At 36.6% G+C, this 261,203-nt stretch overlaps 58 protein-coding genes, 2 long non-coding RNA genes, 4 other non-coding genes and 6 pseudogenes across 83 annotated transcripts; 28 read left to right on the top strand and 42 right to left on the bottom strand.

Annotated features, from left to right (window-relative positions):
• Positions 1–7,324: 7,324 nt before the first annotated feature.
• BNAA01G07550D lies at positions 7,325–10,120 on the bottom strand. The gene is made up of 3 exons (XM_013837236.3): positions 9,379–10,120; positions 8,447–8,817; positions 7,325–7,819 (listed from the first exon to the last, which is right to left on the bottom strand). The coding sequence occupies exons 1-3, from the start codon at positions 9,978–9,980 to the stop codon at positions 7,518–7,520; spliced, it is 1,275 nt and encodes a 424-aa protein (XP_013692690.2). The 5' UTR covers positions 9,981–10,120; the 3' UTR covers positions 7,325–7,517.
• Positions 10,121–11,230: 1,110 nt separating this feature from the next.
• LOC106442537 lies at positions 11,231–13,525 on the bottom strand. Its single transcript, XM_048735370.1, has 4 exons — positions 13,379–13,525; positions 13,145–13,199; positions 11,893–12,492; positions 11,231–11,736 (listed from the first exon to the last, which is right to left on the bottom strand). Exons 1-4 carry the CDS (start codon positions 13,523–13,525, stop codon positions 11,231–11,233), a joined length of 1,308 nt encoding a protein of 435 aa, XP_048591327.1.
• A 6,929-nt stretch (positions 13,526–20,454) lies between these two features.
• On the top strand, positions 20,455–22,635 carry LOC106429198 (derlin-1). The gene is made up of 7 exons (XM_013869938.3): positions 20,455–20,707; positions 21,157–21,292; positions 21,370–21,443; positions 21,520–21,613; positions 21,805–21,933; positions 22,020–22,180; positions 22,256–22,635. The coding sequence occupies exons 1-7, from the start codon at positions 20,691–20,693 to the stop codon at positions 22,431–22,433; spliced, it is 789 nt and encodes a 262-aa protein (XP_013725392.1). The 5' UTR covers positions 20,455–20,690; the 3' UTR covers positions 22,434–22,635.
• Positions 22,636–23,247: 612 nt separating this feature from the next.
• On the top strand, positions 23,248–24,606 carry LOC106429259 (profilin-4). The gene is made up of 3 exons (XM_013870000.3): positions 23,248–23,520; positions 23,992–24,129; positions 24,235–24,606. The coding sequence occupies exons 1-3, from the start codon at positions 23,389–23,391 to the stop codon at positions 24,367–24,369; spliced, it is 405 nt and encodes a 134-aa protein (XP_013725454.1). The 5' UTR covers positions 23,248–23,388; the 3' UTR covers positions 24,370–24,606.
• Positions 24,607–27,552: 2,946 nt separating this feature from the next.
• On the top strand, positions 27,553–28,811 carry LOC111213165 (profilin-1). Its single transcript, XM_022714840.2, has 3 exons — positions 27,553–27,956; positions 28,179–28,316; positions 28,391–28,811. The coding sequence occupies exons 1-3, from the start codon at positions 27,834–27,836 to the stop codon at positions 28,523–28,525; spliced, it is 396 nt and encodes a 131-aa protein (XP_022570561.2). The 5' UTR covers positions 27,553–27,833; the 3' UTR covers positions 28,526–28,811.
• Positions 28,812–28,862: 51 nt separating this feature from the next.
• LOC125609878 lies at positions 28,863–31,269 on the bottom strand (annotated as a pseudogene).
• A 146-nt stretch (positions 31,270–31,415) lies between these two features.
• LOC125609880 lies at positions 31,416–34,869 on the top strand (annotated as a pseudogene).
• Positions 34,870–36,120: 1,251 nt separating this feature from the next.
• Positions 36,121–40,316, top strand: LOC106372405 (annotated as a pseudogene).
• A 108-nt stretch (positions 40,317–40,424) lies between these two features.
• On the top strand, positions 40,425–42,283 carry LOC106372414 (annotated as a pseudogene).
• On the top strand, positions 42,278–43,649 carry LOC125609862 (annotated as a pseudogene).
• Positions 43,287–45,779, top strand: LOC125609861 (F-box/kelch-repeat protein At5g39560-like). The gene has a single exon (XM_048781426.1). The coding sequence runs from the start codon at positions 43,855–43,857 to the stop codon at positions 45,040–45,042; it is 1,188 nt and encodes a 395-aa protein (XP_048637383.1). The 5' UTR covers positions 43,287–43,854; the 3' UTR covers positions 45,043–45,779.
• Positions 45,775–50,136, top strand: LOC125609859 (F-box/kelch-repeat protein At5g39560-like). Its single transcript, XM_048781421.1, has 5 exons — positions 45,775–46,572; positions 46,655–47,176; positions 47,374–47,479; positions 47,737–47,913; positions 48,000–50,136. Exons 2-5 carry the CDS (start codon positions 47,157–47,159, stop codon positions 49,338–49,340), a joined length of 1,644 nt encoding a protein of 547 aa, XP_048637378.1. The 5' UTR covers positions 45,775–46,572; positions 46,655–47,156; the 3' UTR covers positions 49,341–50,136.
• A 2,048-nt stretch (positions 50,137–52,184) lies between these two features.
• LOC111198296 (serine/threonine-protein kinase VPS15) lies at positions 52,185–58,484 on the top strand. Its single transcript, XM_048781408.1, has 11 exons — positions 52,185–52,599; positions 52,736–52,858; positions 52,939–52,984; positions 53,071–53,231; positions 53,488–53,567; positions 53,765–53,870; positions 54,130–54,306; positions 54,390–57,338; positions 57,543–57,784; positions 57,901–58,000; positions 58,113–58,484. Exons 1-11 carry the CDS (start codon positions 52,327–52,329, stop codon positions 58,287–58,289), a joined length of 4,434 nt encoding a protein of 1,477 aa, XP_048637365.1. The 5' UTR covers positions 52,185–52,326; the 3' UTR covers positions 58,290–58,484.
• Positions 58,485–58,633: 149 nt separating this feature from the next.
• LOC106386107 (40S ribosomal protein S30) lies at positions 58,634–59,679 on the bottom strand. The gene is made up of 3 exons (XM_013826026.3): positions 59,534–59,679; positions 59,301–59,438; positions 58,634–58,791 (listed from the first exon to the last, which is right to left on the bottom strand). Exons 1-3 carry the CDS (start codon positions 59,649–59,651, stop codon positions 58,745–58,747), a joined length of 303 nt encoding a protein of 100 aa, XP_013681480.2. The 5' UTR covers positions 59,652–59,679; the 3' UTR covers positions 58,634–58,744.
• A 151-nt stretch (positions 59,680–59,830) lies between these two features.
• Positions 59,831–61,597, top strand: LOC106386202. Its single transcript, XM_013826115.3, has 7 exons — positions 59,831–60,286; positions 60,415–60,500; positions 60,587–60,665; positions 60,740–60,799; positions 60,895–61,016; positions 61,141–61,212; positions 61,301–61,597. Exons 1-7 carry the CDS (start codon positions 59,918–59,920, stop codon positions 61,401–61,403), a joined length of 891 nt encoding a protein of 296 aa, XP_013681569.2. The 5' UTR covers positions 59,831–59,917; the 3' UTR covers positions 61,404–61,597.
• Positions 61,598–61,713: 116 nt separating this feature from the next.
• Positions 61,714–63,489, bottom strand: LOC106386309 (60S ribosomal protein L28-2). Its single transcript, XM_013826198.3, has 4 exons — positions 63,353–63,489; positions 63,114–63,270; positions 62,650–62,813; positions 61,714–61,994 (listed from the first exon to the last, which is right to left on the bottom strand). Exons 2-4 carry the CDS (start codon positions 63,259–63,261, stop codon positions 61,875–61,877), a joined length of 432 nt encoding a protein of 143 aa, XP_013681652.1. The 5' UTR covers positions 63,262–63,270; positions 63,353–63,489; the 3' UTR covers positions 61,714–61,874.
• Positions 62,082–62,177, bottom strand: LOC125579341. Its single transcript, XR_007317352.1, has one exon. It is a non-coding gene; the product is annotated as a small nucleolar RNA R24 (small nucleolar RNA).
• On the bottom strand, positions 62,238–62,335 carry LOC125579343. Its single transcript, XR_007317356.1, has one exon. It is a non-coding gene; the product is annotated as a small nucleolar RNA R24 (small nucleolar RNA).
• LOC125579342 lies at positions 62,430–62,525 on the bottom strand. Its single transcript, XR_007317355.1, has one exon. It is a non-coding gene; the product is annotated as a small nucleolar RNA R24 (small nucleolar RNA).
• Positions 63,490–63,522: 33 nt separating the features above from the next.
• TRNAP-UGG lies at positions 63,523–63,594 on the top strand. The gene has a single exon. It is a non-coding gene; the product is annotated as a tRNA-Pro (tRNA).
• Positions 63,595–63,650: 56 nt separating this feature from the next.
• On the bottom strand, positions 63,651–65,749 carry LOC106386405 (F-box/LRR-repeat protein At4g29420). Its single transcript, XM_013826291.3, has 2 exons — positions 65,283–65,749; positions 63,651–64,796 (listed from the first exon to the last, which is right to left on the bottom strand). The coding sequence occupies exons 1-2, from the start codon at positions 65,725–65,727 to the stop codon at positions 63,904–63,906; spliced, it is 1,338 nt and encodes a 445-aa protein (XP_013681745.2). The 5' UTR covers positions 65,728–65,749; the 3' UTR covers positions 63,651–63,903.
• A 90-nt stretch (positions 65,750–65,839) lies between these two features.
• On the top strand, positions 65,840–67,022 carry LOC106371982 (40S ribosomal protein S15a-5). Its single transcript, XM_013812108.3, has 3 exons — positions 65,840–66,085; positions 66,483–66,643; positions 66,743–67,022. Exons 1-3 carry the CDS (start codon positions 65,956–65,958, stop codon positions 66,839–66,841), a joined length of 390 nt encoding a protein of 129 aa, XP_013667562.2. The 5' UTR covers positions 65,840–65,955; the 3' UTR covers positions 66,842–67,022.
• Positions 67,023–67,128: 106 nt separating this feature from the next.
• On the bottom strand, positions 67,129–75,683 carry LOC106386514 (nucleolar and coiled-body phosphoprotein 1). 2 transcript variants are annotated; one of them, XM_048781415.1, is made up of 8 exons: positions 75,545–75,683; positions 71,638–71,811; positions 71,428–71,560; positions 71,245–71,348; positions 69,993–70,164; positions 69,735–69,872; positions 69,473–69,641; positions 67,129–69,374 (listed from the first exon to the last, which is right to left on the bottom strand). In XM_048781415.1, exons 2-8 carry the CDS (start codon positions 71,676–71,678, stop codon positions 67,351–67,353), a joined length of 2,781 nt encoding a protein of 926 aa, XP_048637372.1. In that variant the 5' UTR covers positions 71,679–71,811; positions 75,545–75,683; the 3' UTR covers positions 67,129–67,350. The 2 variants fall into 2 exon arrangements, with proteins under 2 accessions (XP_048637372.1, XP_048637373.1); XM_048781416.1 differs by having other exon boundaries at positions 69,473–69,638; positions 75,545–75,682.
• A 577-nt stretch (positions 75,684–76,260) lies between these two features.
• LOC106371993 (B3 domain-containing protein At4g34400) lies at positions 76,261–78,887 on the bottom strand. The gene is made up of 7 exons (XM_048781433.1): positions 78,450–78,887; positions 77,701–78,064; positions 77,516–77,575; positions 77,281–77,424; positions 77,109–77,180; positions 76,922–77,010; positions 76,261–76,829 (listed from the first exon to the last, which is right to left on the bottom strand). Exons 1-7 carry the CDS (start codon positions 78,504–78,506, stop codon positions 76,581–76,583), a joined length of 1,035 nt encoding a protein of 344 aa, XP_048637390.1. The 5' UTR covers positions 78,507–78,887; the 3' UTR covers positions 76,261–76,580.
• Positions 78,888–80,194: 1,307 nt separating this feature from the next.
• LOC106355604 (probable LRR receptor-like serine/threonine-protein kinase At4g29180) lies at positions 80,195–84,047 on the bottom strand. The gene is given in 11 exon segments (XM_048781406.1): positions 80,195–80,375; positions 80,377–80,718; positions 80,854–81,043; positions 81,112–81,301; positions 81,366–81,676; positions 81,759–81,907; positions 82,000–82,080; positions 82,166–82,237; positions 82,324–82,531; positions 82,598–83,641; positions 83,799–84,047. Coding segments are annotated over 11 exon segments (2,727 nt in total). The 5' UTR covers positions 83,881–84,047; the 3' UTR covers positions 80,195–80,317.
• A 602-nt stretch (positions 84,048–84,649) lies between these two features.
• On the bottom strand, positions 84,650–85,833 carry LOC106372002 (phospholipase A2-gamma-like). Its single transcript, XM_013812129.3, has 5 exons — positions 85,654–85,833; positions 85,531–85,570; positions 85,317–85,436; positions 85,041–85,214; positions 84,650–84,941 (listed from the first exon to the last, which is right to left on the bottom strand). Exons 1-5 carry the CDS (start codon positions 85,729–85,731, stop codon positions 84,787–84,789), a joined length of 567 nt encoding a protein of 188 aa, XP_013667583.2. The 5' UTR covers positions 85,732–85,833; the 3' UTR covers positions 84,650–84,786.
• Positions 85,834–85,910: 77 nt separating this feature from the next.
• On the bottom strand, positions 85,911–87,005 carry BNAA01G07380D (heavy metal-associated isoprenylated plant protein 42). Its single transcript, XM_048781392.1, has 2 exons — positions 86,719–87,005; positions 85,911–86,648 (listed from the first exon to the last, which is right to left on the bottom strand). Exons 1-2 carry the CDS (start codon positions 86,894–86,896, stop codon positions 86,158–86,160), a joined length of 669 nt encoding a protein of 222 aa, XP_048637349.1. The 5' UTR covers positions 86,897–87,005; the 3' UTR covers positions 85,911–86,157.
• Positions 87,006–87,486: 481 nt separating this feature from the next.
• LOC106372023 lies at positions 87,487–88,774 on the bottom strand. Of its 2 annotated transcripts, none has more exons than XM_013812149.3 (3): positions 88,616–88,774; positions 88,083–88,281; positions 87,487–87,842 (listed from the first exon to the last, which is right to left on the bottom strand). In XM_013812149.3, the coding sequence occupies exons 2-3, from the start codon at positions 88,262–88,264 to the stop codon at positions 87,656–87,658; spliced, it is 369 nt and encodes a 122-aa protein (XP_013667603.1). In that variant the 5' UTR covers positions 88,265–88,281; positions 88,616–88,774; the 3' UTR covers positions 87,487–87,655. The 2 variants fall into 2 exon arrangements, with proteins under 2 accessions (XP_013667603.1, XP_013667610.1); XM_013812156.3 differs by having other exon boundaries at positions 88,083–88,264; positions 88,616–88,741.
• Positions 88,775–88,867: 93 nt separating this feature from the next.
• Positions 88,868–92,423, top strand: LOC106386753 (xaa-Pro dipeptidase). Its single transcript, XM_048781376.1, has 16 exons — positions 88,868–89,109; positions 89,199–89,248; positions 89,337–89,397; positions 89,480–89,575; positions 89,661–89,810; positions 90,004–90,135; positions 90,380–90,507; positions 90,621–90,663; positions 90,741–90,824; positions 91,028–91,069; positions 91,209–91,279; positions 91,452–91,505; positions 91,597–91,702; positions 91,800–91,868; positions 91,957–92,100; positions 92,199–92,423. Exons 1-16 carry the CDS (start codon positions 88,981–88,983, stop codon positions 92,319–92,321), a joined length of 1,482 nt encoding a protein of 493 aa, XP_048637333.1. The 5' UTR covers positions 88,868–88,980; the 3' UTR covers positions 92,322–92,423.
• Positions 92,424–92,628: 205 nt separating this feature from the next.
• Positions 92,629–94,840, top strand: LOC106386851 (protein arginine N-methyltransferase 1.1-like). The gene is made up of 9 exons (XM_013826700.3): positions 92,629–92,996; positions 93,097–93,107; positions 93,246–93,401; positions 93,485–93,548; positions 93,621–93,763; positions 93,858–93,945; positions 94,033–94,148; positions 94,232–94,382; positions 94,490–94,840. Exons 1-9 carry the CDS (start codon positions 92,759–92,761, stop codon positions 94,693–94,695), a joined length of 1,173 nt encoding a protein of 390 aa, XP_013682154.2. The 5' UTR covers positions 92,629–92,758; the 3' UTR covers positions 94,696–94,840.
• LOC106386944 lies at positions 94,794–96,675 on the bottom strand. Its single transcript, XM_013826800.3, has 7 exons — positions 96,324–96,675; positions 96,112–96,222; positions 95,911–95,979; positions 95,665–95,796; positions 95,432–95,509; positions 95,215–95,352; positions 94,794–95,119 (listed from the first exon to the last, which is right to left on the bottom strand). Exons 1-7 carry the CDS (start codon positions 96,534–96,536, stop codon positions 94,928–94,930), a joined length of 933 nt encoding a protein of 310 aa, XP_013682254.2. The 5' UTR covers positions 96,537–96,675; the 3' UTR covers positions 94,794–94,927.
• Positions 96,676–96,852: 177 nt separating this feature from the next.
• Positions 96,853–98,215, top strand: LOC106372039 (thiamine phosphate phosphatase-like protein). 2 transcript variants are annotated; one of them, XM_013812168.3, is made up of 4 exons: positions 96,853–97,127; positions 97,223–97,347; positions 97,458–97,662; positions 97,766–98,215. In XM_013812168.3, the coding sequence occupies exons 1-4, from the start codon at positions 96,987–96,989 to the stop codon at positions 98,039–98,041; spliced, it is 747 nt and encodes a 248-aa protein (XP_013667622.2). In that variant the 5' UTR covers positions 96,853–96,986; the 3' UTR covers positions 98,042–98,215. The 2 variants fall into 2 exon arrangements, with proteins under 2 accessions (XP_013667622.2, XP_013667630.2); XM_013812176.3 differs by having other exon boundaries at positions 96,873–97,127; positions 97,228–97,347.
• A 157-nt stretch (positions 98,216–98,372) lies between these two features.
• LOC106372053 lies at positions 98,373–99,364 on the top strand (annotated as a pseudogene).
• Positions 99,365–99,675: 311 nt separating this feature from the next.
• Positions 99,676–105,813, bottom strand: LOC125609854 (protein HEAT-INDUCED TAS1 TARGET 4-like). Of its 2 annotated transcripts, XM_048781381.1 has the most exons (7): positions 102,376–105,813; positions 102,078–102,136; positions 101,774–101,935; positions 100,777–100,849; positions 100,274–100,671; positions 99,898–100,185; positions 99,676–99,805 (listed from the first exon to the last, which is right to left on the bottom strand). In XM_048781381.1, exons 2-6 carry the CDS (start codon positions 102,120–102,122, stop codon positions 99,922–99,924), a joined length of 942 nt encoding a protein of 313 aa, XP_048637338.1. In that variant the 5' UTR covers positions 102,123–102,136; positions 102,376–105,813; the 3' UTR covers positions 99,676–99,805; positions 99,898–99,921. The 2 variants fall into 2 exon arrangements, with proteins under 2 accessions (XP_048637338.1, XP_048637335.1); XM_048781378.1 differs by having other exon boundaries at positions 102,078–105,813.
• A 3,407-nt stretch (positions 105,814–109,220) lies between these two features.
• Positions 109,221–111,185, top strand: LOC125609852 (UPF0725 protein At4g29550-like). The gene is made up of 6 exons (XM_048781373.1): positions 109,221–109,475; positions 109,559–109,729; positions 109,850–109,984; positions 110,194–110,395; positions 110,464–110,585; positions 110,669–111,185. The coding sequence occupies exons 1-6, from the start codon at positions 109,449–109,451 to the stop codon at positions 111,002–111,004; spliced, it is 993 nt and encodes a 330-aa protein (XP_048637330.1). The 5' UTR covers positions 109,221–109,448; the 3' UTR covers positions 111,005–111,185.
• Positions 111,186–113,342: 2,157 nt separating this feature from the next.
• LOC125609851 lies at positions 113,343–117,285 on the top strand. The gene is made up of 3 exons (XM_048781365.1): positions 113,343–115,028; positions 115,100–115,804; positions 116,010–117,285. Exons 1-3 carry the CDS (start codon positions 114,150–114,152, stop codon positions 116,436–116,438), a joined length of 2,013 nt encoding a protein of 670 aa, XP_048637322.1. The 5' UTR covers positions 113,343–114,149; the 3' UTR covers positions 116,439–117,285.
• Positions 116,602–118,425, bottom strand: LOC125575945. The gene has a single exon (XM_048735366.1). It carries the CDS (start codon positions 118,423–118,425, stop codon positions 116,602–116,604), a length of 1,824 nt encoding a protein of 607 aa, XP_048591323.1.
• A 3,274-nt stretch (positions 118,426–121,699) lies between these two features.
• LOC106372060 (UPF0725 protein At4g29550-like) lies at positions 121,700–123,549 on the top strand. Its single transcript, XM_048781360.1, has 5 exons — positions 121,700–122,019; positions 122,162–122,284; positions 122,508–122,706; positions 122,817–122,929; positions 123,010–123,549. Exons 1-5 carry the CDS (start codon positions 121,945–121,947, stop codon positions 123,352–123,354), a joined length of 855 nt encoding a protein of 284 aa, XP_048637317.1. The 5' UTR covers positions 121,700–121,944; the 3' UTR covers positions 123,355–123,549.
• Positions 123,550–128,027: 4,478 nt separating this feature from the next.
• Positions 128,028–128,991, bottom strand: LOC106387206 (PRA1 family protein C-like). The gene has a single exon (XM_013827058.3). The coding sequence runs from the start codon at positions 128,964–128,966 to the stop codon at positions 128,385–128,387; it is 582 nt and encodes a 193-aa protein (XP_013682512.2). The 5' UTR covers positions 128,967–128,991; the 3' UTR covers positions 128,028–128,384.
• Positions 128,992–129,182: 191 nt separating this feature from the next.
• Positions 129,183–129,999, bottom strand: LOC106387390 (uncharacterized protein At4g29660). The gene is made up of 2 exons (XM_013827276.3): positions 129,743–129,999; positions 129,183–129,543 (listed from the first exon to the last, which is right to left on the bottom strand). Exons 1-2 carry the CDS (start codon positions 129,938–129,940, stop codon positions 129,421–129,423), a joined length of 321 nt encoding a protein of 106 aa, XP_013682730.1. The 5' UTR covers positions 129,941–129,999; the 3' UTR covers positions 129,183–129,420.
• A 1,516-nt stretch (positions 130,000–131,515) lies between these two features.
• LOC125609844 (thioredoxin-like 2-2, chloroplastic) lies at positions 131,516–133,300 on the bottom strand. The gene is made up of 4 exons (XM_048781341.1): positions 132,895–133,300; positions 132,450–132,632; positions 132,194–132,358; positions 131,516–131,935 (listed from the first exon to the last, which is right to left on the bottom strand). Exons 1-4 carry the CDS (start codon positions 133,129–133,131, stop codon positions 131,798–131,800), a joined length of 723 nt encoding a protein of 240 aa, XP_048637298.1. The 5' UTR covers positions 133,132–133,300; the 3' UTR covers positions 131,516–131,797.
• A 321-nt stretch (positions 133,301–133,621) lies between these two features.
• On the bottom strand, positions 133,622–135,508 carry LOC106387483 (ectonucleotide pyrophosphatase/phosphodiesterase family member 1-like). Its single transcript, XM_013827377.3, has one exon. It carries the CDS (start codon positions 135,308–135,310, stop codon positions 133,823–133,825), a length of 1,488 nt encoding a protein of 495 aa, XP_013682831.2. The 5' UTR covers positions 135,311–135,508; the 3' UTR covers positions 133,622–133,822.
• Positions 135,509–137,032: 1,524 nt separating this feature from the next.
• LOC106372079 (venom phosphodiesterase 2-like) lies at positions 137,033–138,580 on the bottom strand. The gene has a single exon (XM_013812210.3). It carries the CDS (start codon positions 138,525–138,527, stop codon positions 137,148–137,150), a length of 1,380 nt encoding a protein of 459 aa, XP_013667664.1. The 5' UTR covers positions 138,528–138,580; the 3' UTR covers positions 137,033–137,147.
• Positions 138,581–139,568: 988 nt separating this feature from the next.
• LOC106387570 (venom phosphodiesterase 2-like) lies at positions 139,569–141,118 on the bottom strand. Its single transcript, XM_013827492.3, has one exon. It carries the CDS (start codon positions 141,081–141,083, stop codon positions 139,734–139,736), a length of 1,350 nt encoding a protein of 449 aa, XP_013682946.2. The 5' UTR covers positions 141,084–141,118; the 3' UTR covers positions 139,569–139,733.
• A 3,857-nt stretch (positions 141,119–144,975) lies between these two features.
• Positions 144,976–146,706, bottom strand: LOC106372090. 3 transcript variants are annotated; one of them, XR_007339955.1, is made up of 4 exons: positions 146,164–146,664; positions 145,943–146,038; positions 145,712–145,802; positions 144,976–145,623 (listed from the first exon to the last, which is right to left on the bottom strand). It is a non-coding gene; the product is annotated as an uncharacterized LOC106372090 (long non-coding RNA). The 3 variants fall into 3 exon arrangements; XR_001274688.3 differs by having other exon boundaries at positions 145,943–146,640; XR_007339954.1 differs by having other exon boundaries at positions 145,712–146,706.
• A 7,990-nt stretch (positions 146,707–154,696) lies between these two features.
• Positions 154,697–156,552, bottom strand: LOC106387661 (probable polyamine oxidase 5). The gene has a single exon (XM_013827600.3). It carries the CDS (start codon positions 156,412–156,414, stop codon positions 154,780–154,782), a length of 1,635 nt encoding a protein of 544 aa, XP_013683054.2. The 5' UTR covers positions 156,415–156,552; the 3' UTR covers positions 154,697–154,779.
• A 760-nt stretch (positions 156,553–157,312) lies between these two features.
• Positions 157,313–161,099, top strand: LOC125609833. Its single transcript, XR_007339950.1, has 2 exons — positions 157,313–160,518; positions 160,851–161,099. It is a non-coding gene; the product is annotated as an uncharacterized LOC125609833 (long non-coding RNA).
• Positions 161,100–162,800: 1,701 nt separating this feature from the next.
• Positions 162,801–166,241, bottom strand: LOC106372105 (WD-40 repeat-containing protein MSI5). Its single transcript, XM_013812240.3, has 15 exons — positions 165,955–166,241; positions 165,391–165,454; positions 165,202–165,261; positions 165,041–165,103; positions 164,896–164,961; positions 164,692–164,766; positions 164,537–164,612; positions 164,315–164,462; positions 164,155–164,236; positions 164,000–164,073; positions 163,807–163,918; positions 163,655–163,729; positions 163,503–163,570; positions 163,322–163,421; positions 162,801–163,212 (listed from the first exon to the last, which is right to left on the bottom strand). Exons 1-15 carry the CDS (start codon positions 166,218–166,220, stop codon positions 163,111–163,113), a joined length of 1,431 nt encoding a protein of 476 aa, XP_013667694.2. The 5' UTR covers positions 166,221–166,241; the 3' UTR covers positions 162,801–163,110.
• A 110-nt stretch (positions 166,242–166,351) lies between these two features.
• LOC106372113 (transmembrane protein 258) lies at positions 166,352–168,067 on the bottom strand. The gene is made up of 4 exons (XM_013812251.3): positions 167,939–168,067; positions 167,762–167,862; positions 166,703–166,781; positions 166,352–166,609 (listed from the first exon to the last, which is right to left on the bottom strand). The coding sequence occupies exons 1-4, from the start codon at positions 167,939–167,941 to the stop codon at positions 166,562–166,564; spliced, it is 231 nt and encodes a 76-aa protein (XP_013667705.2). The 5' UTR covers positions 167,942–168,067; the 3' UTR covers positions 166,352–166,561.
• A 7,408-nt stretch (positions 168,068–175,475) lies between these two features.
• Positions 175,476–177,664, top strand: LOC106387759 (protein ALP1-like). The gene has a single exon (XM_013827706.3). The coding sequence runs from the start codon at positions 175,882–175,884 to the stop codon at positions 177,448–177,450; it is 1,569 nt and encodes a 522-aa protein (XP_013683160.2). The 5' UTR covers positions 175,476–175,881; the 3' UTR covers positions 177,451–177,664.
• Positions 177,665–178,561: 897 nt separating this feature from the next.
• On the top strand, positions 178,562–186,227 carry LOC106387850. 3 transcript variants are annotated; one of them, XM_048781193.1, is made up of 14 exons: positions 178,562–178,800; positions 179,682–180,210; positions 180,281–180,521; positions 180,980–181,269; positions 181,836–182,015; positions 182,118–182,825; positions 182,934–183,028; positions 183,117–183,176; positions 183,259–183,347; positions 183,757–184,206; positions 184,312–184,386; positions 184,563–184,633; positions 184,730–184,787; positions 184,895–186,227. In XM_048781193.1, exons 2-14 carry the CDS (start codon positions 179,810–179,812, stop codon positions 185,738–185,740), a joined length of 3,564 nt encoding a protein of 1,187 aa, XP_048637150.1. In that variant the 5' UTR covers positions 178,562–178,800; positions 179,682–179,809; the 3' UTR covers positions 185,741–186,227. The 3 variants fall into 3 exon arrangements, with proteins under 3 accessions (XP_048637150.1, XP_013683344.1, XP_013683272.1); XM_013827890.3 differs by having other exon boundaries at positions 182,931–183,028; positions 184,312–184,383; XM_013827818.3 differs by having other exon boundaries at positions 182,931–183,028.
• LOC106416990 (patatin-like protein 8) lies at positions 185,928–188,423 on the bottom strand. Of its 2 annotated transcripts, none has more exons than XM_013857858.3 (2): positions 186,785–188,423; positions 185,928–186,709 (listed from the first exon to the last, which is right to left on the bottom strand). In XM_013857858.3, exons 1-2 carry the CDS (start codon positions 188,066–188,068, stop codon positions 186,392–186,394), a joined length of 1,602 nt encoding a protein of 533 aa, XP_013713312.2. In that variant the 5' UTR covers positions 188,069–188,423; the 3' UTR covers positions 185,928–186,391. The 2 variants fall into 2 exon arrangements, with proteins under 2 accessions (XP_013713312.2, XP_022559272.2); XM_022703551.2 differs by having other exon boundaries at positions 185,928–186,706.
• A 975-nt stretch (positions 188,424–189,398) lies between these two features.
• On the bottom strand, positions 189,399–191,672 carry LOC125609825 (mitogen-activated protein kinase kinase 2-like). The gene is made up of 7 exons (XM_048781227.1): positions 191,468–191,672; positions 191,285–191,369; positions 190,565–190,924; positions 190,308–190,490; positions 190,005–190,228; positions 189,880–189,925; positions 189,399–189,808 (listed from the first exon to the last, which is right to left on the bottom strand). Exons 1-7 carry the CDS (start codon positions 191,542–191,544, stop codon positions 189,689–189,691), a joined length of 1,095 nt encoding a protein of 364 aa, XP_048637184.1. The 5' UTR covers positions 191,545–191,672; the 3' UTR covers positions 189,399–189,688.
• A 320-nt stretch (positions 191,673–191,992) lies between these two features.
• On the bottom strand, positions 191,993–193,586 carry LOC125609831 (pre-mRNA cleavage factor Im 25 kDa subunit 1). 2 transcript variants are annotated; one of them, XM_048781283.1, is made up of 8 exons: positions 193,269–193,586; positions 193,138–193,183; positions 192,936–193,029; positions 192,786–192,859; positions 192,610–192,696; positions 192,416–192,526; positions 192,229–192,309; positions 191,993–192,169 (listed from the first exon to the last, which is right to left on the bottom strand). In XM_048781283.1, exons 1-7 carry the CDS (start codon positions 193,442–193,444, stop codon positions 192,238–192,240), a joined length of 660 nt encoding a protein of 219 aa, XP_048637240.1. In that variant the 5' UTR covers positions 193,445–193,586; the 3' UTR covers positions 191,993–192,169; positions 192,229–192,237. The 2 variants fall into 2 exon arrangements, with proteins under 2 accessions (XP_048637240.1, XP_048637239.1); XM_048781282.1 differs by having other exon boundaries at positions 191,993–192,309.
• Positions 193,587–193,746: 160 nt separating this feature from the next.
• Positions 193,747–195,091, top strand: LOC106388756 (WD repeat-containing protein VIP3). Its single transcript, XM_013828932.3, has 2 exons — positions 193,747–194,158; positions 194,341–195,091. The coding sequence occupies exons 1-2, from the start codon at positions 193,820–193,822 to the stop codon at positions 194,965–194,967; spliced, it is 966 nt and encodes a 321-aa protein (XP_013684386.1). The 5' UTR covers positions 193,747–193,819; the 3' UTR covers positions 194,968–195,091.
• A 65-nt stretch (positions 195,092–195,156) lies between these two features.
• Positions 195,157–196,848, bottom strand: LOC106388466 (threonine synthase 1, chloroplastic). Its single transcript, XM_013828578.3, has one exon. It carries the CDS (start codon positions 196,738–196,740, stop codon positions 195,157–195,159), a length of 1,584 nt encoding a protein of 527 aa, XP_013684032.2. The 5' UTR covers positions 196,741–196,848.
• A 352-nt stretch (positions 196,849–197,200) lies between these two features.
• Positions 197,201–198,427, bottom strand: LOC106388941 (transmembrane protein 230). Its single transcript, XM_013829148.3, has 2 exons — positions 198,094–198,427; positions 197,201–197,525 (listed from the first exon to the last, which is right to left on the bottom strand). The coding sequence occupies exons 1-2, from the start codon at positions 198,281–198,283 to the stop codon at positions 197,404–197,406; spliced, it is 312 nt and encodes a 103-aa protein (XP_013684602.2). The 5' UTR covers positions 198,284–198,427; the 3' UTR covers positions 197,201–197,403.
• A 177-nt stretch (positions 198,428–198,604) lies between these two features.
• On the bottom strand, positions 198,605–201,402 carry LOC106388548 (protein DECREASED SIZE EXCLUSION LIMIT 1). 3 transcript variants are annotated; one of them, XM_013828827.3, is made up of 13 exons: positions 201,063–201,402; positions 200,822–200,879; positions 200,668–200,739; positions 200,536–200,592; positions 200,264–200,457; positions 199,996–200,060; positions 199,831–199,924; positions 199,624–199,690; positions 199,433–199,515; positions 199,256–199,347; positions 199,067–199,173; positions 198,912–198,975; positions 198,605–198,817 (listed from the first exon to the last, which is right to left on the bottom strand). In XM_013828827.3, the coding sequence occupies exons 1-13, from the start codon at positions 201,100–201,102 to the stop codon at positions 198,713–198,715; spliced, it is 1,098 nt and encodes a 365-aa protein (XP_013684281.2). In that variant the 5' UTR covers positions 201,103–201,402; the 3' UTR covers positions 198,605–198,712. The 3 variants fall into 3 exon arrangements, with proteins under 3 accessions (XP_013684281.2, XP_013684140.2, XP_013684209.2); XM_013828686.3 differs by having other exon boundaries at positions 200,822–200,884; positions 201,063–201,389; XM_013828755.3 differs by having other exon boundaries at positions 199,996–200,054; positions 200,822–200,884; positions 201,063–201,389.
• LOC106388842 (oligosaccharyltransferase complex subunit ostc-like) lies at positions 201,403–202,240 on the top strand. Its single transcript, XM_048781287.1, has one exon. It carries the CDS (start codon positions 201,476–201,478, stop codon positions 201,995–201,997), a length of 522 nt encoding a protein of 173 aa, XP_048637244.1. The 5' UTR covers positions 201,403–201,475; the 3' UTR covers positions 201,998–202,240.
• Positions 202,241–202,577: 337 nt separating this feature from the next.
• Positions 202,578–211,159, bottom strand: LOC106388320 (calcium-transporting ATPase 10, plasma membrane-type). Of its 3 annotated transcripts, none has more exons than XM_013828399.3 (35): positions 210,943–211,159; positions 210,256–210,475; positions 209,928–210,044; positions 209,814–209,853; positions 209,314–209,426; positions 209,080–209,211; positions 208,880–208,969; positions 208,530–208,599; positions 208,370–208,440; positions 208,201–208,284; positions 208,033–208,110; positions 207,878–207,952; positions 207,571–207,654; positions 207,406–207,488; positions 207,213–207,321; positions 207,062–207,117; positions 206,842–206,884; positions 206,660–206,743; positions 206,342–206,479; positions 206,183–206,245; positions 206,004–206,102; positions 205,783–205,899; positions 205,425–205,595; positions 205,241–205,300; positions 204,954–205,118; positions 204,761–204,877; positions 204,573–204,671; positions 204,252–204,389; positions 204,044–204,144; positions 203,905–203,950; positions 203,683–203,811; positions 203,493–203,600; positions 203,290–203,381; positions 202,939–203,033; positions 202,578–202,838 (listed from the first exon to the last, which is right to left on the bottom strand). In XM_013828399.3, the coding sequence occupies exons 2-35, from the start codon at positions 210,403–210,405 to the stop codon at positions 202,834–202,836; spliced, it is 3,222 nt and encodes a 1,073-aa protein (XP_013683853.2). In that variant the 5' UTR covers positions 210,406–210,475; positions 210,943–211,159; the 3' UTR covers positions 202,578–202,833. The 3 variants fall into 3 exon arrangements, with proteins under 3 accessions (XP_013683853.2, XP_048637154.1, XP_013683921.2); XM_048781197.1 differs by having other exon boundaries at positions 210,763–211,128; XM_013828467.2 differs by lacking the exon at positions 202,578–202,838 and having other exon boundaries at positions 202,931–203,033; positions 205,783–205,893.
• A 4,674-nt stretch (positions 211,160–215,833) lies between these two features.
• BNAA01G07090D lies at positions 215,834–216,459 on the bottom strand. The gene has a single exon (XM_013812275.3). It carries the CDS (start codon positions 216,259–216,261, stop codon positions 216,058–216,060), a length of 204 nt encoding a protein of 67 aa, XP_013667729.1. The 5' UTR covers positions 216,262–216,459; the 3' UTR covers positions 215,834–216,057.
• On the bottom strand, positions 215,834–220,498 carry LOC106372142 (UPF0725 protein At5g63820-like). 2 transcript variants are annotated; one of them, XM_013812286.3, is made up of 7 exons: positions 219,052–220,498; positions 218,762–218,920; positions 218,502–218,618; positions 218,128–218,317; positions 217,939–218,057; positions 217,766–217,843; positions 215,834–217,691 (listed from the first exon to the last, which is right to left on the bottom strand). In XM_013812286.3, the coding sequence occupies exons 2-7, from the start codon at positions 218,876–218,878 to the stop codon at positions 217,464–217,466; spliced, it is 849 nt and encodes a 282-aa protein (XP_013667740.1). In that variant the 5' UTR covers positions 218,879–218,920; positions 219,052–220,498; the 3' UTR covers positions 215,834–217,463. The 2 variants fall into 2 exon arrangements, with proteins under 2 accessions (XP_013667740.1, XP_048637227.1); XM_048781270.1 differs by lacking the exon at positions 219,052–220,498 and having other exon boundaries at positions 218,762–218,989.
• Positions 220,499–220,911: 413 nt separating this feature from the next.
• LOC106372149 (UPF0725 protein At5g63820-like) lies at positions 220,912–222,883 on the bottom strand. Its single transcript, XM_013812299.3, has 6 exons — positions 222,719–222,883; positions 222,452–222,568; positions 221,779–221,968; positions 221,583–221,701; positions 221,396–221,473; positions 220,912–221,321 (listed from the first exon to the last, which is right to left on the bottom strand). Exons 1-6 carry the CDS (start codon positions 222,881–222,883, stop codon positions 221,094–221,096), a joined length of 897 nt encoding a protein of 298 aa, XP_013667753.3. The 3' UTR covers positions 220,912–221,093.
• A 152-nt stretch (positions 222,884–223,035) lies between these two features.
• LOC106355631 (UPF0725 protein At4g29550-like) lies at positions 223,036–224,486 on the top strand. Its single transcript, XM_013795545.3, has 6 exons — positions 223,036–223,150; positions 223,224–223,325; positions 223,420–223,521; positions 223,649–223,850; positions 223,941–224,047; positions 224,138–224,486. Exons 1-6 carry the CDS (start codon positions 223,097–223,099, stop codon positions 224,465–224,467), a joined length of 897 nt encoding a protein of 298 aa, XP_013650999.2. The 5' UTR covers positions 223,036–223,096; the 3' UTR covers positions 224,468–224,486.
• Positions 224,487–224,611: 125 nt separating this feature from the next.
• LOC106389038 (protein HEAT-INDUCED TAS1 TARGET 2-like) lies at positions 224,612–226,933 on the bottom strand. 2 transcript variants are annotated; one of them, XM_013829318.3, is made up of 6 exons: positions 226,753–226,933; positions 226,009–226,057; positions 225,755–225,931; positions 225,622–225,685; positions 225,116–225,504; positions 224,612–225,016 (listed from the first exon to the last, which is right to left on the bottom strand). In XM_013829318.3, exons 2-6 carry the CDS (start codon positions 226,042–226,044, stop codon positions 224,765–224,767), a joined length of 918 nt encoding a protein of 305 aa, XP_013684772.2. In that variant the 5' UTR covers positions 226,045–226,057; positions 226,753–226,933; the 3' UTR covers positions 224,612–224,764. The 2 variants fall into 2 exon arrangements, with proteins under 2 accessions (XP_013684772.2, XP_022558799.2); XM_022703078.2 differs by lacking the exon at positions 226,753–226,933 and adding an exon at positions 226,551–226,745.
• LOC106389247 (UPF0725 protein At4g29550) lies at positions 226,931–228,719 on the bottom strand. The gene is made up of 6 exons (XM_013829482.3): positions 228,461–228,719; positions 228,271–228,375; positions 228,044–228,145; positions 227,768–227,972; positions 227,564–227,670; positions 226,931–227,477 (listed from the first exon to the last, which is right to left on the bottom strand). The coding sequence occupies exons 1-6, from the start codon at positions 228,512–228,514 to the stop codon at positions 227,142–227,144; spliced, it is 909 nt and encodes a 302-aa protein (XP_013684936.1). The 5' UTR covers positions 228,515–228,719; the 3' UTR covers positions 226,931–227,141.
• LOC106389418 (UPF0725 protein At4g29550) lies at positions 228,708–230,580 on the top strand. Its single transcript, XM_048781280.1, has 5 exons — positions 228,708–228,845; positions 229,361–229,554; positions 229,676–229,794; positions 229,918–229,995; positions 230,071–230,580. Exons 1-5 carry the CDS (start codon positions 228,799–228,801, stop codon positions 230,296–230,298), a joined length of 666 nt encoding a protein of 221 aa, XP_048637237.1. The 5' UTR covers positions 228,708–228,798; the 3' UTR covers positions 230,299–230,580.
• A 3,472-nt stretch (positions 230,581–234,052) lies between these two features.
• Positions 234,053–235,944, top strand: LOC106389338 (UPF0725 protein At5g63820). 2 transcript variants are annotated; one of them, XM_022703166.2, is made up of 7 exons: positions 234,053–234,290; positions 234,432–234,548; positions 234,804–234,842; positions 234,924–234,993; positions 235,115–235,233; positions 235,356–235,433; positions 235,506–235,944. In XM_022703166.2, exons 1-7 carry the CDS (start codon positions 234,177–234,179, stop codon positions 235,734–235,736), a joined length of 768 nt encoding a protein of 255 aa, XP_022558887.1. In that variant the 5' UTR covers positions 234,053–234,176; the 3' UTR covers positions 235,737–235,944. The 2 variants fall into 2 exon arrangements, with proteins under 2 accessions (XP_022558887.1, XP_013685040.1); XM_013829586.3 differs by having other exon boundaries at positions 234,804–234,993.
• Positions 235,945–243,394: 7,450 nt separating this feature from the next.
• On the bottom strand, positions 243,395–254,133 carry LOC106389503. Of its 2 annotated transcripts, XM_013829808.3 has the most exons (22): positions 253,839–254,133; positions 253,537–253,631; positions 253,388–253,448; positions 252,934–252,987; positions 252,825–252,857; positions 252,680–252,709; positions 252,438–252,608; positions 252,292–252,361; positions 251,804–252,213; positions 246,327–246,590; positions 246,084–246,203; positions 245,928–245,990; positions 245,740–245,838; positions 245,525–245,638; positions 245,275–245,442; positions 245,166–245,201; positions 245,057–245,101; positions 244,835–244,918; positions 244,591–244,692; positions 244,292–244,490; positions 244,099–244,205; positions 243,395–244,001 (listed from the first exon to the last, which is right to left on the bottom strand). In XM_013829808.3, exons 4-22 carry the CDS (start codon positions 252,964–252,966, stop codon positions 243,624–243,626), a joined length of 2,526 nt encoding a protein of 841 aa, XP_013685262.1. In that variant the 5' UTR covers positions 252,967–252,987; positions 253,388–253,448; positions 253,537–253,631; positions 253,839–254,133; the 3' UTR covers positions 243,395–243,623. The 2 variants fall into 2 exon arrangements, with proteins under 2 accessions (XP_013685262.1, XP_022558696.1); XM_022702975.2 differs by having other exon boundaries at positions 253,388–253,631.
• Positions 254,134–256,788: 2,655 nt separating this feature from the next.
• Positions 256,789–260,899, bottom strand: LOC106389584 (protein SMAX1-LIKE 4). Of its 2 annotated transcripts, none has more exons than XM_013829990.3 (3): positions 258,735–260,899; positions 258,457–258,646; positions 256,789–258,356 (listed from the first exon to the last, which is right to left on the bottom strand). In XM_013829990.3, the coding sequence occupies exons 1-3, from the start codon at positions 260,009–260,011 to the stop codon at positions 256,899–256,901; spliced, it is 2,925 nt and encodes a 974-aa protein (XP_013685444.2). In that variant the 5' UTR covers positions 260,012–260,899; the 3' UTR covers positions 256,789–256,898. The 2 variants fall into 2 exon arrangements, with proteins under 2 accessions (XP_013685444.2, XP_013685370.2); XM_013829916.3 differs by having other exon boundaries at positions 256,789–258,362; positions 258,735–260,874.
• Positions 260,900–261,203: the final 304 nt, after the last annotated feature.

Here is a 261,203-nt window from a genome sequence, read left to right as displayed (position 1 = left end):
ACGCAATTGATTGGATTGAGCCTACTTTTCACCCCCATCCGATGTATCAATCTTTTTATACAGACAATACCATAAGAAAACAAAGCTGCAATCATATTCTAGATTAAAAAACATGGTTACAAAGAGTTTACCTTATTATATATTTATATCTGTTGATTTGTTGAAAGCACCTGAAGGCTAAAGCTTTGCCTTATAAATCACAAATTAATGTGAAGAAGAGAGGAAGAATGACAGTCAATTTCTTGAATTTAACTAATGTGAAAGATAGGAAGAGTCGCTCTAGGAATTTGAGAAGGTAAGAAAAGATCACGTTTTTGGGGATGATTTTGCCAGCGATTAATATCAATTGAACTGAGATGTATTAATAAAATGTTTTCATTGGTCTTTCAATATTTTTCAGTTAATGACATGTCGCTCTCATGCGATTTAAAAAAGCTGATGTGTCAACCTGCTGGAGAGAATTAGCCTTATTATTATGTTGATGATTGGAAGGAGCTGTAGTTTTATATTTTTGCTTTAGAAATAAAACTATAGATTTTTTTTGCTGTGGCTGTAGATAATTTTGCTGTATAAAATTAGCTATTGTTTTAAAAAGATTCAATGATTTACATATAATTTTTCTAAAGCAAAAAAATAAGTGCTCTAGATTTATGGCTTTCCACAGATAAAAATAAATAAAAAAGAAAAAAAATCTATAGCTTTAAAAAATCTTTTCAAAGCATGATTGATAAAAGTTGGGACTGTAGACATAATTTAGGCTGTAAACATAATTTAGACATAGAAAGATCTCACAGCACTTGCCAATCAACCCTTTTGAGAAGCATTCTAGTGAAGACGCGTGTAATAGCTAAAATGTTGTAATGCTTATCTTTTAATATATATGAGATAGTTGTTGAGACTTTAAATTCACCTTTTTTTTGTAACTGACTTTAAATTCACTTGCAGATTTTTATCAGCTAAGTATTGGGTCCGACTGGTGACCATTCTGAAAATAAGAGAAACAAATAGAAAAAGAACATTGAGGAATAAAATTGCACGAATGAAAATGAATGGTTTTTCATCTCATATTTAACAAGAAATAACTTTGTTCTTTATTTTCTACAAAAAAAATGAATGGTAGAAAATGAGAATGAAAAATTATTCTTTATGAATAGTGATTTTTTTAAGGAATGTTAGGGCATTAATTATTCTTCGTCAATTCCTTGGTTACCGTTCATATCCATTGTTTATAATAAACCGTAGTCTTTCTTTTAATTTATATGTTGATAGTAACATATTAAATACCATCAACATCTTTAAAAATCAAGAGTCCAAGACCATCAATTATGTGTTAGTTCTATAATCAGAAAACAATTTCTATCGGTACTCGTTGTGGCATTGTCCAAATGATAACAACGTGTTAGAAATATTCTGAATTTTCTTGTTCCAAAATTTACTATGCCATCATTAGAAAGCTTGAAGAAATTCTCATTTTTTATTCATATGGATTAAAAAGTTATGTAATTATACAATATCTTTATTTAAATTTTTTCTTCTCTAGCAATTATAAGTACAAAAACAACTAAGTCTTCCACCAGCTTTGGAATTTGTAAGACATTTTCCAACTCCATTGTACTCTATACGACATTCTATACCACAGTCCGCAATCTCGCAATAATTTTGTTCTTCGATGACAATAGTACATAATTGATATCGCTTAGTTTCCTGAGCCACAGCAAATACTATAAAAGTAATATACATGTTATGATATGAGGTATTGTATATGTGCATGCTTAGATATTTCATGTAATTATTGTAAAAATTAGACATTATTGAGAATGGAAAAAATAAAATTACCTGAAAACACAAACATGAATAAGAAGATAAACGAACACGATAACTTGGCCATGATCAATATCTGAACAACAAAAATTAAGATTTTGTCAATTTGAGATAATAGGAGAATTTCTTATTTGATTTGATTTTATTTTCTATAAAAAATTGTGTTCTATGTTTGTGTTTATATATATAATGGTATTTTATATATCTCCTAAAATTCAACTATTTAAAAGTGGAAATGATTTTTTTTCTTTTTGAAATTCACATAGGGTATAATATCCAAAGCTTATATACTAAAACAAGTATAATATATTTAACTATGAATATATATCAGAAAGCATGATTTCTTACTATGTCAATACCTCCACAATATAATTTTAAAATATGTTTACTGGAAATTTTATTTCTCAATCTTCTATATATTAAAAGAGAAAAATTTGCAATAGATGTGTTTACACACATATTAACACATGTCAATTTCATAATTATTTCAATTTTAAAATGTTTACGTATCAGTCTCACAGTCATTTAGCAGTTAACTAGGTAATAACCCGCGCAACACAGAATTTGATTATTAGTTTTGTTATTTTTAATAAATAGACATTAAATCTGTTTAATCTGGAAATTGGTTCGGTTTTAAGTTTTTTTTTTGGTTTTTAATCTTCTAATATATAACTATTATTTTAAATTAATACTCCCTCTTTTTTATATTAAGTGTCATTTTGGGTCTGTGCACACGGATTAAGGAAACAATTAATTTTGTAGATTTTCTATATAAAAACACAATTACCAATATACTTAACCATATTTCAACTAATAGAAAAATAAATTACTGAATAAAACTAATAAATTTTGAATTGAAAATCGAAAACGACACTTATTTTGTAACGAAAAAAATTCTCTCCAACGATACTTATTGAGAAACGGAGGGAGTATTCATTTTAGTTTATTCGGTTAAAATGTTTAATTTTTTGGTTTTTTTCCGATAAAAACCAAAAATTAATATTATTTGTTTATTTTCATGTTATGAATTTTAGATAGTTGTCATGTCAAACCAATAGTTTCATATTATAGTTTCTAAACAGATAATATTTTTTTAAAAAAACATTATTAAGACAAATCATTTTACTACAATTTGATCGGTAGTGAAAGAAGTAATAAGAAAAAATATTTCAACTTTAAAAAAAATTAGATATTTCAGTTGTTGTATGTATATGTAAAAAGTATATAAAAATAGTTGACAAATATATAAAGATTTTGTTAATTAATATGAAATGACATTTTTGTTCAAAATAATACATGAAAGATAAAATTTAATTTAATTTAAAATAAAAAAGGCTTTGACATTAGTCATTTTTCATATAGAGAAAATAAAGTTGTATCCGTAAATAGGGGTGGGGCCAGATCGAATATGTTAGTATTTGGAAGCATTCGTGTCGATTCGATCTTTAGCCACCTAGATATTCGGTGACTCGGATATCCGAAATGTTTTAGAATTTTAAAGAATATCCGATTTGATCCGTAAATAAAATAAAATTTTAAAATAATTAAATTTTTTAATAATAACATTTTATTACAAAAATAATATTATTTAACTTTCTAAATTTTAGTACACAATATATTAAATTTAATTCATAACATATATATATATATATGTATATATATATATATAATTCTTTACATATATGTATATATATATTCATATAGCAGATCAAATTAGATATATGTTCCTAAAATTATTGGTATTTGTGATTTGCTTTTTGTTTGGACATTGTATTTTAGATTTTTAGTATTTGATTTGTTTCGTAGAGTTGCGGATATCCAAATTATTTGGTTCAAATCAAAACGGATAACGAATAGAATCAAAATTTATGAATATTTTGCTCAACTTTATCCGTAAACAATAAAAGTAATATATATATAGTTTGGCTTTTGATTCGTTATCTATTTTTTATTCGAACCAAAAAATCCAGAGTTTTATTGGAATCATGTATGTGAGTTTTATATTAAAAACGCAAAATACATTGTGTGAACACATTTATGAATATAGTATGAACGCGTTAGCATATTTATTATCAAATCATTGTGAGGCTGCCATGTGTCTATTATAGCGTGAATTCATTTATTACAATGCTTCTCTTTTAATATATAAAGGATATGTTCACACATTAATTTTCTTAACTTTATTGCAAATAATTTAATGTGGTCACACATTAATTTTTTTAATCAACTCATTTTTAGTTTCCGTATTTTTAACCTTTGTATTAGTGAATTGAAATTCTTTTCAGGCAAGTACTAAATAAGATCGTTGTTGAAAGAAATAAATTACAAAATTATTAAGATTCGCATAAACTAAAATGTCAAAAATAATTTTTTTTTAGAAATTAAAAGTTTTGTATCATGCTGAACTTGGTCATGGTTGAGATTTATGCATACAAAAACAAAAAAAATAATGGTGATTGGTTATGAATTAAGGAAACTAAGGTGAAAAACATCACACACATAGTTAGATCTTTAGTGTAGCCAAATATTGTTTTTCTTTACAGAGTTTTCATATCAACCAAGGATTAGAAACATAATCAGATCGTTAGAAAAAATCAGAAATCAGAAAAGTTTAAAACAAAAAAAAACTCGCGAAATTGATTGAAAAACAAAATTCATGTACGGTGTGAAGAGATCACATTATTTTCGACGCAACTCCAATCCATTTCACTCGATTGTATCGTGTTTTTATCATATTTACCACAAAATTTTATACGAAAGTGCATGTTATTGGTTATAGACTACATCAATTTTGGAACATGTCCAACAATGTTGACACGACGCCCAACCATTTTTATTGGTATTCGCAAAGTATGGTCCAATAATTATGTAAGTAAAATAAACTGAGCATATTTGTTTTACATTTATTTATTTTTCTTTATATTAGTAGAAGAAAGTAAGTTTGGGTAAAATATTTGAATCCTAAATACCGAACGGAACTTGATTTGAAAGTAATAGTAATCGCAAACTAAAACTGGTTAAGTACTCAAATGGATCTAAAAGTTAAATATTCGGATAACCAGACCCTTATCCTATCCAAACTGAAATATTTTGAATACCAAAAATATCTAAACTACAATTATATAGTTAAATATAATAATTATTAAAATTTTATATCTATTATATATTTAATAATATGAAAATGTCCAAAATAACAAAATGTTCAAAAGACAGAAAAAAAAAATTTTTATCCATCTAAATAGTTAAACAGAACAATTTTTTTATGTAAATTTAAGTATTTAGTCTTACATTATTCAATTTTTGTATTTTTTTCATTATTCAAATTTTTATGTTTTATATTATCTTTATTTTTGGATTTTGAGGATTAAGCATATTTGGATTTTTGTTAAAAAAATTATTACATTTTAATCAGAACCGAACATGTAATGATTCGAACCAAATCAAACCAAATTCAAACCAAAATTAGTAAATATCCGAATCATATTTAAATTTCTAACTCTAAAACTCCGAAATCTGAAATCCAAATAGATCAACTGAATCTGAACGCATATCTGAATGTCCATCTTTTGAAAAGCTATAAGACAAATCTCTTATTACAACGTAAAATAAATAATCTAATCAATTATTTCTCTCTGCGCACGGCGCGGGTTACTACTTAGTGGCAAAGTTATTTCTCTATATCATTCTCTCCAAACAAACAATCACTATATCCATAATCCTCTCTAATTGTTGTCATGACATTGATAAAACTGTTTTGTTCGTATCTGTTCATCTGCATCTCTATGTTTGTTCTCGCAGGTAGAAATTAGTACACCTTGTGTTTTATTAAGCAAGAAGTTATAAAATCAAATAGTAATTCTTAAATTTGATGCGTCTAGATCCTTTAAGAAGAATGTTTTATAAGAAAACTATTGAGACAATTATTTTGGGTCCACAATAAAAATATGATTCAAATATATTTCTTCGGTAGAAAAATAGTTGATTAGATATACGATAATATATCACTTAACATCTATCATACATTTTATTAGAATTCTAGGTTTAGATACTTTAAAACTAATTATTTTAAAATAGCATATACGCTCGAACGCTTATGTAAATATATACACTTAAGTATACTTTTATGCTCTTTTTAAATTTTGTTTGTTTTTAGCTTTTTTGGCTTTGCCAAGTTCAAATAGAACTGATACAAGAACATTTAGTGTGACCTTAAAGCTTAACAAACCATACAGTTTTCAAGAATGCCAAGCACCTTGTATTCAGAACTACAAGGGGACTGGCATTTGTATCGGGAAAATTGGAAAAACAACAGTATTTGCAGTTGCGTTTACAGTTGCTAAGCTTATATATTAGTATGACCGAAGATCTTGACCCTTCATAGCTTCACTTTTCAGAGAAGGTTTAAAAGTGACCGATCCAAGTTTGGGCCTTGAGCTCTACGATATTGTTACGGTTAAATCACTCTTGATGCTAACCCAATTTACATAAATTTTATAAATAGTTGATTTTAATCCAATTTCGATTAGCAATGTCAGTGGATAAAAAAAACTTTTGTAAGAACTAGCCTTGTGCTAATTGATCTGACCATCCTTTTTAGTATTTTACTAGGTGTCTTGCCCGCATATGCGGGCTTAATCGTTTAACAAATATTTATTAGTTTATTTTTTATTAATTCAAAAATCATCATAATAACTTATTTTTTATGTTTTCAAAAAAATTAAATCAAACATATATATATATATGACAAAAATCTAATTAGATATATATGTTTAATTAAAAATTATTAAAGATAACATTGACTTTAACCACTGAATTTATTATAATTGTTTTATAGTTTATTTTTAAATTTTATAATTGAAAAATATGTTTTAAGATAACAACACAATATATAAGACTTATCTTATTTTTAAAAAAGTTAATATTATTAATAAAAATTCGTTTTTGGTTATATAATTAATTATATATAAAATTCATTAAGGGTATTATAGATATTAACCGCTCTAACTTTTAACGTGAGAGTTCGATTCCAAAAATTTACTTCGCAAATAATAGTATAGATCAATTAAAATTTATTAAAGATAACATTGACTTTAACCACTGAATTTATTATAATTGTTTTATAGTTTATTTTTAAATTTTATAATTAAAAAATATGTTTTAAGATAACAACACAATATATAAGAATTATCTTATTTTCCAAAAAGTTAATATTATTAATTAAAATTCGTTTTTGATTATATAATTAATTATTTAGAAAATTCATTAAGGGTATTATAGATATTAACCGCTCTAACTTTTAACGTGAGAGCTCGATTCCAAAAATTTACTTCGTAAATAATAGTATAGATAGATGTTTCTATCCGTTATGAAGACTACTTTGTTTCAGGTTAATAAAATATGATGATGTTAAAAAACGTTATACAAAAAAGAAGATAATATCTGACACAAATATTTTTAAAATAATAATAATTAAAGAATGAAATTGATGAATAATCAACACAACTGAGACACAAAATAAATAAATAAATAAATAAATATGATACAGACAACACAAAGATCGTTGTCTATACATCTTTCTTTCAATTTTGAATTTCCACATATCAAATTGATCAAGAAAATTAATAAAAACCGAAATTAAGCATCATAGATCGGTTTTTGTTAAGTCAAAGTGTATGTGTCATTGTCTTCTGGTTTCTTCATGAGAGGGAGCTTTGGTCGTCGTGACAAAGCTCCTTGCGGAGCTTACGAGAGAAGAGCTGACACGCGTCGACGCTTAGGTCAACGGCAGCTGATAGAGCGACAAACAGAGCTGCGTCTGCCATGCAAGTCACATGCTGTGCTCCCACGTGCACCACAGGCTTGCTCACTTTCCCTTCTCCTTCAACGCTGGATCCCATCACGAACCCTTTCACCGGAGATGATCTTGCCGGCGACTCTCCTTGTCCACTCACTCTTCTGTCGATAATAAACTTTCCTCCTTGCCTTGTGCTCATTGTCCCTGTCCGATTAACATATCCATTAGTATTAGATATATTAAAGACTCACAATACCGTGATATGTAGTTACCAAATCATATAGTGCATGTTAAGGGTAAATTCAGATTTTAAAACTGTTATTCAAAATATTAATACTTAATAGTATATGGACTAATTTTAGTAACTGGGACTGAACAATATTCAATATTTATATGTACATAGTAATTAAACATGTGTATCTAATATATATACTTTTAAGATAACTTTGGATAATTTTCTTTTGATTAGGAAGAGATTTTGGATCAAAACCTGTAATTTCTTTATGTGTAAAACTATATCATGTAGTATTAGTTGTCAAAAGCATTACTCTGTTATGTTAGAATTTATCGATGATGTTTTTTGGTTGAACTAGTAACACTTGGTCAACTTCAGATATTTTGAGTAATGAGTTCAAATAGTTGGATATTGCCCAAGTTTAATCTGAGTTTCTTCTTAAATATTGATATGTATGTATACAGCGACCCAAATAGATATTGGACAATCTGGGACAGATATGGGTCTTAACCTAACCTGACCCAATATAACCAACATTATTGTATTATGCGATAGAAATATATACAGTAGTACATGGTATTAAAGATTAATATTACCTTCAGCAATAGGAACGCCGGTGCTAGTACTGTTATTCGTCACGAGCTCGAACTTGTAACCCAATCCATCGACGGCTCCTCTCTCACGCCATGCCTCCAGCCGTCCCCAAGGTTTCCAGCTGCTGACACAAGTCCCATGTGGCCGTAAGATGAGCCACGCGCCTGGGTTGGATCTAGAGACACGGTCTGATCCTGGAGACGCCACGAAAGGAGTGATCATCGAAGCAGCTGCTACAGGAGATCCAGACAAATCATGGATCGTTATCATCCAACCTTTTCTCTCCCTCGCTTGTTTCTTCTCCCATTGGTCACCTGACAATGTTCTTGTGATCCATCCTCTACTACTGTACGTGAATCCCGACGGTAAAGACCTGAAAAATTAAAGACATGAAGTGAGTTGGGCAATTTTCTCATCCAACTTTTTTCTAAAATTCACCTGTTAACTCTAAACTTTAAGTCTAAATTAGTTAATTACAAAGTAAAAATACATATTTTTAGCTTTTAATAAAACATATTTTGGTCATTTTCTTCATTGAAGTATATCTTTGTGACAAAAACTTAAAAATAAACACTCTTGAAAATTTCTCAAGCATGAGTTTGATATATTTTTTTTATTTGACAACAGTTTGATATTCGTTCGGTTTCATAAAGAATGTCACTTTGACATTTTTCACACATATTAAAAAATTAATTAAAATGTATTTAAGTTTTTATTAATTGAAGATATTCAACCAATAGTATTTAAGATAAATTCAATTATTTATAAAACCAATCTATTTGTAATTAATATTAAACTGAAAGTTGGAGTATTGAAATTCTAAATGACATTTTTTTTTGTAACGGAAAAAAAAAGGTAAAGTGACACTTTTTAGAAACATATTCTAGGGAGTATATTCGAGCATTGATTAGTTACTTAAGTGAAAGATTATTACCTAGATCTTCCGTTACGGTCGGAACTGAATTTGCAGCTGAAGACAGGCTGTTTAATATTCCCTTGAATCTGGTAAACCACGGGACTACATTCCGGTTCACCTCCAAACTGAAACACAAACCGAGGATCCGGTTCAGCACGGACCAATAAATGTAACCGAGCTGACGGTTTGTCTCCATCTCCACCTAGTTTTTTCCAGCCGTTATGGAACGCGACGGTTCTTGAAAGTGCGGCCGCGAGATCCACAGCTACTTCAACTCTCCCAAGAAGCTTCCCCGAGGCGACGCCGCAAGTGTGTCCCGTACGGCCGGCGTAGACAGAGACTCGGAGTGAGATCTTCTTGCCGGAGACTCTTCGGATCGCGTCGGCGTCTAGGTGGAATCCCGGAGCCGAAGTTGAGGAGTCCGGCGGAGAGGAAGCGTCGGAGATGGAGGAGAGAGGGAGAAGCGCTCTCTGCGAAGGGAAATGTTTGATCCGGAGTTTGCAGTAACAAGGCGTCGCGGAGGGATGTACTTCGCCGCCGACTTGCTTGTTGGTCGCTGTCTCAGGTAGTCTGAGAGCAAGAGAATCTATTGTGAGTCGTACAAAGGGACATGGATCCATCACATAAGAATCCTTCTAGCTTCTTCTTCTTGGTTCGAGTTTGAAAATGATTTTTGGTAATTTAAAGAAGAACGAATAGTTGATTATTCATGAGGTGAGGGTGGAAAAAAAATGTGTCGTCGTCGGTCGTCTTCTTGCTGGTTCTCGTTTATGTAGCAACATGAGAATAGTGGGGCCAATAAGTTATCTATTAATAAATTTATAACTATATCAATAATTACACTTAATTTTCATTGGTCAAATTTTTTATTTATGAATACGGCGGTACAATAAAACAAATAATGTTTTTTCATTATTTGGTAAATTTGTTTAGGTTTGTTTATTTTGTTGTTGAAGCACAAATGAATCATGATTCATGAATCTTGCATACATTTAATAAAATTTTAAATAAAATAAAAATTAAGACCTTGTTGCATGTTTAAATTTCGATTAATCATTGCGAGAAAGACAATCACAATTATTACTTAAAATTAATTATATTTTTAATGAAAATAATTAGAATGATAGAAAACCCTACTTCTGTTTGGTTAGGAAAATAATGATATAAAGATTACATAAAATACTAAAAATGTAGGGTAACCGTAGAAAATATCCACTTTTGTGCAGATAAAAATAGTTTATCATAATATTATGAAAACACAAAATATGAATATATTTATTTATTTGAAAAAATAGTAATAAATGATGGACGAATCGAAACAGAGCAAGCGATGAGTTTGCATGGAGGGGTTCACATGGGCCCATTTCCAGCTGTATTGAGTTGTTCGTGGGTGGCGTGAAGGTAATTTGGGCTAACTATTGGGCCACTGATGAAATAAGTAAGCGTATAAAATTAATCCGTCACCGTAACGCCGTCAGGATCGTCGGCGGGAGAGACGGAGGAGCGACGTGGCACTCGCTGGCTAATTTTGTCGTCTTCCCCCGATTTGTTCGGCGCTTTAGAGCATGTACATCAATGAACCCCCCTTTGGGGTTCATTGGATTTTTTAATATATTTAATGGTGGGGTCAGTGAACAGTGTTGAACTCTCTCATATATGGTTATGCATCAATGAACCTCAAGTTCGGGTTCATACGAATAAAATAATATATTTTTGGGAAAAAAACAAATTTTGAAAAAAATTAAAAATTTGTTTTTTTTAAAGAAGTTGTAATTCAATACATTGAGAATTCATAAACTTAGTAAATATTTTTAATTATTTCTTTAAAGGTTTTATTCAATACATTGGAAATTCAAGAACATACAAAAGATTAGTCACTACGATCATCAAATTTTGTCCATACATTTTCAACTAAATCAGCTTTGAGACGCTCATGAATTTGTGAATCCCGAAGCTGATTGCGAATGTTAAGCATATCAACATTCACACTTTCTCTCCTTGTCACCTTCGAACTTCGGCTAGATTCTCCTGACTCGAACTCAGATGTATTAGCTAGAATGTATCCTTGTCTTTCATCCTCTACTATCATATTGTGCAATATGACACAGGCTCTCATTACCTTTCCTATCTTTTCTTTGTCCCATTTAAGAGCAGGGTTTTTAACAATTGCAAACCTCGATTGCAAGACTCCAAATGCCCGTTCCACATCTTTTCTGGTCGATTCTTGATGTTTTGCAAAAGCCACTGCTTTAGGACCTTGAGGAAGCGGGATGGATTGGATAAATGTTGCCCAATTAGGATAAATCCCGTCGGTAAGATAGTAGGGCATACGATAAGTGTGATTGTTCACCTTGAACTTCACTTTAGGAGCTCGACCTTGTAAAATTTCATCAAAAACCGGTGACCGATCAAGAACATTGATATCGTTGAGTGTACCTGGTAATCCGAAAAATGAGTGTCATATCCAAAGATCTTGTGATGCCACGGCTTCTAGGACAATTGTCGGTTTTCCCGAACCACGTGTGAACTGACCTTTCCAAGCCGTTGGGCAGTTTTTCCACTCCCAATGCATACAATCGATGCTGCCTATCATTCCCGGAAACCCCTGTGCCTCTCCAGAATCAAGTAGTCTTTGAAGATCTTCAGGTGTTGGTTTTCTTTGATACTCATCTCCAAACACTTTTATTATCGCTTCCGCGAAATTCTCCAAACATAAAATTGCAGTACTTGCCCCAAGTCGGAGATACTCGTCATTCGCATCTCCGGCACGACCGTAAGCCAACATTCTCATAGCTGAAGTGCATTTTTGAAGTGTAGATAGGCCGTTCCTTCCATGACCATTTCTCCGTTGTTGAAAGTATGGAACTTCATTACCTAGACGTTCGACAATGCGAAGGAACAATGACTTGTTCATTCGAAAACGTCGCCTAAACAAGTCGTGTGTGTATGTAGGATTTTCACTGAAATAGTCCTGCCAAAGTTGAATGTGTCCTACTTCCCGATCTCTTTCGATATATACTCGTGTCTTCGGCTGTTTGGTCAGAGCAGACTCGATGTAATCATCAATTTGTTGGTCGACCATTTCTTCAAATACTTCATATACTTCATCATCTGAGTTGCTTGACATTGTTCCTGTTTTTTGAATAGTTTTAAAAATTATTGAATAGTTTTAACTTTGAAGAATTATTAATATCCAAACTGTGAAATGAATAAATCGATGAACTCTTTGTAATATCCAAACTATTGAATATTTTTAACTTTGAAGAATTATTAATATCCAAACTATTGCATATTTTTAACTTGAAATCTTTGAATAATCGGATGAATTTTTAATATCCAAACTATTGAATATTTTAAGCTTTGAATAATTATTACAGGTATGTTTAACAAAAGTGTAAGTTTTTGTTTAAAACTTACGTTTGATTCTTGGTTCTTGGTGGTTGTTTGGTTGGTTCTTGTTGGTGATGTACGTAGAGGCAAAGATGTCCGACGCAGTGGTAAATGAGGGAGATAGAGAGTGGAGTTGATAAAGAGAAATGCTTTTATAAATTCTAAGGAAAAAACATTCAGATAAAGAGAAGAAGCAGAGTTTTGATTTATAAAAGCATACATCAAGAGAGCATATTTATATATGCTTGTTTGTTACATAACCCGTGACATGAAAAAGCATTGTAGAAACAAAGTACAACCCGTGAAACAAAGCAACATCAGTGTAGAAACCAACAAAATACTACACTGCATCCGATAGACATAAAGCATCCGAGAGACAGAAACAGACACCAACCCGTGAGACAGCAACAGACACCAACCCGTGATCTTGCAACTCCTGACAAAGCAACCTGCACAACAATAACGTGACAACATAAGTTAATGACTACACCTATTGAGGCAAATAAATAATGAAAACACAGAGATTAGATCAAGCAAGTTAACCAAATCAATCAAGGAGTTCAGATATGAGTTTCTGTTTGAGGGTTATTTCGTTAGGGGTTAGATCAGTCTCAATCTTGGCTAGTACAAGTTGTAGGATTTTGTGCTGGGAGATCTTTTTTCTCTCAGCCAGGATGGTCTTTATTTGATCGAATGCAGCTTCTTTCCCGTGCCTCTTGCGTTTGGCTGCTTTAGCAGCCTTAACACCAGCTGGTCTAACCTCTTCCTCAGCCATTACCTGTTCAGCTTCCTTCGTTTTCTCCTTCCCGCCATCTCTTGACTTCAAAACTGACTTCCACTTCTGATCATGTCTCAGTTCCCTCCAACAGTGTTCCATGGTGAATTTCGCTTGGTAATCATTGAAGAAAATCTCATGGGCAGCCTTCATCACATCATCATCATTTTGACCACTTGATTGGTGCTTCAAAGCCGCGTCGTAGCTTCCTACAAACTTGCACACTTGCTCGTTGACCCTTCCCCACCTCTGCTTACACTGACCCCACTCTCTTGGAGCGCTGCCAGTGAGCAGAGGGCTAGAATTCACGTACGCCTCTATTCTCCTCCAAAAGGAGGTGATCTTCTGCTCATTACTGACAATAGGGTCCTTGCTCGTGTTCAGCCAACCACTGATGAGCACAAGGTCCTCTTTAGTTGTCCACTTCCTCTTAGAAGCCGGTTTCACTAACCCAGGAGAGTAAGCTACTGCTTCTGGAGGGTCGCAGTCAGGGAATGGACTGCTCTGCGAAGCTAGTAGGGAAATGAAACCGGAAGTTTGTGTGGAAAAGGGTTCCATGGTTTTGGTTTATGTTTTAGTTATGGTTTAGGTATATTTTTAAAGATAATGGGGTTTTGGTTCTCTATTTAAGCTTGTTTTCACGCAGGTACATCAGCGATATTAAATTCAACCAGCCAAGCATTGAATATAAAACCTAATAGAGAACAACTACTCCACACAGATAACTAAATACACATCAAATCAACAACTTAATACTATCACCTACTTAAACACAGATTTAATTTCACTCTACTTTTCTGAGCAAGGCTAGTCTTACTAATAAATACTTCTAGTACAGTTTAGTTTGCTTCCTAAATAATACTTCTAGTTCTAGTTCTAGTTATCAAGCCTAGTCTTACTAATAAATACTTCTAGTTCTAGTTATCAATTCTTCTAGTTCTAGTTATCAATTCACGCAAACACATTACAGTCTACATCACAGCTAGAGATGGGTTAGAACATTTACCTCTCTATTTCAGTCGAAGCACATCTTCTCTAGGGTACCGACCTGGACTGTGAGGCTTCGAACCTGTTCCTGGACATGGAAACAACAAGAACACAGTGTTACTCATTAATATTAATAGAGGACATACATATTAAGACAGAAATAAAGCAAGCTCCAGGCTCTCAATCTGGTAACAGAAATAAAGCAAGCTCCAGGCTCTCAATATGGTATTTACCTCCAGGCTCTCAATCTGGTAATTGAGACTCGGCACCCCCTTGATAACCTCCTCAGCCTCTTCCAGACGCTTCCTCAGCCTTTCCATCTCCTCCTGGACACCAACCACCCAAGGATGACTATAGTGCAACCCATTATCCTTGTTGACAACAGAAAACAAAATATTAGAGACAGTTCGAGTTTCATAAATTTTTAAGACAGAGATTAAGGAAAATATACTAACTTCATAGTTTATGCACGTGAAGAACCTCTTTCCAGGATGACTGTCGTAGTCTTCCTTCCCCCGTACCTCGTCAATGATTCTCCCACCGCAAGCACACCGTATTGGAATACCGTACTGTGAATCCTCCACGAAGCCTAACATGTCACAGTACTCCTTTTGTTGTTTTGAATGTTTACGTTCTTCTGAGGGATCCATCTGCATAACAAAACGAATTGATTAGAACAAACTAATGAAAAATTCTTATAACCCAAACAGATATCTTGACTCTATTAGAACAAACGAATCCTAACAAAGAAACCCCCTTTTCAAATTCATATCGGCTCTATTAAACCCTAAAAAAACCCAACTTTATGCAGGCCGACTCTATTAAACAAATAAACCCTCTAATCGATTTCAGCTAATAGAATTCTCTCAGACTCGATTTAGACTCGATTTAGAACCCTAACCAACAAACCCCTAATCGATTTCTCTTCCAGACTCTATTGGAGGAGAAACCCCCAATTCGAATTCGTATCGACGCTTTTCAACCCTAACAAAAAAATAGACTGAGAAGAGAGAGGATTACAAAGGCCGGTGAAGTCGATCAGAACACTCTCCCTCGTCGATTTGATGGAAAAACGACCTCTCGATCGTAGTCGCTACAAAAATCGCCTCTGACCTAGAAAACCCTAGCTTTTGGAAGAGAAGAGGAAATGAGGAGAAACACGCGAGGCCTTCATTTTCCGCGTCGACATCTGAAAAAGGTCAAGCCAATACCGTCGCGACACGTGTAGTGAACTCGCTTCACACGGGATCACTCCAGCGGCCCGGTTCACTTAAAATAACCCATTTCTCATTTTCTTTTTGGATTAAAATTCTGTGAAACCCAGCCCATGAACCTCTTATAATCTCTTGATGTACATGGTCTTAGATCCTTCTGTTTGTTGACGGCGCCTTAGTTTAGTTGGTGGCGTTTGACTGACTTAAATCATATTGTTACTTTGCTAAAATAATCTCTTGTTATTATTTGTTTAAGTCCTGACGACAATAATAAATATTATTTTTTTACGGCAAACATATTTTATTTATTCGAGTCAATTAACTCGTTGCTTGTTTATGTACTGAATATCCAAATCAGAAACCACATGGAGAATATTTGAAATTTCTACCAAACTTAAATTAATTTCATGAGTAGCTAGATAACAATATATATATATATGGCTATATATATTTACATCAGACATATAGACGCAAAGGAGCCCACGTCCTGCATGAAGATTACACTATTGAGACCGACCTTGGAAAGTGATGGCTTACTGTCTAAGCAAAACAAATTAAAAAAATGGATTGGATTTAATACCACCTAAAAATAAGAAAATGAAACATCAAGACACAATTGCATCGAGTGTTACACTCATCATCGTTTTCAAGTCTATACGCATATGTATCTTATTACCAACTAGTATTTTGATTTGAGAAAATAGTTCGATTTGACTATTTATCTTCTTGATTCAAGACTTTCGTCACGCAATAGTTAAACTGTTGTGAGATCGTCGTATCCATTTATCAAAAATAGTTTGATTTGAGTATTTATGTAAAATTATATCATCCTATCATTTCTTATGGTCGTTTTAATGAGGTATTTATCTTTATTTTGACAAAATATAAATGAATATTTAAAAAAAATTAACGGTAATGTAACCAAGAAAAATATCTGGAAAGTTGCTATGATATATCTTATTCTGTCAAGTACTGATGATACACATCTATTTCAGGTCGAAAGCAAGCTCCGTTAATAAAAATTATCGGATAGTTACATACCACTATACCAATATACTGTATAGCTGTTTAAAACGATATCATGAATTAATAACCATAATAATTCTAATCATATATAGCATGCAAAACTCATTCATATCATATGATTGATTGTTCATACAAACCAGTCACTGGAGCAAGTTAACAATACTTAAAATTTGAAATCATATACAGTACATAGTTGACTTCAGTTTTATAATAGAACCTTTTTCCCTTTCTTTCTGTAAGGATCAAGGAACTTGTATATGAAGCTTCTCTGGATTAATTACAACCAATTGATTACCTGTAGTTAACTAGTTATATGCTTGTGCATGGTCGAAATTAATTTCTATTATATAAGAGTATTTGACAACTGTATATTGACATTGCGATATTCAGTAAGTTGACTATTTGTAGTTCACTAGTTATAGTATTATGGAAACGTGTCCGAAACTTGTTGGTATAAAATGTCTTTAAATAAATAAATAGTGTATTAGTAACAACAATTTTCAAAAATCTTCAAGAACCATGTATATGTGTTCAAAATTTCCAAAATGGTATCTTGATACTTCCCCGTATAACATGATATACAGAAGAACATTTTTGAATCATGCATCATCATCGATCACGTCATAAACAATGCATCAACATTTTGTATCACGTGATAAAGAGGGACAGAAGAAGCTAAGAAGCATTTTGGTGGACACTATAAAAGACTATTTTAAGTGGATTGTTACCAAAGTTATCTATCCTAATTGTTTTATAGGAATGGTCACGAGACTCACCACTCACTAGTTACTTCCCATGTTGCCTTCACCGAAAATTATATTTTCCATCCAAAACGAATACTTATTTTAATTACCTTCTGCTTTAGCTTGGATATGTCATGTGTCAACCAGAAAAAATGAAAACATCTCGATCACGAGCATAGATACGGCTCTCTAAATGTCAGCAAGGACATATTAAGATTCTCGTATATTTCGCATTTGGCAATATTAATATAAACAAGACTTGTGCCCAAGTTGCCAGTTTTTTTGTTTGGGTTTCTTTTTTGATGAAAATTCATTGCATTTATGTCAGTATTCAGTAATAACACTATTCCCTCAAATGAAAACAATACCTCGAACAATCTATGCGCTAGGTGAGCTATACTACTAGGAACTAGGCACTGATGATCCAACTTACATAAGGCCCCACTTCGATATGGATTTTGCTCAGATTCGAATATGGTTTTGAAAAACCATGTTCGGTCATTTGCATCCCGAGATTCCTACCTAACGCAAAAAATAATTGAACATATATATAAACTAGACTCCGAACTATGCATCGCTAAGAAAACCAAAGTTAAATTGAGTTAATAACCTATCATTTCCAAATACATTTGTGGCTTAAGATGCTATATATCATTTTTTTTCTTTCATTTAAGCAACAAGCATCACTATTGAATCTTTAAATTATGAATCGTATAAACATATTTGCATGACAATACCATATAAATACTGAAATTGCATGCTAACACTTGTGGACTAGAATTTTCTATGTTTCATCGTTTTGTCTGGGATGTCATGAACTTACCTTATCAGTCTTTTCAGTTTAACTACTGAAAACATTATTATCAACTGTGAGTTTAGCTTCATACGCGCAATTTTTATTCATACGTGCAATTTCTTTAATTTACAGGTTGGAAGAAAATCGACATAAGGCCCTCATCAAAAATTTATGGTTTATTACGAAGACAAGAAAACAACTATTCCGACAATAAACATGCGAATTACTGAACCATAGATAGGTCCACCATTACTTATTTGCAATTTAACAAGCTATGTCTTCTTCTTCTTTTTTTCCTCCTTTTAGTCTTTTATCTTGGTCATCAATTGATATTCGCTTTTATATGCATCTTTCTAACACTTATTCACTTTGACATTTTTTTCCTTTGTTGCAAAAATGTCGTTTTCTTTGCTCCCCTTTTTACGGAATCCAACTTATCACATTGTAATGGAATTGCATGTTCCTCTATTGCCATTGGCAAGTTCCATCGTAATGTCTCCATCATAGGCCTTAACAACACAAAAGGACCAATACTCCTTTTTCTTTTCGAGGATCGTTTTAACATTTCTATTTCACAGCGATATATTAATATTTGAATACTTTGGATTGGAGAAGTCAAGTTTGTTGTTATAAAAAGAAATTAAATCGATTCTTATTAGCACGTATTAAAGGTTAATTTCTGTAACAAATTAGAGAAAATTATGAGCCGAAAACAAATAGAGTATAATATGGTCTCTAGGTATTTAAGTACCAAATTTTTACTTACGTGATGATGCATGAAACCTACTTAAAATAGGCTCCAACGACTAAGAAAAGCTATAGAAATAAGGAACATTGCAAATTTACAAGGAACTAATACTTTATAATTATATATGATCATGAATATTAAATCTTATAACGTATCTAACAACTCACATGATCTCCCATGTTACATTTTATTAAACATATTTAGCTACTTAAGCACTTGACAGTACTCTTCAATCAAGCTTATTTTCTGATACAGTCCAAAAGAAACCAAGTGGCATATCTACACAAAGTGATCCCAGACAAATGCGTATCATTTTATAGCTCAGATTAGGCCTCTGTCATATATTATTTTAATATCTTTAAACATGTGTTTGTTTAGTATGTATATGAATACATACGATTTGTAAATTTAACCTACAGTTTTTACCAATAAACTATCCAGTTGGACGCATATATAAGAGCATTGCATCATTAAATGGACATAAAATATAACATAAACGGTAAAAGATAGTGATAGACTTTCTTACAGCCATCACAATATACAACCAAGCAAAATGTATTGAAGATATAATCTTCAGTTCTTCACATATTGAGATTTTCTTATCTTTAAAAATAAAATAAAAACACAGTAATTTTCATCTTCCACTTCCGCGCGAACAAAGTACATTAAACACAAATTGGAAGGACGTAAGCATGAGTCAGCAGACAAGAAGTGATACCGAATCGAGTCAAGATAATCTGGTTGGGACCCGTCACATGCACATGGACCCTCCCCACCTAATCCAAGCTAATAATAACCTCGATTCTCTCTTAATTACCTTAAATATTGAGCACATTATTCAGATAAAATAATTAACCTCAGATCTTTGATTCCGACCATACTCAAGAAGATCATGCTCACGACATAATGCTAATGTTTCTCCAATTGTGATCTTCCTTGAGATTAGATTCCCTCTGCATTGTCTTTCCTTGTTTCTTGTTCATTTGTTAGGGTTCCTATTTTTACATTATTAATGTTTTGGTAAATAAACCAAAACATTATTGGTGGGTTTTCAGACATGTAGTCATATAAAAATGAAAGACGGGAAAAGTATAATAATATTATTTATTAAACAAAACAGACAATTGAGCTTATGGTTTTGAGTTGAATGTGGTTGGTTAATGGGTCGAAAGAAAGCCTTCTCAGCCCAAGTAAATATTTAAAAGGGAATAATAGAAGCCCATAAACAACATAAGAACACTTGATGGAGAAAAAGCCTATAAATTACCAAATTGATAGTGTATTAAAGAAAGAAAACTATATTAAGTTTTATTTTTGCTTGTTAATTTATAATAGATAAACCTTAAATTATAGAAAAAACTACAATTAGGAACAATTAGGAAATGTTAGATAGATAGATACGTCCTTGTTCGTTAATCATTTTCATCGTCACATCACGTAGCCACTTAAATCACGCCACATCATCAATCTGTAACATAAAAATCCACGTGGCAAGAAATGATTGGATAAGATACGCAGTCGCGGAACAAGTGATTTGTAGAGAAGCTGGGAAGGAACGTTCTAGGGGAGAGAGTTTGTTCGGTGCTCTCTCAATAAAAAACTTGGATTGTTCTCCGCTTCTGAATCAATCGGATCTTCGAAATCGACGAACATGTCTTCTCCTGGCGAGTGAGTCCTCTCTCTCTCTCTCTCTCTATCGATCTTCGTTTCACTTCGCGTCGATTCGATTCCGATGTAGAAATTTTAGTTTCCGATCCTCCTTAGGTTATGAAATTTCGTTTAGATTGTTTTGGTTTTCAAGTTGTTTGATTCGAGGTGAAAAGCTACGTTCTTTAGTATCCAATTTAGTTAGAAACATCATCAGTGCGCCGTGGATTAGTAGAAGTGAAACTGGTTAGTTCTTGAATATTATAAAGGAAGCTAATTTCATTGGCTCTTGAAGCTGAGACTCATGTTTATGTTTGCTGTATGTGATTTGATTATAAAAAAAAAGTGCTTAGAAACACAAATTTTAGTTGAAGCTAAGACTTTCTTGATAGTGTGTATGTATGCCTCGAGTTTACATCTTATTACAAAGTTTCTTATAGCACCTGTTCTTTTGGCGGTGTTGATTGCAGATACTACAACTCGCTTCCACCGATAACCAAGGCTTATGGTACTTTGTGCCTCCTGGCTACAACCCTCGCGCAGCTCGGCTTACTTGCTCCTATCCACATTGCTTTGATTCCTGAATTTGTGTTTAAGCACTTCCAGGTGAGAAAGAAGTTTCCTTTTTTTTTTTCACAGAACTCTTGTAACGTTCCAAGTTGATCTGTTTTGATGGTTTGCAGGTTTGGAGGCTGATAACGAACTTGTTTTTCCTTGGTGGTTTCTCTATCAACTTCGGGATACGTCTTTTGATGATGTGAGTATTGTTTTTCGTATGTGCAGAACGAAAGCTTTGCTTGTAGTATAACATCCTCTCTGAATTGATTGCACAGAGCAAGATATGGAGTTCTACTCGAGAAAGGGCCTTTTGAGAGGCGGACAGCTGACTTTTTGTGGATGATGATCTTTGGATCCTTGACTCTGTTGGTATGTAAAGCTCTCTTTGGATCCAGTGTCGTAGATGCTACTCCACAAAGTAGATATTAGCCTCTAATTAAGCCTAAGAGATCCCAAGCTGAGATAATCCGAAGCTTTAAATAAGGGTTGATTGTTGTAAACTGAGACGAGCTTTTGGGAGATGATACTCGTATTCTTCTGAATCCGTGTTTGAATGTCAGGTTTTGTCATTCATACCGTTTTTCTGGACACCCTTCCTTGGAGTTTCACTTGTGTTCATGCTTCTATATCTCTGGAGCCGAGAGTTTCCAAATGCCAACATCAGCCTGTACGGTCTTGTCAATCTTAAGGTATTGATAGTGTTTCTTCCCTAATCATATTCAAGAACCCACTCTTTGGTATATATAATGGTAATTGTTTTTTAATTACTCCACAGGCTTTCTACCTCCCGTGGGCAATGCTAGCACTCGATGTTATCTTCGGTTCTAAGATCATGCCTGACCTTCTTGGCATCATAGCTGGACATCTATACTACTTCTTAACAGTCCTTCACCCTCTGGCCACCGGAAAGAACTACCTCAAAACCCCGAAATGGGTGTATCCTTTGATTCATATTTCCAAATGATTTCTTCTGTCTTTTTTCGATCTGTGATCCCTTGACATTGTTAATAGTAATAAACTGGTAGCAAGATTTCGAATTGGAGCTCCAGTAGCAGCTGTTCGACAAGCAGGTGGTGTAGGAGCAGTAGGATCAGGAACTGGAGGAGGAGCTTATTCAAGCGCTCGTGCGCCGCCAGAGAGCTCCACCAACACAGCATTCAGAGGTCGATCATATCGTCTCACCGACTGAACTCTCGGGTTACTTCGTTTTTCAATCAGTATCACCATCCCATATCTTTTGGAAAGAATGCCACTGACAAGTAGCATGTAGCTTTGTGTTTTTTTTTAGCAGTACAGTTTTTGAGTATATGACTTTGTAGGGGGAAAGAAATCTTTTGAGGGGGGTTTTAAAACAATGTTGTGTTCAGAATGCTTAGTGCCCTTTTAAATGATCTCTACAAGAAAACTAGTCGACAAACAATATTTTCACCCAAAAAAACAAAAACCAAAACTAAAGAGTTTGGTCGGAACAAGTTATATGATATGCTATTGTTGACCAATAAAAAAATAATATCATTTTGATTACGAGTAATAATTAGGGCAAATCTCCAAAATAGCACATTTCTAAGTTTATATCACAAAAATAGCACTCAAAAACTAAAATGACCAAAATAACATTTTATCTTTTGAAAAATTTAAATTTTTTTATTTTTCAAAATTTGAAATCTTATCCCAAAACTTCACTTCTCAACTCTAAACCCTAAAACCTAAACTCTAAACCCTAAACCCTAAATTCTAAACTCTAAACCCCACCCCTTGAATGCTATTTTTATGACTTTTAGCCTTGAGTGCTAGTTTGGAAACAAAAACTTTATTTAGTGCTATTTTTGTCTTTTTCTCTAATAATTATTCCGGCCGAATTTAATCGTTATAAATAGGGGAATCGAGGACAAGAAGAAAGCTAACGTGGCAGTTAAGGAAATAATGATGAAGCTATAACAAAGGCGAGACGTGGGCTAATTGAAATTTTAATTTCGAAAAAAATTGAGAGGTTCGGCTGAGAATGCGTCTATGTAATTAAGCGGTTGAGAATATCATTGTTGCCGAGTTTCTTTATCTCTCCCCTATTTATCTGAAGGACAAAGTCCCCACGCTGCACATAACATAAGATAACGCATAGAGAAAACAAAGAAGAAAAGAAGAAGATGTCGTGGCAAACTTATGTTGATGAGCATTTGATGTGTGATGTCGGAGACGGCCAGGGTCATCACCTTACTGCCGCCGCAATCGTTGGTCATGACGGTAGCGTTTGGGCTCAGAGCGCTAACTTCCCCCAGGTAATATGATTTTAGTATTGTCATTGTGTACGTAGACTAACATTTGATCTTTGTTTTATTTAGAATTTTAGATCATGGATCCTTGTTCTTGTTACATTAGATCAGTCTCTAATCTTGTTTGTATAAGCACATTTTCTTGTGTATAGGCTTTTCTTTTATAGTCTTTTTTTCTCGATCGATCCGAAGACATACTTCTACGTTATGGATCTAATTGCAAATAATGAAGTTTTGGTATAAAGGAGATTTCCATTTCCTAAAATGAAATGAAATTCCACAAGAAAGTTTTTTTTTGCCAAAAGGGTTTATTCCACGAGAAGTTCATTTTAAGATAAACATGTTTCCGCTTTGGTATCAAACCAAGCATGTTTCACTGTCTACATATACATTGTACTTTTTGTTTATATGTTTAAGCAAATGATGAATGGTCTCTCATCATGATATACCTTACTCTTGTATCGTTTATGATGATAGTTCAAGGCACAAGAGTTCACTGGTATTATGAAAGATTTCGATGAACCGGGTCACTTAGCCCCCACAGGGTTATTTCTAGCAGGAGCCAAGTACATGGTCATCCAAGGCGAGCCTGGAGCTGTAATCCGTGGCAAGAAGGTAATCTAACCCATCGATTAACTTCACCATCTGACATATTATCCATACATACATGTATATGCATGATCAAAGAAGATTATATACTTTGTTGGTTTGATTCGATAGGGAGCTGGAGGCATAACCATAAAGAAAACAGGACAATCATGTGTGTTTGGGATATACGAAGAGCCCGTGACACCAGGACAGTGCAATATGGTCGTTGAGAGGTTGGGTGATTACCTCCTCGAACAGGATCTCTAAGCCCCCATCTCATCAAACCTACTACAATGTTCCACCTTCCACATTTTTTATGCAAACTAATATATATATGATTTGATTTCTGGATTCTTTCTAAGAAGGTGAAGCCTAATTTAGAGTCTGATTCTTAAAAATGTAAGGTTTTCCTTTTTCTTTTTACTTGATTTTATCAGATTTATTTTATTTTGCTTTTGTTAACCATGTGAAATAATTTGTCTATCTGTTATTCTCTCTTGACTTTTGACCAATTGCATTTTATGTCTATTGCATTAGTGTTGACATATTAAGAAAATAATATATGGTTTGACAACAACTAATATAAATAGTTTGCGTGTTTGCACCTTAATGTGCAGCTCACAAAACTACAAATAGACGTAGCATAGAGCTTTTGAAAATGTTATATTTGATTACAAAACCATGAAAAACATATCAACCAATAAATATTAACTCTGGTTAACATCTATTTTTCTTATGAAACATTCGAGAATCACCAAGAAAAAACTAGATATATCTTGAGTGATCAAACTCCTTGTGATAAAAACTTGTGGTAGCTTCATTGTTGATTGAGGGCCTTATCCTCATCAGAAAGAAAATATTCACATATCATATTGCATTTTTCAACTAAGTTAAGGAAATAATGCAAATGATGTAGCACTCATTATTTTGCTTTTCATTTATTACTATCTTATTAACAAATTATACTATAAGATGTTAGTTTTTTTTAATATTGATTGGTTAATAAACAATAGATATAGAATAATGAAAAAAATAAAAAATAAAAAATAGTTTACTTAAAAATAAACTAAAATAAGTAAATATAAAGGAAAATATGAGCAAATTAGAAGCACATATAAACTTTAACATTGATAAAAATAAATATAAAGAAAAATCTGAGCAGATTCTTGTCGAGATTATCGAGCTAAGCAGGAACGTCCTTGTCGACCACCATCTTCAGTTTGGGGGTTGATGATGGAACAACAATTTCACCCTCAGAATCCGTGAAAGAGAGGAGGAGGCGAGATGGAAAGACTAGGCAATAACTGTGCAATTTATTTGTCAAACTGTTAAGAATAATAATAAAAAATTACTTCACATGTTTGCATTAACTTCTTTAGTTATTTGTAGAATTGCTAAGAATTTTGGGAGAAAATTACATACTATTATTCGTCCAAAAAATGTCTTTATGGTTGCTTTTACGGAATGAAGGTTATGTTGCATCTTTGGAAAGAAAACCCCGTGACCTCGGCGCTATAACGTTGTTCTGTCCTACAAGCGGTCTACGCGCCTCTATCTGGCAACACTGCAGTTGCATGTCCGCAGATAAAATCGACTGTCCCCGTGATTTGACATTCCCTGTAAAATTGCTGATACTTGTGTGCATAAAGAGTATCCTGATATGCATCAATGTGGCAACGGTAGAAGACTGCTCTATCAGAGCTCACTCTAAGAGCCACAGCCTGCCCCTTCTTTGGCCCAACCGTGTTCCGTATGCAAATTTCTCGAGCAACAAACCCTTCTCCACTAACCTATAATTAAATCAATAATATCATTAGGTTTCAAAAGTATAAAGAACTATAAAAAATAGAAAGAAATAAAAACATTTCGATATATAAAAAAAATGGATGTTAAAAATAAAAACATTTCACTTCTATGTCATCGTCAATTTTTAGTCTCGTTTTATTAGAAGTGATGTTTTATTAACATCAACTCATGTCATCATCAATTTTTAGTCTCGTTTTATTAGAAGTGATGATGTTAATAAATACATATTTGTATCACTTTCGTTAACTAACGCTAATGAAATGAGTTCCTAGCGGTTAAATAACTGATGCATCTACTATGTTTATTTTTTTAATTAATAAATTGAGAGGATATATATCCTTTAGTAAGATTTTGTAGATCTAACTGAACTGTAAAAGAATTTTCTTTTCTTGTGATGTTGAGAAGATAAGTGAATCTAACAACTAATTTTACATGTGTATATTTATAGATCGTGGCTGAGATCTCTTTTCGATACAAAAACGCATCATCATTCTTTTGCTATCAATCTACGGCCCTGAAACGGGCCCGGCCCAGTCATAAAATATAAAAATAATAACATATGCTGTCTATTCTATGCCGTTGACATTTGCGTCATGGTTCTAGCTTTGAGTTTTGTTGATCAGTTCAACAGTTATAAATATTTGAACAAATGCAAAATACGTAGTTACAAAGAAATCTTCTTCTTCTTCTTTTTTTTTTTTTGCAAACAAAACCTTCTTATATAGTATTGGAAAACAAAAATAATTAAAGGTTAAGTTGACAACAAAATTAAAAGGTTATTGTCGGCAAATCATTCCCATCCCACCTGTCTTTATTTTGTTCTAACAGCTCATCGAGATGTGGAATCTGATTTTCTTTCTTTTTACAATGGAAATAGAATGTATTATTGACATATAAACGAAATTGTTCTGCTATTCTTTCTTCTCATACACAACACTAATGTCTTAAGAATCTCAAATTATCAATTGAATTTTTAAGAGATTATTTCTTTGTTTCTAATAAAAATAAAAGTGGTCTTGATAAAAATCTATTGACTTATGGAAATGAGAATATTAAATTGTAAAGGATGGACATAAATAATGGAATATTATTGTGTATGGCATACAATACAAGAGCATATCCACCCTTTAACCAATGATGTCCATACTTTGACATATTCGCTATGGTTTTATGAATTAAAACCAGTATTATTTATTTACGTAAAATTAATTCATAATCATTCCTTTTTCAACAGCAAAAAGAAAAACAAGCCGTGATTCCTTTTAGAAAATAATCTCGAACATTTTCACATATATCACTAGACATTTGATCAAATAATTGTGTTCTTGGTCACAATTTATATAATATGTCTTTATTGATCATTATGTATGACATGAACATGCGAACAAAACTTTATTAATAATGTAAAGTCTAATAAACGAGATTTGATGTTACATATAAAGCATTTTTCCATTATCACGTTAAAAATTATCTATCAAATTAGTTTTTTTTAAGTCATCTATCAAATTATCTATCAAATTAGTTATGTTCACACATCACACATTATTTATGTAAATGTCTCTAAATTCCAGCAAAAGATATATATTCTGAAACAATTCAAATAACAGTTATAAATCAAATTTTAGACAATGAATTAAAAGGGAGATAGTTTGCTTACAAAGATGGGATAAAAATAAAGAAAATCCTGAATTTAATTTTATAAACATTTCATTAATTAATTTTAGTATTTTGAATTCAGAATAAATTAAAAAAAATTATTTTTATTTTATTTAAGAGGATTTTATTGGGATGCCTAAATCGTGTTATTTAATCCAAGTTGAAGCTTTCATTGAGTCCACGAACAAAAGCTCAGAAGAAGAGAAAACAGAGAGAGAGAGAGAAGAAAACAATCTAAGCCGTCGGAGAAGAAGCAAAGAAAAGAAAAGATGTCGTGGCAATCATACGTCGATGACCATCTCATGTGCGATGTGGAAGGCAACCACCTCACATCCGCCGCCATCCTCGGCCAAGACGGCAGTGTCTGGGCCCAAAGCACCAACTTCCCTCAGGTTCATTCTCTTCTTCTTAGATCAGCTATCTTTTGGTTCGTGATCGGATCTGATGACTTGGATCTGCTATACGAATCAAATTTTTACTTGATCAGATGAAAAAGGATTCACCTTTGAATGATTTTGACTTTGATTAGTATATTGTAAAAAACCATGCAAAGGATCTGGTGTTTTAGTACTATGATCATTGAAAGCTTTTGTCTTCTTGGTTTATGTTTTTAGTTGAAGCCTGCTGAGATAGAGGGAATCAAGAAAGACTTTGAGGAGCCTGGGCACCTTGCACCCACCGGTCTATTCCTCGGCGGAGAGAAGTACATGGTTGTCCAAGGTGAAGCCGGAGCTGTCATCCGAGGCAAAAAGGTATCATCTTTCGATATAACAAACAAGACCCTTTTCATAATATCGGAGCTTCATGTTATGATCGTCTTTTGTAGGGACCTGGTGGAGTTACTATCAAGAAGACTAATCAAGCCTTTGTCTTTGGCATCTACGACGAGCCAATGACTGGAGGTCAATGCAACTTGGTTGTGGAGAGGCTCGGCGATTACCTTATCGAGTCTGATCTCTAAGTTACACTTTCAAAAAGTGAATCAAACCAATTTGAATTCAAGGTTCTTCTTTACTAAAGAAACACTCTTCTGCCGCCCTGTATTATGATTTTGATTGTTGTTGTGCATCAAACAAACCTAAACTATACTCTTGAAATGATCTAAGAAACAATCACATTTGTGTTTTGTTTCGAGTCTCTGTTGCATCTTATGATGGCTTTAATATTGTTTCTCTTGTGTTTGTATTTCTTAATGTATCTCTGGTTTTCAGTTTGAATAATGAAATAACATTCTGTTTGGTATACAATTCGAGTTTGTAAAGCGGCTCTGAGCAGGCACAGGTTCTATTAGTCTGTATTTTGAAATGATTTCATTTGAACCAAACAGATACTACATCACCAAGGTAGTCTTTCCAAGAAACCACTGGTACAAAAGTTGTGTTAAATAACGGTTTAACTCACCTCAAAACTTAACAGACAATAAGAAAACAATGCATGCTGTCACCAAAGACTCAAACTAACTACAAATAATGGCAACAAAACAGAGGCTGCAACGGAAACCACCATTTGTCTGTATCCGTCGCTGCTTGAAGAAGGTGAAGCCATGGGCGAATCAATGGCGGTTATGTTTCCTGTGATATTACCTGCCATTGTTCTGTTCATTCTGCGCAAATAACAACATCACATCAGCTTTTATTCTAACCACAAGACTGAGAGATAACAGAGAGTGAGAGAGAGCTCACCCATCAGTAGATGGAGCAATCATGTACAGACAGTTACCATAACCTGCAATTGCATGAGAGCTCAAGTAAGACTACAATGGCTTCGCATTAACTCTTTAAGTGTATGAATGCAAACACTTACTAGGGTCCTTGTCGACTTCAACACTGACTCCTCCAAAGCTGCAATCTGAGCTGTTTGCTCCACTCTGCTGGTAATAAGTATTGAACGCATAAGACGCATGTGAGAGAACAGTGTCTGGCTCAAAGCAAGGTTGGTCTGGTTGAACAGCAGAACAATCAACACTCCCAGGACCGCAAGCCCAGTCCAATGCAGTCTGCAGTTCTGTCACTGAAGCTTGCGATGAAGCAACACACCATTTCCTAGCTCCTCCTCCTCCTCCAATGATCACAGTTGAGTTACCAGGACTTGAGCTTGGACCAGGACTCGTTGTACTTGAATTCGATGGAGAGACAGGGACACTGCTCTCCCCAGTGAAGTCTAACGCGTAAACACTCGTACCATTCGCATAGAACATCCCCCAGTTTCTCTCAGACTCTATCCCAGGCTTCCTGTTCTCGTTAAACAACGAGAACAAGTACACATCTACCTCCTCCCCAGGCTTAGCAGGAGTACCTGGATCACCAACCACATGGCGGATGAGGTTGGTATTGTAAGCCAGTGCATTATCAGGAGTAGCAGCCGTCTCCTTAGGCGACCCTCTACTCGGCCACCCGGACTCAGTAACCATAACCTTAACGGTCTTGAAGTTCATAGCCGTCAAGGCGAAGTAGATAGCGTCAAGCTGAGCATCAAACATGTTTGAGTAAAGCAAACCAGTAGCAGAATCAACAACCTGAGAAGAAGACTCGAACAAAGCGTACTCAAGCTGAACCTTCTCGGAAGAGTCTCTATACGCGTAGTACGGATACAAGTCGATCATAAAGGGAGACTCGTTCTCAACCAAGAACTCAAGCATCGGTTTCAAGAACGCTAAATGCTTCTTGCTGAAGGTAGCTGAGGAAGGTGGGAAGGAGCGGGACAAGACAGCGAGGGAATGCGAGCTCGAGATCTTGATCTTTTTATCCAAACCGGACTTCTTGAGAGCCGTGTGGATGTTGCGCATGGCGGGTAGGAGGAGACCAGTGGCGTTGTCTGGAGCTTCGGTTACTTCGAGACCGACGGAGATGGAAGTGATCTTGGTGGTTGGGTAGTAAGGGAGGATGTTGTTGTGGAGCCACGTGTCGACGTTGGATTGGAACTGAGCGAATGCGAGTAGGTCGGCGTTGGGGACGCCGATCATGAGCTCGATGCCTGTGTTCGCAAAGGCTTTGAGAACGTCTATGTTGGCGTCGTAGATTCGGACGAACTTGATGTTGAGGTGTTGGATTAGTTCTGATACTTTGTTAGGACTTGGGAGGTTGTCTGCGTTCGTCCGTAACAGATTCCTATCTTGCTTGCCGCACCAAAATCTACAACAATTAAAAAAAAAAAGACAATCTAAAATGTCGGTTGCTGACATTTAAAGTAGTTCAAAGCTAACAGATTCGAGATTTTTCAGACAAGAACAGAGATTAACTTAGAACACATAGAAAAGCATCGGACTTTGAGATCGAGAAGTCGAAATAATGTGACCCAGAAGAGAGAATCAGATGTAAATGTAGACCCACAAGAGGAAATGATTTAAGACATACCGAGAAAGGCAAGTATGGAGAGACAAATCCAGAGGATTAGCTTCAGTCTTTCACCCATTTTCGTTCTGAGACACAAATCACCCAAAGTTTGCTACTTGAGTGAAGTGTTCTTCTTCTCTCACTTGTGCTCAGAAAATGTAACAGCTCACACTCCCAAGAACACTTGTTGGTCTTGAGTTTGGTCTTGAGTAGGGAGCACAGAGAGAAAGAGGTGCTGCTCTGTATAAAGTGTTCGTCGTGCTTTCTCTATCAGAGTTCGGATTCCAGCTGATAATATAAAATTGGGTTCATAGAAAGGTCTCGATTCCGTGAATTAAGCTAGCATGTTTGCCCTCCTCTCTCTCTCTCTCTTCTCTCTGTTTTGACTGTTGTAGATTTACTGCTTCCGACAAGAAACTCTTTTTTTTTCTAGTAATAATGAATTAAAATTAAAACGAAAATAGTGTAAAAAGCATATGTTGGTAAACGGATTCCAGTGCAAAGAGCACAAACAGATTACAGACCATAGTGCTCTGCTTTTTTGTTTTCATTTAACGGTCCGGTCACCACTCGATGCAAAATTGCATTTCCCAAAATAAATTGCAATTCAAACTATTTGAAGATATAATTTTTTTTTTGGTAATCATGTTAAAATTTCATATCTTTTTGAGTTTACATTGTTGCAAGCAACTTATTAGCAGAAACAGAAATACAAAGCTAACTTATTGGCAGAAACAGAAATACAAAGCAACCCACTATTTTAAGATATAATTAATCCAATATTATTCATTTCTGGACTAAAGCATTCATAATTTATATTTTTTTTGCCATACTGATGATGTTTTATGTTTCAAAATATAAAATCAATATTTTATGTTCATTTTCAGTTAAAACTGTTCAATCGATTATATATATTTACATTTTATGATTAATTTAATTATTTTAGTTAAAAACTTTCATTATATACTATACAGAAAGTAAATTGTACATTACGAAACAATGAAGTAGATTAAATAACCTTTTTACTCGGTTTAGGTGTGCTACATAGCTATGAGCCTATAACATGTTTTTGGTTTTTCCTTTGTTAAATTTCCTTTTTTTAAGGAGTTAGTTTTCTAAAAAAATAAGTTAAATAATGTGTATTTTTCCTTTTAAAAAAATTTGCTATTTTATATTTTACACGTGTGTTATTTTGCTATTAATAAAAGATTAAGACAAACGGAAGAACATGTAGTTTGTTAACCCTGTAGACCTATAAATTATAATTCAAAATTCTTCCTCCACCAATTGCTTCCACGCCAAATTCAGTCGACCATGATCCCCAAAGAACCTAGACCAAAGCAGAAAAGCAATAAGACCAAGGCTCAACCACTGTCGTTCTCGTCACTACTGAGAGATGTCAATCAAAGTCCCACATTGGATAATTAGACAAGGAGTGTCTAATATATAAAGAGATGTCCAACTCTAATAGTATGAGGCCTTTTGGGAAGGAAACCAAAAGTAAATCCATGCGGACCAGTTTCTAAGGCCCAAAGTGGACAATATCGTACTAATAAGATAAGATAGAGTTGGACACGGGATTTCACAATCCCAACAATTGGTATCAGAGCGGTTGACAATAAATCTGCAAGAAGACCAAAATACCCTTCGAGTAGGAACGGGACCCTTCAAGGTGGTAAGGGAGGTTCGGCAGAGATTAGTCAGAAGATCTTGGAATTGTGGGAAGAACATTCTCAAAGCAACTCAAAGTAACCTTGCGACTAAGGGTGTCGAATGTCGAAGATGCGACAAGGCACCGAGATGATTCGCTAGAGGAAAAAGGGCACAAGGTGTGTGGTCCTTAGCTTGAGGGGGAGAATGAGAGATGTCAATCAAAGTCCCACATTGGATAATTAGACAAGGAGTGTCTAATATATAAAGAGATGTCCAACTCTAATAGTATGAGGCCTTTTGGGAAGGAAACCAAAAGTAAATCCATGCGGACCAGTTTCTAAGGCCCAAAGTGGACAATATCGTACTAATAAGATAAGATAGAGTTGGACACGGGATTTCACAATCCCAACAACTACCAGATGAACTCGTAAAGAACATTCTTGCACGTATCTCAAACTGGAATTACCCTAATCTCTCTCTGGTCTCCAAAAGATTCCTCTCTATCATCTCTTCTCCTGAGCTCTACACAACGCGGTCTCGCATCGGAACCACCGAACCATGCCTCTATTTCTGCTTAGAAGACTCTCCCAATATCTCATCTCCTAAATGGTTTAGTCTTCGGATGAAACCTGCTAATGAAACCCTAAAAGACGACTATGATATTCGTGGAGACTATTCGTTGGTTCCGGTACCGTCTAGTCCCCATACTCATCAAGTAGACTATTCTCTCACCATAGTTTGTTGGTTCGGAAATATATTTAATCGGTGGACCCTCCAAAGGACCGCCGTCTTCCCTTGTCCGTATCCTTGATTGTCGGAGTCACACGTGGCTTGATGGTCCTAGCATGTCTGTGCCACGTGCGGGTGCGTCTGCTTATTATATTCATGGGAAAATATATGTAATGGAAAGATGCAGGAAGGACGATGACAACTGGATAGAAGTATTGGACATAAAGACACAGACTTGGAGTCCCTTGCTGAGCCATGGAGCTACTGAGTTTCGCAGCGGCTGGTTTATAATCAAACTGTTTAGAGGAAATATTTACGTAATTGGTAGTAAGAACTATGTTTATGACCGGAACAAAGATACGTGGGAAGTTGTGAAAACGCACGATTTGAGATTCAGATGTATACTTGCAGCAGGTGTGTGTGTGATTAAGAATGTTATATATAGGTATACAAGCGATGGTTCTCTCGTACGGTTTAGTTACAATAGGAGAGGGTGGGTAAGAGTCGAGGGCTGGGATTTGGAACTGTTGCGTACGCATAGAAGATATAAGTTTTCAGGGGAGTGTGTGCTTAGTATACGTAACCACGGTGGGAAACTTTTAGTCATGTGGTCTCCCAGGTTTGAGGAAAACAACGAAAAATCAGAAAGCAGAATTTGGTGCGCAAAAATCGCGTTAGAAGGGAGTAGAAATGTGGTTTGGGGTAGAGTGGAGTGGGTTAATGAAGTGCTTACTGTCACCAGGTCGTATAAGTTCTTGAGTTGTGTAGTCAGTTGGATTTGATTTGAGGATTCTTGAAAGATGGTATTTGTTCTGTCTCTCATGATAATAGTTTGAGATCTATAATGTTATTTAACTTATATTTTATATGAATCATTATTTTCACAATATAAAGTTGAAATGATTTTTAAAAATTTATCTTATATCAACATTGATAGTTCAAAATTATTGATGCAACTACGCGTATGGTCGAGTGGTGAATTGATTAATTGAGAAAGGAGTATGGATGCATGGACTCTTTATGTCCTAACTCAATTTTCACACAGTCGGGTCTCTCGAACCATTCGGAAGCATGTTGAACCTTGGACTCCTCAGTTTAATCTAAGATAAGGCTTTCTCGATGAACATGTCCGTCCCAATTCGGCGATAGCTCATCATGTAAATCACTTTCATGGTCTTCTTGACGGTTCTCATGATCTACTTCGAGTATTAACCTAACCTTGGGTAGGGTCTTAGGATGCAACGAGAAAGTTTATGAAACGCTACAAGACGTGATCGCAAATTAGAATCAAAATAATATTTTCTTACTCGGTTTAGTTGTGCTACGACGATAGACAAGGCTTTCTTGATGAACATGTCCAATTCAGCATTAGTTCTGAAAAATCATTTTAATGGTCTTCTTGATCGTCTTCGTGATCTACTTCGAGTATTAACCTTTCGCATAAGTCGTGTGAGGCAGCGTGAAAGTTTATAAAATCATAGTTGCAAAGCTGAGGAATCAAGTACACGAAACTTTCAGTTGAAAATCTCCTATCCTGAAACTCCTATACATTGTTTCAATCTGATGGTAAAAGAATATAGGGAAAACTGTTTTTTTAGAGCAACAAAATAGTAACTATGTCCCTTTAGACTAATCTATATTTTGTGTCATATTTTCCTATAATATCCTTTAATATTTATGAAAATAATTTTAATAAATAGTTTTACAAACAAAAAAAATTTGGAAAAATAGTAACATTTGTTAAAATACCTATATGAACTTAATGGTATATTTTCCAGTTATAAAAAAGTTAAAATTATAAATTTCAGATTATGTTCTAAAAAAAGTAGAAATGACATTCTACGAAGTAGAAAACGAAATCTACTTTTTTCATTGAATCTACAATGTTTAGAATACGTGATCTACGTAAATAGGAGTATTCTACAAATATGTAGAATACACATTCCGCGCTTAACCTACCATTCTAAAGTTCTTAGAAATCAAAATCTACACATTAATCTAATTCTAAAACATGTAGAAACCGACTTCTACAGATTTACTATAAATCTAAAACATGTAGAAATCAAATTCTAAAAATTACTATAATTCTACAAAACTGTAGAAATTGATTTCTACATATTAGTTGTATTCTACGGATAAGAAATCAGTTCCTAAAAATATGGAAACAAAATATTTGAGAATATTCACTTTTATATTTTTTTTAAAAATCGATTTTTTTTTTTTTTAAAAAAAAAAAACGAAAAAGAACAAAAAAAAACGACAAATCGAGTTTGGGTGAGAATTTGATTTTCTCCCCCTTTGTTCGTGAATGGGAAATTAAGGATTTCGTCCCAGAGAAATCGAGTTTAAAGAGTTGAAATCATGCTTAGTCGGTTCAAATCAAGTGGGAATCAACCCGGATATAATCATACAAAACCAAAAAAAATCGATTTGGGATTCTTTCCTGGGCACGGGATCGATCGATCTATCCTTAGTGGATCGGTCGATCTGTAAAGAATCGACCTTCGCCGATCGAGTGAAATGGACCAGGTCGATCAGTATATATTTCGCGTTTTTTTGTTCTGAATAATTATCGGGATCGATCGATCCACTGTAACTTGTAAAGCTGGATCGATCGATCCCGCTTGTCGAACTCATTATTTATCTTTTTAAAAAAATTACAATTTTAAGGGCATTACTGCCATTTTCGAAAAAATTAGTCTAATAGGACATAAAGTAGTACAGATTAGTCTAAAGGGACATAGTTACCTTTTTTTTGCTCTAAAAAAACAGATTTCCCAAGAATATAATAGATAGATTGTGACCATCTAATCTCTAAGCATTTTGATGGTTTAACTCTAGTTACACGGTAAACTGCGATTAGACAAACTCTCAAGTCAATTGATGCAATGCTGTCAATTTATTCAAAGTCGTCATGTTAATAATGTCAGAACGTAGAGGAACTCGAATGACTTTTAAAATTTCATTTTTATTTTTATGGGGTATTCAATATAAAAACAACCACAAGAATAAAACAAGCCGAGTAGATATTGATGATAAGATGCAAAGTTATATTATTAATAAGGAAAATTCTCACATCTATTATATATGAATTTTAAAAATATTTTAAATATTTTATTCATAACTGGTTAGCAAAAAATAGAAATAAGAATTACTTATTTATATTTTAATATTTCATAAATAAGTTCTTAATTATCACAATTTTCACTATTTGATTTTTGTTAGAAAAGTCTTTAGGTTTTTACTTTTCTAAGAGCATAATTAACGGACACTGTTCTTAGGCACAAATTTTTAGGTGTTTTTTTATTGTTATTTTTTTTATTTTGGTTTAAAACAAAATAAAATAAAATAAAATCGAACCAATTGCAGGCCGCCACGTATCGGTGAGGCCTACGCACAGTCTAAAACTCAAATTAAAGTCGTCTCCTACAGGTAGAAGGGGCAACTCTTGATTATAAAGTGAGACCCACTTATTTTTAAATAAATTTTTTTAAAAGACAACAATAAGAGTTGCACTTAAAAGTGCTCTAAGAGCATCCACAACCATGATCCTTAGTTAAAGTCCTTAAAAACAAATTATTATAAAATTATGTGGGGCCCACGATTTTTAGGTTTCTGTGTAAATTGGTGCTCCTAAATTCCTTAGCTAAAGATCAATTTTGTGGAATCTCTTAACTATCCGCGGGTCCCACTGACATGTGACGGTCCATGATTGGTTATATATATATATTTTTTTAAATCCAAAAAAATAAAAAAATAGTTAAAAAAAATAGAAAAACATTTTTTTTAAGGATTTTAATGAGAGTCCAGGGTTGTGGATGCTCTAAAGACCTAAACGTGTTGAGTAAATCAATCCTAGCTATATTTATCATATCTACTCTCCATAGCCTACTACAACATCGGCCGATCATGATCTCCGAAGAAGGTGAGCCAACCCAAAAGAAGAAGACGTTTCCTGAGCCACCGTCATCGTTTTCGTCACTTCCACATGAAATCACTGAGAACATTCTTGCTCGTGTCTCTAGATGGAATTATCCATGTCTCTCTCTCGTCTGCAAGAGCTTCCGCTCTCTCTTATCTTCTATGGAAATTTACAAGACGCGATCACAAATCGGAGTGAATGAAACATGCGTCTATATCTGCTTAGAGCTGCCTGGTCAACGATGTGAGAGCTGGTTTAGTCCGTGGACAAAATATAATAAAAAACGAACCGAACGGATAGGCGCGAAGACTAGGTTTAAGGGGGATTCAAGTGGAAACTCGGTTGTTCCGACACCTTTCTCGTCTTCCCATACTCCTCCCTTACCTTGTGATTACATTCAAACAGTTGGTTCAGAAATCTACTTAATCGGGGGACCCTACAGGGAGCCGTCTTCCTCTGTTCGGATCCTTGATTGTAAGAGTCACACTTGGCGTGATGGCCCTAACATGACCGTGGCAAGGGACAGTGCGTGTACAGCTTTATTTGATGAGAAAATATATGTAATGGGAGGTTGCGATGTTGACGCCTGTTATGCCAATTTGATTGAGGTATTTGACATAAAGACTCAGACTTGGACTGCCTTGCCGGGTCCTGGCTCTGATGAGGATGACAAGTTACTTTATGACTATCGTGCTCTAATTAATGTGTTTGAAGGAAAAATTTACTTGGCGGCAGACGAAAAGGACTACACTTATGATCCGAAAGATGGTACGTGGAAACTTGTAAGAGATAAATCGAGTTCCTTTCCGACTCCGTTATGTATTGGTGTGAGGTGGAGAATGTGTTATACTGTTGCACTGACTTGGGGTACTTAATGTGGTCGACCACTGAGATTGAGGGTAGAGAGTGGATAGAGATCAAAGGCTTGGATGAATTGCGTGAGGATTTGAAATTTGGGAAGGAGTTTGAAATAGTTAACTACGGTGGTAAGCTTTTAGTTATGTGGCATCTATATTCCGATCTTTGCATGAGAAACAAGATCTGGTATGCAAAGATTTGTTTAGAATCAAGATGCAATGGACGCGAGGTGTGGGGTAAGGTGGATTGTGTCGATATGCTTACCTTTCCTGTTGAAACATATGAAAGCTTTTATTGTTTAACTGCTTCTGTTTGATGTCTGGTATGAGTTTGTATTACAAATTAAGTGAGCATCATCAAATGAAGTTTTGAAGTTTCTTTTTGGATAGTAAAATTTTATATTTGAAGTTATAGAGTGACTTTTGGAGATGTTCTAAGCTATTTGATAATTTAATTTTGGTTACACACAAGGCGCAGACCCAAACGCCTTGGTCCTCTTACTCTAAGGCGAGGCTATGTTTTTGAGGCGCTCGGCTTAGTGCGTCTTTGGCCTTATTCTAAAGCGCCTTAGCGACACAAATGCCCACCTTACAGTTTATTCACAAAATCCGTGACTGTAGTCAGTCATCCAAACCCAAACCATGTGACTGTAGTCAGTCCTTAATGATTTCAGTTGTGTCAAGTCTCGTCAATGAGGCTTTAAGTGTCTGGGATGTGTTGTTTGTGCTATGAATCATAGCTTTCAAATTGAAAGAATCAAACCTAGATGCAAATAGGTTCTTGAAACTATCATTGTTGATAGTAAAACAAACACAAAATATAACGGGCTAACTATAATCTCAGAAATCTAATCTTTAGAGTTTTTATGTGTTCATGTTCTTCCAGTACAATTTCTACCTCAACATTACTAGCATTGCATTTCTAAGTTCCTCTAGAGTCTATGTACTACTACTCTATTTTTTTTATACATGTGATTATTTATTAAGGCGAGTGCTATGGCGTAAGGCACAAGGCTCCAGCTTCCTTGCCTTTAGAGCACAGCACACGGTAAGGTACGATTAGACAAACTCACAAGTCTATTGATGCAATGTTGTCAATTTATTTAAAGTTGTCATGTTGATAATGTCAGAACGTTGGTTTAAAAATAATAATGTCAGAACGTAGAGGAACTCGAGTGACTTTTTTATAATAATTTTTATTTTCATGGGGTATTCAATATAAAACAACCACAAGAATAACACATGCAGAATAGTTATAATGATGAATAATACAAACATAATAGTTTTATTGATGATAACATGCAGAGTTTGATTATTAATAAGAAAAATTATGAGATTTATCATATATGAATTTTAAAATTTTAGTATAATAAAAGTCAAAGTCTTATCTATACTACTAAAAGGGAAGGATTTTTAAAAAATCTACCTATAAAAAGTTGTTCGACCTATTTACTAGAAACTTAATATTTGATATTTACCTTAATCAGTTAAAATATATCAATATCATTAAAATATGATCTTTCCTAATATTACTCCTACAATATTTCTGTATCCAACAAATTAATGTCGTAATCAGTTGAATTTGTTATGCTTTTGTCTATGTTATTTAGTTAATCACCAATATGCAATATCATTTACATATTCCCATTTACATATGATTTCCATTCCATCTCACATGCCTCATCGCCGTCAACTCATAAGTGGGTCTACATATGGATTCTATTAGTTCATACCATACAATCTTACTTGTGTGACACATCTATTAATCCACACATTGCAAATTTTCAAAACTAACACATACTCTATTCTAAGTTTCAACCAACCCGATGCTAGCCATCATAACCAAATTGCACAATACTAATTTTATGTGAAATATATATGTTTTCCTATCTGAAAATCTCTCATACACAATATGCACATCTTAAATGTAACCAATTACAAAAACTATCACAACAAAGTATACCATTCTAAGTTTGTATACTAAACCATTATAACCATCCAAAAAGGATTTATATAACAATCTAACCTTCTTAAATAATTTTAATATTATTTTATGACATTTAATTATTCATTAATATTTTCTAGATTTAAATTTGACACAAAATATGACATACTCAAAAAAAAATTGATAGGCAGTATTAAAACATAAATTATAGAAAAATATGACATACTCAAAAAACAATTGATAGGTAGTATTAAAATATAAATACATTTAACATAAATTATAGAAAAATGTTTAAAACATAAAAAAATTATCAATACAAAACAGGTTAAAATATATAATAGTTTGTTTTAAATTATACTATTAAAAATAAAATCAAGGTAAAATAAGTTAAACAAACGGGTTAAATAAATAAACGTGTAGGTCAAAATTATATGAAATCTTTAACATTTTAGTCTAATTTAAAATAAAAAATAAATCATATAAATAAATTTAACGTAGATTATATAAAAAGTTTTAAAATATATAAAATATGAAAAAAATATTTTTATTACATAAAGAAAATTTTCAACCGAATATTAATTCCGCGCTTTAAGCGCGGATCAGAATCTAGTAGCTCTCTTATAACTGGTTAGCTGAAATAGAAATAAGAATTACTTATTTATATATTAATATTTCATATATAAGTTCTTAATTAACAAAAAAAGTTCTTGATATCATTTTTTACTAATTGATTTTGTTAGAATAAAATTAGGTCTTTAGGTTTTTACTTTTCTAAAGACCTAAACGTGTTTAGTCTAGCTATATTTATCATACCGTCTCTCCACAGCCTCTACTACAACTTCGGCCGATCATGATCTCCAAAGTAGCTGAACCAACCCAAAAGAAGAAGAAGACGATTTCTGAGCCACCGTTGACATCGTTCTCGTCACTTCCACATGAAATCGCAGAGAACATTCTTGCCCGTATTTCGAGATGGGAATACCCGCGGCTCTCTCTCGTATCCAAGAGTTTCCACTCTCTCTTATCTCCTCTGGAAATCTACAAGACACGATCTCAAATCGGAGTCAATGAAACATGCGTCTATGTTTGCTTACAGCTGCCTAATCAACCATGTGCGAGCTGGTTTAGTCTGTGGACAAACCCTAAAAAAAACGAACCAAACGGAGAGGGAAAACTAAGTTTAAGCCCGACTCAAGCGGAAACTCGGTTGTTCCTATACCATTCTCTTCTTCCCATTCTCTTCCCTTACCTCATTACATCGAAACAGTTGGTTCGGAAATCTACATAATCGGCGGACCCGACGAGAAGCCGTCTTCATCTGTCCGGATCCTTGATTGTAAGAGTCACACTTGGCGTGATGGACCTAACATGACCGTGGCTAGGGCGGATGCGGCTACAGCTTTACTTGATGAGAAAATATATGTAATGGGAGGTTGTGATATTGACGCCTACTCTACCAACTGGGTTGAGGTATTTGACATAAGGACTCAGTCCTGGACAGCTTTTCCTGGTCCTGTCTTTGATGTGGACGAAAAGTTAGTCGATGACTATCGTGACATAGTTAATGTGTACGACGGAAAAATTTACTTGGCTACAGATGAAAAGGACTACACTTATGATCCAAAAGATGGTACGTGGAAACTTGTAAGAGAGAATACGAGCTTCATTCCCGACTCCGTTGAGTGTTGGTGTGATGAGATGGAGAATGTAATATACTGTTGCACTGACTCGGGGTACTTAATGTGGTCGACCTCTGAGATTGAAGGTAGAGAGTGGAGAGAGATCAAGGGCTTGGATAAGTTGCGTGAGCATTTAAAAACTGGGAATGATTTTGTAATGGCTAACTATGGTGGGAAGCTTTTAGTTATGTGGCATTCATATCCCGATTTTTGCATAAGAGACAAGATTTGGTATGCAAAGATTTGTTTAGAATCAAGATGCAATGGACGTGAGGTGTGGGGTAAGGTTGAGTGTGTCGATATGCTTACCTTTCCTGTTGAAACATATGAAAGCTTTTGTTGTTTAACTACTTCTGTTTGATGTCTCTTAGAGATGGTACGAGTTTGTGTTCCTTTTGCGTCCAACATGCTGTTTTATTCTTTGATACAATAAAAAAATCTATCTTTCTCTCTTAACGGCTAGGGTTATGATTTTGAAATTTTCACATGCTTAATCACATTTTCATAGGCATTAAATATCATTAGTATGATAGTCTAATAAGATACGATTTTGCTATTTTGTTACTAGTCCGGAAAGCATTCCAAATTTAGATCAGATATAGTATTTAATTCATTCTTAACACTTAGTGCATTCCTCCCAATCAGTCGAGAGGGCATATAAAAAAATTGACATCACATTTTAAATGATGTTAGAATATATGAATATTGTGAAAACCTGAACATGTATACATAAAGACCTAAACGTATTGAGTAAACCCTACTACAACTTCGGTCGATCATGATCTCCGATGAAGGTGAACCAACCCAAAAGAAGATGATGATTCCTGAGCCACTGTCATCGTTTTCGTCACTTCCACATGAAATCACTGAGAACATTCTTGTCTTGCCCGTGTCTCCAGATGGAAATATCCATGTCTCTCTCTCGTCTGCAAGAGCTTCCGCTCCCTCTTATCTCCTCTGGAAATCTACAAGACGAGATCTCAAATCGGAGTGAAAGAAACATGCGTCTATATCTGCTAAGAGCTGCCTGATCAACCATGTGCGAGCTGGTTTAGTCTGTGGACAAAACCTAATAAAAAACGAAACAAACGGAGAGGGAAGACTAAGTTTAAGCGGGATTTAAGTGGAAACTCGGTTGTTCCGACACCTTTCTCTTCTTCCCATTCTCCTCCCTTACCTTGTGATTACATTCAAACAGTTGGTTCGGAAATCTACATAATTGGCGGACCCGACGGGGAGCCGTCTTCATCTGTCCGGATCCTTGATTGTCGGAGTCACACTTGGCGTGATGGCCCTAACATGACCGTGGATAGGGAGGATGCGCCTACAGCTTTACTTGATGAGAAAATATATGTAGTCGGAGGTTGCGATATTGATTTGTACTCTACCAACTGGATTGAGGTATTTGACATAAGGACTCAGTCCTGGACTGCCCTGCCGGGTCCTGGCCCTGACGAGGATGACGAGTTAGTCGATGACAATCGTGCTCTAGTTAATGTGTTTGAAGGAAAAATTTATTTAGCTACTGATGAAAAGGACTACACTTATGATCCGAAAGATGGTACGTGGAAACTTGTAAGAGAGAAATCGAGTTTCCTTTCCGACTCCATTATGTTTTGTTGTGAGATGGAAAATGTATTATACTGTTGCACTGACTTGGGGTACTTAATGTGGTCGACCTCTGAGATTGAGGGTAGAGAGTGGAGAGAGATCAAGGGATTGGATAAATTGCGTAAACATTTAAAAACAGGGAAAGAGATTGAAATGGCTAACTACGGTGGGAAGCTTTTAGTTATGTGGCATTCATATCCCGATATTTGCATAAGAGACAAAATTTGGTATGCAAAGATTTATTTAGAATCAAGATGCAATGCACGTGAGGTGTGGGGTAAGGTTGAGTGTGTCGATATGCTCACCTTTCCTGTTGAAACATATGAAAGCTTTTATTGTTTAACTGCTTCGGTTTGATGTCTGGTATGAGTTTGTGTTACAAGTTAAGTGAGCATGAAGTTTTGAAGTTTCTTTTTGGAGAACAAAACATGTTATTTTTTGGTAATTGATTATTGTTAGAATAATAGGCGTTATTTTTCTAAAAACCTAAACGTGTTTAGTAAACCCTAGCTCTATTTATCACATCTCCTCTCCACAGCCTCTAATACAACTTCGGCCGATCATGATCTCCCAAGAAGTTGACTCAACCGAAAAGAAGACAATTCCTGAGCCACCGTCAATATCGTTCTCGTCACTTCCACATGAAATCGCAGAGAACATTCTTGCCCGTGTCTCCAGATGGAAATATCCACGTCTTTCTCTCGTCTCCAAGAGCTTCCGCTCTCTCTTATCTTCTATGGAAATCTACAAGACGCGATCTCAAATCGGAGTCCAAGAAACATGCGTCTATATCTGCTTAGAGCTGCCTAATCAATGTGCGAGCTGGTTTAGTCTGTGGACGAAACCGAATATAAAACAAACCAAACGGAGAGGGAAGATTAGGTTTAAGAGGGATTCAAGTGGAAACTCGGTTGTTCCATCACCTTTCTCTTCTTCCCATTCTCCTCCCTTACCTTATAATTGCCCTCAAACAGTTGGTTCGAAAATCTACATAATCGGTGGACCCGACAAGAAGCCGTCTTCCTCTGTTCGGATCCTTGATTGTAAGAGTCACACTTGGCATGATGGCCCTAACATGACCGTGGCTAGAGAATGTGCGTCTACACTTTTACTCGGTGAGAAAATATATGTACTGGGAGGTTGCAATATTGACGTCTACTCTACCAACTTGTTTGAGGTATTTGACATAAGGACTCAGTCTTGGACAGCCTTGACTGGTCCACGCTCCGGTGAGGACGACGAGGTAAGCCATACATGTTGCTCTATAGTTAATGTGTTCGAAGGAAAAATTTATGCGGCGGAAAATTTAAAGGACTACGCTTACGAGCCAAAACATGGTACGTGGAAACTTGTAAGAGAGAAATCTCGTTTCCTTCCCCGCTCCTTTAAAGTTATGTTTTGGTGTGAGATGGAGAATGTATTATACCTTTGCACTGACTTGGGGTACTTATTGTGGTATGGGTCTGAGATTGAGGATAGAGAGTGGAGAGAGATCAAGGGACTGGATAAATTGCGTAAGCATTTAAAAACTGGGATGGGCGTTGAAATGGTTAACTATGGTGGGATGCTCTTAGTTATGTGGCATTCATATCCCTATCATTGCATAAGAAACAAGATTTGGTATGCAAAGATTTGTTTAGAATCAAGATGCAGTGGACGTGAGATGTGGGGTAAGGTTGAATGTGTCGATGTGCTTACCTTTCCTGTTGAATCATTTGCACGCTTTTATTGTTTTACTGCTTCGGTTTGAGATGATGGTACGTATGAGTTTGCGTTACGTGTTACAAGTCAAGTGAGCATCATCATAAGCTTAAACTATTATATGTATTAATTACTATTTGTGTTTTCACGTTAATTGACATCAGTGCCGGCTTTGCACAGGGGCCAGGGCCCCAATTGTTTTTGTTAAAATTTCTTTATAGTTTAGGGCCCTTAGGCCATCATTATTACTAGGACAATTTTAAATTCTTAAAATAAAAAAAGCAAAGGACACAAGAGATATCAAATGACGAAGGACGAAGAACGAGCTGGGACGTTGCTTATATAACGACTTTCCCTCTCGGTCCTGGTGTTTTTGTAGGTCCTCTGCCCTTAAGAACCAGCTGGGACGTTGCGATAATGTTGCTCTTAAATTTTGATTTTATACAAAAAAGTCCTAAATTTTTGATTTGTACAGCAAGAGAGGATCCTAAAATTTTTGATTCTGCACAGGGTCTACATATGCTTTGAGCCGAGCCTGATTGACATTAACTGGTGACCATTATATAAACATTAGGAATGAATATGGAAAAAATGCATGGAAATAAAATTATAGGAAAATTATCTTATTAATTTTGGGGGAAAAACAAATTTGTTATATATTCCTATAGAATAAAAAAAATGAGAAAAAATGTAAATAAAAAACTATTCTTTGTAAATAGTAAAAAAAAAAGAAAAAAGAATGTATTATTTTCTTTTATTCCTTGATCACCAGTTAGACGTGTTACGAAAAATTGAACATTTTTTCTCTATTTAATCATATAGTATAGCAACAGGAGATGTTTGAAATAAGTTTTGCCTTTGGGTACTCCATTGACATAACTTAAGTTGGCTATTATTATTGGGAACATCACATGATCACTCAACTGATCTATGTGCAAATCGTATTGATATACACTTGCACCGCAAAATAACCACATGCATGCCATATGATTTCTGCATCAACAAAATCTACAAAATAAAAGAGTTTAGAAAGAAAATAATTAATTTTGTTACAAAAAAAAAGAAGAAAATAATTAATAAAAAGGAAAAAATTGATTTATTTGTTCTTTCAAATAAAGTGTGATTCTCTTGGATCATTAAAACTGAAAATCATGTGATTAGTCCAATGTGGCTAGACTTTTGTTGGAATATAGAAACGAAGTGAATATTATATATACAAATTACTTTTACATATTATTATTTATTTTTTGTTCATTATGTATTATAAAATAATAAATATATTGAATAATTGAAAAGCGAGTAACTATTATATATATAAATAAATTAAAGTAATCACATAAACCAAAAATAATTTCTCTTGTTTATTTACAATAATATTTATTCGTAAACCAATAGAAACAATAATTTTATTTATTTTATATGTTATATAATTAAATTAATTGATATTGACATAGAGATGTAGTATATTTAAAATGTCTTTTTTTTTTGAAGCATTCTGTTTACTTAGCTTTTTTTTTGTGTTGGTTTCTGCAGTTGCTTCTTGCTGTGAAGCAGTGCCATGAGAAGGGTATATGTCATGGTAAGGTTTGATAGTCTGTGAGTATATGATCCTCATGATGGTGAAGTAAATTGTGATGAGTGTGAATTTTGCACTGTTTTAGGTGATATCAAGTGCGAGAACGTTTTGGTCACTTCCTGGAACTGGCTTTACCTTGCTGACTTTGCGTCTTTCAAACCCACATACATTCCTTATGATGATCCTTCAGACTTTTCCTTTTTCTATGATACAAGGGGACAAAGACTTTGTTATCTGGCTCCAGAGGTACTATAGAACCATTATCGAAATTTTATTCTTTTTATTTTTCGATGTAGATCTGTCATATTGTTCTATTTCACCTCTACTGAGAATATTATTATTGTGTGCTTATTTCTTCTCTACCCCTGTTTCAGTAAGCCCTTTGTCCATTGTGTTCTACGATTGAATTGTTTTCTGTATAACTACTGATAAATGGTGGCAAAACCTTCAACAACAGACCATCCTTTCTTGTTGGTCATGTCTATGTTCTTTTTTTCATATTTAAACAGATTGTTGCTTAATTACAGAGATTCTATGAGCATGGAGGTGAGACCAAAGTTGCACAAGATGCTCCATTAAAGCCATCCATGGATATATTTGCTGTGGGGTGAGATTATACACCATCTTATTTTACATCACTCTATCTGTTTGATGCTTTTATTAGTATAGTTAGATAAAGAGGCTCCTATAGGTTCAAGCACAGAGACATTTTCAAGATGGAACAACATGTTTTTACCTTAAAACTTTAGCACGTGTATATTTGAGTTGATAACATATTGTAATAGTTTCATATCAATGCTTCAGATGTGTGATAGCAGAGCTTTTTCTTGAGGGTCAGCCACTATTTGAACTTGCTCAGCTTCTCGCTTATCGCAGAGGACAACATGATCCTAGCCAACACCTTGAAAAGGTATTTCCTAATGCATCTTTTTTTTTTCTTTTCATTTTCTCTGTATAGGTATTAATCTCTTCCCCTCTCCATTTTTTCTTTCTTCCGACCTTCCACGTTGATTTTTTTTTTCATATTTAAATAATTATTTTCACCTTCTTTCTGAGTGATACATGGGACTTAAGACTTCAGTGGTTCTGAGTTAGATTTTTTTGGCTGATTGTTCTACCTCTATTTCTAATCATATTTGTTTGTCTTTCTCGTTTTGTTGCATTCAGATTCCTGATCCGGGAATACGCAAGATGATTCTTCATATGATTCAGTTAGAACCCGAAGCACGCCTATCAGCTGAAAACTACCTGCAAAATTATGTGGGAGTTATTTTCCCAAACTACTTCTCACCATTTCTGCACACTTTGTACTGTTGTTGGAATACACTTCCTTCGGATATGAGGGTAACCACCACCGTTTTCTGTTAAAAAAAAAAAAACTCTACACTCTGCATCAACATGCTTCATATCATTTGCTTCATTTTTATCAGGTAGCAACTTGCCAGGGAATATTTCAAGAAATACTTAAGAAGATGATGGAAAATAAGCCAGGTGATGAGATGGGTGTTGATTCTCCTTTACCTTCACATCCAGTGAACGCAAGCAAGGTACAAGAAACTTTCCTGAGCCACCGTCAATATCTCGAGATCTCCCGAGAAGTTAAACCAACCGAAAAGAAGACAATTCCTGAGCCACCGTCAATATCGTTCTCGTCACTTCCACATGAAATCGCAGAGAACATTCTTGCCCGTGTCTCCAGATGGAAATATGCACGTCTTTCTCTCGTCTGCAAGAGCTTCCGCTCTCTCTTATCTTCTACGGAAATCTACAAGACTCGATCTCAAATCGGAGCCAATGAAACATGCGTCTATATCTGCTTAGAGCTGCCTGATCAACCATGTGCGAGATGGTTTAGTCTGTGGACAAACCCTGATAAAACACGAACCAAACGGACAGGCACGAAGACTAGGTTTAAGCGGGATTCAAGTGGAAACTCGGTTCTTCAGATACCTTTCTCTTCTTCCCCTTCTGCTCCCTTACCTTATGACACACAAACAGTTGGTTCGGAAATCTACATAATCGGTGGACCCCACAAGAAGCCGTCTTCATCTGTCCGGATCCTTGATTGTAAGAGTCAAACTTGGCGTGATGCACCTAACATGACCGTGGCTAGGGAGAATGCGGCCACAGCTTTAGTGGATGATAAAATATATGTAGTGGGAGGTTGTAATATTGATGCCTACTCTACCAACTGGATTGAGGTATTTGACATAACGAGTCAGTCCTGGACAGCCTTGCCGGGTCCTGACTCTCTTGTGGACGACGAGTTACCCGATGATGACGACTATTGTAATATAGTTAATGTGTTTGAAGGAAAAATTTACTTGACAATAGATGAAAAGGACTACACTTACGATTCGAAAGATGACACGTGGAAACTTGTAAAAGTGGAAACGAGTTTCCTTTCTTCCGTTAAGGTTTGGTGGGAGATGGAGAATGTATTATACTGTTGCACTGACTTGGGGTACTTAATGTGGTCTGGATGTGAGATTGAGGGTAGAGAGTGGAGAGAGATCAAGGGCTTGAATAAATTGCGTAAGCATTTAAAAACTGGGAATGAGATTGAAATGGTAAAATATGGTGCGAAGCTTTTAGTGATGTGGCATTCATATCCCGATCTTTGCATGGGAAACAAAATTTGGTATGCAAAGATTTGTTTAGAATCAAGATGCAATGGAGGTGAGGTGTGGGGTAAGGTTGAGTGTGTCGATGTGCTTACCTTTCCTGTTGAATCATTTGCAAACTTTTATTGTTTAACTGCTTCGGTTTGAGATGGTATGAGTTTGCGTTACGTGTTACAAGTCAAGTGAGCATCATCATAAGCTTGAACCATTTTATGTATTACTATTTGTGTTTTCACGTTAATTGACATTACGTGTTTAATTGGTGTTGCGAATATTACAGGAGATGTTTGAAATAGGTTTTGCCTTTGGGGGTACTCCATTGACATAAGTTGGCTATTATTATTGGGAACATCACATAACCACTCAACTGATCTATGTGCAAATCGTATTGATATACACTTGCACCGCAAAATAACCACATGCCATATGATTCCTGCATCAACAAAATCTACAAAATAAAAGAGTTTAGAAAGAAAATAATTAATAAAAAGGAAAAAATTGATTTATTTGTTCTTTCTAATAAAATGTGATTCTCTTGGATCATTAAAACTGAAAATCATGTGATTAGTCCAATGTGCTAGACTTTTGTTAGAATATAGAAATGAAGACCCGCACCTTGCGCGGAATGAAGATGCGGAGTGAATATTATATATATAAATTACTTTTACATATTATTATTTATTTTTTGTTCATTATGTATTATGAAATAATAAATATATAGAATAATTGAAAAGCGAGTAACTATTATATATATAAATAAATTGAAGTAATCACATAAACCAAAAATAATTCCTCTTGTTTATTTACAATAATTTTTATTCGTAAACCAATAAAAACAATAATTTTATTTATTTTATATGTTATATAATTAAATTAATTGATATATGACATAGAGATGTAGTATATTTAAAATGGATATTTACTAATAGGAGCTTTCTACTCATATAATTTTATTAACATTTGTTTATTTTTGTACTAAAAAATTAAACCATTAATCACAAACTTCAATGCAGATTTTTTAATATTTTTGTTTGCAATTTATAATCGCTTTTAAAAATTCCATTCTAATTTTAAATTAAATAATAAGGTCTCAATACTTTGGCAATGAAAATTTTGAAATTAACGTATTTATGTATTTTTATGTGATATATAGTTTAATTTTAATAATATTATATACATATATATATATATATATATATATATTTAATCTGAATATCTATTAAATGAAACTTTTTATTCATATGATTTTATGATCATTTGTATTTTGATATAACAAAAAAAGTTAAACCATTGATCACATATTTTTAATCTGAGACTTTTAACAATATTAGTAGTTTATAGTTTTAAAAAAATTCAAAATATAACATATAAAAAAATCTCATATTTTTTTACTATATAATTAATGTGATTGCTTAGTTTCTTTTCAGAATATAAAATTAAACAAAAATGATGAAAGATGCAAAAATTGTTATCAAATATTTATCATTTAAAATTATTAATTGACATATATATGTTAATTATATTAGATAATTCTATAATATTTGTTTAGGACTCTCTCCTCCCTTTTAGAGAGAGGAAACTCTCTTGATTTCTTCTTCCTTCTTATCAAACTCTATCTTTCAGAAGGAAATAAATCAATCAGAGGGAGAAAGAAATATGATTTTTTGTTTGTATAATAGTTCGATCGCTGAGATCGATTTTCTTTTTCGTATATCGGATTTTCATGTTCGCTTTGGCAATTTTTGAAGTTTTCGCTCGGCGAGTTTTTGTGGTGTTTCAAACCAATCTGATGTTGTTCTTCATGTCGTATCAACCTTAGTCATTAGTTTTGGTTTGAATTAATAAAGCTCTGATTTTTCTGATCAGATTTTAATATTGTTTCTCTTCCCTAAACTGAATTAAAATTCCGTTTGATCTTCGAAGTTTAAGATTTTTTTCACTAGATATGCTCTGTTTTTTTATCTAATCAGGAATCAATCTTCGCTTATAGTTGTAAGTGAAGTCTCCTTAATGATGAATAACAGAGGTTATTGATGAAGTGGTGCGAGCTACTGCAGAATCAGATAAGTCGGAGTTTTCTTCCGAAGACGTTCCAACAAGGCTCTGCAACTGTCTCCATCATAACTTCTCACAAGACTTCAATTTCGGTGACTTGATCAAGAGCTTCTTTGGATCAGCGGTGATAAAGGGAAGGAGGAGCAAGCAAGCAAATCGAGCTAGGCGGAGGGAGAGTCCGGTGATTGTAGGTCCGACATGCAGCCGGCGGAGGCATCAGGTACACTCTACGCGTTTCCAGAGAATTCAAAGGCCACGTTAGCCAACACGTGCCTTACATGCAGATAATGTATCATCAATATTTGGGCTTGTAAAATAGGGTTGGGCCTCGTTTGAGTATCACTCTTTTGTAATAGGAACAAGTTCGATTTTGCTTGTAATTGGGCCATGCCCTCTTATGCTTAATGAAAGCAATCGTTGACCAAAAAAAGTTTAATAAAAAGTATAATATATGACTCTACGAATCATCCGAATGATAACACGTAGGTACAAAAAATGTTGTAATACACTTCAATTAATATATAAGATATAAGATTTTTCCTTATTCAATAGAAATCCAAAAATACTTCTTTTTGGCAATTACTAATTTTAAAAAAAATATTCAAAAAGTGAGAATCTACCAAATTCATAAAAAAATTATAATATAAAGTTAAGCCACAACTAATAAAAAAGGAATCATTAAAACTGAAAATCATGTGATTAGTCAAATGTGGCTAGATTTTTGTTAGGATATAGAAAATCATAAGATTTTTTCCTCATTCAACAGAAATCCAAAAAAATACATCTTTTGGCAATTACTAATTAAAAAAAATAAATCAAAAAGTGAAAATCTGACCAAATTCATAAAATAAAAAATATATAATATAAAGTTTAATCCACAACTAATTAAGAAAGGATACGTGTCGAAGTGACAAAACTCAACTCATCTTATAAAAAAAAAAAAATCCTTGAGAAAGCAAATTAAAACGTAAAATCACTTCTTCCGACTCCTTTCCTCCGACACCGGAGAGACCGATTCGCCGGAACCAACAGATTTCAATCGAAGGAAGAAGAATTTGATTTCAGCAAAAGTCTTTCGATGGGGAACAAAATCGCTCGAACGACGCAAGTCTCGGCGACGGAGTACTACCTCCACGACTTGCCTTCCTCCTACAATCTCGTCCTCAAGGAGGTTCTAGGCCGCGGGAGATTCTTCAAGTCGATCCTCTGTAAGCACGACGAAGGTTTGGTCCTCGTCAAGGTCTATTTCAAGCGCGGCGACTCGATCGATCTCAGGGAGTACGAGCGGCGTTTGGTGAAGATAAAGGATGTGTTTTTGTCTCTGGAGCATCCTCACGTCTGGCCTTTTCAGGTTCGTGGCGATGTCTCTTGTCTTGGGTTCGTTTTACTTTACAGAAAGGTGCTAGCTTTGATGCTATGAGAGAGCATACTTGATAAGCTTTTTGAGGTGCTGTTATGTTATTTTTTTTTAATTTGTTTGTTTGCAGTTTTGGCAAGAGACTGATAAAGCGGCTTATTTGGTGAGGCAATACTTTTTCAGTAACCTGCATGATCGGTTGAGTACTCGGCCTTTCCTCAGTCTTGTGGAGAAGAAATGGTTGGCGTTTCAGGTCTTCTTCTCTCTCCTGCACCACTAGTCTTTTTTTTGAAGCATTCTGTTTACTTAGTTTTTTTTTGTTGGTTTCTGCAGTTGCTTCTTGCTGTGAAGCAGTGCCATGAGAAGGGTATATGTCATGGTAAGGTTTGATAGTCTTGTGAGTATATGATCGTCATGATGGTGAAGTAAATTTGTGATGTGTGTGAATTTTGCACCGTTTTTTAGGTGATATCAAGTGCGAGAATGTTTTGGTCACTTCCTGGAACTGGCTTTACCTTGCTGATTTTGCGTCCTTCAAACCTACATACATTCCTTATGATGATCCTTCGGACTTTTCCTTTTTCTATGATACAAGGGAACGAAGGCTTTGTTATCTGGCTCCAGAGGTACTATAGAACCATTATCAAAATTTATTCCTTTTATTTGTCGTACCGTTCTATTTCACCTCTGCTTAGAATATTATTATGCTGTACTTATTTCTCTTTTAATAAGCCCTTTGTCCATGGTACACTTCGGTTGAGTTTTTTCTATATAACTACTAATAAGTGGTTACAAAGCCATCAACAACAAACCACCCTCTCTTATTGGTCATGTTTCTATGTTTTTCCATGTTTAAACAATTTTTTTTTTAATTAATTTCAGAGATTCTATGAGCATGGAGGTGAGACCAAAGTTGCACAAAATGCTCCATTAAAGCCATCCATGGATATATTTTCTGTGGGGTGAGATTATTCACCCTCTTGTTTTACATCACTCTATCTGTTCATTCCTTTTATTAGCATATCAATATAAAGAGGCTCCTATAGGTCAAGCACACATACTTTTTCATGATGGAACAAACTGTTCTTACCTTGAAACATTAGCACGTTGTATATCTAAGTTGATAACATATCGTAATAGTTTCATATCAATGCTTCAGGTGCGTGATAGCAGAGCTTTTTCTTGAGGGTCAGCCACTATTTGAACTTGCTCAGCTTCTCGCTTATCGCAGAGGACAACATGATCCTAGCCAACACCTTGAAAAGGTATTTTTCCTACTGCATCTTCCTTTTTCATTTTCTCTTTGTAGGTATCAATCTCTTTCCCTCTCCATTTTTTCTTTCTTTCAAGCGACCTTTCACGTTGATTCCTTTGATGTTTAAACAACATTCTTTTCACCTTCCTTCTTCAGTACTTGGGACTTGAGACTTCAGTGGTTCTGAGTTGGATTTTTTTTTTTGCTGATTGTTCTACCTCTATTTCTACTCATCTTTGTTGTGTTCTTTCTCTTTTTATTGGATTCAGATTCCTGATCCTGGAATTCGCAAGATGATTCTTCATATGATTCAGTTAGAACCCGAAGCACGCCTATCAGCTGAAAACTACCTGCAAAATTATGTGGGAGTTATTTTCCCAAACTACTTCTCACCATTTCTGCACACTTTGTACTGTTGTTGGAATCCACTTCCTTCAGATATGAGGGTAACCACCACCATTTTCTGTTTAAAAAAACTCTACACTCTGCATCAACATGCTTCATATCATTCTGCGTCATTTTTTATCAGGTAGCAACTTGCCATGGCATATTTCAAGAAATACTTAAGAAGATGATGGAAAATAAGCCAGGTGATGAGATGGGTATTGATTCTCCTTTACCTTCACATCCAGTGAACGCAAGAAATGTACAAGAAACTTTTGCGAATCAGAAACTGAACACCTCGAAGGACTTGATAAGGGATACTGTAAACTCCAAGGACGAGACCCTTTACTCTATTTCTGATGCACTCAAGAAAAATCGCCATCCTTTCTTGAAAAAGATAACAATGGACGATTTGGGCACACTGATGTCTCTCTATGATAGCCGTTCCGACACTTACGGAACCCCTTTTCTACCGGTAGAAGTTAACATGAGATGCGAGGGAATGGTTCTGATCGCATCTATGCTCTGTTCCTGTATCCGCAATATCAAGTTGCCTCATTTGAGGAGGGAAGCCATACTTCTGCTGAGGTCTTGCTCTTTGTATATTGATGATGAAGATCGCTTACAACGTGTACTTCCATATGTTGTTTCCCTGCTTTCTGATACAACAGCAATCGTGCGGTGTGCTGCCATGGAAACTCTATGTGACATTCTGCCGCTTGTCCGAGATTTTCCTCCCAGTGATGCGAAGATCTTCCCAGAGTATATATTTCCGATGCTCTCCATGCTCCCTGATGATCCAGAAGAGAGTGTGAGGATATGTTATGCCAGCAATATTGCGAAACTTGCTCTTACTGCTTATGGATTCTTGATACATTCTTTCCAACTGAGTAACGTAGGGGTTCTTAATGAATCAACTTCGCCGCAGATGTCAACTACACCTGCTACTGAGTTGCAAAAGGCAAATGGCGATGCACAGCTTTCACAGCTTAGGAAAACTATTGCCGAAGTTGTTCAAGAGCTTGTTATGGGTCCAAAACAAACTCCGAATGTTAGAAGAGCACTCCTTCAGGACATAGGGGAGCTCTGCTTTTTCTTTGGTCAGAGGCAGAGTAATTACTTTCTACTCCCCATCCTCCCTGCCTTTCTTAACGACAGAGACGAACAGCTAAGATCTGTATTCTTTGAGAAAATTGTTTATGTATGCTTCTTTGTCGGCCAGAGAAGTGTGGAGGAATATCTATTGCCTTATATTGATCAAGCTCTAAGCGATCAGACAGAGGCTGTCATTGTCAATGCATTGGATTGCTTATCCATACTGTGCAAGAGTAGCTTCTTGCGGAAGAGAGCTCTTCTCCAAATGATAGAGTGCGTTTATCCTTTGCTGTACTATCCATCTCAATGGGTAAGGAAGGCAGTCGTCACTTTCATCGCTGCCTGTAGTGAGTTCTTAGGTGCTGTCGACTCTTTTGCCTTTATTGCGCCAGTAATACGGCCCTTTCTCAGTAGACTTCCTGCATCAATTGCTTCTGAGGAAGGTTTGTTTTCATGCCTAAAGCCCCCAGTCACAAGGGAAGCCGTTTACCGTATCTTGGAAACTGCCAGGAAACCAGAAATCGCCGAAAAACAGCGGAAGATATGGTACAGTACTTCACCTCAGTCTGGGACCTTGAACTTGTTAGAACATGGGGCGGAACAGAAGAAGAGTGTGGAAGGGAAAAAACCGATTATGAACGCATCACAGCAACAAGAAGTTCAAGGAAAGTATGCAGAGAAAGATGCTAAACTGAGAATCCCGAGAAACCCAAGACTCAATGCTTCTAACACAGTTGAGCTTCGTGATCACTTGAATCAGGAGAAGTTACAGTTCTCTGGGCTTATGGCACCATACATGTCTGGTATGAATAACGTAACTGAACCAGAGGGGATACCTCTCTATTCGTTTAACATGGACAAACGAGCCGCCACGAATCCTCCTGTGGCTTCTGAGTCTTCATTGCAGATGAACTCTCTGGGGATGAGTTCGTTGTCAGTACCATGGATGGATTCCATGAGCAAGTCATTTAACTTGGCTAGTTCGGTTCCGGTGCCTAAGCTGGTTTCTGGATCATTCCACGTTGGTACCAATCCTAAACAGTTTTACAGAGTGGTACATGAGCCAGAAAGCAGAGAAAATGAGCAAATGTCCTCAGTCATCAGCAAATTTCAAGACCTCGGTGTATCCACCTCTTCAAAAAGCGCTTCTGTGACTTCAGAAGACGCGTCTTCAATATCGGATCTCGTAGGAGAACCATCTCCGTCGAGGACTTCGGTTCCGGATTCAGGTTGGAAGCCTCGTGGAGTATTAGTCGCTCATCTACAAGAGCACCGCTCTGCTGTCAACGACATTGCCACTTCAAGCGATCATAGCTTCTTTGTTAGTGCATCAGATGATTCTACAGTAAAGGTGTGGGACTCTAGAAAGCTGGAAAAGGACATTTCGTTCAGGTCAAGGCTAACGTATCATCTCGAGGGAAGCAGAGGGATGTGCACAACAATGCTTAGGAATTCAACTCAAGTTGTCGTTGGAGCCTCCGATGGTGTGTTACATATGTTTTCCATTGACCATATCTCCAGAGGCTTGGGGAACGTGGTGGAGAAGTACTCAGGCATTGTTGATATCAAAAAGAAGGATGTTAAAGAAGGCGCTTTGCTTTCTCTTTTGAACTACACCTCTGATAGCCTATCTGGCCCGATGGTAATGTATAGTACCCAAAACTGTGGGATCCACCTTTGGGATACAAGATCAGATATAGATGCGTGGACGCTGAAAGCAAACCCTGAAGAAGGATACGTGTCTTCTTTGGTGACAAGCCCCTGCGGGAATTGGTTTGTGTCTGGTTCTTCAAGGGGAGTACTTACTCTTTGGGATTTGAGGTTTCGTGTTCCTGTATATTCGTGGCAATACCCTATAATATGCCCCATAGAGAAGATGTGCCTCTGCTTTCTTCCTCCGAGCGTCTCGCTGTCCACCACGATGAGACCTTTTATTTATGTTGCTGCTGGTTTCAATGAAGTTTCACTCTGGAATGCAGATGGAGGCATCTGTCAACAGGTAATGTTGTTTTACCATTTTACTGGGATCTTACAAGTTTGAATAGAAAGTTAGAAACTATGAACTATAGAGTGGAACATATTTAGATAGTTTTAATAGTCATTGGGGTTTCAGCTTTGATGTTAGTCCATGGAAGTAACTCAGGTTTTAATAAATTAGACCATAGCATTGAGTTTGAGACTTATATATGAGCTGATTCTGTAGGTATGGAGAGTAGCCAACTATGAAAATGAGACGAATGTTTCCGAGTTTCAGTGGAAGCTACCAAGCAGTAAGGCAAATCCCAAGGCGAATATTCGCAAGAACATGAGCTCCAAGTATAGAATCGAAGAGTTGAACGAGCCTCCTCCTCGTCTTCCTGGTATCCGCTCGTTGCTTCCTTTACCCGGAGGCGACTTGTTAACAGGTGGTACTGACTTGAAGATTCGGCGTTGGGATTACTCCAGGTTCTTTAATCTAAAACCTTGAACTTGTGTTCTTTATATTTTGTCACACTTCTTGTGGATAAATAAACAAAAACCTGACGAAAATTCTTGTTTTCTGTGTGTTTGAACCAACATAGCCCTGAGAGAAGTTACTGTATCTGTGGTCCGAGTCTGAAGGGAGTTGTAAATGATGATTTCTACGAACTCAAAACCAACTCTGGAGTGCAATTTGTTCAGGTTTGATGATTAGCTATTTCTTTGATAACACGCTACACATTATGACACTAATAGTAACAGTTTAAGGTTTTGACTAAATTTTATTATGCAATTGTGCTTGTGCATTGGACAGGAGACAATGAGGCGGCCTCTGGCGACCAAACTGACGGCAAAGGCAGTACTTGCAGCGGCTGCAACAGACACAGCAGGATGTCACCGTGACTCAGTTCAGTCTTTGGCATCAGTGAAGCTGAACCAGAGACTGTTGATTTCAAGCAGCAGAGATGGAGCGATCAAGGTCTGGAAGTAAAAGAACAACCGTGATGGTTTCGTTGTATGTACAGTGTTGTTATAGTGTTTCTTATTCTCTACCGTTTTTTCATTGTTAACATCAGATGCTAAAAGAAACTTTTTAGCTTTGTATCTTTAGCTTATGTTTATTTACTTGTAAAAACTTTTCAATCGTTTGATTAAAACAAATGATAAAAGTAACAGTTTGCTTCTAGTTTTAAATCACTCTACCGCAGTTAAAACTACGTTACAGCTCATACTAATCCCTCCACGGCTCCATGTTACATGTTTTTCATAGACTAGGCAGTTTCTATGATGAGTTTTGTAGTTTACGTTACCGAGCATTGAATGAATTAGAAAAAATTATCAAAAAAGTCGATTTGATTGAGAAAATTGCAGTCTTACAACATTAAACAAGTACGATATCTTTTGGAAAATAAAAACTCAAAACTTCAGCTCCAATGCGTTCATCATCTATTTCTCAGAAGAGTTGGGTCCTCTCTTCTTGCCAAATCCAACAACTGCAAACAAGAAATCAAGAAAAAACTTAAAGAATCACTTTGTTTAGTGTTGAAGTTTATACTTTTTTGTGACAATTAAATATTCATAAGCAACAAAAATTCACTGCAAATTACAAAAGTCTCATTTCACATATGATAAGCTATATAGGATGTAAACCAAAAATGGAGGAATCTACAAAACGGAAATTAAATGCACATACAACTTAGTTGAATGAATCTAGAAAATGGACCGTGATGGTTTCTTTGTATGTACAATGTAGTTAGTTTGGTGAACAAGAATCATTACAGAGGCTGATACTCTTAACATGCTAGCAAAGAAGAGAGAATCACTAACATATCTCATACAAGACTTTAAAAACTGTGGATATGTTACCAAGAAGAACCACAAGTACTAGCAACGATTACATCATTCAATAACGATAATGTATTCAGACACAAGTGCCAACTAACTAATGTCCTTAATCAGTCATAAAATTAAAATCTAAGAGAAAAAGGGAAATATTTATTACCGGCGGTGACGAAACGGCGGTTGTGCTGAAGACGTTTGTGGGCACGACCACGTGGCTTCTTCTTCTTGTCCTGCTTAGCCACTTTAGGAGTCTGTCCTCTCACCTTACCGGCACGAGCCAAGGAACCGTGAACCTTACCTAAAACATTGCACAACAAATCAAAGACAAAAACATCAGTAACATCAACAACAACAAAAAAAAAAATCAGCCAGAACAGACTCAAGAGAACTCACCCATAGTTGTTTTGACGAATGGATCGGCGCTACCTCCGGCAAATGGACTAGGGTTTTCTTCTCTTCTTCGGTGAATGATATTTAAGTGATGCGGACGATCTCTACGAGTACAGCCCATTAAGGATCTCTTAATGGGCCTAACTTGTTATCTTAGTTAGAATCCCCGCCATTTTTTTGAGTTGGTGTTTAGCCGCTTTTATTGTTCAGCAGCCCATTTAATTCACCATATTGGCCCAATGGGCTTTTATATCATTATCTGATTATGTGACGTCAGCTTCGTGTACACTTACGTAATATGATAAACTCTTGTCTCTTCCAAAAACCCAACCAAAAACCCCCCAAAATCTACTTGGAGGCTCTGAAACTAAGCGAAGACGAAGAAGGATGCTAAGCTTTCAATGCTCTCTTCACCTGCTTCAGCCTTATTGTTCGGCGAGTTACAACAACCACTCGAATCTTCGCTTTCACAATTTGGCGCCGTTTCGTGTCACCAGCACGATTCAAGTACCGAAGATCCAGAGGGTACGTACGGATTGGTCTAGGAGGAGTGTAAAAGTGCGAGTTAATGGTCTGAATCGAGAAATGGAAGAAGAAGAAGAAGATGTGGAAGAGTCTGAAGAAGAAGAAGAGTTCACGTCGAGGAAGAGAGAAAGTTACGGAGGGAAGAAGGAAGATATCAATTACGACAAAGACCCTGAGTTCGCTGATATTCTGGGAGATTGTTTAGATAACCCAGAGAAAGCTCAAAAGAAGGTATAAAGTTTACATCTTTCGTCTATTTTGAAGCTTTTGAATTGTATGAAGTATATGTTGCAAGATGTGAGATTAAAGTACTAGACTTTGATCTATTTTTATTTGTTGTTGTGAAAAATTGGTGGTAGATGGAAGAGAGGTTGAGGAAGAAAAGGAACAAGATTCTGCATACCAAGACTGGTTCTGCTACTTCCATGCAAGTCACTTTCAACAAGTGAGTGATTTGTATATGTTCATCTGCTATATCATTATATGATATGATGCCTTAAGTCTCTCTATTGGTTTTGTTGTGTTTGTAAGGTTTGAGTATTCGAATTCATACATGTGGTTGGAGTTTCACAACGCTCCTCTGGATAAAGACATTGCCTTGATCACTGATGTGAGCGAGCCCCCTCTTAACTTAAAACCTATCCTATAGCTGCATTTTTTTTTGATGGCTAAAGAATCTTGCAGGCAATCCGTTCGTGGCATATCCTTGGACGGCTTGGTGGATACAACTCCATGAATATGCAAGTATGTCTACTCTTTATATCACAAAGTTAAAACATTTATATCTATCCACTTTCTTCTTGTTAAGCTGATTTCTCTTTTGTCAATAATGGTGCTAGTTATCGCAAGCGCCTGTGGATAAAAGGCCAAACTATGATGCTATCCTTGGAGCTAATATCGAGCCAACCACATTTTATAACATCGGGGATCTTGAGGTCCAAGACAATGTCGCTCGCATCTGGTGATAACTCTTTACTCCACCCTGAAATATTTTTTTACTCAAGTCTTATGCCTTTAGATTTGGGAGGTTTCTTTCTGGCGTTTGCTGATTTGTTACTGTAACGTGAATGATGTTTTCTCGACAGGCTAGACATTGGGACCTCAGAGCCGTTGATTCTTGATGTTCTCATAAACGCATTGACACAAATCAGCTCAGAGTAAGTTCAGTTTTCTATCTCTGATAACTTCTGAACGGTTTTGAATGTGTGGAAGAGCTAAATGTTGAATGTTTTTGTTTGTGTACAGCTATGTTGGGATCAAGAAAGTTGTGTTTGGTGGATCTGAGTTTGAGAACTGGAAAGAGAATTTGACGTCCGAGGAGTCTGGTTTCAGAGTCCACAAGATTTAACATGCTCTTTACTTTGTTTCAAAGACCAACAAAGATGTAACTTTCTCCTTAGATTATTAGAACTAGAACTTATAAATTACATGGTCTATATAGCTTGAAGTATGCTCCCTAGTTTATCACTCTTGTTAAATTGCAAACACGTTTAATATGATCAGATGGCAGTTATTTCATGTCTCTCTGAAGAGATAAAACCATTTTTTTCAGAGCAACTGAAGAGATACCATAAACGCTACAAACTTCGCTTATAACAATTAAGTTTTGGTAAAAACGATAGCGCTATAATAATAATAGTTTCATCTTCATTTCGTGATTGATAAAAAAAACTTCATTTTGTTGATAGAAAGATGACCAGGGAGGTGGTTCAAGCAAAACTCTTAGCTGTTCAGGAATAATCTGTAACCTACAAACACTGTCTGAAACCCTCAAAACAAGCTTTTTAAAAAGTAGAATATTCATTCAATGGATGATTCTTCAAGCCTGTCTGTTCCTCCTCTTGGGGCCAGACTTGGCGACTCTAAGGCCTTTGCTGATCACGCTGAGCCTAGCAAGTGCAGCCTTCTTCAAATCAGGCCTGTAGTAGTTGTCCACAACCTAGAAAACATTAGAAAATAAATCGATTAATACTGGTAGGCGAAGGAAACAAGGCTAGTATATGAAATGGTGCAGAGAAGAAAGAATATATCTCAGAAGCCAAGCGTAACAAATGTATTTCATAGAAGAAAGACCCCACAGAGGAGTCCTCTTCTTACGTGTTAGCTTTCTCATCACTGATAGAATATGCAATACAACCAAACTAAATTCAAATTCTAAGTATGATAATGCCTTATAATATTATAAGCTCAGAAGCCAAGCGTAACAAATATATTTCATCGAATAGATACCCCACAAAGGAGTTGTCTCTTCTTACGTGTTAGCTTTCTCATCACAGCTCGTAAAATCAATCTATAATGCAACCTAAGGTATATTAGAACATTTGGTCACAAAAAGGAAGATAGAGGAACTAAAACGATGTCCACAGCAAAGAGATTAGCTCAGAAGCCAAGCGTAACAAATATATTTCATTGAAGAGATAAACCACAAAGGAGTTCTCTCCTTACGTGTTAGCTTTCTCATCACAGCTCACAAAACCAAACTACAATGAAACCTAAATTATCAATTCATCAGAACATATAATCACAAGATTTTCCAAACACAGTGCACATCAGAATAATAATGCAAAATGATTGCAAGAAGAACCGAGTTGTACCTGGTTGGCAACAGCTTTGGCCATCCTGGGGAACTCCTTCTTGAGGACGGACTTGTTAACAGAGAGCTTAGGCTTATTCTGCTTCTTGGTCTTGGTGGTTCCAAGTACCACACCTTGGTCTTTGTCTGCTGGCTGAATTGTCACGGTCTTCTTGTTTGCCAAACCTGAAATCACATAAAAAGATCCAAACTTTAAACACACCTATAATAAATCAACAAAATCTACAGTTAAAAGATCCAAACTTTAGAGTTTATACAACCAAAAAGAAGACAATTTTAATCCACGAACAAGTTTCAGTTTCATCCTAGCATACTCATCTAGTTAACAATGTTATTAATTTATCCAATTGCGTTTCAACAGACATAAAGGGCAATGACTTGTGTTTATGAGCAACATTCTATCTCAAAGATTAACAATGATCAGTAACAACTTCAAAAGTTTCAAGCAGAGGAAACAATCATTACCAGAGTGCTTGTAAGAGTTGAGGTTGCAGAGGTTGTTGCTCTCCTTGCTGAACTGAACCTTGGCATTGCCTCTACCGAACTGTTTCACCAAGAAACAGTTGTTTCTTTTCACGATCTCCCACACCAGCTGTCCTGGAACTGTTGCCATTTCGATCTCCTACACCAATTTTTCTCCAAATTAATATCAATGAAGAACTGAGAACGAACAAATGGATGTCAAAGAGACGTATCAAGCTCACCTCGCAAGTTGAAGAACTAGACAGCGGCGGATAGAAGAGAGAAGGAGACTAGTGCCGGCGTTAGGTTAAGTCGATGAGTTGATATATATACACTCACTGCAAAACCCTAGTTTTAATTCTGTAAAATAAACGTATAAGCCAATTATATTAATTCTCGTGCTCTTGTCAAAGGGCGTTTGGTCTAGTGGTATGATTCTCGCTTTGGGTGCGAGAGGTCCCGAGTTCGATTCTCGGAACGCCCCATTTTTTATAATTTTGCCCCTTTTATATTAAGCTTGGTTTATTCTTTCTTCTACCCATGTTTCTTTTCTAATCCAGTATACAGTATTTTTTCTTTAAACAAACAACAACACAACTATATATAGCAAAGCTATAGTTATTACATGGTCACTTACTATCTATACAAACTCTATATGAAACCTGACAAGCTTCACCACAACATCTGGAACACACACAACACATCAAACTGGATTCTTGGTTACCAATACCATCACCCTCATCACAACAAGTATATACAGAATAATCTACATTTCTGACTTGAACGTTATGCCTTAGGTGCCATTGGAGACCCAAATGTCTTCACCTCCTTCAACCCACGTTCCCCAGCTCCATCTCACTCTTGGGTTACTCATCGTGCACGCAGAGATCAGCAAATCTCTTACTCTAGTTTCTGTGTCCTGATGAATCATCAGTCTCATATCTGTCAAACCTCTGCAGCTATTGAGTATAGACCTGATGAAAGAAACGTCGGTATAATCTGACGTCTGAACACGTGCTGTTATCCGCTTCAGGGCAGTATCAGTTCCCTTCATATGTACTAGACCTTCGCTTTGGAAATGGGTTTTGATGTTTGACCAAGTCACATGGCTCAAAGTAAGAGAACCGATGCCAGGGAATGCTTCGAGGAGTGTTCCCAATCCAAATTTCAGCCTATCAGAATCTTCTATCAACTTGACTGAATCCACTGCAAGCTTTCTGACCTTGTTGCCAAAACCCGTGTTTCTGATTAGCCTGTACACGTCAGGAGATATAACCTCTAACGTATCCAATTCTCCAAGCTCTGAGAAACTAACACCTTCCGCATTCTCTACAGATAGATAGAACTTCACCAACTTGGGTGTTTCCAAGACGAGAGACTTGGGTTTGTTGCATTTCAGCCTGAGCTCAAGGAGGTTTGGCGCAACAATAGCCAAGGAAAGCGGTGCATTCGACACTGTCCAATGGCAACTCTTTAAATGCAGAAAATGGATCTTCGGCTCCTTAAGTCCTCCAACACCAATCAAATTCAGCACTTGAAGAAAAGGGAAACAATCATTGACCTTCTCCAGATTCTCATCGTCGAGTCTAATAAACTCCAGTGTCAAATGTCTGAGGTTAGGCATCTGAGTTAGACCAACAACTGAGAGCCAAGCATTCTTCACCTCTAGTTTGACTAACTTACTACCTGCAAGATAAAAACTCTTCATGATCCCACATTATTTCCAAAAAAAAAGCTGAAAGCATATAACAGGACAGCTGTGATTACTACATTCCTAAAATAAATAAACTACATTATCTTAACGTCTTATCAATTCGATATTTGCTTAATATTCATTTCCTTAGAACCGCTACTCAAAAGCTTCCCAGTTTTCCATTAACTAAAGAATGCTATCATGAGAAGTTTCTGAAATTAGATCATCATCATCATCATCATTTCTTAGCAAATTTTCTGAGATTGAGATCATATACTATCATCACCATCCTCAACACCACCACTATCATCATAATCATCTTTTCTTAGTAAATTAAATCATATATTATCATCACCACAAGATAGATCCTATAAATTGATAACATTCATCACAGCTGCGATTCCTCATTCCCTATATGTATAACGTTCCATCTATTAGCCTACATTATCATCATCATCATTTTTTCTTGGCAAACTTACAATTCGAAGAAACGAGCGCCAAAACATCCGACCTTCTCCAGCAAGACTGAATCCAAAAATCCGAAATCGACAACATCTCCAATCCACCACAAACCCTAGGCAGCCACAACCGCACGAATTCGATATCCGTCAGGTACAATTCGTCGGAATCGTCTTCGATCAAGTCGTCGAACGACATCCCGCTGAGCGCCTTATCGACCCCAACCGAAACGGACGTAACGGCGCGAGAATCTTCGATCAGATTCCTGAAGACCGTCTTGAACGGCGTGACGGAGGTCGAGCGCGATTTGGAGTACCGTGACAAAGTGCATAGGAGATTCACGGTTTGGACTTCTCGCCAAAGGGAGTTGAATCTCTTGGACGCGACGCGGGATCGAGCTAGGTCCGCGGAATCGTTGAGCCGGTTCAGGATTTTCACCACGAGCTCTGAAGGTAATTCGTCCATGGGGGTAATTTTGCAAATTGAGGGAGGAGGAGAGAGGTATTTATAGTCAAGACTAGTCACGTGTGGATTAGAGCTGTCACGTGTGGGATAAGTTTAAAGTCGATAATATCCTTTAGTATCTTCGAAAATAACAGAAATGCCACTCGTTTAGTTTCTGAAGGGAGAAAGTAAAACCCTTCTCTTGTTGAGTTGGTTCGGAGTTCTGAAGCGGCGGTCGGATAATCGAAAATGGGGAGGAGGATATTGAACGATGCGTTGAGGACGATTGTGAATGCGGAGAGGCGAGGGAAAGCTTCGGTGGAGCTTGAACCAATTTCCACCGTCATGTCTTCCTTCCTCAGAATCATGAAGGAAAAAGGTTTTACTTTCTCGTTTGATCCCAAGTTCGTTTATTTATCGAAAAAGATGACGTTTTTAATACTATCTATTCACTGGTGAAGGATCTGTTAGTGGTGAAGCTAAAGATTGAAACTTGTAATGAAATTTAATGTTTTTTGCTTTCAAGTTTATGTTTTTGCTTCTGTGAACTAATTGTTTGATGCTAGTAGTGGTTTGATTGCTTTTGATGTGCTAATGTTTATACCTTATCTTATCTCAGGGTTTCATATTGAGGTTGGTGATAGATTTCTTAATATAGATGGGTTGTTTATTGCTCACATTTCTAGATAGGGGTTTCAAGTGGTTGTAAGTATGTTTATATCTTTGATAGTGTGTGTTGAAATCAGTCTTTTCTCTAAAATGATACGTTAATGTAGGTTACATTAAGAACTTTCAAGTGCATGATCCACATAGAGTTGGTAGGATAACCGTTGATCTCCAAGGGAGGGTTAATGACTGCAAAGCTCTTACCTATAGGCAAGATGTCAAGGCAAAAGAGATTGAGGAATACACTGAACGCACACTTCCAACTCGTCAGGTTTGTCTCTCCGTCTTCATTTTATTCTCTCTCCGTATCCAGATATGATGCCCCTCTAGTTAAGCATTACGTTAACCTTGTTGGATTTGTTCCATGCAGTGGGGTTATGTTGTAGTCACAACTCCGGATGGGATTCTGGACCATGAAGAAGCTATTAAACGGAATGTGGGTGGTCAGGTTCTTGGTTTCTTTTATTGAAGAGCCTATTCTAGCACACATCAAGTGTCAAAGAGTTTAGCAAATGTTCGAAAAGTTTCGATCAGAACATGTTTATTCATGTGGTTCTTTGTTTTGGTATCTTGCATTTTCTTTGAACAAAGTGGCAATTACAGTACACAATTTGCTTTTTGAATCCAAAGATCTTATGAAGCATTTCGCAGATTGTGTTGTTTGATGAAGTAAAATCCACTGGTTTTACCACATGTGTTATGTATCTGTGGCTCACCAATCAAAGATTAGTTCTCAGTTTGTAAACATATACTCCATCCTCATAACTTTGCTTACACACATTTAAGATAAACAATCATCATACAATCTGATAAGAAAGTCAAGTATATGTTTTGTACATATAACAAATGAAGTAATCTCACGGCAAGAAAATAATCCTCAGGATACTCTCAAGGTCAATCTTTTAAGCAAATACTCAAACAAAAGAATAAGAGCTGACAAAACAATGTAGCAACAGACGGGTAGAGATCAGTAAAAGTTCAGCGACGCAGAGCCCCGAGCTTGGCAAATATGTCGTCGTAATCTGGGAGCTTGGGATGAACATGGCTAGCTTTCTCCTTCGCTAGAGTTACTTGTTCTGGTGATGACACGGTTTCTGGAATAGAACTTGAAGATGAAGCTGCTGGCCTTTCTTCATCAGCCTGTGGTTTCGCCTTATAAGCTAGCTTTGGAGGAGCTTCTTGAGAAGCCTTTTCTGTTTTTGGAAGAGAGCTCGAAGAAGCTGACTCCTGTTTCTTAACCATTGGCTTGGCCTCAGGTATTAGCTTTGTGATAGAGTCCTGATCATGAGAGTCTTTCTCAGTTTTTGCAGTAACCAGGGATGATCTTCTCTCTTGCCCCTTTGTTCTTCGTGAGATGGATATAGACGGCTTGGTCTGAACGCCTGAACCACCTCTACGAAAATCTCTCTTATCATCTTCATCATCACTGGACACTGAGTGGAAATATGAGACAGCAGCAGGGGTGGTCCTGTTCGTCCTCTTCTCTTGACGTCTAACAGAACCTCGAGTAGGGATACCTTCCTTAGAGTCGTCATGAGTGACAGGCGAAGGAGGATGTGTCGGCCTTGTGCTTAGCTCAGTTTTTTTATCTTGATTTCTGGAAGAAACTCTCTTTCGAAGTTCCATCTCTGTTTCATCATCACTAGAAGATGAATATGGAGGTATAGAGCTTGGTTTTTTGTCCAGGTTGCTTGCTTTCTGAGTGTAAAGATCTTGACTGATACTGCTAGAAGGAATTGTCTGCAAAGGAGGATCAACCTCTGTTTGAACATGCTCTTTTACAGACTTAGACAATGTCTTATCTCTTGGCGGGCTCATTCCATAGCTAAGACCTTTAGGAGTTTCTGCGTCGGACTCTTCAAGTGGCATGGAATCATCTTCTTGGTCTTCTGTGTCTGAGGGGAAAAAGTAGCGTCCCAAATCATCAGGAGCTTCAGCTACTGGTGACTTGTGAGATGTTGTCACCTTTGGCTTTTCTTCTACATGTCCAGAAAGCATTCCTTTGTTTCTCATATCGTCTTCTTCACTTTCTGAACCTCGGTCATAATCGTCAAACTTTGCAGACGGTTTGGGCTCATGCAGAGAAGGTGGAGGACTTGTAGGACAATCATCAAATATAGGAGAACTTGGCCTCTCCTTTTCAAGAACCTGTGAGGTTGATGAGCTAGGTTGTTGTCCCAGAGACTTGTCTCCTTTGAAACTCCATGAATGTGTCTCTGATGGCATATTGCTGCTGCTTCCAAGCAATGAAAATCCTAATCCATGTTCTGCCTCATCGCCATAAGCATCTTCTGTGTCGAATTGTGGTTTATCGAAAAACAAGCTATGATCATCAAAAGCCGGAGCAACATCATGACCGTGACTCTGTCTCTCTGTATCCTCAAAGATGCTTGGTGCATCCATATGGTCCGAGGAAGTGACGTTATCATCATCAGAAAAATAGCTTCTGTGTGATCCTGAAGAAGCCAAGCTTGGCTGTTTCTTGAGTTGAACATCTTCATCTTTAATTGGCTGCTGCTGCTTCTCCCTGCCTACTTTAGCAAATGAATCACTAGGCCTCATCTCCAATGAGTTATCTCGAGAATGACCTCGCTTCCATGAAGAAGCATTTTCTGATTGTTCATCAACATTTTTCTTAGAAAGCTCTGCCCTGGTAGTAGATTGATCTTCTTCTTGCCTGTAACTGCTTCTTGGCATTTCTTCTTTAATGAAACCTCCGCTTTGCACATTTGAGCTGCTGCTACTATGTCTATGTGAGGGCTCGTTTCTTATATCATCATAAGAGGATGAGTTCCGCGACTCTGTGGAACTCTGCATCGTCCTCCTCATTCTCTCTTTACTTGAAAGCTCAGCAGCTGCACGTGCAGCAAAACTGGCTCTTTCAGCAGATTCAGCAGCTGAACGTGCAGCAGTTGTAGCATCAACAAACTCTGTTTCATATGGAGATGAATCCACATAACCTGGATTCGGTGGTCTGTGTTCTCTGCCATCAGTTCTCTCTCCTGTAGAAGAAAAGACAGATGTGTTATCATCTAACGCGTAACACAAACAAGAACAACAAAAAAAAACAGGAGAAATGTTTTTGCATTAAAAAACTAACCAGAAGGTGTTGGATCTTGATGATAGTAATCAGTAGATGCAGTGCGGCTTGAAGATCTTCCATCAGTTTCATAGAAGCTATGCGCCACGTTAGCAGTAGATGGAGCTTGAACACTGGGAGGTTGATTGTTTATTCCACTCACCGACTGAGAGGAACTTGCTCCACTCTGCTCAAAATTTTGAAAATGCTACTGAGGAAAACAGATACTAGAGCAAGAGGCAGATGAAATTAACACCAAGGAGATGAAAATGTAATTACTAACCGACAATAAACTTTCCTTTGTATCTGGCTCAACCAAAGTTTCTGCTTCCCATGTTACATTATGCTCCGTAGCAATCTCCTTCAACAGTTTGTTCTTCGTTGGACCATCAGGAGCTTTAACAGACAGTTTTTCCACCAACTAAGCATACATAGAGAGAGAGAGAGAGAGAGAGAATCATCATCATCATCACCATCAAGAATAGCTCTCTCCTACAAACACCAGAGAAAGGAAAACAACAATACAAGCAAACAAACTTACCAAGCGGCTCACACCAGAGTCAGAATGCAACCCAACAGCAGCTGAAACAAAATCTTTGCCGTACTTCGCAGAGAAATGCTTAACGACATCAGCTAGCTCAGCCACATCTGATAATCTCTTGGAAGCGTATAGGACACTCGCAACAGCTTCCTTAAGATCATTAGGACACGTCCTGGACGCAAAGTAGAGGTGTCAAATGGGCGGGCCGTCCAATGGTTGCCCATGTCCATATACAAACGGGTTTAATATGGACAAACCCATTTTTCCCATTAGTTTTCATTGGACAAAATGTGGAAGACCATTAAGAAAATGGTCTTTATTGGTTTTGGGCTTTATGGACGTGGACTGTCCAATGGTCACAAAACCTAAGGTTTATAAAATTTAAGTTTTTCCGCTAAACTCGTAAAATCGATTTTTTCGCTTAAATTTTAATATCAAATTTTCCCGTCAGAACCAGAAAATCGAGTTTTTCTTCAAAACGAAAAATCGAATTTTCCCGCCAAAACCGGAAAATCGAGTTTTTCTGCCAAAACCGCAAAATCGATTTTTCTCGCCAAAACCGAAATTGTTGTACTTATGAGCTTATGTATTATTGTACTTATGAATTTTAATTTTATGAACTTGTATATGTAATTGTATGCTTATAAATTAAAATTTTCTTATATGGTCATTATAGACCCCATGGCAAAACCGAAAAATCGAGTTTCTCTGCCAAAATTAGAAAATCGAGTTTTCCGCCAAAACCGCAAAAATGAGTTTTTTCCGCCAAAACTGAAAAATCGAGTTTTTCCGTCAAAACTGCAAAATCGAGTTTTTCCGTCAAAACTGCAAAATCGAGTTTTTCCGCCAAAACTGCAAAATCAATTTTTCCCACCAAAACCGTAATTGTTGTATTTATGAACTTATGTATTGTTGTACTTTTGAATTTATGGATGAATTTTAATTTTATGAACTTTTATATATAATTGTATGCTTATAAATTAAAATTTAAAATTTTATTATATGGTCATTATGGACCCCATGGCAGCCCATAAAAATATGGGTGTTAGTGGGTATGGTCTTTAATGGACATGGTTCTTAATAGACATGGTCACTTTGCTGTCCACAAACAATGAATGGACAAATGGATATGGGCTAATGGACATGGGCTCGCCCAGTTTACAGCTCTAACGCAAAGACCACACCAACAAACAATGATCAACAACACATTACACATTAACAAAAGTACAAAACTTTGGATATTTGAACTTACTTTTGTGAGTCAATGACACCCAAACGAACAACGATAAGTTCACAGTATATACCAACGAGCTCATAAGCAGCCACTGTCTTCTCTTCTCTCACTACATGCTCCACCTTAAAAAATAATCATTCATAAGCATACACAATTCTACAATGATGGATGAATGAAAAGATCCGATTTTTGATTGCTTACCCGGATTAGAGCCGTCTGGGTCTGCCCTGACTCGAGCAACTGAGCCAACTCTCTCCTCAACTGCTTGATCTGCGTATCCTTCTTGTTCTTCAGTATCTTCAGACGCGACGCCGCCATTTGCAATGTGGTTTTGCTTCATTACAGAAACAGGAAGCGTTACAAAACATAAAGTTGCAATCTTTCAATGACCCAGAAGAAAAAAAGTATTACCATTTCGCTGGCTTGAAGCTTCGATGAAGAACCTTCTTCATGGAGACAAAGAGAAAACGAAATAAAAATCAAGCCTTTAAGGTCTGGAGAGTCTCTGAGTAGCTAATTAAATGGGAGATTTGGTGTTTTTTGTTGAAGATCAGATGAAAAAGTGTGTGATCTGAAAAAGAAAGGGACCAAAATCTCATATGGACCAAAAGGTCAAAAAATAATCTACAGCATCCAAAAAAAATCTGTATGGACCTCTATCATGTAAATTACTTTAACACCCTTAATGAAACTAAATTAAAATAAAATTAAAAACACAAAATTAAAAAAAATTGTGGTCGCCGGCGTAGGGTTTTCTTCTTCCTCATTCTCTGCGTCTTTTCTTCTACTACTCATCGTCTTCAACCATGTTCCACTGCATCGGCATCAAAGATGAAGCTTGTTATCCACCATGTTAAATGGCGTCAAAACTCGTGACATCCCTTGCTTTATCTTGAGCTCTGATGCCACAACCTCTTCTCAGCTTTATTCTCCAACTCCTCCGCCGGTTTGGTGAGCCACAACCAAACCTGATTGAGACATCGATCCCAGCGATCCCAACAGCTTCGGTGCTCAGCATGTATTCGACTCCATGACATCTGCATCGTGGATGAAGCTCTTTATCCACCGTGGCCTTCTCTCTTCCAAGACCAGAGCTTGAAATCTTCACTGAACCCATGTGCCTTCACCACACTACGATTCACCACCACAGCTTGTCCTCTCTAAGTTCTCTATCCGTCACTTTTCCCTCATCTCTCTTATGTGACCTCTGGTGATCCCTTGTGTCAAAGACGAGTATAGCATACTCGACATGCATGAAAAATCTTGCTTTCAAGGCCTAAGTATTGAGAAATGGAAGCTGAATCAACAGCTTTTTCAGGTCCTATACCAAGACTGAGCTCTGTCAAAGATACATCTTCAATAAGAGTGGGATCAGTCAGAGTTTTGATGTTAAGCCTCTCGAGATAAACACTTCACTGAAAATTCTTATAAAAATTAAAGTGGCCTTTTGCGTTTTTAACTTATGATGTGTATTGAAATCTGCAGCAATTGGATGGTCTCTCTGTGGAATGTAGGAAGTTTAAAGATGTTTTGGAGAGTAAAGTACTTATAATCTCAAAAGATATGAAAGATGACAGGTCTAGTAAAAGCAGCTAAGTGATCAGTGTTGGCTTACCAGCTTATGAAATTATCTATGAGATTTTATAGTCTGTCAAAGTCAATACATCCGGCTTGTTACTTAATAAAGTCTCAACCTTTTATTTTGTTTTCTTACTTTCACTTCTGATGATTTTTTTTTTTGTCATCTACTTCTGATGATTAAACAAAGAACATAATATTTTATTTATCGGCACGACACTCCCAATGTTTTACGTGACTGCATTTATGCTAAAGACACAAAAACAAAATAATTTAATGATTATCATTTACGTAACATATGTAACTATAACTTTTATGAATATATTTGATTTATCTTTACAAACATCAAACATATTTTTACATGTGAAAGTATTAGTAAAAGCCCTAAAACTAGATATATAAACAATTGATATACTTTTATTATATATTAGATGAGTATTACTGGTACAACTGGTACAAATTTGACATTCAGAAATTGATAAAATAAATTTGGCATTCTACATGAGAAAACAATCTCATTCCCAATTGGTATGTATTCAAAAAGTTTCTCTTAATTTATTTGAAATTTTGGAAAAACAATTATTGCATAATTTCATAAGTTTACATGATCTACCTTATACTTTTAAGGTTTGTTAACTTATTTGTCTACATAATTTTTGGAAAACATACATGAAATGTATTTATACGAAATTGATGATTTCATTGTAACCGGGCAATGTCATGTAAACATAAAGAAGTGGTACAACTAAGGTAATTGTATTTATTATGAGGTACAACTAATATTTTTAGATTTTACTGCCAAAGTACAACTATGCACAAACTGGTACAACTAAAAAACTAGTACAACTATGTATCGTCGGTATAACTAGAAAACTGGTACAACTATTTATTGTTTTATTTAGTATTGTTTAAATGTGTATTACGTTTTAAACAAGTATCATGTTTTAAACATTGTGGTTGAACACTGACCTCGAGTAGTTGTACTAGTTGTACCATTCATATATATCATTATCACTTGTCATTATTTGTTTATGCAAAAAGTAGTCAAATGACCAAATTAGTGTGTGTTTATAATGGTCTCTCCTAACAATTTTATTTTTTAAATGTTTTTTGGCAATTATTTACAATATCTCATAAGTTTCCATGTTCCACCTTATATTTTAAGGGTTTGTTTACATGTTTGTCCACTATATTTTTGAAAACATACACCGAATGCATTTTAACAAAATTTATGATTCAATTATATGTGATATCAGATAGTTAAACATATAGAAGTAATACAACCGGGGTATATTTATTTTTAATGTGGTACAACTATTTTTTTTCAATTTCACTGTCAAAGTACAACTATGCACAAACCATTACAACTCAAAAACTAGTACAACTATGTACAGTCGGTACAATTATAAAGTGACTCTGAAAGTGATGATACACATAATTTACAACAATTCATTTAGTAATTGATGTAAAAATATAAATTATTTGCATCAGTTCATTTTACAAAAAATTAGTCTCAACTTAAGAAGTTATTCAAAAATATATATCATTTAAAACTACTGATTTATATCATTTACTAATTAAATGTAATTTTAACAAAATTATTTGATTAAAATGATTTATTTTGTTAAATAATATATTCTTTTTCGACTTGTGATGGCTTATGCATCATCTTTTGTTTTCTCGGTGAAAGTATATTTCTATTGATAAAATCCAGAGTTGGTTGGATGGCTCTTTGAGACATGCATGCAGGGAAGAGTGAATTTTGGAGATTTTTTTTATCTAAATCAGCTTTCTCAATTGGATCAGCCGCTATGGTGATTGAGATTTTTAAGGAAACTTCCAAAGTATTTAGGGATTTATCGTAAGGATCCATTCTTTTTTAAGGATTTTTTAACTCAACTTCCAGATCAATTTTTAAATCTAAACTATAAATACAAACTTATAATAGGTTATTAATAACGAAAATAAACTAATATTTTCATATCAATAAGCTTTTTTATATTTTCATTTTTTATTTGGATAACTTAATAAAATTTCATAATATTCTAAAGAATCACAAATTTATGTAATGTTAAAAAATATATGAGTAATTCCATCAATTTTTTTAAAAAAATACTATCAGATATTTTGTGTTTTTAGCGGGTTAATAGTGAGTTTTTGGATTTTTACCGGGCTCTATCTAATTTTTAATTAACGTTTTTTTTTCATTAAATATGAACCGGATTATGTATAATGTATCGGGTCTATTGATTTAACCACGAATCCAGGTCGGATATGAAAAAAATTCTTAAAACTCAAATATTATTATAATCGGTGTTTTACACTTTCTATTTAAAAACAACAATGCCACAGCTATTATAAATTGTATAACTAGTTCAAATGTACAATTAGTACTGCTAGTACAACTGATATAACTGTATAACTAGTACAACTGATAACTGTACAACTGGTATAACTGTACAACTGATATAACTGTACAACTAGTACAACTGGTACAACTGATAAAAATAATTTTAAATATTTAAAGTTAAATGAATATGGGCCGGGTTTTGGGTATTGAGTTTGGGTTCGGATTTAGTTGGTTGGGTTGGTAAATAAGTTAAAGTTTTTAGGTTTGATGGACATTTTGCTGACTTTTCATATTAAATTTAATTCTAAAAGAAATTCAAATTATAAGGGGTCCATAATAGATTTTTTCAGATGCAAGTGGTCCATTATAGAATTTGATCCAAAAGAAAGGATCTTCACGGGAAAGTATCAAACTTTGGAGACGATAGAGAAGGGCGGATAAAAGTATCGATCATACGGTGAAGAGGAAAAAGGAGATTTGACTTTTCTACAAATGGTTAAATAGTGATGACGATGACGCGTTAAGTGACTTTGTAAAAACGTTCTTGGATTTTGCCACCTAAAATAAGTCCAATAAGTATAATACTAAATCATAACTTTATAACATTTTTATATTAGTTTTAGAGCATCTTTATCCGGAGTCTTTAATGAGGTTTTGAGTGCGTAAGTCTCCACAAAACTCTTAAAAATCGATTACAAAAATTACTAATTAAGAATCAATTTTAGTGAGTTTCTTACACACTGTTTGTGGGTTCCACTAATTCATGGCGGTCCGCGATTGGTTTGTTTTTTAATTTTTAATTTTTTAAACAAAAAAAAAAACTAAGAAACCCAATTCCTTAGGGATAAACATCCTCTTAAATACGGTTATAATTGTATTTCAACATTTTTAGAAGGATTTCTTAATATATGAAATTCCATTAACAATAGTATCTTATTAAAAATTATTACATTACAAAATATTTGTGTAATCATCCTTATGTTTTTTTCCATCAGTATAGATTTTGGACGCAACAGAATCAATCAGAAACATTTTACTTTCAAGTGTTGTATGGATATACGACTTTCTGATGTAGAATGCGATTAAAAGTGGTTTGTAGTGGTAGGGATTCCAATGTTGCAGTCTTACATTACAACTTCATAAGCATAGAGATTGGTTGTGTTATACTCCAAATTTGAATCTTGATGACATTAATACTTTATGCCATGTTTTTGAGATTAATACAGACTAATTCGAACTAGGAAAAGACTAGAACTCAGACAACAAACTCCTCTTAGATAAAAAAATAAAAACAAACTAAAAACATAGAGATGATCCATCAAAGTCTTTAGAGCACACAACAAACTGAGAAACCATAAACTTGGAGCAACTCAAATATCTCTCTTTGCTCACACCACATACTAATAAACGGTTTAGAAATTCATATCTAGGAGGTGGTAGTGACGACATGGATCTTGACTGCATAAACAAGACCTTCCTTTCGAAAGATCTCGCACAAGAGACGATCTCCTTTCTTCAGTCCGTTCCTCTTGCATATGCGCTCCCATTTTTTGATAGTCACACGCTGATCCTGCCACGTTGCTGCTCTCGCTTCTAGCTTCCCGTGGTTGTCAATGTAGCACACGTAAGCTTGGAACTTCAGGCAATAGTCTTTCACTATTTGCTTAGGAACGTTCTGTAGTTTACAATAAAAATTAGTCAGACAAATCTGTAACTCTCTTTTAACTTAAACAATTTAATTAAGAAAGTCTAACTGCGGGTTCTTACCAGCTCGTATATCCTGTTCTTGATGATTATCTCAAAACATACATTATTGGGATCATCCAGATACACCTCTGGATTCTTGATTGTAGACTCTGTCAACAAAAACACATTTCAAGAATAAGTATCTGTCACATAGGTTAATGATGCAGTAAGGGTAAATAATGAAACCAAAGCAAATGAAGAAGCTTACGTCTCTTCCTGGACACTGAACCAGAGCTTTTACTTGTTGAACCAACATTAGAGTTTACTGATCTGAGCTCTCCTGTAAAGAGTCAAGAGACAAACAAACACAGTTACGTATATATATATATATATATATAAACAGAAAGATCAGGGAAATGATTATGTGTTTTTAGTTAAACCTTTCTTCCTTGAGTTTGTAACTTTTGGGGTCACGTCAAGGAGTGTGTCATCGTTAGGAGGAGAGTAGGAACTGTCACTCAAGCTGTTGGAATCTTCTGAGATGAACGAATCATCAGAATCTTGAACAACAACTCTCTTTTTTCCTGAATAAAAAAAAACAGCTTGTTAATATAAAAACCAACCAAACGAAAGAGACTAAAGTGATTGAGAAAGATAATATAGTGTGTTTTAGACCTTTGTTCCTGGTTCTTGGGACTCTCTGTGCAACCTCAGGTTCAATGATGTTGGAATCCTCTGAGGTATAAAGCACACAAAAATATCAGAGCATTAAAACAGAGCTTCTTTGTATATATAAAAAAGCAATCAAACGAAATGACTTTTAAGTGATGAAAAATGCTAAAGAGTGAGTGTTTTAGGACCTTGGTTTCTGGCATTGGGGACAGTCTGCGCCATCTCAGGCTCTGAAGAAGTGTTTGTGTCTTCTTTGTCATCATCATCATCTACGGATATAACTTGAGCAACAGCTCTGACCTCTTTACATGCTCTACTGCCACCATAGATGTCGACCGTGAAACTTCGAGATCCGTCATAAACGAAAGTCAACACGTCTCCGTCTCTGAGACAGTTATCCTCCACGAACTTAGACCACCCTTGTCCAAAGTAAACCTCGTCTCGCCTCTTAACCATAGCCACTTTCCAGAAGCATCCACCATCACTTCCTTGGAGAAGCGCTGTTTTGGGCAAAACAAGTGGTAGCTCATCGTAATACGACGCTGGAATCGCCTGCACAACGCAAACCACTAATCAAAAGCTAGCTTTCAAGAGATATAAACAAGAGTGACTCTTAAGGTTAGACTGATCAAGAGTACTAAAATAGTCAGGTTGAAACCTCTGACTATTACAGAGGCTTTCCAGACACCAATAAACAAGACTTGGTTTCATCTCAAGAGACGACGTACAGACAGTTAAAAATATAGACAAGAAAATACTCTTAAGGTAAGGACTCAAGAGCCATCTACTAAAATAGTCAGGTCTTAACAGAGGCTTTCCACACACAATAACAAGATTTAGTTTCATCTCAAGAGGCGTACATACAGTAAAAAAAGTAAACTGATTCAAAGTCCATGACAAGACAAAAAAAAAAGTATAGAGAAAGAGAAGATATTACCATGGATTCAGAGCTGAAATGGGAGAGGAAGATCTTAAAGAAACCTGGGGGAGCCATTGAGAGGAGATGAAGAGTGAGTGAGAAGCTGGAAACAGAGAAGATGTAAACTAGGGTTTATGTAGAAAGAGAGAGAACAGCTTTTGAATATGAGTCAAAAGTAACGATGAGCAGCACTCTCTAGTCTTATAAGACAACAGTGTACTATATATTCTGCATGGGGCATCTCAGAAAGGTTTCAGTTATTTACTACTTTGATCCTCAGATAATTTTCAGAACAACCCTTTTAACTTGCAATAAATTATGGTCAAAGACAAAAGTAGTGAAGAAACAGAGAAGCTTTTGCGTGTTTGAGTGTTCAAAGAAACGATCGTCCAGTACGGTGCCCATTTGATACTGATGCTACTCTCAGCTTTTCCTCTGCCATTTTTCCAGTTACCACTTTGATATAAAGGAATAAAACTTGCCATTTTAATTATCTACTAGATTTTGACCCGCGCTTGAAAAGCGCGGATTTTTTGAATTATATTATAATACAAAATCTTATTATATCAAAAAATATATTTTTTAACAGTTATATAATCTATGAATTAGTTTATTTGATATTTTATATGTACACTTTTACGTAAGTTTTTTTAGGCATGAGAATTATATCCGGATCGAAAAAACAAACCTAACAGACCCGGAAATATAGGTTTAGTTCAGATCGAGAGAAGATAACCTAGTGGGGTTTTTTTTGGATCCACATGTCTTTGTTTGAGTCCGGTCCTACCCTAGACCTGATCATAAATATGTTGTGTTTTTTAGGTTTTTGTATTTGGATAAAATTTTGTGTATTTTCAGTTCAGTGTCAGATTTTGAATAAGATTTTGAATTTTTAGGTATTTGAATTTTTTGGGTATTTGTTTGGAGTTTCAAGTAATTTTCGTGTTTCAGATATTTTTCAGATTTTTCGAATCTTTTTAGGATCCTAAATACCCGAACGGATTTGGACCCATTACATCCATATCGGGTCCAATAACCTTTTGATATAGATTTTTAACGTTATTGTACAAAAACATGGTTGATGAAATATTTTTAAAAAACTCATTTTTAAATATGAAAATATCTATCAAAATATAGACGATTGAAAGTTTAGTATATAATATGAGATTTTAGTGGGAAATTTATATATGATATGATTACGTTATTATAAAAGAAAGAGGAAGTTAAAATATACACATATATGTTGTATAACTTCTCTTGCTTTAAATTATATATTATATGATAAAAGTGATAATATAAAACATTAGTTTCAATGATTTTACAATTAAAAGTCAAAATGGTAAATATAGTAATAGTAATGATTAAGATTTAGGAGTGATATTTGAATAAATAATGAAATTGAATAAATTATTATTAGAGAAATATATGGTAACATAGTGTTAGTCTAAGTTTAAGGTAAGACAAAAAAATAATGAGTTAAATAAAATGGTCCAAACTACTTTGATAGGTAGATTTTTTAAGACTCCTTCCCTTTTAATAGTATTGATATATATATCTCATAAACAAAAATACAAAGGGAATTTATAAATTAAAATAGAGTATTAAAGAAATTAGAATCAAAACTTGCTATTTTAATTATCTATATATATATATATATATATCTCATAAACAAAAACACAAAGGGAATTTATAAATTAAAATAGAGTATTAAAGAAATTAGAATCAGAACTTGCTATTTTAATTATCTATATATATATCTCATAAACAAAAACACAAAGGGAATTTATAAATTAAAATAGAGTATTAAAGAAATTAGAATCAATCATATATATGAACACACACCAAAATGAGCATAAACGATCAAACATCATTTTAATTAATTTTCCTTAGTTGTCAAATAAAAAAATTTGCTTAGTATACTTCTCTGTCACCATTTCCTTCTGATGATCTCTCTGGCTCACGAGCCAGCTCAGCAGCTAAGCACTGTTGCAGCTCAGACACGATCTGGTTCATTGCTGGTCTGTTAAACCCTCTTTCTCTGACGCAAGACATTGCCACCTCCACAAATTTCCATGCTGAGTCCGATGAGTAGTCGCCGTGAAGCAGCGGGTCCACGACGCCGTCAAGCTCTCCGGTCTCCAAGAAAGGCTCGACGAAGTGGATGACGCTTATTTTTTCTCCTTCCTTTGTTCTCACGATAGCTCGCTGACCGGTGATGAGTTCAAGAAGCACGATTCCGAAACTGTACACGTCGCTCTTCTCATTCAACATGAACGTTCGGTAGTATCTGTCACCATGCATGCATACGTGAAATGTATTTAGTTTATTATAAATAGGATTAGCCAACCCTAGATCAAATAAACCGACTGATCATGTGATATATTGGCTAAACTAAACCGGTGACATGTAAAAGGAAACTTACTCAGGATCAATGTAGCCGGGAGTGCCCATGACAGCAGTCTCTACGTGGGTGAGATCGTCGTCAGGGAAGACCTTAGAAACCCCAAAATCAGCAATCTTGGCTTCCAAGTTATCGTTTAAAAGAATGTTTGCTGTTTTAACATCTCTGTGTATTATCGGTGGCCTGCAACCTTGGTGCAAATACTCCAACCCTGCAGAGGAAAACAAAGGTTTCACACATGAACCAGACTAAACCAGGTTTGATATCTTGGAAACCAACCTTGTGCAGCGTCAATGGCTATATGGAGTCTCTTCTCCCAGCTAAGATCCTCTGCTTTCTCACTTGAAAGATACTCCTGCAAGTTGCCATTGGCCATGTACTCATATATGAGAGCTGTACTGCGTTCATCATCGCAGTATCCGACAAATGATGCTAGGTTCCGGTGATGGACTGTCAAAAGAAGCTCTGCCTGCAAAACATTTTACACTTCAGAACTATCCAATAAGTTTTCTTTTTGGTGTTCTTTAGCTTACCTCGACTTGGAACTCTTTGGAAGCCCGTGTTGATGATGAAGATGATGATGTTCCATTAGGCATTGTAGATAAAGAATTTTTTATCATCTTTACAGCAATTTTAGTCCCATCTTCTAGGGAACCGAGGTACACAATACCAAACCCTCCTTTACCTATTACTTTATTGAAGTTGTTTGTAATGCTAGAGACTTCCTCATATGTGAACCTTCTCTTCCCTGAAGGCAGCAGGAATGGTCCTGGTCCTGCATTGTCTCTGAACCTTCTCTTTCCTGAAGGTGGGATTGGTCCTGGTCCTGCATCGGCTCCTGAAACTAAACATTCGTTTTTCTTCTTTCAGCAAAAAACCGACTTCAAATTTTGTAAGGGTGAAGTGAAAATTCCAAAACGCCTCACCTCTTTTTCTTTGCCTTAGTATTATCCATATGATCACCAAAACCACAAGGAGGACGATCACTGATGTGGCTACAGCTATTGGCACAATCATGTTGTTCTTCTTCTTTTCTTGACATGAACTTGAGTTACAAAGGTTTTTTTCATCCACACTGATGATAGAAAGACAAGAGAATCAATAACATTCGCAGTGAGAAAGTACTTGAGTTGTATAACGTTTCTTTAAAACGCTAGAAAACATTACCTGAGTGCAAGTAAACCCTCCTGAAATTTTTTCATAAGAGATTTTGGGATTACCCCAGTGAAGTTATTCCCTTTTAAGTTCCTTGCAACAAAAGTAAAATGTAAATAGACAAATACATAACTAAAATATATCAAGGCAGGGCTATTATATATGTCTGCTCACTTACAGTGATTTCAAATGTTTTAGATCAGCCAGAAACTCAGGTACATTATATTGTAGGTCATTGTTTGATAAATCCCTGGAAACAATGCATACTTCTCTTAACAGTTAATCTTAATAAAGTAGTGGAAAATGTGCATGTATGGTTTGTGTTTGTATACTCACAATGACTCAAGAAGGGAGAGATTTCTAAAAGCTATTACTATTGGTCCTTGTAACCCGCTTGAGCTAAGATTCAGGGACTTGATATGATGATTGTTATTGTTGTAGCTGCATCCAACACTTTCCCAAGGGTATAGTCTTGGAGCGCAAGGATCACCACTCCAAACTTTCTTAACTTTATAAGTAGATCTTATGTTTTCCATTGCTTGAACTGCAAGTAACAAGAGAAACTGTGAAAACCATCGGTTACAAATCTAAGTAGAGATGTAAAACTCACCTTCTTCTGTTGCGGTGTAGAATTCGTCAAGAGATTGCGCTGTAAAGATCTCAATGGCATTGAGCATTGGTGGAAGTGTTGAATCTTCTGCCTTATGAAGAGATATCAAGTGATCACCAGTAAATGATCTTGAAGCAGACCAAGTCGTTGAATACTCAAAAGGAGAAATGAAAGGATCTTCCGAAAAAGGGGAACCGTTCCACCATATCTCCATCTTCCTACTCTCATTAGTCTTGAGCGTTTCGAGTTCCGCAAAGTAAAGATATGCATAGAACCTAGCATTTGTATCATCAGATGTCCATGACAGTTCCATTGGATCATCTTCGCTTTTAGGCGAAGCAGCTGTCTTGATAACTTCATCAGGAGGCATATAGCCACTCTGAAAAACATCGATATACCCTGTTGTCTTGATTGAACTCCAAGAGAGTGAAGTGTAAGGAGACCAGATACGATCATAAACATCGTTTTGGTACCGTCCTGTTCCGTTCAAGTATCCTATGTCCCATCTTTGGTATAACACCAATGAGACGTTTCTTCCATATTCAGTATTGTAGATTGAGCTGTTCACTGGCCTTAGCTCCAAGCCTGAGATAAAAGGAGTTCCTCTACCTTTATTCACAAGGCAAACGTGTATAACCTCTGACTCTGTATAGGTCAGGATCTCTATAAAGACTTGCTCAGAAGCGTTCTTGAACTTCACCGTCGACCAAAAGTTCACGTTCAGGTAAAGATCGAACTCGGGCAAAGCTTTTTTGTTGACCCCACCATCGTAGTTTCCGTACATGAAAGAAGCTCTGATGAGGTAGAGATTGTCTTTTGCATCTGAAGGTTTTAAGGAGTAACAGTTTCTGTCTCCTTGAGGGAAGGCTTTTAAATCAGCAAGGACGTAGGGTAAGTTAGGGTTTGCAGGGTAATTGTATTCTTCAGAGACGTTGAAGTTTACGCCGGCGGTGATGAAATCATCGTCGGAGGTGTAGCTGATACCAGTGACAATGTCTCTCTCGATACCTTTAAGAGGTGCGCCACAATCGATGCTGATGTAACCTGGATCAGTAGATAAGAAAGAGAGGTTACTTCCTAGGCAAGTAAAGTTGTTTATATCACAACTTTTCAAGCATCTTCAAGAACATTGCGTGATTACTTGCAACACAAGATGTTGTACAACGTTTCAAAACATAATACAGAGGGGAGAATAGGGAACCTGTTTGGCTTTGGCCGTGAACTAAAATGGAGGTGGCAAGGGCAAACAAAAGGCAGAGAAAGAGAGAGCAATTAGCTCTCATCTTCTTCTCTTCTCTTTTTACGTTTCCTCAAAATCTTCAACGTATCATCATCAATGAAAATAAACAGACAACGTGCGAGGTTGCGATTAAGATAACAGCAACACCAACATCTACAAAGTCTACTCCTTAAGTCCTTACTTTATTATCACCAATACAACTTGTAGATTTTTCTTTCCCATTTTCCAGGTTGTTTTTTCCGCTTAGCGGTGACTTGTATATGAAGACAACACAGGACCATTCGGACACAATGATGGAGGATCATGACACTTTAGTTGAATAGTTATGATACGATTATAAAATAAGTTTTAAGTTCTAGTGGATGAATAAAGATTTGTTTTTAATAATTTTAAAATTTTATACGTATATAATTTATAGACTGAAATGCTGAATGTTCTAAAAATAGTAAACGAGAGGAGTGTTTGACTAGGGCTCATCACCAACGTGCCATTCACGTTTTAGACATATGTGACTTCAACTTCAAATGATGATAATCTAGAAGACCAATGCAATTTATAACCATAAGATCAATCACAAGACTACATAAGAAATTCAAAGTAACACATGAGAAGTATGAAAAAGTACACTCAGAAAGCACATAAATCAAAACTATATATCACATACAGCATAATTTAAAACAGATTGTCTTTAACAAATAAAACATTAATACTGGAATACTCTTATCATAGGTACATTTCATTTTCTGTATAGTTATATGAATTTGTTAGCCATTCCACATGCATCTAAAATAAGATAGATAACATACATATGTCAATCCATTAATTGTTAACTGATTTTGACTTTAAAACTTCAGCCTTTTTATTTTATAATTGTCTCATGTAAACGAGTTTACAAAATTGAGAGTTGATTTATGAGTCATTGTATAAGATGATCGATAAGTAGAAGAGCTCATCTTTGGTTTAAAGAGGCAGTAACTTTAGACCCTTCTTTTCTCTGAATGGCAACTTTTGTTCCAAGGCCATCCTTTGTGTCCGCTTTACTCCGAGCAAGATTAACCTCCACCCTGGGGGCCTTTCCTGGCACTTTAGGTTTAAAAATGTTACCTGCGCAAGATTTATTCTTATGTTAGTTATAGTGACATACAGTTCAATAGTATAATCACAGGCTCAAAATGAATAAACACAAAGAGCTCAATAATTTACCTATCTTACTGAAGAAAATTCCATAATTCATGCCATTGTACACGGTTGGTATCACCTTTGAGTAAGGACATTTGGTTGAAAAGCCAACCTTTGTGCCATTAGATTGTTTTATTGCTCTGCTCAGTCTGTTAACGCAATGCTGGAATTGCTTATGGCAGTTAACGTAAGTCATACCTGAAGAAAATCATATTAGCAAAAGGCTTCTGTTACAACTTCATGTAAACAATAAGGTTCCATATGGTCCATGATCATGTAACACATTATGACCAAATCAACCTTTTAAATCAACACAATTATCATGGGTCATGCAACAAGCATCGAGGCCATCACAAGGTTTCTCTCCAGGGCATCCAAAGTATCCTATCCCACAGTACTTTCCGTAGCGAACGCCGACAACTGATGTAAACAGAGTTTCATGTAAGAAATACAAAAGTGATTCTCCAAATTCAAAGGGAATGCATAAGAAGAAGAAAAAAAAAACAAATCTTACTGTTGCAGTTCTTTGCAATGCAGGTTTTGCTGCATTTTTCCTGTTAGATTTCGATTCAACAAACCCATCAGAAAAAAAGCTGACAAAATGCAACAAGCATGAACAAAGAACAGTAATTATAACCTTGCTGAGAACGAATGTGAAGAGGAGGAAGGTGGCTAAGCCGAAAGAAAAACGTGACAAAGCACCACCGTAAACCATCTTTCTCTCGAAATGAAGTTTCTGGTTTGTGATTGTTAACCAAAGATTGAGACTCCTTGGAACTTGGAAGATCTCACTGGTCCTCCTTTTTTCTCGATATTTTCCTCTCTTATGTAGTCATGTACCAGACTTAAAAATAGAATAAAAGTCATGTATCAACGTCATTTCTGTTACCTTTTGGAACCAGCACGATTAATCCAAACAGAGTATTATTCACAACAGCTAATCATTCTCTAGTTGTTTGCTGTTATTGATATCAAACAAAAGCCAAATCCTCTGGAAACATCTGTTCTTATTAATCGCAATTTTATCAAAGAGTGTTTAGCAAATTATATCATAGTATTCAATGACCAAACAATGCAGCAAAAAAAGAGCATAAATGATCAAAACACCTATTAAAAAAAAAAAAAAAAGAAAGAAATGAAATCACATGATCGAGCAAGGTTGAGCGTGATCATCGCTGAAATATCGGAAAGGAGAGTCGTGTGCAGGGAAACCCTTATTGTCGTAGTAATCCAACGGATACTTCGCCGGCTCCTTCCTTGGCATAACCTTCGGCGCCTCGTACCTTGCCATCAGTGCCCCCGGTGCGTACCATCCCGGCGGACCCACCGACCGCGGCAACGAAAACATCGGCATCGTCGGTCGTACCGGATGCCCGAAACCCCTAACTGGTGGTAACGGGCAAGGTCCAGCGGCGGCGGGTGGTGTCGGTTCGTCTCTATGCTCCTCCTTATTGGCGTAACGCTTGAGCAAGGCGCCGAACTGGGTCTTAGCCTTAGCTGGGTCCTTCTCGTAGGCGTAGAGTTTGGGGGTATGCCCGATTTTTTGGACGGCTGTGATAAGTACCTGAGGCTCTGCTGTGCCGGAGACCAAGATGAGACCCTTGGTCGGGACTATGGTAATAGCGTAAACTCCTGTTTGGTTTATACAGCATTAGGTCAAACTCAAATCATTTTGAAACAAGGGGAAGTTTTGATGGGGTACCTTTTACTTTACGAAGACGCTTCTTCACTCTGGAAGCGAAGTCTTCGCAACACTGGAGATCCATTTTCAGTATGCAGATCTGCAGAAATGAATACCAAGAATATATAAAATTAATCGGATGATTAAAAACAATTATTACTGTATCTTTATCACTTACAGGAAAGTTTAAATCCTCCATTATTGTTTTCTCAATATTTTGGACGTGAGCTAGGTCTGGTGAGGGTTTTGTAAGGGTTTATATTCACGATTTTTTAGTTCTCTTACAACTTTATGTATATATACGAACAAGGTATCACGTGTATTTATGATCTATGATCAAATAAACACATTTATGACCTAAACAAACAAGGAAAATAGAATCATTATACTCAAGACTGGTTTCCATAAAGAGATCATTTTAAATATTTTGGCAATAACGAGTAGATATCATCACAAAGTTTCTCTCCAGGGAATCCAAAGTATCCTCTATCCCACAGTACTTCCCGTAGCTAATGCCGAAAACTGATAAAATAGAGTTTCATGTAAGAATATACAGAATTTATAACAAGGGAATGCAGAAGAAAAAAAAACAATCTTACTATTGCAGTTCTTTGCAATGCAGGTTTTGCTTCATTTCTCCTGTTAGATTTTGATTCAAACCATATCAGAAAAAGCTGACAAAATGCAACAAACATGAACATAGAGCAGTAGTTATAACCTTTTGGAACAACGAACACGATTAATCTAAACAGAGTATTCGCAACAAAAGGTCAAAAAGTGAATAGAAACTTCCTCTGGAATTTTTTGTTCTTTATTAATCTCAAACTTATCAAAGAGAGTTTTAGCAAAATGGAAATTTTCTCAGATCCAAATACTCTGTTTCCGTTTCAGGGAAAAACTTGTAAAAAAAAAATTGATTCAGATTACACAATCTTGTTCAAGTTATTGTTCCTCTCTTTCAAGGGTAATAGCCGGTGAAGGTGAATCCTCTTCCGGCGATTTCTCCTGCGCAGTACCACGCAAAGCATTCGAGACCAAACAATGCAGCAATTCCTGCATCTTCTACCTTCAGATCGCTTCTGTTCTTCCACAAGTTCTTTGCGTAGTCTACTTCCTTCCAGAAAGTCTCATAGCGTTTGGGAATGCTGTAATAAAAAAAAAGTCGAAGCGTATTAAAGACTGAGTAGAGCCAAACATAAAATGCTCAAAAGTTTTCAAGACTAAGAACCGAAACAGAAGCTAAAGACATCATCAAGGAAGATGCAATACATTGAGAACTCTCTGAACACCGAAAAGGATGGATTGTGAAAAGATCCTCTTGGCGAAAATCTCTCAAATAACTAGAATCTAGAAATGGTTGTATAACTATGAAGAGAGATAAGAACCTAGCAAGACGGGTGTAGAGAAGCTGCTTAGACAACTCTTGGCACTTCTCCACGGTGGCAGGCTCCTGGATGTAATGCTTGTTCTTCTCAAGCAACTGCCTGTAATAGGAAGTCCCATGCTTAGCCACAAACTTTGAAGCCTCACACGCCTTTGACTGAACTTGTACCAACTTCGATGCCATCTTCAAAAAACCAAATCCTTCAAAATACAAAAAAAGAAGAAGCTAACTTTCAATCTCAAAACTCAAAAACAGACACTTTTCAATTCAATTACATAAAATCAAAGGCCCTAATCCTCAATTACAGAGAAGTAGATCGAAGGAGCTATAGCGTGTTAATCAACCATACACATCAAAAACTCGAAACCCTTTATCGAAGCGGGAACAGATCAGTGTATATAGATCTACAAGTCAACCTCAAGAACAAACAATATACAAGGGGCAAAAACCCAGTAAGCTAAATCAAAGGAAGATCTGTTAAAACCCAATTGGGAATCTGATATGCAACGAGCTTGGAGAAATTAGGAAGCTAACCGTGGAATAGAGATGCGGCACCGGTGAGGAAGATGAGTTTGATTGGGAGATTCGAGCCACTAAATATCGTGACTTCTCTAAACGACGCCCACTCTTCGTACGATGTCGTTTTTATCTCCTCCTCGCTATCCTAAACCGACGTCGTTTTACTCGTCGGTTTTAAGACATTTCGCGCTAGATCAACCAATTGGACCGGGTTAATTGGGTGAAAACGATGTCGTTTCAACTATTAGGTAAGCCGACGTCGTTTTGTTTTCCTTGTGCCTTGAAAACGATAACGTTTTAGAGGTATGCGTGCCGCACTAGATCAGCCAATTAGCCTCTGAGTTATTGAGCAAGATCAACTATCATCATCGCAAACCGTCATGTCCTCCCTGTCTCCTCCACCGGTTCCGATGGAGCTTCACGCCGTAAACCGGCGGAAGCTCTGCGATTCACTACGCGGTCACTTATCTAGCTCCGATCGTCCTCTTGATGGATTCGTTTTACTTCAGGTAACTCTCGGTAGCTCGTATATGAATCATCTCTAACGCTTTATCGGTGAATTGTGATTTCTATCGTCTTCTTGCTTGTTGGGCGATAGGGAGGCGAAGAGAAGAACCGGTACTGCACTGATCACGCCGAGCTCTTCAGGTACCAATTTGAGATTTTTTTTTTTTAATCTGAGGATGATTGGAATCGTACTATGATGATAACAGATTAATTGAAATGGGTTATGCAGGCAGGAGAGCTATTTTGCTTACTTGTTTGGAGTCAGGGAGCCTGATTTCTATGGAGCTATTGTGAGTTTTGCAGCTCTTTCTCATTTCATATGAACATATTCGCTCACCAATCAATGGATTGATCCTGTTTTGGTATTGGAAGGACGTTGGAAGTGGAAAATCTATTCTTTTTATTCCAAGGTTGCCTGAGGATTATGCTGTCTGGTTAGGGGAGATAAAGCCATTGTCCCACTTTAAGGTTGTTCTTTGGATTTGCTTTAGGCTTGTTAGTTTGTTCATTGCATAAAGTTTGATTTTTTATGATGTGTTTTTTTCTACTGCAGGAAACATATAAGGTTGACATGGTTTTCTATGTGGATGAGATTGTGCAAGTCTTGAGTGAACAATTTAAGGGATCTGGAAAGCCCCGGTTGTATCTTCTGCATGGTCTTAACACCGACAGTGGAAACTTATCGAAACCTGCCAGCTTTGAGGTTTCTGCATTTTCATCTTTTCTTCTGCACTTGATTATTAAAATTCTTCTGATTTATTGGCAAAGCTATGCTCTGGTGATTTGGAATGGGTGTCTTCTGATCAAGAAATTTTGGGACTTTGATGTTCATAGTGTTTTCCTGATATTTGAATATCACGTGTGCTACTTTTTAACTTATTTTTGTGTTATTTCAGGGGATTGAAAAGTTTGAGACTGATTTGACTACTTTGCATCCTATTTTGGCGGAATGTCGAGTTATCAAGTCAAGTTTGGAGCTTCAACTACTGCAATTTGCAAATGATATAAGTTCCGAAGCTCATGTAGAGGTCTGATATGATTTTCTTAGCATTTTTTTTCTATTGAATTATTTGTTTCCTTTTCCGAATGAGAAATGAATAAAGTTGATTGATAGATGATATTATTTTCTATTGGCTTATTAAAATCGTTTTTGTGTCATTTCATCATGTTTGGGTTATCTTATCCACTCCATCTGGACATGCTTTATTTTCTTCTTGCAGTTTTCTTTCATGTTTCTAGCTTATAACCATGTTTTTCTCAATCCACATTAAGGTTATGAGGAAAGTCACACCTGGCATGAAAGAATATCAGATGGAAAGTATGTTCTTGCATCATACGTACATGTACGGTGGCTGTAGGCACTGCTCGTACACATGCATCTGCGCGACAGGGGATAATAGGTAAGTTTGGTGATAATCTTACTAACATATTTGAAAATGCAGAAATAATTATTCTCGGGTTTTAAGTGTATATACTGAAAAACTAACAAAATTATGTTTAAATGTCTCTGCAGTGCTGTTCTTCATTATGGGCACGCTGCAGCTCCAAATGATAGGGTAAAAAAGCAAGTTTTCTTCTGTTTTCTAGCTCTCTCATTAGTACATGTTTGAAAATGTTTTATTACTTCTTGCAGACTTTTGAAGATGGAGATCTGGCATTGCTTGATATGGGTGGTGAATACCATTTTTATGCTTCTGACATAACATGCTCATTCCCCGTGAGTTCTTTTTCTAGTGTCGTCAAACCTATTAATAGTTTTCCATTTTAGGTTCTGGTACTTGGTCAGAATCCGTAAGTGTTACTGAATTGTATTTTCACCGCATATACTTGTTTTTTTATTGTTTTTACATGAATATCATAAGGAGTCTAATCTAGTAATTTGGAGCAAGTGGTACCTGATATTTATCAAATATTGTGCAGGTCAATGGTAAATTTACAAGTGACCAGAGTCTAATCTACAATGTAAGTGCCTCATAAGATTGGTTAAATGTGGATGTAGTAAAGTTCTGTGCTTCTTCTTTTTCTGTTTCTGCACACATTTCAGAGTAACGCTCTTGAATCTTTATACCTATGTTGGGTCTTTGATTTGTCTTTCTTCTAGGCTGTTCTGAAAGCTCATAATTCTGTAATCTCTGCGATGAAGCCAGGAGTAAACTGGGTGGATATGCACAAGTAAGATAACCGAGATGCTATACAGTCCTGTTTAAGTATGCATGCAGATGTGACTATTGGGATTGACTATGAGCTTAAGCTTGTATTCTCAGTTTGCTATTGTCTATTTTGAATTAAATCTCCATGTGATTATTTAGCTTTCTTTGCCAACTGAAGCAAGTTTGATGTACAGGTTAGCCGAAAGAATCATCCTTGAGTCACTGAAGAAGGGGTCCATCCTCACTGGGTAGCTCTCTCTCTCTTAGACATTTGTTTATGCATAACATTGTTCCCTTTTCTCTTCTAAATTCCATTTTAACTTTTTTCTCTGTTCCTAGTGATGTAGAAGAGATGATGGTAGAACGTTTGGGTGCTGTTTTCATGCCTCATGGACTAGGTCACTTCATGGGCATTGACACACACGATACCGGTGGTTATCCGATGGTACATTAAATCACGTTTTCACCCAACAGTTATCCTCATTAACATGAAACTACATTCCTCGTTTCTTACCCGTTGCTTTGGTTTTTCTTTTTTGAAGGGAGTGGAAAGACCAAAGGAACCGGGACTTAAGTCATTACGCACTGCAAGAGATCTCCTTGAAGGAATGGTAAAAAGCTAATTGCTTCAAGTAAAAATGCTTCTGGTTCTTCTCATTTATCGTCTTCTCTGATTGTCCTAATGGTTTCTAATGCAAGGTAATAACGGTGGAGCCAGGATGCTACTTCATCAAGGCATTGCTAGTCCCAGCCATGGAAAACGCAAAAACTTCCAAGTTCTTCAACCGTGAAACAATAGAGAGATTCAAGAACATAGGAGGTGTCAGAATCGAAAGCGATTTGGTAATTATGTGGATACACTATAACGTCTAAAACTCTCCCAAGTGCAAGTGTATGTACACAACAATAATGTCTAATTATCGTTGTGATTTTTTTTGTAGGTTGTTACTGCGAATGGCTGCAAGAACATGACGAATGTTCCAAGGGAAACGTGGGAGATCGAAGCTGTGATGGCTGGAGGGTCTTGGCCTCCCGTCGCTACAGGAAACAATACTACCAAGTGATCTTAAACTTATGAAAACTAAAAAGAAAAACTGGTTTAGAAACTCAATAATGAAACCCTCTTTATATAATGGGAAATAAGAATCTGAGAACTATTGGCTACTCTTGTTTATTTATCTCCTTGGTATGTTCTACTTTGTTTCTGTTTCTGTGTGGTGGGTCAACTTCACTCGCTAGTTAAAGAGAAGATGCACTTATTTGAATATTCAGTGGAGCGAACCGGGAAGATAAAATTCAACCGGTTTGGTGCATGTCGACAAACCGAACCGGTACAGAAAATATCTTCAAAAAGACAAAGAGGAAAAGACTTGTCAGTTTCTGACTTCCGAAATAAAAGCATGTGGTGGCTTTCATAAAACCCTAATCTTTGCACTTCGTCTCTATCTCCAAAACCCTTTTCTCTCTCTGTTCCTCGCGTGTGAAACTTAAGAGAAAAACCATGACTAAGAAGAATAACAACAACAACAACGAGGAAGAAGAGTTCGTCAGCTTCGGACACAACCTGAACACGAAGATACGCTTCGAAGATGCTGATGAAGACGAAGTTGCAGAAGGCTCCGGTTTTGAAGCCGCTCAAGACGAATCAATGTGCGAAGCCGGAGAGAGCACCGATGCAGCTCAAGTCACTGATGATACCACCAGCGCCGATTACTACTTCGATTCCTACTCTCACTTCGGTAAAATCCCCTTTTGTTTTATTTTCAGTAAAGTTCTATTCTTTATTGAGTTAGAGTGGTAATAAATGTTGACTCTGATTCTACTTTATCTGTTTTGCAGGAATTCATGAAGTAAGTATCGAAAAGCCATACTCTTTCCGGTGTTATTACCAGATGTGTTTATTACCAGACGAACTAGTTCAATATAATCAGTTCAATTATGAGTCTTTTGTATCTATGGATGACTGATTCGGGGATGGTATATTGCAGGAGATGTTGAAGGATGTAGTGAGAACAAAGACTTATCAGAACGTAATTTACCAAAACAAGTTTCTCATCAAGGACAAGATTGTTCTTGATGTTGGAGCTGGGACAGGGATCTTGTCTCTCTTCTGTGCCAAGGCTGGAGCTAAACATGTCTACGCTGTACGTCTTTAATCTCTTTCAGTCTCTTTTTTTCTTTGAAAGTGAGAATCTCATTCAATCTGATTGAGGATGTTCTTTTATAGGTTGAATGTTCTCAAATGGCTGACATGGCAAAGGAGATTGTTAAAGCCAATGGATTTTCTGATGGTAGTTGAATTTTTGAGTTGATTTTGAACTCTGCTTTGTAGCCGCTTGATGATTATTGTTTTATTGATGCAGTTATAACGGTTTTGAAAGGGAAGATTGAAGAGATAGAGCTTCCCACTCCTAAAGTGGATGTGATTATATCTGAATGGATGGGTTACTTTTTGTTGTTTGAAAACATGTTGGACAGTGTCCTATACGCGCGCAACAAATGGCTTGTAAGTTTCAGCTCCACTTTGTTTGTTATAGTAGACCGATTAAACCCTATGGTTGCATGTCCCTTATTATATGGTCCTTTGTCTTCACTGATAGGTTGATGGTGGAATTGTGCTACCAGACAAAGCCTCTCTCTTTCTTACAGCAATTGAGGATTCAGAGTACAAAGAAGACAAAATTGAATGTGAGCGCATTGATTCTGTTCCAACATTGATCTCAATGTCTGTTGAAAATGCGATTGCTAATTGCGTTTTGTGTTTTTCTACTGCAGTTTGGAACAGTGTGTATGGTTTTGACATGTCATGCATCAAGAAAAAAGCTATGATGGAACCGCTTGTCGACACAGTCGACCAAAACCAGATTGTCACCGATAGTAAGCTACTTAAGGTAAGATACTACTACACGTCGATAGTATCTATTTTACATGTGTGGCTAATGCTTAAATCATTTTATTTTTGGTTTTGTAACAGACAATGGATATCTCGAAGATGTCTTCTGGTGATGCTTCCTTCACAGCTCCCTTTAAACTTGTTGCGCAACGCAATGACTACATCCACGCTCTTGTAGCCTACTTTGATGTATCGTTTACCATGTGCCACAAGCTGCTTGGTTTCTCAACAGGTTCAGATCTTTTTCTGCAATTTCTTTCTACTTCTGAGTTGTTCTTAATGTTATTGAATCATTATGGTCTGAAACGTACACTGAACAACCACTGGTTTGAAATGCAGGACCGAGATCCCGAGCTACGCACTGGAAACAAACAGTCATGTACCTTGAAGATGTGTTAACAATATGTGAGGGTGAGACAATTACTGGAAGCATGTCTGTTTCGTACAACAAGAAGAATCCTAGAGACGTTGACATCAAGCTAAGCTATTCTTTGAATGGCCAGCACTCCAAGGTCTCAAGGACTCAACACTACAAAATGCGCTGAAGTTCAAAACTTCAAATTTGCAGCTGAAACTGAGAAGATAACAATTCTCAAATTGTGATTTTAGTTTTTGTATTCCTTTTCAGTTTTGCAACATTCCATTTACCACTGCAACATTTGTTTGAATTCATGATTTTGCTCTAAGCCATTCCTTCATGTGTTACATAACTGATGCGTCTCTCAACACTTCAAAATCTATAGAAACTAAAAAAAGACAGTGAAGAAGAAAACTACATTATAGCTCAGATTTTCCGGATTTAGGTTTCTTTGAAGAAGAGGATCTAACTCTTTTCCACCATCTCCTGACCCGGTTAGACACTTTCTGTGCATTTCTCTTCAGAACCTCTCCTTTCTTCTTGAGCTCCTTAGTGATTGTCTTTTTCCATTCTTCCTTTTTACTACTCTCTTTCTCTTTCAGAACTTTTCCCTGAAACCATCAAAACCATAAGTGTTTCAGAGAAAAAGAGTGAAAGTATTAAGCCAAAGATCAGAAAAAAAAACGAAAACTTCTTAATTAAGTACCAAGTTCTTGGGAAACTTCTCATCTTCTTCCTCATCGCTGTCATCTTCATCTTCATTGCCGAATTTCCCAGGGTTATCTTTGTACTTCTCTATATCTTCTCTAGAGTATACCTTCATGCCAGGTGCTCCTGGCATGCCCTGATAGAACAAAACAGCGGTAAGTCAAGAGTTGGCTTAAGATTCATTCCATGCCTGCTTTAAAGACAGCAGAACTGACCTGCATAGATCTCATGATCTTGTCCATCTCAGCATCTTTCGATGGCTTTGCAACAAACGGTTCTCCAGGAACCCGGTCCTGGACAAAGATAAAGAAACACTCATCACACAAAGTTTCTCTCCTTTTCATTAGAATGTCATCTTCAAAGCAACAAAAAGAAAACACTCACGGACACTAACCGCCAAGGATCCACATTTCAATTTCAATAGCCGGAAGCGTATAAGAAAGGGTACCTTGGGGAGAGGAGGCGGGTTCTTGGTACAAGCATCAGTCAGGTCTTTGCATAGGTGATTAATCAGTGAAGGAAGATCAGGCTTAGACTTGTATATATACTCAGCAACATCAGTGTCCGAGTAACCAATAACCTGGAAAGAGAAACAGATAAACACCACATTCCCTAACTCTTAATGCTACAAGAAAGTGCAAATCTAGTAGACCAGTAGCATCATCAATAGCTGAAAGACCATAAAATTGCTCACTTTTTGACAAGCGGCCTCAATGGTCTTGCACTCGGAATTGCACATCCCTTCTTCTTCTTGCTCAACCAGCTACAAACCAAATAAAAACAATCAAATTGTATACATAATCAAGAGACACCAACCATTGAGATTCAACAACCGAGTCTACCATTCCTAAGCTACAATGGAATAGTGAGGAAGAGAGAGAGAAGTATCTATTACCTGAAGCTTATCACCTTTCTCCACAATGTCAATTTTGAGGATCCAATCAGCTTCCTCTTTCTTCAAGTTGCAGACATTCTCAGCAATCTCAATGATCTCATACTCCGAGATCTTACATTAGTTTTCCACCCGCAAATGTCAGTAACCAGAAACACATACAAAAAGAAAGATCATTTACTCTGAATTTCTGATTATAACAAAGCCTTTTTTACCTTCTTGGGAGAGATCTGCAGTTGCTTCTCCTTCACTAGCTGGTGTAACCTCGAGGCAAGTTTCTCGCAAACCTGACACTTAATGAACGGAACATCCTCCTTTCTCGGGGCCGACGACAACGGTTTCTTCGCGCCATAAGAGACAGGTAACAAAGCCGACGAAGCTAGAAGAGCTAATGTTACAGCTATCAGAACTCGATTCACCTCCACCATTGAAAGTTTGGAACTTTAATCAAATCCCAACACGGACAGTGTATTTAAATAAGATCATGGGTTATACGATCTCTTCCCGATAAATGTTGAATTTGATTTACTTACTGCACTGGCCCGTGTTGTTGAAAGTGGGATCGTTCTTACACTTGTTAACGTGTTTACTGCAATCTTATTGGCACTCAAGTGCAAGTGGAACCCACTAATTCAACCAATAGCATGTAAGGTAACTACTGTCTTCCTTAAAACACTAAATGGGCCTGAGGCAAGACCCTAGGCCCATTAGTTAATATGACTACTGATTCGATGAATCAAATGTAAATATTAATTGGGTGAATACAATTTAGCTTTCCTTTCCGTCAGCAAGGAACGATTAGAGTGACGGAGTTCCTTTCCGTCTATATCGACGGCGAGAAGCAGGAAGCTCCCCGACGTAGAGTTTAAGCTAGAGAAATGGCGGAGGGGATCGTGATAGTATTCGACTTTGATCGGACATTGATCGACGGAGATAGTGACAACTGGGTTGTAACGGAGATGGGGCTCACGGAGATCTTCCATCAGCTCCGTTTCACTTTACCATGGAATCGCCTCATGGTAATCTCATCTATTCAAAGCCTTTTCTCTCAAGTGATTCAATCTCTTCAGATTCTTGAATTTTCTTCTGTTTTATTGGATCGCGATTTGGAAAGGATAGGATGATGACGGAGCTTCACTCGCAAGGGAGATCGATTCAGGACATTGAAGCTTGCTTGCAAAGAATAATGCCTATTGATTCTCATATCGTCGACGCTATCAAATCAGCCAAGTCTCTAGGGTATGCACGACGTCGTTTTGTATTCACACTTAAGTCCTAATCTCATACAATATTAGCTTTGAATTTATACTTTGGCTTAGTGTTGATTTTTTTTTTTTGGTTATTTGCAGATGTGATTTGAAGATTGTGAGTGATGCCAACCAGTTTTTCATAGAGAAGATACTAGAGCAGCATGATCTGTTGGATTGTTTCTCAGATATTTACACAAACCCAACCTCTGTTGATGAAAATGGAAAGTTAAGGATCTCACCATACCATGGTGGTGCTGCTTCGACTCCACATAGCTGCAACCTCTGCCCTCCAAATCTGTGCAAGGTATATAATATTGGAAAGACTTGTAATTTGTTAAAGCTTGGCCTGCGAGTTGCTGCTTATGGTTTATTGGTTTTGAGTAGTGAATATTCATTTGTTTCCTCAGGGTTTGGTAATGGATCATATACGAGCTTCTTCTTCTCGCAAGGATCAGGTTTTAACGAGGTTTATCTACCTTGGGGATGGAGGAGGTGACTTTTGTCCGACATTGAAGCTGAGAGAGTGTGATTGTGTGATGCCGAGAACGAATTATCCGCTATGGAAGCGGATTTCAGACAAGTCATCGCTGATCAAAGCAGATGTCAAGGAGTGGAGCAGTGCAGAGGAACTACAGAGGATCCTTATGCAACTTGTCAGCACAATGACAAAGGAAGATTCATAACAAAACTATATACTCTTTTGAAACGAACACCAAGTCGGAAGTGTTTCTGATTGATGTCAAGATAGGACTCTCTGTGAGTTCCTCTTCACTTGATTGATTTACACATTGTTGTGTAATTGGTAATGAATAAAACTCAAAGCTACTTATTACCAATAAAATTATATTCGAATTGAATTTCTTGAATATCAAAAGAAAACATGAATCATGCAAATTATTCTTTACAACTTTCGCACTATAAATAAAGTAAACCTAGGCACGTTGTTACAACGTGCTCCAGCCTTTGGCGCCTTTGAGAGATATCATCTTGTTTATTTATTCTCCGAGGCATTTCGTCGAACAACATCATGATGAACATGAAACCTTAGTGGTTTTGTCTTTGCTCCATGATTTCTCTTCGTAAAGCTCGCGAGGGGCTTCTCTCGCCTCTATTCAGTTCCTCTATCCGCCGTTCTCTATCCTCTAGTCTCTCATGTAAACCTCTATCTCTATCTTTTCAAGCTTTGTGCTTTCTGTGATTAGCAGAAGTTTATATCACTACTCTTTTGGAGCAGATTCTAATGAAGATGCAAGAGATTCTGAAGTCTTTATACATCCGAGTGCTGTGCTTGGCAAGGTTAGTTACTTCGCTCCAAAACTAGTTAGTTATTTAACTTCTTCTCTGATCATGTTGAGGAGTAGAATAGGCTAATAGCTTAACATTCACTACTGTTTTTAGCTTTAAGAACAATTTTGATGGAACCTGGCCAAAGTGTGATGCTTTGTTTGAGCTTTGTGCATATTAGAGTTTCCTTGGAGAATTTTGGTTAACCAGACAAAACTTGTCTACTCTTGTTCTAACAGGGAGTTTCAGTTGGTCCATACTGTACAGTTGGCTCTTCAGTGAAGGTCGGCAATGGCTGCAAACTCTTTCCTTCCAGCCATATCTTTGGAACCACTGAGCTGGGTGAATCTTGTGTTCTCATGACGTAAAACCCCTCTGAGATCTCTTAGTTTACGTTCCATACTTATATATAATGTTCTCTCTAATGGTTTAGAGATTGATCTTTGCTGTGTGTCAATTTTTGTCAGCCAGTGGTGCTGTTGTTGGCGATGAGCTTCCTGGTTATACAGTCATAGTAGGCAATAACATTATCGGCCAGTGTTAAATGCCAAGACTTGAAGTACAAGGTGTGTGTGTGTGAGAGCGCGATGATAACTTATCACATCTTTCAATTGTTATTGGTCTCATGCTCTGTTTTCTTCTTTTAGGATGTGGATGAATGCTTTCTTTGCATCGCTAACAACAATGAGATTAGGGAATGTGTGTGAGAGCGCGATGATAACTTATCACATATAAACTTTGCTTCCTTAGCGCGATGGTCACTTGCATACCGTTTTATCAGTAGACGTTGATGACCTGTGAATCGAACAGAACTCCCTAATCTCATTTTAAGTTATCATCTTAGCGCGATGGTCACTTGCAATGGAAGCAAAGTTTCTTTTGAATTGTTTTTTTTTCTGGTATATTTATGATACGTTTATAATGTGTTTTGGATAATCCCGTATAATATCGCTTTAGAAAATCAATATAAAAAAGGCTTTTCGATGTCAGAAGAACATATTACAGTCATCCATACGCCAAATGAAACAATTAATTTATTTCAGTTCGAGTAAAATAATATAACGTTCCATTGCTCCACCTTACTTGTTTCTCAAGAAACTCTTCTCTACTTCATGACCACCGTTTCTCTTCTCTACTTCATCACCATTGCTTCGTCTCCACCCCTCAATTACAGAAAAAAAGAAGAATATCAAATTTCTAATTAACAATTATCAACTCATGAATTCGTAAGAAAAGAGTTGAGAATTGAACAAACCTTATTCGTTTTGGATAGTTGTATCTACACCACGTTTGGACATACAAAGTCAGTGAGCAACATGCTCGGTTTGTCAAATTTACCATCAGATTGACTTCCTTCTGTTGGGACTCGAACCAACATAACCTCCATCGATACCTTAAGGTACCCTTGATGTCCCGCCATAGAACCGTGGTTTAGTCTAACCTTCCACAATTTCTCTCCATTTTCTTCAACCACAGACACCACTGAAACTCCATGCATTGCTTTATAAAAAGATCTATTTGTCATAGGACCACGATAAACTCCCTATCAAATTCAATACATGTAAGTTTAGATAATAAAAGAAATGTTTAATATGTATTCAATAACACTTAAGAGAGAACTAGTCACAAACCTCCTTAGTGTCTACATAATCAGGCATGAATATGAACAAAGATGCTCCAATCGGTTGTTCTTCTAGCCTTAGAAGTGCCTGGCTGAGCGATAATTTATCAATACCGTCTATGTGTGCGAGTCCGTAAAGAGCACGCGGTGGTATCTGGCTTTCTTCTCGACATCGATTGTACGGGCAGTCAACTGCCCTTTGAAGCCCATTTTTTAGTACATATTCCAAACCTCTCCTGATGCTGTACCGGTAGCAAAAGTGGCCCTTTCTGCCATATTTTTCAATCCTAGATCTATCAGCACGATCCATAAGTTCTTGCACCGAGTATTCCGTGTAATTAGTGTCTTTTCTCTTAAGATAAAGTACTGCACTGACCAGCTCAGCCGTTGCAAATGCCCAACATGACTCTGCGAAAAAAGAACAAAATTGACTTGCATATACAATTATCTAAATATACGCACAAAAATTCATAAGCATATTTTAAAAATGAAAAGAGAAAAAAAAAATGCTACCACAAAATCCTTGGAATTTTCCAGCACCCATTATACTTGCCCAATCCTTAGACATCAATATATCTCGAACAACCTGAGAAGAAAATATATTTTCATTAGGAAAATTTGGAAAGATACATCTATATGAAATTTCTAATTTTAAAACTACACCAATTATAATATTTTGAAAGCTACACTTTTATATATGCACAATGCCTAAACTATCCAATCTGAATATTAATTATTCTAATTTATTTTGATCATTATAGTTACTTAAATATATTTTATATTTTAATATAAAAATAAAGGAAACAAAGCTTTGATCATTTTTTAATTCTAGTCTTCGTCCTTTCTTTTTATCTTTCTTTTGCATATTCTTAATTTGTTGAACTCTATACCTCATAAGAATTATAACAACTAAATCAAACAGATAAAAATAAGAATCAAACTAGTTTTACATTTCATCAATTCATAAACTTTAAACTATAACCAAATAAGAATGATTAGAGGGTGAAAGAATAGTAAAAAAAAAACTAATTAACAAAAAGGTTCCATCGTAAGAGAATCCTAAGAATTTCTTCACAAACTAAATGAGGGTATAACACTATAAAATTATAAAATATTAATCTTATAATAATTCTAGAAAGATCATGTATAGTATGATGAAAATAATTTATCACGTAGCCAATTTTATAAGAATAAGTTTAGATAGATTTCATAAAGCTGAATTTTCTTACAGATAAGTCTTAGAATATTTCAGAAATTAATCTATTTTTATTATAAATTATTAACATGAATTTTCTAAATTATATATTTATCTTAAAACATAACAATTTAGTTTTTAGATTAATTTTTAATAAAACAGGATAGAAAACTCTTTTCACATATAAGAAAGTGTAATTTACAAAAAAAAAGTTTATTTTCAAATTTAGAATCACAAATAGGCATTTTTCAAGTTATCCCCTTTTAATTATGCAAAGTTCATAAATAAATGATTAATCTAGAATTGTTGATTTACCCGAGATACACGCCAGCGTGCGTATGATGCTTCTAATCCCTTCACCACTTTGATTTCAGATTTTGGGATGGTTGACATGATGAGTGAGAGTAACTCACTTGGAATAATTGACAAAATGTGAGCAAGATTTTGAGTAGTTTCTTGACATATGTGTAGAATCTCCTGTAAGAATACAATCAAGATAGTTGTTAATAAGTTTTAAGTTGTAGCACACTCAAAATTTGAAATCTAACAAGAACAATGCTTAACACAAGCTCTCTTATTTAGAAAAAAAAACTCATTATCATGTGCGACATTTATTTACCTCAGCTGGGAGGACTTGAGGTGGGGAAGATGAGGACGAGGCCATGTTTGCTTGATTTCCTGTGGAGATGTGAATTATCAAAAATATAAACATGAACACTCGAAACCCTCAAAATTTCTAGAATGAAAAGAATGTAAACGAAGTGGGAAGAGATCACTGTCGACCACGAAAACACACAGTATACAAGGGGAAACAGGAGCAAAAAACCAGTAAACAAAGCAAAGCAAATCTGTAAACACACAACTGAGAATCCGAAACGAGAGAAGTGCAACACGGTCGTCGAAACCTAAAAGCTCACCGAGGAAATGCTGGGGAAGATGAGCTGATGATAGGAGATTTGGGATACTATTAACGTCACTTTCTCTGAACGATCTACGTTAACTCTTCATACAATGTAATTAGTTGCATATCCTCCCTCCTTAAGTAAACCTCTTCGTGCAATGTAGTTAGTTGCCACGTAATTAGTTACCATATGTAGTAGGACGACACCAACTCTTTGTAACAACTCTTCAATGCCTTCCGCATTAGATCAGCTCATTTGCCCGAGTTTGTAAAAATGATACAATGTCGTTTCATGTCATTCTCGCTACGCAAAACCGACGTCGTTTCCTTTTCTTGAACGCCAATTAGCCTGAGTTACTGATAACGATGCTTACTTCAGTACGATGTCGTTTCATCTCTACCTTGAGAGTTTTGCTTGTGCAAGAAGCGACAACGTTTTAAAATGTGTTTCGCACTAGATCATGATTATCCAAAATCGTCAGGTCCTCACTAGATCAAACCGGCGGAAGCTCTTCGATTCACCACGCAGTCACTTATCTAGCTCCGATCGCCCTCTTGATGGATTCATTTTACTCCAGGTAGCTCTAGGTAACTCGTATATACATCATCTCTAACGCTTTATCGATGAACATGATTTCTAACGTCTTCTTGCTTGTTGGGCCCAACGATAGGGAGGCGAAGAGAACTGCACTGTCTCCTCCATTCGCAAGGCAGATCTATTCAGGACATGAAGCTATCAAACCAGCCAAAAATTTTAGGGTTTGAACAGTGTCGTGTTTGTATTTTAATGTACGGATACTGATTAATTAGTTTCACTTTGGTCCTGATCTCAGACATGATGGTCTCGCCTTTATTATCTACTCGAGCTTATTGTTGATTGTTTAATTATTTTCAGATGTGACTTGAAGATTGTGAGTGATGTCATCGATAAAAGAAACTTGAGCAGCATAACTTGTTGGGCTGCTTCTCAGATGTTTACACAAACCCAACCTCTTGTTGATATTGTTACGGATCTTACCATACTACCATGGTGCTGCCTCGACTCCACGTAGCTGTAATTTCTGCCCTTCAAATCTGTGAATGCTATATTGATATTATCACATGGTTTCATATAAAAAAAGAGAGAAAGTTAAAAGAAAACAATCATAAACTTTGAGTCTTGATTGTATCTAAAGTTTTTTTTTTTTTAAATTGACTTAGTGGTAGTGGTAGTCCAATGGCGGAGCATGACAATGTATATAACACCCTACTTAATTAGTGGTGTTTTATGTTTTAGCAATATATCGAAAGATACACCACAAGCTTTTTATTTTACCACTTTATATTTCATGGTCTGATGATGCAATATGGTTTCATAGAGAGAAATGAATTCAAAAGTGTTGGGGTTGGAATTGTTGATAAGATCACAGCAAATCTATAAGATTGAAAAGTGGACAACACCATTCAAGCTGCGCTGAGTTCAATTCTTAAGAATTGGTCCCATGTGTACAATACTGTTTTCAGTATCATGTCTTTTATCCTTAAGGTTATTCACGCATATCAGATTTGCATGGAATCCTAGCGAATATCAGGACTTTAGCAGGGGTCTTTACCTCTGTTTCTTTTCATTGGGTTCCTAGGAACTCTGTTTTATCTGTTGATCTATTAGCCAAACAGGCTTTAAACACTTATGTATCAAACATGCTTTGATTTGATTAAAAAAATTGGTGCACAAAAAAGAACAAGCAATGTTTTACATACCCGATATAGACCAACCTCAAACGGTAAACTTAATAAACCGTATACAATCCGTTCAGCTTTAATAATAAAACTTATTAACTTTAAAACTTAATAACAATAATAATAATAATAAGTAAAAATTTAAAAACACGTAATTAATCCGTGATTTGGCACTGATTTACCAGATAAAAACCGAAATAAACATCTGATGAAGTTTTTAAAAGAAAAAAAATTTGAGTAAACTTTCTGATATTACATAAAATTAAATATTAAATATTTTATTTGGTTTGTGATTCTTTTGGTTTTCATAAAACTTTTATTATGTCATGAGGAGAAGGGTGATAGATAAAAGCCGGTATTTATTGATATAATTTTGTATCAGTTAATTTTTATTATTGATAATCTGTAATAAGTGTGAACTATTTGTCTATTTTGGAAACCGTTATTGATATAATTTTGTATTAGTTGATCTTTGTTATTGATAATCTGTAATAAGTGTAAACTATTCTGTCTATTTTGGACTTTTAAAAATTAACTTTATAATAATCGTGTTATTACATTATTTATCATCATTTGGTGTAAGCATTACTTCCTTTCCCTCAATTGTAAACACTTCAAAATCTGAACAATATTTATTGTCTTATATTGTTTGACACCGTTTCTATTCTATATGCTCATGTAGAATGGAAATGCATCTTACTGGCTTTTCGAAATTTGGGTTTAGTTTATGAAAGATTATGATTAACATTGGATTAGGATTTATATTTCCATGTTGGGTTTAGTGATTAGTGGTTTTGATTTAGTTTAAAAAAGATTAAGGTTGACATTGGATATTGGATTAGGATTTATATTTTCATGTAGAGTTTAATGATTAGTTGATAGGGTTTAGTTATGTACGATTGGGTTGACATTTGGGCAAGCATAACCACATTTCATGAAGGTATAGCCATATCAACATTTGAGAAATGTGTTAAGATGATCTTTAGATTATAACTACATTTTCACATTTTCTATTTTATATGCCTTATGTAAAATGGTATTGCATTTTACTGACATTTTAAAATTTAGGTTTAATTTATAAAAGATTGGGGTTGACATTGGATTAGAATTTATATTTCCGTGTAGGATTTAGTGATTAGTTGATAGGTTTAGTTTATCAAAGATTTGAAGTGACATAGGATGAGGGTTTATATTTTCGTATAGGGTATACTGATTATTGAGGAGGGGCTAGTTTCTGGCATATTGGGTTCTCCATTTGAAGATTGGATAAAGAGTTAATTAATATGGAAAAGTTTTAGTTTCATAATTGGGTTATGGTTTATATTTCCTTTTAGGGTTTAGTGTGATTAAAGAAGGGTTAGTTTCTGGCATATTGGGATTGTCATTTGAAGATTGGGGTTCACATTGAGGTCATATTTATGTGTAAAGTTTAGTGATTAGTTAATATGGTGTAGTATATATTCCTCTGTGTGTTTACTGATGTTTTACACTTCCATGCTATTTGACCTTTACATTGTGACATATACTATTGTGTCATATAGATAGCAATGTTCTGAATTGGTTTCTCCGTTACGTTACCATATATAGAACGCGTATTTTTATTATCCACTCATTTTCTTTCATAATTTTCTATCATATGTGATAAATACAGCTGGCCTCTCATCTGCGTATTGGTATGTATGTGTTTATATTCCACTGGAAAACACCACGTCGCTTATTTTAGGGATTGTAACTGGCAACCGTTTATGTACATGGGCAGAACCGGAGAAAATATGATCAAAGAGTCTAACATTTAATTATGTCAAAATCAATGCTACTCACCTAATTTCACACTGAAATATGACTGTTTAGCCAATAAGCCCTTTGTGAAATGTACATATTGAGACAATAAATTAAAGAAATAATCTCACACGGTGGGATGTGACAGATATTTTAAAAAGTGGTATCTTTAAACTTATTCGCGAATGGGTGTGGGATTAACGTCCCCTGATAAAGTTGGCATGCGCTTGAAAATTCAACATACATGTTCTACACAGAAAACTACAAAATAGAATAGTATATCAAATAAATAACACAACCAATCAATTCATAGAAATAAAAAGAAGGAATAATACTATTATATATCCATAAAATAAAATAATATTGATAATATTTATATTATAGTGTTAATACACATTGATTGTTAAAAAATATGAAAATTATATTGCTATTAGATATAAATTTTTGGGGACTTATTTTCATAAATTTGTAGATCGATTGATCAATTTATAAAAAGGAAGAGGCAAGAGCCGGGAGGAGGTGGAAGATGAGAAAAGCGAGCGTATGAAGAAGAGAAGGGAGGAGGTGGAGGAGGAAAAAAAAGAGGAAGAAAGATGAGCATCGCAGGGAAAGGGAGGAGAAGTAAGAGGACATAGAGGGAAGGGGAAGAAGAGGAGAGCGGAGGAGGAGAATGGAAGACATAGGTACGGGTATTCGGGGTTTTCAATTGGGTCTCGATTTTTTGGGTTTATCAAAATCAACGTCATTCAGGTTATATGAAAGTTCGGTTTGGGACAGGTTCAGGTTCTATCAAATTCGGGTTGGGGTTAGTAAATCTTCAAAGAACCGGTAGAACCCGATGTACTTTTGGGTTCGGGTCCCAATTGTTTCTTCAGTTTAAAAGTATTTGATTTCTACCTACTTTGTAACCAAAACATAAGCAAAATCGATTCTTTGGTTTTAAAGTACCTGATTTGTGCCTATTTTGTAACCAAAACATAAGTAAAATCGATTCAAAATAAGAAAAGAACATCAAACGTGATCATTCAAAAGCAAACGAGAGATAAACATAGTTATTGATAGAAACGAAACCAAATAAATTAAAGCATTAAACGCAAACTAAGTTCTCATGAAATAAAAAACATTATTCAATGAAAACAAAACCAAAATCTAAAAACTTCAAGCTTCAACCGCCACCTTCAACCATCAATCTTCACATAATAGATAATTATTTTAGATGTCAATAATCTCTTAGTGTATTTTGGATACATATTAGAAAATGAGATCATGTTTTGTACAAGTTCTTTTTTTTTGAGATTTTGAATGTTTCGGGTTCTATCGGATATCTATTTAAGTTCGAGTTTGGTTCGGATAATATCTACACCAAAAATACCATAAAAAAGATCCATTCGGTATTTATGTCGGTTTCAGATCGGTTCGGATTCATTTTTATAGGATCGGATTTGGTTCGAATTTTCGGATTCGGTTTATTTGTCCAATCATAGGAAGACATAAGAGGGATGAAAAGAACAAAAAAGAAGAAGAGGAATGTTTAGGAAGAAGGAAGAGAAAGTAACATGCTATATTAATTCTACAAAGTATAATAGTTATATCATAATATTTACAACACATTACAAAAAAAATATGAAATTTTTTATTGTTGCATTAGATTTAGAATCTTGTAATTTTGTCTTCACAAAATTTTAAACTAGTCAATTCATATTAGTAATATTTAACTATTACTATTAATATGAATCATTATTTATATTCTATCTGTTCAACTCGAAAATATAGTATATGAAATACTTTTGTTTCATCTTCCTATTTTTTATGAAGTATATATATATATATAGTTTAAAAAAAGAAAGTTATAACATATGTGGAAAAATGTAAAAAGAAAAAATATAATAATTCATTTATGCATTTTATATTAGAAAGATTAAACGTAACTAAATAGAGATGAGATGAAATTTTTCTTAGAAATTTATAAAACAAAAACTAGAGAGGGAGATTCGAAAGACCACAGGGAAAATGACCATTTAATTCCTAAAGTATTTGAAATTAACAGTTTAATTCCCCAACTATTAAGTATGCTAAATAATTTCTCAAATCTTAGTTGATTTAACAAAATTGAGCTCATAAAAAGTCCACTTTCCTTTTCTGGGTAATGTTTTTTGTTCTTCACAGATAGTTAGGATTGTTGTTTTTCGTAGATGGATTTACTGGAATTAACCTCTGCAATTATCATTATAATGGATTTAGAATTTAGAGGTTTTTGATTTGAAAAAAATAGAAGAAGAAAATGATTAAAAGAGGGCTAGAAAAAATAGATTAACGTCTCTGTGCACTCTTTTTTTTTTTTTTTTTTTTGACGTCGAACGGCTATTCTATTACTCAGGCTTGAGGTGGTCTGGGTAACCAGACCGGAATAGAACAACCAATGAAAAATAGCTCCCTATGAAAGGTCCTAGCAGTCTTAGCTAAATAATTCGAGAACTGATTGTGCACTCGTGGGACATGGGTGATCTTAAAGTCTGGGAAGCAAATCTGCAGCGTCTCTATCTTCTCCAATTATGTCGCGAATCTTGGCCACTTTTGGGGTTCCTTTATCATTTCAATCAGCTCCTTGCAGTCTGTTCCAAAGCTCTGGCATGGCGAGTGTTGAAGCATATTCTCCATCGCCCAGCGCAGTGCTTCTAACTCTGAATGCAATGCTGATTCACATCGAGTGAAGTTCCGTGTTCCCATAAGTTGTATGTTCTCCCCACTGTCCATCCAAGCTTATCCACATCCACTAAATCGATCAGAAGCTGTCCAAGATCCATCCAGTAAGCAAATATTACCCAAGCATAAGACTTGGTTTTCCTCGCTATTGTTGGCTACTACTGGCGGTACCATCTCATTTGCACTAAACCAGGCGTGGCATTCACTTTCTGCGTATCGAACTAATTCCAAAGGGTCTCTGTCTATTCCCCTGAAAAGTTTATCATTTCGAGCCTTCCAAATATACCATATTATCCAGGGATAAGGATCACTGTCTTGATCTGGCTCTATGATATTATTCTTCCTCCAGAATAGGTAATCCATGTTTGTGTAGACGCTTGACACTGGAAATGTACCTGGACTTGTGGGAGTTGTCGATAAGGCCCATGTTTGCAGAGCAGGAGGGCATTCGAATATAGTATGAGTTACAGATTCCTCTGTTTTCCCACATCTTGTGCAATAATTATCGCATCTCATATTCCTTCTTACTAGATTTCTCGTCACTGCCGCCTGACATGTTATCAGTTGCCACCTGTTACCTGCCGTCTCTGTGCACTCTTTAAAGTGGATCTTTTATGAGTTTAATTTTGTTTGGTCAATTTAGACTTGGGGAATGGTTTTGCATACACAATAGTTGGAAAATTAAACTGTTAAATTTCAAATACCTGAGGAATTAAATGGTCCTTTCCCCCAAACCATACATGTGTTTCTTCCAAGTCCATCCACTCAATAATACTATATAACATATCCTAACCACATTTTTTGCTATAATCATTTGTCTAATTTTTTTTATTCATAGTCATTTTTACCAATTTCCCTATATCAAAAAGCCCTAATTTGGCTTTGACGATGACGAGCAAATCCAACCTTTGCCAGGTTTGCGACTTCTTCTACTCTCTTATCTTCGATTTCATCGTCTTCTTCTTCATCTGTGTTATCCTCTTTGATTATTGGCGCAGGCTGTGATAACAGACACTGGGCCACCACCGCGCAAGCGGAAGATTGAATTAACCGCCGCCGCACCTGAACCAGACAAAGACGGTTTAGCTCCTACAGCAGATGATGAATCCTCTGACGAAGAAGATTCAACTTTGAGCAGAGAGTACACTCGCCAACTTCGCGAGTCCGATGTAATATTAATATAAAGTTTTCCCTTCGTTTATTGATCAGCGTTAGAAAATTAAACAATTCTCCTCTTTAGATTTTCTTATGTGGACATTCATCTCACTCTTATGATACTGCTTTTGCAGGGATTCGATGTTGACGTAACTATTCCAGTTGAGTCATTCTCTATGCACAAAATGAAAAAGAACGAAACAGGTTACTTTCGCGACCTGACTGACATTTATGCTAGACTTGGACTCCACTGCTACAATTCCCCCAAGGTAATTATTTATTTATTTATTTATTTTGGTTTAGCACTATTTGTTACTTGGGTTAGTCTTAGTCACATACTTTTGAACATTTGTGTTTTACGTTTTCTCTTATCCTAATATTTTATAGTGGGGTTGAGACCATTTTCTTGATTAGTACATGTCCCGAGAATTAAACTATTTCAACCATTTAATATTCGTGTATTTTGATCATACAACAGGGCACCAACTTCCAGCTGTCAAGAGTAGACAAATTCGTTAACTATGGAATTTTCCATTATTACATAACCTTGGAGGCCACGGATCCGGCAGTCGACGGTTCCTGTTTCACTTTCCAGGCGAGTCTTTTTAGAGATAACCCTGTAAATGAAGCAGGCTTCAGAATGATGACCGAAGGTTGTAGGATTAAACCTGAAACTCCAGGTCAGTTGTGTGTCATGTGATGATTGCTGCCTTTTCAGGAGTTTTTACATTCCTTTTTTTTTTTAAAGGTACTGGAGAAGTCATAAGTCAATGGGGGTACAATGATGGAATTGATGAAGTTTACAAAGGCGGTCTCCCTGATTGGTATTCGGATGATGCATTGATGCCACCCAATGACCAGTTTTATCAAGTGAGAGCAACTGGTTCTTTTATATTTCTTCTATCTCAACCCTTTTCTTTTTCGCTTTATGTGTTATTTTTGCTGTTTCATAGGTGCAAGATTCAGATATTCTTGAAAACGACTGGCTTAATTTGTATGCCGAAGTTGCCATGTACGCGCTGCAGGAAAACGACAGCATGTCCTTGTTCGAGTCTTGGCTGCCTCTGGAGATCAATAAGGTCGTTGTGCAGACTTTTGAAGATGTGAAGTCAAAGGAAAAGCTCAAGGCCAGGAATGCAATCTTCTACTTCAGTTTCAAGAACCTGAATGCTCCTCCTCATGGTCTGTGCCAGGATCACAGAGTCATCATAAGAAGAAGCACTGATGGGCTTCCAGGACACATTTGTCTTGACATTAACTCTTGCACTGGTCGTAATATTTTTAAATAAAGTTTACTCTCAGACATATATGTTTGCTACTCTTATGTTAATAAGACTACTCAGAATCGATAAGACTGAATATTCATCTCCTCTGTTTTTCGTTTGTTTGGTGTTTCAGTTTAATCCAGTACTTAATAACTAATCTGTTATGTCTTAAGTTTGTTACTAATTCTCCTCAGTTTTTTTTTTATCTCGGGCTTTGTCACGGTTAAAATCATGTCTATACAAAAAGCGTTGAAGAATTCATTTTGATGTTGCTACTTGCAACTAATCTACTGAAAAACTAAACCCTGTCAAATTTCATTGCGGAGGAGTGTCTGATCGATGCCGAAAAGGTTAAGCTCCTCGAAACTCCAAGGACGAGCATAATGGATTCTACATATAATCCTATAAAATAAACATTGCATCCATCTATTATCTAGTTATAATCATTTACAATACATTCAATTTCTTTGAAAAAATGGGTATTGTGTTAATCATACTGCAATATTAATACATTCACTAGATTTTGACCCGCGCTTCGAAAGCGCGGATTTTTTTGGATTATATTATGATTCAAAGTTGTATTATATCAAAGAAATAATTGTTTTAAAATTATATAATCAATGAATTAATTTATTTAAGATTTTATATGTACATTCTCTTACCATTGTTTTTAGGTCTGATCGTTTTATCAGAACAAAAAGAAAGAAGCTGAAACCACCCCAAAAATATAGGTTTGGTTCGGATACGGATCCATGGAAAATTACCTATAATATACTTTTTTGGACTGCGAGTTTTTGTTCAAGTATGGGTCCTATCCGAGACTCAATCGGTACCCAAAGTATCCAAAATAGTTTGTGTATATTAGGTATATTTGGATATCTCAAATATGTTTTTGGTGTTATAGATATTTTTTAAATTTTGGGTTTGGTTTTACGGTTATAGTTTCGGGTTTGGGTAAAATTTCAAATTTTAAAAATATATTTTTGGTATTTGAATAAAATTTTGCGTATTTTTCAGTTCTTTGGATCAGCTTTTGGGTAAAAGTTTAAACTTTTAGGTATTTATTTGTTTGGGGTTTCAGGTTATTTTTTCATAAACATGTATTTTTAGGTTTTTGGATATTTTGAATCTTTTCGGGTCCTATATACCTGAACCGGTTTGGATCCATTACGTTTAGATCCGGTCCAACAATCAATCTCTTTATATTAAGTTTTTAACGGTATTGCATAAAATCATGGTTGATGAAATATTATTAGAGAAAGAATATCATAAGGAATAATATTGAGATTTTTAAAATAATAAATAGTTATATATGGGTTCAACAATCTTCGTATATTAGATTTTTTGAATGATTTTATTTTAATTGTATAGACTTAAATTTTATTACCTTAATATTTAGCCGAAGTCTTAACTTGGTATACATATTAGTCAAATAATTTATTTTTATGGGAAGTGACTAATTCAATTAAAATAAAATTTTAAGTATTCAATAATATTTTGTGAATAAAATATAATTATTTAAAAGTAGTAAGGTTACATTTTTAAAATAATTAAATGTTATAAGTATTATCATTAATTTCTTTATTTGATAAAAGGTAAAAAATGTGATATATGTTTATTGTTAGAATATTTTGTTAGGCTATCCAATATTTCAAAATATAGCTAAAATCCTCCAATTTTTATTCTAGATCACTTGGATCCTTTAAACTGGAAATAATATTTAAATGGTTAGTCATTATTGATAAATGTATGAATTATAGTAATATATTTGTATAATTATGATTATCAACTCCTTTTCTATTCAGAATAATGAATCTGGAACTGTGCTTGCCACCATGATCATGATCAGTGATTCTTTTATAAACTCTTTGACCTCTAAAACTTCCCTCATATTCACAGTTCTGTAACATATATACAACAAATATGTTTGTGTATTATTATTTCTTTTTCTCCCATGACAATCATAATTCTTCTTCCCATGATCGAATACAAAAATGAGTCAATACCCAAGACCTTAACGTACGTAGATATTTTAAAAGTTAGAGGTTATTAATAGAGGTTAGTTATACTTTTTGATTGGATATATATTATAGGTTTATTAAAATGTTAGAGGATTTTATTTGGTTGCTTAATAAAGGTTAATTATATTTGATTTTATATTATAAATTGGACTAAAAAATAAAAGGGTGCAGTAACATTTCATAGGTAGATTTTTTAAGAATGCTTCCCTTTTGATAGTATAGATTAGTTCGCTTTTCTTGTTTTTCAAAAAGTATTTATCTTTTATATCATAATTTTGCTTCATTTCAAAAAGAAAATATTTATTTTCAAAACAACAACAAAATTCTTGGGAAATCTGTTTTTTTAGAGCAAAAAAAAGGTAACTATGTCCCTTTAGACTAATCTGTACTACTTTATGTCCTATTAGACTAATTTTTTCGAAAATGGCAGTAATGCCCTTAAAATTGTAATTTTTTGAAAAAGATAAATAATGAGTTCGACAAGCGGGATCGATCGATCCAGATTTACAAGTTACAGTGGATCGCTCGATCCCGATAATTATTCAGAACAAAAAAAAACGCGAAATATATACTGATCGACCTGGTCCATTTCACTCGATCGGCGAAGGTCGATTCCTTACAGATCGACCGATCCACTAAGAATAGATCGATCGATCCCGTGCCCAGGAAAGAATCCCAAACCGATTTTTTTGGTTTTGTATGATTATATCCGGGTTGATTCCCACTTGATTTGAACCGACCAAGCATGATTTCAACTTTTTAAGCTCGATTTCTCTGGGACAAAACCCTTAATTTCCCATTCACGAACAAAGGGAGAGAAAATCAAATTCTCACCCAAAGTTCATTAACCCTAACTCACTCAATTCTCTGATTTGGACGATTATTTGGCCTAACTCATACAATTTCGTGAGCTTTTTACGAATCTATCACTCTTTAGTTCGTTCTGCAAAGGTATGAAACTCTATCTCCACTTCTTTTTAGAGTTTGAAATTAGAAAGGTAAAAGGTAGATTTTTGAGTTAGTTAAGATATTTAGACTTCAATCATGTGTTAAGGTGATGATTAGAGAAGATTTTGTACACAATCATGGTTTAAATCATATTTTCGGGATAGATTTAGGGATTTTAGGTTTTTGTTATTAATAGATATATGTTGTATTGTTTTCAAATTTCAGGTATGGAGTTGGAGTTGCCTAATCGTTTATACGGTGAGGGATTGGAACCTCAGGTTAAGAAGATTAATAACAGCTGCCGACTAAAACTTCTCGAGTTGCTAAAAGAAAAAATGGAACCAGAATTCGATGAAGTTATGAAAGATCCCATTTTTTCACAGATTATGGTTATCCAGAAGAATGATCTGAAGTTTTCGGCGAGGTTGGTACACTCTTTTTTGTGTAAGGAGTTGATGACAAGCAAGAGACATGAGAAGTGGTTCACTTTCGCTAGGAGACCTCTGCGTTTTGGATTGCAAGAGTATCATGCTGTCACTGGTCTGAAAGTGAAGCGAGAGAATAACAGTGGGCTAGTGACATGGAAAGACGATAATGGTTTTTGGAGCAAGCAGATAAAGACAAATGGAAAAATAAATTTGCAGATCATAAAAAAGAAGCATTTGGAAGAGAGCAATACCTGGACTTGGGTTGATAGGGTGAGACTGATATATCTTTGCGTTATTATGGGTGTGGTGATGGGAAAGGATGAGAAGGTGAATATCCCGCATCTGTACATGAAGTTGGCGATGGATTTGGAGAAGCTTCGGAATTATCCATGGGGTCTGTATTCGTTTGATTTCCTTCTGAAGCAAATTGATAAAACAAGGCATAAATTAGAGCAGAAAGAGGGGTATCTGATGGAAGGATTCTTGTTTGGTTTCCAAATTTGGATAATGGAAGCTGTTCCTGCTTTAGGAGAGATTTGTGGCACAAAAGTCAGTAAAGATTTTACAGGTCCACTGTGTGGTAATTGGAGAGGATGTGCAAAATGTTCTTATGAAGATATCATTGGCGTTGAGAACTTATTCCCAGAAAACGTATGCAAATTTATTTTCAAATTAAAATATTTATTGTTTTGTTCACTTTACTAATGATTTGATTGATGTAGGGAATTTTGCATTCATTCATGGAATCCCACATAGATGGAGTGGTCCTTTTGGCAACTGATTTTGTACAGAAGGATGAGAAGAAAGATGAAAGAGTAGATCGTATTTTAGATATGATCAATAGTAAACATGATTGGAACAATCATGTTTGGGGAGTAAAAGAAGGTACGAACTCTGAATTTGAGGAATCTGGCGAAGAGAAAGGAGAGGATCAAACAGCTGATACTGAGAGAGGTGAAAATAGTCATGTTGCAGGGAATGTTGATGGCACAGCTGATGTTTCGGGAAGAAACAAGAGAAAGCATGCAGACCGAGGAGCAGAGTCAAGGAAAAAGAATGTTTTGTGCCACCTAGCTGCTTCATCAAAAGGAAATATTGACACAGATATGAAAAATTTCTTGGAGGATCTGGTACAAGCTTCTTTTACTGCTTTTGGGGAGAAATTCTGTCAGCAGTTCTCGGACAGGTTGGGTAAGATTGAGACTGAGGTTACACAACTCAGGACAGCTTCAGAGAGAACTGAGCAATTTGAGACCGTTGTAACCGACAGATTGGGGAAAATTGAGGCTGAGGTTACACAGCTCAGGACAAGTTTAGTGGTGACTGAATTGGTGGGAAAGAGTGATCAAGCAAGCGGTCCTAGCTTGACCAAAATCAACAGTGGTCCTAGCACCAGCAAAAAAGGAACTGCTCCAACAAAGAAAAAGGTAACTACTAAGAGAAAGAGTTAAAAGATGTTGAAAGCTTGGAACTAGGCGATGGAATGTAGGTCTTTGAAGCTAGGTTTGATGTAATATGTATTTGGAAGTTTGTATGTTTATTATGGATTTCGAACTTGGCGTTTATGTCTATTCTCTATTTTGAACATGAAACTTGTATGTGTAATTTGTAATTGTACGTGTTTGTCAACAGGCTGTAAAAAACCAAGAGTTAAAGACTGCTGATTCGTGTGTCAATTTACCTCGTGCAAAAGTTACTCAATCATCAGCTAGTGATCTTCGTATGGGTACACAAGAGTTTTTGGAAAGTTGCATGAAGAACCTTCCATTAGACACATTTGTGAAAGGTTTGAATCCTTCTCAAGCTAAAGTCGAAGATTCATTGGATTGGTTGGAACTTCCTAAATCATTGAAGAAGCCAACAGATTCATTGGAACTTCAAAAATCATTGAAGAAGCCAGCGGTCCGATTAGATGACCGAGATATAGAGCTAGACGGCGAAAATTTCCCTGATCGCTGCTTGGTGTTAGATGATCGATCCACACTTCGTGGACATCACAGTTTGTTTAAGGGATTGATTGAATCAGATCTCCTAACCAAGTTAATACGGCATGAAGATTAAACAAAGTCCTCCCAAACTGAAACAAAGTTACTAATATTCAAGCAAATATAATCTGAAAAACTGAAACAAAGTTGTCACAAACAGAAACAAAGTTACTAGAAATCAAGCAAAAGAAGTTTGTTAAAATTTCACTAAATTGTGAAGAACACAGCCAACAAATCCACTATATTGGCATCTTGCAAGTTGCTCTATTATGACCACCAAGACCACATCTACTGCACTTACGAGACTGACCCCCCTGTGATCCTTGTGATGATCGGATTTTGTCTTCAACAGTTTCATATCTGCGTTTTCTATTTCTTCCAAGAGATCTTCTTGTCTCAGGCGGTAGCACTTCAGAATTTTCCACAACTTGTGGGACAGACCAACCATCTTCAGGAACTGAAATGGGATTTATGCTTTCTTGATAAGCTTCTCTCCAAGCTCCCGTGGTATACAAAAAATCAGTCAATGTATATGGTTCTCTACCAACAAAGAAACCAGCTTTTATTGCGTGTCTACAAGGGATTTTCGAGAGGTCGTACTTCCCACAAGAACAAGTCCGTTTGTCCAAATCAACAAAGCAGTCAATTGTATCGCCTTTAACAAGCAGCTGGCTATCGGTTACAGGGTAAACTGCGAAAGTTTTCCCCTTTCCAATTCTCCTATCAATCTTTTCCTCCACATCTATGGTCAAACGGTGGGTGTGCTTTGAAATCAACTTCTTACGCTTAAAAAACCAACGTGTCAGCATTTCTCTAATACTGTCCAACAAAGGAATTACGGGAAACTCTCTCGGCGAACGCAACGCAGAATTTATCGACTCTGCAGGATTGTTTGTCCTAATGTCATACCTGTATCCATGAAATTGACATCTAGCCCACTTTCTGACATCTGCTTCCATAAGATACGTTCCAATTGCTGGACTGATATTGCAAACATGAGCAAACGTCTTCTTGAAATCAACCACTCTATAAGCCTTTGAAGCCTTAGAAATCAACCCAGCTAATCCCTTCCCCTTGAAATATGATATCACATTATTCAACAAATGATGAATACAGATACCGTGTCTCGCTAGGGGATACACTTTCTCCACTGCCTTCGCTATTGACACTTGTCTATCCGAAATAAAAGCCAAACCATTATCATCAGCAACAACAACTTTTAATTCTCTCATAAACCATTCCCAAGACTGCTCATTCTCAGAGTCTACTATCCCAAATGCAATAGGATATAAATTTGAATTTCCATCTATAGCAGTTGCAACCAGTAGCACCCCTTTGAATTTACTCTTCAAGAATGTTCCATCGACAACAATGACACGCCTCATGACTGTGTTAAAGCCTCTGATCGATTGACCAAACGCTATAAACAGATATCGAAATCTACCATCGACGTCAGTCTTGTAAGAGGAATGTGTACCCGGATTGGCCTCTCGCAGCATGTGCAAATATTTTGGTATTTTCCCATAACTTTCCTCTGGAATACCTCTAACAGCGTTGACTGCATATTCACGGGAATCCCATGCTAAAGATTCAGAGATCTCACATCCATAATCATTGCGCATAATCTGAACAATATCTTTCGCTTTAGGCCCTTCCTTGATACCTTCATATTTATGCATTATCAGATTGCCTATCGTTTTCGCTGAAGCTGTCCTTCCGGCACTGGTTTTGTTTGAAGGTGCGCAGGAATGTACACCGACATACTTCTTAATAATAAAATATGTGGAGCCCTTCAAACACTCAGCTCGAGCACCCCAAAAGCACACCTTATCAGCGCATCTAATACACCAAACTGATTTATTGGAGTTGGTAACTGTGTAGTGAAAGTTATGCTTCATTGCACATAACTCAAACCTCGCTTTCAAAACTGTTTTGTTGAGGAAAAGATCTCCCGTCTTAACCAATTCGACCACCTGACTCTTTGCCAATTTTTCTCTGTTTTCTTTTTCAGCATTGATCTTCTCAGCATCATCATCATCTCTTTCAACCTCGTCTTGCTTCATTTTTCCTTTCTTCTTCTCGTTATGCTTGTCAGCATCATAATCATCTCCATCAACTTCACTTTGCTTCATCTTCCCTTTCTTCTTCTCGTTATGCTTAGCCCCCTTAACAGTATTTGAAGCGGTCCCAATGTCACAAGGATTTCGCTTGTTCTCTTCACTAGTGCTTGCATCAGTTGGCATCTTATTAAGATCAATGTCGATCTTATTTGGATTTCCTTGCTTTGCTTTATAGCTGACACACAATTGAGTTGACTGATGCTTCTTACAAAACCCTAGAAAATTTTGAACTTGCCTTGAGTTTCCAATGATCACTGGTGGACAATTTGATGAATTGATCAATCCAATAGGAAGGTAACTCAACTCCAAATCAGCATCTGTTTCTTCAAAACCAAAATCCTCTATAACAATTTTCTGTAACTCTTCCAGAGAAGACTTCAATTCCAAAGCAAGTAACCTTCCCCCTTTCTTTTTATCAACATTAAAACTCCAACCTGAAGATACAACCAATTCCCAAACACCACATGAAGCATAGACATGAATCATGGTAGAAATAATGTGAAAATTTTGTGAAAATTTTGTGAACAATCAATGGAATATAGAAGACGGCTAAGAAGGTTGCCAAGGTATTTTTTGTCGTTTTTTTTTTGTTCTTTTTCGTTTTTTTTTTTTTTTTTTTTTAAAAATCGATTTTTTTTTAAAAAATAAAAGTGAATATTCTCAAATATTTTGTTTCCATATTTTTAGGAACTGATTTCTTATCCGTAGAATACAACTAATATGTAGAAATCAATTTCTACAGTTTTTTAGAATTATAGTAATGTTTAGAATTTGATTTCTACATGTTTTAGATTTATAGTAAATCTGTAGAAGTCGGTTTCTACATGTTTTAGAATTAGATTAATGTGTAGATTTTGATTTCTAAGAATTGTAGAATGCTAGGTTAAGCGCGGAATGTGTATTCTACATATTTGTAGAATACTCCTATTTACGTAGATCACGTATTCTAAATATTGTAGATTCAATGAAAAAAGTAGATTTCGTTTTCTACTTCGTAGAATGTCATTTCTACTTTTTTTAGAACATAATCTGAAATTTATAATTATAACTTTTTTATAACTGGAAAATATACCATTAAGTTCATATATGTATTTTAACAAATGTTACTATTTTTCCAAATTTTTTTTGTTTGTAAAACTATTTATTAAAATTATTTTCATAAATATTAAAGGGTATTATAGGAAAATATGACACAAAATATAGATTAGTCTAAAGGGACATAGTTACTATTTTTTTGCTCTAAAAAAACAGTTTTCCCAAAATTCTTTTACTTATGAATCAGTAAAACTAAATTGGAAAATGGCTTGTATAATAACATTGTTGGACAAAAATTAAAGTAACTAATCAGTATTCTCTCTCTCTCTCTCTCTCTCTCTCTCTCTCTCTCTCTCTCTCTCTCTCTCTCTCTCTCTCTCTCTCTCTCTCTCTCTATCTCTCTCTCTCTCTCTCTCTCTCTCCATCTGAACCAACATGATATAGATAGATATTTTAAAAGTATTTGTGATGTTGCACCATATCACTGTGGTTTAGTCTAATCTAATTTCTTATTCATTCTAATCATGCATAAAGATAATCAACGATGTTCCAATGAATTGTTCTTCAAGTTGGTAAGCGTCTTGCTCACATTATTGAATCTCACACTCTTTTTTATTTACTAAGTATATAATCATGCATAGAGATAATAAACGATGTTCCAATGGGTTGATGTTCTAGCATTATAAGCGTCTCACTCAGGATAGCTTATCAACACTATCTATGTGTGGGAGTCTTGAAAGAGTGCATAGTGGTATATTGCTTTCGTGCCTACATCCAACACTCAATTTCAATCAATTTCTTTTGGAGCTAATGTAGTACATGATTTAACCCCCTCATTATGGTTAAGAGATAGCAAAAGTGGTATGTATTCTTTCTTTCTTTTTTTTTTGTAACATGGTATGTATTCTTATTTATTCATATTTTTGACCAATTATTATGGTCAAGAAGTTCTACCGATATTATATGTAATATGTTTATTTACTTAAGGAAAAGCATTGTACTGATTATCTAGCCATCACGGAATGCCTAACATGTGTGGAAAAAGAAGAAGTGAACTTGCATGTTTTATCAAAACATATGTCATAGAAATTCATAACTATTCTTCTAAACTTAAAAATAAATTCTACCACAATATCCAATTGGTTTCCACATGAGTCAATATTGTTTCATAATCTTTAAATATCTCGGACAAGGGGATAACACTAAGAAACAAAAAAAAAAGACTTTTCAATTTGTAGTGCTTTTTTTTAAACTATACATAGTTCATAAATCATCATCATTTTTGGACATAAATTATCAATTTGGCCATGTTCTTTCACATGAGATACACGCCAGCTAAGTTGCATATGCTTTTTATGTTAAGAACTTTGATTTTAGAAATAATAGTTGTTTTCATTGTGAGTGATAGTAATTTAATGGGTATAGTGGTCAAAATGTGGGCAAGCTTCTTCCTAGTTTCTTGAGGTATACGTGGAATTGGAAACACTCCTACAGGAGGACAGCCAAGATACATCATGTGGTTAATTGTCAGTAAGTTTCCTTATATGTCACACTATCTTAAATCACTTCGAAATCCAACTAGAGCAAGCCTATAAAATAACTAATTCTTAAAGATAGATATGAAATTTGGAAACTCTTACTGATTATTTTAGTTAGAGATCAAATTTTAAACATATAGTTTTAAAATTTTCTAACAAAAAAAAACTATAATCAATGATCATTCAAGCAAGTTGAAGGGGAAACGAGAATCTAAAAAATAGCTTATACGTCGAGGTTTTTAGCTTTGCATTTTTCTCATTTTTGGCTTCCGAGCTTTGCCTATATCTTTGTCAAGAAGCCCTATTTTTCTCAGATTTATCTGTTCTCTCTAACATTTGCAGAAATCGACTATGACGAGCTCATCATCAGTCGTTGCCAGGTTAGCTACTTAGTCTTCATCGACTTTGTCTTTTTCTGTATTATCTCTTTGGACTGATGATACACCACAATCCACAACACAAGGGAAAGATCAAAATAACCATCTCACCTGAACCAGACAAAGACGGTTTAACTCCGATAGCAGAATCTTTAGCCGTTGTGAAGAATATTCAAACATTATGAATGGTACCTGCTGAGGTTACATATAAAGCAAGTAATCTATTGATTCTTAGAATGTTTAAAAGACTTGCTTTCTTGAATTTTTGAGAGTCTAACTCTATCTTTAAACAAGGTTAAAAAAAACAAAAAAAAAAATCTCTGTGTTTTATAAATTCCCAAAACAAGTATTAAAGCCCATAATAACACGAATGTAAAGGAAGTGCTAGTAGGCAGTAGCCACCTTTTTGATTACCAAAAAGAAAAAAAGAAAAGCCCATAATAACTGTATCACATACGTGAACCCTCCTAACTCTAACGTGACGGCACAGGAGACGTGATCTACTTGTCAAGATGCGCTGCATCAATGAATCCTCTGACGATGAAGATCCAATTTTGAACGAAGAGTACGCTTTTCGCGAGCACAATGTAATAACAATATAAAATTTTCCCCTTTTAATTGATCAGCGTTAGAAAATTAGGATCTCCTTCTTAGATTTTTCTTACGTGGACACTGATTTCACACTTATATGCAATTAACTTTGGGTTTTTGGATATACGGCTTTTGCAGGAATTCGATGATCCAGTTCATTCAACGGATCTGCACAAATTTGAAAACAGCGAAACAGGTTACTTTCGTGACCTGGCTGACATTTATGCTAGATTTGGACTCCACTCCTACAATTCCCGCATGGTAAAACACTCCCTCCATTTTTTTTTTCTTTTTTGGTTTAATAAACCAATTTTGTTAAGGTTAATCATATAGTTATGAACATTTGTGTTTCACATTCTCTTATGCTGAAATTCCTAATACTTTATGGTGGTGGGGTTGAGACCATTTTCTTGATTAGTACATGTCCCGAGAATTTAAACTATTTCTTCTTCGTCTTAATATCGTGTGTCTTTCGATCATACAGGGCACCAACTTCCAGTTGTCAAGAGTAGACAAATATATTAACTATGGAGTTTTCAGTTATTCCTTAACCTTTGAGGCCACGAATCCGGCAGACGGTTCTTGTGTCACTTTCCAGGCGCGTGTTCTTAGAGATGACAATGTAAAAGGATCCTACTACAGAATAATGACCGAAGGTTGTAGGATCACACCTGAAATTCCAGGTCAGTTTAGTCTTCTGTGTCATGTGATGATTGCCTTTTCAGGATTTGTGGGTTGAGTAAATATATGATTCTTTACCTTGCCTTCTTTTTTTTTTTTAATTTAAAATAAGGTACTAGAGAAATAATACATCGATGGGAGTTCGATGCAGAAGTTTACAAAGACACTCTACCTGAGTGGTATTCGGATGATGTATTGTTGCTCTCCAATGACCAGTTTTATCAAGTGAGAGCAACTCGTTCTATCATATTTCTTCTTCCTCAACCCTTTTTTTTGCTTTATATGTTTATTTTGTTGTTTCGCAGGTGCAAGATTCAGACGTTCTTGAAAACGATTGGCTTAATTTGTATGCCGAAGTTGCAATGTACACGCTGAAGGAAAACGACATGTCCTTGTTCGAGTCTTGGCTGCCTCTGGAGATCAAGAAGGTCGTTGTGCAGACTTTTGAAGATGTGAAGTCAAATGAAAAGCTCAAAGCCGGGAATGCAATCTTCTACTTCAGTTTCAAGAACTTGAATGCTCCTCCCCATGGTCTGTGCCAGGATCACAGAGTCATCATAAGAAGAAGCACTGATGGGCTTCCAGGACACGTTTGTCTTGACTTCAAGTCTTGCACCGGTCATAATATTTTCAAGGCAAGTTCGGTCTGAGACATATATGTTTGCTGATCCTAAGTTAATAAGACGACTCTACTCAGTATCTATAAGCTATGTTTTCATGACTGAATAATCATCTCCTCTGTTTTTTTTCTTTTGTTTCAGTGTAATCCAGTACTTAATAACTTGTCCGTTATGTCTTTTAAGTTTGTTATTTGGTTTTCCTCAGTTTTTTTTTCTATACAAAAAGCGTTGAATAATTTTCTAATCTACTGAAATACTAAACCCTATTGCGGAGGAGTGTCTGATCGATGCGGAAAAGGTTAAGCTCCTCGAAACTCTAAGGACGAGCATAATGGATTCTACATAATCCTATAAAATATTTTTTCTTTGAAACACAAATCCTAACTTCTTTAAAATATAATTTCTTTGAACAATGTTTCATGAGTCATCACGAGTCTTGATGACGGATACAGTCACAATCTCGTTTCTATTTTGTAATCTTGCGGACGTATGTGATTATTTACGTACTGGTAAAACACATCAAGTTAGAAAGCATCCAACGTGCAAAGCAGAATGAATCACATATAAATAGTTAAATAATTGCTTCCATATATATAAATTAAGTTTTGAGTATTCTTGCATACATTTCCTAGTTTTTTTTAATACATTATACCCAGTTTTAGTCTATTTACTAATCATACCATCAAAGGTTACTAACTGAGACTGCTGAATTATTAATGGACTATGGTACTCTTCATTACTGTTTACTTTCAACTAAACTACAAAAATAATCTTCGCTTCTCTATTAGAAAGATGCTTCATGAGTCTTTCTTGATATATTCCGAACAGTCACAATCACACTTTGTGGGTTTTAGTATTGGCTGCGCATGTGATTGATGTAAAACACCAATTTCAATTACGGTTCCATTATGCTACTAGACCACTAAACTTTTGCGTTTATCAATAGAAATCGCATGTACAAAATACTGTAATGTACATTTTTAAAAGGTCTAACACTGAGATGTATATTAATTAATAATAACGCATTACTAGATTTTGATCTGCTTTTGTTTAATTTTTAGATAAAATTGCTAGTTGATATTAAATATTATTTTTTGAATTTTGATCTACATATTATGTCAAAAATAGATATTCAGTGTTTTCATATCCGACCGGATTCGCGGTTGAACCGGTAAATTTGGTGATCAGTGTATAATATGATTCAATATTAATAAAAACATTGTTAATTAAAAATCTGATAAAACCCGATAAAATCTAAAAACTTATCATTAATCTATGATCTAACCATAGTTGACCTATTAAAAACCCATAGAAAACTGATAATATTTATAAAATTAAAATTTTATATACTTTTAAATTGTACATAAAATTGAAAAAGCTATTAGATTTTTAATTTTTGAACTTTGATGAATTCATTTACTATTCGAAAAAATGAAGAAATGATATTAGAAAAATCAAAATTTATTCATATGACAATATTAATTTTTTTTTCTTATTTATATTGTTTGAGAATGAGAACTAAGCTTTAAAATGTCAGAAATATTTCAAAATATAATTTATTATAGTTGCATTAAAAGGAATTTGATATGGAAGATCTCAATTAATACATAATTGACTGAGATATTTGTTTAGATTTATTTCTTTAAATCTTACCATATTTAAACTATATTTAAAGATATAAACATTACATGTTAGTTAAATTGTATAAGATATAGTTTTTAAAAATACTCTACCTAGGATCAAGTTAGGTCCATATTTCGTGTTACTGTTTTAATAGTATTGATTTTAGAATACTCACATGTGATATTCTATCGAAACTATATCTAAATAGTTTTGATCTTATATGTTAGTCCATAACTCATTTAAGTTAATGAGTTAGTGTTTTGACTTCTTTTTTTTTTTGAACTACAGTTAAAGAGTTAGTGTTCATGTTACAAATCTTCAAGATCCTAACAATTATTTTTTACTTTACTCAAATAGTTAACAAAATATAGTTTATTTCTATATTTGTATTAATCAACTAATTATTAACAATTATATATATTATTGGGTTTAATCTATTTTATATCATATTTACTTGATAATATTTTATATTTTAAATTTATTTTTATCAAAATTTTACTGTATTTTGACAATTTTTTGCTTTTTTTTTGCTTTTCTCATATTTTTTTCAAAACTAGTGAAGATTTACGTATATTATGGACCTGATGATAATCATTGTAGTATTTTTTCAAATCTCTCAAAAACATATTCTGTATATGATTAATATATAGAAGGTATATAACACCACAGTGATGTAACCAACGCAACAATCAACCAATATAAAAATTAGCCTTTTCAAATAAACTACTAATAGCTTTTGTGGCTAGAGGAGGAGGCACAGAGTTCAATAATATCGTTCAAGCAGTTTTGGTGGAGAAGAAATATGTCTTGGTTATTAGTCACGAGAAGACGAAGAGGATGATTTTAAAGAAGTTATCCAATGGCAACGGCCTTTATCTTATTAAATAAAATATTACGAAAAAATGTAAGGGAAAACTATAACCCAGTAGAGCAATTACAATTACTACAATATTGAAGGATAATGATATCAACTTTAATAATTACTAGATTTCCACCCGCACAACCGTGCGGGTATATATTTTCATATTTATATATATAGATATTTGTTTTACATAATTATTATATATTTTTAATGTTACTCACATATTTAAATGTTTGTATAATTATACCAAATATAATAATTTTATAGTTTTCATAGTAAATTAAAATCATCACATATATATGTTGCTTATTATATATTTGTCTTATTGAATTTGTGTTTGATTACTAAACTAAAATTTTTAATGCATGAAACAACATGTATGAAAACAATTTTGTATTTAATTTATTATAATCATGATCCGTAATTCAAATCGCTAGATTTTTTTAGTAATTTTTTTAATGTTTATTAATTTTATATAAGAAATTACTGTATTTTAAAAAGTTTAAGATAAGTTAAATTTTTATACATGTATTATATAGTTTACTAATATTAACCCAATCTACCAACATATTATATTTTTAGCATCAATATTTTATATTTATGAAAGTAAAATATGTTAACTTATCAATTTAAAATAATTTTATCATATTTTGTTCAATATAAAATTTTTATTTTAAAATGATAGATATTATTATAAAATTGATAAAATAGGATATAATTTTATTCTTTTAGTAACATTCCATTACTAATTACAAAATTAGTTGAAAATATTTATATTCAATTTATGACAATTAAGATCTTATTATAATCTTTTTCAAGAAATTTGTTAGAATTTTAATTTTTTTTTAAAAAAATTAAAAGATATAAAAGATATTATGATTAAAGTAGTTAAAAATATTATGTATATTAGCATTAGTGATATACATTTAATATAAAATTTAAATGATGGTCCAAATAAAAATATCACTCATCAAAAAATCATGATTTTTTATTTGATTAGAAAATAAATTTGAAAAAATTAAAATAAAAATAAATATAAATATTTATTTCTAACAAAATCTTTTAAAATTATAGTAAATGTATTTGTGAATTAATTAATTTCATTTTATTTAAATTTTCGTTTATAAACCAAAACTATATTTAATTTTAATTTCTAATTATATTTTATGATAATTTAAATTAAAACTAACTAATTTTTGAAAGTAAATTTAAAAAGATTTAAAAAGATTTTAAAAAGATTTTGTTAGAACATTTTAAATATATTCATTTGTATTTCAAATAAAAAGATAAAGATATTTAAAGATATAATAATGAATTTATGTTAAATATGATATTTTTTAGAAATAGTCCAAACTAAAAAAATCACACATGAAAAGAAGTCATGACTTCTATTTTAATATATAAGACTAGATCTCGACCCGCACAACCGTGCGTGTTTTTGTTTTCATTTATTTTTATATAAATATTTGGTTTTCAATTATAAATTGATATATATATATATATTGTGTGTGTGTCTATTAATTTTTAAAACATAATAAGTTTTACTGTACATTTTTTATTGAATAGATTGTTTCAAACTTTAACATGTATTTGTATCTTCTTCTATATATATTTTCGGATTATTATTTTATTATTAAAATCATAACTATATATATAAAGATTAGTAAAATATTGTTTTATTGTCATATTCAAAGACATTGTAACATTTCACAAATTTAAAAAGTTTTTAAAAAATTAAACTTTTCGCTTTATAGATTTATATTATCTAGTAAATAATTAAACATTTAGTTTTTGTTTAATTTTTAAAATAAACTATATAGTTTAAATTTGTTTTCATTGGTTTATGGTAGTAAAGATTAATCATTGTTAGATAATATATTTTTTGTTATTTAAAAAATATTTATAATTTTAAAAGTTAACATCAAAAAATATTTAAATATTTAGCATATAAAGGTATAATATACAACATTAAATTATATTTATTTAATTTATACTATCTATAAATCTAATAGATAATCTATTGTTTAAATCTAATTATTGATAGCCCAATAAAAATTTTCGGTAGGCCCAAAATTTAAATGATAAAATTATATATTAAATTTAACATGACTTTCTAGGAATAGATCCATTAGATCTATTTTTTTAAAAATTACACATGAATCAAAGTTGTGACTTCTGTATTAATATATAAGATATATAATGTTTATTTTCTTATTGGGTTCATATAATAAATAGTCATACCTTTTAATTAATGGTACTGCCACTGCAGTGATTTTAATGGTACCAGTAAGTGTGCAATTTCAAAGAAAAAGAGTAAAAGATTGATGTATACAATTTGACTATATACATAAAATACATGAAACTACTTTTATCTGGATTTATTAAAACAAGTATTCTATACTGGAATTGCAAAGATCTCCAAAGTTTTATCTATCATACTATTTGCATTCAGAGAAGAAGAGAATATTTATTACGCCCACAAGCAAATTTTTAGAAAATATGGTAGTACCTAGAGACTAGCTAAATATGGTGTCACTAAGGTCTGAAACTTGTATCATTACATAAACATAATGTTTCATTTTGTTAAAGAGGAAGAAGAAAGCGAGGAGGATGCTACGCTCATTGTGGCTACTTTCTCTTCATCATCTTCCAAGACGAACAATGACTCTGTATTCCTACAGATGCCATGAACTAGAACAACGGGCAAACCAGCCAAAACCCCGAGCAGAATACCACCGGTTACGTTGGTTAATAGAATAATACAGAGCGTGAGGACCAACAAAGTCAGCACCAAAGCAGAGTCATCGATCACACTGCCAAATATCACCAGTGGTTCGTTATCCCGAGAGTAGACATATAGCCATGCGATGATCAAGACAACGAAGACTGAGAGGTGGACAGGCTGCCAAAGCATGCTGATGAAGATAGCAACAAAGAAGATGACAAGATAATTGGTTCGGAAGATCATGATGTTGGTTTTGATTCGTTCTGTGGCAACAGTGAATGAGGTAGGAAGGCTAAGGGAGCTCCACTGGACAAGTTCAAGCCATGGTCTCCGAGAGCTAAGGCCTAACGAGATCAACCCTTTTGCTCGTCCCAACATGTTCTGGTTCGAGGAGGCATTTGCTTGGGATGGTATAGTGCCATACGTTGTCATGTTCTTTCACAAACGGCAAAATAAGACGAGAAGAGAGAAACGGAGAATATAACCAAAGGAACCTATATGAAGACAAGACTGTCAAGAGATAATAAATCTGAGGTTCTTAGATCCTCTCTCTCATTTGGAATGTTTTTATTTCAGGACATCAGAAGAGAGGCAGATACCAATGCACTAATAATGGAAAGGAGAGAGAGAGAGAGAGATTCAAAGGAATGGATGGAAACCCTTAAACTTATCATAGCAAAAACGTTAATGTTATAACAAGATTGTCATTACATGAATTTCAAGAACCATATTCTTAAAAGAGTTGCTAAACCTTATTGTCTACAACAAAGCATATATCAGCCAGAAACGTAGAAGACATTTAAACAACTCAAAGTACGGGCAACACAAGCATTCTACAGAAAAACACAAAGTTGTTTTGTATATATACCAGCGAAGCTCAGCACCCTCACTGGCTGCTGCTAGCATCAGAAGCAATAGCTTCACCACGATAAACCCTCCATGGTCCTCGATAGTACAATGGCTTCATCAGAGGCACCGTTTTGCCTGGGTGCTCTTCCCAAAACTTCTCCTGTTTATATAATAATATCAGTGGAGTAACCATAAGCATACAGCAGAACAAGAAGCATAACTTTAGTCTTGTAATTGATTCACATCAAACAGTGTAAGAAAGGTTTCAACTTTATCCCATAATCTCGATCAACACCAAGGAAAGGTTTCAACTTTATGCCATTTCTAACCCTAGAATCGATAACACTGGCGAAGCTTACCTTGTAAAGCTGCTCTGTAACCGCAGCCCCGATGACGCCGGTGTAAAAGGCGGCGACGTAGATAGTAATCAAAGCTGTGAAGGTTTTGGGTCGACGGTAAGGCTCGATCATCTCCCAGACAGCGAACCTCTCGAACTTGTTGTACTTATAGTCTGCGTATTTCCTCCATAGCGTGCTCCATATTCCTTGGGATTGCATCTCTCAAACCTTTAATCGTTTTCGCGGCGGCGCGTGAATCTGGAAACAGACACAGATTAAAAAAAAAGACTTTAATCGTTAAAATATTTATCAAACAGTCCTCATAGTCCTATTACGTTTAGGTTTTGGCCCCTTGACTTATCTTTACTTCCACTTGAGTCTTGAGCTCTGACTTTGTTAGTTCTTTTTTTTTCACCGAAAGATTATAGGGAAATCTGTTTTTTTAGAGCAAAAAAATGGTAACTATGTCCCTTTAGACTAATCTATACTACTTTATGTCCTATTAGACTAATTTTTTCCAAAATGGCAGTAATGCCCTTAAAATTGTAATTTTTTTAAAAAGAAAAATATTGAGTTCGACAAGCGGGATCGATCGATCCCACTTTACAAGTTACAATGGATCGATCGATCCCGGTCATTATTCAGAACAAAAAAAAACGCGAAATATATACTGATCGACCTGGTCCATTTCATTCGATCGGCGAAGGTCGATTCCTTACAGATCGACCGATCTGTAAGGATAGATAGATCGATCCCGTGCCCATGAAAGAATCCCAAATCGATTTTTTTGGTTTTGTATGATTATATCCGGGTTGATTCCCACTTGATTTGAACCGACCAAGCATGATTTCTACTCTTTAAGCTCGATTTCTCTGGGACGAAACCCATAATTTCCCATTCACGAACAAAGGGGAGAAAATCAAATTCTCACCCAAGTTCATTAACCCTAACTCACTCAATTCTCTGATTTGGACGATTATTTGGCCTAACTCATACGATTTCGTGAGCTTTTTACGAATCTATCACTCTTTAGTTCGTTCTGCAAAGGTATGAAATCTATCTCCACTTCTTTTTAGAGTTTGAAAATAGAAAGGTAAAAGGTCAATTTTTTGTCGCTTTTTTTGTTCTTTTTTCGTTTTTTTTTTTTTAAAATCGATTTTTAAAAAAATATAAAAGTGAATATTCTCAAATATTTTGTTTCCATATTTTTAGGAACTGATTTCTTATCCGTAGAATACGACTAATATGTAGAAATCAGTTTCTACAGTTTTTTAGAATTATAGTAATGTTTAGAATTTGATTTCTACATGTTTTAGATTTATAGTAAATCTGTAGAAGTCGGTTTCTACATGTTTTAGAATTAGATTAATTTGTAGATTTCGATTTCTAAGAATTTTAGAATGGTAGGTTAAGCGCGGAATATGTATTCTACATATTTGTAGAATACTCCTATTTACGTAGATCACGTATTCTAAACATTGTAGATTCAATGAAAAAAATAGATTTTGTTTTCTACTTCGTAGAATGTCATTTCTACTTTTTTTAGAACATAATCTGAAATTTATAATTTTAACTTTTTTATAACTGAAAAATATACCATTAAGTTCATATAGGTATTTTAACAAATGTTACTATTTTCCAAATTTTTTTTGTTTGTAAAACTATTTATTAAAATTATTTTCATAAATATTAAAGGGTATTATAGGAAAATATGACACAAAATATAGATTAGTCTAAAGGGACATAGTTATATTGAAAGATCAAAAGAGCAGAGCAAAGATTACACAAACTACATACTTTGTAAGTATATAATAATATAAATTGAAAATTTTGTACTCATTGTCTTATATTAAACCTCACACATGCATCATACATCAATAAGCTTTGCCTTGGTAGCAAATTATAAAGCAGTTAGTTAAGATACATGTGCGATTTGTCTATTCGCAAAAGTATCATAACATGCTTCGGGAAGGATTCTTTTATACCAACACAATGACAGATTTACAGAATAGTAAGCTCAGTGTTTGCTTGAGCAACCATAGATTGTTGCAGTGATAAATCTACAAATGTGACATTTCAACTTGATCCAGCTGGTTTGGCTGCATTCGTCTGCACGGATAGAGATTCCAAGGTAAACCCTTCAGGTCCCTTGGCTGGACTGATGCTGCAACGATCTGTGTTGTGCAGTCTGATGGCATCTTTTATCTTCTGGAACTGAAAGAAGAAAAAAAATCAAAGAAGAGAATGTCAAATAGTACTCAGAGACAAACCAACTGCGTTCAAGAGGTTCTGATCCACTGAATCAGCAAAAGCTTAAGGGAGTCACAATCAAGCTACAAATTATAATATTTGGGGTAGATCGTATCAAAGCAAGAAGCCAACGCAGTTCTATAAGTGTGAAGTGAAAGTGGTTTATGCTAGACCACAGTCACGGAAAAGGTGAAACTGAACAGCTAGTGTATGGTTATTTACCTTGGCAAGAGAACATGAGAAGGACTCAAGCTGGCCATCAGCTCCACGGTAAAAGTGGAAATAAGGAAGCACTTTGACGTTCAAACTCTTGCACATTGGTTTATTCTCATCAAAGTTTACTTTGAGGAACAATATATCCGGATGTTCCACCGCTGTCTTGCAAAGCTGGAAAGGTAATACAGCAAACAAGAAAATAATTGAAGTTATTATTATAGCTTCATCGAACAGAAAAGTCATAGAGTAACATGACACTTACCTTAGGGAACAATGCTCTACAAGAAGCGCACCAAGTTCCATAAAACTCTACAATGACTAGTCTCTCCCCCGCTTCGCTCAAAGCCTTCAAGAACTCTTCGGTTGAATGAATGTCAACCATGTTCGGTCCAGCATTCCTCTCCCACCATTTCGGTGGCTCTGTCTCCGCCACAGTCTCATCTACCTAAACCACAAACACACTCAAATTATAGCGGAAAGCATCACACTATTAAACTTGTACTTATCCAAAGCATCAACCTTTCCTAAACTTATGAGCAGCTCAAGAACATAACTTAGCTCCTAACAAACTGCTAGAGTTGTCTAAAAATCAAAACAATGAGCTAAGATTCCCTAAAGTTCATGTTTTGAGGCTCCAAAGTCAATCAGTTTCGAAAAGGGTATATGAATTACGGAGAGAATGTGCTAAAAGACAACAAAGTTGTTACCTTGACGCGAACCAACTTGCTCTTGGATCGTTTAAGAGGGATGTGGCTTGCGAGACCAGAAGACGGGTAATGAGCAGACGAGCACGATGGAGAAGACGAGAGCAGACGCAATCTCTTGTCGGAATTCAGATTCGGAGGCAAGCAAGGTTTCAGAGAGTAGTTGAGAGTGGTTGCAAAGGAGGAAGAGACGCGAATGGCCTGAACCGACGTCGTTGATAATCTCACAACTCCAGCCATCTAAATTCACCAGCACAGAGAGAGAGAGAGAAGAGAGAGTGAGATTGTTCTTAGCTCCGAGAGATCCCTCCAGAGAGAAAAGTGAGATTTCTCTAAAGAAGATCAGAGAAACTTGTCTGGTTCAGATTCTCGTGATATTTTCTCTCAATCATCATGTTCAAAATAATACATAGACGCGATTTCAACATTAAATTGGCGTTTTACCGCCGTTATTTACTTGGCGGCGATATGTTGTTGCGTTAGCGTTGAAAAAAGGTGTAAACGCGTTTTTGTTTCGTCTGTACTATCGTGTTTTAACACGGAACGCAAACAATATAAAGGACGGTTTTATGGTACAAGAAAGCAACTCGGTTTGGTTTTAATTCAATTCACATTTGATCTTTTTTTATTTTTGAAACACTCGAATAGATACCAAAGACAACAACAATATGAATCTTCAGCTACAACATCATTTTAACGAACGATTCAGCATCCAAATCAAAGAACTGTGTTTCTGTGGTGGAAAGTACCAATCTTGGCTTCAATGGTCGGTCTAAGACAAGTTCTGACAATTACAGACTCCAAAAATATCTTGTTAAAATCGTACAAAACCAACATAATCAAAACGCATAAATTGTCTGTAACAAATCAACATGCGTTTTATGTTGGATGCCTTTTATTAACAGAAGAATGAACCTTACATTTCCTCTGCTTACGCCCTTGGCAACAGAACGTTTGAAGGAAACCCTTCAGAACCATTGTTCGGTGCACCCTTAAGTCCCAAAATCGTACTAATGACATTATATATCTCAACATTCTCAAAAGAAGGCACTTTCTTCCCCTTTGCAAACATAGGACCGTGCCCCATGAATATAGTCCTCATCGAAAAGAACGCATTATCATACCCATGAGCTCCACCACACTCTTTCGCCTTACTCCTCTTCTGCACAACCTTGAACCCTTCACCAACCATTCCTATAATAGGCGGGATCCTATCACTCTCTACATAATGCAGCCTGCTAGGCAAATCCTCCTTGAGATAAACCTTCAAGTACTCTCCATTCTCCACTTTCCCCGACCCAAGTCCTTCGTTCATCTTAGCCACAACATCAGCTGGATCATGACCTTTAGGAGGCTTAATCACCAGCATAGGAGTGTAGTAATGAACCCAGCTGGCAGGAATATCGATCCAAGAAGCTAAATCATCGAGAACGATCACTTTCTTATCACAAGTCCCAACCATTCCATGATCACCAACCATAATCATAGTCACATCCTCGAACACCCCTCTCTTCTCCAACCCATCTATCAACCTACCAACCAACCTATCGATGTTAACAACAGCTTCAGTGATCCGAGGATCATCAGGGCCAACCTGGTGACCCTGATGATCCGGATCCTCGAAGTAAAGTGTCATAAAACTAGGAATCTCATTACTAGGCAAATCGAAGTAGTGCAAGATAGTATCAACCCTATCGTCAAAAGGAACAGAACCGTTGTAAACTTGACATAAGCCTTTAGGACAGTCCCAAGCCCCCTTGTGTACCTCAGAGCCAGGCCAGAAGTAAGTAGCTGCCTTTAAACCTTGGTTTACTACTGTTTCCCATAACGGCTCGCCTAGCCACCACTCCGGCTCGTGGCTAGCCATTGTGAAGACTTCCCCTGTTACCGGATCTATGAACCTGTTGTTGATGATGCCGTGGTGAGCTGGGTAGAGGCCTGTGACGATGGAGTAGTGGTTGGGGAAGGTTAGGGTCGGGTAAACCGGGATTAAACCGGTTTCTGCTTCGGTTCCGTTGGCGATGAGGCGGTGGATGTTGGGGAGGGTGGTTTTGTGTTGGTAACCGAAGCGGAAGCCGTCTGAGGAGATGAGGAGGACGACGGGCTTGTGGAGTTTCTTGAGGGGGCGGGCGATGGATCTGTGGAAAGGTTGGGACTTTGAGACTTGGTTTAGTGCAACGACGGCGTTTTGGGAGGAGGAGAAGAAGAGGAAGGCGAAGGCGGAGGCGGCGGAGAGAGCGATGCAGGTGATGATGAGGAGAGATGTGAAGATGAAGCAGCTTGAGATGGTTTTAGTTGAAGAATCTGAATCTGAGTTGTTGTTGTTGTTGTGGAGAAGTGCGATTGATTGGCTTGGTGGGTCTTCTTGGTCTTCCTCTGGTGTTGGCATCGCTTTGGGCTTTGTGTCGCCGGAGATCATTGATTCTCTCTTCTACTTAACTAATCTGGTCGATGTTTCTTATGGGAAAACTCAGAAAGTTGCAAACTTTGATCAGACAGAGTGTGTCTGAATAATTTAAAGTCAGACTCGGAGAGAGAAGAGCAAACGTGGGTTGCTTAAACTTTGAGCATTGGTCTTTGGACTCGTGGGCTTGGAGTGACTTGTACTTTCCGTTTTACACGGATCCAATATTCTTATAGACGCTTGTGAATCTGCCACGTTTCCCCGCTAATAAGCCTCCCAGTTGATTAGTCAACAGCTAAAGACAATGGAGTGGACAATGTAGTTTCGTCTCCGCAAGTTTTGCTTTATTGAATGGTTTAGTGGTTCAGGATGCCAACACTCTGATATCTAAGTATGGTAAGGTCGCTCTCTAATCAATTATCTCTCTTTGTGAAGTGTTTTTTAGTATCTCGCCTTTCTGATTCAGGTACATGCATCTAAATGTTTCTCCCCAAATATTATAGGTTACATTAGGGATGTTAATAACGTTATTAATCATTCGGAAAACAAAGCTATTCTATTATTTCATCAATAACGTTACAACTTTGAACCTAGAATTTGACGTTGTCGACCGCGATAGCAGGTGATTAGCATTAATTAACGTCGATAACAGCAAAACGAAAATGGATCACGTGATTCTGTGCGATATATTCAAATGTACTTAGATTAAAATGTGATAACTGATATATAATCAATAGACCACATTTTTCACGTTAGTGTTAATTATTACTCCCTCGTTTCATTATAAGTGTCGTTTTAAGTTTTTGCACACGGATCGATGAAACAATTAATTTTGTACATTTTCTATATAAAAACACTATTATATATACCTAACCATATTTCAACCAATAAAAAAATAAATTTTGCATTTAAAATCGAAAACAACACTTATTTTGTAACGAAAAAAATTTTCTAAATCGACACTTAATATGAAACGGAGAGAAGAGAGTATATATTTTTTGGTAAAAAGAGAGAAGAGAGTATATATTTTTTTTTTTTTGGTAAAAAAAGAGAGTATATATTATTAACTCTATAATAGTTTAAGCCGACGCATACCATTGAATGCTGGTTATACAGCTAACTTACATTTTCAAACTTTCAGTGTATTAATGTACAATGGTCATAAGCCAAGTAGTCAGAAAATGTCCACTTGTATTGAAATAAAATAAACTATCATTTTCGTTGATATTTCTAAAGAGATCCAATAAATGTAGGATATTCTAGAGTATGTATATATCTCATTGGTAACAGCAGTGCATTTAGGGACTTTAAATACAACTAACTTTCACCAAATACATATAGCCAAGTCGTCGGTGCTAGCAGCTAGCTAATGATTTTGCGACAACCCAAATCAAATCCATACTAAATATATTTTGATTTAAAAATACAACAAACTTTTACAAATATTTAGTTTAGTTCGATTTACAGTTTGATTTCAATATACCTATAACCATAAAATCCATATTGAGACAAAAGTTATCTTAAAGTTTCAATACAACAATTTATGTGTTAAGCCCTTTTTCAAAAAAAAAAAAAAAAAAAAAACAAGTTATGTGTTGGGTTATTCATCAATTTATCAGAGACTAATGTTATTTAAGTTCAACTTATGTCTAAATAGTAAAGGGGAAATACAACAATTTATGTTTTGTTATTCATCAATTTATCATGTTCTCTGAGTCATGTTGCTCTCGGTGAGTATTATCCAAAATAACATTTGACCTCTTCTCTTATTCATTTGCCGATACATTGATATATGAACTAAAACAGTAGAATACATCAGAACCTAGGAAGAAACTGACGCTATTATTAAGCTTCATTTTAGTTGCATTGTTTCTCCAGTGGGCATGAGAAGGCTACGAGTAAACAATGAAGAACCATTGTTCGGAGCTGGTCGGAGTCCAAGAATCTCTGCAACGACATTGTAGATCTGAACATTCTCAAACGACGGCACTTTCTTTCCTCTCCTAAACCTAGGACCATGTCCAATAAAGATAGATCTCATAGAGAAGAACATGTTGTCGTATCCATGATCTCCGTAACACTCTTGAACGTTTGTTCTGTTCTGTTTAACCATGAGACCTTCTCCGACCATTCCTATAATCGGAGGAATCCGAGAACTGTCGGAATAATGCAGCCTTTCTGGTAACTTCTCCTTCAAGTAAACTTGCAAAAACTCACCGTTCTCTACTTTCCCTGAGCTCAAAGCTTCGTTCATCTTCGCCACGACTTCAGTGTTCTTCTCACCAGGATTCTTGACATCTTTGCCCCACCGAGGATTCATCACTAGTACGGGACTATAATCTTGAATCCACTCTGCTGGTATCTTGATCCAATCCGCTAAATCATCAGCGTAAATCACTTTCTTGTCACAGTTAGTAACCATTCCGTGATCACCAAGCAAGATCACATGAACATCACTAAACATCTTCCTCTTCTTCAAACCCTTGATGACTCTACCGATCATTTTATCGATCTTTGCGACTGCTTCAGTGACACGAGGATCGTCAGGGCCATATTCATGACCCTGTACGTCCGTTTCTTCAAGATACAGCGCCATGAAATCAGGGATCTCGCTCTGTGGAAGATCGAAGTAGCTCAAGATCGTATCAACTCTTTCTTCTAACGGAACCGAAGCATTGTAAGGAGCTTTACAAAACCCTTTAGGACAGGTCCACGAGCCTTTGTGGACGTCAGCGCCTGGCCAAAAGTAAGTGGCAGCTTTGAGACCTTGGTTTGTTGCGGTTACCCACAACGGCTCGCCTAACCACCACTTCGGGTCTAGGTTTCTTTTGAAGAGTTCTCCGGTTACTGGATCGGTGAACTTGTTCATTATTATACCGTGGTAAGCCGGGTAGAGACCGGTGGCGATTGAGTTATGGTTTGGGAACGTCATGGATGGGAAAACCGGGATTAAACCGGTTTTAGCTTCGGTTCCTCGAGAAATGAGGAGATCGATGTTTGGAGTGTCCGTCTTGTATTGGTAACCGAACCGGAAACCGTCGCTGGAGATTAGTAGAACCACCGGTTTAGTGAGTTTCTTGGAGTGGTGGGGTTTCCCGGTGTGTGACGATGGAAAACTCGAATCATTGGCAGTGGCAGCTACGATGAGGAAGGTGAGAAAAAGAAAGCTTAGAGATAACTTGCACAAGGGGTAACCGGAAAAGCTGTACCGGGCTGGGTTAGTTTCCGCCATTGAGCGAGAAAGGTTTAATGGTGGTGGTTGAGCTCAACAACATTCATGTTACTTTTATAGCCGGAACTTTCCTTTTCCTTAGTATATAATAATCTCTCGTTTAGTTTTTTTCTTTAACCTAAACTATTGCTAACATAAGAAAAGATCCACTGTATTTAGTCAAAAAGAAAAGAAAAGATCCACTGTATTATTTATTAACTTTTATAACGATCTAACTGAATAAAAATATACCATTTGTAATTTGATATATGCGTTATAAGCATGAAAGTAAATCTGTCCAGTAGAACCGTAAGTTGTAAGTCAAGAACTCAACAAGTAGTATAAAACTGTAAATTAAACACACACTAAATTCTGTTTCTTCTAATATTTTAACAATGAAGAACCCGACAATAGATGTTGTGAGTCTGTGACATGTGACGGATTTTTTTTGGTTATTTGGAAGTTCTGGGCCTGGACGTCTAGAACTATATATTTTCCACAACGAGAATCAAATTCGTATCCTCCTAGAAATCTGCGTTTTCAACTTATATGGATTCAACCACTATATTTTTTTCTAAACCACTAATTCGATTTCACGTGGTTATAGTCTTAAAAAACGTAGTATAAACTTTTGCTTTTAACTGCACCATGTATAAAGGCATCTCCAATAGGACACTATAATTTTATCTATATTTTATTCTAAAATAAAGTAACTCTATTATAGAGTTGGATTTGCTCCAATAGTTCACTCTATAATAAAGCTCTATTATAGAGTGAAATATATAGTAATTTTGTTTTTTTACTTCAAATATAGAGTAAAAAAATAAAACTATTCTATATTTCACTCTATTATAGAATAATTGAATAACTCTATTATAGAGTGAACCACTGAAACAAATCTAACTCTATAATAGAATTACTCTATTTTAAAGTTAAATATAGAGTAAATTTTAGTATGTCCATTGGAGATGGTCTAAACTTTTGCTTTTAACCGCACTATGTATAAACTTCTATATCGACAAAATGACAAGTATGAATATGTAGGAACAATAAGGTCATGGCTAGATATAATTAGCTGATCTTATTCATTTATTATTCGTGTCCACATGCAATAGAGAAAAATGATCAGAAGCTAGGAAAAGTAGATTAATTAACCAATATAAAACACATTCGTCAGCTAATTATTATTCATGCATGAGTGCTTCCTGAGCAAAGGGCTTTGAAGCTTCATTCAACCTCCACTGTTTCTCCAAAGGGCGAGAGAATGTTTCTAGTGAACAAAGAAGAACCATTGTTCGAAGCTGGTCGGAGTCCAAGAATCTCCGCAACAACGTTATAGATTTGAATATTCTCGAACGACGGAACCTTCTTCCCTTTCCTAAACCTAGGACCATGTCCCATAAAGATAGATCTCATGGAGAAGTATGCGTTGTCGTATCCATGATCTCCATAACACTCGTGAACGCCTGTTCTGTTCTGTCTAACCACGAGACCTTCTCCGACCATTCCTATGATCGGCGGAATCCTAGAGCTCTCGGAATAATGCAGCCTTTTCGGTAACTTCTCCTTCAAGTAAACCTTCAAAAACTCTCCGTTCTCTACCTTCCCTGAGCTCAAAGCTTCGTTCATCTTAGCCACGAGCTCTGCGTTCTTCTCTCCTGGATTCTTCACATCTTCCCCCCAGCGTGGGTTCATCGCTAGCACGGGGCTATAAGCATTGATCCAATCCGCAGGGATCTTGACCCAATCTGCTAAATCTTCAATGTAAATTGTTTTTAGGTCACAGTTAGTAACCATTCCGTGATCACCAAGCAAGATCACATGAACCTCGTCGAAGATCTCCCTCTTCTTCAGCCCCTGGATGATCCTACCGATCATTTTATCGATCGTCGCAACCGCCTTTGTAACCCTAGGATCATCAGGACCATAGCTGTGTCCCGCTCCGTCCGGCTCATTGAAGTACAACATCATCAAGTCAGGGATGTCTTCCTCAGGGAGATCGAATTGGTTCAAGATCGTATCGACCCTTTCTTCGAATGGAACCGAAAGGTTGAAATGTGGACACAACTCTTTAGGGCAAGTCCAAGAATCTTTGGGAACCTCAGAGCCTGGCCAAAAGTAAGTCAGAGCCTTGCGACCTTGGTTTGTTGCGGTTACCCACAACGGCTCACCTAACCACCATTTCGGGTCTAAGCCTTTGTTGAACACTTCTCCGGATATCGGATCAGTGAACTTGTTCATGATGATACCGTGGTAAGCAGGGTAGAGTCCAGTTGCGATCGCGTAATGGTTAGGGAATGTCATGGTGGGGAAAACCGGGATTAAACCGAGTTTTGCTTCGGTTCCTTCGGATATGAGAAGCTCGATGTTTGGTGTGTCGGTTTTAAATTGGTAACCGAACCGGAAACCATCGCTAGAAATCATTAAAACCACCGGTTTGTTGAGTTTCTTGAAGGGCCAGGGACGCCAGGTTTTGGACGAAGGAGTGTCTAAACCATTGGTCGTGGCAGCTACAATGAGAAGACTAAGAAGGGTGAGAGATAGCTTGAGGGATAGAACATGATTGGATTTTGCCATTGGAAAGATTGTTTGTGATGTGGTTCTTGCAGCTCATGCTATCTATTTATAGAGTGAGCAACAAAAAATCGTTAATTTTGTTTTTTTAAAGAAAATAATGCTAATTTGCGTTTGAAGGCTTGAAGCGTCGCCATTTAATAATTTGATAATTTCTTAGTTAGGTATATACGAATAAAAGTAGACATAGACCTATGTGGCGTTCCACTACAGAAAGGACGCCTATGGCTTCGAATGGTGACCATATCTCGCCCCGTCCCACACTCAACAGTAACAGAAATTTCTACATATACTATATATTTATACATTTTTATAACTGTTAAAACCGCACCACAGTTGAACCGCTTGTCCTGCACCGCTCAAACCGCAGTCACCATTCGAAACCACATATATACTAGTATATACAAATACTATGTTTATTTATTAAAAAGACACTTAAGCATATAATATTAATAAATACAATCTTCATTGATACTATGCTTATTTATTAAACATATAATATTAATAATTTTTTTATCACATTAGTGAATTTTCGAACCCTTGATTGTAACTAATGGTGTGGCAACATCCTTATTAATATTTTTTAAAATATTAACATGAGCTAAGGTCTAGACTATCTTCAAGGGAAGTCCACTGATAGACATCTTCTCTCTGAATATTCAAATGGATCCGAAACAGGATATCCGCGTGACAACACGTTAAAGTAATCTGAGTAGCTACGGATTCGAACTCATCTCCTTTAGGAATGCTGGAATGCCATGTATCACCCGATGGCTAAGGCGTGGTTGAATCATTAATCATCTTTTTTAACCAAAAAACGCTAAATTATTGAATTAAACCAAACTTTTTAACTAAAACTGACATGTTGCTAAGAAAACTAGCTAGAATTGACATATAAATATATTGTTATAAAGATTTGCATCTGAATTACGTTTGTTATAGCTAGGAATATAAGAAAATCTTTTTACTGGGTCAAAATAAACAGTAACCGCAAATTTGAAGTTTTAATTAATTTTCAAAATATGAGGAAAAAATTGTACCCAAGAAAATATAACCAGAGTGACTGTTGTAGTGAGTTTACACTTTACAGTAAAAAAACAAGTGCCCTTAATGAATTGAGATAATAGCAGAGGGCGGATGGCAGTTACATTATCAGTTATCACGACAAGAACGTTACTATCATCTGCATGGTCCACATGTGGGGAGAGCCATTGATAACTGATCTAACGGTCTTGATTTAATCACGTGTTTTATCACGTGAAACTATCCTGTCGTGGTGGGGTCTTCTTCCGACGGGTGATTGACTGTGTTTGATACGTGATCAAAATGTTGATAAGCCCAAGCGAACTACTCATTTACTCAACATGCGTTAGAGATTTGCAAGAGCCTAAAAAATAACATTTAGAGTGTAACCTAGGGGATGTATCCAGTTACAAATGAGTTGGGTTTATCTAAAAGTTTAGATAAGTTAATAAAACTTATTATAATTCTCTTTTAACTTCCAAAAAAAGAATTTCAAACAATATACATTAGTTGTATATAGCTTAATGGGGAAATTTCATGCATCTCGCCATCTCGCCGTCTTGGTCCAGGTGATAAAGTATTTGATGTTTCGGTCTCTACAAAGTTTTTTTTTTGAGTATTCGTCTCTACAAAGATTTACTTGAGCACATCGTTTCAGGCACCTACTGGGTGCAATGTAGCCCGTTTTTATAAGCAGAAATAGTAAGAGCGAGTAACCATGGTAACTGAAATATTTATAAAGACTTGCTTTATTCCATTAGCATGTAAACTCATTTATATTCACGTAGGCACATATGTATTTTATTTTTGATAGGATGAAATGTAAGTATCTATTATTGACATTTATATTATTCTTAGTATCCATTTGCAAAAAAAAATTATACCCAACTTAGACAATAGTCTTACCATCTTGGTTTTGGTAACGCTATGATGAAAATATATACTTGGTTATTTGTACAGATGTGTTGGACTTGGATGGTGACTAAACCATCTGATCTGCTAATTATTTTTTTTATTTCTTATGATGAATTCGACAAATTGTTCAAAGAGTTTTTCTTGAGTTCAAATATTCGTTCCTTTTGTTATCCAATCTGCTAAAGAGATTCTCCGAGCCTTGTGAAATTTACGGGCTCTAAATGTAGCCCAAACGAAATATAAAGCAACATTTAAAAATTTCCTCATTTTGATTTTTTAGTTTCTTCTAGTTTACAATACATACTTAATCGGACTTGTGGAAATTATAACAAATTGATGGAACGTATTTCTTTTTTTTTTGATCAAATTGATGGAACGTATTTCATTATTTGATTTAGTTTTGCCCAATTCCTTTCCATTATTAATTAGTGATCTACAAGTACTGTAGTCTGGGTTTTAGTGATACTAGTCTGACAACGTTTTGCCATGAAAGATTAGGTTAGTTAACTTTCTGTACAAGTAGATTCAATAAACCAGAGATTTGAAACAGTGATTTGATCTTTGCTCAGGCTTTGATTTGGATTTTAAGTTGGAGCATTATAGTTAAATAATGGAGAATTATTAGTTAGATAAAGGAGAAAAGGAAAGAAAACTGTAAATAAAGTCGGCTTTCACTTAATAACAAAAAAGGAAATAAAGGTCGGTTTCACTAATCACAAAATCATTATCTCGATCTTCTACTAACCTAAGCTCTTTATATAGCGGCCTTTATATAACAAACGCATACACAAACAAATTTTCCAAAGTTTTCGTCTTACACTTGCACCACAAAAAATCCCAAAACCTTAACCACTCTCTCTTCTATTCGTCAACGATGGCTAAAGTCTTTAAAACCATCAGATTCATCATCGTGTTCCTCTTGATGACGTTCTCTATGTTGTCTTGTGAGGGACGTATTCGGTTTACTCATACTGATTGCACAAGTGACAAAGTCGACAGAGATGAGAAGCAACTACAAGACACTGCCAAGAGATTTGTTCAGGTGGAGAAAGTTTTAAAAAAGCCACGCCCTGGTCGCTACCCCGCCAGGGTTGAAGACCACGTCAACTTTTTCATGGAATCTGAGCTCTTCACTTTTCCAACGATGATGCGTAATGTTGAAGCTTCTCTCTCGAGGATGCGTTGAAGCCAAAAATCTCAAGATCGTTTCTTCGCTTAGTTTTTTTTGTATTGTTTTCTTTTGTAAGATCTTATTATTATTTTATTCTAGTAGATAATCAAAGTATAAGATCTTTGTCATAAAAACTCAAAAGATGGAATTAATATGTTATTTTTAGAGCTGAATGATTTAATAGATCTGAGAACTTTGCAGACCTAGAAAGAACAAATATGAGACATCACATGCTCGTAAATAGTTTTTTTAACTAAAGACCAAGTTGCTTGCAGCCTCATAGTAGAAAGAACACTGTATATACCTTACAATCCTTAAATTAAATACCTTTGGTTACCATGTGCATATGAAAACAGATAAAATAAAATAAATTTAGTCACCTACATGTGTCTGGTAGTTTCAAATACACAGTTCCAGAATAGAATCTTGCTAGAAACCTGCAAAACAATGTGATATCAGTTCCAGTCAGTAGCTAAAAATAAAGGTAAAACTAAAAAAACAACGAACATGGTGCTACTCCACTAAAGTAAGGATACCAAGTGGTCAAAGTTTTTCTTTCAGTCACTACAACTGAGCTGCATAAGAGAACATTCAAATGCTTAAAATTACCATGGTTCTGTAGGAGCAGATCAAGAGAATTAACTCTCTCGAACCTTTGAGCTAATTCATTCTGATCCAAAAAAATAACACATATATACAAAACTAATCGTGTGTATGATCATTAAACACAGTTTAAAAACCATAGTAAATGATCATCTAAAAGAAATCTCCAAAATACAACATGGATATAGTAAAACAATACCTTGATCTCAAGCTGTTTCAATAAAAAGACAGAGAAACCAGTAGTCTGTATACAACTATAAATAAGATAGGAAACTAAAAATTCATGATTTTAAAATACAAACTTTACCAAAAGCTCTCCATCCTCAACCAAACACATATATACAAAACTAATAGCGTGTAATCAACCAGGCTCGAGATTCATAAGAAACACAAAACTGTATTCTTCTTCTGAGTTGGTGATGACAGCATGACGCAGAATGACCACAGCTATAACATTATTCGACAGACTCAAGCCTTAATGCTTCCCTTCCAAGTTCCATCACACAACTTTTTTGGGTCACCGTGTATCCTGAGCATTGGCATGGCGAATGTAGCAGCATACTGGCTTGTCATTATGTCCAATCGCATAATCAATTACTCATCTTCCTCAGCTAGAACCATCTGCATAAAATCCAGATCTGAGATCAGAGGCGACAAAGATCCTCCAATGGGTGAGTACCTTTTCACTGAAAAGTCTCCAAGAGCTCTTGTAACGGCGAAGTCACCATAAAGATACTCCATTAGTTTCTCCAAAACCTGCATATTACGTATACCCTGCTGAACAATAACCGCTCTAGGAGCACACCACCCAGAAACTTCCATTGTGTGTTGCTGTAACACAAATGAGAGCAAAGTTTACCATTTGTTAATAAAGCAAGGGGCATTACAAAAACGAAAGAATGAAAGAACTGTTGCTCACCCTGTGGAAATCAACTCAACCATCTAGACAAATGCATGTTTATCGTGATCGGCAAAGCACATAACACCATATCTGCTATCATATAAGAACCCTGTAGAATCCAATAGTAAGGAAAAATTGATAAACAAACAAAAGATACAAAGACAAAGCAATAAATATAGTAAGCAGGAAATAGATAACCGTGGAGTAGTCGTATCATGAATGCAATAATCCGAGCCTTTTTTTCCTTACCCGGAAATTCCCTATCGACTCCTCAGATTTGATGAGTAAACAAATTGTTCATGAAGTTCTTAAACCTCTCATATTAAGTTCAAACGACTTTGTGACCTGAATTAACGAAGAAAACCATCTAAGGATGACAATACAATCATCACTAAGAGGGAAAAAATCAAAACACATAGCAGATCTTTTAGCCCGAGTTCGTAAAATAAATCGGTATTGAAATGTGTTACTGCGTTTGTAGGACTATAACGTTGCATTTTGGGTCTCTTCGCAGGCTTTGTATCAATTTCTCTTCTTCGAAGGTTCTCTATTTATAGAAGTAAGCTTTGTAATGATGTTGGAGTTCTGAAAGATATCCGAAGGGATTTCGTTTTGTGTTTATTAGAGTTGTAACCGAGTTGGCCTTGAGAAGACGACAATGAAATGGAAGAGTCAAGAGTCAAGACGATTATAACGAATATTAGGGTAAATATGGACACCCTCTCCTTTAATTTGTTTCACGTGAAGATGGAATAACATGTTAAAAAAGGAAGCATCTAATTGGATGATTTTATTAGCTGACGTGGACATCCTCTCCTTTGAGTATATTTCCATTTTATTATTGTAAGATTATTGTTACTAGATAATTAAGATATGTACCTTGTACAGAATGAGTGTTGTGTAGACATACAATTTTATGTATTATTATTTATTTGTGTCTTTTACTTATATTAAATTAGTGAGAAGTCAGTGACTATTATATATATAATTAAATTGGTACTGACATATAAATCAAAATAATCTTTACAATCATTTTATGGTAAATAAATATACATAATAATTTTTATCTTTTATATTATTTATAATTAAATTTAAATGATATGAACATCGATATATAGTATTTTTTTTAATATGACTATATTAAATAAAATTTTCCTATTCTCATGGTTTTATAATCATTTATATTTTTCAAACAAAAAAAATTGAAACATTGATAACAAAATTTTCAATGTGGAACTTTTAATATTTTTATTAATTTATAATCATTTTTTTACAAATTCAATGAAAATTTTGAAACTAAACTATTAAATTCTTAGTATTTGTTCAATAAATGTTTTGAAATTTAAATATTTATGCATTTTATATAATATATAATTTAATTTAAACGATACTAATTATATATATATATTTAATATAATATTTTTTAAATAAGACATCTTACTCATATAAATTTATGAACATTTGTATCTTGCTATAAACAAAAATTCAATCATTGATCACAAATTTTCAAAGTGAGATTTTTTAAAAGTTTATTAACTTATATTTGTTTTTAAAAATTCAAAATATAACATATATAAAAAAAATCAAAATTTTTATTAGTTGGTTAATTTTATTATCTAATTTATTTTAATAATATTAATATGAAACAAAAATGATAGAGGATGTATAAATTATTATCAAATCTTTATTATTTAAAATCATTATTTATCAGATATATTTTGATCTGATTAGGTAATTCCGTATGTTCTATTTAAGGAAATAATGAAGAATATTTTTATATTAATAATTAATTATATAATTAAGTTAATGAAAAATATACTATATGTTTAGATAGACCAACTTATTTTTCTAAAGATTTTGAAATTGATTATCGTGATGACATGTAGCATGGTTCAAAGGTTATAATGTTTCTCTTTTAATATATAGGAGATATCTTATGTTTGAATCTGCATAACGCATGTCGGAAAAATCAAGATTATGTACATTTGACCAATTAAAACTAATAAGATAATTTTGATTTGTTGGTAAATGATTGTGATTTTGTATGTTACAATTTATAGGTCTAGCTCATGTGTAAATTCACTAGTCACCATCATTAATCAGAGAATAAACTGACTTAGTGTTAAATTCATGATTATGACCATAAATCTATTTGATAGAGATTAAGGTTTAAGGTTGCAAGTAGACAGGCTAGGTTGGAAGAGTTTTAGATATCTAGACCATGCTTAAAGGTTTGGAAGTACACAATTTTCTTATACTTTTGGATTTTTTAATATTTGGAGAAAAATGAAAAAATAGAGAATATATATAAAAGAGTTACAAAATTACCATAATCATGATTAGTTGATTTAAATAAAAATTTAACATAATCATGGGGATTATAGATAACTTATGTACTATGATCCACAAGGTCATTGGCTTTAATTATTTCATGAATTTGATGATTGTAGGAATCATATTTTTCCATACGGCACTTAAACTTAGAAAGTGGACATTTGATTTACACTTCTTTTGCAAAAGAATATACATATAAACATCGAATTGACTTGTTGTAGTTGTTAACACCTAGGTTGCTAAAACGCTTGTATGATGATGTTGTCAGAGTATCCTCAACGGGGAGTTCTCCACTTGAAATTATAAAAATACATATATATATACATAAATAAGAGTATTTATTAGTCAAAAAAATAAGAGTATTTATTAGTCAAAAAATAAGAGTTTTTTGAAAGAAAAAAATTGGTTGAGTTTTCCATAATTTTAAAATACTCATAATTAAATATTGTTTTTTATATACACATACATAGACATATATGTATTTTTAGAACTCTAAGTAAATAATTTTCTATTAGACATGCTCTTATAAAGCTGTTAAAGAAATACCAAAATTATTGCATTGATTTGATGATCTAAGAATTTATTATACAACTGATGCTGATACATGAATGTCAGAAAATACAAAACATATATTTATAGAGTATTGATATGGTGATAAAGACTTACTAAATATATATATCTAGGATAATCGAAGTTTTGATAAGGATGAAACTTATAATTCAGTTACTTATTTATTATCACATTTGTTCATTATGTAGGTTTATGTTTTCTTTTGTTTTAGGTTCAAGTGAAGGGACAAACAAATGCAAAGAAAACCATTTAAGCTATCACATTTGATCATTAATTCATTTCAAAACATATTGAACCCTCTCTTTAATTATTAGTTTGGTTCACTTTGAGAAAACAAATTAAAAAGTCTACAAAAATAAACGACCTCGCTAGCTAAGCTAGGTCCCTAGATGCCGTCTGGGTAAAATTATCTTTACTTCCTCTCTTTTTTTTCCTTGGACAACTTGGGGTATGTGTTAAAAGAGATAAATATGTTATGTGTGTTCCTTTAAAATTAGGTCCACTTTGTATAACATAATAATCACAAAAAGCTTAATAAGTGAACAACATCCAAAAAACTTTTCTCTAATAGAAAATAATGAAAGCATCTAGTAGATTTTCGATCTCTTCCCCAAAACAATAAGTTGTTTTTTACTTTAGCCTTGATCTTTTAGTTAAATTAGCAGAATGCTATATATATTGTTTTTTGCCAAAGAAAGTCATTCATGCGAGCTTTTGTTTCATTTAAGATGATAAAATCATTTTTATAATATCATAGTAATATATTGTAAAGGTAAGAAAATGAGAATCATTGTAGCTTTAGAAAATGATTTTGTTAGGACAAAAGCAAGAGTTAGACAGTAAAAGATCGACAGATAAGCAAAGACACAAAGTTAATCTTTGAGGGGTTGTTGGATTATAATCATAATTTCCAAAATATAAATGATCTTCCAATTTTGTTGATTACTAATGATTAGAAATTCGTCATGATATTGGGAAAAGAAAAGAAATAAATTCTTCATGATCTATGATCTGATGTTTTCATTTGTAGTTTTGCGGAAATGGACAAAAATACATATTAGGTGAAACATCTTCTTTCACTAATTAGCTCATCTGATTTAAAAAAAAATAAATATTCCATCTAATCTTCCTTTTCTTTCTCCATCAACTCATATGTTGCCACCAAATTTGTCAAAAAGCTCAGGCAAATCTTATTGTGTGTGTGAAGTATTCCTTTTCTTCTTTTTTGCTCTTTCCCAGATTAAATGAATATTGTTCGGGATATTTTAAATTATTGGATCAATTAAATTACGTGAAAACTACACTAATAGGTCTTTTGTATAAGTGACTTCCTAGTCAGGCGCTGAAGTAATTAAAGATTAGCTAAACTAGCATGTTTCTGATAGAAATTTTGTTTTAAAAATCATGTTATTGGTGTTTCACAGGTTTGATGTATAGTTATCTGGATTGGAAGGTAAATAGAAAGAAGAAAATCTCTTTACTATTGGCAGGGCCGTCTAACAGCACGCGCAAGTAGAGCGGTCGAACAGAGCCCCGAAATATAAAAATAAAAAAATTTAAGGGTTTTCAAAATATATAAATAAATTATGATATTTTTTTAAAAAATTTTAGATATAATGGTAAATTTAGAACTTATAATTAAAAAGAAACACACAAAGTTATTAAATTTTAAAATTACTTAATAAAATGTACGATTAAAATTTTTTTTGAACAGGGCCTAAAATTAATTTGAGACGGCTCTGAGTATTGGCATAAGATGTGATGTGAAAAATGCAATGTTTAACATTTTTTCATTTTTTCCAGAATGGCCGATGATTTGTTCTTTGATAGATTTCTTGGGCTTTTGTCTTAATCGATTTTAAGTTTCTAACAGTTAATACTTGAACCTTTGTGTTTATGGTTTAAGTTTGGCTCCAGGGAATTTCTTTAATTCTGATAGCTTTTGTTTTCAGAGGAAATCTTGCTCCTGTTAGAGCATCTCCAACCCCACTCCATATTTTACTCTAAAATTGAGAAAATGGTGTGGAAAATGGAGTGATGAACAAAAAATAAAAGGATTACTCCCTTATTGACTTATTTCTGTAATCCAAAACTGTAAGTCACATATATATCTTTCTAAAATTGAATGAAATCTTCGGTGTAAACGAATAAATAACCGATGGTCGAATAAGGATGGATCCTGACGAAAGTAGCCCAAACTCCAAAAAGTGTGACAGTTTGGAGGTGACAATAATATCGGTGTACGAGTAGAAAATATAAGAAAACCTAATTTATATAGTATATAGTATATACTGATTAAGCACGTAATAAAAACATTTTTATAATTGTCACATTCCAAGTACTACACAAATAATTATCACGGAAGATTAGTGGGTTTCTTAACAAATGTTATGATCTGGATTCCACAAAAATCTCTAAAATCGGTTCCAAAAATCGTGAAATAAAGATCGATTTTGATCTGTTTCTTGTACTGTCCGTGAATTCTACTGACACATGACGATCTATGATTGATGCGCTTTTTAATTTTTTTTAATTAGACAAAAAATAAAAATAGAAAATAAAAATAAAAATATTGAGCCTAAAAACACTACGGTTATAGCGATAATCATGATCTTATAACTCCAATAATATTGCATAGTATGAGTCATACTGTATGACTTTTCCTATCTTATGATGAAACAATAGTACAATAACTTCGTTGAAATATATCCGATCAGTATTCTGCATGCCTTATGCAAAAATAAACCATAATATGAAGTAAACATAATCAAATTTCTATCTAATACAACACTATAAAACATAATATCATCATGACTAACAAAGAACTTAACATCGAATAATTCCGTTGGAATTTAGAGCCACCGATCAGCATGTTAATTCCGGTCCTGATTATTGCAATAGGCATGGATCAGACTTCAATATATATAAAATGGCATACAATGTGGTACAATATCTTATGCAATAAACATATTATAAAACAAATAACAAATTAGATTTAGTTTGCCGAAGCTACATGATTTTTTTCATCTGATAATATATCAAATTTGCTTCTATTAAATTATAAACACTGACTACAAAAAGGTTAAAACACTGAAGACAAACACTCACATAAGAAAGACAGACGCCAAAGAAGGGACAATTAACCACCAATCAAAGTATCATGAGAATATCACTTAAACCACATGAAACCACCATTCACGATGGCGAATGATGAGAAGTAAAAGAAACCCAACAACAACAAAAATCTATACCGGAGATTAAGAGAGACATAAGTTAGATTGATGATATAATATATTTTTTTCAACCTCTCCAAACAATAGAATATTAAATCCAATATCTCTTTATAATTTCTTCAACTAACCAAGGAGAACCCACAAAATATGTGGCTGTTGAAACAGGTAAAACCGCAAAAGAAAAAAGAATTTATTCGATAAGGGTTATTTCATTCTCTTTACATTAGTTTAATATATGCCATCTTTCAAAAAAAAAGTTTAATATTACTTTTTCTATGAAATTATTGTCATCTGTTGTGATTGGGTGATGACATCCTTTTTCATAGACCAAATAAAAAAGTGTGACAGAAGCTTATTATATATTTAGTATATAATTTATTTTATATTTACTAATTTAGAAAAGGACAGGAAGTGGGACATTCTTGTTTTCTTTAGGAATAGAAAGCAAATCAAATTGTTTCACAATAATAGAGTGGAGTCCAACTGAATAGTTCTCTTTGATTTGACCATACAAACAGTAAACATATTGGAACAAAAACATAAGAAAAATACGTAATTAAAAATAATGTTTAGGCTTAAAAATCTATAGAATAACTTAATCAATCAAAGATTAGACATATGTTAACCGAAAAATGAAGAAATTACTACAAATTTTCAGATATATAAAGAATGTGGTTCCAACAAATTTGGAGCATATGAAACCGGATCTCGTGTATTTTAACTATTTTAAGTAGCAAGTTTTTTTTAACTAATCAAAAAATTATCTAGAGGAAAATACGGATTTCTTTCACAAAAAAACATTGAATCTTTGTTGATTCGATCGTGTGTGTGTGTGTGTGTGTGTGTTTTCTCGCATGATTGAAAGGGAGAATATTGATTATGATGGACTATCTGGAATTGATATAATCATATTTATAGCTCATGTAGGAAACGAGAATGTAACTGTCGCAAATCAAATAGACTATACGTTGATGTGATTAAGACCTGGATTTGGATACATTTGCTCAGCTAAATATCTTTTACTTCAAATTTAGCTAAAATAAATAGAAAATGTATATAAAATTATAAGATTCAAACAACTAAAATTTCCATATGTTCGCTGTGTTTCATCTTGTAGGATCTAACCATGTCGGGACAATATGACATGAACAAACAGGGAATCTGTGTTCCTATATAAATAAATCAAAGTTTGCATTGATTTTGTTATTTGATTGACGTCGAGTTTGAAGATTCATTTCTTTGTATATCATATGGTGTTTAATATATACACTCTTCGTCGAGTTTGCATTGATTTTTAGTTCATTCTTCTTCTCTCTGTTAACAAACCACTGAGCCGTTTTTCTAGCAATCACCCTTCGTCTAGTTTAGATTTTGGTTTTAAATACTTAGCTATCAGAACTATTTTTGTTAAGAGCATCTCCTCTATGAGTTTTCGGGACCGTCTTTGAATAATTGAAAACTTTGTGCATGTGATTTATAAACCACAAACCATGTCCCCTCCTTGTGAGTAAAGGTCAGATATATATACTGAAGCCCACTTGAGTAGTTGATATTTTGTTAGAAAACACATGGGTCTTTAATCTTTTTTCTCTAAATTGGACGCAACATGTCACAACCAATATCCCAATGTGTTATGTGCGTGTTAACTGTTGTAGATATGAACGTTAGTCTCTCAATTGAACCCGTTTTTTTTAATAAACTAGATTATGTATATGCTATTCGAAGGACAATGGAACAAGTGAAAGAAAAAATTTAAAGAATTTTTTTCTTAATAATATACTCTATCAAAAGTAGGATATACATATACAGTTCCATATAATGTATATCAAAAGTAGGATATACATATACAGTTCCATACAGGTCCTACAATAGTTAATGATTTACCAATATACAGTTCCATATAATGTTGATCATTGCAATCTTTGTAAATGGTACGAGTGTTTGATATATTTGTTTCGATCTCAGATTCATGGATTCTATGAATAAAAAATGTATATAATATATAGTACTTGCTTAAAATGTATAAATGCCCATATATTGGTTTGCAAGCTGGAAACTAGGCGGGTTCAGCGGATCCTGTCCATTAAAGACTCACCACACAAAATAAAATTTAAGAATCTCTTAGGGTTGTTTGTATATATGGATAGGTAGGGAGCATCCTAAGCTTTTTCTTTTGTTCTTTTACTCTTCCAGTTTCAACCTATTTATTTTCTCAAAAGAAAACAGCATTTGCTGCGTAGTTTACATTATCTTTTTGTACTTTTGTTTTAGATTATCAAAAATAATTGGCAGAAACTACTAAAATCTAAATCTACAACGTATAATATTAATTTTTCATATATATATATATATATTGTTATCATGTGGCATATACTTTTTTACCTATGATACAGTTATGCTTTTCACTCTAATATTAAAAACTTCAAAATGATACTTTTCTCATAGTTATCTAACTATTCCTCCTTTGTTTTTTAATATTAGTTTTGTGAAATTGGAATGTGTATTTTAGTAAACTAACAGAATAAGGAGAAATATATTATGGTTCATCTATTTTTTGTAGCATATTTTCCAGAATTACTTTGATAATACCCCTATGTAGGAGTGAAAACCACAAAGAAAATGTGACAAATAAAACTATTAAATTCTAGAGAATAAAAAGAAAAAGTAGTACTAGTGACTAAAAAGTGAATAGTGAGGAACAAACAAAGGTATAAATTCCACCAGGCATCTTTATATCTTTGCTTTCTTTTTAACTTTCCTTTCTGTTTCTTTAATATCCTTTGTCCCCTGAGGCTTGCTTTTTAGATTGGAAGGTGGTTGTAACTTAGAAAAACAGAAAAGCAAATTGAACGTAAACAAAAAAAAAAATTAAAAAATCTTACAGAACTAATTAAGCTTCTCTAAACACATTGACCAAACAAACAAAAAACATATTCTTAACATTAACAATCAAAAATCACATTTGTAATGCTTGAGAAGCCTATTGGCTTCCCTTAAACCACTATAGTAAGCACCATGAGTTGTGGAATAATGGGTTCTATGTGTTGCTTCCCCTGCAAACATGACTTGAAGCTCACGAACCTTAGCTTGACCATGTCCATTGACTTGACCACTCTTCTTGTTAATCTGCGGCAATGGCTCCGCCATGGCGTCTAAGTCATCCCCGCTTGACCCGACCGCTACATACGAATACGAACCCCTGAAAAGCGGATCACCTCCCCATTTGCTCGTCAAGACCTTTGTGATTTTCACCACTTCCTCACCATCATCCTCACGCAAAGAGCCATTGGCCAAAGTCTTTGGAGCTTTTCCATTGTCTTTCTTCACTTTCTTGCCTGTCAAGCAAGAGACAGTGGTCAAGACACCGTCAATGATCTCTTCATCCGTTAGTTTCTCAAGCTCGAGAGCTTCTTTGCCTGCAAACCAAGAAAGCAAGACCTTCGAATTGCTGTGTATTGGAGCCATGGTCGCGGTTCTCCTCATCCACCACGGGATTTTCACGAACCTATACTCAGAATCCTCCTTCTCAAACACAAGCTGCAGAGACGGGAACCTTCTCTGAGACACCTCCACGAAAAGCTTGTTCACAACACCATACCCTAGCCTTTTGATAGCGTCTGACTTGAACTCAGGCAGAGGAGGACTGAACAAACCACCTTCTCCATCACCACTCTCAATCCCTGCCTTAAGCACACCTAGAGAGACAGTAACAATAACATGATCCGCAAACACAACAGACCCATCTGAGAAATGCAGCTTCACAGGATCCTCTTCATTACTCTCCCACTCGATCTTCGTCACCCTCCGGTTCAGTTCAACAACACCTTGAGGAAGAACAGAGGCCAAGTGATGTATAACACTCAAATAGCCTTTAGCTATAGTGATCTCCTCTCCTGGAAACATCTGGTACTCACTCTCCGCCGCGTAGTCAAGCGTGTAGAGATCATCAGCTGACGTGTAAGTCCTCTGCGTGTTGCTAAACATAGTGAAGATAGCTTCTTCAAGCGACCTCCTGCTCCATGTCCCACACCCTTCGACCCCATTCCCTCCTTTACCAATTGAGGCCCAATAAGCTTCAAACCCAGATCTCAAGAAAGACCCAACACTGCTTCCGTTAAGCCCATTAACGGAAGAATAAAACCTAGTGGCAATTTCGTAAATTTCACCCAAATCTCCTCCGTCGTCGTTGTCGATGTCTTTCCCCTGAGCTAACTCCATGAGAGCATTGAACAGCCCCGAGACGGGTTCGACGACAGAAGGCTCAAGCTCGAACCCTCCCTCCGCAAAGGTCCTAGCTTTATCGACGGTGGAGTCCATACACTCCCACGGCTCCTCGGAGACGAGGGAGCCAGTCTCCTCGGCGATTTTGTAGATAGGGCTGCCGCCGATGCCGTGGATCCACGTGGCGCCCATCTCGATCTTCTCGGAGGAGAACTCGGAGGTGTTGATCCTCCCGCCGATTCTGGACCCGCCTTCCACGACGGAGAGGTCGAAGGAGTTGTTGGAGTGAGTGTAGAGCTTGTTCGCCGCCGTGAGGCCGGCCATTCCGGCTCCGATGATCACGATTCTCGGTTTCTTCGCCATGAGTGTCGGTGCGTATGGTACGGTGAAATGGAGAAAAGAGAGAGAGAGAGTTGGAAGTGTGGTGAGGGGATGAGGGAAGGAGAAGGTGAATGAATGAATGGAGAGAGATTACTTTGGCAAAGCATTTATAAGGGAGGGGGAGAGAGACAGTGTGTGTGTGTGTGTCTGAACCGCAAAGCTGAGTTGTGAGATTTTACTAATTACTATGTTCTTGATTTTATCAGTCATATTTTATTTAAAATTGTTTTTTTAATCAAAATTTTAAATTGTTAAGATTCTACACTGCTGTAAATATATTAAAATTTATTTTTATCTATACATTTTTTTGTGATTTATAATTATAAATATTTAATACCATGTAATATATAATCTATAATTATCTATCAGCATAAGTTTTTTTAACATTATTTATGATTTAGATATGTTACTAACTATATGAAGTATTTTTTTTGTAATGTACAATTTGATGAAACTGGTCTTGTAAATTAGTGATTACTGAGAAGCTAGCACCTGTGTTGTTTAGGTTATAATAATATTATTATACTCAAAAGTTAGCTTTAATTATTTAACAAGTACTGTTTTTTTTCAAGATCCACTAAACACTGTTTAGATAAAAAAAAAAAAAGAACCAAATTATTACCATCAGTATCACACTCAACTTGTGTGAAACACAACACCTATGTCCAAAGATGTACATGTCAAATTAGATTTTACGTCCCCTCAAAGCTCACCTATCCTCTCACTGACTAATCGTTTTTTTTCTTTCAGAAAAGCTATATATGTTCATTATAATATATTTTAATTTTATAAATCATACTACTGTTCTGGTATAGGAGAGACACACCTTGTTTATGTGTGCACAGCAAAATTACCAGAAGTTTTTGAGCGTTAGAGGCGGTTCAACTGCTTCCAACGATTTTTTTAGTGAATAGTGATTGGCTGGATTTGCATGTTCTGCGACATGCTCCGAACGTACCAACAACGTGTCAATATTTATGCCTAGTGTATTTTTTTTTTTTTTTTTTTTTTTTTTGATAATCCAGGGGTTCCCCACTTACGTGGGTCATTCCCCTGGGCCCGGTTAGGCAGCGGTCCACTTCACCCGGGAGGGCTTTACCTGGGCTGGGGACAAGGCCCAACACCCAGTACCGCATTTGATGACAGAATGGGTAGTTCGCCTCCGCTTGGCGTCGAACCCGTGAGCATGACAATTGGCCCACAAGGTCCTTACCAAGTGTATTTATATATCTGTTTTTTCTAACAATACATTCTGTCATTTCTTGTTCTATATTTTTGTACGATTTAAAATGTCTACTAAACTTATTTTGATGTATGTTCAGTTCAATTATGAAAATATGTAAGAGTAACTAAGTTTGACTAGTTTCTTAAAACATTCGTGTATAAATCACATACGTGTTTTAAACCTTCTTTACGGTTTTACCATCGTGTGCTTTTCAAATAAAAGCTCCCATAAGAATTTAGCAATTTAGTTTACAAAAAAAAATAGCAATTTCACTGCGCATAAAAAATTCAAAAAACAAACAGATGATTCTGGCAAACAAATTAAAGTGAGAAAAACTAATAGAAAGAAATGATAATTTTGGAAAGAGAGAGGTCACATGTAAAGCAAGAAGACGATGGCGGTGACAAACGGAAAAAAAAAATCCAGCAGATGACAGAGGTACGCCCCACAAGATGCAAATTATGAGTCAGTGGTACTGATCTATCTTTGATTGGATACCCATTATGATCAACCTATGCATGATTGTGTCATCACTCGAAGATCCATCATAACATAATTGTATATAGCTCAGTTTTATTTTTTGGCAACAATATAGCTCAGTTTATTTGTGCATGCCGCTATACTTAAAAACAACCATCCTAATTATTCTGATTCTGAAAGAAAGAAAAATTGATACAAAAGTTAAAATGGTTTTAGTTTAATTAGTTGAAATTAACCTGAAGGTGGCGAATATATGGCTGTCATACATATAAACATGTTGAGTTTAAATAAATATCGTCATACAATATGATTTTCAAAGTATGTTATACGGAGTTGGTTGGAAAAAAAATTAACTATCTATAATTCTATGTCATCGTTAGATATTAGATTTTCGGTGATTCATCATGTAAAAGGGGGAAAACTTGGAAATGTGAGATTAACAAACCATGAAACAATTAGGCCATCTCTAATAGTTTACTTTATTTTTTACTTTAAAATAGAGTAACTCTATAATAGAGTTTGAGTTTACTCCAATGATACTCTATTTTAGAATATAAAATAAAGTGATGAACAAAAAAAAATAAAGTGATGAACAAAAAAAACAAATTACTCTACATTTGAAATAAACCTATTTTTCACTCTATTATAGAATGAAAAATAGAGTACCATTGGAGTATTTTTTACTCTAAACTCTATTTTAGAGTAAAAAAATAGAGTGGAGTTGGAGATGTTTTTATAAATTTTTTTTTTTTGGTAAAAAACAATTATAAACAATTATAAACTTGAAGATTCTTATCTATCTACTTTCATTTCTGAGGTTAGCTTTTTATTGGAAGAAGTATTGTTCGCTTGATTTGTTTTTGGATCAAATACTATTGTTTGAAGTTGAAACTTTTAAAATACTCAATCGACGTGATAATTTATTTTATTTAAGTCGACAAGCATATATATATAGTGGAAACTATAAAGATGTTAAGTATGTTTTCCTTTTGCTTTTTTTTTGCCCATAGAAATCGTAGGCAATCATCACAACACTAAATACACAAACACAATGATCAATTAATTCCTTAAGCTAGTATGTTCATGAATAATTCTTTAACGAAGATTTTCCTTTAAGATCGATCAAAGTATTAAGCTTTTTCTTTTAATGAAGATATTGTTGTAGATTTATCTTACTTTAGTTAAAATTAATTATATCAAACTTTTGCACTACACAGAAATGGATCTTCATCAAAGGTAGTGCAGATCCGCAGGCTATCGCTTACTTATTTATATAATCAGAAAATGACCCCATCATTATAAAAGTATATATTTAGTATCTAGACTTAACTGATAACTATAACTACTCATATTAAAAGTATTGAATAATTGATATGCATTGCTTCTACGTAAAATCCACAGTAATAAGTAGTACTATATGTTTCGTGACCAACATTTATTAACTGTCGAAAATGTGAATAAATAATGAATAGAAACAAAGCATAAAGACAAAATCTTGCGAAGGCTTTTGTCGGTTGCGTTTAGTTTGCACATCCCGAAGAAGCTCTGGCTCTCCGAGAATCAACTTTGAGTTCTGAAACAAATACATTTAAATTATTATTTTTCTTAAGTTACGTGTGTGTGATCTCTCTGTACTTTGATGTACACAAAATGAAAATTATAATTTTAATATTAAAAGGATATTATATTAACATAAATCGCCTCTCTCGGTATCTTTGATGATACACGTCTGGACAAAATACAAATGAAATGAGCAACCTCCACACTTATTATTGGAAAAGTGTGTACATTCATAAATATATCGGTTTAAACAGAAGACAAAAGAATTCGCCCTAAAGCTCGAAAGCTCTCGGACCCGAGAATCGAGGTACGCTTGCAGCCGCCACATCTCGACGTCGGTGAGCCCTCTGGCCGCCGGCGTCGAGCCTTCTTCCACAGCTCTGTTCGTCTTCCGCTCCTCCTATTCTTCATCTCCACCGCGTTCGTGAGTTCGCCGATCTGGTTCTCCGCCTTTATCAACCTCTCTGCTCACGCCAGTGTATCTCTTCGGAGAAAGCTTGCTGTTGTGAGCCGAAGCTCTCGTCTGTCTCTTTACGGATCTAGTACTACTAGACCAAACATTTTATGGGGGGTTCCCCAAACCGTTGAGTTTCTCGCCGGTTACAGTCGCTGTTCTTCATCAATGTCGCTTTCCTGTTACGTCTATCTATCTCGCGACGAATATCCATCCGGTTCTGGGGTCGACGCCTGTCATCCAAACGGAACTGCGCCTCACCAGCCAGATCTGTCACCATCTCCGCCGCCTGCTTCCCCTGTCCTCTCGCCGAAGCTTCCCTTTCTCCACCGTGCTTTCTCCGTCGTACTCGCAATATCCCGACAAGGTCATGTTTCTATTTCTCTTGGGCTGGGTCTTCATGTATTGAAATTGGGCTTGGTGAGTCCAGTGGTGCTTAACTATTATTTGTCCAGCCTAATGATTATTTGCCTAAAGAATTTTGGTGGTGTCACTGAAATCTTTACCAAAGCCGTTCTACATACATCTTATCTCTCTTATGCGAAGAGTTTATCAGGATCACCTTCATCAACATTCACCTCTTTCTCTTTGGAGAAGAGAACCATTTTATCCACTATCTCCTTTTTAAGGAGTGTTTCCCTTCAAACGTTAAATGGAAGTGTCCACCCATATCTATAACCGTCTTGTTATCTTGCGTAGCGGTCTGTTCGGAGCCTGAAGATGCAGCGGACTTCGTTTCGATGATATTCTGCGGTGCGGATTGGGTGTTAACGTCACAATATAAGGTGACTAGTTCTCTGCTGTGCAACCATGTCGTAAAAGCTACATTGACGCATTCAAGCATCGTCTTGAGTTCGCTGTCATCTTCTTCTTTTGAAGACCTATCCATTTTATGTTATGCTGTTCTAGTTTATCTTTTTAATCAAAGAGGATAGATAATTCCCTCTATCTGTTGTAGGCAAACAAGTTAAAGTTAAGAAAGAAGTTTGTGTTCAAAAAAAAAAAAAAACAGAAGACAAAACGATTTTCACGGGATTATATATTCACACACGATCAATATGTAAAAGGAAACATGCGTTCTTTGAATTCATGTTGTTACTAACTTTCAGAAGGTTAGTTTACAATCTTGCAAAACAATTTTAAAACATATGGGCAATTGGAATAAGCGGCAGTTTAATGTTTTTAGCCAATTAAGCAATAACTTTTTTTTGCTGGAAATGTTTTTGTCGTAGCTTTGTAAAACACATCATTATTTGCTGTGGAAATAAAACTTTCCATGGCTATTTTTTAATTTTCCAAAAAAAAATGATGTAAATTTTTTTTTAACTTGATTGTTTGACATATTTAACTATAAATTTGGTTGTCTATAACATTTACGGATACAACCAATCACCCTAACAAATAAGTAATCAAATAAAAACCTACCTACCGAAAATGTAGATAAATATGAAGTAAGACACTTGGTACTTGGAAGGTCATCATATTATAAATGAGATGCATGTTGGAGTAGATGGATATACAGATTATGTAGGTACAAGGGAAGTCAAAATCTTGAGCTCCAAAAATCCAGCTACAATCCCGTGACCCAAGGACTTTTCCTTGATCTTCAAAGCTTGAACATGACATACTCGGATTTTATCACGTGTTGGATACTTGGATACTCATATATTTAATACGCAAACCATAAATGCGTTTGTATTCATTTATAGAGTAACCAAACTAACAGGTGTATCACTCCCTAAAAGCTTGCACTCTAACAAGCTTTAGGCTCTATTGGTTCACCACACGCACACACATATCTTTCTCAAGTAGAAAGAACAATAGTTCTATTATGGTGAACCTATATTCAAGAAAAATATGAAGAAGATGATATGATCCTCATTTTTATTAGTTAATGACCAGTTTTAATGGTGCATAAATTGTCGAAAGGATATTACTCGGTGGATGGGGAGATAACAAGACTGTTGAAACAATGAACAAGAGAAAGGAGAAAAAGCAAAGGGGTTTAACGGCTAGGAATTAATAAAAAGGACATAACCTATTGTTGCACCAAAAAAAAAAGGACATAACCTATTAACATATAGTTCTTGAGCCACGATTTTGTATCCTCTTCTCCAAACAAATAACTTGGCACATTCACATACACATACAAAACTCAAGACGTGTTTGTGTGTACCACATATGTGTGTATGTTTGTATGCGTCGACAATTTGTTTGGTTATAGGTGAAACTGAACAAATGATAAGAATCCAACAAAGCCTATAGAAGCTATGTGGTGGTCTTGGATCTATGAATGAGTTAGTGTACTTAATGTTCAGATAAGTCAAAAACCCATGAAAGGCTCAGTACTTTCACCACTGGAGACGTTTTTAAAACTAGGGAGAGAGACAGAATCTACTAGAAGATATTTTGTAATAAATATCCTTGATTGTTGCTATCTAACTCCTTCACCCCACAGTCCTATGAGCTTTAAACTCCAATTGTTTTAGATCTTAGTACTTAAGGTTGCACAACAGTTCTGAAGACTGTAGGATTAGTGGCTGGCCAGGCTGTTAATGCAGAACCGAAAAGAGGTGAAGGAACCAAACCAAACTTCTATCTGATTTTGTTGTTGAAAAATGAAACTGAACGGTTCAGTAAACATGGATCAAGTCAAGTACTTAAAATTATAGATTTCAATCTGTTGGTTAAGTTTGGGGATTCACAACAATGGTTGACCATAATAGCAAGTTAAGTGCCTACGATTAAACTAAAGAAAACAGGATCAAGAACCCTACACGATTCCGGAAATGTCCTAAGCCTACCAATATTTTTGAATTACTGGTCTACATATACCAAGTGACTCCTCCGAAAAATTAATACTTAAACCGCATACGTAAAACAGATTTTCATCTGCAAAAAACTGACGACACCTCCTGAACCACAGCAAAGTACTTAAACAGTCACGGGACTTGCTTCATCAAGGCCTGGAGGCACATGAGAAAACCTGTGACTTGAAGTTCTCTAGCTCTGCCAGTACTTCATCTTCCGGTCTGTAAATCAACCCACTCATCCGCCATATCTGCCAAATTTTGAAAACCATGACAAAGTTTTTCATTTTTATCACCGAAAAAATAATTGATAGTAGAGAGGTTCCCAAGTAATGCAGAAAGAAAGTTTTTAAAAAGTACCTGCAATGTACCACCCCCACCGTTACTCTCACAGTTACCAGAAACACTGACGATAGTCCAAGGTTCCAATACGTTCCAGTGGAAGTCGACCACGTTGTCCCTGAGAAGATATACATAAAGATATTATAGATACCATTGAAGCAAGAAAGCAAGAGAATCAGGATTAAAGCTTTGAGAAAACCTGTGACCAGCATGCTGGAAGAAAAGCCCAGGAGGGCTTTTGGGTGCACGCGCAGACTTCTTGCCGAGCTAATGTGCATTTGTATATGAATACGATGAGCTTGAAAGTGAGAAAAAAATGATTTCAATGTGAATTTTAGGAAATGTACAAACCTTATCATAATCCCATATGTTTAAGAGACCATCTTCTGCAGAACTCCCAAAAACAGATGACTTATCAGGAGACCACTGAATCAAATAACAAAGCGGTGTAATGCTCATTTACATGAGAAATGATATAAAAATTAAAACCGAGGTAGCCGAACCTGAACAGAAAGAACAGAAGCATTGTGGCCTTCAAATTTGTAGATAGGAGAGCCAACTCCATTTGAGGTCAGGTTTCGGCGGTCGAACAGACGGACAGTGTTATCTGCTGACCTGGGAATTTGCGAAATAAAAGAGAATTAGAATCAGCTCTATAACTTTTGGAGAAGTACTCAAAGAGTGTAAAATAAGTACCCAGTCAGGATCAGATTGTTGTCATGAGGATTCCAATCGACACAGTGAAGATCAGCATCATGTGCTTTCTCAACCTGCAAGAAACAGACGGAAACTGAAACAAGAACCAAAAGGCTGAACACCTCAAACTTCGACACGGTTCAAAAGAGAGGTACCTTCATGGCAGGACCGGAGCCGGTTCGTGCATCCCATAGTATAAGACAAGAGTCATCACCAACACTGCAGAACTCCTGGGCACTACATGACAAACAAAAATTCACCAAAAATCATTAGGAAAGTTTTGCATTAAAGAAAGAAATGGTTCCAAGAAGTTACCTAGATGGACAGAAGGCCACATCTTCAACCGTATCCTCGTGGCCATGATATACACCTCGAGGGCCAACGGAACGACCACCAGTTTTATTACTACCAGCTGTTGTGATATGATCTTGGATACTCCACAGAACAACTGACTTGTCCTTGCCTGCGCAGAAGAATCTTCGATGAGAGAAACGTGCAAGCCACAAGACAGGACACGAAGATAACACAAATACAAACCTCCAGAAAGAACAAAAGGTTCGGTTGGGAACATCGCAAGAGCAAATTCAGCATTATCCTGGTGTCCAGTTAGTATCTGCAAAATTAAAGTTGTTCAGATGATGAATAAGCGGGTGTTTTAACACTGTGGGATAACACTACGAAAGAGAACATACCAAATCAGGACGAGAATGTGGAGCTCCAAGCACAGCATGCCGATCTGGTTGAGTCTCAGTGTCCCAAATGAGAACCTGAAAACCAATACATCATACTTGCATGACTGATACTTGAACTTGTACGTCAAAAAAGAATAAGGATAGCTAGAGGAAAAGAGAAACGAAAGCAATTTTATTTTTCAGGGTGGAGAAAGCAGAGCTTACATCAGGACTGTCGGTGTGAGTAGCTACAATCTTACTATTTTGTGGCAGTTCCCTGATTCTGTTGACCTGCGAGCCATGAAGGGTTACACCACATTAAAAAGTCTTTTGCACTAATCAAAGTCTCCTGAAGGGGTGGAGTTAATACCTCTCCAGGGTGGATGATTGTCTTGTACTTCTTCACAAATGGAGAGCATGCTTTTCCATTAAGCTGAACATATATACAGAAGAAACAGCAATTCAATATTTTTACCTTAGTAGAGAGACTAACTAACCCAAGGACAAAAAGCGCAAACACTACTTAGTTACCTGCTTCTTAACAGCTTCGCAAGTAGCTACGACCAAGGTATTAGGCACACTTCCATTAGTCTAATGACAGACAGAACCAAGAAAAGAAAAAAGGTAAACATGACGAGCAATGGACAGAAATTTCAAAGTTGAAGCGATATTATTTATTTCTTAAGACAACTACAAGAAGAAAAAAAAGTGCAAACCCACTTGTTCCGTGAGGTAGAGACGCTGCTGATTCTTAGCCAATGCTTGCTCAATCTGTGGTCCCCATCTGGTCAAAGCAGACAAGAGTCACACATCAAAAAATTGAACCTTTTTCACAAAAGCTAAACACTTCACCAAATCTTAGCACATCTACTAAAAAATTTGGTCAAAGTGGTCTCTAATAGCTCAAAACGATTTGCCGCGGACAAAGGTAACAAAACAGAACACACTATAACAAAGTTATACAAGTGTAATCAACGACTCTCCTATCAAAACAAGTTCAAGACTTTCATGCACGAACAAACCTTTAAGAAACATAAAAGCATGGAGACTAAATGTATAAACACAAACTAGAACATGTCATATTGCTAACATAAAGACTCTCCATTTATCAGCATTTCACTAGTTTAATTTAAAATGTGATTCAGTAGCCTGACCCAAGCAAAAGTTTGAATTTTTCTTTCCCAAAAAGGAAACACTTTCTCGTAAACCAAAGATCAGAGTAAACACAGAACACAAATCAACGAAAAGTTGCAAACCCTAGAACATAAAAAAAAAAAGACAGACCTGCAAGAGAGACAAGGCCAGACGAGGCTCTGGTTGGAGAGTGAGTCATAGAGAATGGGAACAAGAGTCTTCCACTGAGAGTACTTCTTGTCAACGATGGGTTTGTGACTCTTCCTCTTCTTCTTCTCGGTGCTTCTCTGCTGCTGGGAAGATGCTGACACAGACCCGTTGTTAAGTTTAGCTCTCTGACCTCTCGTCTTCAGTCCAATGTACGTCGCCGGAGTCTCTGCTTCCCTTCTCGCCTTCGCTGCTACTTCACTCTCCATTTTCTTCCTCCTTTTTTTTTTTTTTTGTTAAACTTCCTTTCTACTTTATTTTCTTAATATTATTTTATATTCAGATTCTGTCCTTTTATGCCACGTGTCGTACAGTTACAGGTGAATTTCGTTTCGGGAAATACCAACAAAAACATTATTTACTTTAGAAACCAAAATTCAAAGGAGTATTTAATAGCGTCCGCTTCCAAACACCGTTTGGAGTTAAAGCACAGATAATCAGAAGTCTTAACATTCATAACTCTCATTTAAGTTTGACAGAAACTAAAAAGTCTGTTGTTTTTCTCATTTGTTCATTGATACTAGTTGGGAATAGTATTGAGGAAGAAGGATCAAACATAAACACCACTAGCAAGCAGCAAAAACAACGATCCAAATCCCTGCAATTTAACCCAGAGAAACTGATTTCACTACACGAAATTGCGTTTAAGACAACTATTACAAAGTTGAGAGGACGAAGGGAGAAACCATACCAAGAAAACAGATGCTAGTGCCGCAGTCGCGAGCTCAATCCCGAGACTACGGTTTTTCCTGGATGATGTAGCTTCATAGCTGCATCAGAAATGTTGTAACACGTAAGTTAGAAAGAAAAAAAATAAAACAACACTTTGATCACTTCTTCTAGAACTGAAACTAAACCAGAACTGTGAATAAGAGAGTCCGATATAAAATGGTTCCAGTCCATCTTAAGGTTTTTGACTTGTTGAAGCTAAACCACATGATGCTCAGCTCGACACATCAATTCAAACAAAAAACCGAATCATATCTCCTAGAAATTGCCGTCCTTTGAAAGGTTGAAGCTCATTGCTTAAAACCAGAATTACACAATCTAAATTTCACGTAATTAACAAAACCGATCAATTACATTCAGTGAAGCTACAAAGCACTGATTCAGTGGACTATAATATTCCCTAACTAACTGACATGTCCGGGTCTTTACATCAATAATACATCATGAGAGAGTGATAAATAAATAAAAAAATCACTCCAAGTTCATGAGCTTCATCATCTCTTCGTTATACTAAAGACTACCCATAGCCATAGCCTACAGGGCCGGCTCATTGGGGGGGGGGACAAGCGGTGCGACCGCCCCGGGCCCAAGCCCGTATCCCCCCGTATAATACTAATTAAGGGGCCCAATTTTTTATAAATTATAAATATAATAAATAAAATTGAAAGGGGCCTAAAATTATTTGATATGTATATGGCTTTATTTTCATTACAAAATATACAAAATATTACTGATTAAATTTAAAAAAATATTTTAAATATTATCTGTATATAAATTTTAGATGGTGAAAAAAAAATTTCTTGCTCTAGGCCCTTAACAATGTTGAGCCGGCGCTGATAGCCTAGGAACTGAGAATGAATTGTCACCGAAAATTATATAAGCAAATAACAATGTTGGTCAAAATTCAAATACACATTAACTCACAATCTAGTCATGGCTAAGCAATTGGGACTCTGATCGCAAGAACACACAATCAAATACAACAGCGATTCGGGATCTGATCGGATCGAGATTAGCTTACATGAAGAAGAAAGCGGTGATGAAGAGGCCAATCGCCAGAGTGAACACCGATAACGTCGGGTACATCGCCACCGCAATCGGACTCGCAATCGGACTCGCCGCCTAAAACAACAACATTAAAACGGAGATCGTAAGTGACAGAAGCGATCAAATTACACTTGGACGGATGTGGAGTTACCATTTTTGAGAGGTAGAGAGATCTCTCCGTTATATGCTTCGCTTCGATCCGAGGAAACGATTTTGAATCAGTTTCTTCGACTGATGATTCTTTTACACACACGCCACGAGTCTCTCCCGTTGTGGACCGGACCGGTTTATACAAAATTTATGGGCCCGTTTTGTTTAGTTATTCGGTTCAGTAAGCCCAAGTGGTAAGAAATGGGTTCACGAAAAAATCTAAAAAAAACACACTATTTATCATTTCCAAAAACCCTAGATACAAAGCTTCATATCTATTGACAGGAACATGAACGAGACCAAGGGTGGCCCGTACGGTGATCAGACCGGTGCCAAGTTCTGGCAAGTGATCTGCCGCGAGCACGGCTACGATCCAACTGTTCGTGACGATGAAAGAAAGGTGAAAATGAGGAAGGTGACGAAGAGTGATATAGAGATGGAGAAGAAAATCAAACAAGACAAGAAGAGAAGATCATAGTTTGAATGTTTGTGTTGTGTTTCGGTTTCTCCCTTTTGATTCTATTTCTCTTTGTCTCTGTGGCTTCTATTTATTAATGAAGAAAATATTGAAAGTATAATCACAATCAATTTGCTTGTCTGGGAGGCAAAAAAAAAAAAAAAGATATGAAAAGATTACATTAATGAATTTAATACAAATCTTTACGTAATGAGGGTCTGAATAAACATTCTAAAGAACAAATGAATACAATTTTTTTGGGATAAAAAACGTTTAAAACGAATGGAACTGCACGTCGAGAGTGACAAACGAAACAACGTGGTAAGAAACTAGGACTGGTTTGCATCGCTTTGATCCTCCACCATTTATATGTGGCTATCCGTCCGGGCATGAAACGTGAAAAGTCACCGAGAACACATTTAACATGGAATGTGACACAACTATCACATGTGTAGAACCAAATTATGGTATCTATTTGTTCCTCGCATATATCACACCAATAGTCTCATCTCTTGTTTTTTTGGTAACATAAAAATAGAAGATGTTCATCGTACCAGTGTTGTGTTGCTTTTGGCAAAGCAACACATCTTCTATCTATTCCAAAGTTGCAGTCATCGCAACTAAACAATCGATAGTCCCATTTATTGCAAGAAGCACATTTCATTTCCTTCCTGTTATTGTAGTACAAGGTGCATGGATGACTTTCATGGATGATAGATTCAGAAAGTGTGCCACACTTAACATCAATACTGAAGTGTCAAAAGTCGGTATACTTGAAACCTTCAGAATATTTTTCACACATTTTACAATAACGCTCTATCTTGTCACCACATATTAAAGATAATGGTTTGTCATGATAAAAATGTTGTTTCTTTCTCGAAAGAGCAGCGCATGTTTTATGGAGAATAAAATTGCATTGCACACAACTATAGAATGCTTCCACCGGATATGATACCTTACTCGTTGAGTTGTAAATAATGTTCCTCGTGCAAAAATCTCTATTTATAAGTGCAATTTGTAGTAATTAATAGGGGATATAAACAACCTTAACCTAATATCAAAATCTTTATAAGCGATTTGTATCACTATTACGATGTAGTATAGTGTTAATTTTTTTTTCTTTTCATCTTATGAATCTACAATAACTAATTTATTTAATAATTATTTTAATAGTTAAATATAATAGAAAAAGCTTAATAAATTTGATTCTTAATTATACAAAATTGAATTAGCAAAATACTATAAAAAAAATATAGTTTAAGTTTGTTTGGTATAAAATTTAATAAACCAAAAACGACAATATATAAATCAAATCAAACCAAGATAAATATGATTTTAATATGATATCTAATTTTTGTAAACTAAAATATCAAAAAATTAAACCGAAACCAGACTAAAATACAATAAACAAAAACTAACCGTATATAAACTGAATCAAACTAAAACATATATGATTTTAATATGATATCTAATTTTTATAAATCAAAAAATTGAAAAACTGAGCCTAGACCAAACGAAGCTTTCTCTACCCGAAAGTTCAGTCTCTCGAAAATCCGGACTGAACTACCTTACTTTGAATATATGATTTTTAGGTATCATCCTAGTATATATATAATTCTTAAACATTGTCAGCCTACCAAATTAATAAGAAAATAGATCCAAACATGTAATTTAGTAGTTTGTTTTAAGAAAATAGATTCAAACGACTCAAACCTAAACGATACTTGGCATCAATATTCTTTTCGTGAAACAAGAGAGTATATTTGCAAATAACTCTCCTTTTTTTATTTCTTTCGTTTTTTCTCGAACTAACAGTTTTTTTTTGTATAACGCAGCAGAAGAGAGCACGTGTTGGTCCGTGAATCCATCTCACTCGCCGTGCCCTACCATCGTCATCGCGTTCTATATTTGTTCATTGAAACTAGTTCTGTCTAGTTGGGAATAGTATTGAGGACGAAGGATGCATAAAACACCACTAGCAAGTAGCAAAAACAGCGATCGAAATCCCTGCAATTTAACCCAGAGAAACTGATTTCACCACACGAAATTGCGTTTAAGACAACTATTACAAAGTTCAGAGGACGAAGAAAGAAACCATACCAAGAAAACAGCTGCTACTGCCGCAGTCGCGAGCTCAAACCTTTAGGCTACAGTTTTTCCTAGATGATGTAGCTTCGTAGCTGCATCAATAATGTTGTAACATGTAAGTTAGAAAGAAAGAAAGAACAAATACAACACTTTGATCACTTCTTCAATCTATACCAGAACTGTGAATAAGAGTCCAATATGCCCACCGAGACTCCAAGGAAAAACTAATATAAAGGGCACGTGTCCATCTTAGAGGTTGAAGCTCATTGCTTAAAAACGAGAATTACACAATCCAACTGTCTAGTAATGAACTAAACCGATCATTTTACATTCTGTGAACCTACAAAGTACTGATTCAGTAACTGACATGCTAGTCTTTACTTCGATACATCATGACAGGATATAGAACTCACACATGTTCAAAAGTTAAATAAATAAGTCACAACATAATTCATCAACTCCATGAGAATGCATTAATGTTACCAAACACTATATATAAGCAAATAGCAATGCTGATCAAGCTTTAAATACAATGAACACGTTACAAGAGGAGAGAGATCCCGGACTGAGAACGCCACAGCTGGTACGAATCAAGCAAAAATAACATCTGATCGGATCGAGTTTAGCTTACATGAAGAAGAAAGCAGTATTGACGAGGCCAATCATCAGAGTCGGTTTCGCCGCCTTCTCGCCGGAACAACAAAAACGGCGATCGTAAGTGAAGAAGAGATCAATCCAGTATGGAGAACATTTCGACGGATCTAGAGTTACCATTTTTTTGGGAGCTAGAGATATCTATCTGTTATGCTTCCCTTCGATCTGAGGAACCACAGAAACCGATTTTGAAGCAGTGTTTCTTTGACTGATGATGATGAATGATTCTTTTACACACACTTTGTTTTGTTTAGTAGTGATTCAGTTCAGTAAGCCCAAGATTACTTTGTTGGGTAAGAAACGGCTTCACGAAAAAAAATCTATAGAAAAAACACACACACACACACAGTATTTATTCATTGTTTCGTAGATATGAATTTAATACAACTCTAGATAAAAGAAAATACAAATCTTCACGAAATGAGGTTCTGCGTAAACATTTTACAGAACAGATGAAAACACTCTTTTGGGGATTACATAAGTTTAAAACAAAGGGAACTGCGCGTCGAGTATGACAAATGTAACAACGTGGTAAGAAACCCGGACTGGTTTGCATCGCTTTGATCCTCCACTTTCTATATGTGACTATCCGTCCCGGCATAAAACGTGAAAAGTCGCCGAGAACACATTTAGTATGGAACGTGACACAGCAACTATCACATGTGTAGAACCAGATCATGGTATCTATTTGTTCCTCGCATATATCACACCAATATTCTCCTCCTCTCTTGTTTTTGTTGTAACATAAAAATATAAGATGTTCATCATACCAGTGTTGTATTGTTTTTGGCAAAGCAGCACATCTTCCATGTAGTCCAAAGCTGCAGTCATCGCAACTAAACGATCGATAGCCCCCTTCATTGCAACAAGCGCATTTTATATACGTGTTGTTATTGTAGTACAAGGTGCATGGATGACTTTCATGGATGATAGATTCAGAAAGCATGGCACACTCCACATCAATACTGAAGTATTGAAAGTCGGTATACTTGAAACCTTGAGAATATTTTTCACACATTTCACAATGCTCTATCTTGTCACCACATATTAAAGTTAACGCTTTGTCATGAGAAAAATGACGTTTCTTTCTAGAAAGATTAGCGCATGTTTTATGGAGAATGAAATTGCATTGCACGCAGCTGTAGAACGCTTGATAATATATAGGTAAGACACATGCTTCACAACGAATGCCCTCACTGGATATGATACTTTCCTCGTTGAGTTTTAAATAATGTTCCTCATGACTGAAATGACATATCAGGTTTTCATCTATTACCTTAAATGGTTCGAGATGAGATTCTTCTGGTATCCCCTTGAGTTCTAATCTGTCCCATATATTATTTTGTATTGCACATTGAGAATGAATGACATAATTAGGACAAATCGAGCAAGAATACGCCCCATAAGACCAGTCAACGTTTTTGTGACAAAATCCGCATTCCCAATTCCCAGGACTTAGATGAAGATGTCTAGAAAGACGATGCTCGTGACGGTTGACGTTGATGATCTCCGGTAAGTCAATACAGCTTTGATGAATCATGAAATAACATTGTTGGCATGAATAAGGACTCCGATCACCCTCCATCCCACAAGCATCACAGACAAAAGATATTTTCCTTGGTGTAAGGCTGAGTTGATGTTCATGAGCCTTAGGAAATAAGATTGTAAGCGGTGGAGGATCCCTCACACAACCAACATCCACACTAAACTTACAGATTGAACAATGATAAACTTTCAACCCTAATTCCTCTCCACAAATAAGACATTTACCATCAGAGAAATGATGTTCTTCCTTGGTGAGGATTTTAAGGGGGTGTTGAGGGTGATATGGGTAATCTATCTCTAAAGCAAGCATTGAACACCTGATTTCGAAATTCAAACTACATAGAGAACATCTGTAATAATACATATCACGAGTTCCCCCTCCACAAAAAGTACATCTGGGATGATAAAGATCCTTCTCGATAACAAGAGAGTGTTCATGGGCTTTGGGATATTCAATAACATTTGGTGGTGGATTTTTGGCACAAGCCGTATGAACTACGAAATCACATATAGAGCAATGGTAAAACATATTATGAAACAAATATTCTCCACATAACTTACAGGATTTTGGTCCGCGCCACTCCCAAACGAGAGAGAGAGGATGTGCAGGATGAGATGGGTGGTGGATCTCTAAGGTTGCCTCTGCACATTCTTTGTGAAAGGAAAAATCACACTCATAGCAACGATAACCGTCTTTGACGTAACCACCACTACGAGGGCAACCATTGCATCGGCTAACCCAAGGCGTAGGGTACAAAGGGTGTTTGTGAGTTGGTAATTTTATTCTAATCATTGTGGTGAATGATTGTAATAATATCGAGCACGTTATTTAGTGTATAAATACAGAAATTTAGCTTATACATTAAATATTCTAATATTATGCAACAAGTAAAAGGTTTTTGATCATAAGCAAATAACAAGAAAAGAACAGATCCTAAACGCATGCATATTTTTTTCCTCGAACATAAGCGATCCTTTGCTTTATTGGATAGGAAAACACTTTTATTTTTCGATTGGTTTACATATAATTTTATGAAACTATTTTTGTGCTCGGATAGGCTAAAGAAAGTTAAAATGTGATTTTCTATTACCTTAAACTAATTCTTTGACAAAAAAAAAACAAAAAAAAAATCATTAGAATCATTACGATCCCTTACCTAAGAAAACATAACCTCTTACATTGATGGACTGCATTGATAAATCAAATAGTGATACCATAATTCAGCTGAAGAAGAAAGAGCTGTGATAACGAATAAACTATACTTGAAAGTATAATGTATTAAATTGAGATTAGGAGGGTCTAAGGGCAACATTATTGGGAGTCCCTTAAGGCATCCCTTAAGGGAATAGGGTGGGGACCGAGGAATAAAGAGAAGGGAAAAGCCCTTAATTAAGGGATGTCCCTTACTTTTTAATGACCAAACAAAAAAAAAAAAAAAAAAAAAGCAAAATAAGGGACTCTCTCTCTCTCTCTCTTCATCCCACCAATAATGTTGCTCTAAGGAACTAGTACGTTTGGGGGATGTGGAGAGGTCGTGGACGAGTAACTTGGGAATGAAGCATCGCCACAGGGTTAAGGATGATATAAATCATGATATACTCCAATTCTAGAGCGGGGTGAAACATATATGTTTCCCTTATATCAATCTTCCGAGTTTCTTGGCAACATTATATAATTCTTAATTGTCAGCATGTCAAATTAATAAGAAAATAGATCCAAACATATAATTTAGTAGTTTGTTTTAAGAAAATAGATTCAAACGACTCAAACCTAAATGAATTTTCTTCTTCTTTTATTTCCCGATTTACTTGGCATTAATATTATTTTCGTGAAACAAGAGAGAATGAATTTGCAAATAACTCTCCTTTTTATTTCTTTCGTTTTTTCTCGAACTAATAGTGTTTTTTTGTTGGTATAACGCACCTGAAGAGAGCATGTGTTGGTTTGTGAATCCATCTCTCTCGCGGTGCCCTACCATCGTCATCGCGTTCTATCTAATTTTACCAGTTTGCCACTTCCAAGAAACTTCTTATCCTCTTTTAGAAACGTGCTTTTTCATCTAAAGCAGTCTAAATCAGTATTAAAAATATGAGTAACTAGATATTAAGAATAATTCCGAAAATGTCAATTAAAGAGTCCAAGACACACCAACCATGCTTCCTTACCGCGTAAATCTTTAAATAATGCAAAATAAAGCTTTTATATATCCATCTAATCTTTCGACTTGGACATTAATTTCATATACTCGATTTTCTTGTGTATATGTTTAAAATTTTAAGCAAACATATACAATCAGACAAGTCCTAAATATGCAACCAACATATATCTATATAATAAAATTAAGCTAGAAACTTAAGTAACATTAAAACCAAAAACGAATAATTTAGAATAAAATGTTTATATAAGTTTTTCTCTGACTAAATTTGACTTTTTGACATTTACTTTTGTTTCATAGATAAGATTCACCAAGCTTTTGAATTCAAAACTTGATGTTTTCCACAGTCTCTAATGTGTGTTAAACAACTTAAACTAACATTACTTTCGATTATCAACATAGTCAATAATCATAAGCTAAGATAATATAGCGTTACATCTTTACAAATACAATATTGTTTCTAAACTAAACCCATAACATAACAAATGATATTGCTAAAAATATTCCTCCGGTGTCTTCGAGAAGACTTAATAGACCATTCATTATAACTAACATAATTTTTTGCCAGATTTTATAGTTAATATAACTGAATAACATATTGTTAGTGCACTACTATGCATATAGAAAGAAATATAGAATCTAATATAGTTTATAACGCCTCAATCAAACATGTTTTTCTTTTTGTCTTTACATGAGTTATCAAACAAGTTTTACGCGGTGCAATCTCTCGATGAAACAGTGACCAGTAAACGCTTTATCTAAATAAAAAAGCGGACAAATAATAATAAAAAAATTTGGAAAAAGAAAGTCAAGTCACCGTCAAACCCATCCCCTCACCGCGTTCACACGTTCACGCGCTTCCTTCGTCTCTGCATCTTCTCTTCTCGCAAGACAAATAAACCTTTTTATATAAACGTCTGAAACCAGAACCATCGAAATTCAAACACTTGGGAGCTTTCAAGTTTGATTTCACATCTAAACATAAAGTCAAACACTTTTCAAACCCAAAAAAAAAACATTCGTCAAAATCTGGATCCTCCTTTAATGGAAATATCTGCTTTCCCATTTCCATACCTACAAGACGACGAGTGTTCCCATTTCCTCGGTCTATTTCAGGACATGGACTCTTCTTCTCCTTCTGACTTCGGGTTCGAAGGTTTTGGTAACGACAATACTAAAAAACGACCGAGAAAGGAAGACGAAGAAGAAGAGGCTGGAGCTGTGAATGGTAGTAGTAACAAGCCTGCCTTTGGAGATATACTCGCGACGCTTTTGCTATTGGACGAGGAAGCTAAGCATCAGCAAGAGCAGTGGGACTTTGAATCCAATCGAGACAAGTCTCTTCTCGAAGCTAATCACAGGGAGAAACTGAGAGCAATGGATGGTTATTACAATCAATTGCAAGGTCAATACAATACAGATGTTACTCCTCCAAAACGTGCACGAAGATCAGCAGTTGCTGCTGTTGTCGCCGCGGTTGCTTCCGGTGAGGAAGCAACCGCCGCTCCGGTTCAGCCGACTGATATCGCTAGCGGTTCCGGGCCGAGTCATAGGAGGTTGTGGGTGAAGGAGCGCACGACGGACTGGTGGGACAGAGTGAGCAGCCCTGATTTTCCGGAGGAAGAGTTCCGGCGAGAGTTTCGGATGAGCAAATCGACGTTTAATCTGATATGCGATGAGCTGGACGCGACGGTTACGAAGAAAAACACGATGCTCCGCGACGCGATTCCAGCGCCCAAACGCGTCGGCGTTTGCGTCTGGCGTTTAGCTACTGGAGCTCCGCTGCGCCACGTGTCGGAGCGGTTCGGGCTCGGGATCTCCACCTGCCACAAGCTGGTCATCGAGGTCTGCCGCGCGATCTACGACGTCCTGATGCCGAAGTACCTCCGCTGGCCGTCGGATTCGGAGATCCGATCGACTAAAGAAAAATTCGAGTCGGTTCATAAAATCCCAGACGTCGTGGGTTCGATCTACACCACGCACATCCCCATCATCGCTCCGAAAGTCCACGTGGCGGCGTATTTTAACAAGAGGCACACGGAGAGGAACCAGAAGACGTCGTACTCGATCACAGTCCAGGGAGTGGTCAACGCCGAGGGGATCTTCACCGACGTCTGCATCGGGAACCCCGGATCACTAACCGACGATCAGATCCTCGAGAAATCGTCCCTCGCGAGGCAGCGCGCTGCGCGCGGGATGCTTCGCGACGGTTGGATCGTCGGGAACGCGGGGTTCCCGTTGACGGATTGGCTCTTGGTGCCGTACGCGAGGCAGAATCTGACGTGGACGCAGCACGGGTTTAATGAGAATATCGGAGGGATTCAGAAGATCGCGGTGGAGGCGTTCGAGAGGCTGAAAGGACGGTGGGCTTGTCTGCAGAAGAGGACGGAGGTTAAGCTTCAGGATCTACCTTATGTGTTGGGTGCTTGTTGTGTGTTGCATAATATCTGTGAGATGAGGAATGAGGAGATGGCGCCGGAGTTGAAGTTCGATGTGTTTGATGATGTGACTGTGCCTGAGACTAATATCAGATCTGCGACTGCGTCTAACAAGAGGGATCAGATCTCTCACAATCTCTTGCATCGTGGCTTGGCCGGGACGAGGACTCTCTAGCTGAATGGACTGTGTTTTTCTCTTTGAACTGATTTTTTATTGCAAAATTCTTTTTCCAGATTAGGAATAAACAGAAGTGTTTTCGGTAATACTTAGATGAGATTGGATACAGAAAGGATAGTGGACTTGAGTTGTTTTTGTTTGTAATACCATTAGCATTGTGTAATCTATAGTTTATGTATTCTCTATAAATTGAATTTGAAAGTTCCAAGGATTTGGTGCTAAAACAAGAGTTAATACCTTTGAATGTGTCACAAAAGGAACAATCTCATCTTCTGAGTGGGTTGAAACGAACATATGCACAATCTATACGAGCAAAAGAGTATTGTGTTTCCCAATCATTGTCGTAAGTTATGTAAGAATGTTAATTTGGGGTCTGTTATATGTTTAACATGTTAGTGTCATCATCAGAGATAAGCATGTTCCTTAATCATTTTTTTTTACATGCATTTAACTTCTTACACATGGCATATGCGGTATTAATTTTTAGAACTAATATTAAATGTTGGTAAACTATATTTGTGAACACCATGTAACACTACCTCATCATAAATTTCATTTTGCTAACTCAAAATCTTCTTCCAGGAGTCCATCTTTAGTTTTCATGTTTAGTTGGTTGAAGATATTATTCCACTGAATCCTTTCTTCTGTTTATTTATATACAGAACCTATATCTTGAACAGATTTCAAAACTAACTGAATATTTATCTGATAGATAAGCCAATGATTATTAGTCAATAATACACGTTTTTTGGGTGGAGAAAACTAGTCAATACTCAATAGTAATAATTCAAAAATATTTAATCTTAAAGATCCTAATTACGACTTCAAATGATGTAATTGCATTGTACAAATCTAAATGCTGTTAAGATGACATCAAAGGATGAAATGTTTTTTAGATTTAAGTGAAAGAAATGTTTAACTAGAAATGATTTTTATATTTATTTATTGATATTATCCAATTGTTCGGACAATATATATATATACAGTTAAAATCGTCATTCGTCAATCGTCACAGCTTAGAAAAGCTATATTACCAAGTTACCCCTACACTCACCATAGTGGGGACCGATCTCCTCCAAGTTTATCCAATGGGCAATATCGTAATTTGAAAACAGCCAATTTTTTCCCCATTGCCGATCAAAAACAGGAAACCAAGGAACGCGCGGTTCGTCTCGATCCCGTCCTCTCATGGCTGTTGCAGGGACCTCGTTTGATTTCGATTTCGAGCTCTTCCTTTGAACGATCCAATCTCTCATTATCTCCGTGATTTCTGGGAGAGATTCTGTATAACTGCTGGGAAAACTTTTTCAATTTTTTTTGGTTCTTCGCCGTGATTTTGATTCGAAGGTTTGTTCTCTCTTTCTCTGATCTCTGAAGTTTGATCCGGGCTCTAGGGCTCCGTTTCTGTGTGTTTCTCTTCTTATTGAAGATGATTGACTTCGTCTCATCAAGTTCATTTTTTTTGATTCGCATCTCTGCTAGGGTTTTCTTGTGCTGTGATTGAGTTTCCGTTGATCATTTTAAGCTTTGAATTATAGTTAATTTTAGTTTATTGGGCGTTTTTTTTGTTGCAATGAATTTTGAAAACACGAATTTTTCAAGAGAAGAGTAAACTGAAAATCATATGTCTGAAGTTGAAGGCATTTTAGTTTTATGATTAGTAGACAATGTGGATTACGGAGGCAATTAAAGGAATTATCTTTCTTATCAAATTGATTAAGGTGTTGTTGATGATATGTATTGGTGGTTTTCTTACTAATATAACTTCATCATATGCTTTAGATTAATAAGAAGTGAATTTATAAGATCTTTGAACACATTTCAACTGGATCTCCATTCTCGTCTACTTTACTTTCCACTTTACTATAACTTTTTCGCATTTTTGTACATTTGCTAAATTTTGTAGATTTTTTTTTTTCATTATTGGTTTAACCTCTTCAATTGGGGTAGTAGTAGTTTAGTTGCTTAGTTCTTAGAAGAAAAAGAGTACGCGATGTTATATGGCTCTGAACATGATTCTGGCACTTATGAGTCCTTGTGTTTCTATTTATGTATAGTTTTGAGAGTTTTGTATATTTTTTTTCGATTTTTAAGACTTGGTTAGCACAAATGAAATTCTATGCCTTCTACTTTCGAATATATTGTTTGTCTTCCAATTCCATTCTCCTGGTTAATTGTTCTGGGGGGTTTTCACTGAGGTTTTACTTCCGTTTTGTGTCACTTTTCAGGTGCAGCTTCTAAATAAGTCGACAGCTGAGAATTTAGCATATATGTGCTGCAACTCTGCAAGCTTGTCATGTGCCACTGCGTGTATATTTTTTATCAATAAAACAGTGGACTTGCCAAAGCTAAGGGAATGTCAGCACCTGGGAAGTTTGATTATTCTTCTGGTGGACCAGATAGGCCTTTATACAGGTCTAACTTAGCTTCACAGATGGAAAGATCTAGTAGCTTTCGTGAGACAATGGATCATCCTGTCTCATCTTCTCACGCGAGCATGTTGAGGACCACTTCACCATTAGCACAAACCGATGTTACAAATTTCTTTCAGTGTTTGCGTTTTGATCCTAAGGTGGTTGCCGCGGACCACAAGTCTATTCGTCAAGGTGACTTTAAGCGTCATGTGAATATTGCTCTTGGAATTCAAGGGGATGAATCTCCAAGCACAACGCCAAAAGGGAAGTTAACTCCATCCCCTATACCAGAAGAGATCAAGAGACTAAAGGCTGGTCTACGCGAAAACAATGTGAAGGCCAGGTAGTTTATTACGATGAGTTGATAAATTTCTTTGGAGTTCTCGTTACCTAATTGATTTTTTGTGTTGCAGGGAACGTGTGAAAATTTTCAACGAAGCATCGTCTGTATTTAACAAGTTTTTTCCTACTGTACCTACAAAGAAAAGGTCTCGGCAAGAAGGGTTTTCCAATGACCGCTTATCTTCAGGGGCAAGTTTAGTTAAAATGGGAAATCAAGGTCAGACTCTGCCTGGTTGTTTTGAGCTTGACCAGCAAAAGGTGGACGAACGACCTAAAAGTGGTGCATTAAATAAGCGGACGCGTACTTCCATGGTAATTCCTGATTCTTGTTTGACAAGATATGCTTTGGTGTATTATCTTCTCAGAGCTGTTTGCACCAAGGATATTGGGTTATACTTCTAGCTGAACAGACGTCTTGTGAAACTTTGGATGGTTATCATAGAAACAGCTAGAAATGGTAGTAGCAGATAATAATATAGAAACTTCTTCGTATAAGTTAGTTGTGCTACTAATATTCAATGCATCTGAATGTCATTATTCAAGTCAGGATATATTACAGAACATTAGTCCTGCTAGATCTACAGAGTTTCTCAATTGTTTTTTTCTTTTACGTTCTGACATTAAAAAATATGTCATACTGCAGGATGCTGTTCTTAATTTTTGATTCTAATTTTCTAAAGCATCGGGCAGTTTTTATTTATTTATTCTACTTGTTACTAATTGGTAGGTACGAATTCAAAATATTCTAATTTTGCTATTATGTGATTCAGATGGATGTGCGAAGTAATGCTATTGTTCGGCAATCAGCTCTAGATAGGGATAAAGACTCAATAAGACCTTCAAATCATACTACAGTGCAGGGCGAAGATCGATCTTCTATTGGTATTGATGGTTGGGAAAAGTCGAAAATGAAGAAAAAACGATCTGGCATAAAAGCAGATGGTCCTTCTAGTTTGGCCTCAAACAAAGCTGTTGATGGTTATAGGGAGTTGAAGCAGGGCATACCGAAATCAGCTGGTGATTCCAGGTTGAGATTGAATGGTGACTCGAACATGTCAAGGTATGGCTTATGGTGACATGTATACTGCATCTGAATAATTACTTAAATCCAAGTCGCTATGTTTTTAAAAGCGTACTTCCAGTTAACCTGTTTTTATGTAGTTATTAGCCATGTCTAATGCAAGTTATCAGAATATGTGCAATTTTGGTGATTTACATCCTTTCCTTTGTAGGTCAGTAGGAAAATATTCATAAATGGGATGTCAAATAATTAAATGGAAACTTATTCGTTGACTACTTAAAATGAATACAGGTTCCTATAGAATGTAGTTGACCATTCCTATAGGATGTAAACATTAGATTAATGAGCCTTTATACTCTCAAGAACAAGAGTGCCTTTATAAGCCTACGCAAGGACCTTAATTCGGCTATTGCTTTAATCCATTTGAGTGATTATGGAATTTAGGTTGGTGGCTGAAAATATGCTGAATATCCTTTGTTTAATTGAGCTTAATCTCTTCTCTTGCGCATCATTCATTTCTACGCCTTCTGTCAATGATGGTTATTGCGATTCTGTTTTGTTGGTCAATCAATTGATTAATGTTTCTGTTCAAATTATTTGTGTAGGCATGGGGCGGTGAACGGTGCTGTTCCATATGGAAGATCTGATAGCTTCTCTCAGCAGACAGGTTCGGCAGGGCGTTCCTTGCTCTCCAGGGATTCTGATCACAATTCGTCGTACAATGAGAAGCGAGAACGTGCTATTGGCTCAGATAAGGAAAGGGTGAATCACAGGGCTATCAACAAGTATGTGTTAACAAACTCGCAATCACACACCTGTCAATTTTTCGCTAGACCAAATTCTCCAATTTTTATAATTCCTGTAACTCTCCGGTGGGTTCATTTCAGGTCAAATATTCAGGATGAATCGAATTCTCCAAGCCCAACTTCAAACCCAAAAATAAGTGTTTCATTTCGTGGTCCGAGATCAGGATCAGGGCTGCCGCCGAAACTTTCTCCAGTTGTCCACAACACTCCTTCTCCAAGTGATTGGGATATTTCTGGCTGTACAAACAAACCTCCATTGTTGTCTGGGGTTCCCAGTCGCAAGCGTATGACTTCAAATCGGTCTTCATCACCACCTGTCACTCAATGGGCCAGTCAAAGACCACAAAAGATATCTCGTTCCGCAAGGAGAACGAACTTGATCCCCATTGTTTCAAGCAATGACGACGTTCCTTCACCAGATAACGTCTCAGATGTTGGGTTTCATAGACGCTCGCCAGCAGCTTCTCCGCAAATGAAATTTAAAGCTGAAAATAGCTTGTCTACAACAGCTTTATCAGGAAGTGAAGAATCTGGCCCCCATGAGATCAAATCTAAAGACAAGGGAAAGCAATCTGATGAGATCGATGGGAAAGCTGCTCTGAATGTTCCTAAACTCTCCATCACTGGTTTACAGTCCAGAAAAAACAAGCTTGGGGATGGTGTAAGGAGACAAGGAAGGACAGGCCGGGGTTTTGGTTCAACAAGGGCTGTCAACCCAATGGGAGTTATGAGACATGGAACAGCAAAACAACTTCGCAGTGCAAGAAATGGTTCTGACACGAATGAAAGGTAGGGAACCCTGCCTTAAGTACTTCTCTTTTCCAATTTTCAGGTATGTGTAAAAGTTTTTGGTTTCATGAGGTTTATCTCCTTGTTAACATACGCTCTCTGCAGTAGGGTAGGTCGTCCACCCACTAGGAAACTCTCTGACCGCAAAGCTTACAAACGTCAGAGAAGTACATCATCAAATGCTGCTCCAATAGATTTTCTTGGTCAGTTCAGTTAATCAGATTTGTACTTTGGCATGATTGATTTTTCTTCTTTTTTTTATTTATGATTTTTTTTTTTTTTAAATCTTAGTTGGCTCAGATGATGGGCATGAAGAGCTACTCGCTGCTGTTAACTCGGCTATAAACTTTGGTAATTAAATTTCCGTGGTCCTCGTTTATGTTATTTATTTTTTAGTCTTCTCTAGAATAATTTGTTTGGTTCTTTTATGCAGCTCAGAATTTTCCTAGCTCTTTCTGGAAGCAAATGGAGCGATACTTTTGCTTTATATCTGATGCACATATCAATTTCGTGAAACAGCTGGTAATTCGTTGTCCTGTATAACAATAAGATAGAGATTATACTATTCAGACCTCCTAGTTTAAAGGATGTGACAGATCAGTTATAAATGTTTATATTCGTATGCGTAGTACTTGATCGGTGTATACTACTAACGTTCTATGTGCTGCGTAGTAGTCTAGTGGGATGGGATGTAAGTGTGCTGCAGAGGAATACTCTGGGGCAGATTTGTAATTTCGATAATACTATCAGATTTATTATGCGTGTGTATATGTTGGTTTCATTGGGGAAAAAACGAAAATGTGTAAATGGTAGGAAATTTGCTATGTTGCGTGATCTGATGATAGATTGCATTTTCTTTTGCCTTTCTAAAGTTTGGTGAAGATAATTACAGCTTCATTTGGATAAATGTGATAACCCTTTTCTCTGTCAGGGTGACTTCTCCTCCATGGGTACTACACCAGTCGGGTCAGCTTCAGAGTTCGATGGTCGTGACATATATCCCGAGGACTTCACAACCAGCAGAGAGGATTCTAAAGCTGCGCCCCTTTATCAGAGATTGCTATCAGCTCTGATTTCGGAGGACTCAATCAGTGTAAACGAAGATTTACAATTTGGAGCGGAGGATGAGTCAGAACTCAATGTTTTGAACCATATGGTGGAGTCCAATGGTTATAGGAGTGATAGACTGGAATTTGATGAGCTAGAAGATGATGTGCCTGGTATGATGCTCAAGGGTGTTAATAGCTCAGCTCACAATGTCAATGGAAGATTTTCAGATCATTTATCCAGAGACTTCTCAGACATTCCATATGAAAATTTGGGGATAGATGAGAAGATTTATATGGAAGCTCAGTCTATTGGAATTTGCTTGGAACCCATGGTATATTCCCCAACCCCTAGGAGTTCAATCACTTTAGAAATGCTGCTTACTGATGTTCTTGGGTTTGGATTCTGATTGATTTGTTGTCATTGTGTTTTCGTGCAGGCTAATATATCAAACGTGGAGGATGAAGGAATTGTTGACGAGATCAAAACGCTAGAGGAGGCCATCTACGAGGTGGTATGTTTTCTTACGTGTTTTCTTCCTCTTTTTTTAACAGCTTAACGTTACAAATTGTGATTTCTATCTCTTTTGATCTACCTTGTTCATTTTTCATTGGACTTGTAAAAAGACAAAACTTCTACTGTGTTCTCTAGATAGCTAACTATGTGTTGTTGTCTATCTTAAAACTTAAGGGTTCTAAGAAGAAAGAGATGTTGAATCGGCTACTAAAGCCTGCCCTAGAAATGAAAGACCTTCAGGAGAAGTATGAATTTGTCTTTCTTCTGCTTTTCTTGCACTCCCTTACTGATCTGGACTGTGTGATCTGACGTTTCTGTTCTCATGTGTTTCCCTTACACAGGGAGTTTGATAGGCTCGGTTACGAAAAACTCGTCGAAATGGCATATGAAAAGAGCAAGGTGAATTCATTATGTTCTCGAAATTAAATCAACTATTCAGTTTTGTTTGCCTTTACAGACACTTTTTCTCCATGTTTTGATAATTCTGTATGGATTTTGTTTGACAGGCAAGTCGGCGTCATCATTCCGCAAGTGGAAAGAGTTCGGCTAACAAGATATCAAAGCAAGCCGCATTTGCTTTCGTGAGAAGGACGCTTGCAAGATGTCGTGAATTCGAAGAGACAGGCAAAAGCTGCTTTAGTGAGTCAACCTTTAAGAATATCCTCGTTGCTGGGTTGACACAAATTGAAGACAACCCCATGGACAAGGAGCCGATGGGATCACAACAACCGAGCTCATCCTTGGCATTGCGAATGACGCAGGATACGGAGACTTATGCCAATTCTTCTGAAAATGCTTTACGGGAAGGGAGAGATGAGGCAATGTGGTCAAACAAAATGAAGGAGAGAGAGCTGCCACTAAATGATGTGGGTGGGGGACCACTTTCAAGCAGTACAAAAGGAAAGAGAAGTGACAGGGACAGAGATGGAAAAGGACATGCTTCTTCATCAAGAGGTGGAGGAACAAACAAGATTGGTCGCCCTGCACTGTCCAATAATGCCAAGGGTGAACGGAAAACAAAAACAAAACCAAGGCAGAAAACAACTCCCATGTTTTCTTCTCCTTCTTCTGTCAATATCATGGAGCAAAACAGAACATCACAGTCCAAACCAGCTAATAGCAACAACAGCGAGTTTAGTAACTTGGAGACACTGGACGAGTCAGAGCCTCTCGACCTATCTGGCCTGCAGATACCAGACGGTTTAGGTGGTCCAGATGATTTCGATGCGCAAGCAGGAGACCTAAGCTCATGGTTAAACATCGATGATGATGCATTACAAGATAATGATATAGATCTCCTTGGACTTCAAATACCCATGGATGACCTTTCAGACTTAAACATGATGGTATAAGCTTCCCCTCTCCATCATTATTTATGTACAGTCCCGTCTGTTTTGTACCATTATTAGCGACCAAGAAAGACTAAGGAAAAGGAAAAAAACAAGTTTTGGTCACCCAGAATCGGTTATTCGAGTTGGCTCCCAACAAACCAGCCGTATAGCTTCATCATCGTCGTCGTCGTCATGTGTAGGGGTTACCTCTTTCTCTCTTTTCTTATAGTTCTTGATTACTAGGGTGGTGAAACTGTTTTTGTTTATTGGTGGTGAATTTGGCTCCGGCTGTTAAGATAGGTCGGTAGTTAACTTACAACGTCAGGAAAGAAAGACTGATAGTAATGTTGTGTAGTGATATATAGATAAGTCTCAGGTTTTCTTCTTCTTCTTCTTCTTCTTCTTTTCTTTGAACTCTCTGGGATTTTGTAGCTTTCATAAACTCAGAACCATTATTGTTGCCCTCTGTACATACATTTCATGTTCAATAAAATTCAGCTTCTAATAATTAACATGTGACAAGATAATTCTTATGTTATTTGTATTTCTGTAAATGTACTTTCTTATGTAAATGGCAGACATAAAAATCTCAACGTTGAAGCAAAAGAAAAGCCAAAAAAAAAAAAAAAAACCAAAAAGCACAAAAATAAGCCTCCTTTACAAGTAGTTTTTTCACCTTTCTTTAGATATGAGAGTGAGAGTTGCGTTTATAGCGTTGCGGTTGGTTTTGGACACAGCTTGCTTTAGCGTCACGGTTGGTGACGCGCTAACATTTCGTCTTTGCTGCTCTATCACAAGCTCGCTCGCGAACCACTCTAGTTTATCTGAATTACTCATTTCACCGATCCTTTTGCTACCAAACAATACCGATTCAACATTGTTCTGCTTCAACATCTCATCAGCTATCTCCGTCAGTTTCTTTACATTCTCTGCTCTTGGATCCGTGTCCACGTTTGGCCCACAAGCTCCTAACCTCGATCCGTTTGCCTGCTGCACCACAACATTTTTTTCCAAATGATATTTTCAAAAAAACGCAGAACGCAATATAAATGAAACGAAATAAACCTGAATGCGAACATAGTTACTGCTCCGGTAAGGCCCAAAGCCCATAGCAACGGCCTGATCAACAAACTCAGCAGAACCATCACCAGAGATCCTCGCCATGGGCCTGGCCCATTCTTTTACCCGCCAGTTTTTAACTTGCTCATAATCATAATTCACTTCAAAAAGCTGACCAGTCCCAAGCGACAACACCAACATATCCTCCACTCCCTTAACCGCCGGAAACTCCTGTTTGTTATGAAACACGTGCGTTATCGCCGCCGCAGTCGGATTACTCATCGCGAGCCCACCTCCAACCGCAACGCACCGCGTTTTCCCGTCCACGGAGGACGCGCGAACCGGATCGAACGTCCCCGGCTCCGCCCACGTGGCGCGGCAGATATCTCGGAGACGGAAATCGAAACTGTCGCTCTCCAGCGCGTCGGCGCGTGAGAACAGAAGCGGCGCCGTGCTGGAGAGATCATAGCAAGAGATGAGAATCGGTTTCAAAGTGTCTTTAAGCGTCAGATCAGCGAACGACGCTTTCATCGCTTTCTCGAGCTTCGCCGTCGCGGCGGAAACGGAAGAAGACGAGGAGGATCCGGATCTAATGACGCGTTTGATCGCCGCTCCTGCTCCGCCGCCTCCTCCTCCTCCGGCCGATCTGTAGAAACTCTCCGCGTTGTCCACTAAGAACTTCCACGTGTCCTCCGCCTTGAACATCGGGCGGTTACCGTCTCTGGTCGCGAACATCATCGCCGAGAACACCCCTCCGATTCCTGATCCGGCGGCCACGTCGAAGTAATCCGCGATCCGAGCGTTCGGATCGCCGGACTTCTCCTTCAGCATCTGCTCAAGATAGATTAACGATTTTCCCGCCAACAGACCTCTCATCCCTCCGCCGTCGATGCTCAGCACGCAGATTCTCCCTCTCGGACTCCCGAACGAAGACGGAGCCCCAGGGAGAACGACGCCGTTTGGAGTCAACGGCGATCTCGGAGAAGGTCCAGCGTCGGAGGAATCAGCACCAGGTCGTAACGGACTACGAGGGATCCACGATAGCCTCGGGTCTTCGTAACCGAAGAGAAACTTGCTCTCGAGAATGGAGAAGATCTCGTAGCTGAGCTTACCATCGGAGGAGTCGATGAACGGTTCGTGAGATCGAGCCGTTGATAGCGTTGGACTGGCTTGAGTCCTCTCGTGGTTTCCGGGAGTGTTGGGAGCTGTGTGGTTGACGAAATGCTTCTTCTTCTTATTCTCCTTGGAGGTAACCGCCAGTGGCGGTGGCTTATCGTACCGTCGATACATCAGAATCGTTTGAGAGAAGTTAGCTTTACACACAAACCTTTGAATTTTGAAGCTAGCAAGAAGACATGAAGGCGTATGCGTAAGTTAGCATCATGACATGGTTAAGCACTACTCGTGTACTCGGAGAGTCTCGCACGCACGTCCGACGCCTCTCCAGCAAATTAGATCATATTAAGATTTTTTTCTTTTCTTATTTCTTATTATTTATTTCGGTTTTGGTTGAATATTTTAATAAGCGTTACCAAATTATCATGGTCGGCAGATATACGAATTAATTAAGAGATATGAGTCTGCATGTTTAACGAGTTTTAGTATATGTTTTGAGAGAAAGTAAAACAGTCGTCAAAATATCTATCTACACCACTCTGTTTCTTATTAAATTGCAAATAACGTATTTCGCATTTACTTGGATGAATCTCAGTTACTTCTCACATCCAAACGTTTGGCACTAAATTAATTACGTAGCTTATTTATACAACACCCCAAAACAATGGTGAATTGATTATTCAAAACTGAAAAATAAACACAAGGATGAAAAGAAAAAAGAAAAAGTTTCTCTCTTTCTTGTTCTCTTTCACAAGAAAGAAGATTGAATTGAAGCTTTGATTCTTGTCGCTGGTTTTTTGTCGGTGATTTCACCTCCGGTATACTTCGGTCAGTTTGACGAGTATATCCAGCTTTTGCTTCCGGTGGTTCGCGGTCTCCTCGACGGAACTATCCGGCTTTGTCTCCGCGTCACGTTTCTTTTTGAAGGCGGCGATGATTTATCACCGGGACTTTTTCGATTCGTTGATCAACGTTTCCAGTTTTTCTCTGCCCAATCAACTCTCTTTCTTCAGCCTCGATTCATCTCTTCCTCTCTTCATCTTGAGCCGTTTCATTTTCGGGCTTTTCTTCATCTATAAAGATGACCTTTTATCATACAGGAAAATCGATGGTGGTGGGTTAGATCGTAGACGATTTGTCTTTTTGGAAACGCAGATTCCGTGTGTGACTTGTTATGCTGTGAAGATGGCTCCGTCGTGAGTCGTTCTTCATCGGCCTGCGGCGAGTTCCTTCGAATCTCCACTTAAACATCGGTGGAAGGTTGCTTCTCTTTTTTTTGACGTGTGTCTTAAAACGTAGGGCGTTCATTCACGTAGTGGGATGAATCGACATCTTCTTCAACGGATTTCATCTTTAGGCTTACAGTCCAAGTTGTTTGTTTAGTTTCGGTCCGTTGGTTGAGTTTTCGTGTACTGATTATGTTGGGCTTGGTCCGTTATTAAAAGTACTAGAAGGCGAAAAAAAGAAAAAAAAAATGCAGTCAATTTTGAAACATTGGAAGAAGAAGAAAAAAACACTAATAAATAATGAATCTTCTTTTTCAACATAACATTCCAATCCAAAGTATCTCACTTATGAGAGCTCCAAGTGGAAATTAAAAAAAAAAAAAACTGAATAAGGACTCTCATGTAGCTCATATTATCTCTACGAACTTGAAAATACAGCAACAATACAAATATATATATAGTAGACGATTAAGATCATTTTTTTTAACTGGAAGTTAAAAACAAAGAAACCTCAGAAGATAATAGTAACCACCAGATGATGAAGATACTATTTGTCTCCCTGGAGAGCTTAAACGGAGAATGTACCAGACAGATTCTTAAGCGTTGCAAGCGGAGACCCTGCGTTTGTAAAGTATGACGCGAGGTTGATCTCCGAGTTGTTGTCGTATTTCTTCACGAAAGGATGTTCCTGAAATGTTTTGAGGATAATGAATATACACTTGAACTGGATAGAAAAGGGATGTGAAATTGAAAACAAACCATTAGTTCCCTAGCAGAGCTTCGACTGTTTGGGTCCTTTTGCAAACTGAAAAGAGAGTGCAGAGTTTAAGTAGAATATCTTTAAATTTGTAACTACTCTCTGAAAAGATAAAAGAGTATATTACCAAGTGGAGATGAATGAAGATAACTCAGGGGAGAAACTTTCTGAAGGAAGAGTTGGTGGTGGTTGGTCCACTATTGCTTCCATCAACTCGAAAACACTGCTCCATGTTTCCTCCTCATCTGGTGGCAAATATGGGAACTTTCCCGTTGCGCATTCAAGCACTACTAATCCCAAGCTCCATATATCGCTTTTGTTACCGTACTTGTTCCCAACGATCCTCTCCGGCTGTTATATGAAGATATTGTTCATAAGGGTTTACTAGTCAACAATGCTCTCACAACGGGCAAAGAGAAGAGATACTTACAGACATATAGTTGTAGGTCCCGACAAAGGTGTTAGCTAAACCCGCGGTGTTAGTCATAACGGTACTCACACCAAAGTCAGTGATCTTGACCTCTCCTCTGTGGTTGACCAACAGATTCGATGGTTTCAAGTCACGGTGGATGATGTGCTTATCGTGATGAAGATAGATCAGTCCCTGAAGCACCTGTTATCAAAGAAAATCACAATCACTCAAACCGATACATTATTCATTAATGCTGCATCTATGGTGCTTCTTACTTGCTTAAAGATGGCAGAAAGATAGGACTCAGGGATGGTTTTGACTGACTTGAGAAAGTCTTCTAGAGATCCACCGTCCATGTACTCCAATATCAGCGAGATTGCGCCATTATCGTAAAACGATTGGTAGGAAGTAACAAGGTATGGACATTGTGAGGACTGGTTTATTTTAAGCTCTTGTGCAATTGACTTGCGAATAGCTTCATCGACGTTTAGTTGAATGACCTTTAAGGCGAAGAATTGACCAGTCCATTTGTGTTGAACAAGCTGCACAACACCGCTGCTTCCTTTACCAATGAATTTAACCATGTCTAAATCGGATAAGCCCAACTTATCATCCGCTGGCTTAATCGGAGATAGCTGAAAAAAAACACACACACAGAAGTCACAAAGCGAAAACAGAGATTACAAAACAGTAAAGTCATTACAAGCTGTGTGTTCTCAATCATTAACAAGACATGAGCTTTAAATGTGTTCTCTCTATCAAGCAATCAATTAAAAAGAAAAAGACAAGAGCTTTAAGATGTGTTCCTGTCTAGAAGCTAAAAAAAGTAACGATCTTGAGAAGTTTCCGATTATGATCAGATCCAACAACCACATTACAATCGAACTCCCTCACCCACTAACATAACACTCAGCTCTATCTTCATTACCAGAACTTCGAAACCAATACTATAACCTAACACTGAGGGAGATAACTAAAGAGGAAGAAAGAGTTACAGCTTCAGGCTCAGATTGAGAGACGATACGAACTCCATCCTTGTTAACTCGCAGATCTCCATCCTTGAACGTACCGCTCTGCGTCCTAAAGCAAATAACACCAACCCTAAGTTCACTCCAAATCCACACACGAAGACATCTATCAATAGATCTATTCAAGCAAATCGAGAGAGAGATAGATACAAGAATTTGGTGATGGATTGCTCGCCAGCAGGAGGGATTGAGAGCTTGAGATTATTGCTGAATCCACCCTTCTTCATTTCGTCTTCTTCTTCCTTCTCCTCGTCACTTTCTCTTTTTTAATTTTCTCGACTCAAATCAAAAGTCATTATAAAAACTTAAGTAAATACAACACTTTATGCGTAATCATGGAGACTAGTCAGCATAAGGAAGGAAATGAGAAAGAAAGAAAAGAAAAGATCAGTCATTAACGACGTTGACCAACGACTTTGTTGACTTGGCTTTACCCGGTTTTCTTCAACCCAAGCTTTAAAATTACACACTTAAACCGGATATTACCCGGTTATTTCCTATATACAGTCCTTCTCAAAATCGTTCCTCACTACAAAACAATTTTTGATTAATTACGTAATTGCCATAGCTTTGATCAGAAAATCATTTGCATAGAACTTATTTTTCCAACGCAAACATTTTTTTTTTCTTTTTTAGTCTATGTTCTTATACATTTATTTTACAAGAAAATACATATAAAGCATACATGTCTACAGTATTAATAATCACACGCATAAAGAAACATCGTGTTGAATTATAAGTCTATATATTAACACACCACTATCGTTATACTTTACGTCTACTTACTCTCTAATCAATTAGAACAAGCTTTTACCACATCCGTACATGCATTAGTATAATCACATACAAAAGATTTCACCAAACATATATAATCTATCGCAACCGCTACTAAGAGGCAATAATCACACGAGGTTTGTTCATCATATTTCCATCATGTTGAATGAGAACTTGGAAAGAAGCTTGGGAATCTGCGATATGATTGGCCCATAAGTCTGCAAGAAAAGAAGAAAAAAAACATCATATCAATAACGCATATAACACGGTTGAATACAAGTTTACTGCGCTTTAAAGTTCACTATGATTGTAAGAGACGCATACCTTTTCGTTCTCATGGATTTGGCACAAGGGAACAGCGAGGAGCTTGAAGTTTTTAGGTACGACAAACTGTTGATGTAACGCTAGTCTCCCAAGAAAAAGCTTTAAGCATTCCTGAACAAGAAAAGATGAGGATAGAGCAGTGTTAATTAAAACAAGAATCTTTTACTAACATGGAAATGTGGAACTAAACTAACCTTAGGGTGTTTCACATTGGGTGGCAAGAAGGGATACATTAATGTCTCAAAGTTTGGTCTCCACCACTTCCCTATGCATTCTCCTACCTTCAAGAATATTTAACCAATTTTGAATAGAGAGACCAACCATTATTGAGCCAGGAACAAGTGAAAGACTTAGAATCCGCACTTCTTACCTCTAAACCCGGAAGAAGAACGTTCTCGTTAACTGAAAGCTTTGATGCGAGCTTGCGTTTCAGACCATCAACATCTAAGGAAAAAAAAACTGATTTCAGCATTGAGATTTGAGCACAGATAAAGAGGTTAGAGAAGAGTAAAAGTAAAACCTGATTCACCAGGTCTCAAACGACCACCAGGAAGCTTGAAGATGGAGTTTCTATACTGAAGAAGCAATACATGAGGATGCTTGAACAGCTCAACCTGATAATATATCCCCAAACCATTTTTACATGTTATAAAACAATTCTTCTTCTGTAATCTTTTCTTAAAAATCCCTAATTTTGCTAATCAATCACAACAAGAATTTACCAGAAGAACAGCTTCAACGCAAGTCCTCAATCCATGAGCAGCGTAACTACAAAGAGAAAAAAAGTTACAAACTTTAGCTACAAGTTCAAACACAAACAAAAACCCATATGATCAAAATCACTCGAAATTACTCTGATTTCAATCTGACGACACGATCAGCGATCATCTCGTCCTTGACGCGAACAGCGTCTCGCGAACCGAAGTAGTAGCTGCTAAGCGGATATAAATCTACCATCGAGTCCTCGTTTCTTCTCGTCGCGTTCTCTTCGCTGCTCTCTATATCTAAAATTGGTGCTTCTTCACCCATAGTTTCCCCCAGGAAAGTCCAAAGAAGCGATCACCAGGACAGAAGAGTGAAGAAAGTAAAAGAAGAAGAGATGTCGTAGTATGATCGGTGAGACGTGGCGGCTCCAGAGAGCTCTTCTCCGCTAAACGGTGCTAATAGCTGACGCCGGCGAGAATGTGAGAGGGAAAGAAAAAGTTAAGTGGAGATCTATTTTGGGCCTCTTATGATGTTAATGGGCCTTTAGAAACAGGCTTTTATCAAACAGTTACAAAAACGCCGCGATGTTATATTGTCCAACTTAAAAACGGGAGGGTGTCAGGGTGTGAGGAGAATCAGAAGGTTTTGCTTCTTCTGGCTCTCACTTGGAAAGACGGTTAAAAAAAAAAACCTAAAAAGATGAAACTCGCAGGTCTGAAATCGATCGAGAACGCGCACGAAGATTCCGTTTGGGCGGCGACTTGGGTTCCGGCGACGGAAGAACGACCGGCGTTGCTTCTTACCGGATCTCTAGACGAGACGGTGAAGCTATGGAGAGCGGACGAGCTGGATCTAGTGAGGACTAACACAGGACACTCCTTGGGAGTAGCAGCTGTGGCGGCGCATCCTTCCGGAATCATCGCAGCTTCTTCTTCCCTCGATAGCTTCGTCCGTGTCTTCGATGTCGACACTAATGCCACCATCGCTGTTCTCGAAGCTCCTCCTTCTGAGGTTTGGGGTATGCAATTTGAACCTAAGGTAATAGATTTGAATAATGCTTAGAAAATTGTTGAGTATCTGTAGCTCAAATAAGACAGGAACTTGATTGTGTTTGGCTTGTTGTCTGAAATTACTTTAGATCAACTTCTGATTTGCTCAAATCAGACAGTAACAATGCTCTACTGCTATGTCCTAACTTATTCATTTTAACATGTTACAAGGGTACAATCCTTGCTGTTGCAGGTGGAAGTAGTGCATCGGTCAAGCTTTGGGACACTGCGAGCTGGAGACTAATCTCAACTCTCTCAATCCCACGTCCTGAAGCGCCAAAGCCTTCTGACAAAACCAGCAGCAAGAAGTTCGTTCTCTCCGTGGCTTGGTCTCCCAACGGGAAACGCCTTGCTTGTGGTTCGATGGATGGCACCATCTGCGTCTTTGATGTTGATCGCTCGAAGCTTCTTCACCAGCTTGAAGGACACAACATGCCTGTAAGGTCCCTTGTGTTCTCCCCTGTAGACGCGAGAGTCCTCTTCTCAGGATCAGATGATGGGCATGTGAACGTGCACGACGCAGAAGGGAAAACGCTTGTGGGGTCCATGTCGGGGCACACGAGCTGGGTGCTGAGCGTTGATGCTAGCCCTGACGGTGGAGCTATAGCAACGGGGTCGAGTGATAGGACTGTGAGGCTGTGGGATCTTAAGATGAGAGCGGCTATTCAGACAATGAGCAACCATAATGACCAGGTTTGGTCTGTCGCGTTTAGACCACCTGGTGGAACCGGTGTCCGTGCGGGTCGTCTCGCTAGTGTCTCTGACGACAAGAGTGTATCGCTCTATGATTACTCATGAAAAAAGTCCTGTTGTTTCTTTTACTTTTATGCATTAACAATGTAATCTGCAAGAGTTTTTTTTTTCCGTTGTTCAAACTTTGCTTGAGAGCTTATTATAAAACTGAGAAACAGATGAAAGAGCAGTTTAAGAGCACACAAACAAACGTCTAAGAGTTTTCAAAAAAGGAAAGAAGATGGTCTGTGTTACTTATGACCTAAGTGTCTGACTTCCTAAGTAACTCTTGAGAACATCCATAACAGCTCCAAAATCAGCCTTCACTTCAACGGGAGGATTAGAGAATCTGCACGCCATGTCAGGGATAGCTTTGGAGTGATAATCAATCTTCGACTGCGTAAACTTCAACCCATGAGCAGTACTCACAACAACAGTCCTATCAGTCGGCGCAATCACTCCTCTGTTCCTCAGCTTAAACAAAGCAGTCAAAGCCACACCCGTATGCGGACATATAAACATCCCAGTAGAATCCGCCTGCGCCATCGCATCCATCAGCTCCTCCTCCGTCGCCTCCTCCACAATCCCATCACACTTCTTGAGCGCATACACAGCTCTATCGATGGACACAGGGTCGCCAATCTGAATGGCCGAGGCGAAAGTGGTGCTCGCAGTCATGGGCTTAAAGTCCTTCCAACCAGACTTGTAATGCAAGTAAAGAGGATTCGCATTAGCCGCCTGAGCACAAACCATCCTCGGGATACGATCAACGAGTCCAAGCTCTTGACACATCTTGAAACCTTTGTAGAAAGCGTAGATGTTACCGAGGTTGCCACCGGGAACAATCACCCAATCAGGAACTTGCCAATCGAACTGCTGAAGAATCTCAATCGCTGCAGTCTTCTGGCCTTCTAACCTCAAACTATTCAACGAGTTCGCCAAGTAGATAGGCAGCTCAGCGGTTATCTCTCTGATAAGCTTCATACAGCCGTCGAAATCGGTGTCGATGCTAAGAACAAACGCGCCGTTAGCTATCGGCTGAACAAGCTGAGCCATCGAGATCTTGTTCGCAGGCAAGAAGACGATGGAAGGTATCCCCGCGGATGCGCAGTAAGCTGATAGAGCTGCTGACGTGTCACCGGTTGAAGCGCAACCAACTCCGACTACAGGACGTTTCATTTTCCTTAACCGGTTAACTTGGCTAACCAAAACGGTCATACCGAGATCTTTAAAACTTCCGGTATGGCTAATCCCGCAGTGTTTGACCCAGAGATCGTTCATCCCTAGAAACTTTTTACCGAACCTCTCGGCCCAGAAGAGGTTGGAGTTTCCTTCGAAGGCCGAAACGATGTCGTCGTCGTCGATCTCGGGTAGGACCCACTCTTTCTTCGACCACACGCCCGATCCGTACGGCCACGTGCTTTTGCCGACGCGCGAATCGAAGAGGTCGCGCCAGTACGCGCCGTCGAATCGTTTTAGAGCTTCCATGTCGTGCTCGACGTCGAGGAGGCCGCCGGAGCGGCTGCGGTAGACGATCTCGTCGAGGGAGTAGTGCTCGCTGGATCCGGGGGGCGCGTTGAAGGGGACGTATCTGGCGGAGAAGGGATTGGCGGCGGTGGAGCGTTGGAGACGGGCGTCGTCGCGGATGGTGTTCTCGGTTCGGCGAGGCTTGGTGATTGTTTCGATTGGGGTGGTGGTGTTGTTTCCGTCTGCGGGGGAGGTGCATGAGACGAGGACGGGGCGGTAGCGGAGGAGAGGGGAGGAAGTGTGGCGGCGGAAGAGGTCTTGATTAGGGCTGAGGGAAGATAGAGAGGCGTTGAAGAGAGAAGAGGAAGTCATTTTAGAGATAGAAAGACAAGTTGAGATGCGGCGGAGGATTTTATGTGGACACACACGGGAGAGATAGAGAGAGAGGAGAAGACAACACTTCAGATAAATAACTCTGATTATTTTAAACCGGAGATATTTTAGAACCGGACGTAATCAAAGGTTTAAGCATTTAAGTACATATGGGCGTAACGATCTTTGGGCCCATGAAACCCTTCAAATATCCAGATTCTTTTCAATATTTGTCCCCTCTTTGTTCTCTTGTTTTATCAGGTAAGGTAGATCCTTTTGACTAGGCAAGAAAAAAATTACATTTATTCAAGTATCCAGATTTTTTTTTTTCTTTCTCATATTTGCAAGGAATGGAGATGATCTACATTTGAATTTACATTTGAAATCAAGATGTGAAAGAAGAGTACTCAAGCATATCATATAACTTGGTTAGAAATGCAATTTTTTAGAGACAAATAAATCTCTGAACCAGGTATATATATGTAATATGTATCGGACGGACGAACTGTCACAGACTCGCAATTATTTAACAAGAGTAAGGAGGAAAGCAGGAAGGGATACATATGTATATCCAGCATGGAATCACTTAACTCCTCTAAAACTATTACACTAGAACGAAAACAAGTCAGGCCATTGCTTAAACATCATTCTCTATACATTAGACTAAACGGGGGGTATGTTTGAGAAGGAGAAACCTTGGTATCCTTTGTAAGCGTAATAAGCGATCCGAGTATAGTAAAACCCTGGGATGAACAGCAGACACCCCAGGACCATGAAGAATATCCCTGGTAACATAACAACAAAAGAAAGAATGAATCAATCAATCACTACCTGAGCTCATGCCCCAAATCACATATAGGAATGATAAGTTTTTGATGCAATCCGGAACAAAAGAAAAATTAAATCATGTTAACTATGTATGATGCAACTACTTTTGCTTTCATATGAGTTGCATAGGCCACATAAGAGCACGATTACTAATTCAAAAGTGAAATCTCATCTCTTGTAAGCACTTGTCAATTTGGGACTAGAATCATACACAATCTTTAAGCAATGGCCCTGACACTAAAGAATCACAAAATCTCAAAATCAAATCGAATGCATATGGAAGGAATAAAGTGAAATCTTTCTAACAATGATATAACTAACCAGATCACCTGCAATCTTTCTATCAGCTTAATCACCTAAACTGTGATATAGATTCAAAGCAATCTTCAGAACTAATAATAAATCTAGACATATTGGTAATGAATACACAAGAAGCTCTATTAGATTCTCATCAATCTCCATTTTCTACACATACAGAATCTAGCTCCGGGAGAAGAATTAGCAACAAATATATCGAAATCGCACCGTGGCCTCGATCACCCCCAACTAGATTGTACGCCATGAAGAAGCCTGAGACGATTCCTAAGGCTCCGAACACGAGTAGCGCCACCGCGAGTGCGATCTCCTTAACCGGCGGCCGGCTATTCACGGTGTACGCAGTCCCAATCATCATGTCCTCGTCCGATATCGAGAACGCATGATCCACGTACGCCATTTAACACAGCTCCAGATCCAGATCAGTGGTAAACGATCAAGAAGAAACGATCAAATCTCGAGAAATCAAATCGAGCTGTTTGCTTCAGAAAGTTATGAGAGAGAGAGAGAGAGACTCTTCTCCTTGGTCACGGAGACGGATCGTAGTTTGGTGCAATTTCATTTATCGCGACTTCTACTCAAACGTACGACTTCATGCCGGATCTATTATCTAGATGCAAACTACGCGTCGTTTGGTTTGTTTTCACCACCATGTCAAACGGCGCAACGTGCGAGTTTATTTTGAAGTTTTGTAAACCAGTAGTGGACAAGATGCTTGATATAGCTCTCACACCAAAGCAAACCAGATAGATAAATGCTCTCTAATATTCTCTTTGTTCTTTTGATGATGACATAACGTATTTACAAAAATTCAAGGAAAGAAACTAAGTCAGAGAGATCTGTGGGGAGGATAGAGTTTCCAGAGAGCAACAGTTGCATCCTCGGAAGCAGACGCCATTAGCTCACAGTCTGGAGAGTAGGACACGGCGTTGCACTACAAACATTTTCAGAAAGTTTATCGTCTCCAGTTAGTAAAAGAAGATAGTGGTATTAGTCTAGACTAGAAAGTTAGAGAAACATTCACAAACCGTTGCTCCGTGGTACTTTAGTATCGCTAGAGGACTTCCTTTGCGGTAATTGTACACCCTTACTCTGTTTTCCAAATACATTTAACAAACATGTGTATTGGTACAACTAGATAACAGATCGATGAGAAGTGTTTTCTGAAGAAGTGGATGCTAACCTGTGATCCCAACCAGCTGTGGCTGCAATCTTCCCATCAGATCGGATTGAGGTGCCCGAGATGCCTGGCCTTTCCAAAATAATCTCTTTCCTCAGTGTTAAAGAACCCTAAGAAAACATATAACACATAAAAATTTCAGCATCAGATTATAACTTATACAGTGATAACACAAGTGCTTCGTTTCCTTACGGTTGAATGGTTGATATTATACATCACAATTTTGTCATCTGCCCCTCCTGAGATACCTCCATCGCATGATGATGCAACACAGAGACTTAGAACTGTATAAAGAAGAACAAATCAATAAAGCGGAAAGTTCAAATAATAATATAAGAAACATCTAGATATAGAGGATGAGAACAAGACCTGGCTCTGAATGAAACCTCACACTTGTTAGAGGAATTTTCGGATTGCGTATGTCCCAAAGCAGTGTTGACCCATCCTCATAACTGCACAGGTTCAGCATTAACCACCCATGATAACAACAAAGTTTACAAATGTAGATTTGTTTTTTTTTTCTTGATTAATGGAAAAAAAGATTGGGAAAGCAAACATACCCAGCTAAGACATGTAAGAAACCCTGTGATTCAGGAGGGGAAAATAATTGAACAGCCATACACATTCCTGCAGATGACCCAATTTAACACCTTGATGAAAGTATTTAAGCAAATTGCAAAGGTGAAATGATGAAGGCATTCTAGTTTCCACAATTTTAGTGATGGGGGAAAACATCAATGTACTTACGGAAAACAGTACAAGCTTACCTCTTTCTTTAGTAGAAGCACTGGCGGATTCATCAGGGCTACCTTGAGGAAGCTGTATGATCTTGCTTCTGGTATTCAGATCCCATATCTCTACCTTCACATATAAACCAAATAAGCGAGTGGGGTTTTGGTCAATAACAAAGAGTCATATGGGTTTCTAGTCACCTCAGTAGGTTCCTCCCCTGCTACTGCTACGTAAGTGGCTCTTTCAGCATGATCCCCATCTGTTACTATCAAATTATTAGGAACACTTTGGTATGTCACAACCAGAAGATAAAAACAATTTATTTTTGCTATATCAGACAACTGGAAAGAATAAAATTCGAGAACAACTTTACGATCTTACATTTTTAGCATTCAAAAATTGCACAAGATCAGTTCAGTCGAAAACAATGACCAGACCAGACCAGACCACAAGACAAGTAAAACATACCCTGAAGCAAATCAGAATCCCCCACAGATCCCTCACTATCATCTGTACATTGAACATTACACGTGTCTCCAGCATCCTGCTCATCGCGATTCTTGGAGTGACCTTCAGCTTCTTTGAGAGAAGCCTTAGGCTTCTTGACAAGAGAGAACTTGCAAAAATGATAGGCGCTTGTATTGAGTACTAGTAATGGATCCCTGCCAAGCATGTCAACCAAATATTAAGAACAAATCTATCACAAGAATCAGATAGCAAAGAGACAGTTAAAAGGGAACCTTGATAGACCACCATCTTCAATATCCCAACACTTGACAGTTCCATCTCTTCCCTGACTATAATCAAAACAGTAATTAGCTCAGCCTTCCCTGATTATGAACCACCACTAGGGGAACTGCTTTACGTTTTACCTGATAATCTTGTTCTCTCCTAACCAAGGACTAGCTGCTACAGCTAAAACCCCATTTGCTCTACTATGAGCCCTACAAATCCAAGACAAAACAAGTGAGTGCTACTGCATTACGGAAGGGGAAGGAAAAAATGTTTAAAATCAAAATGACAAACCAAGCAGAAGAAACTGTACGGTGCTGAATGGTATCCCAAATCCTCAACTCTCCATCAGCTGAACTGGAGAAATAAAAAATCTTCACTTTGCATCAAACCATCAAAATATAAAGCAGTATAGAACTGGGGGTTACTTTTTTTTTGTGCACAAATTCTATTGATAATAATAAAAGGAGAACATGACCTCGGGCCCAAGTCAATCAACTGGGGGTTACTCACAAGTGAGAGAACACTAGCTTACCCAGTGAAAAGCAGAGACTTTGATGGATGGAACGAAACATCCATAACAGAATGACGGTGTCCTCTAAGCACAGCCACCGGATCAGGCGGCGGTCTCTTGCTCATCTCCGTTTAGCTTCAAAACCCTTAAACCCAGTTACGCCTTTGCCAAAACTTTGCCGCGAGAATAGCTTGCCGAAGATCCAAAGGAGTCCTATGATGAAGACTGAAGAAGACGATTGATAGTTTAGTGCTTATTGCCCTGCCGGTTCTACTTTCTAGAAAACAACTACGCGTCGTTTATTGGAACTTAAACAGCAGAACGTGCGACTTTATTTTCACGGGTTTTCTATCCGAACAAAGCAAACTCTTCACTCACTTTCTTCTTCTTCACGAGACAAAGCAGAGCTTTAGAGCCATTGTGAGAGGACCCAAATGGCTCCGAGAACCGATTCACAAACCTCCGCCACCATGTCAGACACCTCCGGCGAATCATCAATCGATCCGATCTTCCACATTCTCCGTCTCATCCCATTCTCCTTCCTCCGTCCGCCGCGTCTCCGTCTCAAGCTCCCTTCCTTCACTCTCCCCTCTCCGATGACAGTCTTCGCGCTGATTCTCCTCACCTACTTCCTCGTCATCTCCGGATTCGTCTACGACGTGATTGTGGAGCCTCCAGGTATCGGGTCGACCCAGGATCCAGTCACCGGGACGATACGGCCCGTCGTGTTCATGTCGGGTCGGGTCAACGGGCAGTACATCATCGAAGGTCTTTCGTCGGGATTCATGTTCGTGATGGGTGGGGTCGGGATCATAATGTTGGATCTGGCGTTGGATAAGAATCGAGCTAAGAGTGTTAAAGCATCGTATGCTACGGCGGGAGTGACTTCCATTGTGATTGGTTATGTTATGAGTATGCTTTTTATCCGTATTAAGATCCCTGGGTATCTCCATTAGAGTTGTTTTAGATCACTTGGATCTGTAATGGGCTCTCTAGTTTACGAATTACAGTCGATCGTTGAGAAAAGAAAGTGACTTTTTTGTGTTTCTTAAAGCTTTGTTTGGTAATGGTAGTTTCAGCTTTGAATGTTAGAATCTGCGTTTGATATATCAATCTTGTCGTTTAAACTTGCGATAGAAACGATCTGCAACAGTTATGTTAACAACATAGTAGAGATTTTGAAGTTGGGTTTTGTTGAACTCTTTGTCTTTGTTTAACCTCATTTGCTACGCATGATTCTTTAGTCGATTGTCAGAGACTGTGTGATTGCTCAGTAGTTTTGGAGTTTTGGTAACCTCACAAATCTTTCATCTCGATTCACTGTAAAAAATATCAATGTTGTGCGAGTGTTCAAAGGAGTTTCGAGTCGCCAGCTTATGAAATAGGGAAAATATGCTCTTGTGGAGAAAGCAGTGCGCCATTTCCACTGTCTGCTACATGAGAATCGCAAACTTAGAATCTGTGGATAACAACCAAAGCAAATCTACACTTGTTGTGAATATATATATGTACGTGAATATTCTGTATATCTACTTCTCGTCGCACCAACAAACCGAGGTCCATATATTGAAAGCCTTTTACAAAGATGGAACGACCACCTGTTCATATTTAAGCTACTTTGCAACGTTAACAAAAATAGCTATATTTTGTATTTGTTTGATGTATTTAACAAGAAGAGGAAGAAGCATTTTGCGAAAGTACGTGGGAAGAGAAGGCAAAATAGTAGTATAAAAGTATTCACAGGTTGGATACTACTAAATCCACTTCTGGTATCTTTTCAAACTAGTTTTTATTAACCTGCAAAATTCATCAGAAAAATTCAAAGTTATTAGTAACGATTGTAGTTTTCAGATGCATGCATGGTTTGGCTATAACGACAAGGCTACTTTTTAGTTACCTGATGAGTTCCTTCTCCACCGGTTTATTCTGAAGTATTGGCTGACCGGAGTTTCTGGAACTGGTATGCATTTTCCGATCACCGCCAATGGCCAACTGGTTAATATAAACACAGACAAAACAGAGTTTATCTTGTGAGTTTACGAAATACGCATCTACTAACACTTCTGTTCACGCCTAATCAGGCCTATCTTCATGATGAATGAGTCTAAGGGTGGCCAAAGAACCAACAGAAATTTTTAAACTCAAACCGAACAAAATATTATTTATATACCCATTAGTAAACCTGGATCAAAACCAAATTGTAAACATGATTATCCACCCCTACAACAGATAACGTTAACAAACAAACCTGATGGAACCAATTCCGATCGAGACGAGCCACATCTCCCAATCAAGCTTAATCGTTGAAGCAAATGTTCCAAGGAACTCGACGATGACTACCTATTAAAACAGTTTACACCAAGCAATAAACCGTTAGTGTCTCAGTCTCTCAGATGTATATAAAAAGTGATTGAAATTACTTTGCAGGAATATGAGAGAGATAGTCAGTACCTGGAGCACAACGGTGACACAGATGATGCCCACAAAGAGGTGATTACGGAGAACTCCTTTGAAAATGTTTATTTCATCTGGCTTCCGTGCGTTGAACTCGTTGAAGATCTTAAAAAAGAATATAATAAGTTTGTTTTCTGATGTGCCCAAGCTTTTTCTTAATAAAGTGGAGTCAGTGTCTATCTTTTACCTGGCAGATGACAAAGGCATTGAAGATGACAGTATTCTTCACTCTCTCGGGATTGGGGTTACTCTTCAGATGAAGGATACTTATTCCACGGAAATTGAGGACTAACAAGACTGTCACTTGGTACATCGCCTAATAACATGCAAAAACAATTGGAGCGGGCAGATAAGGCTAAAATAATGTGACATTTAGACAATTGAGGGAAACAATAAAAAGATAACTTACTTGTACAAGCAAGTTTCTCCACATGATATTTGTGATGAGAGGTTCTCTGCAATTGAGAGATAAATACAATCGTTATGTAAAAATGGGAGAGATATTGAGATCACTCGACTTAAAACGTCCAAGTCTAGTAAAGTCATACCTTCTGCCAACAGGATCTCGATCCATCAAGTGATCGGTTGGTGGTTCGGTGGCTAAAGCAAGAGCTCCAAGAGTATCCATTATAAGATTGACCCAAAGGAGCTACAAAGATAGGGGAGAAAAGTCTTCATTAACATGGAAATTTTCGCTTTTAAGGTAATGCTTTTGTGCAGATGAGAATGAGGTATAACACATCAACTGTATCGAACCTGTACTGCAGTTAGTGGAACATCCCCCGAGGATATGGCAGCCACGACGTTGATGACAAGAGCTGCGACATTAACCGTGAGCTGAAACTGGATGAACTTCTGAATATTGGCATACACAGATCGACCCCAACGGACAACCTAGAGGAATCAAAAAAGAATATCCAACTCAAGACAATTATAAAGATCATAAATACACCCAAAGAATAACATTTCTTATAGAAAGTTACAAGTTCCAGCCAAAAGTATCATGCAACAGAAGGGTGTGAACAGAAAGCCTAGTTTAGAAGAAGTTTGAATCCCTTGGTTTCTAAGGATACCAACCTTCACAACGGATTCAAAGTTATCATCCAAAATAATAATGTCTGACTTTTCTTTTGCAACTTCAGTGCCTTGGATACCCATAGAGAGACCTATATCTGCCTGAAATTCAGAAACAGGAATTTTGATTCTCAATATCAATAGTGTTCTTTCAGAGTATAACACATGAGGTCTTTGTAGATATATTGAACCTCATGAAGTGCAGGAGCATCATTGGTTCCATCACCAGTCACAGCCACGACGTGTCCCCTTCTCTTCAGCGATTGCACAAGAAGAAGTTTGTCATTGGGTGATGATCTACCCATTACCTTCAAGTTTTAGCAACAATGTCAGGTACCATCAAATAACTGCGTTCAGTCAAAACCTACAACATTAGGCTCTTACAGATATCTCTTCAGAAATCCTATCTCTTTCTTCTTCTGAATAGGATCGGAATACTTTTCCTTCAATCAGATTAGGCTCACTAGCATCTGAGTCTGAAGCTAATATACCGCACTCTAGTGCAATTGCTTTGGCAGTTTGAATGTTATCACCAGTCACCATTCGAACCTGAGGCCAATAGTGTAATTTAGAAGACTATACACGCCCATGAATAAACAGAGCAGTTTAGAGAATAGATAAAATATGAAGAGAAACTCTCAGGGAAAGAAACAAATGAGATGTGTACGGACCTTGACTCCAGCTTGTTGGCATAGTAGAACTGAATTTTTGACACCTGGGCGACATGGATCCTACAATGTATTACATATAAAAAGAACATCCAATAAGAAATGCTTACTGGTTTACAGAATCACATCAAGGCGCATCACAAGACTCTTCAAAAAGGTAACGAGGACATTAATAAGTAAGGCTTACCTTAATACCAACAATAGCCAACAGTACAAGATCATCATCAGGTAAGACCCATCTTGAAAGTTGCTCTTCATCAGTTGGAATCTTGTCTGCTTCAAGTGTTCTGAAGGCAATTGCAACACAACGGAGACTCCTTGCAGCCATATCATTGATATCATTTTTTAACTCGGCCATCTGAAACATAACAAACATATCTATCAAAACTCTCACTACCAAATCTGGCATTGATTTGGAGCTACAAAAGAAAATATACTAAAAATGAGTTGGGTTTGCAGTAAGAAAACGGTCCTAAATCAAGACAATGATAAGGTAAGCCTTTAGTACAAACTATAGCACGACAAAGAGAAACACAGTTGCCAACCTTCTCTCCACTCATATCTACAAGACTCTCATTCTCATCCATATAGTGTGTGCAGGAACCCAATACAATTTCCGCAGCGCCTTTCCAGTGAACATGGACACTCGAATCCGGCTGAAACTGAATTAAGACTTTATTAGAATACTGGATGGCAAGGGGAAAACAACCACAAACGATAGATCAAAAACAAAGAAAAGGATGTTGAGAAGATAGAAAGAGATTACTGATTTCACTGCTACGCCTCCACGTTTCTGCTCTGAGTTGAATGGAAAAAAATGTATTGCAGAAGACTCAGACCTAAGGGCATCAAAATTCATGCCTAACTGCAGAGCTCAAAAATGGATTAGTTCTCCTCACAGCTGTATAAACTAGTACCAGAAAAAAATATAGCTGGAAAATAAACCTTTATCGCCCAATTGAGAATTGCTCTTTCTGTCGGCGATCCAGAAACCTGAATCTCACCACTCTGTAATTAGCAAGCGCAGATACATTATTACATTAAATAAACTGAAGTAGAAACCAAATGGGATATCAGTAAAGTTCCAAAGTAATTTTATCCCACCTCAGATAGGAACACACTGCCAGTTGTATTATGAGCAATCCCCTCAACAAGTTTGCATGTAAAAGCAGGAGGCAGTTTTGAGCTGCTGTCCGGAGGATCCATCTTTTGAAACCCAGCATAACACTCAACAACGGTCATCTGAGGAAAAAAAATAAAATATTAGGGGACTCGCCTGTTGGGGACACAATTCAAATTAGCAAAAGCTTGCAGCTAGGAATGCTGAGTACCAAAACTGTAACTTGAAAGGCTAAGCCTTTATATTGCTATTTGTTAGTGTGTTAGCAAAAATAAAAAAGAAGGAAGAGCACTAAGACTCACCTCGTTTAAGGTCAAAGTTCCCGTCTTATCACTGCAAATTGTTGTTGCAGATCCCATGGTCTCACAGGCGGAAAGCCTGCGCACCTGAAAATTAACTTCGTATAAGTTGCGAACATCATTTACTATATGAATCTTGTAAATCATGCAAACAAAGTGAGTCCCAAATAGTAAAAGATACGTACCAAAGCTTTATCTGCCATCATTTTTCTCATGGAATATGCAAGACTGCCAGTACGAAGTAGAAAAGATCAGTGCCGAAAGACAAACTCGTTCTAGTGATTTTTACAGTAGATCCATCCATTTCTATTACTTTTGACAATGTAATAACTACATTCTTTCCGAGCCAAGAGGTCTACGCAACTACTATCATTAAAAAATTTATATAGAGGATAGTAAACTAACGTCAAGGTAACAGCTAAAGGAAGCCCTTCAGGCACTGCCACTACAACGATTGTGACCTGCATTATTTGACAGGTTGAGCTGAATGGTCACAGATATATGAAGAAGAAGCTGAAGATGGTATTAGCCATATTGATTTCTAAGATACACTTACTGCAACCGTGATGATTTTAACAAGATCATCTAGCACGTGATCAAATTTTGTCGTCCCTCCAACAAACTGTGGGGCTCCATTTGCATCCTTCGTGTGACCAGTAAAGTAGCTGCAGAAAACAAAGATTCGTTCAACGACCACTGACAATTTACTCCACGTTGTACTCAGTTGTCAGAAAGAAATAGAAACGCACCGGACGACAAGGACAAATAAAACAACGCCAGCAACTGTAAGCCCCACAATTCCGATAAATGTTGCAACACCGTTCAAGCGTACCTGAAAAAAATCAAAGTTAAGTATGAATATTGAGCAACAAATGCCAAAAAGAAATATGAAAAGATAAAAGGTTTACACTCACCTGCAGTGGTGTTTCTCCACCATTGTCTTCTGAGATGCTAGCCATTAGTAAGCCCCATTCAGTGTTGACCCCTACCCCAGTAACCTGAGTTTCAAAAATAAAATTTAGACTTAAATAAGTAATTCAGAAGTTTTGAGCGCATTCAGCTCAATTTTTCCTCTAATAAAGAAAAACATGTTTTTGCTAAAGAGATTCTCCAACCAAGGATAATCTAGTTCACCAGTCACCCACATCTCTCCATTTTTCTCCAGAAAGCTTACAGTTACTGTGACACAGAAAGTAAAAGTTTGTGTTCGTCAAGTCTTACCAGCATTGTCCCGTGGCCATCTGCAACTTTACAGCCAGACATTAGGAATGGATTCTTAGCAGAGTTTTTGTGAACCTGCGAGAAACAACTCGCTCAGATACATGAAATGCAAAGACAGAATCATTGCAAATGAAAAGGCAGAGCGTAAAGCATACAATTTTGCTTTCCCCAGTCATGCTGGACTCATCAACCGCAAAGGAATGGCCAGCAACTAAAACTCCATCAGCAGGTACCTAATGAAATTATTTGCAGATTAAAGATAGATTATATATATACTTAAATGCGAAAAAGAGCTACTGCATTAATAAATTCGTGCAACTTGCCTGATCGCCAATATTGAGAGGTATGATATCGCCTACCACAATGTCATAAATTGAAATTTCAACTCTTCTCCCACCGCGGGTAACCTAAGCATGTGGAAGATGCACTTTCAAAAATTAAACCAACAAAAATGATATCATCTATTAGCTGCATGATCATCCAAGCTATCACCTCTAGATGTATATTTCTTTTCTCTTCATTTAAGTTCTGGAATTGAAGAGATTGGCGATAATCACTGGTAGCTGCCAAGGGAAGAGGTACACAAATTGGTATAATACATACAGCATTCACATATATGAGTGAAATCGAGTTCAGCAAGGAATATCAATACCCGTCACCACAATGACAAGAAGAACAGCAAAAGCAATGCTGATACCATCGTACCATCCTTTCTCGATACCCTAAGTAGGTAGTAAAAGAGGTACCAAACGCTCATGAGGAACAAGAAAACGATAAACTATGGATAGTGGAGATAAAACAATAGCGTGATATCGGGCTTAGCGATTGGAAGGCCAAAAAACCATAGAAAGTAATTGTTCGTTCAAATAAAGAGGTACACTAATCCGGGAAAGTCTTGTTTGTGTAATAATTAGTTAACTGGTCAGCTATGACAGTTAGAAAAGGACCTGTACAAGGTATGCGCTGAGTAATACAAAATATACCAATTCCTAAACTGAATACCTCGGTCTTTATTCCCAATGCTAAAGAAGCAACTGCTGCTACAATCAGTATGATCAAAGTAAGATCTTGAGAAGCTTCCCATACAAACCTCTATTGGGCATTATGAAACAAAAAAAAAAGGAAGGAATCAAGATACTAATTAACTGGAATAGCCTCACAGATTGAAGCAAAAAATAACAAAGATTTAAACTATTTAATACCCAGAAACTCCTCCCTTTCTTCTGCGGGTATGTGTTTGATCCAAAAGCAAATTTCCTTTTCGATATGTCATCATCATCCCCATGTATACCCTTCTCCAAGTTTGTTTTCAACAGGCCAGATAACCCTTTGACCTAATGAAATAAAACAGAGGATAAACATACATGAATAAGCTTTACGGCTGAGAACTAAGTGTCGCAGCGAAAAGTAATTAATCAGCTAAAGCGAAAACATACTCCACCAAGTTCTTGCAGAGATCCTATATTATGATCCCTTGATATCGATATAATTTGCTCCTGTCCAATACCAAAATCGCCACCGCCAGGAGTTGGAGGTGAACTTGTAATTCCTATAAAGGAAAAAAACCTCAGTCAACTACAGCACACCATCAATTAGATTTACAATGATATCCAAGAAAACAACAAGGTCGGCAAATCCACAGTGGCCATACACTGTAAAAGAGAATCAATTCAACCCATTGCAGTTAAGATCAATCACATTTTGAAAAACATGAATAAGCAAAGCAAAGATCATTCAGACTTTCCCTCTGAGAGAACTTGCGACTGCACCACGAACCATAGTGTCAGTCAAAACAACTAATGCATATGAAACAAAAGGTATCAAAATGGCAATCACTTAATACCCTAAGACACCGCAAGAGATCATATACATGCTTCGCAAAATGGGTTGATCAAAAGAAAAGTAAGGAAAAGAATAAGAAGCTGAAAGAAGTTACCATTCACTCGGCTTGCAGCTGCTTTAAAAAGGTGTGCAGCCTAAGGAATCAAAAAGCATTGATTAGACACCGCCAAAACAACTATAAGTTAATTTACGAAGAAATCTTGTGTACTCTTATTGCTTGGGCATGCGCTCTCATCTTCCTCAGCATCCGTTTCTTGTCTTCTTCCCTTTTCAAGTCCAGAGTATATCGGAATCGACGAGACGCATTCAGCACAAGCGCCGCTTGCTACGAAACCCAAATTATTTTCGAGAATGTTAGGAAACAAAACAAATCTGAACTACTTGGATGAGGCAAGTAACAACATATCATCCCCTTTCAAGAAACTAAAACCAATAAAGCACAGTAGTTAACTAAAATCAATTCTAAATCAAAAGGACATCAAATTCCCCCAAGTCACAAATGCACATCTACGCTAAGTGGAACTAGAGCCACTTACCCTCCAACGGCGTAACCTCTCAACAGGAGCATTCTTAGTAGTGGTAATGTCAAAGGGACTATCTTCATATTCATAGTCAGTGAAGGTGCTAGTCCCAGCCTCCACGTCCTTGTCTTCCCCTCGTGGAGAGTTCTTGAATGGTCCACTCATGGCTATCGCAGGAGAGATGGCACCACACTCAAGACACACTGTTGATGTTTCAAATACGCTCTTCCTAAACCTGAAAACACAAACACCAAAATTAGAAACAGTTATCTAGCCTTACTGCATTCTCGTCTTCAACCTAAACCAATAATCACAATCCAGTTCAAAAATCTCACTACCAAAGGCGAATCTAAGATTACACATAAACAAATCCCTCTCTCTCAACAACTCGAACATTTTACTGTTCCTAATCATCAGCACCAAAACCAAAATCAAACAAACTTCCGAAACGGAGAACAATCCGTTTTTTTTTCGATTAGAGCGGGAGAATCACAGAAACGAACAATCGCCGGGAAATTTTACCGGTAAATCAAATTTCAAATCGAGGAGTAGAATCTGATTCAGTGATAGAGCAGTCCAACGAAACGTGTACGATAACATCGTGAATCGTGCCAAACCAGGAGAGTGATCGAATAAACAATCACACAAAGAGTAAAGCATGAAATCTCAGAGACGGTTACTGTTAAATAGAAAATAAGGTACCTCGATTATCGGCGGAAGGAGAGCTCAGAGGCGTCGTTTCTCAGCACTTTTCCCTTTGTTCTTATGATTCTCTGCTAATATAGATTTTCCGTCGCTTTCTCGAGAAAATAACGAACGAGAGAGAGAAATTTAGGAAGCTTCCTCCATGTAGCTTTGACTCGTCACTCGGGTAACCGTTTAAAATTTTCTGAAAAAACAAAAGTTGTATTCCTATATTTCCTAATTTCCGCATTTACGATGATTATATTAACGGGTTTTCAAAATATAATTAACCATACATTATACAACACTCCAAATAGACCATGGAACCAGGACCGGCTCAAGAAAATTATGGACCCTTGGGCAAAATAGTTTTTCAAAAAATAAATTTACATATACTCTATGGATAACATAAAAATTTTGGGTCATTTTTTAATTTTTTTTTTTTGAAAATCAGACTCCATTTTAACATTAATTATGCAAAAAAAAATTAGACCCTGGGCCATGCCCCCCTTGCCCCTACGCCTCAGCCGGCCCTGCATGGAACAATGGATTTTTTTTTATGAATGGATGTGTTGTTACGTTCATTCATTCAATGCATCAGTGCCACATTATTCACCTTTTAGTATTATCTCAGTACTTATTGAGTATCCAGGTTCATTTTTGATCCACATGATTATGTGTGTTATATTGTACTACTACTATTATATACCTCTTCAGAGTAACGTTTTCAAAACAAAACAAAAATGATGGCGTCTCGAATCAGCGTGCTCGCCGTTTCGTTGAAAATATATGCATGCGCAGCGACTGGAACTGAATGCACTGCTGACGGAATCTGATTTGGACTCCCTCCCAACTTTTCTTTAATTAATCTTATCAGTAGTTAATTAATTTGTAGATTTCTTTTGACCTCTAGTAGTATTTTATTTCTACTAGGAATATGTTCTGTCATGGGAAATTATAAATATTCCTGGTAATCAGGATTTCCAATTTAATAATTTCTAGCATATAGTACAAAAATTGTTTTTACTGATCGTTTGACTCATCAGTAAGTGCAGTCAAACTTAAGCATATTAAACTCCTGGAAATCCTAATTTGATATCACTATAAAATTATAGAGTTTCATTTATTATTCTATGGGTTATCATAAAGTATTAGGGCATATGATCCAGACGACTTGCAGTTCCGAGTTATTTTGCTCCAAATTTTACATTTAGAAGTATATGTTTTTCGTTTTAATAATATAGAAGATTCCCGGTTATGTTTTGATTACCCTCTAAAATGATGTTATATGGTCAAATTATTGTTTTGTTAAATTATAAAAGAGCAGAAACTAATCTTGCAATTATATTCAGCTAGATCAATAATGATAGGATTGGAATTAACTGGCATTTCGTACCGTGTGGACATGTGATGGAAATTTCTAGGAAGGCACACACTGCACTTGCTCTTGAATGTGACCCCTTACTCATATATCACCATCGCATATTCTTATTATAAACTTCTATAAGACTTACAGTTGACTCTATTTCTACGTCCACATAAGTGCTAATCTTTGTAAGGACTTGTCGATGTAAAGACAGTCTTTAAGCGAGGCTGATTAATATCCTTTTCGTAAGTTGGTACAGCAAACTATACATTGAGGGAACACATGTTGACATCCCATATGTATCAATGATATTATTATGCTACTTTGCAAAACAAAGTTGTGGATACTTTTTATTTCGATTGCAAGATTCTATAACGGCATGAAAGTTATTAAATGAATACATAATTTCTAATATCAAAATGGACACCAAGAACCAACAGTGCGTTAAGGTAGTGGTTTAGTGTTTACAGTAGACTAATTGTCCTAGTTCGATTTCTGTTGGGAGGGGTGGTTTACGCCATGTTTAGGTATTACCAACTGCTGATCCGAGGCGATCCGAGGCTTAGAAGGATTATTTGAACCGAATACCTAGACATTTCCCGGATAGCAAAAAAAAAATGGACACCAAGAATTAGTTCCAACTTGGAACTCTGTGAAAGTTCAAAAAAAAAAAATTGGAACTCTGTGTATACCAATTGAAATATTATCTTTAATGGGCCATACTGAACTAGATGAAACCATAATGGGCTATAGTCCCAATAACATCGGTACGAGTCTATTCCTTCGAATCCGTATTGGGTAAGAGTGCATGAAAGAAAGATTATGACAGTTGCAGACAAAAAAAAATTGCTCAAAAAGAAAGAAACATTCTGACCATTTACTTTGGTACGAGTGAAAATTTAGTAAACAACAAAACCTAGTTTCTTTTTATTCGAATAGGTTTGGTTAGCTTGAACTACATAAAACAGTCGCAATTAAATATCACGCAATAACAAGAATGAAAAGCAATTCGTATATACTCTAGACCTCTAGCATCATCCGATCGTGGTAATCATTTGGACCATAGGAGTAGTAAGACTAAAAACTCCATATGACCATACGAGTCGACCGAAAGACATGAAGTGATGGCGTGATTATGATTTCGTAAGGGTAATTGTCGGTGAAATGAAAGTGTAACACTTCATAATTTCGAAACTAGCTATTTCTTTACTCAAAAATATGTATCAACGGGCCACATCGAGGAGAAAAAATAGAGAGAGACTTTGTAATGTACGCTTGGCTTTTCGGGAACAGGAGAGACATGAGAGTGTCTATAGACAAAGATTTGAGGTCTGAAGATCAAACCTTATCTACTCCCAACACATCTATCAAAACCTTATCAACTTTTGAGTTTTGAACATGGATCAAACTATTTCCCAAATCTAATCAAATATATTATTCTTAACACTATAAAACTCAAACCGGGAACCAGACTTAATTGTTTTGCCCGGTTATCAACTTCCATCCTATGCATGAGAGAATACCTAAATAAACAGTACAAGTTGAATTCATCTTGTATATCATAATATATATTAAATAGAATCATAAAACATCCGTATGGGAAAAAATCTCTTATTGTTATATGTCAAATATAATTTCTGTGTTTAATTCGGAATATGATAAGATATGGCACTGTACGTACGTCCTGAACCTAAAGAAAGGGATAGGAGAAGAAAGATTGAGGAAGAGTTTTTGGGCTTATCCACCAGAAAAAAAATGATAAGTGACGTCCCAACACCTATCCACCTGTTCTTGCCTCTGTCCCTCTTATCGTGTACATGCGATTCTAGAAAATTATTATACTTCTTGTAGAAATTGATCATTTTGTACGACTTGTTCCAAGATGATATGATGATATCTATTACATCTTACCTAAATCACTGATGTCAACAACAAAAAGTATTTACCTAAATGATACATATACAGAAAGTTTCTATAAGTGAATTTAATTTAGACGTTGAAATGTATAGCCAGTTCTGGATATCTATCTATCAAGCGTCAGCCAAAGTATATACTATATATTTGTACAGAGTTAGGTATCGAATATAATAGTAATCCACTACACTAAATAAAGATAATTAAAAGAGGTGAAACTATTCGAAGATGAATTATCGATAATGAATCAACTAGAGAAACAAACAACCGTAAAGAAGAGATATAATTGGGATGGTTTCGTTTTACAAGTCTAATATTTAAACTGATCTTCTATTTTAATATTATTTTGGTTATATATGAATATATGATTGTATAGAGCAGAATTGCTGAATTAGATATCTTAACTAACATACATCATCTTCTTGTTATAGGTTATATATATACTAAACACTGATGATCAATTGTTTTACATAGTAGTAACGCACTAACGCAACAAGCATCAAGTACTTATTTACATTGTATTCATTTCAAAGAAAATATAATCTAATTAAGTTGACATCATATTTTCAATTAACTTATTTGAAGTTGTGTAGTTTGTATAGATGCTAGTCCATTGTATGTAAACATTTCAAATAAAGTTTTGAAAAATCTTAAGTTTGTACTGGACTTCCATTATAACCATCAATATCATTTACTGTACATTCATTTATGCATATTGTTCGCATCTGATGTCGATAGCAGTTTCCAAAATACTTATTTGCATGTCGGTAAACTTTATCATATAGAGTTAAATCTGCTAAGATAAGGACAAGAGAGAATTCGGCTATCTTTTTCGGCAAATACGTGATGTATTGTTTGGATAACATAGAAATGTCGTGCGGTCTAGAAAGGGCTAACCTAGTTTACGTAGAAGTAACTCTGTGAAAAGCAATACAAAAGAAGTTGTGTTTCTTTCAAACTTAAACTTCGGTTTTGATATACAATCACTACCTAAATGTGTAGTACTATATACTTTTTTTTTGTTTTTGATGGCCTCCAGATTAAATTAAAAGTAAAATGGAATCAAAGTACAAGATACTCGAATATGCAACGACCAGACTACTTAGTAAGAAGATTCGTTTCTATATTTTTTCGTGGTCACACACAGATAGATGAATTCTCTAAATAAGTGAACGTTAATGGTATATAATTTCTAGATTGTATCGTAATTCTTAGGGCCACAACACTTTATTTTCTTCTCGTCTCTTTCATGTCTGGCCAGCTGACCTACAGCAAAATTCTGGCCCCACTAATATACTGAAACGCTCGTGTCAATCATTCATAAATTGTGTTCTTTGATATTTATATAATATATTTTCTGTTGATTCTTGCGGTAAAAATGAACTTCATAAAACAAGGTGCTCCAGTTCCCTATGTTCATTCGTCTCAAAAATTTTCTTCAGACGTTAAAGTTCAAAATTTTAGCTTATTATAATAGCTGGTGTTTAACCTAAGATCTATGGTTCCATGTTATTCATTTTATTATTCTCGCGAACACATAAAAACAAAATATTATTAAAAATGGCTACGAGTTACCAATCATTGCAATGAACAAGTATAATAGTAAACAAGTTCAGTAATGAACTTAACTTAAAAAAAAATGAATTTCACTCATGTAATCGACGAAACACGACCAGTAAATTATTTACATGAAACCCACAAAACTTAATGAACTTAACTAATGTCATCACCAAGATGGGTGTTTATAGCAAATCAGAAATTACAGGGGAAAATCTGCAAAAACCTCACATTAAGAGTAGCAAAACCGATAAATAAATAATATAAATATTCTTTCTTCTTTTGCTCTGCTTCTTTCAATAATACAAGACGAGACGACGATCACAGGAAGAACACGAGTACTTGCGTTTGACCTTGAAACAGAGTGGCAAGAAACAGAACAACCACTTGGTCTCAATATCTACTGCAGCCACTTTTCCACCGCAATACGGACATACACCCGGTGCTTGTTGCCGACCAAGCTCCGTCTTCTCCTCGTGATAGACAAACTCCAAACACATTTTTGCTTCTTTCTTACTCCAATTCTCAGAGGCACCTTTTGTGTTTATATACTGCTTCTGAGCTTGTCTCTGTTTCTTTCTGGTAAGTTTGCTAGGAAAACTCTAGAAGTGTGAAGAACAAGAAAGGAAAAATAAAATTTCCTTTTTATTACCAAAAAGAGGGAAAATATTTGCGTGAAGATGTTTTTTTTTGTTGCTGTAGGGTTTAGCAGTACAATGACAATGAATTTATAGAGGATCGAAGGAGGATTACGTGGCATACTCTCAGACGTTACATGAATAAATAATTTATATATTTAATAAATGTATAAAATGATTCATATTCCAAAAATCCTTTTTGAGTCTTGGAAATCAAATATCTGTTGATTATACAATGACAGCTTTCATGAAATATAAACCATGTATTTTCTAGGGAAATTGGAGCCTATAGGAACAAAAAATTAAGTCGACAAAAAAAAAACAAGTGTAATGTCATCTCAGGTTTCAAAAGAAATAAACACAGCTTACTAAAATAGATTCAACATGAATCCAGAGGAAACTCAACATTCACACATGCAAGAACTGAACCAAGCAAGATAAAAAATAAACAAAAGTTTACACCAAAACACATCATGACTCATGAGGGTGAGTAGAGATCCTAAAGATCTCATTTGAAAAGGGATAAATAAGCGGTTTAAGATGGCTATAGAGCCTTCTATTTACCTCTTCATTGTGTGAAATCCCCAAATCATCATGTGGTTCACAATACTTTCTGAACAATGATAATAAGGTAGTTTGAGTAATACACAGATGGTGGCAATCCGATGATAAGTAATTTAGGCATCTTCAAAACAGAGCAGACTAGAATTAAATAAAATATGAAGAGAAACTCTAAGGGATAGAAATATCGACTGACCTTGAGTCCTCCAGCTTGTTGACATAGTAGAACTTAAATTCTTAGACCTAGACGACATGGATCCTACAATGTATTGACAACCTATGCAATTCGTTCACATACTAATTATGCATTGCAAACATAAATCTCTCCTTGACGATAATAATAATAAATCCTGCTCGTTCTAGTCCAAATTGTTTCAGTCAATCACAAGCCAAACACAACACAACACAACACAGTGCATATATGTACCATGATAGAGTTAGTAATAGCGTTAATGATAGGTATTTTAAAAGAACAGATCCCTATCTGTCTTTTCTTCTTCAGTTCACTCTGCTGTTACAACTTCAAGATACATGTGTCCTGGCTTCCCATCCATGGTTTTCCTTATGACTGCTTTGTGATCACGTGCCCATTTTGTATATTCACCATTATACTTGTAATTTACATAGAAGATTGCATTTTGGGCTTTCAGCTTCTCATGGCCTTCTTCTGTGTCTTCTGTAGTTACTACAACCACCTTCTCAATCTCCAAGGGTGGGGGAGCAGTCAATTCCTACAAAAGAAAAGGTTCATTTTCTTTTATTTTCTTTCTTCTCTTTTGGCAGAGAATCTCTCTCAAGGACTTACGTTATTTGTTTTTGAGTAGAACGCAATTTCGGTGAATAGATGTAGCCAGTCATTCTCCTGCAACTCTAATTCTTGCACCTGTGATGAGATCCACAGAACAAAAATGTATGTTACATGTCAGACAAGTTGCCTTCTCAAGCTAATGCAGATTCAAACAGTGGAAATGATCATACCACATAATACTTTTTATTGTCAGACGCCAATTCTTCATCAGACAACCATTTGGGCATTGCATCTTTGTAGAAATCATCTACTGCCTTATCGTCCCAACGTTCATCCACAGCATCGTCACCTTTAAAAGAGTTCTCTATAAACAATTAGTTCTTTGTAAAAACTCCAAACAAATGGTAATATATTCTTACATTTGATTCTGCAGGCTAAGGTATTCCACCTAACGGGAAAGTTTGAAGAAGAATCTTCGCATAACAAGGTCTGAAAAGAGAAGACCGAGTCAGAGGCAGGATCCCTGGCGTCCAAAGTTACGTAGAAGTGGACATCTGCAGTAGAGATAACATCATACTTTTCCCAGCGCACAAACTTGAAGTTTGTTCCCTGTCTCAAAGCAAAAAACAATAGGGAATGAAGGCAACACTCAGCACATTAAGTTGAAAATACATTTAAACAAACCCTAACCATTTTATATAACTTAAAATCATGCAATCCACCATTTTAAAGAATGATACCTTCTATCGTGTTGCAAAAAAAATTTGATCAAAAAAAAAAAAAAGAATGATACCTTCTGAAAATTGTGGCAGTAGATTCCAAGCCTACCATAAAGAGCGATGTCATAGTCCTCGCCCCAAGTAGACTCAATTAGTCTAGACGGATAGCTACAGTTATCCACATCAAAACCCTACAAAAACACGAAGAAAAAAGTATAGAAAAGATCATCAAATCATCCACTGGAAAATCCAAAAACGAACCTAGCTAGTAATCAAAATCGATATACATATATGTACAAGCAACATCATGATAAAGAATTTGAAGAGAGATTACATCGGCCAACCCTTCTTTATTGAAATCGGGATGGTTTGGAACAACATCCAAACCGAACAACTTTAGCTTAGCCTTCCGCCTTCTTTTTTTCCTTCGCAATAACTCAAAATCCTCCATAACCTCCTCCAACTCTCTTGACCAAGCTTGCCCTAAATCTCTCTAATCTCATGTCATAGAAAAATAAAATAGTTAGGTTCGATGCTCTAGAGCTACGTCAATACGACGTCATTTTAAATATATGAAAAAGGAGAACAAAACAAAATAAACTAGACCGTTTTAAGCCCACGCACCCGCTCAAAACAGTTGTGTTCTTCCTTCGGTCTGCTTCTCGTGGGATCTGAAAAGATAAGACAATTTGGTGATATGAGGGACGCGTCGCCAGATTATGATCCTGAGTATGCCCGAATCGCAGCGGAGGTTCTCCGAATTTTCTTAATCATCTTCTTTAGGTCGTCGCTTCCTTTCATATATCACTAGTGCTTGGTTCTATAATATATTTTTTGATTATGTAGGTGAGAGCGGAATTGAAGGAGCAACCAGAAGATGAACCAACTGTCTCCTCCTATGATGATCCGGCTGATCGAGGCTGGTCCACATACCCAAGGTAGGAACTGAGATTTTGGGGTCTTCAAAACATTTTTTAAAAACTTTAGTAATTTTTTTTTTTTCAATATCTAGTGGTCTATGTATGTAAAAATCTCCAAAAATTCTGAGGGACAAGGTTTAATAAAGAATAGAAAAAAATCTTATTATAACTATGTATATTCAATTTATAAGTATATGTTAGTTTTACAAAATTCAAAACATATTATATACAAAAAATCTATGTTTTAATAGGTATTTAAGAAATTCGAATAAGTAATTTTAAACTTAATTAATTAAAAAGAAGATGTGAAACTGAAGAAGGGCAAAATATCAATTAATATGTAAATATCATAACCTACTGAATACTATGCTTATATACTTAATTGTATGGTTTGTTATCGTCATGTGAGCCAACTTTTCGCGTGACCCAAATGTGAAATGTCAAATCTCCTATGGGTTTCTAGAGTCTCCTATGCCTTTATTTCATAATTCTTTTTTTAATTAAAATCTAAACTCCCAAATCAAATCCTTCCCGGTCATCAAAACTAAACCATAACCCCCATGGATTAGTGAACCCATGGGCAAATATTTAAATTCTATATTTTTCAAATTCAAAAAAAATATTTTAAAATCGTTTTTAATCATATTTTGATGATTTTTTCGAAAATATGGAAAACAACGTTTTTGGATTTTTGAAATATTTTTATCAAATTTTATAAATCAAATAAAAAATATTCACGTTTTCATTTTAATTTTATGATTTTTCGTTTGACATATAAAATTAAAAGAACAAAAGGGTCATTTTGAGATCGTGTTATGAGATATACGGGCATGAGAGGAGATGATTTTCGTCATGTCGCCAAATTCCTCTTCTTAAAATCCTTTTAAGTCTTGGAAATCAAATATCTGTTGGTGATACAATGACAGCTTTCATGAAATATAAAACCATGTATTTTCTAACATAAACACAAATTTCTTAGGATGGGAACAGAAAATCAAGTCGACAAAAAGAAACAAGTGTAATGTCATCTCAGATTTCAAAAGAATTAAACACAACATACTAAAATAGATTCAACATGAATCCAGAGGAAACTCAACACTCACATGGCAAGAACTGAAACCAAGCAAGATAAAAATAAACAAAAGTTTACACCCAAACAGCATCATGCATAAGGGTGAGTTGAGATCCTGAAGATCTCTTTAAAAGGGATAAATAAGCGGTTTAAGAAGGCTATAGAGCCTTCTATTCACCTCTTCATTGTGTGAAATCCCTAAATCATCATGTGGTTCACAATACTTTCTGAACAATGATAAGAAGGTAGTTTAGTAATACACATCTGGTGGCAATCTGATGATAAGTAATTTAGGCATCTTAAAAACAAAGCAGACTAGAAACTAAACAACATATGAAGAGAAACTTTAGGGATAGAAGCAAATGATATATTGACTGACCTTGATTCCAGCTTGTTGACATAGTAGAACTTAAATTCTTAGACCTAGACGACATGCATCCTACAATGTATTGATAACCTATGCAATTCGTTCTCATACTAGTTATGCATTGCAAACATAAATCTCTCCTTGAATAATAATAATAATAGATCCTGCTCGTTCTAGTTCAAATATTTTTAGTCAAACACAAGCCAAACACAACATAGTGCATATATGTAACATGATAAAGTTAGTAATAGCGTTAATGATAGGTATTATAAAAGAGCAGATCCCTATCTGTCTTTTCTTCTTCAGTTCAATCTGCTGCTACAACTTCAAGATACATGTGTCCTGGCTTCCCATCCATGGTTTTCCTTATAACTGCTTTGTGATCACGTGCCCACTCTGAATAGTCACCATTATACTTGTAACATACATAGAAGATTGCATTTTGGGCTTTCAGCTTCTCATGGCCTTCTTCTGTGTCTTCTTTAGTCACTACAACCACCTTCTCGATCTCCAAGGGTGGGGAAGCAGTCAACACCTACAAAAGAAAAAGGTTCAAGTTCTTTTCTTTTCTTTCTTCATTTTTTGGCAGAGAATCTCTCAAGGACTTACGTTCTTTGTTTTTGAGTAGAACGCAATTTCGGTGAATAGATACAGCCAGTCATTCTCCTGCAACTCTGATTCTTGCACCTGTGATGAGATCCACAGAATAAAAATGTATGTTACCTGCTTAGTTAACATGTCAGACAAGTTGCCTTCCTCAAGCTAACTCAAACAGTGGACATGATCTTATTCTTACCACATAATACTTTTTATTGTCAGACGCCAATTCTTCATCAGACAACCATTTGGGCATTGCACCTTTGTAGAAATCATCTACTGTCGTATCGTCCCAACGTTCACCCACTGCACCGTCACCTTTAAAAGAGTTCTCTATAAACCAGGACTCCCATCGATATATATATAGACACTACAAAAACATCCATCGGTCTTACATTTGATTCTGCAAGCTAAGGTACTCCACATAACGGGACAGTCTGGAGAAGAATCTTCGTTTAACAAGGTCTGAAAAGAGAAGACCGAGTCAGAGACAGGATCCTTGGCGTCCAAAGTTACATAGACGTAGTCGTATGCAGTAGAGATAACACTAAACTTTTCCCAGCGCACAAACTTGAAGTTTGTTCCCTGTCAAAAGCAAAAAAACAACTCATAAGAAAAAGGGAATCAAGGTTACACTCAACACACCAAGTAGGAAAATACATTTAAACAACATTAACCATTTTTAAAACTCAAAATCATGCAATCCACCATTTTAAAAGAATGCGACATTATAATTTATTCACCTCATCATGTTCAATATATCAGCTGACAACGAAAAAACAAACTCATATAGGTAAAACAAATGTTATTAGGAAAACTCATGTTAGTATAATATCTTCAATCTTTTTACATATGAATTTAACTAAAATCTTAATTCCAATGTTTTACACAGCATAATAATGTATATGAAAATCCTAAATAAAGAAAAACTTAAAGACTGTTCTCCCCCCCACCCCACCCCACCCCACCCCCATTGTATAACATCGATCGACAGAGGTGAAGGTTTCTTTACCCAACAACAAAAATAGTTTGCAGAGCAATGGAAAAAAAAAGACATGAAAACGATACCTTCTGAAAATTGTGGCAGTGGAGTCCAAGTCTACCATAAAGAGCGATGTCATAGTCATCGCCCCAAGTAGACTTAACTAGTATAGACGGATAACAAGAGTTATTCACATCAAAACCCTACAAAAAAACACGAAGAAAAGTATCATCCTTCTTTCTTTTATTTTACACGAAGAGATCATCAAATCATCCACTGAAACGACCTGGTAATCAAAATTGATATACATATACAAGCAAACAACATGATAAAGATATTCGAAGAGAGATTACATCGGCCAACCCTTCTTTATTGAAATCGGGATCGTTTGGAACATCCAAACCGAAGAACTTTAGCTTAGCCTTCCGCCTTCTTTTCTCCCTTCGCAATAACTCAAAATCCTCCATAACCTCCTCCAACTCTCTTGCCAAGCTTGCCCTAATTCTCTCAAATCTCATTTCAGAGAAAATTAAATACTTTTGTTCGATGCTTTAGCTACGTCAATACGACGTCATTTAAAATATATGAAAAGGAGAACAAAAAAAAAATTAAAAACTTAGACCGTTTTAGTCCCCACGCAAACACGCTCAAACCAGTTGTTTTCTTCCTTCGGTCAGCTTATAGTGGGATCTGAAAAATTAGGGTTTGAAGAGATAATACAGTTTGGTGATATGGGGGACTCTTCGCCAGAATATGATCCTGATTATGCCCGATTCGCAGCGGAGGTTCTCCGAATTTTCTTATAAATCATCTTCTTTATAGTGCTTGGTTCTATAATATATTCCTTTGGTTATGTAGATCCGAGCGCTATTGAAGGAGAACGGAGAAGATAAACAAACGTTCTCCGCCTCCTATGATCCGGCTGATGGAGGGTGGTCCACTTACGTTACAGATGCCAACGTAACATCTTGAGTTCTCTTCCTTTTGTTCATTTCTCCTCTCAGGTACGTGACTTGTGTTTTTATAATTCACTATTTACAATCTGTGCGTATAGGCTTTTTTTGCTGGTAGGAGGATAAAACCTAAAGCTTGGCGCGTTCATTATGACCGAGGCCTCTGCGCTAGACTTGCATTCTACTGTTACAATCTTCAGAAGGTTTTATTTTCTTCCCTATTTAAATTTTATTACACGCACGTTTTGTCCACTTATCACCTAAAGGTCGGCAATCCTCAATCTCTCCCGGACTGAGCGGTCCCGTCCTAAATTTCTGATCTCTCTATAGGGCACAGCTTACGATTTTCGGGTTATCAGTCAGATACATGAGCAGAATCGCCTTTCCTTCACCAAGTCTTTCATAACATTTGATGCTGTTAATCCATCCGACCTTTCTCTACTCACTTTCGAGACCTGTGTTAAGCATATCGATGATCAAGTTACACACTGCCCTAACTTGTGGTGGGAGACTCACATTTGCAGGGTGGAAGGTAAAAAATCTGTCTAACAGCTATTTCTATAGGTTATTGAATGTGGGTTCCTATGCCATTATCGTAAATTTTTCTTTGTGTGGTTAAAAGGTAGCGAAGAGGCTGATTATGAGTGGAACGATGGAGCAGTAAATGATTATTACAAAGGTGAAATGCCTAAATGGCTGTCTAATGAAAATCAGCAACGATGCTATGTGGTAACACTCTTCTACGTTGCGTCTAATAGTCAATTTATGCATTAAAATAATTCATGTTCCATTGTTGACTATTGGTGTGTGGATTCATAGGTTAAACAATCAGAGCTTCATGACGAGAAAAACGGTTGGCTGACTCTCTTAACTGAGTTTGCCTTCTTCACGAAATGGAATGGACCGCTCAGTCCCGGAGAGATTGAGGATTGCCGACCTTTGATTACTCAACATGTGGTTGTGGAAACTCTTGATGAAGAAGGTGAGAAAGAGCCGAGTGATAAGCTCAATGCGGCCAATGCAATCTTCTACATAATTTTTGAGTGCGTGGAGGATCCAACAATAGGTCGTTATAGGGCGGTTGTACGGAAGACGATGGATGGGAAACCGGGGCACATGCGCCTCGAGGTTACGTGTTCGAAAGTCTGATCTCGAGAAACGGAGGAATCGGAGATCAAGTTTCAGAATCAGACTTTCAACTGGAAAAGTCTTGACAATAATGTATGATCAAACTGATACATCAGAATTATGTTATGAATATTAACACAAAAAACCCCTAGAAAAGTTCCAGAATAACATGCAAACTTCAAGGTTCTCAAATTTAGGAAATATAAGAAAATCCATTACAAAAACTAGTTTAGAAAAATAAGCAGTAGAACACGTCGTCGACAATATCACAGAGAACTGTATGAAAACACCATATGGGGAGTAGTGTGGATGTTATGGTCATAGTAAGATACAGAATTTTGTAAGCAAACAAGTGGGATTTTCCAGTTCTTCGAAGGGATCATTAGTTTCATCCTCTCTTGGTGTCTGGACTAGCATCACATCTAGCAAGACACGCAATTCTTTCAATCTTTTGTAAGGGAAGTTTACCACCGCAACCAGCTCCTCATCCACTATGTCAGTACCATAAATCATCACATCTCTAAGTCCCACGTACTTAGACTCAAAATACTTTGGTCCACGATAAATTTCCTATGAAAGAGGAGAATAAGAAAATTAAATTATACCTTATACATAGAACACGATATATACCTATAAGACAATTTAAATTTAACTAAGAGCAACACTTACATTTCCAACGATGTCAATATCTGGCTCAAATACATGCAACTGAGCCGCAACAGGTATCATTCTCAATGCGGACAAAGCAGCGCTCAGTCTTTTTGTTGGTCTCAAGTCTCCTACCATGCGGAAGAGTGAAACGCCCGTTGGTTTGCAAATATCCCTACATCCTGCATATTTCCAATCTTGTTCTCTGGGTAAGTTATTCTTCAATCCATACTTCAGCCCATCCAGTACGCTAAGAGGTTTGCAACAAGTACGCCGATGTTTTATCTGCGCCTCTCTCGGGCGAGGAGCGAAATCAAGCATATATTGGGCTGAGTAATCAGTTAAGATGCTCTCCGGTCTATGTTTTACAATACTCAACAACTTCGCTGCTATGACAGCCCAAACTATTTCTGCAGAGATATGCGAAAGAGTCAAAAAAGAAAAGATGCGTCTGCAAAGATATGCACGTATATGTATATGCATCCAATGTGTGACTGTGAAGAAAAAGTTTTTAAGAGACAATTTACCGTGTTCATCATCATATTGCAAAACAGCATACTGTTTGTCCAAAGTTATCTTTTCCCTTCGACTCTGCAATCGAAACTCACTATTAGTGTGCAAACACTGATTAGCCATCGAAAAAAAGTATATAAAAAGCACCTGTTTTTTAATCCAAATTGCATAATTTGTGAACTTGGTATTAACGAGTTGGATGCCGGAGTCTGGTATTGTGCGTAGAATAGGCAAAAGTTTAGACATGATTTCCGGGTCAGTTTTCTTTATCAACTTCATATAATTGTAGAAATCATCGGATATGGCTGGTACAGTGTGGCGGTGCTGCATAAAGAACATAAGAAGTTTAGACCTGATTTCAGGCTCAGTTTACTCTATCAATGATTCTCTCTTGGACGTACCCGTGTTAACTCTGGGACCAAATGAAAATCAGCCATGGTTATAGATTTCCTGCAGTGCATCGTATAAAGGTAAGAGATATATAAGAACAACAGAGAGAGAACTAATGACTCCCAGAAAATGCTTGCAGATACAATGACAAGCTACATGTAGCAATTCAAGACAATCTAAAAGCATTTCTTTACTGATGAGATTGAATCAGATGTAAAGTGAATAACTCAACGTTCAAATTCAAGCCAATATAAAAGTAACTTTATGTAGAGCAACATACTGAACTGAATGTTAAGCTCGTGAAGCTAACATAGTGATGATCACAGCTACAGAAGAGGCAGTCATGTAGCTCAACAAGCAAAATAAATGGTAATGCAAAAGAAACGATATCAATATAATCCTAGACAGCCATAGTTTAAATTTGACACTCCACTCACAGATGGCAGATGAAGTACCAATGAGCAACTCGTGAGGAAAATACAGATATCAAAGTTAGCATTCTGCCATAGGTCGGCTAAATACAATAATTCAAGCCTCACAAAACCCTAATTACCTAAGCTTGATGCATAGTTTAACAAATAGGAACAATCCACAGCCTTAGGCTACGCCGAAGAAAAAGAAGACAGTAAATACGCTCAAGCAAACGAGGGTCAAGATAATTTTTCTTTTTATTTTCCGACTAAATGCACACGAAAAGATCTAGGATTCTTATAATCCTTAGAGACACTAGAAGATCTAGAGAGAGAGTTTCTTACACGAAGACGATTCTCTGCTTCTGATTCTCCTTCTTACTCGAACTAGCCGGAGCGTAGACGCGCTAGAGGAAAAGAACATCCAACCGGGGATCTATCTCACTTTATTGACCGGGCTAAAACCCAACCCGTATCTTCAGAGCCCAATGATGATTAAAACTACACAACAGGCCCAACATTGTTGGCGAATCGGTTTAATAAACCAATTTTTTTTTTCTGGATAATTGTTTGTTCTTTATCGGCTAATTTATAGATTAAACATCCTAAAAAGAGCCGTTACAACATTTCAGTGGAATACACAGGAGACAACATATAAAGAACTGTTGATTTAAGCATGCTTAAGCTAATTAATATTGTCGAGAATATTCCGACAAGATAGTGAAATTTTGATCTCAGACTTTCGAACACGTAACCTCGAGGCGCATGTGCCCAGGTTTCCCATCCATCGTCTTCCGTACAACCGCCCTGTAACGACCTATTGTTGGATCCTCCACGCACTCAAAAGATATGTAGAAGATTGCATTGGCCGCATTGATCACTTTATCACTCGACTGCTCTTTCTCAGCTTCTTCATCAAGAGTTTCCACAACCACATGTTGAGTAATCAAAGGTCGGCAATCCTCAATCTCTCCCGGACTGAGAGGTCCATTCCATTTCGTGAAGAAGGCAAACTCAGTTAAGATAAGCAGCCACCCGTTTTTCTCGTCATGAAGCTCTGATTGTTTAACCTATATATATGGATCCACACACCCAATGAAAAAGAAACAATGGAAACATGAATGATTTTGTGCATTACTAGACAGAAGAGTGTTACCACATAGCATCGTTGCTGATCTTCATCAGACAGCCATTTGGGCATTTCACCTTTGTAACAATCATTTACGGCTCCATCGTCCCACTCATAATCAGCCTCTTCGCTACCTTTTAACCACACACACAGAAAAACTTTATGATAAATGGCAGAGGAACCCCATTCAATAACCTATATGGATAGCTATTAATTAGAAAGATTGTATACCTTCCACCCTGCAAATGTGAGTCTCCCACCACAAATTGGGGACGTGTGTAACTTGATCATCGTTATGCTTAACGCAAGTCTCAAAAGTGACTGGAGAAGTACGGTCGGCTGGATTCACCGCCTCAAATGTTATGAAAGACTTGGTGAAGGAACGGTGAGTCTGCTCATGTAGCTGACTGATAAACCAAAAATCGTAAACTGTGCCCTGAGAAAGAAACGGGAAAGCTTAACTTAGGTGAGAAGGCATGCATATTTAAAATAGGGAAACAAAAAAACCTTCTGAAGATTGTAACAGTAGAGTGCAAGTCTAGCGCAGAGGCCCCTGTCATAATAAAAGCGCCATGCTTTAGGTTTTATCCTCCTACCAGCAAAAAAAGCCTATACGCACAAACACAAAGTATATCAGCGAAAGAAAATAGATAGAGATTGCTACTAACGGATTATACAAGTTAAGTGTTGTGAGAAGAGATGAAGAAAGGAAGAGAAGTCAAGATGGTACGTACTTTGGCATCTGTAACGTATGTGGACCACCCACGATCAGCGGGATCATCATCATCGGAGAATGAATTTTGTTCATCTTCTCCGAGCTCCTTCAATTCCGCCCGCACCTACAAAAACCAAGGAATGTATTATAGAACCAAGCACTTGCGATGAAAGGAAGCTACGGCCTATAAAGAAGATAATTCGGAGAACCTCCGCTGCGATTCGGGCATACTCAGGATCATATTCTGGCGACGCGTCCCTCATTTTCACCCAAACGGAACCCTAATTTTTCAGATCGAACGAGACAACTACGGCAATATGATAAAGAACAACAAATGGGCCACCACTCTGTGGGACTTAGACCCCTAAATGGGCTTTTACAATCGACAGAGTTTTGTTTCGGTATTCTGTTTTCTGTCGACCTACAAAACGACGTCGAATAAAGTTAGTTCTCTCTCTTATGGTTGTGGATATATCCTGAAATTTTTGTGAGATCTGGGGAAGAGAAAAGAGAAGGCAGAAGGCTAAGCTAAAGTTCTTTGGTTTGGATGTTGTTCCAAACGATCCCGATTTCAACAAAGAAGGGTTGGCCGATGTAATCTCTCTTCTAATTCTTAATCATCATGTTGCTGATTGTATATGTATATCAGATTTTGATTACCACGTCGTTTTTTTTGGATTTTCCAGTGGATTATTTGATGCTCCTTGTCAGATACTTTTTTTCTTCGTGTTAATTTTGTAGGGTTTTGATGTGGATAACTGTAGCTATCCGTCTAGACTAATTAAACTGTGATCATTGCATCTTCTTTATGTTTTTTTTCTTCCCATTGCTATTGATGTGGAGAACTTGGATTTAGGATTTTAATATACATTATTATGCTGTGTAAAACATTGGAATAAAGATTTTAGTTTAAAAATCATAAGAAATTGAAGATATTAGCAATGGTTTTTCTTAAGACAGTTGTTATACCTATATGAGTTTTATCTTCTTTGTCAACTGATCTATTGAACATGTTGAGGTGAAATAAACTATAAACCGTGTGTGTTCTTTTGGTTATTTTGAAATGGTGGATTGCATGATTTTATGAGCTATTGTTTTTTTGCTTTGAGACAGGGAACAAACTTCAAGTTTGTCCGCTTGGAAAAGTATAATGTTATCTCTACTGCATACGACTACGTCTATGTAACTTTCAACGCCAAGGATCCTGTCTCCGGCTCGGTCTTCTCTTTTCAGACCTTGTTAAACGAAGATTCTTCCCCAGACTGTCCCGTTATGTGGACTACCTTAGCCTGCAGAATCAAATGTAAGATTATATCACCAACATTCGTGGTCTGTAATGGATATTGTCTAAGTGTTCATATATATCACTGGGAGTTCTGGTTTAGTTTAAGAGAACTAACTGTTTATAGAGAACTCTTTTAAAGGTGACGATGCTGTGGATGATCATTGGGACGATAAGGCAGTAGACGATTTCTACAAAGATGCAATACCCAAATGGTCGTCTCATGAAGAATTGGCTCGTGGCAATAAAAACTATTATGTGGTAAGATCATGTCCACTGTTTGAATCTGCAGCTTCTTCTTTTTTTGTTTGTTTGAGAAGGCAACTTGTCTGACATGTTAACTAGGCAGGTAACATACATTTTGTTCTGTGGATCTCATCACAGGTGCAAGAATCAGAGTTGCAGGAGAATGACTGGCTGTATCTATTCACCGAAATTGCGTTCTACTCCAAAACAAATAACGTAAGTCCTTGAGATTCTCTCTGCCTAAAAATGAAGAAAGAAACAGAAAAGAAATTGAACCTTTTTCTTTTGTAGGTGTTGACTGCTCCCCCACCCTTGGAGATTAAGAGGGTGGTTGTAGTAACTAAAGAAGACACAGAAGAAGGACATGAGAAGCTGAAAGCCCAAAATGCAATCTACTACGTAAGTTACAAGTATAATGGTGAATCTTCAGAGTGGGCACGTGATCACAAAGCGGTAATAAGGAAAACCATGGATGGGAAGCCAGGACACTTGTATCTTGAAGTTGTATCAGCAGATTGAACTGAAGAAGAAGAAAAGATTGATAGGGATCTGCTCTTTTACAATACCTATCATTAACGCTATTTAGCTGAAGAATAAGAACAATAGACAGAACTGCGGATCTGCTCCTTTATAATTTCTAAGGCTATTTACTAATTCTGTCATGATATGTTAAATGTTTTATGTTGTGTTTGTCTAAACTATTTGGAGTAGAACGAGTTGGATCTATTATCATCGTTAAGGAGAGATTTCTGTTTGTAATGCAATAATTAGTATGAGAACGAATGGTTCATTGATCTGTTATGACTTATGTCTAATCATTGATGTTTGCTCCCTAAGGCTGCACACTTTTTTTAAAGCATCTGCAAGCAGAGTGAATGGTAACTTCTTTCAGTTTCGTATTCATTTCCTTATTTGTTACCCATTATGTGAATACTCAATAATGTACTATGTTCTCTTTTTGTTTTTGTTTGAACATTACGTAATATGTTCTCTTGCAGTGTCTTAGGGTATTAAATGATTGCCATTTCAATACCTTTCATTTTATATGCACTAGTGGTGTTTGACCGACCCTATGGTTCGTTGTGCAGCACAAGTTCTATCAAGGGAAAGTCTGATTGGTCTCTTGTTTTCCTTCAAAAGCCTATACAAAGGCCCAACCATAAATACGTTAAATAAACTGTAAACCAATATAAATCGAGGATTTTCCATTTACAGATATAGACTTTAATTTAACATACGTAAAGGAATTATTTTCATATCTCAATTAGGATTCCATGTCTTAATCGTAAAGCTTTTTTTTTGAAAAATCTCTATTATTAAAAGAAAAGTACCAATATAAATTGACCATTAGTTTTTAAAGTTATTTACATTTGAATGCCACTGAAGAAATAAATTTACCTACCTTTTAGTATTCTTGTCTTTTATAGTTTAATTAATACATTTTCCTAAAATAAAGTATAACAAATTATGTTTATTTATTTAAAAAATGTTTCATATAATCTTGGTAAACAATAAATTATACTTAATTAATGTCAAAAATGTAACAAAATTTTATTATTACGGGATGGTTATTTTTTTTATTTTGGTATATTAACTACGTCTAAAAAACATAAAAGTGTTATAAAATTATATAATATAAACCACAAAATTTTAAATAATATATTGAATTATTTAATCGTATAAATCAAATATAAAAATAGATAACCATTTTATTTTACATTAAAATTATGATACATAAAAAATATATTTGCACGAACACACGAGTTATATTTTAAAAATAGGGTTGTAACAGTTGACGGATCAAAAAATAAAATAAAATTATTCATTATAAATTCTAAAATGATTGTGTTTAGAAATATATTAAATAACAATTTAATATATATATAAATTGTAAAAACATATATTATCATTTATATAAGATACATATTTTTTTTTTTGCAACCCAAAAAAGATATATAGAAGACTGCATTGGCCGCATTGAGCTTATCACTCGACTCTTTCTCAGCATCTTCATCAAGGGTTTCCACAACCACATGTTGAGTAATCAAAGGTCGGCAATCCTCAATCTCTCCCGGACTGAGAGGTCCATTCCATTTCGTGAAGAAGGCAAACTCAGTTAAGAGATGCAGCCACCCGTTTTTCTTGTCATGAAGCTCTGATTGTTTAACCTATATATGGATCCACACACCCAATAGTCAACAATGGAACACATGAATGATTTTTGTGCATATACGAATTGACTACTAGACGCAACGCAGAAGAGTAATTACCACATAGCATCGTTGCTGATTTTCATCAGACAGCCATTTTGTAACGCCCTGACCCGCCCACGGCTAATGGGCCACCCACGCCCGCTTTCTCGGCCCGTGGGTCCCATCCCGTCTGACGGTCGGTCCGTTAATTTTCCAAAGGCTCGAAATCATTGTTTACTGACCCTGCAATCACCACTGACCTTTTCCCATGCTTTGGCCTCACTCGCACGCTATCGCGAATCACTTCCCGATAGGTCACCCATCCTTCCACTACTCCAGCTCAAGCACGCTTAACTCTGGAGTTCTTTCAGGATGTGTTCCGGAAAAGGTAAGTCCAACTTCGGTGACATAGGTAGCCAAATCAATTTTCTTAAGCCTTTCTATATATCACAACTCGGGATGTGACAATTCACCCTCTCTCAAAGAACGCAACGTCTTCGTTGCGCCCCACGACAGGTCTCAAGACGCCTCTCAGGTCAGAACTGAGATGACTAACCAGCTCTGATACCACTTGTAACGCCCTGACCCGCCCACGGCTATTGGGCCATCCACGCCTGCTCTCTCGGCCCGTGGGTCCCATCCCGTCTGACGGTCGGTCCGTTAATTTTCCAAAGGCTCGAAATCATTGTTTACTGACCCTGCAATCACCACCTGACCTTTTCCCATGCTTTGGCCTCACTCGCACGCTATCGCGAATCACTTCCCGATAGGTCACCCATCCTTCCACTACTCCAGCTCAAGCACGCTTAACTCTGGAGTTCTTTCAGGATGTGTTCCGGAAAAGGTAAGTCAACTTTGGTGACATAGATAGCCAAATCAATTTTCTTAAGCGTTTCTATATATCACAACTCGGGATGTGACACATTTAGGCATTTCACCTTTGTAATAATCATTTACTGCTCCATCGTTCCACTCATAATCAGCCTCATCACTACCTTCTTACCATAGTTAAATTTATTATTTTTTACACACAATCAAATTTACCTCTTTACCAAATTTTGTTTTCTCTTCTCTCTCTGGTCTCTTGCTTTTCATCAACCCTAATTGTAGCTGATTTTCCTTCCCCGCCACATCTCTACGTCGACGGTTTAATCCTAGCCGAAATCCTTTCAGATCTCCGATTACTCAACACAATCCTTTCAGACAATCTCAAATTACTATATCCTCTAAAAAGCCATAAATGTCGTTGATTAATCTCTCTTTGCCGCAGCTCTAGTTTCACCCCGTCTTGTTCGCCGATTCTCCGTCGATACGAAGTTAGAAGAAGTACATGTATAAAATGGTGATGTTATAACGGAAGGTGATGGCGTGACTAATTGGTGGTGGTGGCGTGACGAATCATTGATCTCCTCGTTGCCGGTGGCAGAAAAGCTTGATGGTGGAGGACGAGACAAGACATGGTCAAGCTGGACTGGTGGTGATGTTAGACAGAGAAATCGCCGGAGTGACCACACCAACTTTGACCATAACCAAAAAATGTGCAAAAACCTATACCTATGACCACACCAACTTTAACCATAATAAACCTACTTTACCGCTTAAAGCATCGTTGTACTGCTTTCAACGAGAACTGTCCGATTTTTTCCTAAAATATATTTATCTAATGGCTAGCAAATAATATGTCTGTTTCATGTACTACCAATTTTTGATCATTTAATTGGGACCAGCCCATGTAACGATAATCTCCAAGAAAGTTGCTTAACCCCTTTAGACTTAACTAATGTTAGAAAAGTTGTCCACCAGAAAAGTTTTTTGGAGAGGAAACGAGTTAAAATAAGAGAAAAAGTACACTTCATTCACAAAGTATATGAACATGTAAGAAACAATAGAAAAGTACCCCTTGACGTAAACGTCTCAATTGTATTTCACTTCAAGACACTAATTTTTCAGATCGCAGGAAAATAGACCGACAACTGCGACAAAATTATAAAGAATAACAAATGGGTCGAAAATGGGCCACTATTTCGTGGACATAGACCCAAATGTTTCGTGTTTATGGGCTTACAACTGACAGAATTTTGATTTAGTATTCTGTTTCTGTAGACCTAAAATGACGCCGTATTAACGCCTCGATTAAAGTTATCTTATGGTTGTGGATATATCCTGAAAAAAATTGTGAGATCTGGGGAAGAGTTGGAGGAGGTTATGGAGGATATTGAGTTATTGCGATTGGAAAAAAGAAGGCGGAAGGCTAAGCTAAAGTTCTTCGGTTTGGATGTTCCGAACCATCCCGATTTCAATAAAGAAGGGCTGGCCGATGTAATCTCTCTTCGAATTCTTCTTTATCATGATGTTCCTTGTATATGTATATCATATTTTGATTACCAGGTCGTTTTTTGGATTTGACATTTGGATGATTTGATGATCTTTTCGATTTTTTTTTTCTTGGTGTTTTTGTAGGGTTTTGATGTGAATAACTCTTGTTATCCGTCTATGCTAGTTAAGTCTACATGGGGCGATGATTATGATATCGCTCTTTATGGTAGGCTTGGACTTCACTGCCACAATTTTCAGAAGGTAAACTGTGATCATTGTATCTTCTTTATGTTTTTTTTCTTCCCATTGCTATTGATGTGGGGAACTTGGGTAATGCGGGAAAGCAGTCTTCAAGTTTTTCTTTATTTATTTAGGATTTTCATGTACATTATTATGCTGTGTAAAACATTGGAATTAAGATTTTAGTTTAAAATCATATATAAAAAATTGAAGATAATATATAGTATAACATGATTTTTCTTAAAACAGTTGTTATTGTTTTTTTGCTTTTGACAGGGAACAAACTTCAAGTTTGTGCGCTGGGAAAAGTATGAGGTTATCTCTACTGCATACGACTACGTCTATGTAACTTTGGACGCCAAGGATCCTGTCTCTGACTCGGTCTTCTCTTTTCAGACCTTGTTAAACGAAGATTCTTCTCCAGACCGTCCCGTTATGTGGACTACCTTAGCCTGCAGAATCAAATGTAAGATTATATCACCAACATTCGTGGTCTGTGATGGATAATGTCTAAGTCTTTATATATATCGCTGGGAGTTCTGGTTTAATTTAAGAGAACTAACTGTTTATAGAGAACTCTTTTATAGGTGAAAATGCTGCGGATGCACGTTGGGACGATAAAGCAGTAGATGATTTCTACAAAGAGGCAATACCCAAATGGTCGTCTCATGAAGAATTGGCTCGTGGCAAGAAAAACTATTATGTGGTAAGATCATGTCCACTGTTTGAATCTGCAACTTCTTCTTTTTTTTTAGCTTGAGAAGGCAACTTGTCTGACATGTTAACTAGGCAGGTAACATACATTTTGTTCTGTTGATCTCATCACAGGTGCAAGAATCAGAGTTGCAGGAGAATGATTGGCTGTATCTATTCACCGAAATTGCGTTCTACACAAAAACAAATAAGGTAAGTCCTTGAGAGAGATTCTCTGCCAAAAAAAAAAAGAAAGAAAATAACTTGAACCTTTTTCTTTTGTAGGTGTTAACTGCTCCCCCACCCTTGGAGATAGAGAAGGTGGTTGTAGTAACTAAAGAAAACACAGAAGAAGGCCATGAGAAGCTGAAAGCCCATAATGCAATCTTCTACGTAAGTTACAAGTATAATGGTGAATCTTCAGAATGGGCGGGTGATCACAACGCGGTAATAAGGAAAACCATGGATGGGAAGCCAGGACATATGTATATTGAAGTTGCAGCAACAGCAGATTAAGCTGAAGAATAAGAACAATAGACAACTGCGGATCTGCTCGTTTATAGTTTCTAAGGCTATTTACTAATTCTGTCATGATATGTTATATGTTTTATGTCGTGTTTGTCTAAAACTATTTAAACTAGAACGAGTTGGATCTATTATCATCGTTAAGGAGAGATTTCTGTTTGTAATGCCATAATTAGTATGAGAACGAATGGTTCGTCGATCTGCTATGACATGTCTAATCATTGATGTTTGCTTCCTAAGGCTGCACACTTTTTTAAAGCATCTGCAAGCAGAGTGAATGGTAACTTCTTTCAGTTTCGTATTCCTTCCCATAATTTGTTCAACCCATTATGTGAATACTCAATAATGTAATATGTTCTCTTTTTGTTTTTGTTTGAACATTACGTAATATGTTCTCTTGCAGTGTCTTAGGGTATTAAATGATTGCCATTTCAATACCTTTCATTTTATATGCACTAGTGGTGTTTGACCGACCCTATGGTTCGTTGTGCAGCACAAGTTCTATCAAGGGAAAGTCTGATTGGTCTCTTGTTTTCCTTCAAAAGCCTATACAAAGGCCCAACCATAAATACGTTAAATAAACTGTAAACCAATATAAAGGAGAGATTTCTGTTTGTAATGCCATAATTAGTATGAGAACGAATGGTTCGTCGATCTGCTATGGTTGGGCCTTTGTATAGGCTTTTGAAGGAAAACAAGAGATCAATCAGACTTTCCCTTGATAGAACTTCTGCTGCACAAGCACAACGAACCATAGCGTCGGTCACAGGGGCGGACCCACAGAGGGAGTAGGTGTGGCACGTGCCACATACTACGTTAGATATAAATTTTTGAAGAAACTACAAGAAAATTGTGTAGATAATTTGGTTGTAAAGGGTAGTCTGTGCCCACCCAACCCAAGTTCAAATCCCATGCGTTGGTTTTTTCTTCCTTAAATTTTTTCCACACATTTTCTTTTGATTTAGCTACCCAAAACTATTCTATTTATAACTGTTTTATTTTCTTTTTAATATGATAAATTTTACTTTTACCACAAACGTGATGTTACTTTTTAATTTTATCTTTAAAATATCACTATTTTCATAAATACTTTAAATTTGTGATGAAAAAAAGACTAAACTAAACTAAACTCAAATATATGTTTGATTGAAAGTATTTTTAATAAATGCTAGCCAATTTATTGTATTTAAATCACTTTTTAATATTATTTTTTTCAAAATAACTACTCATAATCTATTAAAATTTAAGTTTAACAATTATTCTGACTAAGTTTATTTTTAATACTTAAGACAAAAATAAAAACTTAAAGCAATAAATTTTTATAATGAAATTACTACGTTGGTATAGATATATAATTTTATGATTATATATACTAGTATGTTGTGATTAAGTTCCAAATAATTAGCTCTAAAGTTTCGCTCATTGTAAAAAAAAAAAAATTGAATAAATTTAATATTTAAAAAAAAATATTCAAAAATGATTTCTTTTATATTTTATTCATTTTGAGAAAAATTAATGACTAGTGTCTTGAATAACATAAATTTATATGTTGTGTCCCATATTAAATTATTTTCTAGGTCCGCCCTTGCTAGTAGTGCATATAAAATGAAAGGTATTGAAATGGCAATCATTTAATATCTTAAGACTGTAAACCAATAAACTGAATTATTTTAAACTGTAAACCAATATAAATCGAGGATTTTCCATTTACAGATATATACTTTAATTTCAACATACGTAAAGGAATTATTTTCATATCTAAATTAGGATTCCATTTGTTAACCGTAAAGCATTTTATTTTTTGAAACTCGTAAACTTGTAAAGGTTAAATTTATGGGCTGTTACTCCATAGGTCCGGTCATAATCCAAGTTTACAAGTTTATGGTTATAAATTTACAAGTTTAAGTGGCTACACAAGCTTTCGTTTTTCACATCTGGAAGCAAAGAAATAATCTGGATTATAAACTCCCCGACCGCCCACGGCTAACGGACCATCCACGGCCGCTCTCTCGGCCCGTAGACCCATTATGTTCCAGCGATCGGTCTGTTAATTTTTATAAAGGCTCGAAATCATCGTTTACTCACCATGCAATCACCACCCGACCTTTTTCCATGCTTTGGCCTCACTCGCATGCTATCGCGAATCACTTTCCGATAGGTCACTCATCCTTTCACTACTCCAGCTCAAACACGCTTAACTGTGGAATTCTTTAAGGATGTGCTCCGGAAAAGGTAAGTCAACTTTGGTGACATAAGTAGCCAAATCAATTCCCCTAAACCTTTTTTACATATCACAACTCGGGATGTTACAATTCACCCCCTCTCAAAGAACGCAATGTCCTCGTTGCGCCCCACGACAAGTCTCAAGACGCCTCTCAGGTCAGAACTGAGATGGCTAACCAGCTCTGTTACCATTTATAACGCTCCGACCGCCCACGGCTAATGGACCACCCACGTCCGCTCTCTCGGCCCGTGGGCCCATCCCGTTCCAGCGATCGGTCCGTTAATTTTTTTAAAGGCTCGAAATCATCGTTTACTGACCCTGCAATCACCACCCGACATAGGTAGCCAAATCAATTCTCTTAAGCCTTTTTCACATATCACAACTCGGGATGTTACACAGATATCTATTCCTTCTTCATCAATCTTCGCTGGACTTGATAGGGAAGTGTGAAACATTATTTCTGCCAAGAGGAAGCGTAAAACGTTTAGTAATCTCATGTCTCTTTGGTTGAGATACCTCTTTCATGTTAGTGTGTTTATTTGATCCATCTTGTTTTTTCTTTCTTTTTGTTAAGATGGTTCAGACATGAGATTTTTTTGTAGAATCTTTCTTTCGTTTAGAAAATTTCTAGTTTAGCAAAAAAAAAAAAAGTTTACAAGTTTACCTGATTATGGGCTGATTACGATTATGACCTGACTTGTAAACTTGTAAACTTGTAAAACTTAACCTGATTACGATTATGATCTGATTGGTAAACTTGTAAATTTATGATCAGCCCATAAACTTGTAAACTTGTAACAACCCATAAATTTTTACAAGTTTACCTGATTATGGTCATAAATTTGTAAACTTGTGGAGGTTAAATTTATGGGCTGTTACGTTTATTTACAATTTAACATACGTAAACGAATAAACTTATAAATGGAGTAACTCCATTTTAACAGCCCATTATGACCGGACCGATGGAGTTGTTTTTTTGCTAAACTGTAAATATCATTAAGATGAGTAGAGAGCTTACAAAAAGATCTATGTTCTGAGCCATCTTGGCAAAAAAAAAGAAAAACAAGATGGATCAAAATAAACTTTGAGAAGAGACTATCTTATCCACAAAGGCATTAGATAGTTGAATAGCTTCCTAAGTCTCCTAGCTGAGATGATGTTCTTCATCTCCTTATTAATGCCGTTAAAGACCGTTGCAGCTGGGATCGAAGTCTGGTTGTGGATGAGATTGTTTCTCTGCTTCCAAAGGTGGAATATAACGGTTTGCGCTGCAAGTTTCCTAAGAAGCGTGAGCTTCCGTGAGGGTGAGGATCGGATCCAAGAGAGTAGTTCCGACCATGATGTGAACATTGTTGGTGGAGGCAGACATCTCGATAGTACTTCTCTCCATATATCAATGCTGTACTCGCATGTCAACAGCAAGTGGTCTCTAGTTTCATCATGCGTGGAGCAGAAAGGGCAAACAGGGGAAACGGGCATGCCCCAAGCTGCAAGTCTTGACCTTGTGGGTAGCCTATCATAGTTAGCTATCCACATGTTGAACGCGTGCTTCGGGATGGCTCCTTTGAACCAAACAATGTCTACCCAGTCCTTTGTCTCCTCACGCGGTCTCAGGAATTCCCAAGTGGTTGCAGACCTGAAAACAGAAGAGGATGAGTCTCCAATAATCCACTCATATTTATCAGGTACATCATCTATTAAAGGCAGAGAGATAGTTGTAAGATAACAGTGAAGGTTCACTTCCTTTTGGGAGCGAGGATGGGGAAGAGACCAGTGAGAATTACTGATTGCCTCAGCGACAACCGCATTTCTGTTAATCCTCAAGGTTCTAGGACCAGAATCTCCAAGGTAAGTTATCAATTGCCCAAGAGGGGTCCAGACATCAAACCAAAAGCTTGCCTCTAAACCATTACCAATGTGCATTTTACAAAACAGGAGAGCGAGAGGTCTTAGGTCCAAAATCTTTTTCCACGCCCAGGAGTCAGCCGCTGCCCGTTCTAGAGCCCAAAAGGATTTATCGTGGAGATGCGTTGCTCTGTGCCAGTCCGACCAAAGGGAAGGGTCCTTAGAAAGCAGTCTCCATATGAACTTTAGGCAAAGCACTTTGTTCCATACAAACAGATTCCGAAGACCAAGACCTCCCTCATTCTTGGGGAGACAAACTGTACTCCAAGCAACTTTAGCAAGCCCTGTCTTGTCCACGGTACCTGACCATAAGAACCGCAAGCAGAGGGATTCAATGGCCCTGATACAACCTTTAGGCAGTATGAATGCCGACATCCAAAAAGAGACAATGCCAAAGATTACAGTCTTAAGCAGCTGAAGCCTCCCTGCAAAAGAGAGAATCTTTACTGCCCACGATTGGAAGGATGAAGTGAGCTTAGCCATCAGCGGCGCATACTCAGAAATCTTGAGTTTCCTGCTCATTAGGGGAAGTCCAAGGTATCTTATAGGAAGTTTACCAGTTGGGAAACCATAGCGAGCAAGCGCTTCGGTTTCACAATGGTCGACTCCTGCTGTGAAGAGCTCAGTTTTATTGCTATTCATGTGTAGACCTGACCAGGAAGCAAAATCATCTAGGCATTCGGAGATTCCATGGAGACTGTTACTAGAGCCATCGAAGAAAATCATAACGTCGTCAGCAAACATTAGGTGAGAGATCCTAAGCTCTTCAGTTTTCGGGTGGTAGCCTATGGATTCAGCTTCGTAGCGAGACATGAGTAATCTTGACAGACATTCCATGGCAAGGACAAACAAATATGGTGACAGCGGGTCGCCTTGCCTGATACCTTTAGAACTTTTGAAGAACCCTCCCATTACTCCATTGATGCTCACCGAGAAAGAGGCAGTGGATAAGCATTCTGAGACCAAACTGATGAAGCTCTCAGGAATGGCCAGAGCCCGCAGTGCCGCTAGAATAAAGTCCCAACGCACGGTATCGAATGCTTTCCTAAGGTCTACTTTGAGCATACCTCGCGGTGTGACAGATTGGGAGTTGTAACCGTTTACAAGGTCCGTAGCCAGGAGAACATTCTCTGCTAATAGGCGCCCAGGGAGGAAGGCCGATTGAGAGTTGGAAACCATAATAGGGAGGATCTCCTTTAGCCTAGAAGCAAGGAGCTTGGATATGACCTTGTAGACTGTGTTGAGGCAGGAGATAGGACGGAAGTCTGAGGGGAGGGACGCATTTAACTTCTTAGGAATCAGGACAAGGTTTGCTGCATTCCATTGTTTCAAAAGACAGCCAGAGCGGAAGAACTCCAGGATGGCTTCAGTGACCTCCGGACCAATTACAGGCCAAGAAGCAATAAAGAACTCAGTCGAGTATCCATCCGGTCCCCCTGATTTGTTCTTGGGTAATGAGAAGAAAGCATTCCGGACATCCTCTGCTGTGAATGCTTTATCAAAACTAGCGATCTGGTCCGCAGAGCATTTGAAGTTGAAGAGCAGGTTTAAGTCGCCTTGAATGAACATTGGTGGAGAAACAGGGCTTCCAAGGAGGTCAGTAAAATAATTAATGCACAGGTTCTGGATACCTTCTTGAGATTCTATTCTCTCCCCTGTTTCGGACAATAGGAAGTGGATATGATTCTTTGCTTGGCGAGTAGCAGCATATCTGTGGAAAAGCGTCGAGTTTCCATCTCCACACGAGAGCCAGCTAATATGTGATCGTTGAAAGAAAAAGGCCGTCTCTGCTGTTGATAGAACCTCCCATTCTTGCAGTGCTTGAACCTCGGTGGAAGCGTTTGCTGTATTGGGAAGGTAGAGCATAGCTTCCTGCGCTTGAAGAAGCTTTTCATGAGCTTGCGCTGTTTTCTTCTCAATGCCAGAATAGTTCTCTTTGCTGAAGTCTCTGATAGCCTTTTTCAGGAGTTTCAGCTTACTCGACAGACGGAACATTGCTGAGCCAGTGACGTTGAACGAGAACCAACTAGTGCATATCATGGCTAGAAACTCAGGGCTCTTGATGATGAAGTTGTAGAATTTGAACGATTTCTTCGTTCTCAATCTGTGAGGCTCCAAAATGATGGTTATAACCGCATGATCAGAGAAGTCAGGCTTGCCCACAAAAGCAACAGAAGAAGAGAAGACAGTGCTCCATTCGTCGTTCACCATGCTTCTATCTAGCTTCTTTGCCACAGGGGAGAGTTTACGCTTGTTCCACCAAGTGAAAGTGGTCCCCCTGAAATTAAGATCATCCAAGTTAGCATCCAAAAGACATTGATTAAAATCCCTTATCCTTTTATCACTATTCAGGGAGGGGGGTAACGAGTGCTCCGAAGGATCTCTTATTTGATTGAAGTCGCCTAGAATCAGCCACGGTTTGGAGTCGAGGCCCTGAGAAGACGCCAACGACGTGATCTCAGACCAGAGAAGCGCCCTCTCCTCAGGGTCGTTTGAAGCATAGACCGTGGAGATGATGATCCTGGTTTGAGGGTTAGTAGGCCAAATCACCTCAGCCGTTATCATTTGTAATGACTTAGATATTATTGTGACCAAAAGAGAGGGGTGCCAAACAACCCAGATTTTTCCTAACGGAGAGAAGCTGTAGTTTCCTTCAGCCGACCAACCCGGAAAGATCTGAGTCACAAACTTATTCATCTTGAGCTGTTGCACATGAGTCTCAAGGATTCCGCCAAAAAAAGGTGAGTTTTTCTTATACCATTTCCGTAAGCCGCTGCGGTGGTTATACTTATTTAGCCCGCGCACATTCCAACAAAAAATATCCGTCGACATATACTAATAGAGTTTGAGGCTCCTGCCCCGGTTTCCTTTCTGGCCCGACTGCTTCAAGCCTGAGAACTTCTTCTTGTTACGAACCACCTGAAAATCACGGTCTCGGTCATTGAATTCACCTTCTTCAAGCTCTGAATCTGAAGTTTCAACGTCGGATGAATCAGATGGCAGGTCAGATTTAGAGGATCTTGAGATACCAGAACCGCTACCGGGTCTAGAGACCTTAAGATATGAAGGTGTTTCACTTGTTTCGCCTATTTCTCTGTCGCAGCCAGTGCCAAGCTTGGAATGCTTGACAATCTCTGTACGTTGATAGTCAGTGGAGGCGATAGGCGGAGGAGCTTCTGTTCGGGGAGCTTCAGTCTGAGGAAGGTTAACTTGATCAACACGCTTCCAAATCTGCTTACCTCTTGATTTGCTTCTTCTGGTCTTTCTTTTGGTTGGTTCAGGGTTGTTTATCTGAGGATCCTGAGATTGCTTCTGAGGACAATTGTATATCATAACAAAATAGGTCCACATAAATTTTAAAAACTTTATTTTCTAATCAAAATTAGTTAACAAAATTTAAGTTAGTCTACCAATATCAACTGTGGTTGGATATTTTAGTTACTAAAATATTCGTATACTCTATTAGTCAGTTGTGGATATGATTTATTATAACTATTTGACAATATTTAAACATAACTAATAAACATAACAAGTTTCCGAAACTTTTGTTGAAAAATTCAAATGTTCACTTTTTAAAACCTTAACAAGATAATGATCCGCGAGGGCAGCAACAGCGCGGATTTTAGTGTCAGAGGACTGTGATTACATTTCTCTAGTTGTCGATACGTAGAATGTTATGAAAGAAATTTCCAAACAAGATAGAATGAACAATTCGTTTAGTTTGCAGTCGTTTTAGTGTCCAACGAGTTTCAGTTGGCTGTGGTTGTAGGTTGTGGTCCCCTTTCTTCGGCTCTCTCGCTCATGCACCAACACATAACCTCGAGGCGCATGTGCCCCGGTTTTCCATCCATCGTCTTCCGTATAACCGCCCTGTAACGACCTTTCGTTGGATCCTCCACGCACTCAAAAGATATGTAGAAGATTGCATTGGCCGCATTGAGCTTATCACTCGACTGCTCTTTCTCAGTTTCTCCAAGAGTTTCCACAACCACTTCTTGAGTAATCAAAGATCTGCATTCCGCAATATCTCTCGCCCTGAGCGTTCCATTCCATTTCGTGTAGAAGGCAAATTCAGTCAAGAGAGGCAGCCACCAATTTTTCTTGTCCTGAAGCTCTGATTGTTCAACCTATGGATCCACACACCCAATGAAAAACAAACAATGGAAACATGAATGATTTTGTGCATCTATGAATTGACTACTAGATGAAACGCAGAAGAGTTACCACGTAGCCTCGTTGCTGATGGTCATCAGACAGCCAGTCGGGCATTTCACCTTTGTAATAATCATTTACGGCTCCATCGTCCCACTCGTAATCAGCCTCTTCGCTACCTTTTAACCACACACAGAAAAAAATATGACAATAGCAGAGGAACCAGTCATAACGTATACGGATAGCTGTTAGACATCTCTTTTACCTTCCACCCTGCAAATGTGCGTCTCCCACCACAAACCCAGTCCGCTTGTAACTTGTTCATAGTTATGCTTAACGCACGTCTCCAAAGTGAATCGAGAACGGTCAGCTGGATTCATTGCCTCCAGTGTTATGAAAGACTTGCTGAACGAATCATACCCAGTGTATAACGTTCTCACAAACCCAAAATCGTAAACTGTGCCCTATAGAGATGAGAAAGTAGGACAGGAAGCTTAACTTAGGTGATAAGTGGTGAATGTGTGCGTAATAAAATAGTGTTAGAACAAGATTAGAGAAGAAAACCTTCTGAAGATTGTAACAGTACAGTCCAAGTCTAGCGCAGAGATCGGTGTCGTAATAATAGCTCCACTGTTCAGGTTTTATCTTCTCACCAGCAAGAAAAGCCTACGCACATTCACAACTAAATCAATATCCACAAGAGAGAGAGAGAGCATTATAAATACACAAGCCACGTGAGAGAAGAGTGATCACATGAACAAAAACAAAGCAATTTAGGATAGTTAACAAAGGGAGACAAAGATCTTACGCTGGAATCTGTAACATATGAGGAGCACTCTTGATTATCATCTGGGACGTTGTCGTCAGGTATCTCCTTGGTCTCCTCTTCCGTCTACATCAAAAATCAACTCCATTTTTTTTTTTCAAAAGTAAAAGCACAACTCCTACTTTAACATTCATGCTGATATACTGAAAATATGTTAGGACTGAGTAATAAGGAAACGCTAATCAATTAACGAACTATCCTTACTCCTCTGGCCTCTATCTTGTTCTCTTCCGCGAAAGTTGCTAAAGCCTATCATCACAACAAGAGAAATTAGACAATTAACAAAATATGAATAATAATTACATCTACGCACCTGCATCTCATCATCCTCAACTGGGCGACATGGATTCTATAAGAAAATTTGTTTTGCGATGTTAGTACAAGAGAATTTAAAGGTACCGTGGCCAAACATAAACTATTACCTTAATACCAAAGATACCAAGCAGAACAAGTCCTCCTTTTGGTAATATCCAATTTTTTATTTCCTTTTGAGATGGAACATCTTCGTTTGCAATGGTTGTGAATGCAAGAGCAACGCATCTTAGTTCTTGTGCAACCATATTGTCGATAACAGCTTTGAATGCTTCCCTCTGAAATAACATAACTAGATTCAGAAATATGTTTTGCCAACCTGGTTTTCATTCATAAGTTAAAAGAATAATGATTGCTAACCTCGGTTTCACTCATCGGTAAGGAACTTTTGTTATAAACTTGTGTACACTGTTCTAGGATTTTGTTAGCGTCGCCTTTCCAGTGAATCCGAACACCAGGCCTACTAGTATTTTTCTGAGGATAAAATAAAAGTTAAGACTTAGGTAAAACAAGTATACCAAAATTGATCAACTAGAAAAGCAGAAAGTAGCAAGGAATAATGAGACATCACTTACACATTCAACTGCTGTGCCTAGGCATTCCATAGACGAATCCATTCCAGAACGTTTAATAAACATGGACTCGGACTTGATAGAAGTGAAGCTCATGTCTCTCTGCAAAAGATACAACAAGTATGAGAATTAGTAATCAATACAAAAAAAATTGGAACAATTAGTTGAATCAATGAGACTGGAAAGAAAACCTTTAAGGCCCATTTAAGTAAAGCTCGGTTTGTTGGACTTCCAATGATTACATTCTCACCATCCTGTAACCAGAAAACATATATATACATTATAATGTTCATTAAGCTTAATTAGAGTGACAATCAAGTAATATTTATATAGTATTTAAATCATACCTCAAGCTGAATCACACTGCCAGACGTATTGTGACAAATCCCTTCAAAAATCAAAAATGAGATATAATCTGAGATACCGACTTGATGACCACCCTCAATATAATGTTCTTCAACTTTCCTCTGCAAAAAAAAAAAAAAATAGACAGCAGTTTTAAGAAACTGAAAACTAACATGGATAAGTAACTAACTACTTTGATTAAGAAAATATTATCACTAAACTAAACAATAAAGAAAACACATCACCTCGTATTCGCTCCGGACTTCTCCACAGAAAAACATTTTGAAGAGTCTACTTGGAACAGTATATGATGCCACTCCAGATGTATATAGCTCAAGTAGCATGATATCTAAAGATGCCTTGAAATATCCCAGTAATCCCCTTTCTTCACCATGGCTATTCCTGCAGTGTGCAATCAACTCTCCATTCTCCACGGTTATAAACCGTATTGAAACTTGATGCCATGCAGAGAAAACAGAATGAACAGAGGTAGGTCCGCGGTAAACTCCCTGCAACATAGGAAAATGCATAGTTGTTATTTCCAAATGATGTAGCGTACATCCAAGACCTCTTGCGCTTTTGGTTTTCTTTTAAGCTTTCCTTTCTCTATTTAAGTTAGTACTTTGATTTCCTTAGAGATAATGATCGATTGATCTCATCCCTATTAAGTTTAGGTCTTTTATATGCTTATATATAGTATCTTCTCGGCTTTGTGAGAGATACAACTTTTGAATTATTGATTAATATACTTGGAGCTTTGGTGTTAACAAACTCTTAATTCTTACTTCCGGGCATTCTAAGAATTCAACGGCTTTAAGACGGCTTAGATAACGAGTATTCTCATAACTCAACGTTACCTTCGCATTATCAAAGACCTTTAATTACAATTTCCGTTGTGATTATCGATCTTAGGTTTTAATGGCTCCTCGTCCAAACGAATGGACACAGATGCAACAGTTCCTCGAAGATTTCCAAGAAAATTTTCAAGACAATATGAGAAGAACTATGGCTGAAGCAATTCAGACAGGAGTTTAGGCCGGTGTACAGGCAGCTCTTGCCGCCAACGCAGCGGACATCGCACCTCCACGCCAACACCAAAATCAACGACGCAATCCTGTATTTGAAGAAGATGATGATGGGTCCGATGAGGATAACTCGTTCGGTGACAATCCCAACCATCAACGCCAACAACATGATCGTGGTCAGCAACACAGAAACAGCGAAAACAATCGTTGGACGTCGGGTATAAAACTCGAGATTCCAGAGTTTCATGGTAGTTCTCGGCCAGAAGAACTTCTTGACTGGTTCGTCACAGTAGATGAATTTTTGGAGTTCAAAGACGTCCCAACTAATAAACAAGCTCCTCTTGTAACTACTCGGTTCCGCGGTCACGCTGCATCATTGTGGAACCAACTCAAGCTCTCTCGTTCGCGACGAGGAAAAGAAAAATAATTGTATGGGACAAGCTAAAGAAACAGATGCGTAAAACATTTATCCCGTACAATTTTGAATGTCTTTTGTTTCAGAAATTTCATAACATAAGACAAGGATCACGCTCAGTCGAGGACTACTCCAATGAGTTCTATCAGATGCTTACACGTGTAGATATTCTCGATTCAGAGGATCAACTAGTAGCCCGCTTCATTGCAGGACTACGACCTCAACTTCAGAATATGTTTCACCAATTTGACCCGGGCTCGGTCGTTGAAGCACGTCAAAGAGCCGTCTTAGTAGAACAACAAAACCGTCTCGGCGCTAATCAATGGACCAGTAATACACGAGCGCGCAACACAACATCCTCGACAGACGAATCGAAAGCTTCTGCGAGTAACGATACAACAACGATACCTCGGTCACATCCCCGTGCTCTGAAACCCGCTACTGATGCCGTCGAACAACGCCCATCTCGTCCCAACGCTCTCAGGTGTTTCACTTGCGGTGAACGAGAACATATCCAAACGGCGTGCCCTAACAAAGGTCGTCGGGGATTACTTGCCAATGACAGAGGGGATCCGATTTATGATACAGAAGACGACGGACAATTTGAAGATATAGAAGAAGAGCACGTCAATGGAGACACATGAACATTATTAATGTTATGAAGGAATTGCTTGGCTCCTAAGACTACCGAAGCTTGGCAACGGACTTCTTTATTTAGCTCGACGTGCACGGTGAAAGGCAAAATATGTCGCTTTGTGATCGACTCAGGCTGTTCCGCCAATGTAGTATTGGAGGAACCTGTGAGGAAACTTGCTCTCACAACCGAAACACATCCTCATCCTTATCGCCTATTGTGGATGCAAACCGGCGCCGAGGTACAAGTTTCTAAACGAACGCTTCTATCACTGTCAATTGGTTCCTTCTACAAAGACACATTGTACTGCGATATTGCACTTATGGACGTGTCCCATATCATCTTGAGCCGACCTTGGCAATATGATCGTGAGGTGTTGCACAACGGGAAACAGAACACACATTCATTCATGTTCGAAGGCCGCAAGATCACTTTACTACCATCTCTTGAACCGGACCTTGCTATCCTAAAGGTGCACATAAAAATTCATCATAACAAGGCCTCCTTATCATTTCCAAATCGCAGTTCGAAGAAGAAATTCGGGAACACTGCCCAATTTTTGCCTTGATAGCAGCAGACACTACTCTGAACCAGGCCAACGAGGTTCCTCCAGAATTCTCAACACTCATCACCGAGATTCAGGATCTATTTCCTGACAAGTTACCGGAGGGATTACCACCACTCCGGGACATACAACATCACATCGATCTCGTTCCTAATGCTTCCTTCCCTAACCGAGCTCATTATCGAATGAGTCATGAAGAGCATGAAGAATTGAGGCGACAAGTAGAGGGTCTCTTACTCAAGGGTTATATACGGGAGAGTCTCAGCCCCTGCGCTGTACCGGCACTCCTTATCCCAAAGAAAGATAAAGCTTGGCGTATGTGTGTGGATAGTTGTGCAATAAACAAGATCACAACGCGATACCGATTTCCGGTTCCATGACTCGATGACCTCCTGGATCAAATCGGAAAAGCATCTATATTTACGAAGTTAGACCTTAAAAGTGGCTATCATCAAATTCGTATACGACCGGGTGATGAGTGGAAAACAGCTTTCAAGACGCGCGAAGGTTTGTTTGAGTGGTTAGTGATGCCTTTTGGATTATCTAATTCTCCTAGCACGTTTATGCGCGTCATAAATCAAGCTCTTCGTCCGTTTATTGGACGGTTTGTAGTTGTCTATTTTGATGACATCCTAATCTTCAGTACATCGCTACACGGCCATCTGGAGCACATTCGAGACGTGTTACACGCTCTGCGACTTGAGAAACTTTATGTTGCAAAACATAAATGCGACTTTGGTGCATCGCAGGTCTTGTTTCTCGGATATGTCGTCTCAGCCGCAGGCCTACGTGTAGACCCACATAAAGTAGCCGCAGTCGCATCTTGGCCGACTCCAACAATAATCACAGAGGTGCGAAGCTTTCATGGCTTGGCGTCTTTTTATCGTCGGTTCGTGCATAATTTCAGCGCCATAATGGCTCCGATCATGAACTGCATGAAGGGCACGCCGTTTGCATGACCACTGGAAGCAGCACAAGCCTTTGAGCTCATTAAAAACAAGCTCACAACGGCTCATATCTTAGTACTTCCTGATTTTGTTCTCCCTTTTGAGTTACACTACGACGCAAGTAAGTTAGGCGTGGGAGCTGTCTTAAGCCAACAAGGGCGTCCAATTGCCTACTACAACGAGAAGATGGCTGGTGCACGAGCTCGGTACAACACTTATGACGTAGAGTTTTACGCTATTGTTCAGGCTATCAAAAATTGGCGTCATTACTTGGCCCATAAAGAGTTCGTTTTGTTCACAGATCATGTGGCGCTTTAGTACTTGGGTACGCAGGATAAGATTTCTTCTCGTCATGCGTCTTGGACAGCTTACTTACAGCAGTTCACATTCATAATCAAACATCAGACATGCAAGCTCAACAAGGTTGCCGACGCATTAAGCCGTCGCCATGCGCTTGTCTCCACGTTACGGGTTAGCGTCACCGGGTTCGAGATCTTCACGGAGATGTACCCCACGGATGTCTTTTTCTCCTCTGTTTGGGTGGATCTCACTCATGGGATACGGTCTGAGTATTCGTTAGTGGATGGTTTCATCTTTCGCGATAACCGCTTGTGTGTGCCAGACTGCAGCCTACGTTTGTACATCATCAATGAGTTACATAAGGAGGGACTCATTGGCCATGACAGGACGCTAAAACTCGTCTCGGACTCCTATTTCTGGCCATCCTTGCGTCGGGATGTGGAGAGTTTCGTTGCTCGTTCTACGACTTGTCAACGGGGCAAGGGACATGCGTCGAATGCAGGTCTTTACCTACCTTTGCCTATTCCAACGCAGCCGTGTAGTGACATCAGTATGGATTTCGTCCTTGGTCTTCCACGAACACAACGTGGCAATGATTCAATCTTTGTCGTGGTGGATCGTTTCTCCAAGATGGTGCATTTTATTCCTTGTAAAAAGACTACGGACGCAGTGCAGGTTGCTACACTTTTCTTTCGGGAAATTTACCGATTACACGGGTTGCCGGTTTCCATTGTGTTCGACCGTGACTCACGCTTCATTAGCCATTTTTGGCGTTCTCTTTGGAAGCTTTTTAAAACAAGCCTGAATATGAGTTATGCCTATCATCCTCAAACAGATGGCCAAACCGAGGTTGTTAATCGAAGTTTGGGCAATATGTTACGATGGTTGGTTGGTAATAACTTTTGGTTGTGGGATTTTCTTTTATGCCAAGCCGAGTTTGCTCATAACCATGCCCATAACCGAAGTCTTGGGTACAGTCCCTTCAAGGTTGTGTATGGAGTGGTCCCTAGCGGTCCTTTGGCGTTGTCTATCACTCCGCAGCCGGGAGAGTTTCATGAACGAGCTTTGGAGCTTGTCGAGGAGTTAACGGATATTCACGCTCGCGCGCAGGATAACTTGGCAGGGACGGCACTCAAATACAAACGGGCTGCTGATAAACGGCGTCGAGAAGTTCACTTCCAGGTCGGTGATTACGTCTGGGCCGTCTTGATCAAGGAACGTTTTCCAAATGGACAATACAATAAGCTTCAGCCGCGTAAAATTGGACCCGTTGAAGTTATTGAAAAGATGAACGCCAATGCATATCGACTTCGTCTCCCTCTCATGTTCACACTGCAGATGTGTTCAATGTCAAGCATCTTTTCAAGTTTGAGCCCGATGACAATGTCCTTTCCGGATTCGTGGACGACTCCTTCGTAGGGAGGGAGACCTGATGTAGCGTACATCCTAGACCTCTTGCGCTTTGGTTTTCTTTTAAGCTTTCCTTTTTCTATTTAAGTTAGCACTTTGATTTCTTTAGAGATAATGATCGATTGATCTAATCCCTATTAAGTTTAGGTCTTTTATATGCTTATATATAGTATCTTCTCGGCTTTGTGAGAGATACAATTTTTGAATTATTCATTAATATACTTAGAGCTTTGGTGTTAACAAACTCTTAACCTTACTTCCGGGCATTCTAAGAATTCAACGGCTTTAAGAAGGCTTAGATAACGAGTATTCTCAGAACTCAATGTTACCTTCGCATTATTGGTTACTAACGGATACTTCCGCTCCGTCACCAAATTATTCAGATCTTTAACCTCAAAAAAAAAATTCTTTGAATAAATCACTTACATTTCCAATCATTCGAAACTCGGGGTTAAAGACACCAATTTGAGCAAGTATTGGTTGGGTCTGAAGGTAGTGAATTGCTTTACGGACATCTGAGAATGCTCTAGCGTCGTTTAAGACGTGATGCAGTTTAACATGACTCTTGGAGGGAAGCACCTGAGTATGGCATCCAGTATGACCCCAGTCATCAGTTTTTGGCATACCATAAGCCATGGCATATTCCATAGCGTAGATGCATGGATACGGATAGCAATAGTGCTTTTGTTCGGTCTCCAAGAACCTTTCCTTTGCCCGAGCAGGATCAGCAAAATCAACCAAGAACTGGCCAGAGTATGATGTGAGCTTCTCGTCAATATGGTGAATCTCACGGGCCTCACTTATATGCTCACCTCCCCCAATCGACCAACAATTCTCTGCAATTTCGATTTATTATTCTTCACAAAGTGCAAACAAAATTCATTTAAAAGAAAAGAATGAGACAAGTTATTTACGATGGTCTCGTTGGTTTTGTACTGGAAACTTTGAATTTCCCCAATTTTTGCAGTCCTCTTTCTTTGGCCTCTGAAATCAACATAAAATCTAATGAGAAAGAAAAATTGGAAATGAAAGTCAAACATAACTAGTGACACCGACTTACTACGAAGTTAGCCCAAACTGTAAAAGTTCCTTTTTTAGCCTCGAAAGAAAAGATTTCACCATTTTCGGGCCTATGTAAAATGATATCTAGCAGATGTGGATGTAGCATTTGTGGTATTTCTTCGAATGGCTTCTGAAGAACTTTAGGCATCTTCTCCAAAGGGATGTACGACTGCATAAAAAGTCAATAGTTATGATCACATACTTTTTAACAGAGATAAAACAATATGAATGTATCCATACCCGCAATTTGGCCAGGCCATCTGTTGATCCCTATTAACAGAGATTTCCGAACAAGATATAGATCAATTCAAATATATAATGAGAATATCTCCTAAAAGGCTTAGAGATACTTTGAAAAGAAATTTGATAAATGAAAGAATATTACTTGGCTGGACGAGCATTCTCCGCGAGTTACAGTCTGCAAATATGTAGTCATGTTACAGAAAATGTCAAAAAATATCAAACAAAAGGAAACATCTATTTCATGAACATACATGACGCAAAACTGGGCTAGATATGTGATCCATGTTCTTGGAATCCCTCTTCTTCTGTGGAGAAGAAAAAAAAACCAAACTTTGTTCAACTGAAGGAAACAAATCAGAAAAGCACACGACTGCAGATGGCAAATCATCAAGAGGAACCAAGTCTAGATTGAAAACAAATTACTATAAACTTGTGTTAGTTTGGCTACTCAAGTTGCAGAATATTTGGATGAAAAACTAGTTGTTTTTGATACTAATGAAGTCGCTACTGTTCTCTGGTAATTCACCTGCTACATCTAGTGTAACTCACTAACTCATACAATATGTTAGGAGCTCTTAACAGGAGAATGGAAGCAGGATCGATGAGACGTTAAAGAAGTTTCAGTGACAGTGGAAAACAAACTAAGGCAACAAAAACAATTTTGGAGACTGGTGCTACTCTCGAACAAGAATCACTTGGACTTACAGATGCAGTGGTGACTGGTGAAGAGCGACTGTATTCAACCTCAGGAATTGATGTCACAAACCTGAGAGAATCCAACAGAGTAATAAATCAGTAACAAGCAGCTCACCGGCGAAATCAGAAGGAGGTGAGAGTCGCAATCGATTTCCAACTCGTAACAAGCGGTTCACCGGCGAGAGACCAAACCGGCGAATATCAGAGGCAGGTGAGGGTCGCAATCGATTCCAGCTCGTAACAAGCCGTTCACCTGCGATAGATCCAAACCGGCGAGTCAGAATCAGGTGAGAGTCGCGAGAATGTTGGATTCCAAAACTCTCTATTTTTCCAAGCCAAACCCTAAAAACCTCAGATTCGTCTCAAATCGAGTTAGGGGTTTCTCTTGCCCCCATAACTAACCCAAAGAAACGTAAAAGAAGCGACCTGAAAGAAAATATCAGAAAATCACGGCGTCTACCTGAGATTGCGAGAAACGAACCCGCGGAAACAAAATCGGTGTCAATCGCACGAATGAAGAGGTCTCTAACTCTTCAACAGCAGAGATTTTAAAGAAACTGAAAGCTGAATCAAAATCGGCGACCAGTATTTTCGTTGTGAGCTACAGGACGGCAAACAAAGAGTAGCCGTTGGCGGCAAGTTTAGAACTCAGAGCAACGACGACGAAAGTCTCCAACTTTCTTCTTTTGAACAAAAGGTTTCTAAAATAATATTTATGATCGGGTACCTATATTCCTCCATTGTTTCTTTTTCGCCTTCTTATTAAGAAGACTCCATTATTTTCCTCCTTGGACTTTTGATTTCATTGGAAAACTCCCCAAAACTTTTAATTATGTCCTAGATTCTGACTCAGTTTCTCAAAACACATAATAATTAAATTGTGAAAAACAGATCAATTAGTATGATTTGTATTTATTTAAAAACATTTAAAACTTGAATGAACTTAACTTTGTTGATTGTATATTTTATAATAGTCATGTTTTAAAAAATTATGGTATGGGATTTTTCACATAACGTACACTTTTTACTACCATCAATCATTTTAATCAAAATAAGAGCATAAATTGTTTGTACACGATATATCACCATAGCTTCATTATCACATTGGCTACACAGTAAAACAGCTAATTACTAACTTCTTGTGTAATACAATATAGTTCTGCTTATTTGTTTCTGTTTCCATTGTTTATTTCACCACTATGTTTAATTTTGTAACTAGGATTAGAGCCGGTCTTTATCATATCAGGTGCATAAACAAACAATTTTGACCAATTATCTATTAACCTTTTTTTTAAGAGATCAAATATATAATTTTAAGTCAAATCAGCACAATATATCTCCCACTATTGTTACCATTAGAGCTAATCTCTCTTCTTAAAACATAAATACTATGTTAGACCCAACATCTATTATTGTGTGATATTTCATTAGATATACTCAAAATAATTCTTCTAAACCACCTATTAAATTCACCTAACGTTCTAAACCACCTATTATATTCGCCTAACGTACTACTATTACTTATGTTATATATATTTATCCTATTTTTATAGACAATATCATAAATTCATAATTAACCTAATGACATATACTTTAACATACACATTTCCCTCTTACTAAAATAGAAATACTATGTTGGAACTAACCTATATTAATGTATAATATTTCATTAAATATACTCAAAAATAATTTTTAAGCAAACCATTAAACGTTCTAAACCACCTATTATAATCATACCAATATCTAATATCTAATTTTTAATCAAAACAAATTAGGATATAAGCCAAGCCCATATTTGACGAATTTAGTAATATTTATGAGTAAAACGGGCCCTACTTCAATAATCCTATCAGGCCCAAGCCTATATTTTACTGGTTTATCCATAATTGGGTCTGCATAAGATGTAAATAAATCTATCTTTTTAACACAGTAAGTAAATCTTTTTTTTTGGTCAAATAAGTAAATCTAATTTGTGTTACAAAAAAAAAGTAAATCTAATTTATAACGTGAAATTTGATCACCTTTCCCTTTATATAATTCATTGAAGGAATTATTACCAAACAATGGGAAAATATAATAAAAATAGTTAAAGTCAGCATTTGACCTTATATATTTTACTAACTGAAAAATATGACTTAAAGTTAATATAGTAGATCATAACTTAACATGTTTGAGTCACCATTCAATCTAGCCAGAAAAAAAACTGGCCTGGAATAATAGCCAGCTGAATTTGGTGTGCTTTAAGTCCCTATAGGCTATAGCCATCAACATATCTTACTGACCAAACTCAAAGGACCATATGTTCTTAGGCTATCTCATTTTTGAAATTTGCCAGCCATTGATATTCAATATTGAAGATAAAATCATCAGTTTAGATGCTGTAAAAAATTGCAGCAAGCGAAAGCAAATTTTAAAATAAATAATGTCTTTTAAAAAGGTGATATTCTCATTTTTAATCAAATAATACGGCTTTATGTCAAATGGCGTGTTTTCAAATATAATAGCATACCATTTGTGTAAAAAAAATGTGTACTGGATCGTAACTATTTCCTTAATTTTCTTAAAAGAAATATAAATAAGAAAATAACAGCAAAATAAGTAATATGTATATGATTATAATAGAAATTAAAAACAGTAATTAAAGTCAAAGCTAATCAACAAAGAAACATGGATTCGGTTGGGTAGACAAGTACCCATGAATCCTTCCTCCTCCTCGTAGAACTCCTCGATCAACTCCGCATGGACGGTGAATCTGCATTTCTCTTCCTGTTTCCAATCCCAAGGATCTCTTTGCAGGAAAAAATCGCCATGAAAAATCAGATGTATTTTCGTCTGACAAAACTGTGAAATCAAACCGGTTCTTGATCGAGCCTAGAAGACGTTCTTCAAACCCGCATGAGATCTGAATGACCGTTTTAGGTTCTTCTTCATCGGCATCAACTCTTGAGTTTAGGTCTAGAGCATTTGACCCAATCTCAACTTTATTGGGAACTCTTTCTTGATGTTGTTTTGTGTCGCATGCCACATCATCCTCATCCTCTTGGATTCTTCGTTTTAATCAGCGTCCGAGCAACATCAAATTTATGTTTCCTCTTGTGTCCGACCAAACTAGAACTCGATTTCTTGAGTCACTCTTTAGCATAATGTCATTTCCAGTTTCCACTACATTCTACAATAAGACAAGTAATATATCTAGTTCACGTAAAGGCTTATCTCAACTCCATTATGGATTAATCCATTCAAAATAAATATGTTCATTCAAAACAGTTATTTGATGAATTTCTTATCATCAAATCTATACAAAAGATGATGGAATGAAAAAAGTAACGCTATTTGAAGAAAAAAAAAGCCATGTTAAAAGCACATTTTATCATGAAGCGGGCCAACTTATATGTTTACACAAAGAACAATGCGGTCAAGTTCAACTTTTCTTGAGATCATAATTGATATGATTATAATAGCAAGATATGTAATATATATGATCATAAATAGAAACTGAAAACAGTAGTTAAAGCCAAAGCTAACCATCAAAGAAAACATGGATTCTACTGGGTAGACAAGTGCCCATGAAACCTTCCTCCTCGTATACCTTCTCCCCTTGGTCAATCATATCTATACCTCCCAAACATAGGTTAATTACACTAATGCCCTCTTTCCCGCCGTTTTTGACCGTTACTAAGCCCGTTTGAAAAACCTCTTTTACCCACTCTTCGAACAAACTGTTAGCACAAAACCCACACCCTTTGTATAACTTCTCGATCAATTCAGCGTCGACGGTGAACCTGAATCTCTCGTCCCGTTTCCTGAGGATCTTCTCGCAAGACTCTTCGAACTTCTCCATGAAAATCTTAGTTATATCTTCGTTTGACAAAACTGTGAAATCAAACGGGTTCTTGATCAAATCAAGAAGACGTTCTTGAAATCCGCTTGAGATTTGAGTGACCGGTTTAGCTTCTTCTTCTTCTTCGACATCAACTCTTAAGTTGAGGTCTATAGCATTTGATCCCAAACTCAGCTGCCTTGAGAACTCATTCTTGATGTTGCTTGTGTTGCAAGCCACATCCTCCTCCTCCTCTTGGATTCTTGGACTCTTCGTCTTAATCATCGTCAGCGTAGCATCAGATTCTGCTTTCCTCTTGTGGCTAACCAAACTAGAACTCGTTTTCTTACACTTCAACATCATTGGTATGACAACATGTTCGTGCTCCACACATTCATCATCTTCTCTCGTCAAAAGAAAGATCATTGGTCTCTTCTTTCCTTGAGAAACATCCAAATCTCCAGCCTCGAATCGATCAGCGAGGAGCTTCTCGAACCGGGCATCGGCTAAATCAACTCTCTCTATCAAAACAACAACCTTTTCTCGGTCCTTCAACGCCTTCTCCAGCTCCTCGCACGCTTCACTTGCCTTGGATGTTCTCAGATTAATCTTCATCATGTTATTGACTGATCCGAAAAGAGAAGTTGTGACTGTAAGAGCCAGTCTTCTTTTCGCAGTCACGTCGTTCCCCGAAAGAAGCATCCAAACATCTCTCCTCTTTACAGATTCTTCAATGGCTTCAACCACTGAAGGAAGAACTCGACTTTGCCATGGAATGTTCTCGTGAAGCTTCTCTGATAATTGTCTCATTGTAATCTCCCTCTCTGTCTCTTCTTCTTCTTCATCTGAGTTCTCTACATCAGATGGAAACGGAGAATGACCAAGTGCAAGAGTAATCTTGGTCTCCACACCTTCATCATTGCTAATCTTGAACCCATCCAAACTCAGTTCATCGGTTAGGTTCTTCTTTAGACTTTCTTGATGATTACTCCCGAAACTAAACTCGATAGTACACGAGTTTTGTCGTCTGAACTTAGCCACAGAACTAGATGCACGTGAATCCACAAAGGCATCCGGTAAAACAGAGCTGCTCTGTTTCTTGTGGTGAAGAGCTTGACAGAACCGGTTCCATTTCTTCCTTACCCCACTCAATTCATCCTGGAACTTAAACCGACAAAAGGAAAACCCGGTTTAGCAACCTAAACACACATCAATAACAATGAAACATCATTCATTTACAAACAAACATGCATTGTACCTTTTTGTTAATGTTGTTAGCATCACCATGAGGTTGCAGCCAAGGTGGTAAGAGTTTATGTTGAGCTAATATAAAAGCTTTTGCTTCTTTCTCATAGTTACAAGCACATTCTCCGCAAAAACTGAGTTTATCTTCTTCCTCTTCTTCTTCGTTAACTCTAAAAGGCTTCATCTCCGTTACTTGGTTACCACTGAAACATCAAGAAGCTTAATATTAACCGCAAGTATCTAACTTATTGATTAATGATCAGAAAAGAATAATAAGAAGAAGAGAGGAACCTGGAAGCATGGAGGGCTAGTGAGAGTCCTCCTGAAGGAACTGAAACAGCTTGAAGAGCCCATTGAACATCAAGTGGAGGCTGCTTCATCTGACACCTCATGTATGTTTGGTAAGAAGCTGTCCCCAATAGCCAAACTTTAGCTCCTGAGTTGCTACATTCAAAAACCAACCTCCCTATCTCCTCCGCTAGATGATCCGCCGCGCTGTAATGCGATGAAGACGCGCTCTTAGGACCGCTCCACACTGCCCAGTTCAGATCACCAAGACAAACAATCACACCTTTACCACCCCAAGAAGTGTAAGAATCAATCTTCCTCTTCAGCTCTCTGACTTGTCCCTCTATATCCTCCTTCTTCATGTAACTCAACCCAACTTGAGAAAACTGAAACTTGATGAAGTGGGTTTGCTTTAAACCATCTGGAACTTCTCCTCTCTCAACTCTTGACATGAGTTTTGAAACTATTCCTTCTGTTAGAGACAGAGAGTCTCCGACTATGACTGTGTTCCTCTTCTTGCTGTTCTTCTTCCCTAGAAGCACTTCAATGACCGGGTTTGCGTCTTGATCTTGAGTAGAGTTCTTTCCTTTAGGGAAGTGAAAGTGATGATTGTTCAAATGAGAGTGCAAGAACTTACTAGGGTTAGGGTTTAAAGTTCCTTCTCCTTGATTGTTATCACTAGAAGTAGGAGAGCAAGGAGAAGAGAATACACCAACGGAGGAAGAAGAGCCATAGTAAACAGAGGAGTCATCCTCTATGTTACTCTTCACGGACACACTAGAGAGTCCAGCTTCTCTCATCACTCTGCTTACACTAGGATCATCAAGAATCGAGACAACGAGCTGCTCCAGCTCGACTTTAACCGCCAAGAACGGCTGGTTTTGCTGGCTCTGCTGCTGCTGTTCGACACAACCTCTCCTCTGGTGAGCCTGTGCTCTCTTCAGAGCTGCGACCAAGGCGTTTGAGAGAGACGGCTGAGTCTGAAACAGAGGGTTTGGGTTCGTGGGAAGCCTGTTGAGGGAAACGTTGAAACAGAGCTCGAGAGCTCGGCAATGGAGAGAAGGGTGAGCTATTTGGCGACCGAGGGACGTGAGAGGATGAGATTTGAGACATGCCCTTCGAAAAAGATTTGATCTTGTGGAAGTTAAAAGCGTCGAAGCGACGTGAAGAGGTGTGACCTGAGAATGGCCTCTTCTTCTTGCTAAGGTTAGAGATTGCTTCAGAACTGAAGCAGCCTCTGGTGTTAGCGTCTGGTGCACGGTATAAGCCCCTGTACGCATCACAAAACCACTCACAAACAAAAAGACTTTGAAGTTTTTTTAAGCGTAAAGGAAGAGGAAGCAAACTTAGTGTGATAAAGATATAGTTTAGCATGAGAGAAGTATCGAATAGATGAGGGGGGAGCCAGCTATGGTTTTATATTGTTGGTTGGTTTCATACTTTTGATGATGTTTGTCCTTAAAATTTTTATTAATTAAATATCATATTCTTGTATGTTTTTTATATAATAAATTATATCCTCCTTTTGCTTTCGTCTTTTGAATAACAAAACAGCTTTCTGAAGCTTTTTTGAATTTGCCACTTCCTTCAAGCTTCGTTTCCCTCCACAGGTTCAAGTTAACAATGTATTGAACTATATATACTAAATATTCATCTGTATATTACATATGAATGTTGAGGGCCGGCTTAATAATACCGTTCGTACAATTGAAGTTTTTTAAGTGTTGTTATACGTTTTATACATACAAATAACATTATAATATTACATAATATAGGGCATTATTCAAATAAGTTGTTTATTTCTATTTTCATATAAAATTAGTTTGGGTTTACCATAAAACAAATTCTTTAGATTTTATTTTTTTATATCATCGCAGTCCACTCATCTGTCGTTCACTTGTGCTTTCTTGTCTCTGTTTCTAGATTTGCGCTTGTCTTGGTCCACATATAAATTTAAAGGAGACTTTAAAAGTTATATTTCAAGTTATGTGTTCGAGCGATCTATATGCAGTTGTGACTATAGTGAAGTTTTAGAAACACAAATGGTGCTTTCTTCGTAATGAGGAAGTCTGCCTTCCAGAACCTTTGGTCCGTCCATGTTCTTTTCAAAACTTTTAAGTTATTTTATGGGTTCTCTTGATTAAAAGTAAAACAAAATTGATAATATATTTGAAGAGCTAGTCATGCATCACAAAGTTTTAATTTGAGAAAGACAGCAATCAAAATTTTCTAATGCTCAAATTAATTATGAGAATACAGTATGAGCTATCCAACAAGATTAAACCACAAGATAATATGTTAAAAGGTTAATTGACCTTTCTTTATGTGCGGAATAGTATCATATGAAAAAAAAGCCATCCTTTAGTCTTTTTTTCCTTAGTTTCTCCCAAGTCTTGATATTCCTAAAACTAGAAAACTCAAAGAGCGTAACCACAAAGAAAAGCAAAAGATAATGATAAAGAGAAGTGAAAG

Source organism: Brassica napus, chromosome A1 (genome assembly GCF_020379485.1).
Source record: "Brassica napus cultivar Da-Ae chromosome A1, Da-Ae, whole genome shotgun sequence".
Lineage (NCBI taxonomy): Eukaryota > Viridiplantae > Streptophyta > Magnoliopsida > Brassicales > Brassicaceae > Brassica > Brassica napus.
This window is presented reverse-complemented; position numbering and strand designations above follow the sequence as displayed.

Coding starts and splice junctions, on each gene's coding strand:
- LOC106387206 (XM_013827058.3), bottom strand. CDS start 128,966: ATGACAACGTATGGCACTATACCATCCCAAGCAAATGCCTCCTCGAAC.
- LOC106388941 (XM_013829148.3), bottom strand. CDS start 198,283: ATGGCGTACGTGGATCATGCGTTCTCGATATCGGACGAGGACATGATG. Junction 197,526..198,093: donor TGGGGGTGATCGAGGCCACG/GTGCGATTTCGA, acceptor TTATGTTACCAG/GGATATTCTTCATGGTCCTG.
- LOC106387759 (XM_013827706.3), top strand. CDS start 175,882: ATGGAAATATCTGCTTTCCCATTTCCATACCTACAAGACGACGAGTGT.
- LOC106386309 (XM_013826198.3), bottom strand. CDS start 63,261: ATGGCAACAGTTCCAGGACAGCTGGTGTGGGAGATCGTGAAAAGAAAC. Junction 62,814..63,113: donor CAACTCTTACAAGCACTCTG/GTAATGATTGTT, acceptor ATGTGATTTCAG/GTTTGGCAAACAAGAAGACC. Junction 61,995..62,649: donor CCAAAGCTGTTGCCAACCAG/GTACAACTCGGT, acceptor AATGTTTTCTAG/GTTGTGGACAACTACTACAG.
- LOC106372002 (XM_013812129.3), bottom strand. CDS start 85,731: ATGGTTTACGGTGGTGCTTTGTCACGTTTTTCTTTCGGCTTAGCCACC. Junction 85,437..85,530: donor CATTGCAAAGAACTGCAACA/GTAAGATTTGTT, acceptor TGTTTACATCAG/TTGTCGGCGTTCGCTACGGA. Junction 84,942..85,040: donor AATTTTCTTCAGTAAGATAG/GTAAATTATTGA, acceptor AATCTTGCGCAG/GTAACATTTTTAAACCTAAA.
- LOC106355631 (XM_013795545.3), top strand. CDS start 223,097: ATGGGGGACTCTTCGCCAGAATATGATCCTGATTATGCCCGATTCGCA. Junction 223,522..223,648: donor ACTGTTACAATCTTCAGAAG/GTTTTATTTTCT, acceptor ATCTCTCTATAG/GGCACAGCTTACGATTTTCG. Junction 223,851..223,940: donor TCACATTTGCAGGGTGGAAG/GTAAAAAATCTG, acceptor TGTGGTTAAAAG/GTAGCGAAGAGGCTGATTAT.
- LOC106386944 (XM_013826800.3), bottom strand. CDS start 96,536: ATGGTGGAGGTGAATCGAGTTCTGATAGCTGTAACATTAGCTCTTCTA. Junction 95,797..95,910: donor TTGAGGCCGCTTGTCAAAAA/GTGAGCAATTTT, acceptor TTCTCTTTCCAG/GTTATTGGTTACTCGGACAC. Junction 95,120..95,214: donor AGAAGTTTCCCAAGAACTTG/GTACTTAATTAA, acceptor TGATGGTTTCAG/GGAAAAGTTCTGAAAGAGAA.
- LOC106371982 (XM_013812108.3), top strand. CDS start 65,956: ATGGGGAGGAGGATATTGAACGATGCGTTGAGGACGATTGTGAATGCG. Junction 66,086..66,482: donor CAGAATCATGAAGGAAAAAG/GTTTTACTTTCT, acceptor ACGTTAATGTAG/GTTACATTAAGAACTTTCAA. Junction 66,644..66,742: donor GCACACTTCCAACTCGTCAG/GTTTGTCTCTCC, acceptor TGTTCCATGCAG/TGGGGTTATGTTGTAGTCAC.
- LOC106416990 (XM_013857858.3), bottom strand. CDS start 188,068: ATGTATCGACGGTACGATAAGCCACCGCCACTGGCGGTTACCTCCAAG. Junction 186,710..186,784: donor GTAACTATGTTCGCATTCAG/GTTTATTTCGTT, acceptor GTTGTGGTGCAG/CAGGCAAACGGATCGAGGTT.
- LOC106386851 (XM_013826700.3), top strand. CDS start 92,759: ATGACTAAGAAGAATAACAACAACAACAACGAGGAAGAAGAGTTCGTC. Junction 93,402..93,484: donor GAGCTAAACATGTCTACGCT/GTACGTCTTTAA, acceptor GTTCTTTTATAG/GTTGAATGTTCTCAAATGGC. Junction 93,946..94,032: donor CAAAGAAGACAAAATTGAAT/GTGAGCGCATTG, acceptor TTTCTACTGCAG/TTTGGAACAGTGTGTATGGT.
- LOC125609859 (XM_048781421.1), top strand. CDS start 47,157: ATGGATATATTTGCTGTGGG. Junction 47,480..47,736: donor CTAGCCAACACCTTGAAAAG/GTATTTCCTAAT, acceptor TGTTGCATTCAG/ATTCCTGATCCGGGAATACG. Junction 47,914..47,999: donor CACTTCCTTCGGATATGAGG/GTAACCACCACC, acceptor CATTTTTATCAG/GTAGCAACTTGCCAGGGAAT.
- LOC106388466 (XM_013828578.3), bottom strand. CDS start 196,740: ATGACTTCCTCTTCTCTCTTCAACGCCTCTCTATCTTCCCTCAGCCCT.
- LOC106389503 (XM_022702975.2), bottom strand. CDS start 252,966: ATGGATCACATATCTAGCCCAGTTTTGCGTCAT. Junction 246,204..246,326: donor AAGTCCGGAGCGAATACGAG/GTGATGTGTTTT, acceptor TTTTTTTTGCAG/AGGAAAGTTGAAGAACATTA. Junction 244,919..245,056: donor ACAAGATAGAGGCCAGAGGA/GTAAGGATAGTT, acceptor TTTTTGATGTAG/ACGGAAGAGGAGACCAAGGA.
- LOC106389038 (XM_013829318.3), bottom strand. CDS start 226,044: ATGGCTGATTTTCATTTGGTCCCAGAGTTAACACGG. Junction 225,932..226,008: donor TGGTCCCAGAGTTAACACGG/GTACGTCCAAGA, acceptor TTCTTTATGCAG/CACCGCCACACTGTACCAGC. Junction 225,505..225,621: donor GCAATATGATGATGAACACG/GTAAATTGTCTC, acceptor ATATCTCTGCAG/AAATAGTTTGGGCTGTCATA.
- LOC125575945 (XM_048735366.1), bottom strand. CDS start 118,425: ATGAAGCAAGACGAGGTTGAAAGAGATGATGATGATGCTGAGAAGATC.
- BNAA01G07090D (XM_013812275.3), bottom strand. CDS start 216,261: ATGTGTTTGGAGTTTGTCTATCACGAGGAGAAGACGGAGCTTGGTCGG.
- LOC125609831 (XM_048781282.1), bottom strand. CDS start 193,444: ATGGGTGAAGAAGCACCAATTTTAGATATAGAGAGCAGCGAAGAGAAC. Junction 193,184..193,268: donor GTCGTCAGATTGAAATCAGA/GTAATTTCGAGT, acceptor TTCTCTTTGTAG/TTACGCTGCTCATGGATTGA. Junction 192,697..192,785: donor TTCTTCTTCCGGGTTTAGAG/GTAAGAAGTGCG, acceptor ATATTCTTGAAG/GTAGGAGAATGCATAGGGAA.
- LOC106372039 (XM_013812168.3), top strand. CDS start 96,987: ATGGCGGAGGGGATCGTGATAGTATTCGACTTTGATCGGACATTGATC. Junction 97,348..97,457: donor AAATCAGCCAAGTCTCTAGG/GTATGCACGACG, acceptor GGTTATTTGCAG/ATGTGATTTGAAGATTGTGA. Junction 97,663..97,765: donor GCCCTCCAAATCTGTGCAAG/GTATATAATATT, acceptor TTGTTTCCTCAG/GGTTTGGTAATGGATCATAT.
- LOC106372079 (XM_013812210.3), bottom strand. CDS start 138,527: ATGGCGGAAACTAACCCAGCCCGGTACAGCTTTTCCGGTTACCCCTTG.
- LOC106387850 (XM_013827818.3), top strand. CDS start 179,810: ATGTCAGCACCTGGGAAGTTTGATTATTCTTCTGGTGGACCAGATAGG. Junction 183,348..183,756: donor TCAATTTCGTGAAACAGCTG/GTAATTCGTTGT, acceptor TTTCTCTGTCAG/GGTGACTTCTCCTCCATGGG. Junction 184,634..184,729: donor ATGAAAGACCTTCAGGAGAA/GTATGAATTTGT, acceptor TCCCTTACACAG/GGAGTTTGATAGGCTCGGTT.
- BNAA01G07380D (XM_048781392.1), bottom strand. CDS start 86,896: ATGGAGGATTTAAACTTTCCTGTAAGTGATAAAGATACAGTAATAATT. Junction 86,649..86,718: donor GCGTCTTCGTAAAGTAAAAG/GTACCCCATCAA, acceptor TAAACCAAACAG/GAGTTTACGCTATTACCATA.
- LOC106372142 (XM_013812286.3), bottom strand. CDS start 218,878: ATGGAGGATTTTGAGTTATTGCGAAGGAAAAAAAGAAGGCGGAAGGCT. Junction 218,058..218,127: donor CTTAGCCTGCAGAATCAAAT/GTAAGAATATAT, acceptor ACTCTTTTAAAG/GTGACGATGCTGTGGATGAA. Junction 217,692..217,765: donor TCTACTCAAAAACAAATAAC/GTAAGTCCTTGA, acceptor TTTCTTTTGTAG/GAATTGACTGCTCCCCCACC.
- LOC111198296 (XM_048781408.1), top strand. CDS start 52,327: ATGGGGAACAAAATCGCTCGAACGACGCAAGTCTCGGCGACGGAGTAC. Junction 52,985..53,070: donor TGAGAAGGGTATATGTCATG/GTAAGGTTTGAT, acceptor ACCGTTTTTTAG/GTGATATCAAGTGCGAGAAT. Junction 53,232..53,487: donor TTTGTTATCTGGCTCCAGAG/GTACTATAGAAC, acceptor AATTAATTTCAG/AGATTCTATGAGCATGGAGG.
- LOC106389247 (XM_013829482.3), bottom strand. CDS start 228,514: ATGAGGGACGCGTCGCCAGAATATGATCCTGAGTATGCCCGAATCGCA. Junction 228,376..228,460: donor ATGCCCGAATCGCAGCGGAG/GTTCTCCGAATT, acceptor TGGTTTTTGTAG/GTGCGGGCGGAATTGAAGGA. Junction 227,671..227,767: donor TCACATTTGCAGGGTGGAAG/GTATACAATCTT, acceptor TGTGGTTAAAAG/GTAGCGAAGAGGCTGATTAT.
- LOC106386514 (XM_048781415.1), bottom strand. CDS start 71,678: ATGAAGAAGGTTCTTCATCGAAGCTTCAAGCCAGCGAAATG. Junction 71,349..71,427: donor CCCAGACGGCTCTAATCCGG/GTAAGCAATCAA, acceptor TTATTTTTTAAG/GTGGAGCATGTAGTGAGAGA. Junction 69,642..69,734: donor CAAAGGAAAGTTTATTGTCG/GTTAGTAATTAC, acceptor CAAAATTTTGAG/CAGAGTGGAGCAAGTTCCTC.
- LOC125609861 (XM_048781426.1), top strand. CDS start 43,855: ATGATCTCCCAAGAAGTTGACTCAACCGAAAAGAAGACAATTCCTGAG.
- LOC106388320 (XM_013828399.3), bottom strand. CDS start 210,405: ATGAGTGGACCATTCAAGAACTCTCCACGAGGGGAAGACAAGGACGTG. Junction 209,212..209,313: donor CTCTGCAAGAACTTGGTGGA/GTATGTTTTCGC, acceptor TTATTTCATTAG/GTCAAAGGGTTATCTGGCCT. Junction 203,034..203,289: donor ATCGGAATTGGTTCCATCAG/GTTTGTTTGTTA, acceptor TATATTAACCAG/TTGGCCATTGGCGGTGATCG.
- LOC106388548 (XM_013828686.3), bottom strand. CDS start 201,166: ATGAGCAAGAGACCGCCGCCTGATCCGGTGGCTGTGCTTAGAGGACAC. Junction 200,740..200,821: donor CGTACAGTTTCTTCTGCTTG/GTTTGTCATTTT, acceptor TTGGATTTGTAG/GGCTCATAGTAGAGCAAATG. Junction 199,691..199,830: donor TGCTTCTACTAAAGAAAGAG/GTAAGCTTGTAC, acceptor GGTCATCTGCAG/GAATGTGTATGGCTGTTCAA.
- LOC106386107 (XM_013826026.3), bottom strand. CDS start 59,651: ATGGGCTGTACTCGTAGAGATCGTCCGCATCACTTAAATATCATTCAC. Junction 59,439..59,533: donor ATTCGTCAAAACAACTATGG/GTGAGTTCTCTT, acceptor GCAATGTTTTAG/GTAAGGTTCACGGTTCCTTG. Junction 58,792..59,300: donor CCGCCGTTTCGTCACCGCCG/GTAATAAATATT, acceptor TCTTGTTTGCAG/TTGTTGGATTTGGCAAGAAG.
- LOC106442537 (XM_048735370.1), bottom strand. CDS start 13,525: ATGGCTGAGGAAGAGGTTAGACCAGCTGGTGTTAAGGCTGCTAAAGCA. Junction 12,493..13,144: donor TGTCTGTTGCTGTCTCACGG/GTTGGTGTCTGT, acceptor TTCAAAAAACAG/GAACAATGTCAAGCAACTCA. Junction 11,737..11,892: donor CTGCCCAACGGCTTGGAAAG/GTCAGTTCACAC, acceptor AAATTTTACAAG/GTCGAGCTCCTAAAGTGAAG.
- LOC125609825 (XM_048781227.1), bottom strand. CDS start 191,544: ATGAAGAAGGGTGGATTCAGCAATAATCTCAAGCTCTCAATCCCTCCT. Junction 190,229..190,307: donor GGACCTACAACTATATGTCT/GTAAGTATCTCT, acceptor TTCATATAACAG/CCGGAGAGGATCGTTGGGAA. Junction 189,926..190,004: donor TCTTCATTCATCTCCACTTG/GTAATATACTCT, acceptor CTCTCTTTTCAG/TTTGCAAAAGGACCCAAACA.
- LOC106387661 (XM_013827600.3), bottom strand. CDS start 156,414: ATGGCGAAGAAACCGAGAATCGTGATCATCGGAGCCGGAATGGCCGGC.
- LOC106372149 (XM_013812299.3), bottom strand. CDS start 222,883: ATGAGATTTGAGAGAATTAGGGCAAGCTTGGCAAGAGAGTTGGAGGAG. Junction 221,702..221,778: donor CTTAGCTTGCAGAATCAAAT/GTAAGACCGATG, acceptor ACTCTTTTAAAG/GTGACGGTGCAGTGGGTGAA. Junction 221,322..221,395: donor TCTACTCAAAAACAAAGAAC/GTAAGTCCTTGA, acceptor TTTCTTTTGTAG/GTGTTGACTGCTTCCCCACC.
- LOC106387570 (XM_013827492.3), bottom strand. CDS start 141,083: ATGGCAAAATCCAATCATGTTCTATCCCTCAAGCTATCTCTCACCCTT.
- LOC106371993 (XM_048781433.1), bottom strand. CDS start 78,506: ATGGCTCCCCCAGGTTTCTTTAAGATCTTCCTCTCCCATTTCAGCTCT. Junction 77,011..77,108: donor TTCAGTGTCCAGGAAGAGAC/GTAAGCTTCTTC, acceptor TTTTGTTGACAG/AGTCTACAATCAAGAATCCA. Junction 76,830..76,921: donor AGAACAGGATATACGAGCTG/GTAAGAACCCGC, acceptor TGTAAACTACAG/AACGTTCCTAAGCAAATAGT.
- LOC106389584 (XM_013829916.3), bottom strand. CDS start 260,011: ATGCGTACAGGGGCTTATACCGTGCACCAGACGCTAACACCAGAGGCT. Junction 258,647..258,734: donor CTAGCCCTCCATGCTTCCAG/GTTCCTCTCTTC, acceptor TTGATGTTTCAG/TGGTAACCAAGTAACGGAGA. Junction 258,363..258,456: donor CTAACAACATTAACAAAAAG/GTACAATGCATG, acceptor TGTCGGTTTAAG/TTCCAGGATGAATTGAGTGG.
- LOC106372113 (XM_013812251.3), bottom strand. Junction 166,782..167,761: donor ATCACCGCTTTCTTCTTCAT/GTAAGCTAATCT, acceptor TTTCTGATGCAG/CTATGAAGCTACATCATCCA. Junction 166,610..166,702: donor CACTAGCATCTGTTTTCTTG/GTATGGTTTCTC, acceptor GTTAAATTGCAG/GGATTTGGATCGTTGTTTTT.
- LOC106386202 (XM_013826115.3), top strand. CDS start 59,918: ATGCTAAGCTTTCAATGCTCTCTTCACCTGCTTCAGCCTTATTGTTCG. Junction 60,666..60,739: donor ACATTGCCTTGATCACTGAT/GTGAGCGAGCCC, acceptor AGAATCTTGCAG/GCAATCCGTTCGTGGCATAT. Junction 61,213..61,300: donor TTGACACAAATCAGCTCAGA/GTAAGTTCAGTT, acceptor GTTTGTGTACAG/CTATGTTGGGATCAAGAAAG.
- LOC106389338 (XM_013829586.3), top strand. CDS start 234,177: ATGGAGGATATTGAGTTATTGCGATTGGAAAAAAGAAGGCGGAAGGCT. Junction 234,291..234,431: donor ATAAAGAAGGGCTGGCCGAT/GTAATCTCTCTT, acceptor GTGTTTTTGTAG/GGTTTTGATGTGAATAACTC. Junction 235,234..235,355: donor GCAAGAAAAACTATTATGTG/GTAAGATCATGT, acceptor ATCTCATCACAG/GTGCAAGAATCAGAGTTGCA.
- LOC106388756 (XM_013828932.3), top strand. CDS start 193,820: ATGAAACTCGCAGGTCTGAAATCGATCGAGAACGCGCACGAAGATTCC. Junction 194,159..194,340: donor GTATGCAATTTGAACCTAAG/GTAATAGATTTG, acceptor ACATGTTACAAG/GGTACAATCCTTGCTGTTGC.
- LOC125609851 (XM_048781365.1), top strand. CDS start 114,150: ATGTTGTATTGTTTTCAAATTTCAGGTATGGAGTTGGAGTTGCCTAAT. Junction 115,029..115,099: donor AGAACTTATTCCCAGAAAAC/GTATGCAAATTT, acceptor TGATTGATGTAG/GGAATTTTGCATTCATTCAT. Junction 115,805..116,009: donor CTGCTCCAACAAAGAAAAAG/GTAACTACTAAG, acceptor GTTTGTCAACAG/GCTGTAAAAAACCAAGAGTT.
- LOC106429259 (XM_013870000.3), top strand. CDS start 23,389: ATGTCGTGGCAAACTTATGTTGATGAGCATTTGATGTGTGATGTCGGA. Junction 23,521..23,991: donor AGAGCGCTAACTTCCCCCAG/GTAATATGATTT, acceptor TTATGATGATAG/TTCAAGGCACAAGAGTTCAC. Junction 24,130..24,234: donor CTGTAATCCGTGGCAAGAAG/GTAATCTAACCC, acceptor TTGATTCGATAG/GGAGCTGGAGGCATAACCAT.
- LOC106387483 (XM_013827377.3), bottom strand. CDS start 135,310: ATGATCTCCGGCGACACAAAGCCCAAAGCGATGCCAACACCAGAGGAA.
- LOC106386405 (XM_013826291.3), bottom strand. CDS start 65,727: ATGGACGAATTACCTTCAGAGCTCGTGGTGAAAATCCTGAACCGGCTC. Junction 64,797..65,282: donor GGCGCTCGTTTCTTCGAATT/GTAAGTTTGCCA, acceptor TTTATCTTGCAG/GTAGTAAGTTAGTCAAACTA.
- LOC106372023 (XM_013812149.3), bottom strand. CDS start 88,264: ATGGCATCGAAGTTGGTACAAGTTCAGTCAAAGGCGTGTGAGGCTTCA. Junction 87,843..88,082: donor CTCTACACCCGTCTTGCTAG/GTTCTTATCTCT, acceptor TTTTTATTACAG/CATTCCCAAACGCTATGAGA.
- LOC106372105 (XM_013812240.3), bottom strand. CDS start 166,220: ATGGAGAGTGAAGTAGCAGCGAAGGCGAGAAGGGAAGCAGAGACTCCG. Junction 164,074..164,154: donor GCTCCGGTCCTGCCATGAAG/GTACCTCTCTTT, acceptor TGTTTCTTGCAG/GTTGAGAAAGCACATGATGC. Junction 163,213..163,321: donor GTGGGGGTGGTACATTGCAG/GTACTTTTTAAA, acceptor AAAATTTGGCAG/ATATGGCGGATGAGTGGGTT.
- LOC106387390 (XM_013827276.3), bottom strand. CDS start 129,940: ATGCAATCCCAAGGAATATGGAGCACGCTATGGAGGAAATACGCAGAC. Junction 129,544..129,742: donor TTACAGAGCAGCTTTACAAG/GTAAGCTTCGCC, acceptor TTATATAAACAG/GAGAAGTTTTGGGAAGAGCA.
- LOC106386753 (XM_048781376.1), top strand. CDS start 88,981: ATGTCCTCCCTGTCTCCTCCACCGGTTCCGATGGAGCTTCACGCCGTA. Junction 89,811..90,003: donor CGAAACCTGCCAGCTTTGAG/GTTTCTGCATTT, acceptor GTGTTATTTCAG/GGGATTGAAAAGTTTGAGAC. Junction 92,101..92,198: donor TCAGAATCGAAAGCGATTTG/GTAATTATGTGG, acceptor TTTTTTTTGTAG/GTTGTTACTGCGAATGGCTG.
- LOC106388842 (XM_048781287.1), top strand. CDS start 201,476: ATGGCTCCGAGAACCGATTCACAAACCTCCGCCACCATGTCAGACACC.
- BNAA01G07550D (XM_013837236.3), bottom strand. CDS start 9,980: ATGGATCCATGTCCCTTTGTACGACTCACAATAGATTCTCTTGCTCTC. Junction 8,818..9,378: donor GACCGTAACGGAAGATCTAG/GTAATAATCTTT, acceptor TTAATTTTTCAG/GTCTTTACCGTCGGGATTCA. Junction 7,820..8,446: donor CGGCGTTCCTATTGCTGAAG/GTAATATTAATC, acceptor TTAATCGGACAG/GGACAATGAGCACAAGGCAA.
- LOC111213165 (XM_022714840.2), top strand. CDS start 27,834: ATGTCGTGGCAATCATACGTCGATGACCATCTCATGTGCGATGTGGAA. Junction 27,957..28,178: donor AAAGCACCAACTTCCCTCAG/GTTCATTCTCTT, acceptor TTATGTTTTTAG/TTGAAGCCTGCTGAGATAGA. Junction 28,317..28,390: donor CTGTCATCCGAGGCAAAAAG/GTATCATCTTTC, acceptor CGTCTTTTGTAG/GGACCTGGTGGAGTTACTAT.
- LOC125609854 (XM_048781378.1), bottom strand. CDS start 102,170: ATGTTTATATTTTTGATAATTCACATCTCCACAGGAAATCAAGCAAAC. Junction 100,850..101,773: donor CACGCTGGCGTGTATCTCGG/GTAAATCAACAA, acceptor TTTTCTTCTCAG/GTTGTTCGAGATATATTGAT. Junction 100,186..100,273: donor ATTATGTAGACACTAAGGAG/GTTTGTGACTAG, acceptor TGAATTTGATAG/GGAGTTTATCGTGGTCCTAT.
- LOC125609852 (XM_048781373.1), top strand. CDS start 109,449: ATGACGAGCAAATCCAACCTTTGCCAG. Junction 109,985..110,193: donor ACTGCTACAATTCCCCCAAG/GTAATTATTTAT, acceptor ATCATACAACAG/GGCACCAACTTCCAGCTGTC. Junction 110,396..110,463: donor GATTAAACCTGAAACTCCAG/GTCAGTTGTGTG, acceptor TTTTTTTTAAAG/GTACTGGAGAAGTCATAAGT.
- LOC106372060 (XM_048781360.1), top strand. CDS start 121,945: ATGCGCTGCATCAATGAATCCTCTGACGATGAAGATCCAATTTTGAAC. Junction 122,707..122,816: donor GATCACACCTGAAATTCCAG/GTCAGTTTAGTC, acceptor ATTTAAAATAAG/GTACTAGAGAAATAATACAT. Junction 122,930..123,009: donor CCAATGACCAGTTTTATCAA/GTGAGAGCAACT, acceptor GTTGTTTCGCAG/GTGCAAGATTCAGACGTTCT.
- LOC106389418 (XM_048781280.1), top strand. CDS start 228,799: ATGTTGTTCCAAACGATCCCGATTTCAACAAAGAAGGGTTGGCCGAT. Junction 228,846..229,360: donor ACAAAGAAGGGTTGGCCGAT/GTAATCTCTCTT, acceptor TTTTGCTTTGAG/ACAGGGAACAAACTTCAAGT. Junction 229,996..230,070: donor TCTACTCCAAAACAAATAAC/GTAAGTCCTTGA, acceptor TTTCTTTTGTAG/GTGTTGACTGCTCCCCCACC.
- LOC106429198 (XM_013869938.3), top strand. Junction 21,293..21,369: donor TTGTGTTTAAGCACTTCCAG/GTGAGAAAGAAG, acceptor GATGGTTTGCAG/GTTTGGAGGCTGATAACGAA. Junction 22,181..22,255: donor CTCAAAACCCCGAAATGGGT/GTATCCTTTGAT, acceptor CATTGTTAATAG/TAATAAACTGGTAGCAAGAT.
- LOC125609844 (XM_048781341.1), bottom strand. CDS start 133,131: ATGGCTGGAGTTGTGAGATTATCAACGACGTCGGTTCAGGCCATTCGC. Junction 132,633..132,894: donor GCAAGTTGGTTCGCGTCAAG/GTAACAACTTTG, acceptor TTTGTGGTTTAG/GTAGATGAGACTGTGGCGGA. Junction 131,936..132,193: donor TCTCATGTTCTCTTGCCAAG/GTAAATAACCAT, acceptor TTCTTCTTTCAG/TTCCAGAAGATAAAAGATGC.